This window comes from Colias philodice, chromosome 11 (assembly GCF_061535455.1).
Source record: "Colias philodice isolate Cphi_HAF_F1 chromosome 11, ilColPhil1 Martin Lab GWU primary, whole genome shotgun sequence".
In the NCBI taxonomy this organism is placed as follows: domain Eukaryota; kingdom Metazoa; phylum Arthropoda; class Insecta; order Lepidoptera; family Pieridae; genus Colias; species Colias philodice.
In genome coordinates, this window is record NC_143096.1 from 9757296 (window position 1) to 10002500 (window position 245205).

Below are 245205 nucleotides of genomic sequence, written 5' to 3' on the forward strand. Positions count from 1 at the left end.
AAAGAAAGAAGCTTTTATAAGATGCCCGTAACTTTTAAAAATGTAGAGTCTGTGAATGAAAAATAGCGCTACCGACGATTCAGCATTCTACAACACATATATATTTTGGACGTTATTCTATCAAAATGATATACATTACAATACAATACAATAGGTATGTACACCGTTATTAAAAATCTCGTACAATCGCAAGATATCCATTGACAGTAAGTTTAATTTACAATCAGCAGGATAACTGTTTGAATTAACGGTTGGGAAAGGTTGCGCGCGTCGACGCTAAGCTATCTCAAAAGGCTCCAGTAAGGTGTTTGGTGCGAACGGAGCGCGACGTGTTCCGCGCTGTCTACGGACTGGCTACGACTGCCTACGACAACCTACGGACCGGCTACGACAGTGTATTGTGAAAGTGTAGTGTAGTGCAGTGCTATATGGTAAGGATATTTCATGTGCTACGAATATTCATGATGTTGTTATTGTATTGGTAATTCGTAGATACCGCTTAAAATGAAACTTTGCCACATATGGTAATGTGTATGAAAATGTGTTTATAATTTACTTGGATGTAATGATAAAGTTCGAATTTATTTTGAAACATAATGAAAAGGGATTTGTCATAGTATCAATAAGATATTCGGCGTAACGAATTTCGTAGCACTCCTCTACGAGTCAATTTGTTTGTAGCGATATTGGATTTAATTAAATATAAATCTTGAATTATTTATAGTCAATGTTTGAGTTTGAGGAAAATTGTTAAATTAAAAGCTCCCTGGTGATTTTAATGAAATCGTATCTAAATGTCAATGTAGTTTTTATATGTATAAGAAGTACAATTTACGTGGGATTTTTAATAAAATTATAAAGTCAAGGCAATACATATTTATATTTCATCCTTTAAGTAGGAGGCATATGGAGTATAAAGTAAAACAACAACACTTAATATGGATTTATAGTTAAACATAATATGTTATGATGCTACGCTTTCAATTAATAATTTGTGGTGTTAGTGTAAAATTATTATTTATATCAATATAATATATCAAACAGACAATTAAATTAAAATGCAAATATCAACATTATCAAATTAAAATAAATATATCGCACCCTCACCGACTAACTGAAAATTTTATACTCGTTTAAATAGAAATTGAAATACACAAATATTTTAGAATGCGATTTACAAGATTTTGTAATTTAACCGTTTATTTTATTTATAAAGTAAATGAAAATAAACTGAATGTTGGTATTAAAAGCCCAAATCATAATAACTAGTTCATTAGTCATTCGAATAATTATGTCAAGTGGAATGTCAATACCAATTGTATTAATGTCAAGTGAGAATGAATTCAATTTATAATTAGAATACAGTTAACACAAAATTTCATGTTAATTTAATAAATAGCCCTGTGAAAGGCAGTTTCAAGTGGAGCTATTTCCATTGACATCAGAATGAAGGGATGCAATTGGTATGTACAAATTCAAATTTAAATTAATTTATTTGCTTAAATAGCTATCAAAATTTTACGATTAAAAACGATGACGTTATGATTTCCGATATTTAATGTCAGTGGTTAAGAAATCAAACATGATTTAAAAAATTTAAATGAGTTACGTAAAGTATGCTCAACTTTTGAGTCTCGACCGGAAAGCGAAACTAGAACTTAGATATTATTGTGTTTGTACGCTTATCACTCACTGCTGATGTCACTGTGAGATGTCACTGACCTCGTTTATATTAACACTAGCTTTCCGCCCGCGGCTTTGCCCGCGTTTTCAAAGAAAATCCCGTTCCCGTAGGATTTCCGGGATAAAACCTATCCTATGTCCTTTCTCGGGTATCAAAATATCTCCATACCAAATTTCATGCAAATTGGTTCAATAGTTTAGGCGTGATTGAGTAACAGACAGACAGACAGACAGAGTTACTTTCGCATTTATAATATTAGTATGGATTTCATCGTACGTGTGATAATGTAGGGAAATTTATTTCTCTGTTACTATAAATATGCTGGCTCTATAACTTATAGTGGAAAATATATTTTCAAGAATACGTCATTAGAAACATATTACATAATGGTTCACGTCTATGCTTACAAAAATAAATGCAGTATTCCTATTTCTGTATCATTTACTAGATGCTACTTGAAATATAGTAACGTGATATTACCGAGACTACTTGTTTACGCTTTTAAGTATAAATACATTATTATGTGGGTGACTTTTATGTAGTGTTGACTGGTTTCTCTTGAGTTAAATTGGTTTAATGTTTTACTTAATATAATAATAGTTAAAGTGTGAGAATAAGATTAAATTGACTTCAAAACTAGTGTTTTAATATCTCAAACTCAAACATTTATTTATGCAATTAGACTTCTTCTAGAAGAACTTTTGAACCGTCATAACATATTTAACGTTTACCACAGATTCGGAAAGCAGTATCTATGGAGAAGAACAGACAAGAAACTCCATAGTTGCTCTTTTAAAATAGTCATGAGATTTAGATAAAAATGTTCATGCTATGATTTTATGACATGTGAATTGAATCATAATATTAGTATCCTGTAAATGAAATTTATTGAAACTAATTCCAATTCCTATTATGTGCCTAATTATTCCACGAATTTTGATTAAGTTCACAAATCTCTCTATTGACGTATTATTTACACCGTTATGATTTAATTAATTAGTCAGTAATTAGTTTTATGTGTTTGGAACTTTAATTAAGCATTTATAAAAGTTTATTAAAAAGTCTAGGCGTCACATTGGCTTTTCATTATTTTTTACGCAATTTATGAATTGTACAGCGACTAAAATCTATGTTAAAATTTACATTGTTAAAATTTGCAAATACCTAAATCACATCGTTAAGATTTTACAGTACATATTGTAATAAATTAAACAAATCGCAAATTAGATTTATTTAATATATTTTTAAAGGATTACTTCTGATCCTAATCTTAAAATCCGTTACCTAGCGAAAATGCCTTTATTTAGTCTCTAATTGCTAAGATTAAAAGGTTATTTTATATTTGTACAAGTTTGATATAAAAACCTAGTTAATTAAAAAAGAAATAAATAATAAAAAATTAATAGCATAAGCCATGTTACAACAACAGGGACACTGTAAATTGAAGGTTTGTAACACACACATACATAAAATTTCACACATATACATGTAAATATTGTAACGAGATCTATTACTCGTACTCAACCCACGTTGGTTTATATAAAACAAAGTATAAAAATCTTAGACCCTAAGGAATAATGAAGCTTTAAATGGAAATTTTTAAAATCAATTTTGTGCTTGACTTTTTTTAGTCAAAACAAATAACAAAATCTTTTCTATTTATAAATTTGATATTTATTATGGCTTACTAAGTTAGCCCAGAATTTTCATGTTATTAAAATGTTTTATTTCTATTTTTTTTTGCGAATTTAAGTCGTTTTGTGGTCGTTTATAATACTCCAATAAATAGTTTAAATTTCATATACATATTCAGATTTAAAATACGATTAATATTCGTGTTGATGAACCACATAGAGCATAATATAGTAAAGTGTTTACCTCAAAAATTGTAATTTACTCAAATAATGATTACAAAACACAAATTAAATAACATCCAATGAATTTGTAGAATCGAATTTAATTACATTGAACACTGTATTATTATATTTAAAGACCACAATAGAACAAGAACAAATATGATATTGTATTATTTCATAATAACACCGATGAGAAATAAAAGTTACAGCAAATGTATTTTCCGCAGCGTATACTATAAAATAAAACAAGGATGAAACCAGGTGTGTAAAACCAAGTAATACTATATTATTATATATAACAATAAATTTAATTAAAGTTCCGTAGCACAGCTACGTTGTTGCTACGAAAGCGGTCGCTACGAAATGCGTAGACGATGCTTTGTTTTAAGCAGTTTTCATTAGACTTGTTCTTGCTAAGCTTGCTCCCCTTGTGTCAGCACAAAACATTTTGCTATTTCGAATTTAATATATTTGGAAATTCGCTGCGCGGTTTAATGCAGTTAAAACGGAGGTATCATATATTTATGGAATAACTGCTGGTAATTTTACGAGCGCCTTGCAAACGCGTGGAGATCATTTATAGTAATAGAAGTGAGTGATGTAATTACATTTTTATGAGGGGAATAAACAGTAGGAACAGGACACCTGGCTATATTACTGACCCGTGCAATAACAGGTATAGTATCTTCATTTAGATACTCAAGATACAGATCTTCATAGATTCTTTCAGATCTTCATTGTATCTTCTGTATCTTCAAAGTAATGGAGATAGAATGGATATTTTTTCTAGGGTTGATTTGTTTATTATAATTTAAATGTAAAAAATTGGTATCATATCGATAAGTATCTGATGTAAACATCTTTTGTTTGAGTTTTCCAACTTTTATTCTATATTATTTCAGAAAAACAGATGTGTTGACCTTATAAAATCAATATGCATACTACAAAACAAAATCTAAAACCACTCAAACAATTTCTTTCAATACACAATACACATTAAGTATACACAGGTCAGGCACAAAGAAATACAAAGTGCATTGATAGAAATCGAACCCACACTCTGTCACAATAGGCAACATCACAATAGGTGGGTCCTCTACATTATTCAAAAATCAATATACTATAAGAGAAATGCATCCACGAGACTCATTATCCCCAATAGCCACGTAAAAAGCACGTAAATGCATAATTGTATCCTTTGGCGATATAATTAAATTCTTTATCCGCTGCGACAGTTCGGATTCATAAATAATACGTTAACCGCTCGCTACTTTGAATAATTTTACACAAACGAATATTTCGTAAATAAACAATAGCGATGAATGTATTTAATTGACGTTAAAACGTGAGAAATGGCTACAAAGAGAATTATGGCTGGATATAAATATCTCCCTGCCAAAGGTTTATGTAAATTAAGATGGGCTCCCTAAAGCTCTTGTGAAAATATTTTTAAATCGCTCCTCGTAATGATAACAACTGTTTTGCTCATTTTGGGACTTAATTAAAGGTCTGGAAGATTTCTATCTGTATCTAGTGCTCTTATTTAATTTGATACCTATTTATTCATATGTAGTAGGACATCTTATAGAATTTTATTTATCAGATACAAACAACAGTCTTGATGAATTTTTAGACAAAGTTACTACAAATTTCATGTTACTACTAAAGTTCATGTTACGATCCAACCTTAGCGTGTGGTCAGATTGAATTAATTGAGTTCATAATATGAAATGGGCATGCTATAAAATATAGCCGATTCGATTTGTGGTTAGTAATAAATCCGCAACTAAATTTCATCTCTATGTGTCTCATATTGCATAGAATTGGATAAGTACTTTACTACTTTTTTAAATATCTATCCCGAATCTTTCATAAGAATGAATAATATAAGTGTGAAATACGAATTAAATAATTTTATACGTAGCGCGTTAATTGTGACATTGATATCATGATGAAACTTGCTTGCTGGTGGGATAAAGACATTGAAGTATAAAATAATAGACTTTTGGCATTATATAAAAAAAAGTTTAATTATATATTGACTAGTACATACATAGGAAATCTATTACAATAGTCGTAAAAAAGTCATATTATGTAACATTTAACTGGTGTTTTAAAAATCCATGTACAGCTTTACAATACTGACGCAGATGCTGTCATGAAGCTCGCTTTCAGTCCAGCGTCAATCTACTAATTCAATATTTCTTATCAACTTCTGTCCGTTTTTTAGGGATCTGTGGACAAAAATACAGAATTAATTTTGTTAAATATTTAAAGTTACTTATAAAAGGAATGAATGAATACTGTATTATACGCACCAAAAGAAAACAATACAAAATATACACAAATTACTCAATAGGCGACGTTATGACTACAAAGCCATCTCTTACAGGTAACCAAAACAAGGAAAACAATAACGTAATATGACAATGTAATAAACTCTTATTAAGTACATTTCACATATATTTGATACAAAATGAAAATCAATAAAAATGTTTATAAGAGTGATGTATGATGAAAATATTAAAACTAAGAATACAAAGACCTTCAATTTATTTTTGTATTAAAAATTATATTCGTATATTGAATTTGAAATAAAGGCTAATAGACCGGGAGATACTGACACAAAATTTCGAGTCATTTGTAACAGGATGGCGGTTCTACAGGGGTCTTAGTACGCAATGACAAAAAGAAAAATGATGGTGTGAACGCTGGTACCGGTGGGTTAGTCGCGTAGGCGTTAGTCGAACTCGTCGGAAAAATAGCGAAAGTCAAACGATTTGTAACACAAAAATTTTAGAATTTACCGATAGCCCATAAAAAAGAAGTAGGCGGTAGTGTCATGCCATACTTTTCCGGTATGACTTACAGCCCGCCATACCGACGCGAATGTGTTGATTTAAAAAAAACAATTATTCAACCATTTGTACCAAGCTAACTTTTGCACAGTTAACCATCGTCGTGCAGCCATTTACGAAAATCGCCATGCCATACTTTTCGGACGATTCCAAATGGTCGCCATACCGCCGAAAATCTGCAAATTTTTTTTATTTCGCCTATCTTTTTGTACCAGTATTGCATTTGGCTTTTTGGAGAGTATTTGATAAAATGTGACCATTATTATATTTGCCATACTTCTAGTAGGGGGAAAAAGTGCTGTCATACTTGAAAAATAAATTTATTATTAATTTATATAAGTGAAGATTTCCAACACCTAGATCTTTGAAATTTTGTATTTATATTCGTTGATCCTCAAACTTACAGGAAAAATAAGTGCCATACTGTTACAAATCGTTTGACTTTCGCTATTTTCCGACGAGTTCGACTAACGCCCACGCGACTAAGCCGCCAGTACCAGCGTTCACACCATCATTTTTCTTTTTGTCATTGCGTACTAAGACCCCTGTAGAACCGCCATCCTGTTACAAATGACTCGAAATTTTGTGTCAGTATCTCCCGGTCTATAAGGTTTCACAACTGCCTCTGTTTGCTTTATTGTCTGTCAACTGTTTTATCTCATAGTTTACTTTGAAAATAAATACATAGTTATAATAAATAATTATTTTAAATACATCAAGGTAGCAAAATAATTAGAATATTCTTCATCCCCCTAAATATTGTTGATAACCTGTATTCCATTGACGGAATCCTCATCTGAGCGTTGTCCGACACACTCTTGGCCACTTTTCCATCGTCCGCATGAATGTATCGCATGTCACATATTTTAAACTTTAAGCTTCAGGAAATGCTTCACAATATTTCATTGAACATTTTTTTCACGGAATTTGAATTTTATTTCGTAGAATTTTGAATAATTTATTTAGTTTGTTACAGTTGTGTTATTTTTGTTATATTTGACTTGTTGATGACAGTTTAAATAATTACATGTATGCAATTTGCGGTTTTCGTTACGATATTAATTTGTTTGTAACGAATTGTATATTTTTTATGCAGAAGATAATGTTAAACATCTTACGAAATATATTATTATCTTTAATAGAGAATATTTAATGAGAAATATATTATGTTTATTATTAATTTATATAAGGTAGACGAGGTCGCGCGTATAGGGTTCAGTCTTAATGTCCTAGACCATCCTAGACAGTTGATACCCATAACAAAAAACTGATTATATAAAATAATACAGTCGTATGAATTATTGAGTACCAACTCACAAAACAAGGCCACTTCTGAAAATTCATACCAAAATAGCCCTTTAAGCTCTGTAGGGACATACTAAGAGAGGTCTACTAATTCCCTTAAGACATATGTTTATATAAATTGAAAAATAAATACGACATCGTCGAAAACGAAATTCCGGAAACACTTTAAAAGCTTAGGAGACATATTACAAAATTATATGACCGTGATTGATGGATTTATATTTCGTAAAAGAGACTGTAAACATGCGATTAATCATCCCATGTCACCTCGCCTAAGTAAGCAATAAACCTCTGATGGAAACAAAGGTATGCTCTCCTGATAAGGTCTGACAAATTATATGTTTCACCTGCTTTGTGGTTTGCATGTACATTGTAAAATAGGCGGGTACACACAGCAGCCTCGCGAGGCAATTGCTGCGCGAAGCAGCTGGGTCAGTGTGGACGGGGCTCAACTGAGGAAAATTAAAAGGAAGGTAGCTCACGAGTTTTTAGCGGACTTCAAAAAAAAGGAGGAGGTTATCAATTCGGCCGGTATATTTTATTATGTAAGTATGTACACCGATTACGCCGAGGTTTCTGAACCGATTTACGTGATCCTTATTTTAATTTATGCGGAATAGTTTGAAATTGGTCTCATAATTCAAACCTATTTATTTAGTAAGTAGCACACCTAAAGAATATGTAGTAATTAATAATATCAAATCTTTTTATTTTTTACTTTTCCGTTTTTGGTTTCTAGTAGTAGTAGGTCGTAGTTATTTTTATCCTCTGCCGAGCCACGTAGTAGCGCAACAAATGGTTCGCGAGGCTGCTCGCTCTGTATAGACCAGCCTAATGACTGGGATAACGAATTGTTTAGTTTCATAAAGGCATTGACAAAGAACACATAATACTATCGGGAGTGGTTCTCGTGATGATGGTACTTATAGACAAGGGTAGTTCGGTCTTTGATCTAGTCCTGTTATGTCCCGTTGGAATTATGGAAGGAATGGATATTGCATATACGTGTACTAAAATATTATGCTGTTTCTCTGGCTCTTCGTTGAGGTAAAATGAATTTTGAAACTTCCATGCAAATAATGCTACTAAATCTATACTAATATTATAAAGCTGATGAGTTTGTTTGTTTAAACGCGCTAATCTCAGGAACTACTAATTATTTCGTTGTTAGCCCATTTATCGAGGAAGGCTATTGGCTATATAATATATCATCACGCTAAGACCAACAGGAGCTTTGCAACGCGGGGAAAACCGCGGGGCACAGCTAGTATGGTATATAACTTTATTAATTTAATTCATTGATTCCTATAATCTGAATAGATTAGAAGTTTGTCGTATAATAAATTCCTTTCATAGTGATTTGTCTGAAAACTATTATGGAGAAATATTTTTTTACGACATCAAGGAATCAGTTATCTGCCATTTTTTCTTACTGGTTCAATTAATAAAAGTATATTTACTGCTGACAGTTTGTCAAAAAAAGATTAGTAAGTAATGTGTCATACCCCTGTGTACACCATACCAGGGAACACGTATTTTTGTCATTCAAAAAGTTTTTCAAACTCAGATTCTAACTTGGAGGTTCGAGTGTATAGGTGAAGTAGGAAGTAATTAAAACTTTACTTGTTTTGTTATATTTTTTATCTTTATTCTAACTTTATTTTAACTTGATGTAGGAAAAATATGAAAATTTTATTTGCTTATATTTTTTTTATCAATTGTGTATTTTAAATTTTTAATATAGTGAAGTATTATTGTTTTATTATTTGCATAGTCTCAGGCTTTTTAAAACAAAAATAGATTAAATAAAACGTCGTAATTTGGAAAATAAATACAAGAGTTTTAGCACTCCTAAATCTGGATTTTTTACGTATTATTGGAACGCGATAATTTCAGAAAATTTGTTATTATTGAGCTTGTTTAGAAAATTTGTTATTATACGTGGGTATGTATGTATGTATGTTATAACCATTATGCTCGGACCAAAAAATTTTAAAAGCAGGAAAGTGAAATGGTTAAATCTTTTGGTCGCAGACGAAGTTACGTGAATCAGCTAGTCAATTATACCTCCCGAGGTATGCTACAAGCATGAGTTTTCTTTTATTTATATTTTCTATAATCCTATCAAGTTTGTACATATTATCAAGACACAAATATGGTTTCTATTCCTGAAGCTATAGTGTGACCGTAAAATATTCAACAAAGCGACATAAAAACTTCACTAATAAAATTTATTTATTCACCGATGTTTTCCGGAGACAAACTAATATAATTTCACCGGCAGCGAGACCAATTGCCACGTCAAAACTATTGATGTTATTCTATTATTAAGGTTTTTATTACAAAGGTATTTATTTTTGTCTGCTCAACAAAGATTCATGCTTTAACGTACTAAATATTTTCTATAGCATCAGTTCTTTTCAATTCGAGTATTCTTGGTAATTAAAGCTTTCTCTAAAATAACATTAACAATCATTACTTTATTTTATATAGCATTTAGATATCACGAACATACAATATTATATACAAAGGTAAAACAATATTTAAATTTGTCCAGCAGTTCCTGAGATTATTGAACTAACTCTTCAGCTTTATATTATTTCTATAGATAAGGGTATAATTATAACAACAGTGTATGGGGGAAAGTGGAAATATCAAAATACAAACATTGCAGAAATACGCCTGTCCTTTGACTCAATATTGCTAACACTCAAAACCGTACAACACAAACGTCTACGATAAGCAAACAGTATATTTCTATAACAATGGCCAAGGCACTCGGAATTAATGAAATAACTATATAGCTAGAGATAAATCCTTAAGATACAATCGGCCTTGCCTGGCGTACTCAATAACTAATATTAGATAAGGGTGCGTGTGGTTTATCAGCTATCTCGGCTTCATTGTTCTCAAGATGTTTTGTGGCTTAAATTAGTGAGTCTTAAGAAAGGGAGCGTTGTTTATAAACATTTTGTATTGACTTGGATTACCTTCTTTGACATATTTGTAATATGCTTCATTTTTTTTAGATAGTGATATTATCCGAAAAGCGCAAGATGCTTTTAGTAAATAATAATTAATCTATACAAGAAAATCGTGCATAGATTAAAACAGTTTCATCAAAATTGCTGAAGCATAGCATGAATTTTACGTATAACTCGAAATGGTTTGAAATACAGGTCGCCAAAATTGTAAATATTATAAATTGTTCAGCCGTTTTCTTTTTAAGATATTGCTAAAGCTTAATTAAATTCTTTATCTCAAAATACGAGCCACCAACCTCACAAAGTTATATTATAGAAAGGCAACGTTATTAAAAATAAAATAAAATTGACAAAAAGGAAGTGACATGGGTGTGCATATTTAGATCACTCTGATGAATGGAATATCGTTAATCCGGAAATATTGTGCGACAGCCATTTCATTGAAAATTTATCAATATACAATATGTGAATATTTAATAAATTTCCAAGCACATGATATAATACGGAATTTTGTTATTTTATGGATTCAATATTGAATTTTACAACGGATAAGTCTTCATTGTTTCAAAACCTTATCGTTACCCTCTTTAGACTTTCCAGGAAAGTGAGCAAGTTATAATTGAAAATAATTATAATATAATTGTATTATGTAAGGGTGGAGGGAGAAAAAAGAAGATTGATTGGGCTTGGATTTTACAAGCGAGTTTTTAATTATGCTTCTTGATTTTTTAGGTATCGCAATTTGTTTTATTGTTTTTATTATATGTCATGGGTTATATCATGTGGGTATATTTAAGTGTATTGAAGGCATTGTTAACTGTGGGTAAGATTAAACTTTTTAAAACATTAACAGATATTTTTTAAAGTACCACCGAACGCATGTTTCCAAGGCTGCATTCAAACTGATCCCCTCATTCAAAACTATCATCCGTCGCGTGTTTTCAAAACTATTCACATACAAAATAAATCCGCCAATTACATGAAAAGTGCATGTAGCTGACATATAAAGTCACAATTACACTTGACTTACTTTGGGAACGAGTAACGACCTTTCTTTGTGGCGCTTGCTTCGTCTCGTCTGTGAGACCGTAATCTTTCTTTTTTGAGAGATTTTTACGTTATATTTTTGGAAAAGTAAGGAGCTAAATGTGTTTAAGAATATGGAGAAGTGTATTGAAAAATAACCTGAGTATATAAAGGCGTACCTAGTCGTATATTACGCTCTCGTGGAGGTAGTATTATTTAGGTATTTCTAAGACACTAAGTTTTAAGAGAACACGCACGATATTTTTAAATCTATACATGCAATTTTTTTAGAAGTTCAATATAGATTGATGAAGGAGGCGCTCGTTTATAGATAATCCTTACAACAACAGTTATTTCATAGTAGATCATCTGAGGAGAGACATATTATTATTTATAATGATAACATAATTCATATAGAAAATTCGATCGCAATCTTACAAAAAGTTATGAGACTTCACACTACACTTGGTTACATCCTAGTCTACTTTTACTAGGATGTGAAAGTGCCTGCGGATGGATGGATATTTGTAACACTTTCACACGTAACAGCTGATGCAGCATAGAATTTGTATGAAACTTGATACAGAGATAGATTATTATAATCCGTTATCCGTATAAACAAATAGTTTATTGTATACCCAGAAGATATCAACCAAGTGAAGCTTCGTGCTGCATTTATTAAAATAATTCTACAAAACAAATGTTTGGAATAAGTTGGACAAAGAACGAGCATACACTTTAAACTTGAAGGTACAATTTGAATATAATCTATCCTTTTCAAGTTTTTAAATATTCATTTAAAAGTCCACTTCCAGGATTACGCTTGAGCTACTTCCCGAATGAATAAGGCTAGATTTCTTTTTAAACCGTATGTAAGTTGGTATTAACATAAATCGGTCAAGTCAGATAAAGTTGGCTGTGGAGTAACGACTCATTTTAAATAAATTTAAATTTAACTTATCAGTTTTGTATCCATTTGCAATTGTAAATGTTAAACTCTGAAAAGAAACGGGTGAAATAAATTGCATTTTTGGAGAATTTTGGTTTCTAGGAAAGTTTTTATTAGAATGAAGGGTTTCTACGAATTTTATGTTACATTTCCAGTGACTGTTTTTAATTTTTAAACTTCTATAGCATGAGAAGATATTAATAGAAGACATTGATATTGCATAGCACCAGAAGTGAAAACGACCACCATGAAAACACTACTAATTTGAATAAAATAATAGAATTTTATGTAATATTCATTTCCATAGTGATACATAATATTATGATGTGTAAAATGCATATTACCACAATACTATCCAAAGATATAAGTCCCATATACCTAACATAATATGAGTAAGGACCTCCACGAAGCTATTAAATTTATTTAATAGCTTCGTGGAGGTCCTTAAGACTCCTAAAAGACGTGTGGCACTCGGGGACTGCCGCGGTAAAGCTATTGCATGCTATGCCTTCAAGCCACACCTACGTACCCGTCGGAGTGGGGAGCGTGAGGTTTTTTCGTTACGGAATTTCTGGATTCGGTCCCCGCGCTCAAGGCTCGCGATAGAAGCTATGCAATTAATAAATACATTGTTGATAATTCCAGCCTAAAGAGGCACTTTTCTGTGTATCATCGCTAAGCGTTGTATGTATAGTGCAATATGAATAGGGTTGGTACAGTTTAAGGGTCGTTCACCTGGGTTCACATAAAAATATACGCAACGATGTCCAAACAAGGGTATAACAGTTATACATTTTTGCTAAATTGGTAAAGTAATAATTATAGATCATTTGTCATTTGTGTTATGTATACGTTTTGTACAGAAATATTTCGTAACGCTATCTTGAAAATAACATGATAAATATTAGGTTGTGAGAACTAATAGCTATGTAAAAAAAAACAAATCATCAAAATCCGTTTACCTATTCATTAGTAGTTTTTGTACGAAAGCCGGACAACAGACATACATACAGTATTTTTGCTTTTGTTGTGTATAGGCGGTATTTTCTTCAGTTTTTATTCAATGTACAAATTAAAACTCTACTACATTGTATCATATGTATAAAATATATAATATCATCTTTGCGTGTAGTTCCTTAAATAGTGTAGTAATAAACAATTTTCTTTGATACATGATATTCAACATTTGAGACAGTCATTTTGTCGTTCTATTTACAAAGGAGCCTTTGTACCATCACGTTGTAACGGGTAATGGCGGAATTCTCTTGGAAATTTCTCGAACACCGTGAGCCCAATCATTTGATAAATCAGATCATGGAATAAATATTTAAGATTAAATTCGTCCTTAATATTATATTAAAGAAATAATGCTGAATAAGATTTGGATATTTGCGTAGTTAATGATTAATTTTAAATAATTATAGATAGAGAATAGTCAAAGTTTAAGTATGTTTATAATCTGAATTAAATATAGCTTATGCAATTTAATGTCAGTAATTGCTCTCTTTCTTTTTATTTATAACTATCTTTCCACCCGCAGCTTCGCCCGCGCAGTTAAAGAAAAACCCGCATAGTTCCCATTCCCGTGTGATTTCCGGGATAAAACCTATCCTTTTTCCCGGGGTAAAAAGTAGCCTATGTCCTTTCTCGGGTATCAAAATATCTCTATACCATATTTCATGCAAATTGGATCAGTAGTTAAGGCGGAATTGAGTAACAGGCAGACAGACAGAGTTACTTTCGCATTTATAATATTAGTATAGTATGGATACTTTAAATATGTAAATTTTAATTAATCAAATGCACTCGTAGTGGCCATGTTGATTCTTTTGTAATTGTGTAAAATATTATTACAGGAGTTATAGGCTTCGTAATATATATTTGAGCTTAATTTAGGTCTTACAAGTATTCCCATGGAGCGGTGTGAAATTTGTACGTCGTATTTTGGAATATGAAATATTAATGATTACGTTATGATAAAGATATTTTCTCTAAGCTGTTCCAATACATACTTGTAATAATGTTTTAATATTTTGCTTTATAAGGGCTATAAATATTAAATACTGTACTATAGGTAAGTAAGTAGTAAGTTATTTTGCATTATAAGCGATAGTATAATAAAGTTTAAAGAAAATGCAGACTCTTCAAAAAAATCTCTCATATTTTTATTTGTTTGATTGTACACTATTAAATTTAGACTTTTATAGAATTTATAAATTATCTATTGGAACTCTAAAGTATTCAAAACGTAACTAATTAAAATATCCGGCGTATATTCAAAAATATAAATATAAAAAAAAACGAACGACAATAATTATTCAATAGATTTTATGGTCTGGCGATTCCAGAATAATCTAATTTACTGCGTTTAAGAATCAAGCAACTCACGCGGATCCTCCAAAGAAATCAGATTAAACAGTTCCAGTATTTATAATTGAATCATAGAACCAGTTCGTACAGTCAAGAATCTGTTAAATTAAATTGCAAATCCCAATCTATTATCTTCCTATCAATTCGATTCTAGTTCCATCCTTTATCAAGGTATACTTGCAACTATATCTACTGATTGTTGTTTTAAAATATAGGTTTAATTTACTAGGGCTGTTTGAAAGGACATTTTAATACATCTAATCTAATATATATATTACTAGGTTTCCGCCCGCGGCTTTGCCCGCGTAGTCAAAGAAAAACCCGCATAGTTCCCGTTCCCGTGGGATTTCCAGGATTGCGTTATTTTCCCGGGATAAAAAGTAGCCTATGTCCTGTCTCGGGTATCAAAATATCTCCATACCAAATTTCATGAAAATTGGTTCAGTAGTTTAGGTGTGATTGAGTAACAGACAGACAGACAGAGTTACTTTCGCATTTATAATATTAGTATGGATAAAGGCGAAAGTTTGTATGGATGTTTGTTACTCTTTCACGTAAAAACTACTGAACCGATTACAATGAAATTTAGCACACATATAGAGGGTAACTTGGATTAACACATAGGATAGTTTAATAGTTTCTATCCCGGAAATCCCACGGGAACGGGATCTATGCGGGTTTTCCTTTGCAAACGAGGGCGAAGCCGCGGGCGGGAATCTAGTAAGATGCTATTTGTATTGTATTGTAATTGCAATATAAAGAGTTCATATAACTCGTACCTTATCCTTTCTTCGTATTCTATATTCGAAAGTAACACTGTATGTCTGTCTCTTCTTCAGACCTGAACCACTAAATTTATTTGAAAGAAATCGGGTACAGAGATAATCCTGGAAATTCCAATTAGCAAGACGACACGTTTTTTAAAAAGCTAGTGCCTAGATATTCATTTCTGTCCACAGAAGAGATATATATTTTTTTAATGATATGTAGAATAATACGTAGCAAGAAGACTCTTTTAAACGAGCTTATTACGCTTTTAATATATTTCCTGTTTGTAAAGAAGCGTCCACATCACTTTGTATGTAAAAACGTTTTTAATTATAAATGAACTACGATCCATACTAATTACAAATGCGAAGGGTCCGTCTGTCTCCCTGTTTGCCTTTATGTCGATCCTGAGGCATGTTTGTTCAGCTTTTTCGCCTTAAGTAGTTTTTAGAAGGGGTTGATGTATGACAGATTTTAGTTTAAGTTTGTACCAAAGAGACAATGTAAAAAAAATATAAAGTAGTTAAGCTATTGCATAGCTTCTATGGCGGGCCTTGAGCGCGGGGACCGAATCCAGAAATTCCGTAACGAAAAAACCTCACGCTCCCCACTCCGACGGGCGCGGAGGTGTGGCTTGGCTTGTTAAAATGGCCAGAAAAAAGTGACATCGAATAATAAATAACTAATTGCAAACTAGTTCACAACCACTATTTAGCATTAAATTAGAATTTCCAAATAAATAAACACCACAGAACTAGAAATATATTACGAGTTAAATGAAGTATAAAATAGTACCACAAATAGTAACAGACCGCAAAATGTTTACAATCAGACATTATCGTAAGCTTTTCATTGATTATCTCGTTTACTCTTCATTATATTCTAATTATATCATGTTAATCGATGCTTATGCGAGATATTGCTTTGAAAATGTGGCGCTAAAAATAACAGGCGCTGTATCTTAATACTATTATAAAGGCGAAAGTTTGTATGGATGTTTGTTACTCTTTCACGCAAAAACTACTGAACCGATTACAATGAAATTTAGCACACATATAGAGGGTAACTTCGATTAACACATAGGATAGGTTTCATCCCGGAAATCCCACGGGAACGGGAACTATGCGGGTTTTCCTTTGAAAACGCGGGCGAAGCCGCGGGCGGAAATCTAGTTTTACATAAACAAATACCTAGAAATTTATAGATCTAAGAATGTTATCAATAGCTTTGAACTTGATTTTAAAACGTGTATACGTATCATTTTAAAGCGATAGAGTACGATCGATTTATATGTGATAGTAATAGAATATAAGAACGTGAATGACGAATGAATGTTTCAGCAGAAAAATATTAAAAACTTCGCGGAAATAGGGTTACTACTATACTAAAATCTATACACAAATACTCGTTAGCATAGTAAGTGTTAGTGAATTTATCCCAGACGTAAAAAGTAATCGACACTAATTGTGTTATACAACAAAAGTATTCGCTAGACCATAGTGTCTTATACTATCCGACCGATTAAACATTATAATAACTCCTATAGTACAATAGCTTAATCTAGCTACAGTTAACATCGAGTCCGACTGACTCAGCAATTCATAAAGTCACAAAGGGCATTTGTTTTGTTCAACGTACTCCTTTTGTGTCCTGGGAGATCCATTGTCTGTTGTTTAAGCAGAATAAGTTAGTGTCGTGGGTGCATCTCGCAGTGATAACAAGGGTTAATGCAACTTACTGGAGATTCTATTTTTCTGTCATAAATCTATTGTAAAGATGCGATCTGGATTAAACGCGTAGTTGCGACTGTATTGTTCGGTTTTTTATTGTGTTTGCTAACACGTCGTATTGTAATAAGATTTTATTGTAATACAATAAAATCTTGCTACTTTATTCAAGATATGCAAATAATTATAAAGAATATGTATACAAGTACTTGTGATAGAGATTTTTTCTATATTCATAGGTTTTATCCACACTAAAGGAATCTTTTGGTCGTCCTTGTTCTGAGAGACGGATTAATCATAATTAATTGTTTTATATCAACATCTTAGTTTTATTAGTATTTTTTGATAACACTTGCTTATTTATATGTAACTTGCATATCACAATGAACATTTAAAACAGCTGAGATTGTCGCCTCTTATAATTATACCCACAAAGGCGTCCCGCAATTTCCTTCAACAATATGCACGCCACTATATATCTTATAGCTTTGTTAATAACGCTCATTTCTCCTGGGGAGACTTAATGAAATGTTAATGCAAAACTAGTGGCCGCTAATTAGGCCCTCGGAGATCCCAACATTAATTTAATTGTATAAAAGCTCGCTTGAGGTAATACTGTTCCTTATTTTTTCCGTTACGCTAAATGTAAAGATCCCTGGAGAAGTCGTTTTCTGCTTTTATTCGATTTTAATATTGTTTCTTTGCTGAGTGCAAATGGGATTATTCTATTATTCTTTACGACTTAAATTTTTTTTTAATCCGATTGCGTGGATGCTCTTTCCAGTTTTTATATTATCATGTTGGAGCGAAAATATTTGTTTTCTTAAAATATGAATCAGAATAACAGTGTATTTATTAGACATATTGAACTTTCTGATATTTGGGATATAGTTTTACAGAAATATATACTTAAGCTTAAAAATGCAAGTTTTGATTTAATAATTAGTGTGGGTTTGCATAACTTTATAGCTACGAAGTAAGATTGATGTTTAATCAGTGAATGAAATGTGTTACATTCAAAGGATAAGTTTTAGAAAAAATCTTGCTTAGGGAAAAATCAATGTACAAAATTTGTTTAAACACTGTTTCCGCTGAATAATCTATTTATTGTTGAGTTGAAAGACCTTGTGCTTAATACATTTGAAAACATCAAAACAAGCGCATGTATCTCAAGGCGAGTGTAAACAAACGTACCAATGTAAAATTTATTGCTTTTAACTTACTTTCGTTAAAAACAGATTTACCCTCGTCTTGCTAATGCCCTTCCGTCTGATTTACCGCTTTATTTGTTCGAAACGCGAATATTTCTTAATTAAGAGCTCTTGACCAATTACTATGCGACTAATGTAATTTGTAAAGAACAATAATGATTGTAGGAGATTCGGCCTTGATAGAATTGTCTTTTATCTAATAATTTTTATTACTTAAATCTTAAAGACTGTTAAAATTACCAAAACAAAATAATATTATTAGACTCAAACTTTCAAAGCTTATTATAGCAAAAATAGAGATTGATTTTTATTGTTTTCATAATATATTTTTCTTGGAGATTGTTATGTAGTTATCCTTATCGTTCTTGTCTAATTTAACTATGCGTGATGTTACAATATTGTATAATTTATTAATAATTTAATTACCTATATGAACTTCAATTATTGAAGTCTAATCTAAATAGGTGCTTAATTATTTGATATTTCGCTTTTCACTCAGTTTTTTCGGTTTTCGTTATTTACTCAGAAATCGTAGACCCGATTCTGTAAATATGTATTTATACTGTAAGAATAACAATCTAATAATAAGCTACAATAATGTAAATCAATTTTCAGTGACCAATAACAGCTGCAACCGTGAAACCAACAGACAAGCGAAATCAGTGAAAAATTATGCAAATTCCCTTTTAATTGGACAAACACGCCATATAAATGGGGATTGACGTTCATTTTCATATCATTTTCGACAATTACATTAAACATTAATGGCGAGCATGTTCTGTGACATGAAAGCCACAGTAAAACGTGTCCATTCAAGAGATATTAAATGAATAATAATGACATTAAATTTTCATTTCCCATCAACTTTCATAGCAGTAATAAAGTTATCGGTACGCTTTACGTCATATTGCAAGGTATATTCTTTGTATGGAGATAAAACATTTTAAGGTTCTCTCCGTGAATGATCACGTTTATGGATAATATCATTCAAATCTCTTCATTTGCATCAAATGGAAATGCTCCTGAATTTCGATATTATAGTATCTCTTATTACGTATTGAAAGTTCAATATTCAAATGAGGTAACGTCTTTAAAACCTTTTTTGTAACCGTTTGTGACATTCTTTTCTTATTCTTTTGATTATGTATGTGGTGAATCCATGGTGAATCTATATTAATCTGTACTATAATCTATACTAATATTATAAAGCTGAAGAGTTTGTTTGTTTGAACGCACTATTCTCAGGAACTACTGGTCCGTTTTGAAAAATTCTTTCGGTGTTAGATAGCTAATTTATCGAGGAAGGCTATAGGCTATATTTCATCACGCTAAGACCAACAGGAGCGGAGCAATGAGGGTAAAAAAGCGGGGCACAGCTTGTTATATATTATGTATAATGAAAATATGCTTAATACTTATTAATACCAGCGTAGTAGTTAATAGGAACAAAATTGTTCGGGTAAAATGAAACAAGATTATTCGAAGGGCATAAATATTATATTATTAAAACTTCCAGAAAACACGTTTCCCTTGATGCAATATAATTAAAACTCAAGTAACTGAACTCAAGTCTTGGTTTTAAATCTAGGCCAAACTAAACTTACATCAGAACTTGAAGCAAACGTGATTTATATCTGTGCTAAATATTGTTTGTAGTTGAGATAACAGATGTTTAATATAATATTAATGTACTTCTCGATTATTAAGTAAAATCCTAGTATATATTTATAATTTTAATTATATTTATAATATATTTTAATATTATAAAAGCGAAAGTAACTCTGTCTGTCTGTTTCTTCTTCACGCCTCAACCACTTAATCGATTTGGATGAAATTCTGAGAAAGGAGATAGGATAAGTTTTATCCCGTAAATCTCAATGGAATGGGAACTATGTGGGTTTTTCAAGCTAGTAGTATTATATTATGCGTGGTAAAACTAACATATTATTAATTTTGTTTCTAATGTTGATTGATATGGATTACTGTTAACTAAATAGCGTGGGTGCGATCTGTACCAGTCTCGGAAAATTGGCCTTTAATTTAAGCTTATTGTATTCTAAATGAATATTGGAAGCTTTTTAAATAAATTTTCTTTTTACCTTTAACATATTTTTTATGTATTTGCAAAATATAAGTTGATATTGTTTACCATGGATAGCTGAAAGAAACCTACCGGTATAAAACATTGTAGGTGCGTATTCTTTCAAATTTAATAAATACTTTATACAATTTATTATTTATTTGTTTTAATGCCAGAAGAATACGTTAGACTCAATGACGAGGAAGTTCAATTCTGACGATTAAGTAATATAAATATAAACACTGAGAAAAAATAAAACCTGACTTAAAACTGAACCGAATTCTTCTTTATATGGCATAATCGAAATCTTTAACCATTTTAAGATGTAATTGAAGAAAATTTGAAGGCAAGAGGTCTTGTAATTTTGTCTGTGAATAAATTACACACATAGGTACACGTTTTGTGAGTGTGGTAGGTCTAAGTAGTGGGGCGATTATAAATTTTACCAATTTTGTAAATTAGGAGTTCAAAATTACTTTTAAATAGAAGAAAATAGTCTAATTAATCGTTAAGTCATTCTATTTTCAACCGAATTCAAAAAAAGAGGAGGTTTCAACTGTATTTTTATTACGATTCTTTCAATTTGAAAACAGTTTAGATTTATGTTAAAAAATATTATTCGTGAATTTAAGCTATCTTATTCTAAGTTACATAAGCTACGTTATATTAACATTACTATTTTTAGGTTCTATGAAGCGGTCTCTAGATTTGCTTTAAAAATACATGTATCACTCTGATAACAATAGATGTTTGGTCTCTTTACAAAAGAATTTCAAATTGTGCGAAAATTCTTAAGAAAGAATAGAATCTATGAAATTATTATTTATTATAGAGAGGATACGATAAATTTAGTCTTACAAAGCAGTACTTACCAGTCACTGTATTACTAGTGAATTGTAAAAATTGATATTATATGCGAAAATAGCCCTTATTATTCAATTCTTTATTCCCTATGACCTCTTGTATGACCTTTTTCTATATATATACATAAGTCTAATAGGAGAAATTCATGAGAAATTTGATACGTCTTTGTAACATTCATTATTTTAGAATGTGAGAACTACCATTATTTATATAACCAAAGTTTAAACCTTATCTTAAAACCGAGTGCTATTACGTAACACATTTTGAATTCAATTACCAATCCCCAAACTTTACTCCATGCAGTATTTGTTCATCTGATTGAATCGATAATCGCCCCGATAGCGATTCCTTCGATACGTAATCCCAATCGAGTCAAATACAAGAGCACTTACTAGTACGTAATATACTCTATCCTTTGACCTAAAACTCTATCCAAACTTATCTTAGATGTAAACGATGTAGGGTCGCACGATATTTTGATCTGTATCGCGTGGTGATTGGGGCTGTTTTCGCTTGGTTGTGTCCACTAATAGTATATTGGTGAAGATGGTAGTGATATGATCGGAGGTTGTTTCGTTTCCTTATTTCGTCAGAGTTATCGCGGGGAGCGACCGTAGGGTCAGTGTTAAGGGCTATGTAAAATCAAATGGGCAGTTTTAGGTCTTCGGGGAACTTTTGAGATTTATGGCACACATACAAATTTTATACTATAATATATACGCCGTTATATCATGTAGATATTCGTTACAGTAATAATATAATAGCAGCCATAATTTGTTTACTGAATATTGTAAAAGTCGGTAATGAGATTTAAATCATGCCAACACGCTTCACCAATTATAATAATTCATTGTAAAGTAAATATCAATAAATCACTCATTGAACCTTATATTTATTCTTCCGCTATAAATGCTGATTTTGTTTAAATATTTCATTCGGCTGTAATTGAAAATTCGTATAATTACAACAGGTTTGTGTTAAGAAACAAATTAGCGAAGTTTATAATTTATGTATTATGACTTCTTGACGAACTGCAATTTAACTTGGAAGGTGTAAAACACTTTTGTTTGGCTTATTTAATTTGCTGTAATAATATTTGTTGTATATTGTTATACAATTTTAAGTTTCTTGAGTATAACGACGAAGTGATCTATATGTTTTTTATATTAAACTAGTGGTCCGCCCCGGCTTCGCTCGTGGTACCTACATGTTTAAACTATCCTATCTCTCAAGTTGGATCGAACTGCACATGGTGTGCGAATTTTATTATAATCGGTTATTGGTTCAGGAGGCCATAGAGGACAAACATTGTGACACGAGATTTAAATATATTAAGATATACAAATTTTGTCCGTTTGTTTTATTGTATTCCAAATGATTTTGACATATTCAGTTCGTTTGATATAAAACTAAATTTTTCTTTCTTTCTAAAGTATGTCAAGTTTGTTACACAACGTTTCATTACATTTTTGTGGATTTAATAATCCATATTATGTGTATGGTTGTAATATTTTTGCGATTAAACTTGTCCATCATGAACGAAGCTAAATTTATAGCTTGTTAAATTTTCCATCAAATAAAAGAACATTTTATTGAACATACTTATTTATAGAACCATTATAACATTTTAAAAACGTAGAAAGCTTTTAACAAATCAGTTTACAGCTAACCTTAAATATTACCGAACCATTTGCGCTTGAATAATGTATAAGCAAAATTTAACACTGAATAAATAAAAAACGACGTAACTCCATTACAAAATCGAATACACTGCATTCCAATTAAATATTTACTGGTATTCGGAATCGTATGACGCTTGGATAATCAGCTTAGCTGTACTCGGAAAAAGTTTCATTTGACCACTTTTTGGTTATAATATGCTTAATAGTTATACCTATTTACTTGATGCTTTTGCTATCGGTTTATACAGATTAATAAATTAACTAAGTGTTTTTATTTTAATGTATGCGTTTCTGCGAATGTAGTGACGTATATTTGTAATATTCTTTATGAAATTTTATTTATATTGATGTAAAGGCAAAACCGTTTTGTTAATTTACCTGTCTTTAGAATTTAATTCAACAATTTTGTTCATGTTGAATAACATGGATTACTGGATAGGATTTAATATTTAGCTTTATAGTATCTTAATACTATTATAAAGGCGAAAGTTTGTTGGATGTATGGATGTTTGTTACTCTTTCACGTAAAAACTACTGAACCGATAACAATGAAATTTAGCACACATATAGAGGGTAACTTGGATTAACACATAGGATAGGTTTTATCCCGGAAATCCCACGGGAACGGGAACTATGCGGGTTTTCCTTTGAAAACGCGGGCGAAGCCGCGGGCGGAAATCTAGTTCTGTATAAATTTATACTGTTCTAATCCCGTCTCGTGGTCGAATTTTTTATACTTTAACATTTTATCAACATGAATAGAATACAAAACACATCATATTAGATCGAAACAGCAATACTTACATATTACCTATATTCCAATAAATCTTGCCATTTATAAATGTAGGAAAAAGCTAAATAAAATAATTATTTAACGTAATCTATATTATACACCTTTTACAGTGTTAAACGCGCAAGCTCAGGTACTATCCAATTCTTAAACACGACGAAGTTACAGAATTCTCGAGAAACGCTTTTTGATTCGTAGGATCTTGTTCCTTTGACGGAATTTTATACAGCTTCTGCAAAGGTTTATTTTGCAAGAATTTTAATTAAGATTAAACGAACGGCATGTAAGGCTTTAAATATTATTGTCTATTAATGCAATTAAGTTTTTGTAAAATAATAACGTATTAGAACCGTATTGCCCAAATAATACGTTATTTCGTTTATTAAAAAAATATATCACTGTATATAACAATTATTTATTATTTTTTGATTAGAAGTAGAGAATATAATGTAACTTACTTCAATAGAGAAAAATATGAATGCTTGAAAAAAAGCTCTGTTTTTTAGTTGCCCATATTAAATTAAAACTTAATTAACATACAATACAAACAACCGAAATAATGTCGTTGCTTAACCCAATATAAAAGTAATAAAACATAGTATAAAATGTAGCAGTGAGAATTGCATTAAGGAACTACAATAGGTGTATGAAGGTATGTTATCTGAGGCTTACCTGAGGTTTAAGCTGGCTGCCTTCCAAGGCTCTTAAAAGTAGCCTATTGCATATCTTATCTAACCGAGATTTATTACTAATTTTATACGTGTATGAGCATAAGGTATAGACTTCAATTGGGATTTGAGAATGCATTTTGAAAACAACTTGATTTAGTGTTTTTTTGATTCTTTATAAGTGTAGTTAGTATGTATACATAGTATGTATATCTTGGAGTACCTACGTAGAGTTGATGATGTCAATTATTTTTGCATTTCTTTAGCGTATTGCATTACCAATTATAATATAAAATAACAATAAATTATTTTTATGTAGTACGTACTCATATCGAATCGAGAGGTGTAAATATAATAATGCGAACATTTTTAAAAGTTCATTGAACAGATAAGTACCAATTGAATAAACTAACAAACAACAAAAATCCTTTTAAAACGTTAATTAATTTGCACCATTATTAAAACTACGCAAGTTAAATTTAAGTTATGTTTGAGAAAATTTTAAAGCCAAGAGCTCTTATTAAAACACCAAAGAACTTATTTCAAGTTTGTTCTTATAAACGGAGCTGAGTATATAAATATTTATGAACGAGTATGAAAAAAAAATCTATTTTATCCAAGCTTGTACAATTAATTAAAACTTTGACTCTATTTTGCTCAGTAGTAAGTAGTAGGAAAAAGGAGGAGAGAAAGAGCCGGGTCACCAAAATGGCTACCTAATTTGGAATGATTGCTTCCGTGCAACTTACAAACAACGTTGTTAGCTAATTTATTCGGCTAGCTGTGGAATCGTCCACAATAAATACCCTTATTAAAAAGGAATTGCTTCAGTGTTTTTGAAATATATACAAGACATGTTTCCAACGTGTATTTAAAGGTAAAAATTAAAGATTTTAATGGATTTTAGACGCGATTTATTCATTATAGGTATTATACTTTCCCGACGATTCGCAACTTTGCAGCGAGAGTCTCCCAGACTCTTAATGAAATTTTTAATTTCTAAAAATGTATAACATAATGAAAGACCAAAAAATATTAAAAGGTATTTTGGTCTTTTGATTTTATAAATTTATTATGTATAAATATCAGAATATGATCTTTTTTATATAAAAAGTGTCGAGTAATTATTTGTTAAATAATAACACAGTCCCATTATGTTAATGTATTGTTAAAATTGTCATCTTTCGATTGCATTTATCGCAAATGGATCATCATATTGAAAAGCATATTGTGACGACAATGTTGAACATTCATTAAATATATTTTTAAACATATTTTGCTCTTTATATTTGCTGAAGTACTTTAACTTGTAACAAACGTCCTCGAATGCGAGAGTACAATATAAATCACAACATTAGGTCACTCAGGAATATAGGAAAGTCAGTTTCTGCTGAAAACATCGTTAAGACTAAGGCTGCGCTGAAATATGAAAAATGAATCCGTTTTCAAGAATTATTTGTCAGTGTCCATGAGTATCATTTGTCTACCTGCGTCTCGGAACCCGTCGAGTGGGTAATTATATTTTTAAACTCCAATTTACTTTGAATATTCAAATATCTTAATTGAAAATGTGTCAAGATTGTTTCGAGCCGAAAATAATTTCGCCTTCGTGACTTTTGCCCAGTTTATTTCGTGTTTCAATTACAATAACCATTAACGTAAATTGAACATGCGTAAATATGTTTTTTGTGTTAAAAGTATTCGTGTAACAAAGCTTGACAAGCTTTTAAAAACTGTTTAATGTTAACATAGACAAAAATATATTTAATAATTAAATACTAAGATATTACTACGTAGGTATTACATCCTTATTCCCATGTCAGCAGTGTAAGCTTCCAAACGACTGTGGCTTTCCTTAAGATACCTACGTAATACGTCTGAGACATCAGGGAAACATTATTTTATTTTAAACATAACATTACAGTACATAATTGAATAAGGTTAGAAGTTATAAATTCATCTGCAAGATGTATAATAACTACTCTACATCACTACTATTTCAATGACTGAATTGATTTCATTATTATCATCATACTGAATTAATTAAGGAACTGCAGAACATGCAATTGCCAAGTGAGACTATTTCACACTTGGCCACTATACACACCTCAACAAAAACTAGCTGATGATGATAAAGATCACTAATAAACGCGTTATTAAGAAACAACTAATAAAGGCCACGTAACACTCGCACGCAAGGGGCGTTAAATAAAGCGAGCAGGCCAGATATTACCAATTCAATGATACTCCAACCATGCTCATTATACCAGTCTGTTGTGTTAAAAACCTCGTGATATATCAAGTGAAACTCAACGCCATTGCTCATGTGTCTACGTTTATCTCCAGAGTCTCGGCGCCAGCTAAAGTGGACTTTTGACTTTTGCTTTAAGTGCTCCAGTTTGTATTATTAAGTTTAATTCAGGATTTGTGGATTGCTTAAGCTTGGCTCAGCTATTTTTAATTAAAAGTTAATGTTGTTTTGTATAATGCTTTATGAATTTTGTGTTGTGTGTAGAGATTTATGTCGTAGAGCGTGTTATGCGTTATACTAGGTAATATTCGTATAATTATGTACCTATATTTAACAACTACTTAATAAGAGATCATATTATAGACAATTAATAAAAACAGTCAAAACACTATTATGAAATATTATTTAGTTTCTCTTAACAATTAATATTCAGTTCAAAAAAATAAACCCAATGTCAGTTAACAAGCAACAACATAAAAAAATATGAAAATCGCAACCCGCAATCTAAAATTGCATCACGTCTCAATTTTCGCCGCAAATAACGAAACAAACACGTCAGATTAAAATGGAACTTTCTATTTCCCGGCAACGGTTTTGGCACATGTAACGCGAACTATCCACAGCGGCAGGACTAAACTCGCGAATTTACTACAACGAAACAAATCAAAACTAACAAACGACGTGCCATAAATCTTTCCGGCAATTTCAGATGCGATCTAGCGCGTACCTGCTATCGTATGAACTTGACATGTTGTTACAAATTTCCTACTAAATTGACAGGCCGGTACATTCGCCAAATAGAATTTTATGTGAGACTTGAGTGCACGGCTGATGCACTATTCTTAGACTGGCTAAAGCGTATTCACCTAGTTTATATGGGTTATAAACGTGAACGTTATTTCGCAACTTTGTTTTTCCTCGGGGATGCTACTCATTTTAATGACTGAAGTTATAGAATCAGTTTAAGCTTCGAGTTTATTGCTGTCCTATAGTGTGGTATTAATGTTCGGCATGAAATAAATATCGTTATGATCACAGTGCATGTCTAGTTATCACATTAATATTATACTCTTCTTTATATTTGAATTCAAACCTCATGCTACAAAAGTAACACTTGCAGCTTCATTACATGACATTCTCGCGTGTTTTTTTTAATATACCTCAAAGGATATTAAAACAAGATATCCAAATTAACGAGGAGTCAAGCCCACGTTTACATGTCATTTCATTTGTCCTGATTATGTTTCAGTATCTGTATACCGTCAGATACAATCATCCCCTCAGGTTACGTGTGAAATACACTCGAAATACTCACGCATTAAAAGGCTGTTGTATTCATTTGGTAAATATGAAACAATGTTTTCAAAGAACCGGTATCGAATCTGAATATTATGTACAAAAATATTTTGCGACAATATTGATATTTCACGTGCATTGTCTCTGATTGTAAGTGCTCTTGTCAGTTATAATTGCTTGCGTGTTTCTTTTTTTTTATTCAAAGCTTGATTCAAAGTATAAATAATTTTTGGGTAAAGTATTTATGTAATACTATAAGTATTATTAAAATATAGAGGAAGACTATATAGATGCATAATAACCAGAAGGTTATTTGATTTACTATTTTTACAAGCAATAGTAATAAGAAATGGTTAATCCGACGTTATTCTTAGGGTCCAATTGGTGAAGGAAGATATCCTAATGAATCCTCTATAATATTATGTACATTGTACCTAAGGATAAAATTTTTGAAAATGAAATAATAATGGTGGATTATGGTCTAAAATTTAAAGAAGGAATGGATACATATACATATTATAGGAGAATGAGTTTATACCTCTAGATGAAACATATTTATAGATTCATTTTGAGTTCCATACATTCTTACATAATATATGCACATTTCACATATTTTTCGAGAAATATCTACCTATAACATGTGACTTTTTACACGTTCACGTTCTCTTGGGGCATTAAAAATAGAACAGACTTTTGATTTTACATTATCTACACTATATAATTATAAAGAATCTGGCTGAATCATCCGAAATTTTATTCCTGAAGCAATAATTCAATAACATTAAGACGGACGCCGAATTAAAATCTATTCGATACTAAGCAATCTATTACACGCAGCCTGGGGCAGAATGATATGACTCAGTCGATTGCCTTTGAAATATTGCTTCGATAATGTTTTTTATCGAGCATCATCTTGAACTTTTATTGGACAGATTAAGAGACTCTTGTTTGAAAGAGAATAAGAAACTTTACAGATAAGGTCTCGCTGTAAGATTGTAAACGTTCGACTTCGGACGGAACATAAAAATTGATTTAAATGCAACATTTTAGTTCTTTATCTAAAGTGAAGTGTTTTTGTTGGAACGAGTCGCCTTCCCGTTTCGGGAAGACACGGTTTGAATATATTAAGGGATTCGTTTTGCTTGCAATTTAAATTTTTGTGAAGCATTGCACTTTGTATAGCTCAGGGAAAATATTATTATTACAGTGTTGTTATGATAAATTATTTGTTAATTCGGCCATTTTAAATATAAAAAACAAAACATATTCCCTTATATGATTTTGTAAATCAGAACACCAGCAGTCTCAGATTATACAAATGTCATGGTCACGTTTTGTAAAATATTTTGGTAAAATAATTCATTTCAAACATTTTTCGGACGATGTAAATATTTTTATTTTTATATATTTCAAATAAGAGAACATGGAAATAAGATAAGAATATTAAATTATTGTAATATCTGAATTTACACGGCCTTACCAACACAATGTCATGTTCACTATTTTATTTTAAGATCTTGATATCATATCTTATTGATATTCCGTCGATTTGGTCTTGTAATGTTCGGAACATCATAAATAAATGAATTTCTTAATCCTAGACTCTATATGTACATACTACATACGTTTTTTTCAATATTATAAGATCATTACTTAGATAATTTTAACTAAAACCAGCCATATTCCATTGTAATTTGTTGTTATTTGTGATTGAAATTTTACACAGATATTTGATAGAGTTTGCCACATATTCTAATTTACTTCTTTTATTGTTTAACTTTATTACCACGTTAATTTCACCTTAAACCAGATCACATTATTCACGATTTATTCTACAGCAATTTAGTTCCAATATTCACAAAAAAAAAACTGTCAACAGTCATTAAGTCATTCGATATAAAGCGTGTAAGCTAAAAGGGGTTCATCAGTCTCCGAACAAAGAGTTATCAACGCCTGGGGTCACTCGTAACTGAAGAGTAGCTTCTTTAGTCGGCGCATTACCATTGTCTCTTTTGTGATGAGGTAAGCGTTTTTATTTGATGGGCTAATAACGTTTTGAACCTTAATAATAGAGCAATAGAGTCGCTTGTGCTGGACAACTAACGGCTTAATGAGGGGTGTTTGGATACCCTCCGAGTAATTGCTAAGCAATTTCTTTGTAAAATTGATTTTATGGCAATAACGTTATTGGACCGAATTTGATTTGTTGTTATTTTACACGTAGTAATTATAATAATATATAGGTTAGATTTTGTGAAAATTACGAGTATTAATATACTAAACTAGCTGTGCCCCGCGGTTTTGCCCGCAGTGCTCTGCTCCTGGATAAATGGGCTATCTTACGCTGAAATAATTTTTGAAATCGAACTAGAAGTTTCTGAGATTAGCGCGTTCAAACAAACAAACTTTTCAGCTTTATAATATTATTAAGTAAGTATAGATGAACTTTACACAAAAACTCGATCTCATTTATAAATGGTTATCTCTATAAAATAGATTTCTACTAGACTTAATTTCTCTTAAGCCCACGAGAGTAAATCATCTATCTAGATTCAAGATCAATTTATTAGATAGGAGCCTACTTATACTAAATTACATTAAAATGTTTGAAGTTATTTTGGGAACAAAAAAACAAAAATTATAAAAACGAACATTAATATTTTGGAAGTCACGTTATTTTTATATAAAACTTGACCAGTGAATATGTCAGAATTATATGTTCGAAATATACTTCGAATTTTAATTAATTGTGGAATATTAAAATATCTATATATTTTTACGTTATCATTTAATACAGGGCATTTTAAATCATTTTTCATTATTAATTTACATTTATTAGAAAATAAACTTAAGTAATTGAATTCCGGTGATGAAAAAATTACTAAGAACTATGACCTAGATCTCATCTTTCTCAATGATTTTCTAGTAAAATCCTCATTACTTACACAAAACTTTAGCATTCAAAGAAGTTGGTACGCAATATTCTGTAATTTAAAAAAAATTTAAAATATTATATTATTGAAGGGTTGGTTGTTACTTTAGGAGCGTTGAGAATAAAATTTCAAGGTCGTGTCATTGCAATAGCGTCACGACGTACAGTAAGGCGACGATTTTGGTATCTTTGAATCTTGCCAAAGAAGTTTCACTTCTGACGCGTGTGCTCGGCATACACACTCTTTTTTAATTCTTAATTTTGTACGGTTTTTAACATACAAACGTTGTAAAATTAGCGGAAGGTATAGCACATCACTATATCCCACGTTACTAATAGGACTACACCCTCATAAAATATTTCATGCGGTTAATGATACGGCGGACTTATTCTTTCCTAAACGTTACATCTATTTCTTATTATTTGTGCTTTCTCCCCTTCGAATTTGCTGTATACGATGAATTAAATATTTGTGGAATACATAATAAGGCTATGGCATAAATTGCAATTATTTTATACAATACAGAAAAAGTAAAATAATCATAATAAATTATTGTCACTATAAACGCTCAATTAAATTTTATTACAGCTGAAATTATTCTTAATATGTATATATGATAGCTATCATTCATACCTATTGCATTGTGAGTATGACGTCGTTGGTTTGTATTAAACTACTTTAATCAAACTATTATTGTTATTTATACTAAACTAGTGGTCCGCCCCGGCTTCGCCCGTGGTACATATTTCGTAATAAAAAGTAGCCTATGTCCTTTCCCGGGTATCAAAATATCTCCATACCAAATTTCAAGCAAATTGGTTCAGTAGTTTAGGCGTGATTGAGTAACAGACAGACAGACAGAGTTACTTTCGCATTAATAATATTAGTATGGATTAGAAAACTATAACCAATAATCCTTCATCACGACAATAGACAAATAGTTATTGAATAACCATGCTGTACCTAATCACCTAACATATCCATAAATAAGGTATAATTCGTTAAAATGAGCCAAGCAAATGGATTCGTAATAAAAATTGTACGATATAATCCAATAAACAAATCGTGGGAAGCAATAAGTTCCGAGGTCTCCAAAGAGTTATGGTTCACGATTCATAGACGCAAGCTGGGAATTGCTTCGTGATGCATTGATGCTGCTTATAATCTGATGAGCGTACTGCATCGGAATTTTATAAGGAAGAGTTTTTATTATGATATTTATAGTGAGGTGTCTTTGAACTTTGAAGGATACGTGTGTGATATGAAACTAAAAATAGTTCTTGATTATTCGCTACGTCGTGATGAAGCTTACAATAGTATCATTGTATTTTTTGTTATGAGTAGGAAATATATATTTACTTACATATGAGTGTCAACACGTACCATATAGATTGATAAATATTTCCATGTCTTGCCATTATCTTTAGGGTTGCGAAAGCATAATATTCTGTTAGGTAATAACTTTGCATTAATTAAGTTCTCTATTCGAAAATTGAATGAAAACTCAGTCCTTTTAAATAAAGTTTTATGTGCGTGCGTCAACCAACGTAGCGTGGAATTTATTTAATTGCCCACCGCTGTTAACGGTTGACATTTGACAGTTTTTATTACTCCCGCATAATCTCCTTGTCCGTCAATCTAACCCGTGCCAATTGAAAAACGTCGCAGCGGTTAACGGGTCGATTTAATTAACTTTTCCGGGACATTATGACCGGCTTACATCCGATTTTATGTCCGGGTCGCATTGTGTAGACACAATATCGGGAGCTTTATTGTTGACGATGGATGGAATCGATTCTTTGTCGAATGTTCTGGGCTGGTTTAGTCGATCGGGTCTCCGTAATAACGTCATTATTTCGACTTGGTTAGTATAAGCGGGCTTTGTGAAGTGCGAGTTTATTTAGCCGTTAATGATAGTAGTTTCCTTATGGGAACTATATTTGGTATAGGTGTAGTTGTAAGACTTGTTCTTATTTTGCTTATTATTGAATTCACTATGTATCTAGATTTAGGTATAACCATGTAGTACATATACAAAACGACTCTACGTTATAATATATTCCTATTTCTTCTTGGCGTTCAAATCAAAAAAACAACTGAATGATTAACCTGTTAATCATTCAGTTGTTTTTTTGATAAACTAGCGGTCCGCCCCGGCTTCGCTCGTGGTACATATTTACGTTTTCTCTACATAAGAACCATCCTCGTACTTCAAGGAATATAATAAAAAAAGAATTATCGAAATCGGTTCAGCCGTTCTCGAGTTATGCGCTTACCAACACATTTTGCGATTCATTTTTATATATAAGACTAGCGGTCCGCCCCGGCTTCGCCCGTGGTACATATGAAAAATAGATGTTGGCCAATTCTCAGACTTACCCGATATGCACAGAAAATTTCATGAGAATCGGTCCACCCGTTTCGGAGGAGTATGCAGACTAACATTGTGACACGAGAATTTTATATATAAGATAAGATTATACAATCTCATTCAAATAAGCTTTCGGATTGATAACATAAGCGTTTACGAAACCGATTATTAATTTGATATTAAGTATTTTATGGCATTCAAATGCTTTATAAATATAAATTATTAGGAAGAAAAGTACTCGGTATGATAAATATTCGAGTATGTATTTTTATATGTCTACTGAAACAATGATTTTGAATTTTTTGCTAAGTTTATAATAAAATTGTTAAACATGTTAACCCTTATTAACTGTTGAGACGAATTGCATATCAACCGTATACATGAATAGTTTTGTGGAATTAGCAATGAATATAACTATATACAGTCCTTCATTCAATAAATAATTCATAAATAATCTGCCTCCTTTGTGATGTATTCTAACAAAATAAGCATAACATTTAATGCACCTTGCGTTATTGTTATATGTTATATTGATTCATGAATATGGGCGTAATAACAATAATAAGCAATTTATTCAATACTTAATGGGGATGAGAAATTCATAAGAACTATTGAACGTAATATTGCACGGGGTAAACGACCTATTTATATACCTACTATGTGAAAATAACTGTAGTAAAGCTCTATGCTCTCCTTTGTTATTCTTTTGTAGCGTTTTAGATGCGATAACATATATTATGGTACTTACCTATAATATAACCTAGTAAACCTATATAATATATATTTGTCATATTGTGATATGACTTTGGGAGGTTAAAATAAGGTTATTAACATAAGTACATTTTTTTTAAATAGTCTACTAACGATGAATATGTTAAGGCAATGATGATGATAAAATATATAAGTCTCTTCGTGACGAATCTTGCTGTTAAGTTTTTGAAACATCGGGTAACATAAATTACACATAATAGTGGACAGTATTTCAATCGTCGTGTAATGAAGATACTTCTAAATATAATATAATAGGTATGTTTTTTCTGGGTTGCGTGATGTACCTAACTATTGAACCATGTCACAATCAATCTGTTATCAATGTAAGGTCACAAACCCCCTTTATCACAAGTCTACCAATGTAAGGTCACATATTATCTCCTTTTAGTTCATAACCATATCTACTTAATTGGATACTAGAGGTCCACCCCGGCTTCGCCCGTGGTACATATTTCGCAATAAAAGGTAGCCTATGTCCTTTCTCGGGGATCAAAATATCTCCATACCAAATTTCATGCAAATTGGTTCAGTAGTTTAGGCGTGATTGAGTAACAGACAGGCAGACAGAGTTACTTTCGCATTTATAATATTAGTATGGATGTGCGTGTTGGATGACGATGACATGCGAACGTTCTATGATTAATTAAAGTTACAAATAAAGCTCAATTTGCATCATAGAGCTAAAGAACTACTTTGTGAGATTGTCTTTAATATTATAGTCAATAAACAAGCCTTGATTTAATAAACAAATATTTATGCAAATATTAAAAGTTTGGAGGTCCACGTGCGGATTCGTGTTTTTTACTTACATGATCATTTAAAACGGATCTCGTATGTTATACAAACTCGTTTGCAATAGGCCTTTCGCTGTAATGAAGTATAATCCGATAAAAGCATCGGGCTTGCGTGCGACGGTGTAACTGTAGTATTAATGATAGGTTTACTTCGGATTCAGGTTGTTATAACGACATGCAAATGGTTACGCGTTCGATTTCAGTGAGTGTTTGAGTTTTAATTGGCAGAATGGTTGAGAATTAGTTACCCTTATTAACGAAAATTTGGTTGACTTAGAATCGCTCGGGTGAGTAGCTATGAAAACGGTGCTCGCATATTTCAAGCATGTTTATTTATTTTCAAATGTAATTAACTAAGAATATAAATATTTTACGCCTACAAGTGCATTAAATAAGTAGTTTTATCTTAAAAAAATACCCTGTTTAATATAATACATAGATACAAATCCATATAAAATTTCGTAGAGTTGTTTCATTATTTCAAAATAGTCATTTAAAAAAATCACGGAACATTGATTGAAAATTAAAAAAAAAGCTTGCAAGAATTTGATACGGAAATAATTGCTACTCAAATATAATTCGACTTCGTTAAACAAATCCCTTTGAGTTATGGCGCAGAGTTGGTGCGTGGGTGAAAATTGATGATGCAGGAATTTAATAAATTGTAGCACGTTTCATCACTTCTATACCTATAATAAATGCCAATACCTTCGTTATAGGAAAAAAAATGTTTTAAGTTTTTTTAATTAGGTTTGAATGCTTTATTGACAACATGTTGGTGAACATTAAAACGAAATACTTTGGTTCAGGAATTCGATTCATATTAGCTTTCGCAATGCTCTTATTGCATTATGTAGAGCATGGTTCGATAATTTAATAAAGAATACGATCTATTCTATAAATAATAATATGATGTAATGTGTATAACATATTCTTAGCTATCAAAATATGCCATTCCGATATAACCCCATTCATAACACCCTGATCGATCCTCGAATAGATAAAAAACAACTAAATAAAATAAGGCGAAAAATGTCACGCGATTTTTCATTCAGCTCGCAATTTCCTCATAATATCACTTGCTCACAATGTCTTCTATCTATCATTCACAGCGCAACGCGTCACCGCGCTGCGTGACATCAATTATGTGGGGTGAACTTGGCTTGTGTTAACTTTAATAAGTATTCCGTTGGAAAGGGTGAAATGCAATGTTATTAACGTTCTAATGATGACTATAGTCTAGTATCTAGTCCGTGCTGCTGAGATAGACTCCAGTTTGATCTTAGCCAAAATGCTGAGTAAATAGACGAAGTCAGAATGTGTTTTTCGCGCCTCATTTTCTGTAACATGGCAATTGTTTGCCAATAATGACAATACTGCTATAATAATAGTAGCGATATTATGAATGTATTTTTCTTTTATAGAATGTCCATACTGTCTTTTTCCCAAATTAAGTTTAACTATTATTACAACTATCAAGTGACTTTTTGCCTTAATGAGAACAATGTTACAACTATTTTTAACGTTACAATTATAAAATGACTATCTGTTTTTCAATCACCGATTGAGTCTAATCTAGAACTTGTTATATATCTTGACTGGAATGTCACCAGATAAAATAATGAATATTTACTACCTAGGTACATTGAAAATACATTAAATTTAAATTTACATTCACTTGATATTTAATATACTATATTTTATAAGCTACTTCTCTCTGTGCATTATATTTTATGCTAGAAATAAGATATGTATTTCATATATTTTCTGAGTTTGTACATCTTTTCTCGACGAATGCAATATCATTTTCTAAGTATATTTTATTATTTAAAACGAACAGTATAAAATGAATAGTATAAAACACGTGTATTTTTTCAACATGAAAAGATGTTAATTAATATAAACATTAAAGATTATTATCAGATGACATACAGTTTTTCATTAATAGTAGGTATATTTTGTATGGATGTAAATTTAATATTTAGTTTTATAGAATTCTAATTCTAATTGTTTATATGAACGAAAACCTTTTTCTATCCTTTAAAAAATATTTTCAAATAATGTACATTTTACATCTTGTAAATAAAATATTTTAACAACCATTAATATAATTGTTTTAACATAATTTACAATTCCCGTCAAATCGCTAAACACAGTTTTTCTTGTTACAGGTGATCAAGACAAAATGTCGTGTCGGGCGTTGTAATGGAAACGGATTGTGACTTCATTTTAGTGTAAGAGTGATTAGTGAACATGGGCACGCTGGGCTTCCTACTCATACTGAGCGGCTGTTTGCTGGTCGGATGGATTGATGGTGAGCTTCTTTGTAGTTTTCTTGGAAAACCGCTTAGAGTATTATGTGGTATTATACAATTCTCTATCGTAGACTAGCTTTCCGCCCGCGGCTTCGCCCACTTTGTCTAAAACAAAATAAATTATACACTAAAACCTTCCTCTTGAATCATTCTATCTATTAAAAAAACCGCATCAAAATCCGTTGCGTAATTTTAAAGATTGAAGCTTATATAGGGACATAGGGACAGAGAAAGCGACTTTGTTTTATATTATGTAGTGATATGCTTTCAAAGGTTAGAGATAACTAACACGTAGGCATATAAAACGCGTATATAATGGTTTTACAACGAGTTTATTTTCGTTTGTAGATATACCTTTTCATTTGTTTCGAACGAGGGCAATAAAAATAACGTTAACAAATATGTAATGAGGAAGCGATGTTTTTGCAAAACGGCTAAATATTATACGTACGTAATACGTAAATATTAGAAAAGACATCAAAAAAATGTGAAGCAAATTTTACTTATGGTTAAATTTTATATAGGTGCAGTAACATTACGTGTATTGATGCATTTGAAGAATCAGTGCTGAGATATTCGTAATATATGGAGCATATTATTATTCATCGATGTATATTATCGGAACATTATTTTCTTGGAATAAGCAGTACTCAACATGATAATAATGTTTTCTTAGCTCCTTATAAATAATTGGAATAATATAGGAATTCATATAGATACTTTGAAAAATAATATTGTAGAGTAATATGGTAGAGTTGTGTACTTATTTTGAGACTTTTTTAGATACTAAATTTCTTTTAAAATATATAAACAGGTTTTGCGAAATTTGATGCGACACTTTTGTAAATTTAGAAGACACTGCATGATTTTCCGATTACACAAATACTACAACTTTCATTAATCAGATAAGTTCGGAGAGACTGCGTTTGTAATAATATATTTATTTATTATTTATTTATTTATTTATTTCTAATTTCTTTATTGATGAACATAAAAACATGTAAGTATTGCATGTTAATATATACTTGTATAGTATTGGAAAACGAAGAACGCAGAGCATGTACCTACCATAAATACACCTATACCTAAATATCAATTTATTTCATATACCTAATAAGATCAAGCACATCTTGAGAAAATAAATTTTGGATTGTTCCTAATTACTGTTCTTATTTAGGAGTTGGGGAAAGCAATATTACAACCTCGTTACAGATAATAAATTATTTTCCTCAATAATGTAGGCGTTTTGAGATAAATTGTTTTTATTTAATTGTTTCAGTCAGCCGCTGCCATAGAATATACATTTCGGTAAAGATTAATTTTTTTATCAAACATAATATACCGTACATTTGGTTTTTATTATTAAATCATTCAATTGATGGCTTTATGATATTGTGTAGTTATTTATTTTTCTGTTTTGTTATAATGTTATAAATAGGTGTGTTTATGATAAAATAAATAACTATTATCCATCATTACAAAACTATGCATGCAATTTTTTTTTGGAAATTGTTATTTATATCTCTACATTAAAACTTTTTAACATTAAGGTAAACGTGTTTATCACAGAATTATTTCACTGATATACATACGCTAAATTTCATTATTGTCATAAATCTGTATTATAATAAAACTGTATCTAGATATCTCGAGAACAGCTGAACCGATTTCGTTAATTTTTTTATTCTTTGAAGTACGAGAATGCTTCTTATGGAGACAAAACGTAAATATGTACCACGAGTGAAGCCGGGGCGGACTGAAAGATTTTAATAAACCTTTTAAAGACAGACCACGAACGATTTATTTGCACATGTTTTCACAAACTTCTCGCTCGTGTGCTTTGATACTTAAATAACTGCCACAATGTTATATAATAGTTTAAGCCCTTAGTGACTTGTCTTAACGACTACCTTAATGAGCGGGATGACCTTTTTGCCCTTCGAAGCGCGGAAACGGGAAATAACCATAAATAGTCACTCATTTGACCAAAATATTTTTTTTACTTATAGGTTTGCTTAAAAAAAGTAGTTTTTATTATTTTATGTGACTTTTGTAGAGTTCGACGATATTTAAAGTATACTGTAATATTATAGACATTGTTAAGGAAACGTTTTCTTCCTGGCGGACCTTGTTCTTTTTAGGATTTCAGGCGCGATTTTGATAAGCACTATTCGAAGGTAATTCTATTCGTAATCTTATTATTATAGATGCACTTTATTCAACGATAAAAATATACTATTTGGCATTTGCAGGTGCTAAGTTGCGGAAATTAGCATTCGCTTTGATTCAACAGTCATTTAAATTATAATTAGATTATTACAAAAGTACCCCAATTTTGATATATTTTCGCTTGAAACAACGGTACAAATGTTAACAAGAATATTGTTATTTTCCCAAATTTATTCGTCTCTTATCACGATGGATTTACCATAGTAATCCCACTTGATAGAAATATCGGTTCGATACAAATATAAAAATGCGTACCGAAGGAAAGCTTATTTACCTTGCCCTAAGCGTACTTATAGATGGTATAAAAACATAGATTTACATATAATATCTGTTCGTGCTTACATAATATTTTATGGGGTCGTATTTATAGGATTTGCTATAATATATTGCTAGCAAACTTTACAAAAATACCTTCCTTCCTTCAACAATGGACCAAATACATTTGCTTTAATTGGCATTATTTGGCACAAACCCTGAAATGAATAAATCTTTTCATAATGTACATTATATAACCAAATAATTGTACTTTTCATTTCTTTCGGCACTTCAACCGTGCTTTTATATTTTTCCGAAGATAACTTTACTAATTAGTAAACAAAAAAATCTCCGTTGCTCTCTTTTAAATTAGCTTGTTTCTTAAGGAAAAACGCTCTTAGCGGATTAATTTCTCAATATTAACTGGAGCAACTCCAAAGTATAAATCAAAACGCGGAAAAATGTTGTAATTGTGCCTTTTAATGCGGTATCATGTCAAGGTTATATTTATAGCTGTGTTGCAAGGGAAGATAGTGAAATAGAACATATATTTATTCAGCAAAACAGAAGTATTAGGACGGTTAAAAGTTATACGGTGTCAAGTTATCTACTATACAGGGTGTCCCACTATTGGTATACTAAGCGCGAAGGAACTTGTAGTTTTGCATACACTGATCACGTAAAAAATACTTTAAAAAAAAATTACGTCCAAAATTTTTTGCTAAATTTTTCCTGAAAATCCATGTTTTCTTCTCTACCTTCGCGCAGCCGGCATATACCGCTTCTCTTATATGAGCATTTTATCTATGAAAACATAATCTTAAACGATAGCTCACGTGCTGGTGGCAAAGTTGGGCGGCTCGCTTGTTATGGGTGTACACATAGAGTTTTAAGAATTCATCTATTTGAAAAAAAAAATGAATCTGGAATTTTTTTATTATTTTTTACGTACTCAGCGTATGCAAAATTATAATCTCCTTTGAGCTTAGCATACCAACAGTGGGACACCCTGTATAGGTACGAGTTATCCGTGGAGGTATAGTTATCCTTTAATGTATCTCATATTGTATTAAAATACCTACTGTTACAAAAATTTTATAAATATATTGTAGGTATATAAATTAATAATAATATTTCCTAAAAGCGTAGGTAATTTTAAAACAAGAGATATTAATAGCCTTAATTTTCATGAATAAAAATTGGCCGAACGATTCCTCCATTATAACGCGCTTCATACAAACCACAGAATTGCAGAGAAATCTTATAACGTATTCAAATCAACAGCAGGCAAACACGAAGTGCACATGCAATAAATAAATCGACTCAGCTCCGGTATAAACCAGTTTGCGCCGGTTGAGACCGGCTCTATCCGGTTTCGAATATCTACTTCCTACAGGTGCAATATCTCAATATGTCCCCTCAGATACATCTTTATTCCGCACTAGATCGTGTTAGAACAAGCTATGTACTATTTGAGGTACATATTCAAAAATTCACATATTTCGTTTGTATGTAAATTTCACACATCTTGCAAACCCGTTGGAACGAATATGAATGTCTATTGTCAGGATATTTGTTATTGAATACAGTTGGAAAGTTGGAGTTTTATTTACAATCTTGTTACTTATCGGTTAAAAGATGAATGGGACGAAGTATGCAAACATTTTCGTCTTATTCTAACTACCTTGTCTTATTCGCTTGTATTTTTAGCGTGGTAATTCGCTCGCTTGCTTTTAATTCAAGACTTAATTTAATGTTAACTTGTATAAATAAATGAAGTATTTTTGTGGAAATAAGCAACACAGCTCAAATATAGTTTTGAATTAATAAAGATACTCTGTTTTTAATAGTGTACTAGAATGTAAGTGTATTTCTTTGTAAAATATAGAACAAGGTTTCATAGCTTTATAGAATTCTATATTAAATTTTAAAAAATTATGTTATGAGACATCTTTTTATCTATACCTAGTAGGTAAATAGATACCTACGACATTGATAATATATTTAATATTTATACTAAATGCTTCGGATAAGGGTGTAAAAAGTTACATAGGGAAGTCTGTTTATAGGAGAGAGTGTTCATTGGCTATTCTTGAGTTATAAATATGCATTATATAATTTATTATTGGATATACTTTACATTATTTCATCTATGGAATTTACGGCAGATAATATTATGTAGATCATTAAAATTGTTGCATATTTCAATATAAATAAAAAAAAATTGTATAATATAGTTTATTTTCTGCCAAATCTTGCGCTACCATAATATGACGTCATTTAGCTTATGAAGATATTCATCGTTCATATTATTATCAAACAATAGTATCACAAACACATCATAATCAAAAAGTGAGTAAGAACTACAAAAACTCCGTAACTTAAGGAAAAAGATATCTCCAAATGTCCGATGAGATTACATCGAGTCTGCAAATCCAATAATTCGTTATATTGAAGAAACTTTTCATACAAAGTTGCCGCCTCGAAATGATTTTCTTTGACCCGCCGTTATTATTAGTATTATTCAGGGATGCCAATATTCTTAGCCCAGGATTTGTTCCTCGTTTGTTACGTTCCCTCTCCCAAATTTCTTTACTAGGGCTGATCGATAGACGAATTGATGGATCTTGCACTTTTTAGACACTAGAACCTCCATCCAATATTATAATTGCGAAAGTTTGTAAATGTAATATTGTAAATGGATGTTGTAAAAACTACTGAACCAATTACAATAAAATTTGGTATGTAGGTAACTGAAGACCCAGAATAAGAAAAAGGCTTTTCATCCCGGAAACCCCACAGGAACGGGAACTATGCGGGTTTTCTTTGAAAACGCGGGCGAAGCCGCGGGCGGATAACTAGTGTAGAATAATATATTATATATTACAAAAATTATTTTATAGCAGTAGTTTCCATGGTATTAAAAGTTCGCTATACAATCGATAATGGTTCCTGTATAAACCGTCCCTAATTTCAACTTTATCAAATTTTTATAACATTACCACAAAAGTCTATTCTACGTATCTATATCATAATATAGCCAAATTTGTTCTGCGTTTCAGGTGTGAAAACAACAAACACTATGCAAATAGAGCTATTTTTGCATTTATAATATCTAGCTTAAAGTTTTTGTTTTCGATTTTATTCAACAGTACAGATTTGAAAAAAACAATATTTTTATGATATCGTTTAAAACGTTGCATTAGGTTAAGTATATAAATCAAGTATTAACTCAACCTCTAAAAACACCATTTAAAAGGTTCTTTTAAATTAAATTGGTATGGTAATGTTTATAAAATTGCTTTCGAGTAAAAATAATATTGATACAAAATTGTTACCTAATAAAGTTTTCCATTTATTCCTATCTTGAACACAAGTGGAGCATGGATTCGAAGAAGTCCGCTAGAAATGTATTCATAATATTAAACATGAAATATTGTATTTTATACTGTAAAAGCATTGAACCGTTATGTTTAAGCATCTCAATAATATTAAAATGCTTATGTTAACATCAAACGATACGTGGAATATATCATATTATTAGAAAAATAAGTAGTTAATTTATTTTAAAATAAAATACACTATAATATTCCTTATTAATATAATAACCTTTTGCCCAGGTTGCCTGAAAGAGATCACTTCAAAGTGATAAGGCCGCCTAATAAACTATACTGTTTTTTGTTTTGTATACTTATATTAGCAATAAGTTTTCTATGTATAGTTTTAATGAATTTATTTACTATAAATAATTCTCTTAGTAACATAGAGAAAGAAACCTTGAAACCGTTTCTTTCTTTTAACGACGTCTATTAAACTGTTTACAAAAAGCGTCACCTGTTTTATTCAATTTTACATTGTATTTTGTTCCAGAAAGGTCTTAAAAGATTCTGAGACCTATTTTTACTCAACCAAATAATTTCCCCAACTTGAAATGGGATATAATGTATTCTTTGAGTATTTAAATTTATGGACTTCTAGAATTCCTTTGTCTTTGCTCACTTCAATGTATTTAAATGTACTAACCATAATATATAATAATATACAAACAATTTTTTTTTATAAGGCAGATACAGGCAGATTTATATACAAAGGCTCTAGTCATGAATATAATATCATAGTAAATATCCAAACATAAAAAATATTTTTAAGCAATATGCGTTATCTGTGTACGTCCGAATTTTCAGTATATAAAGAAGTAGAATAATTAGACCTTTAACTAGTAGGAACGTACTTTTACGTGAGATTTTTTGGAATTCCCGGGACATAAATAACAACGTCCACGGCAAATCCATACAAACCCAGAAGGAATGGTCCGTAATCGTTCACAGTAATTGTTCTAGAAAGATCAAGGTCCGAAGTCCGAACCGCAGATTTATCGACTGCCTTAGTTACCGTTTCACCTGTGAAGTACTTATTTGCAAGAGCGTCAAATAAATATGTCTTCCGCTGGGCTTTGGGTAACATACGTGGCGAGGTTAGGTCATTTAAAACCGGTATTTAATACGATTTTTCCATATCTGCTTGTGTCCACATATTACTACAAAAAGAAACATGGAAAAAAAGCGCGAAAAATACGCCCATTACGGAAGACTATACGTATACATTTATAGAGACGTAGCTTAGAAATAATATTTTTCATAAAATTGTAAGCTTAATATGTGTTATGTTACACGTATGTTATCGTTTGTTTTTATTCAATTACACAGATAATTGAAGTAACGTATTTAAATAAACACAGTTTGGTAAATTGATAGAATTCACAGCAATTTAAAATACCTAAAATATAAATCACTCACATTATTTAGTAGTTTAGTCAACAGATGCTAAATAACGATGTAAAATCTAACATTTAGCAGTACCATGTAGGAGACAGAGGTTCATTTTCTTATACATGCTTAGGAAAAGGTCACCCTTTTAGCAACGCTTTTTTTCAAATGATATGAAACAGAGATTCAAAGGTTAAAGGGTATTTGACAGCTTATTCGACAATTTTATCTTACACTAGCGGTCCGCCCCGGCTTCGCCCGTGGTACATAATATTTACGTTTTCTCTACATAAGAACCATCCTCGTACTTCAAGGAATATAATAAAAAAAGAATTATCGAAATCGGTTCAGCCGTTCTCGAGTTATGCGCTTACCAACACATTTTGCGATTCATTTTTATATATAAGAATTATTATAATATACGTTTTCCTTTATGCAATAACAGGCTCTCGAAAGAGTAGAGATAAAATATCATAGCAGGTAAATGGAATATTATTTGTTTGTATTTCATATGACTAATATTATGTACTTGGAACTTGATTAAATCCGAAGTATTAAAATGCTATAACTCTTAGTTTTTGTGTTACAATAAAGTAGTATAATCAGCGTAAATGTGAAGCAATTACATCGATTATTAAAAATAAGGGTTGCAGATATAATTATTATGAATATTTTATGTATATTTGCATATTACTGACACACTTTTTTCATATTGTGGTTGTTCAGTTTTAATGGAATGAATATAATTCTAGCTGTATTAACAGTTTAGACACGGATGCATTAACAACATTACTCTACAATTTTATTACGTTTGTTTATTATTGTGTTATTCTTTGACATTAATAACCCTTACACAATAGTAAAAAGCATTAAACTCTCAGCTTTATATAATAAATAAGAAGTGTCCATTCATTTGGTAAAAACAGCTGTACGTGCCCTGCGAGGAAAGCGCTCGTATCAATGGGCAGCCATAGCTGGACCAAAGGAAACAATTGGCTATGTAATTTATGTTGCCGCAAGCTTTTGTAGCGTGATTCGAGAACTATTTGCATGCGCCATTTTGAATTTTGGCTGCCTTTTGGCGGGGAATTGATTTACCTAGAAAACGGTGTTTGCGTGTTTTATGGTAATATTTTTATTCATTTAATGTGATACATTTGGATAGTAGAAGAAGAGAAGAGGTTCATGAAGCAAAAATATTGTGACAAAGATTTTTTGAAATCAAATTACGTTTTATGTTTTTCTAAGACTTCTCTTGGATGAAAGTACTCAAATTAAATTTTCATTTCATTCTTGCAATTACTGTTTAATTAATAAATAATAATGTGGTCCCAACCTGTTACACGAAACCCTTAACCTTATATCAAGAACGTGACATTAACTTTACCGAAAGTTACTCTCAAATATTGTCTTCCGAACAATCTCCTTTGAATGATTTATTATTTCTATCAAATTGGAACTTGGTAACTTACGTCACGTTAATATACCAATCTGCTTTTAAGAGGCAATTTGGAAACTTTTCCATATATATTGTTATCATTGTTCGCAATATGAATTGTGGAACTTTTGTACTGAATCATGTAGATATATTGCGGGATTTCACGTTTTTACTATCGTTCAATTATTTACTAGATACAGCACACAGGCTTGCTTGCATGGCTTTATTTGGTGAATATTTATTTTAGTACTAGCGGTCCGCCCCGGCTTCGCCCGTGGTACATGTTTACGTTTTCTCTACATAAGAACGATCCTCGTACTTCAAGAAATATAATAAAAAAAGAATTATCGAAATCGGTTCAGCCGTTCTCGAGTTATGCGCTTACCAACACATTTTGCGATTCATTTTTAGCCAAATTGGTTCTTTTGTATTTTATGGGAAAGAGTAATAAATATCTGTACATACACCTTCATTCGATTTTCATTTGCACTTCTAGAATAAGTGAATAAAAAAATTACCTTTGACACGTCTGAAATAGTTATTTGAGCATTAAAATATTTTATAATGTGGGACATTATTTATTTCCAATTCCAAATATTTCAAAATTTTAAACCGCTATAACTTTTTTATTGTAACGTAAATATATTGAATTTATCCATAGAAATACAGTTTCAAACCGCATACCTAAATAAAATGCAAATAATAGCCTCGGTGTAAGTAGTTTTCTGCCAAAATGTTGTAATAAGTCAAGTTGTAATGTATTCGGAAGTAATTCTTGAGGAATAAATGGGATATAAGATTCCCATCAGATTGTTACGCGAGTCATATAATGCTGCGTATGTAGTTGGTACTATTTCAATATTATAGTAAACTGGATTTCCGCCCGCGGCTTCGCCCGCGTTTTCAAAGAAAAACTCGCATAGTTCCCGTTCTCGTGGGATTTCCGGAATAAAACCTATCCTATGTGTTAATCCAAGTTACCCTCTATAATAAAATGTATGCTAAATTTTATTGTAATCGGTTCAGTAGTATTTGCGTGAAAGAGTAACAAACACATACACACATCTTTACAAACATTCGCATTTATAATATTAGTAGGATTCGGTATTGGTGTTAAAATAAGCATTATTGATAATATAAATAAATGTAATAATCAGAGTTTTATTAAGAATGATGATCCTTTGATTTACCATGAAAAATAATTCAAAACATATACATAGCTAAGATATAATTTAGTGAACTAAATTAATTGTAAATTCATCAATGGATCGCTTTTTGTAGACTTTCATTGAAAGATATAATAAAAAAAGTATCGTTTAAAATTTCAGTAGTACATGATACATATACTAGTATTAAAATAGCATATAATATAAATAAAAATTAATAAATTTGTCAATGATCATAAAGACTGTGATAGTTAATTTAATACATAAATGAAACCCAACTGACATAGACAAGAAGATTTACTCCAGCGAAACGCTTTGAAAACAAACATTTCAGTGCTCATAGCTATTAGACTACAGGCCCATGTTGAAAAAATTATGGGTCATTTGACCCACCACCTGACCTATCTAGAATGATATAAGAGCATAAAATAATAAGATTCAGCACTATGACGTCACTCGTAAGCTGTCCACCTGAGTGCAGATGAGAATTCGAAAGTTCAGGTAGAGATTTTCTCCCCTTGTCTCCATGATTTTTGTACGGCGTTGCGGAATAATGGCTTAAAAGCAGTATAGAAATAGTATGACACAGATGCCGTACAAAAATGGTGGTCCACAAAGTCGGAATTTATTTTTATTTTTCGACAGTTGCCGGGGTAAATTTGGTCATTTGATTTTGTACGGCATCTGTGTCATACTATTTCTATACTACTTTTAATCAATTATTCCGCAACGCCGTACAAAAATCATGGAGACAAGGGGAGAAAATCTCTACCTGAACCTTCAAATTCTCATCTGCACTCTGGTGGACAGCTTACAAGTGACGTCATAGTGCTGAATCTTATTATTTTATGCTCTTATATCGTTCTAGATAGGTCACCTGGTGGGTCAAATGACCCATAATTTTTTCAACACGGGCCTGTAGTCTATATCATATTATGTTGTTATTTAGTTCACCTTATTTCCAACTATGCAAGTTTACAAGATGAAATAACGTTGCATTCAATTCAAATTCAAATTTGTCTGCATATTACACATAACAAAACATATTCATTTTTTTAAAACGATTGTATAGATATAACCTAACTAATATTATAAATGCGAAAGTTACTCTCTCTGTCTCTTCTTCATGATGACAGGGATAGCTTGAGACTAGAGAAAGGACTTAGGATAGATATTTGTCCCAGAAATACCACGGGAACGGGAGCTATGCGCGTTTTTATTTGAATACGCGGGCGAAACCTTGGACGGAAAGCTAGTATTAAATAAAATTTCAATCATTATAATAGTTCTGTTATCATATTCAAATGAATAGGCCAATAAAACGGTAAAACAAACTACGCTTACATAATAGCACGATTAAAAGTGCCTAATGGATTTTTTGTATTACCAAAGTAAACTTAGATTATCTGTGCCGGAGCGAAATGGGCGGGAATCGCATTCACGTAGTCAATCTGATAAAAGCGATTGGCGCCAAACGTTCTGAGTTCCGGAACGTGCATAGAGGTATGTCTATGAGATCACTTGTAAAAATGAATCCAATATAATTTACATCGCTCCCTTTAAAATGGACAAGTTTTATTGATATTTTATTTGTTTTTTAATAGTATATATAAGATGTATTTGAAATTGATATACCTACTTAGTAGAATGTCCCTACCTCATTATAGCGTAAATGTTTGAAAAAATTGGTTGTCTGTAAAGTTGGTTTACTGACGATAGTTGAACGTGACAACGGCCGATTGTGCTTCTTTGTCGCTCGTTCCGCGCTCTCGCTTGCACTTCAAGCCTTACGGAACGCCTCAGAGCGCGAGGTAACGCCGCATCAGTCATGTTTTTTCGTGCGTGCAGCTATCGAATTATAAGACGTTGTCACGTCAAAAACTGCTACAATGTGTAGATCAAGGTAGATCATGAGTTTTCTCTACTAGACATAATTAAATAAAAAGTTAATTTATTATGCCGTGATTCAAAAAACTTTTCTACTATAATAATAGGCAATATATCCGCTTTATTGTAAGTTTAAAAATAGCTTTTTCATTACCCTTTGTAATAACTTTACTCGATATTAAATATGTAAATCGATTCAATGGATTAGCTATGGATGTGAGAGCGTACTTTATTAACTCAATTATTAATACTGTGCCTCCAGTGAATAAGGGAATAACTCAAAAACAGCACTTTTCAGGAGAGACAAAAAACTATATAATAATACTAAATCTTTATTAATTCAAAATTTTAAGCTTGTATGTGTAAGATATGATGTTAGACTATATTTTTACATATGAACACATATTGTAACAACCCCATAAATATACTTTTTTCGTGTTTTTTTGTAGTTGTGGCCTTATGAACGAGTACTTCATGGAATAACTCAATATATTCACATAATTTTTTTTTTACTCTTTGTAATATAACGACTTATGCCCTTATGCACTATGTTCATAATCGCACAACACGACTTATATTATTGCCAGTTTTGGTTTTATAGAAATTATGTGACTTATTATGCTTGAAATTTGTGTACATTATGACTCAATTGAGGCATTTTAGTGGAAAAACTATGCACGTAGCTTGAAAAACGAATGAAATCAACGAGTTTTTTTATCGTTATTAGATAATAAAAACAAAACAACATTTAGGTATTTATGCATTTAACCCTAGAAGTCCAATCTACGTAAATTTGACGTATGAACTCTTCTATATTTACCATCGAATCGCTGCAAAATCCAGAACCAACTTATTAGCCGTCGAGACCTAGCAGTACATAGTTGGCTCATCCCGGTAAATTCCGCCATTTGGTTGTAAAGAGGATGTTGTGCGTCATTTTGACGTACCTATAATTGGGCTTTTCGTAACTTTTAAGATTGTTTCAAATTTTTATTTTGTGATTTATTTGAATATTTTTTTTTCCAAGTCACGTTTCACATGATATCTATAGTATTATACTATAGATTGAGTATAAAATGGGATCCAGACAACTTTTATACTAGGACGAAGAACCTTCAATTTTAGTAAATGACGATTATTGTCCTCCGCTGGATTTGGACTCCAAGCAAGGGGATTGGGTGGCTGAAGATGGGTTTTGTTACCCATGTATAATGAAAGTCGTAGATTGTAAAATAAACCTTTAATCGATCTTTCAATAATACAGTACTATGTTGTTAATGCTATACAATGTTTCACCAGTCACCACAATGAGTCTAGTCTGTACAGGTTAGCAGGAGACAATAATTGAGTATTGGTATTAAATACGTATCAACTGCGTATTGCGTTTTGCGTATTAGCTATTGTCCTAGTGAAAATTAATCGTCGAATCATTTTAAAATTCGATCAAGTGCGTTCCGTTTCGGAACGCCAGAGATAATAAAATATAGATAACTAGCAATGCCCTGCGGTTTCACCCGCATAGATAGCGATATCGTGACAGTGAAAAGTCTACTATAGGTCGGACTATAGGTTTAATTTTTAATCACATAAAAATCACCTTTACCCCGTCCCGCACTACGGCCTGCTCCAACAGTATACCTACTATTTTCTGTAGATTGACACTTTTAAAAATTCGTTATATCTTTTGAATGGAATATCCAATTCTTTTCATTTAAAAAGTATTTAGCTGGTATTGAAACAGTCTATAATAAAACATCATTTAATGGGATAAGGATTAATATATGTGTATGGATAACATGGTTTGATTACTGTCGGCACTTCTATTTACTTTGAAAACGTAAAAAAGTTGTTGTAGTAACATAACTACTGAAGATGGACATATGGTATCGCGGACTTTCTTGTAGATATTGATCCATTCTATAATACCGTAGAACATTTTTTTGTTCTATCTTCCATAGATTCCGCAGCGCACGCGATGACAGAACTTTTATTGAGGAATTTTTTACACCTTGGGTTACATTATTGCATTTTTGGTAAAGATCTCTATTTTTTTTCAAAATGCAATATAGCCTATGTTGCTCAGTGAAGATGCAGCTTTCTAATGGTGAAAGAATTTTTGAAATCGGTCCAGTTGTTTATGCGTGAAAACCATACATACATACATACATACATACATACTTACAAACTTTTCCTCTTTATAATATTAGTATAGATAAAAGTGGCAACGCCACAATGTCATGGTGGTATACATTGAGGATACAAGCACTTAGAGATAAGAGAAGCCCGAAAACCATATTCCTGTATGTTCAGTTAATACAGAAAAAGTTATAGGTGGTCAGTGTTGATATTTTACGGCATGATATAGAATTTTAACAATTTCTATATCATATAATATCAAAATAATGTAGATAAATAAAGAAAAAACAATGAGCCGCAAAGATTTTATGAGCAAATTAAGCACAGATTTGAAGGTGCCTTGGATGCAAATACGACTTGTGGCACGCACTTTGAAGAGACTCTACGTGAAAATAGCCCAATTTTTTCAAAATATGAGGTACCAGAGTATCCATAAAATGTTTACGAAAATGCAGGACCAAAGAAGTATCGATATTGCGGATTTTTTTCCTATAAAAAAGGCAAATTACCAAAGCACAGTGGCTAAAACGCTATATGCGGAGAAAACAATATTCATAATTGTCAAGACTGGTTATAAATACTTTTTTTTATGCGACTATTATAGACTATAGTATTATTGTCTTGATTATTGTAGTTAGATAATTTTTTTTTTAAATTTAAAAACGAGTTTAACATTTTTGTTGGCTTTTTTTAGATGATTCAATTATCGTTCTGTATTTATATAAACAAAGAGTATAATATTATTAAATGCACTTAATGTGTTAACTGTATTTTTAATATCTATTGCAAAAAATAGTTAATTTCCATAGAAATATATTAGTATCCCAAGTTAACTGATAAATACCTTTTTTAAAAAATATAAAGATTTGTTGTTGCAGATTTATTGAAAAAACGATTTAAAAATAATAAGGAATAGTATGTGTTGTTTCCGTGCAGTATTCAAATAGACCAATAGCAACACGGCATTAATGCCAAACTGTCTCATGTCGTCACTTGAACCAATGACACTAAAAGAGTTGTTCCTTTATGCTCATGTTAGAAAAATGACACAAATGCGTTTATACTAAAATAGTGTTAGGACTGATGGAACAAAATGAATTAAGTCTTTATTCAAAAAGTATAACTACACATACGTCTTTGTGTCCGTGGGTACTTTTGACTCGAGACGAATAGTTCCTTTGCGAATGCCTAAAATGATGGATAAGGTAACTTATACCGTTAATCACACCCTACTTATACCGTTTGGGTCATTCGAAAAAATGGGTTAGGACGCAGCTAGAGATATGACCTTTTGATATGTTGTGTATTTTGACGAGCTGAATCCAATGGTGCAATAAAAACCAAAGGGAATAACTCGTCTTACTCCCTTATTCACTGGAGGCACAGAATATTCAGACGTCTATGAAATAAAACGTGGCAAGCTCCAGCTATATTACAATTTTGCCTTTAATGAAACAAAGTTTAGGTTATAAGTCTTTATAATAAGTGTCTGTAGTCACAATATACAAACTGTATTGTTCAGTGAAGCAAAATTTGGAACTTTTGAGTACGATTTGTTCAAACATTTTGTACAATGTAATACCGAATATTATGGATCACATGTTATGTGGTTGTTTATTCTTGCCTGAAGCTCTATCATTTACTTTTAATTGATATTGTGGCCTGAAGCAAGACCTCTTTCAAACGTCGGGGAAAATTTTAATGCCGTTTGTATTTTAGGTAGAGAAGAGTACCTGTAACAAAAATGTTTCTGTATTTTTTAAACATTTTAAATAATGATTTTTACGTATTATTATTGGTTTTTTGTGAATCTGTATATTTTTATAAGTGGAGTATGAAGAATACCGAAATAGGGAGCAAAAGATTGACGTATTTACCAGCTATATTGGTATTTTGCTTGTATTTTGCTACACATTTGTCTGACAGCTGAATGTGTACCTACTGATGTCGCGTTGTCAATGTATTACATTGATATAGAATGATCTAGAATAACCGTTTACATTTATTATTTCCTTATATGAATATGCTATTATATATATTAATAAAAAGGGATACAGATTACACAGTTTATAATGTAAAAAAATAAAGTGAACTAGGTTTGATATCTATCTTGTTTTCTTTATTTACTATGTAGGTATGTATGAGATTGAATGAAATTGGTCTAAAAAACAACCTCACACCAAATATTTTTAACTAATTAAACAATTGCTTCTCGCCCACGTACCTACTAAGAAAATAGTATAATCTCAAGCTAAATAATAACATCAATATAAGCACTACATACTACGGACGTTTAACAACGGACGCTTTAAGCACAAAGACTCACTAATCCTATCAAGAGCATCGGTTAAATTAGTGAGGAACAAATTAACATAATTGATTTAGTACAAGTTGAACGTTATTCAAATGAACCACGCACAACTATATTACATCTTAAGCGTCTTAGTTTAGTCGGTAATTAAAATTGTAAGGAGTTGCGAGTTCAACGTTAGCTAGTAGTAAAGTTGTTTATTTCACTACCTTTTACAAATTATTAGCTGTATGCTCTATTGGACGAAGTAATACGGAATATTAAATAGATTACGTAATTACATTTGCTTTCATTCTCTATCGATAGATCATTGTTAGTTTAGGATGAAAGATACGCAGTTTTCTAATAGGTAATGAGTTATCGAATCGTAAAATAAAACATTTTTATAATTATTTTGTTGAATAAGGTTTGAAAATATGGACAAGAAATAATTATATATTTAGTAAAACAAGTACATATATGAGAGGAGACTTCCAGTAAAATAGTCGCCGTAATGCATCGAGGAAAGAATTGTTTAATTAAATATTTTAATGCTGACATAATTATTTTCTGGTTAACAATTCCTTTCATTAAAAATAAGAGTTGTATAAAATGTAGGTATCATAAAGCACAACGCTAAAAGACAATCCTGTTTGTACAACACTATTGTGGTTGCATTTAAAATTAGCCGAGTGCGACGGCATGCGGTGACATTTAGAAGTAGGAGACCAGATGCAAATGCTGGGTTTTCAGACGAATATTCGCTAAAAAGCTGAAATAGAACAGTGATAAATATTATATGTACCTAAAAATCATCTTCTTATATATAAAAATGAATCGCAAAATGTGTTGGTAAGCGCATAACTCGAGAACGACTGAACCGATTTCGATAATCTTTTTTTAATCAATTCTTTTTTTATTATATTCCTTGAAGTACGAGGATGGTTCTTATGTAGAGAAAACGTAAACATGTACCACGGGCGAAGCCGGGGCGGACCGCTAGTTATTTATAAATATATTATAACTTAGGTAAAATGAAAATGAATAGAAAATATCCTGTAAAACGTATTTTATTGCAAAAAATATCAACTTTGCTTACATATTTGAAATTTTGTATTATAATTGGCTTCTATGATGTCCGAACTTTATCATATTTGTTAGCTTGAATGTCACAACCATCGCTGTGAAATTAAACATTTACAATTATATCTCGACTGCTATAAGCAAATCACTTTAAAGATACGCTTTTTAATTATGTGCCTGTAGCTTTTCCATGTTTTTTTTATGCATAATGTTATTCAATTTGATAGGACTTACATAATATCTAACTCATAGTAAAACTATAACGCTACGCTACAGAATGAACATAAGAAAGAAAATGTTAAGGTATTGCACACTATTTTTTCTATCGTATAACAATATATTCCTTCTAGAAAGTTATATCTGTATCATTACGTGCTTATTATCCTGTTGACATGTTTTGACCGACAATATGATGTATTTGAATGGCTCGGAGCGATGTTTTGTATTCCCTGTAACACTCCCTACAATTTTCTACATTTTCACCAAAGGTATGTATTTATGTACTTTATAATGAATTGCGTGTTTCGTTATTAAGAAGTAAAACTTTAGTGTTAATTATTTTTAAAAGCTAAAGGCCCATTTTTAAAAAAGCCGCTTAATGCCGATTCAAAACATTTCCTATTTTTCTGAAGATGTAAAAATGACCATCTAAAATAGTATAATGATTTTTGATAAATTCATTAAATGTAACTTCGAAGTTCCTATTTTGCTGTAGTATATTTTGTATGCGCTTTAAACTCGTAGCAACTGAAGTATAACTTCTACTTCGAGATCGTGCATGCTTCCTGAAATATTGCGGCAATATCCTTAAAATATGCAATAGTACATCTATGCTATCCTCATCACCCCCAAACCTATAAATGAATAATTTTGTTTGTTCAATAGCAATAACGTTAAAATGAATTACGTAGTAAAACAAAGTTTTACACACAAATGGAAAAAGCTTACAAATCCGTGTTAAAATTCAATTGAAATTCAAATGTTACACATCAGTTGCGAGCTGTGTTCCTTTATTCATTGCCATGTAAAATTATTGGTTGCTATTAGAACAGTTGTCACGTATGAGAAAGTTTAAGAACAGTATGTAGTTGCGAATTGTTTTCTAAACTACAGCTACCGTTTCTGAATACTAAATATATTGTGACTCTAAGCTGCTATAACTTCTGAATAGTGTTCGAAATGAATGTATTTGTTTCTTTTGTTGTACACAATTTAGCTGTTTATGTTATGAATGATCTCTAATTAGGGTTTGGTATTCTACTAAATTTCTTTTTCGTTCATGCGTTTTCGCTTGCGTCATAATATAAGGTCCTTGTGAATATGGTAAGGTTTATATCCTATTTAGAAACATTATTAAGTTCTTTAGCCCGTAGTCAAATACTAGAGCCATTATGCAAATAAAACCGTAACAATATAACGAAATGACTTTAAAATATCCTAAAGTGTCATCCACATTAATAATTAAAATTCCATAAAAAGACAAGTAGTTGAGCCCTTAATGCAACGATTACAATGATGGGTTACCAGGAGAACATAACAGTCCAAGATGTGCGATACAAAAGGGTAATCTTGTGTAGGAATATCGAAAAGTAATGTTTGCGACGAAATGATTTGTCTAGCGCATAACCCGCTGGGGTCGACTCCACTTTAGTTACAAAGAGAATAATGGGTTTTCAAGCACTTTCTTTGAAGAGCGGCTTTACAAAACATTAAGTATTTGTATGTACGACGTTTTACTGTGCATCGACTATTTCTGATATTATTTTTCTCATGGAATATTAAAAAGGAAAGATTTTTCAGTCTACAAATATGAAACAAAAAAATTTAGAATGTCTTTTATGTATTATAATTTAATATAATATAATGTACCGAAACGGCTCCTAATACCCTCTAAAATTAATATTAACGTACCAACTAAATTTCATCTAACTCCTTTCTGTTTATTATTACGAACTGAGACAGGCAAACATTTAATTAAAACACGGATTTGTAATTAAAATTCCTTAGGTATTACTTCCAGATTTATATCTACAATTTCTTACGTGTAAGAGGAAAAATGGCTGTAATCTGCCATGTCCCAGAAACAAAATAATTTATACATTGACCATCACTAATTATTAGGTCAGTCTGTTAGATCAATCACTTTCCTCTCAAGGGGATTTCATTTAGTAAGTAAGTAAGTACCTATATAAGTACTAAAAATGAAGGGCGGAATTTTAGTTCCAAGGTTATGTTGAGTTTCCGGGAAATATTTTTTATCTTTAATGTTATAAGCTATATTGATATAATGATTGTTATCGCAGATATTAATATGTAGGTGAGTGGGTTTGTGTTGTTTTTTTTCTTTGTACATGTAGCAACATTTTTTTTGTTTAGGTAGAGTTCCTATTTACAGAATAATCGTAAGTATTTTTTTACTACTGCTTACTTAAATGTTTGAAAAGCGATAGGATTTTCATTAAGTTTAGATTTAATATTTACTCAAAGACAAATTTCACGAAGATACAAATTACTAACAAATATTTATATTATTACCTACCTTTATTATCCAGTTCTCTCAATACAAAATATATACCTTCTTCTAGGATCTTCGCTCAAAACAGAATATAGATCAAGATATTGAATACCAAATATAATATTGTTGCTTCGATCGAAGTTAGTCTAAAGGTATTCTGGGTGCAATGTTCAACTCAAAGCTTTTTGGAAACGATATTCTGTAGCGCAGCAGACTAATTGGAATCGAATTTAATAGTAGGTATAAAATCTTTTTCAAAATGTCTTTTTTTGTGGTGGAGTGGAGGCTTTAGGAATACTTTTAGAAGGTAAATTGGATTCGAAATCAATTTTAGTTGTCATTTTATTATAAACTAGCGGTCCGCCCCGGCTTCGCCCGTGGTACATATTTCGCAATAAAAAGTAGCCTATGTCCTTTCTCGGGTATCAAAATATCTCCATACCAAATTTTATGCAAATTGGTTCAGTAGTTTAGGCGTGATTGATTAACAGACAGACAGACAGAGTTACTTTCGCATTTATAATATTAGTATGGATGTAGATACGTAAAAGAAGGGTGAACTATATAGATTTTTAGGTGATTCATTCAATATAGGTACCAAATACAAACTTTGAAATTGTAGCATCTTATCATCTCATTTCTTCGTTCTCTTCTTAGTATATTCTATTTCTATATAATTAATATTATAGGTTTTCTAAAGTACGGCCAATGCTTAATGCTTATTTATCAAACTGGTACAGATAAACAAGGTTATATTGTTCATTAGTTTATTAAAATATAAACATTATAATAAAAAAACGTATTTATTATCCCAGCATAATAATTAGCATAATATGTTTGAGTTTATTTTTCCATATTGTTTGTCGGAGTTCGCAACTCATGTGCACGCACAGTTTAAAAACTTTTTAATTGTTCATCGTAATTATTTACTCTATGGCATTCATGTCTTTTGTTTTTAATGATTGCAGTAATTAAGATATTCGTAATATTTCATTTAAAGCGGCTTTATTGAGCAGTAAAGCCTATGATTAATTGCATGTTTATATTCGTTATAGTATTAACTTTTTACTCATATATTATGCAGCCGTTTATAAAATACAGGTTATTGGTTCAATACGGTTTAAATTATTAAATCAGGATATGAATGTATAACAGATAAATCACGGAAAAGGAATATGTTTGATATGGCTTTCAGTTGTCAAATTTGACAGTTCCCGCATATGCCCCTGTAAAATGTTATCACGAAGCGATTGTTCAATTCAATTGATACATAATAGCATTAGAATTAGGATATTAATGCATTCAAACATAAAATCGATTTAAATATTTTACAAATTGTACCGTATTTCGAAAACAAGTGTGAATAAATTAAGCTGAAAATCCTACAGTTGAAACCATAGAAATCTAAATAACAAGACACGTTGAAACCTATACGGTATCGGGCAGAGTAAAATTACTTATTCGTATCTTTCGAGAATATTAAAAATTATTATGTACAGCTCTATATAAAAAAAAAAATGTTAAAAGCACACGGTCGTATAAAGGTTAAATTCCTCTACGTACAAAGCTAACAAATCTAATGCCGCTAATATATTTATAGCATTGTAGATTTTTATTAGTTTCGCGGTAACGAGGCGCCATACATTTTTATTCTCTTAGTTTCCACTGGACTACGACTTTTGGCCTAATTCTTTTAGGTACTAAATAATGTACGACATTTCTGAGTATATTTTAGAATTTAGATTATCAAATGTTCGTCTTTCAGGATTTCTTTCAATTATAATGATAAGTTAAATAAATTTATATGTGATGTATGTATGCCTTAATAGACTTTTTATATACTTAAATGTAATATTTACCTGTCTGTTTTAAAATCTCTTAAAAAGTTTTTATTGCTAAATCTAATGCTATACTGCTCACGTATCATCAAACCTAAGAAAATACTCGAGTTTTTTAAATTTACCTATTCTTAACATTTTACGAATGTAGTTCTGATTTCTTTTAAATACTCTTGACGGTATAGTTTAAAAAATGTATTAATATGAGATATTTTACTTCCGAAAACTATACTTACATACTATGTTCACGTTGTGCGTAGAAGAAAATAAAAGAACCGTCTCTTTTTATAGTTTTGCGTGATTTAGGATAATCTAGCGAATATTGTATGGGAAAGCGCACTCGTCGGCAACAAAACGTATTCCCCGTATTAGAATTCAGCTCAGAACCGGTTCAGAATTCATCTCTTTCAGAGTTTTGGTCCATTGATCGGGTCTCTAGTGATAAATCACCGGTATATAACGCCCTTGTGTCGTGAGATCGAATCTGTTAATGTTAGTGTGACTTGGAATGTGGGTGTTTAGGTAATTCGCATATTGCAACTTGCAAGTAGCTTATTACTAGTATTACCTGTGCTACTACTTTTTGTACACTAATATGATTTATATGTATGGTAAGTAGCATGTAAAAATTATGGTCGTATTTGGAGAGCAAATGCTGAGGTGGTTTATTGGTAAAGGTTTATTTAGGAAATATTATTGAGTTAAAAATAAAATAAGTTAATATGATTTTTTGATCTTATGTAGAGCTGGGGTGAGTGACTAGTTAAATAGTAGGTAATTAGGTATATATAAAAATAACAAGAATCTATGAACATAAATATGTTTATTATTCCATAATGCTAGTTAGAAATATCATCTATGTTAAATTTGCAATTTGAGTATGGTATTTTTAGTTATCACCACCAAATATATTATACTCCTATAACCTTTGATATTTGAAAATGTCAGAATATCAAATCTCTGTGTAGCCCGTTGCGAAACGATAAAGGGGACCTAGGATTAGAAATGCTTGCTTAGGTCCTATTTATATTTGCTATAGCTCAACCAGATTATAATAACTGGCTAAGATTGAATCCATTCAATTTATCATTCCTCTAATATATATGACTAGCTGTGCCCCGCGGTTTTCCCCGCGGCTAGGCTCCTGTTGATCTCAGCGTGATGATATAATATAGCCTACCTTCCTCGATAATCGATATCTAACAACGAAATTCTTTTTCAAAACGACTAGTAGTTCCTGCGATTAACGATTAATTTAGATATTATTATGAGAATTCTAGCAGATTCTTATTACAATTAAGTATATATACAAAGGACTAATTATTCATTAAATATTATAAAGAGGAAAAGTTTGTAATTATGTAGTTATGTATGTATTGTTTTCACGCATAAACCTCTTAGCCGATTTTGATGAAATTTGGCACGGACAATCTTTAGACCCTGAGAAAGAACATAGGGTTTTATTGCGAAATATGTACCACGTGCGAAGCCAGGGTGGATCGCTAGTTATTCATACAATTAATTTATTATTCCACCAGGAATAAAGTGGAACTCATATCATAGTGGAACGCATACATCTGTTTCACTAATCGATATTCTTGAGAGACAAGTAAGTGATCAGCTGTCTTTCCCTGCCAGACCGAGAAAATTTTTTTCTTAATTTCCACCGGGAATCGAACCCAGGACCCCTCGGTTCTACGCGTCAACCACTGCACCAAGTAACGTTAGCCTAATGATAGAAATTAAATGGCTTCAGAAACCATCCATATTTATTACTTACATTGGCACTGACCCAAAAGGAACTATTGAATAACAGTAATCAATATAGGACGTTTCTTAAGACAGCGTTATATAAATAAATGTTATTTTAGGAGTATGATTTATCGATAAAGGTCCCGTTGTTTTTGTATCATTCAATGGGGTTTGAGTCATTTCTTATAAGTATTTGTAATAATTTATGAAAAAGTAACAAATGTTCCAGTGGTCAATTCATCTTAATACAAATGAGATATCGTTTTACCCCAAAATAATTGAGCTAAAGAATGATAGATACATATTAAAAATTACCTGAATAATAAATGATTATGTTTATGCTATAAACAGACTTAAGGACACGCTAATATTTTTTCAAGAGAGCTTATAAAATCTTTGTGTAAAACTCTATAGTACCCAAACCGAAAGAAAGTTAGACGAATAAGGTTATTTATATGCTTATATTTCTTATAAAAACTTCATTGATTGATTATTCATGAAATGAACATGTGCTTTGTAGACGAAATAATTGGCGTAGCGGTTAGTTATTCTATTGAGTCAGACTTTGCTATATTTTTCTTGTGTGTACTAAGATTTGAATTACAGATCTGTATACATTTGTTCAATATATTAACATATATTCATTTTATTCATATTAATAAACACTATTCATGCTAATTTTGTATAGTAATTCACATTATAGAAAACTTAACACGGTTAATTCTGGAGGCGTAGAGATTTATAGGGTTGTAGGCACTCAATAAATAACGCACGCCTCAAAAAATTCAGTCAGGCTTCATTGTTTATTTTCATAATTCTCATTTGTAACTATAAAGGGAAGTAAAAAGTCTAAGAAATAGTCTTGTCTTTTGTCTTTTAACAATGCATCTTTATATGATTAAAGATTCGACCTATTTATTTCCAATCCAATCTACGAAATCATATCGAACCAAAACATACTAAATAAGATTATTGTTCTTCAAATTCCCAAACGTATGACACTGTAAATATTTAAAACAATTCCGGCCTCTGCTTCCAGTGCTGCTTATAATGCGGTAAGCATCCAAGAATCAGGGTACATATCTGTCCAAATAATTTCGAGGTTTGGGAAAACATTTTCGCTTTGGATTCAGGCTAAAAGTGCCATCGCCGATAATAGTCTATCGGACGATCACAGCGCTCTTGGAATATTAATAACGCAGTCCTCAATCCCTTAAGAAATCCCTTGGAAAAGAAAACAACCGAAATAAGGTTTGGTGCTGGATAATTTTATGTCCCGAGTTGGAATTTTGTTGTCGCTTCTGCAATTTCGTTTATACACAATTTTATTAATCGCATTATGTTCTTTAAAGTGCTAGAAAGTATTTTTCTTTGCCTTTGTTATGTTAAAAATTTTATGAAATTGATATATCCGCCAACCCGCACTTGGCCAGCGTGGTGGATTATGGCCTGTACCCTCATAGGAGGCCCGTGTCCCAGCAGTGGGAACATAGATGGGCTGATGATGATGATGATGATGATGATATTGGCGTCTAGTAGCTGCTGTATGGTACACTAGCTTTTCCCCGCGGTTTCCCCCGCATTGCTCCGCTCCTGTTGGTCTTAGCGTGATGATATGGCCTACCTCGATAAATGGGCTATCTAACACCAAAAGAATTTTTCAAATCGGACCAATAGTTACCGAGATTAGCGCGAACAAACAAACAAACAAAATCTTCAGCTTTATAATATTAGTACAGATTTGATTGAATGCACTTTAATGACCAATGTAAAAGCATTAAGACGATTTTGAACTCAATTACTAACTTCTTTTGTTTCATTATCCAGAATAATTAGTAAAATTCCCTCTTACTTACTATAATATTTATGCAGATCAGCGCTAATTAAGCTGCAACTGAGTTGTTAAATTATTCCACTTTACGAAGTAGGGAAGTCCTTACAGTGGGAGGTACTAAATTGGGTAGATTTTAGAAGGTTTTTGTGTCATTATCTGTTTGTAATTTGCAAAATCACAGTTCATTATTAGGGTAACTTTTAGCGGCTACACACTTGGTAATCTCAATTTAGCAGGTTTTAGAAGGCTGATATTGTACTTATGAAGATTGTAGAATTACTGACTGAAATGGTTATTGTGTATGCACCGATTTAAGGATATTTAAGATAAATGTATATGTGTGTATATGTATATGTGTGTATATGTGTTTTCTCATCTTTAAATTATGAAGGATATACGATTTATAAGTGTTCGCTTTAAAAATAACATTTATTTTCAGTGCTTTACGTGTGTATTATCAATAAAGAATCTAAAGTATATATTTTCTATCGACATATAATTCTTTAATAGATAATAACGCGCTTTATTTTCAAAACAAACCTTTTAGAGATCCCATTATTTCAACTAATTTTCTACCTTTTCAGAGATTGTCAACGCAACCTTTTTATATTTTTTTATCCCAAGACACTGGTTATAAATAGCGTTATTTTTCTTTGTCTTACAAAAATTGTCCGCCATTTATTTGAAAACGCAGTAGAATAATCAAATAATAGAAGGAAAGTCAAATTTCCCGAGAGAGTATTTAATTTAATTCTTTTATAGCCGTCGTTGGAGTGTCGATATGCGGATTTATATTTAAGTACCTAGCGCTGGAATAATATATTGCGTATGCTTTAGATTTGAATTTTGATAAGGGCATATCTCTCACCTCTTACTGCAATAGCGAATAATACCGTGGTATACATTATCTTTATTAGCGAATATCTGCCACAGTCATTCTTATGCAGAAAGTACATTTAAAAAAATTCTAGTGTCAATAATAATATGGTAATTGTAACTGTAAAATAGTATGAAGTGCTTTTAGTACTTACAAAATATATTGCTAAACATTTGGGTATTTGTTTATTTTTTCAGGTATAATATAATCCTTACAGAACCAAATACGAGTATAAACTTCCGCATATCAAACACAGGAAGCAATAGCCGGTAATGTTTCGCCCGGTAATAAAACTGGGCTTAACTAAACATAATCCGATTGCCACGTAATCTACACGAGCGATTTGTAATCACGGCAACATTAACATCAAGCTTACTAATGTTATAGATCAACGCAAATGGACTATGGGTTTCCCACTATCAATACAGTAATGGCTATCATTGACAGAGCTAATATCCACTATCAATTAATTGCCTAGATAAATGTTTGAATACAGTGTCATCAATTTGAATTGCATTATTGGTTATGCTAAAGCGTCTTAGCGGATGAATGGGGAATCGAGTAGAATGTAGGTTGGTTTGGATAAAGGAAGTTAAGGACGTGTTTGAGGCTTTATGTCGCACTACATTCGAGCTGTCTTAACGTTTAGATTGTACAAGCCAGTTGCAGGCGAGAAGTGTGGACGGTGTTACAACAGCTTAACTTGATTCTTGCACTGTCTTCTTGTTATGCCTGGACATTGAACAAATAAACTGAAAATGAAGAGTATGAAGTATGGACAGTAACAGCGGCAGGTTTATAGTTCGAACCCAATTTTTAATTATTATTATTAATTATCCTATTATTTTCTTACGTCTTTACATTAATTTTTGTGTATTTAAATGTTATATGAAAAATCCATTAAATCGTAAGTCTTTTTCAATTATTACGCTTAAACCTGAACGCAGGAACTCTATATTTCGTAGCGGTAATTTCACATCTGATATAAACCACAAAAATAAAATACACCAATAGTTTTATTAAACTTTACTCACTCAGTTCAAGTCTAGATTTTCTTTCTCCAGAATAATTGCATCCCCTAAGAGCAACAATTTCAACGCAGACTTTTTAATATGGTATACAGAATCCGCTGTTATCAGAAGATCTTCTAGTGATGAATGAGGTTGGAAATTGGTTCCGTCTCCAGGATTGGATGAGTCTACTTCATTAAGCTATATTTTCCTTTAGACTTCACGTTGTATTTGCAGCTTCATGATTCCAAGCTTCTTGCTAAATTTTATTACTGTACTTTGATGTGATTCTGCTTATTCAATTATGGAGCAATTTGCGTGTGATTGTTCAGAGTGTGACATGGTTAATTAAAGTTATTAAGGTTATCTACTGGTAGATTGGGTATTATTTAATGTAAGGTAATTATCATTCAATGTAACACAAACCACTTAAATTATCTTTTTCACATTTTTTCATTCGTATATTTTTAAACACCTTGTACATTATCTTATATATAAAAATGAATCGCAAAATGTGTTGGTAAGCGCATAACTCGAGAACGGCTGAACCGATTTCGATAATTCTTTTTTTATTATATTCCTTGAAGTACGAGGATGGTTCTTATGTAGAGAAAACGTAAACATGTACCACGGGCGAAGCCGGGGCGGACCGCTAGTATTATATAAAATAATGTTATCATATTATTTGATCTTAGAACTTGAATTATTACTTACAATAAATTAGAAATACGATCTTACTTTATTTCATAACAACGTTAGTATATGATATAAAGTTTTCGTATTAGATAAGTACACATCATATCAGTACTTACAATCATTACCTACACAAAAATACCAAACACAAAACAATGATCTTAAGGGTGCGTATAAAGCAAAATTACCAATCTTCTATTAGATGATACGTGTAATATTCAAGACCAAATCTAAAAAATAAAATATATATCAAACTAGATGATATGTTCAACGATTCTGTTCAATCAAAAACATAAAATATCAAAATTGACTCGATAAAAAAAAATCACCAAGTTAGCTCTAATTTTCACACTTTTACGTTTTCTACTTGACATGGTAATACTTATTATGATTTTTTTTTCATAAACAATTATATTAAAACATTTGCAAGATATTTGTCAGAGCATTTTGTGTAATTACTTTTAGTTTTGGTTTTATCTGCGATAAACCAGTTTTGGCGCTCTTTTTTTCTCGAGATAAACGTTTGGTTTTGTCACGATAAAAGTGGTTTATCGCAGATAAAACCAAAACTAAAAGTAATTACACAAAATGCTCTGACAAATATCTTGCAAATGTTTTAATATAATTGTTTATGAAAAAAAAATCATAATAAGTATTACCATGTCAAGTAGAAAACGTAAAAGTGTGAAAATTAGAGCTAACTTGGTGATTTTTTTTTATCGAGTCAATTTTAATATTTTATGTTTTTGATTGAACAGAATCGTTGAACATATCATCTAGTTTGATATATATTTTATTTTTTAGATTTGGTCTTGAATATTACACGTATCATCTAATAGAAGATTGGTAATTTTGCTTTATACGCACCCTTAATCAATTAAAACGAAACTGTATTTCGTTCCAATAGAGTCCAATTCAAAGTAACGATAGTATCGCAATCGTGGAGAACAGAATTGCGGGAAATTTGCTCTCGTTTGTTGCTATTACTGCAATATGTGACAATTGCAGAACGCTTTCGATTATATTAGACAACTCTAGCTAGAAACCATATATTTTGTGTTCCGGCTTTAGTTACGATAAAGAGCTAATTCGCTTCAATTAAAATGCGTAAAAAATAATTATACGTCTGCATGCTATACTTATATTACGCCATATACATATATATGCTATACTTACGCCTGAATATTATATAACTATTTGTATCTGTTATATATCTCTCAAATAAAAAAATAAACATATTATAATACAAGCTGTTAACTACATTATCTTCGTTTCAAAAGCGTTACAAAACTCTATTCTTATCTGTTACAAAATCTGAATTTTGATTTTGCCAAATGTTCCATCAATCTTCAAATCAAAGTTGTTGTAAACGTAACAAACACAACAGATAAAGAACCAAAGTTACATTCGCATCGTACTAAAGCACAATATACAGTATAAATTGCGTGTATCCTTCAAATAAAGTAAATGTATCTAACACATCCCGATAGTTCAGGGTCGCTAGTTTGTAATATGTAAATCTCAGCGCTGACGGAAGCAAGTGCCAATCGCCAATCCCAGGACAGGATCCTTCGCCAGTCCGTCAGGAAGGCATAGTAATCTTATCTAACTGGATACATTTAAAGTCGTTTTCCATATAAATTGCTCGTGGCTTGTAATACGGATCGCGAAAAGAGACTATGGCTCGCGTGGGAATGCCCTACTGAAGGTTTATTAGGCCAGTGCTGTAAAGATTATGGGAACAAGTTTTATTTTGCTGAGGGATTTACGAGGGTTTCACGAGTCGAAGGGTAAGGTTACTGCTTTAAATTTTTATGTTATACTTAATGAATATTAAACGGAGTTTAGCCTGATTGGTTTGGTTTTGTAGATGTGTGGTAATTGTGGATATTTTTAGCTATTAATGATGAATATTACTTGTACCACCTATGAGTTTGAAATAGGGTATTGCCGTATTGATAAAATGTAATTATTAATACCATTGAAATCGTACAGGTACCAATTTTTTTTTTTCATTTTTAAAAGACAATTTCTGGTGTTATTTATATATCCTAAAGCTTCAATTACCTTAATCTTTTGTTCTTACGTCAAATTTTCAACTTTGGATAAACAATATACATTCCAAATACTTAACTACAAAACTTATATTTTACTTTCACAAAGACCTTATATATTCCCCGCCTATAGAGATCAACGTATGATTTCAAGCTCTAATTAAAAGAGACTGTAGAAGTAAAGGTACAATGTATTTTAACATTAAATTTTTGAAAAATTAGACATAAACCTAGAGCTCCGTCAAATGCCACTTTATTTCAGTCACGCGCGGGCTTGTTAATGAAAATAATAGAACAGCAACATCTACCAGGAAACTAAATTCCCGGAACGTGCAACGGTTTCAAATCGTCTACTGATTGAAAGGTTACACTTCTTAATAAATCCGTTTATAATGATAACTGGACTTACCTGACCTCACCTGAAGCTTCAGCAACTAAGTGCCTGTAGGGACTCTACCTATGAGAGCGTATCATTTATTTCTATGATCGTAATAGGAACATGTCAGGATCGGAAAACAACATGATAGGTATGTACTATGACTACTATCGTATCAAAGTATGTGTATGGACGATTGTTGACGGTCCGTGTAAGTCACGTGATAGTGATCGGTGAAGAAACAATACATTTTTTTGCCTCAAACCTTCCTGTTACGGTCGTAGTATAAAATGTTGTAATAGGTAGAGTAGTAGAGATTGAAAAGGCACTTAATTGCCGAAGCTTCAGGTGAGGTCAGTGTACGCTACAGTAGGTAGAAACCCTAAAGCGTAAAATTGTACCCAATTACGGTAGAAGAAATGTTCATTGAAGGATCTAATATGTATTGCAGAAAGTATCTTCGTAAACATGTGCTATAGACAATTATTCCTTACTCGACGATGAACATTGGCTCGCATGGTTTTAATACAAATTTTCGGTCTTGTTATTTCTCGTTAAATGTGTGGTCTGTGCTATTTGTTAAAGAAAGCATACTCAAACTCAAACATTTATTTATTCAATTAGACTTCTTTTAGAAGCACTTTCCAATCGTCAATACACATTTTAACAATTACCAAGCAAAAGCATTTACTCATATGGAGTATATACTAGTGGAATGATTAAAAATTTAATAAGTATTTATTATTTTATTAAAAATTTAATAAGTGTCGTAATTTATCGCGTTTAAACTACCGATATTAATTTACAGTCCTACCATCCCGTGACAGTAGTCGGTAATAATGAAAAATTTTATGAATTGGCGAGAATAAATGTTAATGTTATATTGATGAATGATTTCATACTTTTATAGTTATTTATTTTTGGGGTGGAATAAAAATCAAAGATGAAATTGATCCAGTTGAAATAGCTTTACTTCATTTAATAAGCACCATATTTGCTTAGTAAAGTACACGGTTAGAAAATTATTTTCACAACACAGGCTATGACGTAATCGAGACTTCAGTATTGGGAATGATAACAAAACTACACAAATTCAAAATACATTTCCGTGGGCTTTCCCGTGTCCCACAGAGATCGATATCAAGCTTATCAAATGCTAATGATTTGTGGAAGTTTTGGGTTTCCGATAGAGAAGGCATTAGTGGAACATCATTTGAAACTTTGGGATTTTACTTTTTATTTAATATTTTACTATAATTTATATCTATCACATGTGGTTTGTTTGAAGATTAATAGTTCTATACCACATAATATGATATATTTGTTTGATTATTATTAATTACGTTTTTTCCTGGACTGAAATTAGAGAACACACTCATTACACTCATTACAAAAATATCAAAACGCTGCTTGTCATGCCTATCAGTATTCACGTTTCTAAGAATCACCTCTCTTCATATCAAATTGCACTAGAAAATGTTATCCAAATAATTAATTACGATCAACAGCCCATTAAAGTCCCTAAAAATTTAGAGAAAAATTTAATAAGCTTTCAAGAAATTTATTTTCCTCAAACCTTCCAGAAATTGCCATTCACTTATTGGCATTGCCGCTCCCTGAAACGTCAATAAAAACAATAATATTCCGACGTCATATCCAGTTATAAATAGATTCTAGATGTTGGTCAACTCTGTATTCAGGCTTGCGGACAAAGGGGGCCCCGGAGAGACACTGCTGTCACTAAATATCAACTTTCTTTTTTGTCCGCATTCGCACTGCCCTTTCCAACTTTCAACCGTCGCAACCGTCATATATCTACGTAATTGGTTTGCGAAATATTGTTTTCATATTGAGATTGAGTTCGGATTCCGTAGAATTTATGTTGTTTTAATTCTGACCTTTCTACGTATCGTTTAGGAAAGAATATATGTTCGATATTATGTATTTAGGGTTGTTTTTGTCTTATTATGTTTTTTCTTTTATTACAAGTATGTTATTTTGAAAATATTATAGTGAACGTTCAATACAGAAATGGAAAAATATTAAAAGAAATCAGTTGAGTTATTCTGTTAAAGATTTTTGCTACGCATTTTATGAGCTACATCTGAGAATGTTGGTATTTATAAATTGTGTTAAACAGAATTTATACGCACATTTTCTTGTAAAAGAAGATTAAGAAATAATTTGTAATAATCTTTTTGATTTGTAGTATAAGACAGGTGTTAATAAATGTTTGAATATTTTACTTAATGTACATTTAAATTTTTATTTAATTTCTCATTTTCTATGAAATTCTTGTTAAAATAAACTCCAATTCATTTATTCATTAAATATGATATTATAACCATTAATATTATTACAATACAAACAGCAATTAATAACTTCTCAAAGACATTGGATTCTGATTTCAATCTATTGCTACCAAATAATTTGTTCTAAAATAGACGAAACGAAATTCATAAAAGTCGATTAATTCCCGTCCCTTTATATAATTATCTTTCGAGCTTCGCAATAAACAATTTATATTTTTAACACCGAGGTTTATTTTATTAAAATCTCGACACCCGGGTTTGGTTAGGATCACCGTAGAACAAATAAAGGAGGTTCAAAGCCTGTGGTATCGTCGCTTCATGTTTGTACAGAAAACAATTCAGGGATAAAATCGCTGGAATAATATTATGTACATGGTTTTACAAGATACTACTGGTACGATTAGAGTCAAGTGTTGGTTCCTGTCAAATTGCGTTACTTAATGGGCAATTGTTGAAAGCTATCGATTTGTATGATGATAGAGGGGGGGGGGGGCAAGCATCTCGCCTCGCGGCGCGGCGGTGCTATGAAAAAATTCGGCTGAGTGGCAGTGTTCATTGTAGGAATTCGGATAATTTGTCATGATTTGGTAACTCTTTCTAGTACTAATGGGGGATTATATTATTATGGTTTTAATAATAAACGAGATTCATAAAACTACCACTCATATGAAAAAGTCTAATTAATTATTATTGTTGTGCTGTTCTACAGCAATATGCTAATGTTATTTGTAACTGTCTTGCTCTTCTCAAAACAAGTAATTTTAATTCTATTGAAAAACTATATAAATAAACCAAAAAAATTCATGAAAAACCCTAATCATCAAACCTCGTTCGTGTCACGTCTGCAAATGAGAGCCCTTTCAAACTACAACTAGACCAGTGTGGAACACGCGACGAAAATATCGCATGCAATTTTAGCATTTATGCCGAAGCGTTACACTCTAGATTTGCATATACATATTTTGCGGTGCTTGTGTGGATCCGCGTACCCTTTTAGAGGGACGCTCGTTACTGCGTACATCATTGAAACATGCTAAGGGTCTGTGGCTGGGAGACTTCGAACAAAAAGGAGTTTTGAAAACCGACATGTCGAAACATCAGCTTCTTTGTAACTAAGCGTGGTGATGGTGCTTTGTTTGGAAGCCGTCGCAGTAACGATTCAGGTAACCGACCCTGAGTAGATATTTAAAACGTGTTTACTGAGTGTAATTTCAAAGGAGGTTTTTGTTGAGCGTATTTGTTTAAAGGACACGGATTTAAAAAGCTCGGGTTGACTAGAGCACTCCAGACTCAGCTTTTCCACTTAGCAAACGATGGTTGGTAAGAGAAATGTAAGCATTTTAAATATATTTTATGACACGAAAACACTCATGTGCCTTAAATTTTACCTCATTAAATTAATAGCTATTTTTGATAAGCCAGATGCCAGAGCCTGTTCTCCTACAAAGTGCTTCAAAAGTATAATTTGTTTTAAAATTGACCTAGTTAGTATTTCCCGATCCTACTCTAAAACTTTTTGAAATTAAATAAACAACATTTTTACGGCACTCAAAATGTCGCAATCATCAACCCTACCCTCGAACATCTAACGGAGTACATTTAAATGAATAAAACTATAATTAAAACAGGCCTTGACCGAAGTAAAACCAATTACGTTTTACTCGCTCCATGTTACCCCAATAGAACAGTTTTGAAAGTATGATACAAATAAAAAACAACTTAAAAACGAACTGCACAAGGATGAAGATTATTTGATTGTGTTCTTTCATTTTTAGGGTTCCGTAGCCAAAATGGCAAAAACGGAACCCTTATAGTTTCGTCATGTCCGTCTGTCCGTCTGTCCGTCTGTCCGTCTGTCACAGCCGATTTACTCGGAAACTATAAGTACTACAGTGATGAAATTTGATGGGAATATGTGTTGTATGAACCGCTACAAAAATATGACACTAAATAGTAAAAAAAAGAATTGGGGGTGGGGCCCCCCATACATGTAACTGAGGGATGAAATTTTTTTTTTCGATGTACATACCCGTGTGGGGTATCAATGGAAAGGTCTTTTAAAATGATATAAAGTTTTCTAAAAAACATTTTTCTTAAAGTGAACGGTTTTTGAGATATCAGCTCTCAAAGTCGTAAAAAGTATGTCCCCCCCCCTCTATTTTTATAACTACGGGGTATAAAATTCTAAAAAAAATAGAGGTGATGCATGCTAATTAACTCTTTCAACGATTTTTGGTTTGATCAAAGTATCTCTTATAGTTTTTGAGATAGGTTGATTTAACTGTAATTTATTATATTTGCTGCTACGGAACCCTTTGTGCGCGAGCCCGACTCGCACTTGGCCGGTTTTATTCATCACAGGTACAGTCGCTTTGACTGTGAAATCTGATCGAGTGATAGGTCGAATTTTTGCGCGACTGTATTTAGACTTTAGATGGTGGAGGTGAAACGGCGGCGATATAAATTGAATTAGAATTTATCTTTATTGGTTTTATCCTAAGTGTTTGTTGGCTTCATTTGATCAATGGAAATTTTTTCACAAATTGTTCTTTCACAATTTTATGTATCATGTATGGAAAATTAAGGAGAAAATATTTCCATTGGTAGACTAGAGTAGATAATTTTTGAAACAAAAAAAAATCGCAGTCGGATGAAACCCATTAGAAAAGGAGGGGAATATGATAAAAATGTAAGGAAAAATAAATTACGGTCAATCCGAGTTCGGGAAGCGGGAGGGGGGAGCTTTTAAGAGAAAAAAATGGTTTCTCTCGATTTCCGACAAAACTACAAGTCCTATAGAAAAAAGTTCAATGGCAAAGTTGTAGGTAATTAAAAGTTCTACAACTTTTGTATTCACAATTTTTTGTGCCTGATTTAGTAAAAGCTCATTTTCACACTGTTTGTATGCATTTCCTGAGAACATTTACTATGGTGGTGTTTATGTTTTTTTACACCATATGAAAGTAGAGATTTCAATGAATAAAAGGCACCCCAAGTTTTTGAAAAAAGCTGATATTTTGACGGGTGACTTTTCGATTGAAAATTAGGTTGTTTTTTTGGTATTCATTCAAAATAAGGCGAAAAAATAAATATTTTCAATCAAATAAATTACAGTGTATTTGGGACATAATAAAGTAAGTTTCCACCAAATTTCGTAGAAAAAAAAAAAATTTTGAAGTAGATAGAAATAAAAGACCAAAAACTTGGTTTTTTGAATTTTTCACCTAAATTTTTAGGTTATGTGAAAAAATTGTGAATACAAAAGTTGTAGAACTTTTAATTACCTACAACTTTGCCATTGAACTTTTTTCTATAGGACTTGTAGTTTTGTCGGAAATCGAGAGAAACCATTTTTTTCTCTTAAAAGCTCCCCCCTCCCGCTTCCCGAACTCGGATTGACCGTAATTTATTTTTCCTTACATTTTTATCATATTCCCCTCCTTTTCTAATGGGTTTCATCCGACTGCGATTTTTTTTATCTTTTCATTATTTTCAAAGGGTTCTACCCCAGTATATGGGTAGAGTTTTAATTTATAATTTGATATTAAATTAATTTTGAGCTGTACTGATAATTTAATCGCAACTTGATTATTAGGCATCGTTAGAAACTCTCATAATTGTTTTAATTTGTTCTGAATTTTGGTGCTACTTTTATTGAAAAGATCTACTTATTCAGTTCGTTAAAGTTACATGGATTCAGCTTGCTATGACAATGCCATAATATATATTCTATATATTATATCCTACTGAGAGACTAAGGAAATATTTTAATTCTGTTTTAATCATTTGATATATTTCTTGGAATTAACGTTACGTCTGAGCTCTACAAAACAATATTGTTTAAAAATCTCTTAATAGGTCCACTTTGGGGTAAAAGGTAACTATGGAGTAATCTGCGAATAGAAAATATTTAAAAGATAATGTTTCAAAGTAAATTAACTATAATAGGACCACAAGATACATGTTGAAATGATAATTATGCTCGTTATTGTTACATGAGGTATTAAATTGGTTAAATATATTTTATACCTTGTTAGTGTTTATTATGAGTGATATTATGTCGGTTCTTACTTTTGTGCGTAGAATATTTTTATTTGTAGTTTTGTCAGAACATGTAGTTTGGGTATTAGGTGTTATTTCTATTTAATTTTCTAAGTTTTCTTCTATTATTAAAAATGATATGAACGTTACAGAATTAGCCCTCTGGTGTAAAATATTGTATCATGATGATATTGTTGTTGGTTTTGATTTTTCAAGTCGAAGAAAATGTCGATATTACACTCACATTATTATTATACCTATTAACGACTGTTCTATAAATCGATATAATTCAAATGTAATATATAAAAATAATGGACAATTTTAAAACCGTAGGCAGTCTTTATTTAGGTACCCAAAATCATAACACGTAAAATCAATCACAATAAAACGCTCTGTACCCATTTTATGATCTTATAAAATAAAACATAAAACAAAAGCGGGAATAATTTATAACGATAATTATCCTTTGAGTTATTGCCATTATAAAATATATTAATCTTTATATAAATCGATATTATTGTTGATACGCTAACTGCGCAGTATTACGACAATTGCCTTATTATCTGACGATGGTACAGTTGACTTGGCGAAATGCCAAAACCTTTGTAATACATATTCCTTCGATTTATATCCCAACAATTCGCTTGTGAATTTTTGATCGTATCAAAGAATGATATATTTGCAAGTTTGAACAAATTGAAACGTGTAAATGGCTGTGCCGATATTCATAGAAGAATCTGTACTAACATTATAAATGCGAAAGTGTTTGTTTGTCCTTCTTTCACGTCGAAACCGCGCGATTTTATGGAATGAATTTTGTATCTGGAGATAGTCAGGAGGTTGGAGAGTGATATAGGCTACATTTTACCGCGGTGTAATATCTCATTCCCATGGGAATTTCCTTAAATCACGTGTGCGAACACGCGGGTGGAAAGCTAACGTATATTATCCATACTTATATCATAAATGCGAAAGTTACTCTGTCTGTCTGTCTGTTACTCAATCACGCCTAAACTACTGAACGAATTTGCATGAAATTTGGTATGAAGATATTTTGATACCCGAGAAAGGACATAGGATAGGTTTTATCCCGGAAATCCTACGGGAACGGGTTTTTCTCTGAAAACGCGGGCGAAGCCGCGGGCGGAAAGCTAGTAAGAAATATGTCTATTTACTCAATTTATAAATCCTATTAACATTGAAATAGTGTTTATATAGACAGAAGCCCTCAAATTGTTTTCATTTATACAGGGATTTAATGGAAACCTTACTAAAAGCATAAACACTTATTTACATTCAAACGCTTCAAAAATAATACATTTCACATTGAACTAAAAATTTATCCGAAAAATCAACTTCACTCTTAAGGAAAAATAATTCTACGATTATAGTGCACTGTGCAAGATTACAAGTTTCATCGAGGTCATTTTAGGTGTTTTTGGTGATAATAACCAAACAATAAAATATAACAAGAAGACTTGTGTTATTAAAATTAAAGAGTATTATTTATATTCAAATTAATTTCATACATTGTATATGATGTTGTGTATTTATATTATCTTTGTAAAAACGTATGATTTCTTTATACTAAAAAGCTTCTAAATATCAAAAAACATTGCATTTGACCCAAACAACCTTTTCCTCTGTAATCGTTTTCCTCAATATTCCATCGAAATAGGTACCTACTTGTTATTGGTGCCTTTGGTATTATTATTATTATATATTTTCCTCCATTATATAGCTTGTTTTCGTTCTTATTCAGAAGATATATGTTTAGTCGGTAAGCTTCAAGTTTTACGTACTGTCAAATAGTCTATTCTAGAAAAGTTTTATACAAAATTATCTTTAGATATCTATTTCATCTTCACATCGTGGCGAAGAACTAAAACATAATTAAACTCTAGAAATCATTGTAGTGTCATCGACTTTTTATAAGAGTACAAAAATTGAATTAAATCTGTTTCTGTGGGTCAAAATCGAGTATAAAGGAGTCGTATGTAACCGACTCAACACTCAGATGAAGCAAATAAAAGTGTGTTAAAAATATGGTAGAGGCGGTAAAGTAGAATATAGCAACGTAAAAAGACCATGAAATAGAGTAGACCTCTTTGTGAATATCTCTGAAATTCTTCGTACAGTTATGAACAAAACGCAATGAAAATAATCGTGATGTACGTGTTAGCAAACAGATTAACGGCTTATTATTATAGAACTTTACACATTTCTAGGAAAAGATAAAGTTAAACACATTGTTGTTTGTAATATCTGTTACCTAGAAATGTCTGCGCTATATTTGTACACCTTTCAAATTACACATAAATTAAATATCAACTTCATATTTGTACAACATGATGTTCCACGTTCCCTTTAGATTTGGGAACAAAATGATTCAAATTCCAGCAAGACTGTGATAAAATAGTTACAATATAAACCCAGTAAATCGGGCCCAAGTCAATATTATAGCCATACTTCAAAGTATTAGCTCGCTTAACAAAAAGCTACATGTTGCTATCTCGACTCCGCAGCTGGTTAACGGCGACCCGGATCAATGTGGATAAAAAATACCGCTTCCTTTGTAAATCTATGGATTTTTATATAATACCGCATACAATATGCGGTGTGTAGGAAATATTTGGTGCCCTGTTAAGTTTTGATCGATCTTATAAAACTACTAGCTGTGCTCCGCGGTTTTACCCGCAGTGCTCCGCTCCTATTGGTCTGCGAGCGAGATGATATAATATTATGATATTATGATTAGTGAAATGTAGTCTTATGAATGGAATTAATACGGGCTTGCTAAGCAGGTATACCTACGGGCCTGAAGTATTGTAAAACATTTATTTGAGCTTTTGTATAAGCGTACCAACCGAGAAATGATATAAATTGCCTGCGACATATCTATACTGTCAATATAAAGCTGAAGAAATCGTTCGTTTGAACGGACTAATCTTTTGAGCTGTATTTTGAATTTCTTTCACTGTTGGATATGTACATGATCCCTGAAGGCTGTAGGCTATTTATGTACCTATCACGGGTGAAACACATAGATAAGTCATATCAGATGCGGCCTATAATTGATATTGTATAAATGTATTACAAAAGTCTAATGAGTAATTAAAACTAATAAATAAACGCACATTTATACTCCTTACAATGTAGTTCCAACAATATAAGATGTACAAAGAAAGGACGATTGTTACAACCATGTTTTAACTAATTTAAATTCGCACGTTTCTCATATAAACGTGGTAATATACCGCCAAATGTACACCAGTAAAACATGATCTATAGAATCCTCTTTCATTTCACGAAGCTTTTAATTTTCTTTGAATTTTTAACGCTCTGGGAAGTGAGAGGTTGTTTTAACGTTCTGTTAGGTACAGTCAGCATACAATTACTTATTCACTTTATTATCTTTTATTTTATGAGAATTTATTTGAATGGAGATTGTTATGTGGAATTAATTTTTAATATCTACACTTTCGAGAATTAAATTCTTTTGTAGAGAAATATAATGGATTATTATTTACTCAATTCGAGCAATTTATTTTTATTCAATTGACTCAAAATTATTTTTCTATGAATGAATGAATTACTGAATGAGAATTATTGTACAATAGAAATTTGTTCTTTTCATTTTGCTATATTTGGTAAAATACTATTACAAAACACATTCGTGTATTCAGTTAATTACCATAATATTGAAATGCTTTTGTTCTTATGTTGATTTTATAACAAGTATTACTTAGATCACATAACGAAACTGCAAAAAGTAAAATATCTAATAAAATAATTGCAACACAGTCAGAAATACCTCACTGTAAAGCGCTAGTAATACCGGTTTTATTTGCTGACGTTACGGTTTGAGCGCTGCCAGTGTTGTGGTTTTAGGCGCCAACGTTTGACAGGGCATTTTGATTCCAGTGGCAGATATCCAGTACGTTCGTGCTTTTGATTGCCCCTCTCTATGGGAATGCCAATTTGGTCTAGTTAAAGATTAACAATGCTTGAATATTAATTGTTTCAGACATTGTTTCAGTTGGATTTAGGGGATGTGGGGAAGCGATGAGCGATGTATTTAGGTGCTAAATATGGTTCCGTAGGTTTTAAATTAATTGTGATAATATGTTGTATTGCTCTACAGTCTACATGTTATTGTTATGTAATGTTATATTGTATCTATACCGACAATTAATGAATTTGAGAAGTTAATAATAACTTACACTAAACACTAATTTAATTGAAAATAACTAGCAACCACTACAAGATTCAATCGCTTGACTACGTGAAAACATTAAACATGCTAGACCATTTCCAGCGACGACACATATAATATTATGTTGCTAAAACAGAATAACGGAAGTACTTTTAAATACAACGTTAACTTTTAAATACATCTAAAATAATAAAAACAAAATAGTATTTCTAATAATCATTTTAAAGCCGCATTGGCAGCAAGCCACAAGAATCAAACGCTACAAACCCCAGGACAAAAGCTGGCATTGTGTATTCAGCTTGCGTCCTACATGAGGACAGAGGAAATTTATAGAAGACATAATTGGTTTCGTATTGGAGCGCGGGTCCATTTCGGTAATGGACGCCGCAGCGCTTGATTTGATACCTACGAATTCTGTTACATTGCTGATTTATTTGGCAGCGGACTAATGGTCCACTCGTTCCATTAACTTTTCATTCGCAAATCGGATCAGCTCCAATATGATCAAATGAGGCGGGTTTTCTTTTTTCGGGTGGACCTGTAGGTTGCACTTTAGTCGTAATTTGTAATTGGCTGCTAATGAATTGACTACCTTTTAGCTATAATTGCGAAAATGGAATTATATACCTATAGAGGAAAAATTACATGATTATAATGATTGGGTATTAATAAATACTTTCATGTTTTCGGTAACATCTAAAATAATAAGAAAGATTTTCTTATTAAATCTAATGCCTATATGGATTATGGAAGTGAATGTAAGATTTGTTTGTTTGTATTCTTGATCTGTAATGCTTGAAGGAAATTACTTCGCTTACTTTTTCCGTCGTCTTAAACACATCAAATTGCAATCTTTTTACACACGACAGTGTTTTGTTAGAAGTTAACACTTTATAGAATACATATCTTGTTCACTAAATACCACATCCAAAGCATAGTGCTTATGCGTTTTACCAAAATAAAAAAACAAACCATCCGACAAATTTAATAACGGGACATCAGCGTGACAGCCGCAGTATTTAAAAGTATCATATTAAATAAAGCGCTTACTATTTTTTATGAAAAATCAAGGCTATTAAATGTCGTCAAGTTACGTTTTTTAATATTAATATCCGCTGGCGGTCTCGGCCACGAAATATTACGCTTCGGATCGGATGCACGCTGTCAATTGGCTTGATCGATGTTGCCAGCGGCTAAAATGCACGGTCATGGATACAGATTTTTTATTCTGTGCCACAGATAAAATATATCGTTGTGTTACAGTCTCCTTTTGAACTGATTTATGTTTTTTTTTTGTTTTGTGCCAGTCTTCTTTTGAATTGAATTATAGTTTTTTTTTTTGTTTTATGCCATGCGGTTTGTGTAAGTGTCAAAATTGTATGGAATAAAGGTAGAGCCACTTATAAAGCTCATACTCATAAATCAGAGCCGTGCTAAAGAGAGCTTATGAGTTAATCAATTTAAAGGGCCCTGAAACATACTCTCTGTACGTGGAAAGGATAATAATTAATGTAAAAAATATTAAAGTAACAATCGAAAAAAACTCTACCAGGCCAAGCCGGGGAAAACAGCTTAAATAATTTCGATTAAAATAAATGTTATAAAGTAATGTAACATCTTTAATAACCCTATATTGAATAAAAATAAAACTTAACTATCATTTCTTATTTTTTGACTGAAATTGAAACGCAAAACTTTATACACAATCGCTGTTGGTAAACGGTAAACTTTTTGTACGAGTGTTGCCTGTCGCTTTCGGGCTTTTGAGAGATTTTTCATATAAGTCTACAGAATTATTTGTTGGTAATACAGATTGGATATTACGAATTTATTTTAAAAGAATAACAGTATTTGTAGTGTTTTACGACTTCTGGTTATGTTTCGTATAGTTTACAGGTCAGCTAAGATAAAAATAATGTACGATGTCAAAAGTGTTCGGTGCATTTACATCAATCAAACATAGAGCTAGAGCAAGAGCAAGAGCATTCTTTTGTGATCTATTAGTGTAAAACTCGTATTCGTGTTATATTAAATAACACGAATACGAGTACGATAAGAACTTTGCATAGAATCTTTGCGAATGCAATAAGAATAACGAAAGAATGCTCTACGCCTGTTCGCCTGTTTACACTAAAACTAAATACAACTAATAAGTCAATCAAAAAGTAAAATTAATACATACATCGATACGTAGCGACGCCTTTTATGAAGTCGTTTAAAATACCATTAGAAATTTTATCGCCAATTTAATTCACAAATGATAGTTTGTTCAAGCTCACTGAACAGATCGTTTAATTTATAACAGTCGAACACTTAGCCAATTATACACGATTTAATGTTAATTATTATATTGGACAATACAATATTTATGCTTTAAATGCCATACAATCAACCAATTGTTGTTTAAATTTTCGATTAGTGTTGTTCTGTAGTAATTTATTTGTTTGTACAGTTTATGTGACGATTTTTAGTGAGAATATTGATAAATATTCCTTTGGTGTTCCAGGTTTTTTTTGTTATATTGACTATAGATCCACCAACAATAAGAAATAAATAATACCATAAGTAGAATAAGATATTTTTTAGCGCTGAAAATCCATGGTGTTGCGTAATAGAGCTATATTGCAAACAGACACACCTGCAAACGTATTGGAGAGCTTTTATTTCTAGTATTTTATTATGGGGCATAAGATTAATAATAATTAATTTCTTCAAATATTCTACGTCATCTGCTAATTGATATCAATTTTGATAGTCACTTGTCACCCGTAAATTGAATTGCATACAAAATTACTATGCAATATAATAAGCTAGTATAATTACATATAAGTTGTTGGATTGTAATCACATTACACTGGCCGACGCTTGGTGTAACTTAATTGTTTGCTTCGTGTAGTCGTGAGCAAAGAGTTACGTCTGAATAGTATCTAGCGGATCTTAAATATAATGTAGTGATTAAATTAATAAATTTAATAAAATAATTATAACAGGAATGATGTATCAAAAATTCTAAGGAAAATATGCGTTTTCGTTTTTGTATATTTTTTTATGATAGATAACTATAATAGCCTACTCTACTAAAATTTTATTAAAGGCTGATTTTTCAATCCTTGGTTAAAACTTATTCGTCGAATAATGTATAAAACTACCATTTTAAAAACGTATTCTAATTGCCCGTATTTGAAAATTTACGTGACATTTTAATATTATCGTGTAATACTTTATTGGACGGATAAGTTTTAACCAAGCATTGAAAAATCGGCCCTAAGTCTAATACTATCGTAGATTATAAAAATTTATTAGTTAAGAATTGTGCCGGCATATTATATAAGACGATTCAAAACATTGATATCGAAATACTCACGTATTAATCTTATTTCCCATTAAAGTAGCTAACAATCGAATTATGCGAATTATTCATTCCAGTCAAAATTAAATAATCACGAAATTAAGCGGACAATGCGAAAAAAGGAATGATTAATTTAGAATGAATAAAATATTACACCGCTGTCAGTTGGGCGCGGTTTCGTGTTAATATACGTCGGCTGATGGCGGTAAAAGAAAAATACGGTTTTCGGACAAATGCCGCTGTAATGTGGGCAACACTGGGAAATTGATTGCTGGCTTGCAGAGTTTTGTTGCCGTTCGCTAAATAAGGGAGAATTACGTGAATTCAGTGTCGCTTATTTTGTGCTTTCTTTTTCTTTATTAGATTATGTTGTTTGCGCTACTTAGGGTCTTATGGTTATTTAAAGAGGGTTTGTTTGTTGTAGAGCTTTTGATGGTGGGGTTTTATCTTTACATGCGCTTAGTTTATCAGCCACTTTGATGTTAATCAGAAACTCTTAAACATATTTATATTAACGATTAATATTCACGAAAATTTATAATTGCCAAAATTAGGTCTATATATTACTATAACTCTATCATTCAATTTCTAATAATTATGTAAAATAACAGACCACTTAAAACTACTTAAATTTCACCCAAAACACCACGACATTATCATCTAAACTAACTGAGCATGTTTTTGTTACAGATACCATAGCATTACGGGATGTGCAAATGATCGCACCGTCAGCTGTCAAGCTTGGTGACACCGTCCTGCTCGGCTGCAAATGGGCTCTAGAAGGGAACGAGACCCTTTACAGTGTGAAATGGTACCGAGGCAGGCAGGAGTTCTTCAGCTATTTGCCCAAGGAGTACCCTTTTACCAGGATATTCGCGCAGCCTGGGATTGATGTGGATGTAAGTTTTATATTGTCTATCATGTATGTTATTCTATTTTGTCCTGGCTTCGACCGACTGGATAAAAATAATATTCAAAAAGCTTCATCTTTACTTAGCTTAAAGATGAAGCTTTGGTAATGCCGAAGGAATCTTTCAAAGTTAGTCGTTAGCAGTTAGGTTGGTTTTGAATTAAATCGTAGCAAGAAAATCGAATCTAATCTACCAGTATAATTTTTGATTTATATAGAGATGTTGTTGTTACCAAGAAAAACAGTTATGAAATAGATCACTTTTATGAAAATAATTGGAGCGGACCGGAGCACGCGACTAGTTATTTACATGTATATTGTTTTATGCTTAATAAGTTCAAGCTTAATCTCTTTTCTAAGTATTTCATGAGCTTATATACCTAGTAATTTTTTTGGCTCCAAGATTTAATTTGAAAATAACTCCAACAATATTATTAGATTAAAAATGAGAGCTTTACCTAGATGAAAAATGTTTTTATTTTCATTTTATCTGATTATTTTATACGTTCAGTGTTTGCAGGTTATTGAGAGGTTAAAATAACAATGATTATAATGTTTTTATCATACTTTAAACAAAAGTAAAATCCTATAAATTATGTTACAAATTAATAGCGTGAAATCGTAATATTAACACGTAGCTAATTTTTCTTATTCACGTCACATTATTTTCATATAAATTGCTTATACTTTTTAGATATTGTTTAAAAATAAACTTATTTCCATGTGATTAAAACTATTAGACAATAAACAAACCTCCAACTTACTAAGGAAGTTAGAGAACTTCCATGAATTCCTTTGAATATCAACACCGGATTATATAGTTTATCACACAGATTTATCTCGGATAATGAACGCTTGAAGCTATGCCCTGTTTCAATACTGACATGGCTGGAGATATGCTAGTAATTTGCAAGTATTAAACCGAGATTCTATGATATGTGGAAAGGCAACTTCCTCGCTTAATGTATGTAACGTACTAATTATGTAATTGATATATGTGTTAGATTTCTGATGATAATTTAAATATGAAAAGGTGTTTAATGAATGTATCGTTATTTCAATTGTAGTGATTCAGTTTGATAGTCCGGGATACATCGCCCATTTTTACAAGTGATTACTATCAAGCTAATTTTTCGTGAGTAGCTTTATTTTGATGAGATGCCCAATAATTTCATGAACGAAACTCTCGATTGTGGTAGCTTACAGAGGTAACAAGGATAAAATTTTTTGATTTGACGGTTCTCAAATATTTATTACGCAATTTTTATTGGACAATATGTCTGTTGAATTATATAAGTATTAAATAAGTGAAAATAAAAAAATCAGCTGGTTACTAATCATTTATGATGACTTCGTTATCGATACACATCGGAAAGGGGGACTCTTTGATCAAACCATAGATTTTGTAGGACAAATATTTTTTCGAATAATTTAGATAATTATCTTGAGATTGAACAAAAAAAAAACATTCAGTTAGTAATTAATATTTGAGAACCATCAAATCAAAATATTTTATCCTTGTTTCCTCTGGTAGCTACCACAATCGAGAGTTTCATACATGAAATTATTGGGCATCTCATCAAAATAAAGCTACTCACGAAAAATTAGCTTGATAGTAATCACTTGCAAAAATGGGCGATGTATCCCGGACTATGAAGGGAGAATGTGCATATTATTTTTTAACATGACAATGAAAACTGAGAAGCGGTTAATTAAATAATAGTATCTTTCTCATTATCTAGGCTTTTATAAAGGCACAGGTATATTATATTTTTAACTAAATAGATTTCGATGTTAGTAGTTATAGACATAAATAAATAAAAATAAATATAAATATCTTTATTTCACAACCACAATAACAAAATATACAAAAACGATGGTCCCGTACTAGACTATAGTCTGTATTACGGGTACCGATGTCCTTCCATGTTACAGTTGAGAAATATAGTGACGTAATTTAAACAGAGAATAAGGTAAAAAAATATATAATGTAAAAGTTGTGTCTGTGGGTGTGTTTGTGAGTGTATGAGTGTGTGAGTGTCATGTCTTTATGTGTGTGCATGATTGGAGGAGTGTGGGTTCATGTATTGGTAGTAGAATGTGTTTACGTTTGTATTTGTATAACTTAAATAAATGTTAATATAGAGTTATGAGTTTTCATAAATTATCTGAAAATATAGATTTGCATCTACTCGTAGGTACATATTCTTATACTTCGTAATTAAAATCAAGATTTGTATAATAGCTTTTCACAGACATTATGCTAGGTAAGAAGAGAACAGTTTGAAATGAGACACTGCGATGTTAATTGTTATTTTATTCATTTCAAATTTTATTTTCGAATGAACCGTGGCCTACAAACCCAGATAAAATGTTTTTCATTAATCCTTTCATTGGTTCCAGCGTGCGAACTTTAATAACATTAGCAGGATATTCCCAGGTTTTTATTAACTGAAATACTTTAAATATAAGTACAAAAAGTGTAACTCTATTCAACTGGCAGTTATCAATGGTCAATTAAAGTTGATATTTCAATGAAAGTTTTTAAAAGCATTTCTCCAATTAGCTCAAAACTCCGAGCTGGTACATTTTTAATACAGCGTCATTTGGAGCAACAAGTATATAAAAGTTGTTCTGGAATAATTGGAGTGTTTTCTCCAATCTTCAGTTAATTATTTTGATTTATAAGCACTTTAGTTATGAATAAGTTTCTAGTGTTTATTGTGGAAAATAGAATTATAATTATGTGTGTACACTGTACGGCCAATTTAGGTTAAAGAATAGAAGCATGATTATTGAAAATATGAACTTTTATCGAAAGGTATATACCTACACAAAAGCCCAATGGTTTTTGATAACAATCAAGACTTTCTATTCGAAGAAAGCATTTTGAATTTGTTGATGAGTCATCATCATCAGCCCATATACGTTCCCACTGCTGGGACACGGGCCTCCTATGAGGGTACAGGCCATAATCCACCACGCTGGCCAAGTGCGTGTTGGCGGATGACACATGTCATCGAACTTTTTAATTCTTCGACATGTCGGTTTCCTCACGATGTTTTCCTTCACCGTTCGAGCAGTGGTGATGTTACAAGTTACAACATGCGCAGATAAATTGAAAAATCAATTTATTTCCTGCGCGCTCGCCTGGTCTCGAACCCCGGACTTATCGATTCGAAGTCCGAGGTCTCACCACTGAGCCACCACTGCTTGTTGATGAGTCGCTAGTGTTCAATAAACCCAAATTATTAGTATAAATATTTCTATAAAGTGGAAATTAATTTAATATTATGTATTATTTGGCTTTATTTAATATTTAACTTTGTTCTTGCTAAAAAGAAATCTAAAGTATGCACACACAATATTAAGCTCCTTACATTTCGTAAATGAATTAGACTACCGTATATTGAAGTATTTATCTTCCCAAAGTAAATAATATACTGGAAATATATTCCTTTATGCCTACTCGTTTGCCTTTTAAGTATTTCAAAGAGAATGTAAAAATATTTGATCATTTCTGAGTAAGGGATGGGTCATGGCATCCGGTGTACCAAGGTTCTTACGAACCTTTCTGTATATGTTTAAATTTGAAGGGAACCCGTTTTGAAATGATCACGGGTTTTAAACGAAACAGAGTGCTTTAATAAAAAGCGCAGAAATAATTTAGGAAGGACTATTAGGAGGAAAACATCTAAAAATAAAATAGCTACGATATGATTTAAGGAATCAAAGAAGCAAATGTTATGTATGTACAAAAATAAATATAAAAAATATTGTACTAAGCATAAAAATTACGGTGTTATATTAGCATAAAAAGAAGTTATAGGTACCAATATGTAGGTACTTAGGTAATGAACCCGTATTTTATAGGTCCATGTAGAACAACCAAAAAACTAGGAAATATACGAATTGAATTTGCACGTATGAATAATATTGATATTATTGTTATTGTAAATCGTTTTTCAACTGCTCGCAAAAATATCGGAAAAAATATCTTGCTTTCAATCTGAACGATATTTGTATCCATATTTTTCTAGTCGATTTTTAACTTTACTAAAAAACGTGCGCAGTCATGAGGCCTGCTAACATAATATTTTGTGAAATGCTTTCGATGAATCTATAATATTTTCTTCGACCAAATATTGCTCAATACGATTAAAGAAGTTTTCGTTTTAAAAAAATGAGTCGAGTAATTTTTTAAATTTATTAAAACTTAATACACAGGAATATCTACCTAAATAATATTCTTTATTAAAGAAGTAATTACAATTCATTATTGAAATATAGCTGTGAAAATTAGCCAAACACCTCCCGGCTTCTGACAGCCGACGCGTCTAACTAAAATTTCCCACAAATAGTAATTGTCTCAAAATGTTCAAGAAATTGCCGATAAACCACAACTTTTGAATTTCTAGAAGGAAAATGTGACAAAGGGTTTATCCATACTAATATTATAAATGTGAAAGTAACTCTGTCTGTCTCAATCACGCCTTAACTACTGAACCAATTTGCATGAAATTTGGTGTAGAGATATTTTGATACCCGAGAAAGGACATAGGCTACTTTTTACCAGGGAAATAGGATAGGTATCCCGGAAATCCCACGGGAACGGGAACTATGCGGGTTTTTCTTTGACTGCGCGGGCGAAGCTGCGGGTGGAAAGCTAGTACTAACATAAATGTACTTGAATAATGAAAAAATAATGAAAAACAAAGTTAATAAAAAATGCGGTTAAATCTGCACCCTATTAATGTTGCATTCAATTTACGATATTTACATTTGAACGATGAAAATTACCTCATGTTTAAAAAAAAATCAGTAAACTCTACATCGAAATTTATCAGAAACTGTTCCTTAGTATATTATAGTTACCCTAGTATTTAAAGGTAATTAAACCGAGTTGTAAAAGTATAAATAAATAAATAATAAATAAATATTATAGGACATTATTACACAAATCGACCTAGTCCCACAGTAAGCTCAATTAAGGCTTGTGTTGTGGGTACTAGGCGACGATAAATATAATATTTAATAAATACATTATTACATATATAGATAATAACACCCAGACCCAAGAACAAATAATTGAGTTCATCACACAAATATTTGCCCTGACCGGGGATCGAACCCGGGACCGTCGGCTCAGTAGGCAGTTACTTTACCACTGCGCCAACCGCGTAGTATGAATTGAAAATAACGTTGTTTTGAAAGTAATTTTCTACCTTCATTAGAATGAATAATATTTCGATAAGAATATAAATACAGAAATAAGAGAAGAATAAGATTTTTTCATTATTTTAAAATTCTTACTTCCCACGGGAAGCAATACTCACCTTGAGATAAAAGCATCCTAGTACGTTTCACATGAATATTGATATCTTATCTCTGGGTTTTTTTTAACATTTATTATTATTAAATAGGGGAAGTATTTTTTTATTATTTTGAGAGAAAACAATTTAAAAACAGACATCATCACAGGCCAAATCCCTTGCTTCTATAAAATAATTGGTCCTTTTAATGACAATCAAATAAACGCTCTTTCTTCTTTAATGGACGTAAAAAAGAACTTCACGATAGTAAAAACAAAATTATCAGGTCGTTTTCGCACTTTTTACCTTTTATTGTGGACTGTTAAGGAAAATTCGTTTTACGACAAGCTAAATTTTTTGAATAAACATGAGGCACATTTTATTTGAAGATATAGATCTTTTAATTATATATATTATATTCATAAATCCACTTAACTAACATTTAATGCGATTTTATGAGAGAATTAGTAAGAAATCTTTGTATGGAACTCCTTGATTTACTTTATTTAAAATGGGCATTTCATTCAAGTTTGTGAATAAACAGCAAATAAATAAGTTTCTCCAAATTCTATACAATATTAAGTATCTATTAAAACAGTTAAACGCGATAAAATAGCCTAAAAAAACGCGATTTAATAATCTGATTTTAATTTTTAATAATCACACTTCCTTGGACTAAAGCTTTGTATTGTCGATCGTTTTATTGATTTCATTCAATAAAATTTATTGAAGTCGAAAACTACAGAAAAGTTTATTTACTGATTCCAAATTTAGGTTAGACAAACTCTTCAAGTATTTATCCTAATTAAGGAATATGAAAATTATTTAGTTAATTAAAAAAATTAATATAAAGGTCTATTAAAATATTTTCCATCAACCAAAATAGATAATAAAAACTAAAGATTTTATCGCTTCTAATGAATAGATTTTCCAATCTATTATTAGATCAACTTTGAAATTCTAAAAACCTATAAAAAATAAGCGGCAATTAAACCGATTATCGTGAAAACAGAGCAAAAACATTTATAGACAAACAGGGCAAGAAAACAAGATCATTAAAACAGAATTATATGCTTTTATTTCTGAGTCTCATAATTATAACTTCAAGGGGATCAGAAAAACTTTCGTCTTTCAAAGTAACATTTTCCTGACGCAAATGAATAAGAGAATGTTGATATAATATTATATTTATTCCCTCTAGAGATAGTAGTTTTTATTATAGTTAAGCTGTAGTTTTAAACTTAGCTAAGCTGTATTTCATACTTTGATATCATAATGAAGAAATATCATTCGATTATTTCAAATGTTTTTACCGAATACAATCTTATAATTGGTCTGATTAAAAAAGCTTTAAATGAAATTGCCTATGTTTTAGCTGTTTAGTTGATAAGATCGATCAATCCAAGTCGAGCCCGGACAAAAAAATTCCTTAGAACCTTCTATGTGTAGGTATTAGTTAACATTGAAAACTCTACCATATTATATTTTCTTTACTCTTTACACCACAACGATATGTGCAAAATCCGATTGTGTGACATAATTCATTTATTTAATATTTGTTCAAATTGTGAAAATTTCCTAATCACGAGATAAATTGATTTTAAAATAACAAAGAATTGTATTTCTTGTTTCCGCTAATATTAGTTTATTTTCATCCGAAAATTTCGGTGGAATGTAAAGTTTAAATTCTTGAATAATAAACATCAAACAAACAATAAAACAATGAAGAGAATTTAGGAAATACGAAACTAAATATTTTCCATCATAATCCTTAAAGCCGCGGGCGATTGCTAGTTAATTAATTGACTTTTAACTTAAAACAAATTTGCTTTTAATGTGTTTATTCATTTCACATTCAATGCTTTTCATAATTGTTAAAAAGCTAGCATCAAAGGGGTTTAAAAAACATAAAGAGCTGTTTCAGTCAGACGATAATAAGAGGAGTGTTGTGAAAAATTAAAATGACCCAAGCTTGGTCAGAGTAAACAAGTTCGTTAGTTGACTGTGCCGTCGATATCGAAGCGATAAACTCATACCTATGAACCAAACATCTTTTCTTTTATCAACTTTTTATCAGTTGCGTTCTTACTTATTTTTAAAATGCAAGATGTTTTATTTTTTTTCTTGATTTCACGTGGATTTACAAGGGCGGTTTTTTATGGTAATGATTGATAGAGCAATTGAGGCCACTGTTTTTTGCAACGAAATATCCATTCCATCGGAATTTCCTTTGATTAGGAGGGAACTGTCCAGGACAATAACTAGTAGGAGTAATATAAGATGTCTGCGGTAAGACGGTTGACTTTAAATGACAGTTGTAGAACAATCTAGACGATCGCTTGGGCTAATTTTCATATTAATAGATGTAATATTTATACGTATATTACGTTTGCACAAGGCCATTTTCGCCTGAACGAAGAAGAACTTAATTTATGTGTAAAATGTAAATAAAATTATACATATTTTTAGTGGTAATTCTAGAGGTTTTTAATCACTTTATAGTTTACCAGCCTTTATATTTATAATGAGAGTTAAATATTAATACTATTATAAAGGCGAAAGTTTGTATGGATGTATGGATGTTTGTTACTCTTTCACGTAAAAACTACTGAACCGATTACAATGAAATTTAGCACACATATATAGGGTAACTTGGATTAACACATAGGATAGGTTTTATCCCGGAAATCCCACGGGAACGGGAACTATGCGGGTTTTCCTTTGAAAACGCGGGCGAAGCTGCGGGCGGAAATCTAGTAACTAGATAATTTTATTATTATCAAATGAAGGCCCTTAGATTATTCATGATTTCTATATTTTACTATCCATGAATTTACCTTCAAACTATTGTTTCTAACTATGTATTATAGATATTTAATCACAACCTAAAAACGGAAACGAATGATAATTTCAAAGAATTTCCTCTTTAATAAAATAAAATATATAGTCGATATTATAAATGCACAGTGCGTAATCACGGAGTAGGTAGGGGTGAGCACTGAGCAATCTTATTTTCCAATGTTGGATCAATACAGAGAAGTGGGACAAAGGATATTACTGGACATAGAATGAAGAAAAAAGTTGCTTTAATTACAGTACGCTTGCTTCGAAACTAAACTGTTTTGCTGCACACTCGTTTAAGCGAACTCTTTGAGTAATTATGGGACACATTATGAAAGTTAATAGTTTTATTTTTCATGAAAAATGTCATATAAGATTGTTAAAAAATGTTTATGTATTGAACTAGGTGATGTTCGACATAACCTGCAAGTTTGGAAAACTTTTGTGGACAACCCTGATTCATTTTCAAGAATAAAAAGGACTGTCGTGGACTGTCGTCTTCAACTAAAATTAGAATGGAAGAGACAGTAAAGGTAGAGCCTACTGGATTCCGTTGTAAATCTAAGTCAGACTGGAATTTTTTCAAGTGATAATAACATCGAATTTTGTATGGCCATACATTATAGATACTGGCAAACAAAAGTTCAAGAGAAATGAAAAAATATAAAAAATGAAGTGTATTTAACCCTGAAATTGAATCGTAAAAATAATATTCATTCTGTCAGCTGTTTTGGGAATCAAGTGAAACTTTATAAACCATAATTAATTAAGTGCTTGTTTCATTTTTATTTATCGTAAATGTTACCAAAAATTTAATTTGAGAGAAGAACAGAATACTATAAAGCTTATAATAAATTTCTTCATTTAAAATATTAATTTATTGTGGGCATTGTAAACAGAATTTTGCGAAGTTAAAACATAATTTTATTTATTCAAATGTTCGTTATTAATTAATAAACGGAATAGAAAGACTAATATTATTTGTGTATCTTTTGTTACCCTTCCTGTTGTGCTAAATGTTTTGCTGACTTTAAAGATAATTTTCTCTGTGTTGTGAAGAGTTAGGATTATTGGAACTTCACAGATGACGTATTCGCCAACACGATACCAAAAATATATATATTTTTTTATAAAATATAGTTTAATATGAAACAAATGAAACTGCCATGCCGCATAATATACTCTATCCCAACCGCGCAATCTATGAATATTCAACTATTAGTATCAAGTAAAACCCCCCCTGTTATACGAAAATATAACAGGTTACCAAGGAAAATAGAAAAAGGTCGGAACTATTATGCATTCCCATACCGTACCTTCGGCCCTCAGCCAAGCGTATCGTTTGACATACGAAAACGTAATGATATCATATCATAGCATGACAAAACCTAGCTTCCGGTGTGATGGGGTCACGACAGGCTTATGTATGTGTCATTGTTTGAGAATAAGTGTAACTAAAATCTGAGTTCAAGCTTTTGAAATAACGCCGTCTAGAATTTTTGAATTTTTTTTTTGAACAACATATTTTGTTCTACGACTACATTACGTATAACGCAATAAATTATTTTTAAATGATTTTTTATGCTTTTATTGTACTCTCCTAACATTTGTAAGTCTATGTTCTATTCATTATCGAAAGGACGACGCGACGCCCTCTTCCCCTCTCGTTCGCTTCTTGTTTACGTAATTTTTGGGATGCGCCTAGAGTTATTATTCAAACGTTAACGTAAACGAGTTATAATTCAAACAGAAAATTAAATGAATATTTATTTTAGTATGAAAATAAAATCTAACAAATTATCAAAAGTCGTAGAACAATTAATGTTGTTACTTATGATGTTAGCTATCTTGCCCTGCGAGGTTGCTGGTGTTTTACAAGTAACCCTGTATATTACTATACTGTTATACTATGTAAATTATGAAATAGTTTGTAGTCAGTGGATTCTTACCTGTCAAATAATGATAAATTGTTTAAAACAGCGTTAAAAAGTTTTGTGGAAAATAAAAAAGGTAATACTAGGTATCCATTAAGTTATTTTTAAAGTGTTAGAGCATTATCTGAATCTTTCGAAATTATAGTGACTAAATTATAGTGAATTATAGTGATCTTTCGAAATTTTGACTCTAGCTTTTAACACATTTAATAGCTTCACTTGTATGTTTGTGTATAATCGACTCCTTTAGATTTTATTTTGAACTTTTAACGAACAGATTTAATTCGAACTTTGAGCACTTCAAGAATCTGCAAATAATTTCAGGAAAGCTTGTTTCTTTAGCCTATATTTACATGACTACCTCAATTACCACAGGTATCAAGATCGACCTCCCAACAAGTGGTGCTACGGGAGGCTAGCCGCGCACTCGCGGGGAGATACCGCTGCGAGGTGTCCGCTGACGCGCCCTCCTTCCACACACAAGTGCGGTCAGCGTATATACATGTTGTTGGTAAGTGGCAGCTTATAAGTGGTATAAGTGGTATAAGCGGTATAAGTGGTATAAGCTGTATACGTGATATAAGCGGTATAAGAGGTATAAGTGGTATACGCGGAATAAGCGGTATACGTGGTATAAGCTGTATAAGTGGTATACGCGGTATAAGTGGTATGACTGTTATTAGTGGCATAAGCGGTATTAATGATATGAATGATGGACTGATATTATGTTTATTGAATATAATATAAATTGAATGTTGTTTTGTATAATGTTTCTGCTCTAGGAAATATTTATAAGTATCCTTCTGGCTGGTCTGTTGTTTGATACACTTAATGATCTAAGTTTGATACCTTAGATCATTAAGTTTGATACTAACAACGTGATTTTATGCATTTTGTTTGATAAATGCTATTGATAATGAAATGAAGTTAAGTGTATTAATTATGCTACATTTTATGATTTGATTATGAAAGCACGAATTACTCTATTGTACGTTCAATAGATTAACTTAAGTTGTTGAATGCTATTAACAATTTTAAAGCATTTATTTGCGTATATTATGTATTAGCTAACAACACTATTTAAATCCTTCATTAATACAATAAAACGGCAGTTATATTAAAAATAAAGATATTCCCTTTAAAACTTTACATCTCATAACAACATATAAAACATAAAACTAAACCGCATAAAGCTTTGAATTTTAAAGTAAATTCGTAAATAATGGATCTAGAATGGAGCAATACACTACTGGAATAAGCTTAAAATAAACAAAAACGCTATCCTCGAGAAATGGCTACAATTGAGACGGTCTTATTTACTAGTGGTTGGTTGCTTTGAGATAAGCAAGGGCCACTGTTGAATTTTATATTTAGTTTTATATAGCATTGTAATTCTTTATAAATATTTATTTTTTTAAGAATAGAAAGAAATCGATCAAGAGACTGGATTCGAACCCGCGTCTTCGGCTATTCTGGGTTGACGTCTCCTATACTTCAAAATAAAAATGGCCACTGTATTGAAAGCAGTATTTACAGTCAGAGTACTATCCGGGCATTACGCGGGAAAAAATCAAACTTATAAGTCAACGCAATCAAAAGAGACATTAAAAGTAAGTTTATTCGGAGCCCTTGGTGTGAGAGTCCGACTCGTTCTTGGCCAGTTCTATTTAATCATGACACACCGCTATAACAAACCCCACTGCGTCTGGCTCGTACCGTCTTTTCATACTTAGTTTGACTTCACTTTGCATTTCTTTAAAATTGTCGCTATCCGATTTGTACTTTATAACAGCCAACAATATCCTTGTTGTGATCTCGTATTTTTCTATTTATGCGCTCAGAAAAAGAAAAATAGACGGGGAGTAATTTTTTTACAACACGGCGAGCGAAGCGGAGAAAAATAAGTTTAGCTTCTTTAATCCCATGTTTATTACAAATTGTAAAGAACACTTAAATCCAAATTTTCATTAACATTCAGAGTAAAATAAACGGGGTCAATGTACGAATGTCCTTATTCCCCGCCCCAATTTTACTCCGCTTAGTTTGAGATGGGATAATATTATCCTATGTGTTTCAGTAAATATTAATCAGAAAGATCCTCTAAGTCACAAAAAATGGAAACAGCCATTCGAGTTGTTTTGAACTATTACGTATTCATTGGTAACCACAGAAATGTGTGTTTTGAGTGACCTATTAAATAGTTGTAAAAAAAAAATAGAATAATGTATTGGATCGTAATCAAACATGTTTTATTTTTCACACTATAATAAAGTTAATACTTACTGTTATTACTACTATACAATATTATTAAATAATCATATATTTATATGATATGGAATTCATAACGACACAGTTTTAAAATATATCTACACTATACTAAATTGCTAGTGAAGTAAATACCCAATCAATACCGCCGTCGAAGTTTGCGAGACGGCATCTTGTACGCGTGAAGTTGTGCCGGACTATAACTCGATTATATAACGGTTTCAAACATTTTAATATATATTAAATAAATAGTCAAATAATTCAAATACGTAAGAAAAATAAGTAATACCAATGATTATATAGCCCAGGTATGCTTTATGAAAATATTCTAGATAACCTAACCTAAATACCTCATTTCAAAATATTTCTATGTTTCGGTATTTACTACTTTAACTTCTTGATTCTTTAAATAGTGTGAACGTCTCTTTTCTTCAAGTAACTTTTAGCTGTATTTTAGCTGTATATGTTATTAAATTTTAAGGTAATTTTAAATTAAAATTTCACATCAAGTAATTATTATTGTAGGTACCTTTGTTTTTGTAATTTGTTGTGACATTTGACAATGACAATTCGTGTCATTCTTATATTCTTTTAGTTGTCACGGATACTAGCGCTTTGGACATTTGAATTGTAATTTACACAAGTAGTGTGTTAATTTCGGTATATAATAACTGGTGGTAAAGGTCATGTTAGATTATTGGATTTTAAACTTAGACTTATTATTATATTTAATATATATTTTTTTTATTACTATATATTATATATACATATATTTTAAGAATATTATTTTTGATATTAATTATTTATTATTTTCGTCATGGCTTTAAATGATAGCACGGAAAGCGAAGCGTTTTTTTCACTCTCTTCAAATGGTTCAGAAAGCGACAGTTTTAATAGTTTGACTTCCTCTTCTCCTTGCATTTCCTCTCTATTCTCCAATCAACCTAATAACTTTAATGTAATTCATATAAATGCTCAGAGTATTCCGGCACACTACCCTGACCTCCTTGCTACCTTTGACTCCCATCCTGTACATGCCATATTAATTTCAGAGTCCTGGCTCAAACCCTGTCTTCCTTCCTCTTCTTATAGTCTTCCAGGATTTCAGTTAATAAGGAACGATCGCATGGGTCGGACCGGAGGAGGGGTTGCAATTTACTTACGTTCTCACATTCCTTACACAATTGTCAGCTCCTCCCCTCAGCCGCCACCTAGCGATGCAGCTGAACATCTCCTTGTCGAAATAACTTCTTCCAACACTAAAATCCTTTTAGGCGTCTTCTACTCCCCTAACCTCTCTGTTAACTATTTCCATTCCTTCGACCAGATCCTTGAATCCTTTTCTCCTCTTTATAATCATATTATATTTATGGGAGATTTTAACACCTGCTTACTCAAGGGTGATCATCGTAGTAATAAGCTTATAAATTTAGTTGATTCCTATAATCTTAAAATCCTCCCTTTACAGGCTACCCATTCCTCTCCCAACTGTACCCCATCCCTCCTTGATCTCATCATTGTTTCCTCCCCAACGCATGTCGCTGAGCACGGACAGCGTTCAGCTGACATGTTTTCCTTTCATGACCTTATTTTCCTTTCTTACAAATTAAAACTTCCTAAATCGAAACCTAAGATTATTTTGCAACGTAATTTCGGTAAAATTAATGCTGAGCGCTTGTGCGAAGACGCAATAAACATGGACTGGTCGGTTGTTTCGTCTGCTGAAACCATCAATGATAAAGTGTCACTTTTTAATTCATTAATTCTTCAACTTTATGATTCGCATGCTCCTATGCGTCCAGTTAAGTTGAAGCACCTGCCTGCCCCTTGGATGACCGACAACCTTAAATCACTTTTACGGAAGAAGGCGCGTGCAAAGACTAAATTAAAGTTGTCTAATTCGGATATAAATCGTGAAAAATTTAATCGAATTCGAAACCGCTGCAATACTTTGTGTAGGGATGCTCAACGACTTTATATATCTAAGTCGGTTGACAATGGTGATCCTTCTAAAACTTGGAAATTCCTTAGATCCCTTGGAATTGGCAGATCCCAACAAAATCCTTGTCTTAATTCAACCCAGGCCAATGTTCTCAATTCCCATTTTTCCAATCCTCCCTCAGATTTCCATCCTACCCTTAAATCTCATACACTATCCTACCTAAATAACCTACCCCATTCCAGCTTTCCTCCTTTTGTATTCAATCGTTTTACCGAGTGTAGTGTTAAGAAAAGCATATTGTCAATCACTTCAAAGGCCGTCGGTAGTGACTGCATTGGTCGGAACATGATCATTCCAATCCTCCCTATAATCAATCCTACTATCACACATATCCTAAATTTTTCCATTACATCTGGCACATTTCCTGATGATTGGAAAAGTGCTCACATTATACCTCTCCCAAAAATTCCTAACCCTTCCACTACATCTGATTACCGACCCATTGCCATCCTTCCATTTCTCTCTAAGGTTCTCGAACGACTGGTTCAAGAGCAATTGAGTATTTTCCTTAACTCCAATAATCTCCTTAATCCTTTCCAATCTGGTTTCCGTCCCGGTCACAGTACGACCACTGCACTTATCAAAATCACTGACGACATCCGGCGAGGTTTTGACAATAAGCAGCTCACAATTCTAACGTTGCTGGACTTTAGTAACGCTTTCAATACGGTCGATCACGACATATTGCTGGCTTTACTGCGGTCCCTTAATTTATCTGCATCGGCTATCGATTGGGTACATAGCTACTTAAGGGGTCGTCGGCAACGTATACAGATTGAGGAGATTTCCTCATCTTGGTGCAATGTTACTGCTGGCGTTCCTCAAGGCGGCGTTCTCTCTCCCCTCCTTTTCTCCATTTTTATTAACACCATTTCCAAAAATATTGAGTCACCCTACCATATGTATGCAGACGATTTCCAATTATATAAACACGCATCACTACTCGAACTACCTGAAGTGATTTTTCAAGTAAACGCTGATCTTGCGACAATCGTCTCATGGAGTAAACATTACGGTTTAACAGTTAACCCAATTAAAACCAAAGCTATTATTTTCGGAAGCAGGCAGCTCGTATCAAAAATCGACTGGGCCGATTTACCAAGTATCGTTGTTGATGGTGTGTCTATCCCTTATAGCACACAAGTAAAAAATCTTGGTTTGACACTTGACCAAACTTTTTCGTGGGATGAGCAAATAAAACAAGTCCGTAAAAGGGTTTTCTCATCGGCGTTCTCGCTACGGCGCTTACGAAACTTTTTACCGATCGCTACGAAAATTACGTTAGCTCATTCTTTACTCCTTCCTCTCCTTGATTTTGCCGATTCATCCTATCCAGATCTCCACGAATACCAACTAGACACCCTTGAGAAGCTTCAAAATTTTTGTATACGATTTATTTATGGATTACGTAAATTTGATCATATTTCTGAGTTTAGAACAAAATTAAACTGGCTCCCCATTCGCTTCCGCCGGAATACTCACATTCTTCATCTCCTGTATTGTATTTTATTTCACCCTAAAACACCGTCCTACTTAAAAAACAACTTTAACTATCTTAGCTCTACTCACACTCTCACTCTTCGTTCTTCCAACCTTTTATTATTATGTACTCCTGTCCATCGGTCAAACTTTTATGACAATTCGTTTACTGTTCGTGCCATTCAGCTCTGGAACGCCTTGCCGGAAAGTATCCGACGTGCACAAACGCTCAGTTCTTTTAAGTCCCTATTGAAAGCTCATTATCTAGCCATGCAATAGTTGCATTAATTTATGTATAATTATAATTTTTGTATATATTGTTATATATATATATTATTGTAGTTTGTGTAGTGTATAATACAAGTATATTTATATAACTATGTGGTATCTATGTACAGTATATGTAGTTTATGTAGTATGTAGGCATTTTTTTAATATATCCTTTCTTTTATTTCTTTTTGCGCTATCCTTATTCTTCTTACATTTCCTTTCCTACCAGGTTGCCTGGCAGAGATTGCTGTGTAGCAATAAGGCCGCCTATTGTGCAAAATTTCTGTACCTCATTAATTTGTATCTACCACATTTCCTATATTGTTTTGTACAATGAAGTGTTATAAATAAAATAAATAAATAAATAAGGTTCCGAATCATGGCTTAACTCGCATATTTAAATGAGTCGCCCTAAGTAAAAAGTAGCCTGTGTCACTCTCTAGACTCTTTTCTATCTCCAGATGTGAAAATCATATCGTAAAATCGCTCCATTGTAACATGAAATGCATGATTTTATGTTTTTTTTTTCTTGTGTTTGGTTGCCTGGAAGAGATGGCTACTAAAGCCATAAGGCCGCCATTTGTGCATGTCTCTCTTCTAGATATGTATGTCTTTTTCCTGTTTGTAATGGTGTACAATAAAGCGTTTTCATTCATGAAATTCATTCATTTCATGAAATACAAACATACACATTTTCGCATTTATAATATTAGTAAGGATAGTAAGTAAGAAAGAAGTCTTTGTAATTGTTTAGTTATCGTCTTTTTTAAACCTTCATGATTGATTGCGTTATAAAATCGAGAACTTGTAAACCAGCATCGATTTAAATTGGTCAAACCGCAAGATATAAACATTTATGGCTTGTGGTTTGTTATGACCGCAGGTTTAAAAGGAGTTAGTTGGAGAGTGTTTAAGTGAAATTATGTTTAAGTGGCTCACAGTTTGCACAACCATCAAGACCTGGGGTCCCTTGTGGGACACACTATTACCTCCTGTATGTCAGGGCTATCATAAATTTATAACTATGAAATCATTCTCTCTATAGGCTCATAGATTGAAATATTCGTCGGATAATTAGTATCTACTATGCAATAAAAGTACAATAAAACAGCACAGAAAAAATTGGTGCTTAAGTACATTATAGAAATGGATATATTATGAAATATCATTCGTTTATGGTTAATAAAATAGATTATGCTCCTGCAGTCTTAAAAAAATCGTGAATAAATCTATTCAGGTATTTGATGCAATACAAAATATCCCTAGATTTTGTTGCTGTGTGTATTCGATGACAGTAAAGTAAAATATAATTTCCATTACAAGTAAAATATTTAACAGCCCTCCATTGTGTACAAAAAAGAGGAATGGTTGTAGATTTATTTTTAGATTTATATCATCCAGCGCAAGCGATCAAATCGTTTCAAATTCACGATGGACAATCAAAATCGACTATTCATTAGTCTCTAAAGCGTGACCGGGTATTGGGTAATCGATTCAACGTTTCGAATGATAAATTCCATTCGAATCCGAGTTTATTCCGCGATTTTATCGATATCAGCTGCCATAAAAGCGGCAACGCAATGAAATTTTTAAGAAAACTTTTCGCAATTTTATGCTTTCACTTTGCTTTGCACCTATGCATACTTGTTGAAATAGAATTTTTAGTTCAGTTGCAGCCAGTAATCAACTATTTCGAAGTTTATAAATATACGATGTTATAACGAAAATCTTTTATTGGCAAGGAGTGTGTACAAAATATTCAGATTTCAGTGTAGGATGGGTTTTATTATCGAAAATGTTATTGTACATCTTAATAAAAGTATATTACTCTATCGTGGGATTATGTAGGCGCTGTTTTATTTACATTTAATATTATTGCGTGTTTTGTTCCTTTATTAGGAGCAAAAATGTTAAGTAAGTATATCACAATAATTAAAAATTCAGCATCTAGGAATGATAGGAATGATAGTCTCTCCAAAAATCACTTATAAAGTATTTGTAACCCGAGAGGTTATAATGTTTTAGATTTAGATTTAAATAATACTTTTTATAGAATGAATAAACGTTCGAGAAGAAGAGTCGTAGAGAATAAAATTTCAGAATTAGTCTGTAAGTAAACATGTAGGTACATTAGTTTTAACATACATAAGTACACATAGTAGTGCTACTATTAAGTATTCTGTGGTTTAAACACAAATACCTTAACACTCCCCACCTGAAAAGTGCAAAACATTCACTCACATAATTACTCAATTCCTCGCAAATTTTAAAGCAATTTACAACGTGCAAAGTAATTAAAAGCGTAAACACATTCCAAGTATAAAATGTCTAGCGTTCAACAAATCTTCGTACAATAAAGTGGCAAATTACCTCAAGTTTGAGGCAGGTGGCGCCCGCAGCACTTCCGGCGGTGACGTAACGTCATAGTATAAAGAGAAAAGTAAGTTATCTTCGAACAAAGGTACATCGCGCCGTTTGTATTTACGCGGAGCGCTTGGCCACCAGTTCATGTAGGTACGTACACAAGCTTGACGCACGCACACTACTCATGAACCGCTCGGTTACTACTCATGGACCGTTCTCGTGAGGGCCGCGCCCGCACCATTGTTATGAGCAGTTGGTGTTTGTTTATATAATTATTTAAAATACCTATCAATGTGACAAATGACAACCGTGCGCCTCGCGAGTTTAGGTACCGTGCCACAGAACAGTAAAAATTTACTTTTCTGTGTACCGTGCGCTCCTAAACGCCGGGATTCGGCCTACTTCTCTCTTTATACTATGGTAACGTGACGTAACGGCCCACTTCCGGCGGCCCTCTCACTCCGCTGAATTAGATAACCTGTGCCCTAGGCTTTGTGACGTGTTGTGTGAAATTGAAATAATTGTGACGCCCATTAGAGGGCGCAATTGAGCGAGCAATAGTTATATTTTATTGGATCGGGTTCATGCTAATTAGGTTCGGCGTGTTGCTAATTGAATTATATTTTTAAAGGAGGATTGAAGGACTTTTATAATTTTATAAAGGTCCTTCAGTTTCATAAATATAATATTATGAACTGTACACATCATTTTCATCATCATAGCTTGTTATAATAAAATAAATAAATTATTTATTGTGTAGAAGTATGTATCGTATCTACGTTTCTGATGGTTTTCACAGATTGTTCTGGGCACGTGTAGTCGCTATAAATTGTGAAAAAAAACTAACCACCTTAGATATTTTCAATTTATTATGATAGGTCGATGATTGCGTCTTCAAGAAAAGAGCTTCACTGTTCAATGATCATTATTAAAGGTTGAAATACTTTTCTTAAAGGTCGGCAGTACATTCGCAGTTTTCCTTATGTACCTAGGTAGCGAATTCTTATGGGCGGTAGCGATTACTGAGTCGCCTGCTCTATCCTTGGTTTTGTTATGAAGCAAAACCAAGTCTGGGGTTTACTTTCCGCTCGTGGAAGGTGACGATGAAGATGTGATTTTGTTTACCCATGAATTAATAAAACCTGTTGTACTTATGAATAAAAAAATAACCATAATCAATAGATTAATTAGATCAATTATTATTAAGTAATTCCGAAATTAGGCCTCAAATTTAATTCAAACGATATTCGTGTGACCAATTAACAAATTAATTTGTAATTCCACGATAAAAGTCTAGAAACCTAATTAAATTAATACAAAATCGGATTCAGCTCGGTTTAAATTCAGGTGTAAATCTTGAAATCTTCTAATTTATCTCGCCATAGCAACTGTTACAGAGTAATTGCTTTCTATCTCATGATTAAGATGAATGGACAGAATTTAATTGTAACTTTAAATTATTTATCCGTAGTGTGTAAAATGGAGACCAGCGGGTTGGGTGGAATAAGCTTTTGTTTTGTTGTTTATATCCTAGTTTTTATTTTATTTACAGATAATTAAAAAAAATGTTGTGTGGTTTTATGAAACCACGGTAAAAGTGAAACTTAGGCACAAAATTATCGTATTTGTACGATAATGACTCCGAACACTGCTTTATACCTACTCGGCAGCCGACCGTCACGCGACATGCGCTACACAGACCAAAAAGTTTGAGACGATGTAATAAAAGTTTAACTTTAAAATATTTATCTCCATTTTATATTTTCAATTTCATTGCATATGAAATAATTGAAAGATATTATTGACACTTTATTTCGATTCTAAATTTTAATGTATTATTATATAATTGAAAATATAATGAGTTGAAATACAAACTTATTATCTATCTTATTTGTATTACTAGAACGTTGTAAAAATATTTAATATGAATTGGTTTTATAGAATATGACAATACTGAGAATCAAACCAACTTACAAACCAAATATATGTATAGAGATACCAATATAAGATCGATAGCATAATATTAATTTCATCGCTTTACCTATAAATCTAAACCCAAATGATAAACATTATTAGGGATATCTAATCTTAGACAACCTTATTTGTTAGTTTCAAAGGAATTATGTTATTTGTAATAAGGCCACGTTTCAGTAGTTAATTACCTATGAAAAGTAACTCTGTCTGTCTGTCTGTTACTCAATCACGCCTTAACTACTGAACCAATTTGCATGAAATTTGGTATAGAGATATTTTGATACCCGAGAAAGGACATAGGATAGGTTTTATCCCGGAAATCCTACGGGAACGGGTTCTTCTTTGAAAGCGCGGGCGAAGCCGCGGGCGGAAAGCTAGTGGTTAATATATTTAAATATAATTAGAATAATGTGGGTTGTAAAAGGAAAAGATAAATGACCCTATTCAATACATAAAAGTGAAGTCCCGTGTCCCCAAGTTGGGTAAGGGGCAGATACGTTATACATCTGTTTCACTGATCGATCTTCTTTAGGGACCAATAGGTGATCAGCCTTCAGTGTCCTGCCAGACCGAGACATTTTTTTTTCTTCGTCTCCACTGGGAATCGAACCCAGGACTCCTCGGTTCCACGCTCACGCGTCAACCACTGTACCAAGGAGGCGGTCATATTCAATACATACGATGTCAAAATTACATTGATGAACAAGTCAATAACTGCGTTAAAAACAACCGACTTCAAACTTGCACTTGCAACATTTACAAATACAGACAAAAATGCTCATAAAATAAAAACTACTGGGCCTATCCGAATAAAATTTTTATGGGACCAATTCGACACCATCCCGCATCGAACAAAAAAAGAATCACGTAAATCGGTTCAGAAACCACGGAGTAATCGGTGTACATACATAAAAAAAAAAAAAAAAAAAAAAAAAAACATACCGGCCGAATTGATAACCTCCTCCTTTTTTTTGAAGTCGGTTAAAAATAAATACTCTTTATATTTTATTTTATTATATTACATGTATACTTTAGCTTGTAAAATATATTGAAATAAGAATTAAATAGAATGGAAATATGAATGTTACTTAATATAAAACACGAATGTAGTAACCTAGTAATTATTAAGTGGCTCACGTAGACTCTGCTATATTTTTTTGCAAGACATCAAATTCTCAACAATGTAATTAAGATAAAAGAAATAATAGTTTACATTAATTTCCTATTGAGTCATGTTAAAATTATCATATTTGTTTTATTTGTACTAATCATTTATGTATTCCCTTTTTTCTCTCTTCATCTTATTTATAGAAGATTACTGGCCTGCCTGGAGGCTGATTGATCAGTCAGAAGTAATGTTGACGTCGTATGGCCTAGCTTGGGGCTAGGGGATGTTAATCTCACATAATCAGAGGGATAGGGAATAGAGAATATGTGATATATTTGTGCAGTAATGATAAATGTATTTGTAATCAGTGTCAAATTATTCTATTATACAGGTAGAGCCTTATTGTCTTAACTATGTTAAATTTAGGTATAGAACTATTAATATAAATGCTATAGAAATTACTGCCACGTAAAGGTAGGAAAATAATAATCTTTTAATTATAATTATAATTATAATTAATCGCTATGAATTTCCATAAAATACCAGAAGGTGTTTCCCAAAATATTTTACATAATATCAACAATTTCAAATATGTATACAACGTTAATAATTAAATTTGTGTTGAAGTACAGCATTTTGAGCTATTGCATAGTTTCTATCGCGCGCCTTGAGCGCGGCGAGCGAATGTAAAAATTCCGTAACGAAAAAACCTAACATCCGCCACTCCAACCGGCACAGCGATGCGATGCTATGCAATAGCTTTACCGCGGCAGTCCTCGAGTACCACACGTATTTTTTTTTACTATTTATATTAAAATTGGAACAACTAAACATCAATTGTACGTAAATATAGTACGTAAATCATACTTATACGTACAGTAATACAAATTACATGTTCTATTTCGTCTTAACCAAACCATTTTCCATAAGGTCTAAAATTGTCTGAATCTGGTCGAAGTCGACGCAGTCCGCTCGCAATGATAAATTGTACTAGAATGTGTTAATTATTTAGCGAATTGTTTTATCAAAATTTATTGTTGCTAATTTATCTTGAAAGGATTGAAATGTTTCAAGTATTTCAGATTATAGCATATATTTGGGTTTTAAAATCAATAGTATCACAGTATGACACAGAGATGACACACATTTTGTAGTTAATAAATAAATATCGACATAAATGGATTTTGTTAACATTTATCAAATAATATTAGACAGTTGCCTAAAAAATGGTTAATAACATATTTATTTGAATATAATAAAAGCGCTGCTAATGTATCATAATAGGAACATAATTAAAACATCGTCTTCGATAAATTAAGGTTTATTTACTCTGCCATATTTCGATGAAAAATATAGAGCTAAAATCAATTAACTCTCAAATCCACGTTGATATATTTCACTAGAATTTTTCACATTAATGAAAATCTAGGAAATATATTTTTAGCACACGTTCGAGCTAACGTCAATATTTCTCTAAAATATTCATCCTAAACGCTCCAGTTAATATTTTTTCGACGTCAAGCGATTAAGAGATATCGCGTGTACGAATCGAAATATAATCCCCGAGCTGCATTAAATCGTGCAATAAGTGCATGTTTCCTCAAAATATTTTGCCATATATTTTTGTGAAAAGTAATTTACAATCGGAATATGTTATGAAACTTGTTAATTACACCGAGAACGGTCCGACCACGAACGGTTTCAAACTAAAATCGACTTTAAAGCTAAATTGGCCAGCGCTGTGCGCAAGCAATCCGTAGAGTAAAAATTTAATATCTGAAACATAAACTCGCTTTTTCGCGTAAAGAACTTTTCATTTTCGAAATTGGTACACATTTTGATTTGTGCGGTGTCTTTTTTTTAATAAAAATATAGAGATATTTATGTTAAATATAAAATATACCGAGAATTTTCATCATTTTAATTTTTTGTTTATATTCCAAGAATTTAATCTTATTAATAACAAAATATTAATTAAAAATATTCCGTAAAGATATTAAACAACATAATGTATTATTTATAGAAATGTAATAATATTATGAGAGTCCTACAATATTTTGATAAAGATTAGTTATGTTTCTTCGCAAATCAAAGGGAGATATTATCACCATCATAAGATTCAATCTTTCTTATATAATCCTTATTTATATTCCATTTATAAAAGGTTAAAACCTCTCTTATAAACAATAAGGAATACCATTTTCTTAGTTACTCGTTATTAAGTTCTGATTAAGTTTTATACAGTCAGATGCTATTAACATTTCTCGGCTAAAGTTCGCCTTAAGATTCTGGTGAAACTACCGTTACAGTAAATTTAATTATGAAATTATTTAGCGAACATTGTTGCAGGAAATATTATGTAAACGACATTATATTATAATTTTGTTATTGCATTGTAAGTTGGGATAAAGTTAAACATGTCTACTTGACGCTTAAAGAAGTGATAATTCTCTCATAAAAATTCGATGTGGATACTTAATTAATAAAGAAAATAAATGGATCTGGATTATTTTCTTTGCTAATACTGAGAAGAGAAATGAGAAAGACAAGATATTGAACACATGTTAGGTAAATGTAGCGGCAAAAACTTCATACCAGCAGCGGTGGACAAAAAGTAACTAAATTGGTCTTATTTTTCTGCTATTCATTATTATCTTATGAAATATAACATCTATTAAACCTAGCATTATATATTACTTATTTCAAATACTTAAAAAAACAAAGAAAGAGCTTTTTAATCCAGTATATTTTTTTATGAAAAGGTAAATAATACAAAAAAATATTTATCTATTACTATACTGATTTATAATAATGTATGTATGAAAAAAGAATGTGCTAATACCCCAGATAATGCTATATTAATACTTCCTATAGTTTACCAACGATAGATCAATTCATTCAGTCGTGTGTTAAACAAAGGAGCCCTTACAACCTATTGAGTCTGTATCCCCTTATCTCTCACATACATCTTGTGTTTTTATGCACTCAATTTAGATTTTCTAAGTGGAAAGTTCCGTCTATTCTGGAATAAACAAATGATAGCCATGTTTGCTAGAACTAAAAGTTCCGAGCGTCCGTAGCTTGAAATTACACTATCAATTTTACTTTTTCTAGCAAGTAAATTTAATTAAATTGATGTTTGCGGGGATCTTCGAGGATTTTTCTTTATTAGGTACCATGTTTACATTGGCCGAACTATGCAATATCGCTGACAATTTTTAAAGTTATTTTTAATGTTAGCCATTTTGGTTATTTTTTCATGGCTAAGCAAAATAAGGGTGATGTATGAGAATATGGGATATTACGAATATGAAGTTAATTACATTTCACATAGTGTAAATATTTATTTAGACTCAATATCTATAATAATTCTTACAATAATTGTAAATTCAAACAGTACCAAAGTACCCGAAATGCTGTTATAGAGATGAAATCTATTTCTACGCATATTATCATTATGCCAAACGGTAATAATGATGTTATTATTTGCTGAATTTACTTCTAAAGAGTATTTACAACATAACTTATGAAATGAGGGAGTAAATAATAATATATAAACGGCTTAACATATGACATAGTGTTAGTACAATAATATGTCAAGTTTGTTTGGAGATTAGTGCTGGACCTAGGACCCTTGCCATTCATCAGTTTTACTTAGGTCCAAGTATTATATATACAACAATATATTATATCAAATGAATGATTGTTGTGGTTTTGTTATTTAATAGCTCAGCCCCCGGAATCACAGACACAATAGAAAATTTATTGTGTCGTGGCCCAATCCGGCCATTCGGGGCTCAATGGGTTAATAGTGTTTTATTCTGTTCTTAATGTTTGTAAAATAAACTCAAGGCAATCCAGTCATATTATATTTAAAAATAAGACATGTAACACAAGCCCTTATTTGGCACCAAAATAATTGGCAAAATAATAAGCAAATAAATACAGTGATGAGTACCAAGAAATATAACTATATACTATAGTCTGTGTAACCTAACCTAGGTATACCTAGGTCTCATGATTCAGATTGAGAATCGTTGTTATATGAAAAAAAAAGCGATTATAATTATCACGAGAAACATCGATTATAATTACGATGCTACCTACTGAAGCAATCTTTGCCGAATAATTTAAATTTTTTTTCCTCACAATATCTTATTAATTATCGACATTACAGCCGAACAAAGCGGCGAAACAATCCGACCAAACGGCAGTAAAAGTAGACATTCTTTCCCGGACATGCAATTTCGATTCGGAAACTGGGATACGCTCGCAACAAATTAAATTGGCGACTTAGATTAACAGGGTAAATGGTCCAATTAGTGTTCGGTGGGCATTGGACAAACGAGATTGTGTCCACCTGCTACGTACTGCAATCTGCCTCTGAACTGGGTAAACAATAATAGTTTGGGATACTTTTTGGTGGGGAAAGATAGGAAGGGAATAGGAAGGAGTTAGTCTTATCAATTTTATTAAGAAAAAAATTACTCATAATTATTTATTATAATATGAGCTGGTTTGTATTACGGTTTGTTATAAGTTCGGCATATTCTTCTCGTGTTCTTTCATCACTAGATTGAAATTGCGTTAGTCTGCTTATCGCAAAAAAAAAAAACATTGGCCAATTGAGTGTCATAAGTGTAAGGCCAATTCTTATAGGTGCATAATAACATTAAAAAGTTACCATTATAGATACGGGATAAGGCTAGGAAGAAAGGACAATATTTTCTCTGTCATTTTTGATTAAAAAAAAATATTTTCGTTTTTGACAGTCAGGTATGCCAACATAACGGCAGGGGACCTACTATTATTTTTTTAAAGAATGTTCATTTTACAATCTAAAATGTGTTAATTCCCTGTTTTATTCCAAGAGGTTTCATAAAACACCTCTTATAGTACTTGATTTTATAATGCGACTTAGTCAATGGAATAATGTTCCACATATTATTATTAATTGGTACTTGGCAGCACGATATACCAAAACCTCTTAACCGCTTTATAATGGCTAGACAAAGAGCTGCTTATAAAGACCTATGTTTTTATTTAAAAGAATGGATTGAGCCTTCAGTATTTTTTCTTAAACTGCTTTAGAATACATTTTTTTAAATATTTTAAGGTAAGCTTTAAAATTGAGTATCACTTTTCGTTATTTTCGACTGTAGGTGATTATATCGGTTACCTTTCTATTACAGTGAAGGTACACTTTATATGTTTTGATGAAAAATATTTATTATTATTTGCATTTGGGATTGATTAATAATATATTAATAAATCAACAAAACTGTATTAAAGGTGCATAATTAGTTAATTCATATTCATATTATATTTAACTAGTATTATTAGACGGTAGAGTTTGACAATAAGCTAATTCATAAAAATCTTAAACATATTTTAATCGTAACACAGGATTATAATGATGAATTGACTCAAAAGTATACCTTAGATGTAGAAATATACATAAATAATAATTTATCGATTTCCAAAAAAATAACGTGTGTCTCTAACTCTTGCACTAGAACCGTTTTGTAGTGTGATAGAAGCAATCAGTTGCACTGCTGAAAAGCCTAATTATGTTTGAAATGCGAGCGCTTACAATTTTAGCCCCAAATATTGTTTTAGTGATAATGAACAGGTTGAGCGACGTAATGTGATATCTATTATATCGATTATTGTACAGCATTCGATTGTGGTTACCAATATTTGATCGAGTCGCTTTAATGATATCGATTTTGAGTACTCGAGTGGGTATGGATGGTAAACTGTTTGGTCTGGTTTTTTTCTCTGTGTTTTTACTTTAGTTTGATGTGTTTGAATATGCATGTGTATTGTGTAGTGTGTGTGTGTGTCACAAGGTAGCTCGAAGTTCGTTTTATAAAAATACTGATATTCAGTTCTTATTAGTTCCAGGATCTAATCCAATATTGTAATATGAATTTATTTATTATTTATTTATTATGAATACCATTAGTATTGTTTTTCTTACAATATGTCTTTCGGTTGACTATGATTTCATCATTGTAGTGATCTATTCACATGTACAATAATTCTTAGAATTAAAATTGCACTGTTATACCTACCTACATATCAAGTACTCGTAATTATAAAATAAAATAATGTTAACATCTTAATAACTTAAATTTTTAGAACGCTTATTATTCACTATTTTATTTCGGTGTTATTTATATTTTAATAATAAAAAAATCCGAAGCAAAAATATCCATCAAATATGAACCCAGCCAAACCTATTATTGATATACTTTACAGCCCGATACATTAATGTCCGTTGAATTTTATCACAGCATTAAAATTTCCTCCAAAAAACAGAAATTGCGAAGCCATGACTCCCATTCATTCACCGAAAGTATCAATAAAAGTTTTTTATGTCCTCATTATGAGCTTTTACGTGACCTTAAGGCGGATGCAATAAGCGTAACTGAGTACTGAGCAGTGAGCAGAGAGCATCTACTTGCATCGGTTGGCAGACTGCCACTTGAAGTAACCTGCCCATTTCGCTCCATCCAGGTCACGAAATAGGGCTTCCTGTCCTCGAGACATGTCCGGCTTCTTGGCACGCCAGCATGAGACGAATAAGAACTAGCCGAATGGAATTTTGATTTTTCCGCTGAAAACATTTCAACTGTGGTTGGAGTAATTTGATAGCTGACATTTAGTTAGTGGAATAAAACATTTTGAATTTATCGTTTGCTGAAGCAGTTTTGTTGATTGGCCGGTGGTGCACGTAACTGTGTTATTGGCTCGGTGGAAATATCTTTTGATAGCGTTTTGTGAATTGATAAAATGCTTTTTCAACGCACTGATTCTTTGAATGAAAATATATCATAATCGTTCTTTATTGAAGTGAAAATACTTAGTATACATTTTATATTTTAACCTTCTTACTTTATGTGAATCACAAAGAAATGAAAGCTCAAATAATTATGTTATATTTTGGAAACAAGTGACTCTATTGTCCTTTTTATTACGGTGCATTTATATCTAACGAACTTAGAGCTAGAGGAACAGTATTCTTTCATGATATTTTAGTGTAAACGAAAACTTGTATTCAGTGTTGAACATTGTATAGAATATTTTCGGACGCACTAAGAACATCCAAATAATGCTGCCTACGCCTGTTTACACTAAAATAATTTGACATAGTGGGGTTAGAATGAGCATTCGCTCGTTTGATGTAGATGCACCATTACAAACCCTGTTAGTTTATCTTGATGCAACGTTGTTTCCATTTTATAAATGCACGCTGTTTTCTTGCGTCAGAATATGTTACACAACGTGCTTCGTGCCTTGTAATGTTCTGTCTTGATGGAGCTACATCTTAAGTCGTAGTCTCTAATTCCACTATATTAATTTTAAAGGATAGGACGATATGACGTAGTGAAGCTGGTGCATTTAATATGACACTATTTTGCCCAGAAAAGAGACCGTTTGGTTTTCTAATCGAGAGCATTTATTAAGGAAAAAAAACCTTTTTTTATCGGCTTTAAAGCCAAGGCCAATATAGGTATGTTATAAGTTCGTCTAAAGTCTATATCTATCATTGTGCCAAAACCATTATGCTTAAAAGCTTCTCAACATACGAGCAGTATTAATCCGTCGAATAGCAATCCTAATTTGACAGAAAATCGAACGGCGTCAAATCACTTATGACGACAATTTTCACCAATCAATGAGTTGGATTCGCTTTGCTACTACGAGAATCCCCTAATGTGATTTTAGTAGATCTGTATGCGAAAATTATCGGCTTGTGTGGTCAATTACAGATGCTTTTCAATGCTGTTTCAATGATACATTTTCTTTACGAATAGCACTTTGTACTTTTCATAGCTGTTTCTGATGAAATCAATATAATCTTTTTTATATGTGATTAACTATGTTGCAGTCATTTAACTTGTCCAGCTAAGTATAGGCTCTGTATGAAACGTTGCTATTTTGACATCCGTGAAGTTGATCAAAGACCCACAAGATTATATACAGATCATAAGATTATAATGAATACTGAAGATACTATCTACTATCCAATTACCCAATACTATTAAAAACCTAACGTTTAGGTATCATAACAATTCATTTTTAGCACCACTTCCAATAGAATTCGTGTAGAAAATGATTGCACCGCACACACGATAGGACAGACGCGACAAGCGGAAACCATCGGACATCGGCTATGCAATTTTGGCAAACGCGACCGTCCTACAGTGGGGGCTAATGTCACGAACCCTGACCACATTAGTGGGGCCCAGCTCGGACAATTATCGAGTCTAAATCCGACATTAATAACGGTAAACGGGGTTTTGTGCTTGACTTGTGGTCGCATGCATAATTCTAATCGGCTAATCGCTCCGATTCCGGGATTTGCCAATTCAATTGTGCAAAATTGTTTTTTTATTCATGAAATTCTATTATTTTTGTTAATTTTCTTAATTCCGCTATTATTAAATGGTAGATATTTTAATTCCGGTAAATGAGTATTAAGTGAGGCATGTTTGAACTGTCTTCGAAGACATCTGGCGGTGCAAACTCGACTTGCATTGCATCGTACCAAATTTATAGAACATTCGAAAAGTACGATCCCCTAAATCCTTCAAATATACTCACCAAACGTAAACAAATCCAACCCCTCCAATAAAGAATTGGCTCTTGAAGCACTCGAACTACAACAACGCAACCCGGGTTCATTTTAATTAGTAATTAATAAAAGTACTCAAATTACGAACGACAAGACCTCTCTAAGTCGATGATACGGTGTTATTAAAAAGCTCGTAAAACATCGCGACACTTACTAACGCGTTAATTGGGCACACTAATTACCTACATACTGTTAGTGAATGAATTTTAGTATGAAAAATAATTCTCTTTTATAAAATGTGTATTCCGTGTATAGATTGTTGGAAATTGTAGTTAGAAACCGTGATGGTAGATTGCAACATTGTTTTTTCTCTAAACGTGGAGTGTTCATACTGTGTAATGATAATGTAGAGTATTATATGTATTCTATTTTAAATAGATAATGATTTCAATATATTTTAACTAAGAGAATGTTATTGTAGTTCCATTGAAGGATTGCTATTGTTATATCTTGGTGGTTCATCTTTGTTTTGGAGATATAACAATATATAATACTAGCGGTCCGCCCCGGCTTCGCCCGTGGTACATATTTCGCAATAAAAGGTAGCCTATGTTCTTTCTCAGGGTCTAAAGATTACCTGTGCCAAATTTCATCAAAATCGGTCCGGCAGTTTATGCGTGAAAACCATACATACATACATACATACAAACTTTTCCTCTTTATAATATCTATTAGTATAGATGGGATTTCTATAAGCAATCGATTTATAAATAAAAATGTTAAAAGTAGATAATACTCAAAAAAAACTTAAACGTAAACTTTTGTTATTAAAAAGCACGCGGGATATCAACATTCATCTCTTTATTCAAAATTTATTTTATATTTATTAGATCACAGACGTATTTTTTTTTATTTTCATTTTCCTAGCTAATAATATGTGCATACCATAATCATAATTTTAAAGAATAAATACAAATAACAATGATTCGAACGATACCCTTTTAAATGGCCGTATCATTAAATCGAGATTTACATCAATGCATCAAATATAACAACGCTGCTTCCTTCGTTATAAATTAAGCTTACGCTCTCCCTTATGTCTATATTAACGAGCATTTTTAAACAAAAATGAACATTGAATCGAACATTATGTTTTGATAGACATTTAAATGCCTCCATCATTACAGCGAGATTTCAATCAATGCGTCAAATATTCGTCTAATGTTAAGCGAATTTAATCTTTCCCAATTTAACACTTAAGTACTTTTTCGTTCTTCCAATACAAAGCGTGACGTTCCGATTTACGCATCAGGAAACATCGGGGATGAAAAAGCAAAATAGCAAAGTCACGACGCAATTACTTCCGAGATGTTGGCCGGGATGGTCTTGACATCGCATCGGGGGCGTATTATAAAAACAATCTAGCGCTGTTAACGAAAACAATTACTTAAAACGTTTAATACAAAACAATTACAAGCAAGAAATTCTATTCTGCTATATGAAGGAACAAGAGTTGTAGAAAGGGGAAGAGGTAAACTCGAACTACAATGAAATAAATATAATAAAAATGTACCATATAATTATATACACTTAACGAAAAAAAAGCTCCAATAATTCTTCCACCCTTACAGAAAATCATAGCCATTATGCTAAAATTATTCGACTAGAATTAAAGTGCACAGATAAAATTCTTGTACAGTTTCTAACTTCACCAAGGTGGAAGATGGAAGGTGGTTTTCCTCTAAATAAAGAATCTCAGAATCTATTTATAGGTTCTATCAAAACAGATTTAACTCATTCATTGTCTACATAATAAGATTTGTCAAGTGTAAAGTTGTTGGCTCCCTGCACAATTAATCCACTATGTGCTAGTGACATTGTATTGACAGAAATTAATTGTACGATAGTATCGCACAAGACTATCTGAGCATATAATAGCTAGGTGTCAGGCCAAATTGTATCTGCTGTATCGCATAAGGAAATTATCGATTTACTTAATAAATGGAGAATTACTGCATTAAATCTTTTTGTTAATAAAAGCGTATAAATATGCACGATATCTTCAAAATGAGCTAACATCCCGTCTAAATCGATTACGAACGTTTATCTAAAATTGATTCTACCAAAATTGAAATGTAAAATCGCAAAAAGTGAATATATTCACAGCTAGCTAAATGCGTTGAAGTATGATTGGCGCCTGAGGGCTTGCATATCTGATTCCATCATAAACTCAATTTACAGCTAATCTCATCTGAGATTGTCGAAGAAATAAAATTTCACGCGTCGCCGAGCAAATCCAGAATGTAAAGGGAGAGAGGTGTTCGGATGACGCTAATAAATATTACTGTGTTAACGGATCATTGAGCAGACGTTGCACTGGGAAGGCAATATACGATCCTGAATATTAAATCACTGGATAAATTAAAAGCACTCAAATGCAGGCGGAATAGAGTTCAATCTTGTAATCACGGAATCAATTGAGATGAATGTGATTTAAGTGCGATGCTAAGGAAATTAGACATGCTACAACTATTACGATCGCGATCGGTACGTGAAAACTTTGTAAAAGCAAACATTAAGAAAACTTATCGGCTTATTACATAATGACCTACAATTAGGTAATTACATGTATTGTATTGTATTGTAATTAAATATACTGTGGGCTGCTCTTATAAAAACAAAGTTCGGAATTCGGACGAATCTTCAGACACATTAAACACAATTTCGATCAGAAACGTTCACCATGAAAACATTTCTAATAAAACTAGCTAGCGACTCTAAAATGTTTTTCCAAGACGTGTGACGTTAGAATGAAGCTACTAAATTGGCAACTACGTTCACGGATCATTTGGCTTCAGACGCTGCCTCGGGGAGGCGATGTGCGACAATTTTAATATATCCTGCGACTTGAAACGCTATATTAAACTCACCCGATAATATCAGCGTCTGATCGATTTTACGGGCCTACACCGGCCTCGAGTTTCGTACGGTTGTAACTTTTTAGTGTTCCTTTTATTACGACGAACGATTTTAATCAAGCGAATATTGTTCAAAGTGAACGCTATTAGCGCCCCGCATAGAAGCTTAGTCTCTAGACGAGGTTTCGGTACATTCGTTTGATTGCTAACTTATGGCTTAAATAAATGTTACTAAATTGAAATTTATTTGGGTTTTACGAGCTCGGTGCCGTTCGTTTAAGTCAGGGGTTTTGTTTTATTTTTTGTTTATTGATTGCTGAATTCTTGTGACTGTTTATGTAACGTATAAAAGATGAGACTGTTTGACAGTCACGTATAAAAGCGTATCTTATTAATCAAAAGTAAAGTAAAATAAAATCGAATCAAAACATTGTCGTATTCTCAAAAATCCGTCGTAAACAAGCTTATTCCTACCATTGTTTCATTTTACTATGTAGCATTCAGAAGCACATATCCCAAGAAATGAAACGTACTTCAAAACAAAATTACGGCACCACATCGCGCAAGTTGGGAAAATAAATTCAAGGAAGTCACTCGTGTAACTCTCATTTGAAGTTAACTACCCTCGAAAATAGTTGAGAGAACTGTGTTGGCGGTTCGCCGACGTCCAGAGTGATTCCAAAACTCCGCATAGTTTTATAGTCTTGATAGGTAAAAATTGAGTTTACTAAACAAGAATTTGTCGTCAGGATTCGTTAAAAGTTGAAGATTTGAGCTTTTTAACAAGGACGCGTCTTCAGACGCAATAGTTTGAAGTGTCCTCTTGGTATGGATAACTTTGATGCATCGTTATGTTACCTGAAGATAAATTATAGAATGGATATGAGAATCGCATATCATTATTTTAAAGAAGTCTCTGGAGCGTAGATAGAGTAGTAGCGTAGATTATATTTTGTTTACATCGATTTCTAACTAAGTATCTTTTTCTACTGTTCACTAATGATTGAAAGGGATGAATTATTTGTATGCTATTATATTATTAACCTTATAATGATTTAGAAGATACTGTTAATTAATAAAATGTTATAATCTTTATATATAAAAATGAATCGCAAAATATGTTGGTAAGCGCATAACTCGAGAACGGGTGGACCGATTTCGATAATTCTTTTTTTATTATATTCCTTGAAGTACCAGGATGGTTCTTATGTAGAGAAAACGTAAATATTATGTACCACGGGCGAAGCCGGGGCGGACCGCTAGTATACTATGTAAACGTCTTTATAAATATATTTAACTCTTTCTCCAGATTTCTATACGTCTAGTATTTATGGTTTCCCAATCTAGCTGCAAACAGCTGGAAACTTGTAGTATTTGATCAAAACGAGAGTTCAAGAGGAATCAAATTAGCAGTACCAGGTAAAAGAAGCCTCAGCTCAGTACTTCTTTATCAAACTTATTCTCAGCCAACACGTAAACTTGGGAACTTTAAAAATTCAAAAGCATTGAGAATCCAGGAAAATCGCTGTCGAACTGAAAATTCTTTTCTGCGCACCCTTAAAACTTCACACAAGAAAACTTTTGTGTTCTCCAATATCGAGTGTTCATTGAATAGTTCTGCATGCATAGTCTTTGTTAGATATTGTTGCTTTTTGTTAAAATGCGACGTTATAATCCCCGCTTTGTCGTAGTTTTGTGTGAAACGTGTTTCGACAATGCCTCTTATTATTTTACTCGTTTATAAGTGCATGTGCTTCTAACATACAGACTTCGGTGTGTTACGAAACTCTTAAAGAATATACTTTGACCTTTAAAAACACAATTTGTAGAGTAGGTATTGAAAATTGATACGTTAAGGTCGGAGGTAGAAGATCTTGAATCGGACAATTAATTATATTCTGATTCACTGATAATTTGATTAATTAGGCCTTGACTTCGTTGGAGTAGCAGATAAAAAGGCGCATCTTATATGTGCCATTTAATACTGTTCCCTCAATTATATTAATTTAGACCATAGATGACAAAAATTATATTATATTTCGCATCATTCGTTTGCGCGATGCGTGTATGCAGTATGCACACATACAAATAAATAAAGCCTAGTACACATGCAGTTCAATACAAAACAGAATTGTACATTATAATATATGAAATACGAGTTTCTTTTGTAGACCATACCAAGCAAAGCGTCTTATAATAACGTCAAATTCAAAACAGAATTTGATTGGAACTGAAGTGATCAAGGAAACTAATTAATTCACTGATGTATATTACTTGCTTAGAAGTAGTCGAACTTTATTGTGTATTTTTATAGAAGCAATTGCTTTGTAATTATATTTTGTGGTTTCTTCGAAACGAGTTCAATTTTTCAATAAATCATCTTTCTCGCCGTTGGCTTGTCGCTTTTGAATATATTTTTATGTCTATTTATAACCAAAACAGATCAAAAGAATATGAGTATTACTTATTTCATAAATAAAAAAACATAACGTAATAAACAGTACCTATACTTGTGTAATTTTCGTTTTACGTACCATAAATACAATACTAAACAATTTACAGACCAGACAAATGCTAAGCTGTTCCTCTCCACATTAAAAACAGCATTGACCAGTAACACCAAGATACATAACGCCAACGTTAATAACAACTTCCATTCCATTAAGGTTATAGCAGTGCTATTTCACAAGCAATTTCACTGGTACGAAAACGTAGAAGACAAAGCGTTTACATAAACGTACTGCAACTGTGTAATGGAGCCTCAGCGTGAATTCAACGCCTTAGAGCGCACGACGTTCACCGGCGTGTTTATTATTACAGCCCTAAGGCCGCCATTCACGGTGCGACGCAGCGAGATTTGAATGACTTATGTATGCGTGGGGTGGATAAATGTAAACTGGTTTTATTTTGTTTTTTTGTTTGTCTCTTTTAGTTAGGGAGACTAAAGCGGTATAATATTATACGCAACTGTGCATTATTTCTGTAATATTATCGTCTTAAATGGATTTTATAATTCGATCCCCTAAATATATTATTGTTACGATATTCATATCCCAACATTCTTAAATTCAAAATCACAGATACAAAATATGATACATAGAAAACTTGATATAAAACCTAAGGTTCCTAGTAGAGGTCCGCGCCACGCCGGCGTGCCGCCGCCGAGAGACCCCGGCGCGCCGCCGCCGCCGCCGGGTCACAGAAAAATTGGCGCCGAGTTCAAATTTTGCGCGCGAACCATGTGTCACGCACGCGTTGTTGTCTACAACACGGCGGTTTTACTCCAAAAGCTAGCCAAAAAACACTCCAATAGATTTATTGATGAGGATGACGACGTCGCTCAAGAGTGTTGGAGATATTTGGCTACGGCTAACCCTTCAGATTTAGGAGATGTAGAGGACAACATTCTTAAGTTCTGGGAACAAAAAAATTGCTTCTATCTATCTCAGCTACAAGCACGCCAAATGAAAGGGTTTTTTCTGTAGCTGGGCTAGTCTTAACTGCGAAGAGATCGCGTCTAAATCCTGCAAAAGTTAACAAAATTATTTTTATCCATGATTATTATAAACATGATTTGTTACAAATCAGTAACATTCATTGATATGCAGACCTATGCAAACACCTCAAAGGAAAGCCTCAATGAGAGTCGAAACAAACTTGTGTCTGAAGTCGAGTCTTCTCTCCAAGAAGTCTCGGATTGGGGCGAACTTAATCTTGTCGAGTTCAATCCCCTAAAGACACAGGTTTGCGCGTTCACCGCTAAAAAGACCCCATTTGTCGTAGAAAATCGGTTTAAGAGTACTCCCCTTAGTATATCGCTGAAAATCGGAATCCTCGGAGTTGAAATCTCGAGTGACGTTCAATTCCGCAGTCATTTGGAAGCGAAGGCTAAATTAGCCTCGAAAAAACTTGGTGTGTTCAGTAGATCGAGACAGTACTTCAAGCCGGCCCACCGACTTCAGCTGTACAAGGCCCAGGTGCGACCGCATATGGAGTACTGTTCTCATCTCTGGGCCGGAGCCCCACAGTATCAACTCCTTCCTCTTGACCGCATCCAACGTCGAGCAGCTCGAATTGTCGATGACCGTAGGCTTTCCGATAGGCTCGATCCACTGTCAGTGCGAAGAGACGTTGCGTCTCTCTGTATACTGTACAGAATCTACTATGGGGAGTGCTCTGAGGAATTTTTCCACCTTTTACCAGCCACACAGTTCCACCACCGGACCACACGCCGTTAAAACCAGTTCCATCCGCACCATCTGGATGGTTGGCGCTCCACCACTGTCCGCTTCACCCGCAACTTCTTTCCGCGTACGGTGAAACTATGGAACGATTTGCCACCTGCGGTGTTCCCGAACAACTACGACATTGGGGCCTTCAAGAAAAGATTCTTATTTGTCCATAAAAGGCCGGCAAAGCACCTGTAACACTTCTAATGTTACAAGTGTTTATGGGCGGTGGTGACCACTTAACATCAGGTGGCCCACCTGCACCTTTGCTTGCTCTGACATAACATTGCCAATAAAATTATTGGCAATGTTTATAATTATCATCTTCATCACTAAATAGTTAAGCTAAGTACTTGATTTTAATAAAAATATTTTTTTTATTAAACTTAAAGAGTGATTTTTCTACTGCCCGCCCACCCCCTAATAACTTTAAAAATAACTAGCCCACGCCGGCGACGCCGCGCCGCGCCGGGTGCCGCACCCGGCGCGCCGCCGCTGGGCTTTTGGACTGCGGCGCGGACCTCTAGTTCCTAGTGACCCATGTTGACAGAAACATACCTACACGTTTCTAGAAATCGTCATGAAATAACTCTATTAGCTCATCCTCTATCACAATTGCTTCATTTTCCTTATTTCCTCAAATTATTATTATAGATATCATCCATTTTCTTTAATGGTAGTCTATAGTATATTTTTATGGTATAGTTAGTATTGACAACCCGTATATTACATGTAAATTATAAACAGTATACCTATACTGTTTTTAACCCATTGACCACCGAGCGCCCCGATCGGGGCGCGACACAATAGATTATCTATTGAGTTAAAGAAAAACGTAAACATATGCACCGTTTCATAATGTAGCAAAAATGTATTAGGCTATTGTTTTTATTACACGACTCATAAAGGAATGCATTGTTTTGAGGAACCATTTTTTGTATGTGTTATTTTTATAAATGTGATGTTTACGTTTTCCCACTATATCTTCTTTCTTCTTTTAATAACACATTAGAATAAACTTGAATAAATTGCCTAAATATGTTAATGAGCAAATTCTGGTTGGAATTTGCATGTGGTATCAAGTTGCCTTAATTTTTAGATTGTAACTAAAATAAGGACCTTATTCGCTACCGAATATATTTCTGTTGATGTATCTTTGATCACGAATCTTTGAAATAAAGATGCAAGTGAGCGGTTTAATTGTAGCCGTGTCTTCAAAGCGAATGTTTTTATAAGCAAAGTAGAAAGCGTTAAATAGAACCATCCTGAAAGCTTTGTCATTAAACCATTATATTATTTCAGTATATATTTGTTTTGTCTAGGTAACGTTAGTATTCCCTATGTTTTACTAGACGACAGTTCTGTTTCCGCCCGACTTGACCTGCAAAAAAATAGAACCTATTTTAATGAGGAATTATTTGAGCGACAATTATTTTCTAAACTCGAATATTTTTAAATTCAAACCAATTTGAATTGCTACTTAAATTTGAATTAGAATGTTGGAATTATATGCAAAAATAATTAATTATGAGTATAGTCACTCATTTGATTTTAAGCAGGTAGGTATAAAATAACCGCCACCCGTGAATATCTGTTCAGTCCTATTTTGCTTTGTGAACAGTGCACAAGTATTAGAGAGAACATAAACAGTATTATAGAGGATGAAGTATATTATTTAATGCCCTAACCTCCTACATAGAATGTAGGTAGAGCAGATGCTATTTCCATCCATATAACTGATCAATTTAACGAGCAAGCTGCATTTTGATCTCCAATATACTAGAACTTTCTTAATTAGCATTTACCAGGAAACAAGAATTATTCTGTAATCTTCTCTTACCAACCTCCCTTCCTGGAAATCAATCGAATAGCACATATTAACTCTCAGAACACATTAAACTAAAATTCATGAGGTGAAATCTTTTTAAACAACTTTATATAATTAAACATATACCTAAAAGAAACGTATAGGTATTAAGGACATTTCACACTGGCTTTCAACAAACTTGACAGAAATATATTATTCGGTAGAGTTATTACGTCAAGTAAAGGGCGGTGTGAACATGCCCTAATCGGATTATATTGGTTGACGGTAGATGGTAATTGAACTCTGCGTCAGCTCAAATGTATGTTATTAGTTCAAGACGTAGGTATCAGGTAAGGCGTAGAATTACATATGAACATAGCATAGGAAGTATGCTTTGTGCATTGTATGCCAAGTATTGGATGATTTACTCGGCATGCGCGACGTCAAAGAATATCCGCTTTGCATTTTTAATATCATGAGCATAAACAAGAGTTAGTAATATGCGTTTGTTTTATTTTTCACAAGTCTTAGAGCGTATACGCACTATGCGGGTAGCCGCATTGCGGGTAGCCGTCCGGCTGACCGCAAGCACAATTATGTACGTAATATTCATTTCTATGCGCACTGCGATGCGGCTACCGCAGACCGCACAGTGCGCATAGAAATGAATATTCCGTACATAATTGTGCTTGCGGTCAGCCGGACGGCTACCCGCAATGCGGCTACCCGCATAGTGCGTATACGCTCTTATAAATAAAAGTATTTTTGATAGTTTTATTTTTTCGTTTTAGGGCAATGAATGCTGTAAACTAGACTATTAGCGTATTAAATTTGATAAAAAAATTGTATATTCCCAAATAGCAAAGTGTATGTAACATTTAAACCTGACTGTAATGCTAGTTATCAATTCACGTTTAAACGAACACTGAAAAAAAATCATAATCAAGTTTAAAATTACTGGCTGCTAATTATACAACAAACTTAATAAAATCATAGAAAATCATTCAACGATATGATCTAAGCAACCTTCTAGGAAAAAATCACATTGGAACGAAACTCCTAGTACTAACCTGTTATAGCTTACAGAATTAATTATCTTCAATCTATCGATTTAATTGCTGTAAAATATATTAAAACAAAATGCCATCAAACTGAATTAATTTGGTTATAGCTGTAAAGTTATTTATGTAATAGGTTTACAGCGAGTGTTGTCCCGAAGGGATACGAGCCTGGGATAATTGCTTTATTTGATAAGGGCATTAGGATTATCCTTACGTAACAAATATGAACTGATTGAAATAACTTTGCACATAAAACTGGAAGTGTATGCGTGTTTTATGTTTTCGGGTCTATGCTGCGCTTATAAGAGTATAAATATTCTATTTAGTGTACTGTATACAATGATTTTAGCTTGTTTGAGGCTTAATAATTGACGCAGCTAGGTACCTATGTGTTGTAATAATATCATAGTGCAAACACATTATTTCATTAATAAAATGAATAAATTAAAATACTTATACCTATTTTACTTTTGAGAATATCTCAGACAAAACATTTCATATATTACTAGCGGTCCGCCCCGGCTTCGCCCGTGGTACATATGAAAAATAGATGTTGGCCGATTCTCAGACTTACCCGATATGCACAGAAAATTTCATGAGAATCGGTTCACCCGTTTCGGAGGAGTATGCAGACTAACATTGTGACACGAGAATTTTATATATAAGAAGAAGATTATCCATTTAATTTGTAATTGGTTAGCAACATATATTTTCAATTTCACCTTATATTATTTTGTAATAAGAATGTACTCGAAGTCCAATTGAATATGATTGCCTAATTTATCAAGTTTTATTGATATAAAACAGTAAAATTTTGTATGTTATTTATTATATTGAGATACGTACCTACTTACCTTTACATATTTCATATACATGCTTTTAGTAATTATTAATTCAATATATTTTTCTTGTAGATACACATAGCAAATATGATAATGATAAAAGATTTAATGTTTATAAAATGACTAACAAAAACAAATAAATAAAGCCCATTAACGATCTACGAGTAAACTAAGAAAAAAATACAAAAAATACATTTGATCTCTTTCCAGTGTATTATTATTAAATGGCTGCCTATATTATTAAAAAGAGAAACAGTTCCTTAATTGAAAGCTTTAAATTGAAAGAAACCTCATTGAATACATTGCTAGCAAGTATAGGTACGTCTGAAACATTTGGCCAATCACAATCAAGTCTTGTCGTTAGGCAAAATTGTTGCCGGTGTAAGTTGTAATTTTTTACAGAGTTAACGAGATCCCATTTGGTAAATTTAAGCTTATTTCGAAGTTAAATTGGAAATAATAAAGACTAGAACGATTTTATTTCTACTTTAGAAATTGTCTCCGCCGTGTTTCGTGTTTTAATAAGCGGTTGTATTAATTAATAAAATTTGAACAAATTACAGAACATTTTCAAAGACTACATAGTTAGATGGGACTTTTTCATTAATCTGATATTTTGTGAATATTGGATATATTAAAGTTTTAATTGTGTTTTGATTTGTTTGGTGTGATCTGTATTTTATTTAAGTCAGAAAACTTTGTCTTCACTATATGATTTCTAAACGCACCAGTATCTACTTTTTACGTTTCATAATTTTTGCTCTTTCACAAACTTCTTCTGCTTTAAAAGAATAAATGCATCGTTTGACGTTATAGAGGTAACCTTTATAACAACGGGATAACCTTGTCCATAATTCTACTTTCTTATCTATGTAGGGATAAATCTCAACAAATTTAATGCTCTAAACCGTTTAAAATGTTCATTAAATTCAATAATCCATTCGACCATTTGGCTTTTAAAGGCCGATATGTCATTCGTTCAGTGTGCCTTATCCCTAGCCTATATCGTCTTTGGCACAGTGCCAAACGTCACAGCCACACTTTATTACCAATACGCGCTTACTGTATGCGAATGGCCTAGCTTGGAGTCAAAATAGTCTTGGTCTACACGGTTAGTGTGTACTCGCCTTTATGTTATTGTTCAGTGTGGTTTATTGATTTGCTGTTTTGATGATGCTTTCTCTCGAATATTTAGCTAGACTTTCCCTTGATCGTCTGATGTAAGACTTTTGTCACATGAAGACATCCTATTGTTTTATATTAGGTCTTCGCGCGTGGCTCACCCGCGTTGTAGAAATCTTAACAAATTATATAGGTACTGAAACCTTCCCCTTGGATCACTCTATCTAAGCATACAGTCACACAGACGTTGGAAATCGAATTTATTTTATACTATGTAGTAATATAAAACATTCAATTTCTATTATAATACGAATATTATGTTCTATTACTCTAAAAATATAGTTGAAACTGATAGTAATGTTTTATAGCATAGTAGTGGTCCGCCCCGGCTTCGCCTGTGGTACCTACATAATTTAAACTATCCTATCTCTCAAGTTGGATCGAACTGCACATGGTGTGCGAATTTTATTATGATCGGTTAGGTGGTTTAGGAGTCCATTGAGGACAAACACTGTGACACGAGATTTATATTATGTATTAAGATTGTCAATTAATAATAATGCTTATATAAACAGTACTATTCTCAGATATTTGAATGTTATACAACCTTTGTTCTGTCGTCTCTTAACAACAAAACCCCATCTAACAACTGCCAATACAAACTAAAAAATAGTGACAAACTAAAGCCATATAAGTTATTATCTGGTTATAAATCATGAGATCTCGTCGTTCAGTCGCAGGTCGTCCAAGAAATATGGTACGTGCTCCAGGATTTATTTATGAGCCGGCAATCGTGGGGAAAATTGACTTTTCGACAAAAATACACTGAACTCAACTATACTGTAGATGATTATCTGTGTCGTGTGCTTTATTAGGTATTGTTAAGTTTAGAAGCTTTGTTATTACTCGCCTATATATTTATAGTCTAAAGTATATAAATATATAGGTAAATATTCATAATGACTTAAATTAAATGTATTCAAAACCGCTAAAACAGTAATATTGCGACACGAAAGTGAGTTTGTCCGAATTCCCAAAATAAAATTAGAATCATATTGTTTAGGAAGATCTACTTCATCAAGTATTAAATAAACTAATAACTAGATGCACAGAAGTTGATATGTTAGCAAGATAAAATGAATGTAGAGTTTCAGGTAACTTTCTGTTAAGTAATTTTGTATGACTGAGGAATAAATATTTCAATAACATAAGCTCACGTTTATAGGTTTTCCGGCTCATTATTTAGAGTCAGGGAATGTTAGAGAAAATAATTAAAACATTTTGCTAAATATAAATAAATGACAGTTATATTTACGGCAGTTAATTTTCTTCATTTAAAATTATTATGATTCTTCATAATAATTTAGAGGTTAGAAAAACTTAATTAAAAACTCCCTAGGTAGTTACCATTCTTAATGTGTATAATGTATAAAAAAACAAGTTAAGATGCAAATAAATCACACGTAAAGCAAACACAATACGACATTTATTCATAAAATTTTACATCATAATCGAAGCTCGTCTTAAAAAGAATAAGTAGCCCTAACTAATTCTGTAGGACAAAGTTTGTCGTGTCATAAATTTTTGTACATAATGTTCTCGACGATTCTATCTGTATTTTTTATCGGTGAAACTTCGGAAGTTCATAATAAATTCTCTGAGGCGTAGGCTTTTTGCTGATGTCCATGTCTTGGTAGATACTTTATATACCTGGTATATTTTGATACGCATGTTTCATGAAAAACCTAGAATGCATTAATTTTATATCGTTCCTTAAAGAGGACGCGTGGTTTTTCCTAGAACTACTTGTTAAAATAACAAAGATACATAGACAAAGCTTAAAAAAACGAAACTCATAATATTATTAATTTTATGCACATGGTCCAGTTAAACGTAATTTTGATGACGTTATAGGTCACACAGAGAGCCTGGAATCTACGTTGTAATATATAGCTCAAACTAAGATCACCAATTTGTACCAAAATATAGATTAATAAATCGCGATTTCATCTTTCTGCCATTAACTTATCTGGGACGGATATTACGCGAACCATTAAGTTTATCCACAAATAGCTTTATACCTGTAAAACTAAAATTAGTGGACAATATTTTTTATTCGTTCCTTTATTGTCTTGTTATAAGTCCTGTGATTGCGGTGCGGTACTTTGAGGGACTATATTTCTGATATTATCTGGTAATAAAGTGAGCTTTATGAGGAAATCTCAGTTATTTCCAATTTAACTTTGGCAATGTGGATTCCGTGACAAGGTACGATTCAAATGTTAGTTTTAATTTGAGAAGTCTATTTTGTGAAGCACGCAAATCGTAGTTTATGGTAATCTAGCTATCTATCGCTGCTTTACCCGTTCTACCAGCATAACATCTGTTCCTGATAATTTACATTTACTAATTTATATTCTTTCGGTTTTAATTTTATGATAGGAATAAACCAATATCCTCCTATAACATTATCAAAAACCTTACCGTAAATCAATAAACATCCAGATAATTATTATCTTTTTGACTTTTATAGTCTTAATATCGGCACGGCCGTCAAAATAATAGCAATCTTTCTTCAAGGTTATACAAACATTTTGAAGCTCTATGTACCTATTTAGGTATAGCTATAGGTACTTATATACTCGATCCCAATCCATCACATTTGGCTTAACTTAGCAAATAGTTCCAAACTCAAGGGATACTTTTAAAGTTTCGGGCCAACTTGCGGTTATCTTATTAAGTTAAGAACATTCCTTTGTTATATTTTCAAACAAAATCCTTATTATTTTCTTCAAGGGCTCTAGACTGGATTTTTGGATATAATTGCAATACCCACTTTTATACTTTTAGCGTAATAAGATTACGATTATGTTCGCACTTCTAAATGGTAAACCTTTTTTGTATAATTTTATAGAAACAAAATTGAATATTAATGTACATCACAAACTTAATTCATAAGGATTTGAAAGCTCGGAAATTTGCGTGCGTTTAAAAATACAAACATACAATCCAAAACCATAGTTCAAATATTTTTGTTTAACTATTACTAAATACAATTTAGGTACAATTTAATTTAAATACAATTTAGGTATAGTTAAGGTAATTTTTATTTTTCCTTTTACAAATTCCTATTCAAAATTCTAGTAATTCACACCAACTACTAAACTTTGAAATCCATAAAACATCCAACCAACACTTAATCCGCACCCTTTTTACAGGCAATTGTTTTCAAAGCATAACTTAAACCAGTCTTTTATGTTTTGGCAACATCACAGCGATAAAAGCATTCAAGCAAGTTGTAAAACTCCGCGGAATTGTCCTCAAATAACACTAAAACGTAGTAACACGTACACTGTTACGTCTTCATGTACGGTGATATGATAGGTCTTTAGGTGGGTGTGCCAGTGTGTAGCGATAACTCGCTTTCATATATTTATTTATTGAAAAGCTACTGGAAGTTTTATTGTACTAGGACTGAATTTCTTCATGTATTTGGTTATAATCCCTACTAATATTATAAATGCGAAAGTAACTCTGTCTGTCTGTCTGTTACTCAATCACGCCTTAACTACTGAACCAATTTGCGTGAAATTTGGTATGGAGATATTTTGATACCCAAGAAAGGACATAGGCTACCTTTTATTGCGAAATATGTACCACGGGCGAAGCCGGGGCGGACCGCTAGTAATTAATATGTGAAAGTATGATATGAACATTTTCCGCTTTAGGCCTTGGAATCTAAAAGCTGCTACGACAAAGAGCAAGCTTCCTTTTTAAATAAATGGTATGTTATAAATATGATTAATGTACTTGATATCTTATAGAGATAGGTCTCACAGTAATTTGTATTTTAATTAAAATTTTATGTGACCTATTTCTTCCAGGTGTGTTTTTATTATTATTATTATAAATCTTAGCTCTCAGTATACGCAAATCTTTACACGAATTGTTCAATGTCACAGTGTTGCGTTAAATGCTAAACACGGTCCTTTAGAGGCGAAATTTAATTTTATCCTAATTACTGTGTAACTATAATTAGGTACTTGGGCATAACTTTACATGTTAATGTGGGGGATAGATTTGTGAATTTTGATACCTAGATGTTACTCGTAGTTACGAATTAAGTTGTAAAATTTGTAATTTAATTTCGCAAATTAAAGATTTAAACAATCTGTTTTTATATATAATATTTATTTGATCTTTGTTTCAAATTTATATTTTCAAAAATATATCAGATTTTACTTAAAAGTAAGACTTTGCCATGTCGGCTATTTATTCTATGTCAAATCCATATGAAGTGAAAGTGATGGTACAAAACAACCATAATTGGCCGGTTGTGTATCATCACAAAACAATTATACTACGTCTAGTTTATTTTCTCTCCTTTGTCTCTCCTTTACTCGTAACTTATGCGTGTTTTGCATCTCTATCTAACAGAGCAAATCTAACAAATAATGACGTTGAGTTACAGGAATACCCAAAATTAGTTAGTTGCCGTAGATTCAAACCCAGATAAAACATAGATTACAGTCATTTCGTTTATAATAACAGTTATTCTTGCCCCTAAAATATATAATCAACTAGCTTCACGTCCGCTGCTTCGACCGTGGAGTCAAATGACATTCCCATGAGAAAGAGATGTTTTACCGAGGTAAAAGTATATATAACTCTTGCCTCCTGACTATCTCCAGACACAAAAATCATACCGTCAAGCATAGAGCCGAACCGTTGAGTCTCAACGGTTGAGACGTGAATAAGGATAAATAAACACGCTTCCGTATTTATAATATTAACGAAGTAAGGATAAAAAAGGCAAAGTATTATTCCTATAAAATGTTTCGACACTCTTTCAACTTTAAACAATTTTATACCATGTGGTTTTATCTCAGTGTATAAAACAATTTCATTAAAATATTTTCACTATGTGCTCTGTTAAACATCGCTTATTGAGTTTAAAACTATATGCGTTTAAGATATTTGCTGTTACAAAGTTCATGTGGCCGGTACGTCCTATGGATGAATGAACATAGTAAACAACAATATAAGTTCATGAAAATATTGACTTTATTAATTCTATGTGAAAGGTAAGCAACATTATTAGAGTTATGTATTTTGTGTGTTGAATATAAACATTATTCAGAAGTTTAGATGTGTTGTTATTAGTAATTGATGTTATTAATAATATTAATTAATGAAAATATGGTTATTTGAATATCAAGCTACGAATTTAAAATACATTATTGTTTGAATATAATAGACGCATGATTTCAAATTATTTGATTTGTAAAGCATTCCTTTCTACCCATTGAGGTATTATTATAGAGAAGACACCACGAACAAAATCTGTGCAACAAGCTCGGCAACGAGGGGAGGGAGTGAGTCATACACTTTGTAGATATTCTGTCTCTTATTACTTCTAAATTAAAACCAATCAACAACTCAACTCGAACAAAATATTGGTTTGAGACGATTGACTCTAACTCGTGTTACAAATAGTGTAATAGCGAGGTCCTCTCTAGTACGTAGTACATTGTACCTAATGAATTGATGATAAAATATACTCTTACATAAGGCATACGTTATTTTTATATTGAAACTAAAGAGCGGTGAATTCGTGCACAGATTCTGGGTACAGCATTCGCTTTTTTAATTTCCTGTCAACGAAATAACATGACGTCATACATATTTTTATACCGAGTTTTCATCACGCATTAAAATTTTCAATTTTTCTTTATGATCAGACATGCATAAGTTTGGATTTTCAATCATAGAGGTGCGCGGTAAAACTGCCAAATTATATACAGTACGAAGCAATTAAATGAACATTGGTTCCGAATATTTTTTTCCATGCAATATTTTTTTAACAATGGATATGAGTAAGTAAAAATAAAAACTGATTTAATAATACACAGACCAAACAACAAGGATTAGAAATTTTGCACTCTGCTTCCTTATATACCTAGTGTAGATGTTCATTATGAAAGAATTTTTGGACATTATGGAACAAAAAAGAAGGATCAGTTTGTATAAAGCTTCGTCCATTTTGAAGATAAAGCGTTAAAATACCCTTTGCCGCCTAGCCAAGTGAATACGGTTAGTAGTCAGAACATAACAAAGAGCGTGTGTACCGAGTAGTACACGTGTCAGAAGTGAAACTTCTTTTGCAAGATTCAAAGCTACCAAAATCGTGGCCTTACTCCATGACGTGACGATAATGCCATGACACGACCTTGAAATTTTACTTTCAACGCACCTATAGAAGTTTCAAAAAGGTAATATATGAATAAGAGGAGATTTTATCTACTTGACGCGTTTAAAACGATAACACAGCGTATAATATGTATTTTCCAATTGGGTATAATTTGAAAAGTTAGGCCGACTGGCCAGACGCCAGATTTAGGTAAATATTTAATTTTGTTTCCAGTTTTGGAATGCTCATTATAAAGCTAAGATAAACGGATGCTTGAGGTTAATGAACTTTTTAATTAGTAATTATTTATACGTCACATTATTATGTATGTAAAATATAAAGACATGTGGCACTCGGGGACTGCCGCGGTAAAGCTATTGCATGCTATGCCTTCAAGCCACACCTCCGCGCCCGTCGGAGTGGGGAGCGTGAGGTTTTTTCGTTACGGAATTTCTGGATTCGGTCCCCGCGCTCAAGGCCCGCGATAGAAGCTATGCAATAGCTTAATTATTATTAAATTAATTATGCATGATGTATATGTTTTAAATAAATGTTGTGGACTGGATATAGCTATTAAGGAATCTGTAAGAAGCTCGGAGTATATAATACGGATTTTGAAAGAGGAAAATCCAGAATCTTCTAAATTAAACAATGGACTTACTCCCAGTAAATAGCAGAATGATTTAATGAGATTATGCATACAAAAAGACTGGAGATATATTAAAATGCCGTTTTTTTAATATTTCCTCGTAATAATTGTATATGAAATCATATAAGGTACATTTGCAGTGTGTTTAATCATCTTTTTGTAATAGTGTTGTTGCATTTCTTTTTCCTTACTGAAAATCGTCTTCTATCCACCTTCTATGAAGTGTTTTCGCAAACTATTTAAACCGAATAATTATGTATTTACGTTCATTATTTTACGTCTTATAATCAGTATATTATGTAATCTTAAATATGCCTCTTTATTATTCTAGTCACTTTATTAGAAGCTATGATGGAGCTTGCTATGTCTAACTAACATATCCTTTTAACTCGCGCTAATTTAATACTTGCAACATAATTACGAACTCACTAATGAGCTGATTATAGAGAAATAACTATATAGAAGACGATCTATTCATATATAATTATATATTGTACTAGCGGTCCGCCCCGGCTTCGCCCGTGGTACATATTTACGTTTTCTCTACATAAAAACCATCCTCGTACTTCAAGGAATATAATAAAAAAAGAATTATCGAAATCGGTTCAGCCGTTCTCGAGTTATGCGCTTACCAACACATTTTGCGATTCATTTTCTATACATATAATAAAATCGTAGGAAAGTCAAAACTGTACATTGAATATTTTTTTAAAAGAATACATAATCCATGATCTATAATCGATATAGAAGCCAAAAACATAGTTTTTAGAATTTTTGTCTGTTTGTCTGTTTGTCTGTTTGTCTGTTTGTCTGTTTGTCTGTTTGTCTGTATGTTTGTCCAGGCTAATCTCGAAAAGTACTGCATAGATTGACTTCAAATTTTGCATGAATATTACTAACAGGTCGAGTGAGGCTTTTTTAAACATATTATCATGCTATCACCTCCGGGGGAGGAGCTGTGAACCTTTTTTTTTCTTACGTATTCCGTGTATTACGACAGCGTACAATCTAAAGACTCATGTTTAAATGTTGGTTTCGGGTAAGCCATGCTATTATCTAGCTTTACACAATAAAAACTATGTCATTTACGTAATTTGGGCAGAGAATCAGTTTAATGAATTTATTAGTATACAAATTTGAAACAGCGCCATCTATGAGATTTCGTAAAAATCAAATCAATTTACATGTTAACACTACTGGACACAATGTTAAAAATTAATAATTTAAATATAATTATGTTATTTATTTTATTTAACTCTTTAACCCATATCTTCCCTTCCCTATAAGGTGCGCTTATAATTCGTGTGAACTGTGAATATACTACATTTTTAAAAGTGAGGGTAGATGTTTATTATTTTAAGTCAAACTAGACACCATTACAGTTAATCTAATATTGATTGTGATCATTGGTTACATTTTTAAAAATCTTCGTATTTTAAAAATTCGATAACGAGGCGGGACTCGAACCAGCATTCTTTAGTGGTCGAATTTTTTCTATTCTTTATAAATTTATTGTTTATGAATTTATATTTATAAACAATAATACAAAAAGGTTAGTTTGTTGATAATTATTATTCCTTCATCATTTACATGTTGTAAGTAAAAATATACTTTGACTGTTAATACTTTTGTTCAGTATTTACCTGTATGATTATTGCTTGGTAATTAATATATTTTCATGTCGTATACCTAATTAAAAACATAAGTTTGATGTGAAACTAGCTGGATTTATTTTTACACACTCACAGTCTTATATTTTGTGTTAATGTTAAAATAGTATTAATAGTGTACAAATCATAATATTTTTTCACAATTAAAAATATTTCCTTTTTTTTGATGGTGTTGGCATCGAATTAAACCGCGCTGTCGTTTCGTTCACGTAAAATGAAGTTATGAGGATGTAGCCGCCTCAACTTACGGAAACGAGAGTAACCTGAGTTGTCTGTTAGTTATTGTATAGTCGAATTTAACGTTACATGGAAATTGGAATCTAATTATATGTATACTTATATACTTATATTAAATCTGTAGAGGTCAATTCTGTACATGAAATATATTTCCTAAATAACTATCACGAGATGATTAGGGATCGACACTGACGCCAAAAATTTTTCCGTCTGTCTGTCTGTATAACCGTTATAGAACCAAAAACTACTCGACGGATTTAAACGAAACTTGGTACAATTATTTTTCATATTCGTGAGCAGAGCAGTAACTCCATTTTTAAGCTTTCGTCGCGTGTGCAACCTACGGGTTAAAGCTACACAGAAATCAAGTATGAAAGAAATGTTCTCCATATTATATAAAAAATATCTCCCGACATCATAAATGTCTATCTTTTATGGTTGAGCTTAGGAGTTCAGAGCTTTCTGATTATATTTGTCTACTAGCTGTGCCCGCGACTTCGTCCGCGTGGAATAGTGACTATGGGACCTATGACCATGGGCTCAGGGTGGGGCAAGAATAATTGTTTTTATTTTCATGCTTCCACTCCCACGCCCACTCCCAGGCCCACGCCAACGCCCACGCCCACTCTTCCTACACTTCACAATTGGTACCTACCAGATCAAAGCCAGGGTAAGCGCCCCACTCAGCCCCACCGTGGCTACGCCCATGCTGAATTACTACTTAACATACAATTATTGAGTAAATACGTACTACCATAAATAATTAAAAGAATTGTTATTAAAGTTTCTTACTAAACTGAGCTAAAAAACTTACGTACCAACTTATTAAAGAAAATCAAGAAATGAAATGCCTAACCTATACCAAATAGTTACTACATAATATTGTAATTAAAAATTATGATTAGTATATAATATCGAAAATCAAAAAAGAAATGCCTAACTAATTCTACGTAAAATTTATTTTAAATTATGTCATATTATTTTTTAGGAACCAGGGGGGGAGAGGAGCAAATTCTATTTCCTTCCTTTCTTAAATGGATGTTTTTAATAATGTATGGTGTAGCCACTGATCAGCTTAATCGATACTCAATTTTTATCAAATCCAGCAACAAATCCAAATTAGATGTTTCCTGTCTCACGCACGTAACTAAAGGCTGAAGAGAGAGAGAGGGAGCACGTAACTTAACCGTTTAATAGAAGAAAAGTGTATAGAAAAAGGAATAAATAATTTCATAAACTTCCCGACGATCTTTAAAAATAAATTATTATATCATTTTTTTCATTCCCACTTTTACCCCTATGTAGGTATAATAAGTGGATGAACCGATTTTGATACAATTTATCTAAGAACCAGCGTCGGAAAATATGCTGCCTAACAAAAAAAAAGCCGCATCTAATTCGGTTTACCTGTTAGCCAGCTACGGTGCCATAGACAGACACACACACACGCACACACAGAAATACATAGCAGTCAAACACATAACACCCGTCTTTTTGCGTCGGGGGTTAAAAATATAATACGACATAATTTAAAGGACATTTTATGTGGAAAATTTACCTATTAGAAGTAACCATAATGTTAATTTGACCCCGCCCCCCCCTACTACCTCAGCTTACCCCCAAACCCTTGGGGAATTTTGATATGATCATCTGGACATGTAAAGGAATAACTGTAGCGTATAACAGATAAATTACGTTTTATCGTACACTGTACAGTGTACAATAGAATGCCTTAGCAAATGTTCGCCGTGATTACTTATAAATTGTCATAACTTTTTTATTTATGAACCGATTGACATGAATTAAACACTAAATGTTAAATGAAGATTACCACAATACATTAGTGAAAACCGCATCTAAATCGGATAAGCCGTTTCTGAGATTAGCGTGCACAAACATACATACAAACAGACAAAAAAAATTTTAACTACAGTTTTGGGTTCAAGATCGATTTAATAATAACACCTGCTAATTTTTTTCTACATATTTTCATTGTACAGACATCGCTTTTCCACAATTTTATTATATGTATTGATGATGATGATGATTGATGATTATAACACTCTCAGTCCGTTTCAACTTAATTTTTATTCACTCGCATCAGTGCCACCTAAAAAATCTTTATATCGAAATTCGAGCAAAGATAAGAAAATTAGAAATAAGAGTTCTCAAGGATCGTTAGAGGTAAGAGGCTTACTATTGACCGAAAACAACATGTGTTATGCCGAGAACCTGAAACCGCTTCACAACGAGAATTGCGGCTCACAACTGACCGCGAACGGCATGTACTATCCTGTGAGACCGAAACCTTCACTGAGAGGGTATAACGTCTCACAGCTGACCGCAAATGACATATTTTATCTCGATAATCTGAAATTTTTACTCAATATGAAGACCGTTTGACAAATGATAGGGTGCACCATAATATTATTCGATCTCTTGAAGATGAACATGAGCATAAGCAATGACTAGAGTAGGGACGCGAATATTACCATTATTTGAGACAAGTACGATTAATAAGTTTGTTTAATGAAAGATTAAGAATTGAAACTATTTGGTCTCTTGAAACGGACGAATAGCGAGAGGCCCGTCTTACTGTAGACAGATTTCGAGTCTTAATGACTTAGAGGTAAACATAGAAGATCAATCTACGAATTCGGTGGTGTGGTCCGACAAATATAAAAGTGGGTTTGCTTATAACCTCACAATTGATTACAGATCATCTTCTGTATAGGCGATATTAACGTAGTATGTTCTTTTTGTAATGCTTTAAAGAGGAGTAAGGAGTCGGCTTTCGTTTGAAGATACACCAGAACCTTTGAAATCACTACTTTTAGAGGAACATGTGCAATCTAAACAGTTCTTAGACAATATTCGCTCTTATAGTAGTGCGTTTTAAATGATCCTTTGGTGCTCAACAATTATCAGAGGATCCTTTCATGCTTACTTTTAAGATACAAGGTCAAGTTTATCATTTGATAGGATCCCTTTTGCCTGAAGGCCAACCTAAGTTTCTTCAAATATATTTTGTATTCGACTACAACGAATAGTCGAATACAAGAAATCAATATTTCTCGAATTTAAAATATTACAATTTTTCCTACGGTAGGGCGACGAATGTATTTTCGCATAGTAACGGAGGGGAACTCACGGGGGGTCGAGTGACGCGGGCCACGTACCACAAACATGCTTAGTTTGTTGTACCGAGCGCGAAAGAAAGTCATCGTGTTTTTAGTAAAATTACTATGTAAACTAACGTAATTTAATACTTAGGTACATATTATATAATGATGCGCTCAAACTGTTAATCTACATTTAATTTAGATTATTATTTGAATTACTAAGTAATGTAGAATTTAAATCAAATTCACTCATGTTTTCCTCAGATTTTCGATGTCCTCCGATTTTAAGATTTTCTTATCAGAGTATTCAATTTTAATGTAGTTAATTTTTATAAGAGACAATTAAGAACATTCAAAAATAAAGTGTCACGTATTTTTTTTAAACGACGAATGACGAAAAACGACGTAATCGCGGACGAAGTCGCGGGCAACAGCTAGTTATATATAAAGATTTATAGATCTCAATATGCTTGCATCAGTTTTCTTTGAGATACATGGATGTGTTTAGGTTGCTTGGTAGAAATATCTCCACGATTTGCGCACTAATTTTAAACTGCCTCTTAACTAATATTATTGTACCTATTTGTTCCTGTACATATTATGTGCCGGAAAAAGATAATAGGGAAAAGTGAGCAAATGGTAAAGCTTAGCGAGTAGTTTACAAAATTTTAAGACGCAAGAGCTACTAGACCAGGATTAGAAAATACTTTTATACAATAACTGACCTGCCCCCCTAGACAAGTGGCTTTCTATTAGCGTAAAGTTTAATAGAATAGATTATGAATGTATGAGATTGACGTAATCAATCGTCGTCGTCGTCGTAATCAAACGTCAATCTCATACATTCATAATCCATTCTATTGAACTTTACGCTAATAGAAAGCCACTTGTCTAGGGGGGCTGTTGCATAAAATTATAGTAGATATATAAAAAGGAAGAATCCGAAATAGAAATAAAGAGTTATTTTTATATTATAATTATACATATTTATATTACAACAAACAAGGAACAGTCAAATGTCCGAGTTAGCAACTAACTATTATTCCACTAATAAATTACAATATGAAGCTCCCGCGGCCACTAAATCACTTAGCAAAAGGTGAAAACTTTTGAAATATATTCAACGCAATCGTCCTTCAGACTCAGTGGTATAATGGAAAAAATCCCTAGACATTAATATTCATAAGCATTTCTGTTACTGAGGCCATTTCGTGGAGATAGGCATTGTGATTATCTTAATAGTTGTGGAGTTGGTTTAGCCATATTTTTGTTATGCTGTGGATAATACGTATATAATGTTAACATAATAATTATAATAAATGCTCGTTCCGGGTTAAGATTGGATAACTTACTTAATTTATAATTTACTTACTTAATATTTTTATAATGATTTTTTTCAGAAGGTGCTCATTAGTACCTATATTATACTAGCGGTCCGCATACATATTTACGTTTTATCTACATAAAAACCATCCTCGTTCTTCAAGGAATATAATAAAAAAAGAATTATCGAAATCGGTTCAGCCGTTCTCGAGTTATGCGCTTACCAACACATTTTGCGATTCATTTTTATATATACGATTATATGTTTATTGTTAATTGTTATTTTATGTACCTGGTTTATTGCTAAATAAATAAATATATTAGTTACTATCTCCCACCCGCGGCTTCACCCGCTTTATCTAAAACCTAATTAATTATATAGTGAAACCTTGAAATTGAATCACTCTATCTATTAAAAAAACCGCATCAAAATTCGTCGCGTAGTTTGAAAGATATATGCATACATATTATATGCATAGATATATCTCAAATATTATAATATATAGTAATAAAATATATATATATGCAAAGTAAATACCACGTAATAAATGCATGTTAACTAAAGATTGTATTTCTGTCTATTATAATGCCAACATGTTTGCGAAGGCAAAAGCTAGCATTGATTCAGCACTGTGTTTGATAGAGGATTATCATCAATAAGTGGGAATATTCCATTAAACGTTTTGACGGAATCTGCTTTGATATTACAGATAGCGATTACATTTCGGCCAGCTTGTGATACAAGCCTCGAAGACTCCTTGAAGCTTGGTAACTGAAATACTAATTAATCTAAATATATTAAACTCTAAGGTGATCAACGCACAGCCTAAACCACTGGACGGATCGGGCTGAATTTTGTCATGCAGGTAGATGTTAGGACGTAGGCATCTGCTAAGAAAGGATTTTGATCAATTCTACCGTCAAGGGGATAAAATAGGGGATGAAAGTTTGTACCACCAGTGTATTAACATTTAACTTTACCACGCAGGCGAAGCTGCGGGTAAAAGTGTTCTAATAAAGTTATAATTATATGATTTCTGGAAGTTTTCTTGGTAATCAAAAAATGTCTTTATTGTAAGCTATCTATAAAAATAAATAACTTGCTTTATCCTATATAATTTGTTCAACACGAACAAAAATCAAAATAAATTCAGCATGTTCTCTTTCCGATTATCTAATGACGTATTTCCTTTCATCTTAAAAATTACGTACGCTCCGTAAATTTGACAAAGTCGTTCCATACTGTGCGAAGCAAAGAACATTGCATTTTAATCAAATTCTTCGCCACCATCAAAGACCAAGTCATCAACATTATAACAGGATCCAAAAAGCCTCACTAATCAACTTTTAAAGAATTCTTTTCATTTCCTCCATTCCGAATCTTTTCTTTTGATGTTTCATTAAATGGTTTGTCGACGTTGACTTTCGATTGCGGTTGATTAGTGATTTATTAACGGTTTGATTAATGGCGCTGCCTAATCGAAGTCGGCGAAACAAAACGCGCCTTTGTTTTTCTGTTGCTTTCAATAGAAACAGGAGCAATTTTACCTAATAGATTTTAGGTAAAGTTGCTCCTAGGTAACGTAGATATGTTACCTACTAGATGCTATTAATTAAAAGTATATTATCGATACCTATTTAAATCGATTTGAAAGGTATACTAGTCGTAACCTATCAAATTCAATATCTTTTCTAGTACACAGTACACTGCAAATAATAAAAGTATCTAATTTATAATATTTTTCTATAAATACATATTTTTTTCTATTCATTCTAACAGATGTAGACCAAAGAAAAAATATGTCAAATGGTCTGAAAATAATGGTACCTATAAAATAATTCAAAACGTTTAGGATTTACTGATGCGACAATTCCTTACCGGAGTGCATTCGACTGTATGCAATCAAGCGCTGTACGCGTGATTTCATTGCAAGTTACTTTCCAATTTTATATTTAAATTTATTCACGCTATGTTTGATTATATTGTAATAATTCGTTCAGATATGTTATTAATAGCTGTGCCCCGCGGTTTTACCCGCAATGCTCCACTCCTATTCGTTATAGCGTGATGATAATTATAGCCTATTAGCTTCGATAATAAATTGAAGTATCTAATAGGTACTGATTTTTTTTTCGAATCGGACCCATGGTTCCTGAGTTTAGTGCGTTCAAGCATGCAAACAAATAAACAAACTCTACAGCTTTATAATATTAGTATAGATTGATAAAGCAACACATCACGTTTGAAAGAGTGTAAGCCAAGGTATTATGTACTTTTTCTTTCTTTCTTAAAGCTGAATTATCGTTACGTTAAGTCTATAGCGGTCGCCAATTTTTCCTTTGAAATACGACAATTTCAAGACTATTGTTGCCTTAGTTATTACAAACTTAGTTCACAATACCTACATATAACTACATAGGATGTTAGAATAAAACATCTTTTTATACATCAATAAACATAACATTGTTTGCAATTACGATTTGTGCATTAACCGTTTTCAGTATTGCATAATGGTCCATTACAGTTTAAAGAGTAAGTGGGGACGTAAAATCTATTAGAGAAAATAGCTGGAATCCATTAGTGCTGAGTCGATAAACGTCCTCTACCGGAGCCTGTAAGTACGAGTGAACGACACTGTTTATATTGCTGGACAAGACTGGGAAAAACATTTTTGTTAACAAAGAAATAGTATAGAAAGTTAAGCCTTTTTACCCTGTGAAAGTAGGGTTATGTTTTTCGACTGTATGTATTTAGATACGTATATTTCTTCGTGATCTAGAGCCCAAACTGCTGAATGGATTTTGACTTATGAGGTGTCGGTTGTAATCGTCAGAAGTACATAGTACATAGTGTACATAAATAAGCAGGCGGGATTTTGCATAGCAATAATTCTTGATTCCTTATTTTCCAATGATCAAATTCTGTACATATTATTGTGGTAATACTTTGAGGAATTGAATGTACCTTTTGGATATCAGTTTATTCGATAATTGCAATTTAATAGTTAACTTGTGATCTGATATTATGGTATGATCGTATTGAAACATTGAATATTTTAATTAATGTTATTTATTCAATACCACCGCACTACATTATCTGTAAATTATTTGTTGCATTTTCCGCTAAGAATTTTTTTATATATTTTTCCTTAACGTATACTTTAAAATATTGATATAATCTTATATATAAAATTCTCGTGTCACAATGTTAGTCTGCATACTCCTCCGAAACGGGTGGACCGATTCTCATGAAATTTTCTGTGCATATCGGGTAAGTCTGAGAATCGGCTAACATCTATTTTTCATATGTACCACGGGCGAAGCCGGGGCGGACCGCTAGTGACATATAGTTTTCAGATTTACAGTGCCAAAAACGTATCAAAAATCCTGGTTATTATAAATTTCTCAACAAACATTGCTGAAAATCTAAAGTCTTCAAAATTTGTGTAGCCTTATACAAAATACATTATGGATATAAATTAACATTCAAACAACGGGTTGAGAGTGCTATTGAGCACCAAAATGGTAAAGTACTTACCTTGAAGGATGCAGTTGTTCAACCGTGTTATAAGTAGAATTGTTTTGTTTACCGTGGGTCTACAATTTTAATATAAAGCAAAGCTTTTGAGGAAAAGGATATAATCCATTTGATTTGCAAAGTTCAACTTTAACATAAATACATATTAATTGTTGGAGTCAAAATTTAATAATATTAATAAATATAAGGATAATATCGAGTTTTATCATCGTTGTTTCAATTTTCACCATCTGCTATCAGACATACGTGGTGCTACGTCGTAGCAAGTATGATGAAACTCGTAGCAACACTCGCTCGAACTTTTATTTTGTACAATCTTCTTTTACATGATTATTTACACTTTAAGTTTTACAAAACTGATTATTTAATTATTTATCTTCAAGGATAAAATAAAAATATATATATCGCATATTTTATGTATGAAATACCTTATACAATTAAGATAAATATTAAGTAAAATTTGATGTATTAATGAAAGTCAAAACTGTATTAGTATTAAATTATATATTTTGTTAGTAACAATTTAGTGTATCAACAAGTCAATAACTGCGTTAAAAACAACCGACTTCAAACTTGCACTTGCAACATTTACAAATACAGACAAAAATGCTCATAAAATAAAACTACGGGGCCTATCCGAATAAAATTTTTATGGGACCAATTCGACACCATCCCGCATCGAACAAAAAAAGAATCACGTAAATCGGTTCAGAAACCTCTGAGTAATCGGTGTACATACATAAAAAAAAAAAAAAACATACCGGCCGAATTGATAACCTCCTCCTTTTTTTTGAAGTCGGTTAACAAATTAATATGCTTGAAAATACGGAAATATATACCTATAGATTACTATACACGAAAAAGAGGATTTGAATAACTGCAAATGCAACTCTATCAATATAGACTTAGAATTCAAAATCCATTACTAAGCCAATTTGCAGGTTGGATTCTATTTCCCCTATAAATATCTGAACTAACTCATACAGGGGCCAAATGACAGATTGAAGCGTCTCATTAAACTCCAGCGGTTGCCTTTGTTTCCTTGAAGAAATACTGCGGAATTCTCAGTAGCTAATCTTCATATTTCAACGGAACGAACACTCGAGGGAGTTATTAGTTCAATGTGTTAGTTCGTTACCCTGTACCTATATAAACGACGTATATAATACATCATTATTGTTTTCGACGTATAAGTATGAAAGTCAAAACTGCTTTAAATACTTCTCGAAGGAAAATGACCAATGCTGTTTTTCGATTTATTTTTTGAGTGTATCAAATAGTATAATAAAGACTTACAACAACAAATTTATTTTAAATTTTAAAATATCTCAACATAATATCAACAACTCTGCACGTGATTACGCGCTGTAGAGTTCTCAGCGTCTGAAATAATAATATAACGCTTACGTTGCTCTTTGAATTCGCTGTAAAGTTTTTATTTTTTGTTTATTTATAGTATAACATTACATATCTTACATTCGAGTATTCACAACGAGATATTATGATAATATAAACGTACTATTTACCTTTTAAGATAAAATAGAGAAATGTATATCGCTTTCTTTGAGCATAGACATTTTAAAATAGACTATTGTCGAAATTCGTGACTCAATCTTAAAGCGCAAAGCCGAGATTTTTACCCGTACACGTTTAAAAAAGTTAAATCATTGGCAATTCAAATGGGTTAGCGAAAGGACCAGTGTCGGGATTTTCGAGGGAATATAAAATTTTGCGGCAAAAAATCGTCCGTCATTCTCACAGTGATATTATAATTCTTTTACGCATAACTTTTTTATGACATGCAGACAGAAAGCAAAAAAGTAGCGAATCGAAATAACAAAATACGTGCGTGTTTTCACTAAATTTTCATAGGAAATGTCACAAAATGGAAGGTATTTTTTAAATTTATAAAAGTATTTGGTGCTATAACAATTAAAGGATTATATTTTTAATAATTTAAGCAATTTGTGGTCACAATTTAATGGGATATAAAAGTTTTAGCCACTATGCATAAATTAGGTTTGTTACGTGTTTTATTCTAAATCGAAACAACTAAAAAAAATACATGTATAATAATATACATACATAAAGTTGTTATTATCGATTGAAAGGATAATTTCAATGAATTTATCAAGATAATTAATTATGTTTCTAAATTTTTCATATGTCCATACGTTTGTATATTCCAACTTAACATAAATATAGATTTTATATTTTAAACATACAGCGCCGAATCGTATAACAGCGAGTATTTTTGGTTTTACATGAAAGGTCGACAAGAAAACTAAAAAAATATATGATTGGAATGTAAGCTTTGATCGGCTTACTATATTCGATACTGGTTCACTCACTATATTTATTTTCGCGCCTATAAAAGCTTTTGCATTGTTTTAATGTTTTAAATTATTATCTAAATTATTTAAAATCGACTCGAACATATTATGATATATTTTACCAACTTTCTACCGGGTAGTTTTATGAAAACTTGCGTTACCGAGAAATTTCTATAAAACCTATCCTCTCTCAGATTACAAACTATTTTTACACCAAATTTTATTCAAATCGGTTCAGCGGTTAAGCCGGAAAGACAGACAGAGTTACTTACGCATTTATAATACTAGCAGAGTTTTTACTCCGATAAATTCATTCCATTTCACATAACATTTTTAAACTTTTTTTTTAAATCACTTGCAACTCTAACAAAAGATTTGTCAAAATAATCTTTTATTCGTTCTCGATGAATAATGGTATACAGGGAACGTGGGAAGGGAGGAATATTTTCGGCAATATATAGAGATTTCGCGATCTCTGTCGTTACCTTCCCGCCGCGTACATTGGCGTTATTTCTCACTTGTAACCTCGTATAGTTGGGACGCATCTATCATGCACCCCTACTATTTGCTAGTATATCAGATTATATTATAGATAAATATTAAAGTCGTTAAACATAGGTGAAGAGAATGCTTTTCCCATGTATTAACAGCTATTAATTGATGCACTTGTGAGGATAACAAAGTGTTATAATATAATATAATGTCCTTAGTAATTTTATAAATGCGTAAGTGTGTTAGAAAGTGTACTTCTTTCAGTGGTCTGAAGTCTGGTGATAGCTGTTATTAGGTGAAACATCGCATTCCAGTGGAAATTACTTTTAAGCACGGCCGAAGCCGCGGTCGGTGTTATGCTACTAATTTCCTTTCTTAATTTACACAAAATTCACGACAATAACAAAAATATGTCTATTGTGCCGGTCCTAAAAGATTGAGGAAACGTGGATGAATGATTAAAAAAAAACTCTTTTTTGGAAAAGTGGAGTATTAAATTGTTTCAATCTTGTTTGTTTAAATTCATCAATTCCATGTATTGGAAAATGATATTTAACAACTCGTGAAGTAAATGTGGATTAATATCAAATAATTTTTATAACAATAAATTCTTCTTTTTTATGAAAAAATTTTTTTGTAATAATTATCCCGATTGTAATAAAACATGACATTATTGCTGTAACGTGAATATTCAGTGTTCTGTAATTAATTGTCGCACGCATGTGCCTGGTCTGAAGCTGAGCCAATTTTCAACCACAGAACTGACTTCTCTAATATTTATAAGTTTGTAATAAGTCACCATTACAAAGAACAACGAAATATTACTCAAAATTTGATTTTCGTAATAAAACGACTCCAGTTAAGCGTAGATAATTAATCAAATATCGTTTAAACATTTGATTGTAATTACAATTATTTGAAACTTTGAAAGGCTTTTACAGTTATTAAATTTTCAATAGAAACTAATAGTTTGATTGTTTTCATTTTACTATAACATAAATGTTTATTGTTTTTTTTTGTATTTTTATTCAAATAGTGTTCAAATACAAAATAAAGAACAATCTTTATGAAATTTAGTCCATTACTTGTAGATATTCTATTAAATAAATTGTTTGCTCACAAAAGATAACAGTAACCGGCGCAATATTTTGCTTCTTTTAAACTGTCAAATAACTTCTAACTCGAGAGAAGTTCACTCGAACTCATCGAAAACACGCAGTAATATTTTTCACTCTCCGTATATGCTTCGATGAATTACAGCCCACTTACGAGCGAATTCACGAAAGAGCAAAGTTCCCTAACTTGCTCTATGGTAATGCTATGAAGATTTATAATAATTTCACCCTGACGCTATGGCGGACGCTTTTTATGAGACCGACAATTTTGTTGGCTAATGCGTGCGGAATAAGTATTCTTACTCCACTTACTGATTTATTGTTTCTCTCAAATTGTGTACTGCTGGTTCTTAAGAATGTTATGTTTATGTATTATTGAAGGATAATTTAACGTTGACTCAGAAAAGCCGAAGAGAAATTTTATGGAACTATTCGAGTATGTTCCCACTGAATTATTTTTTATATATTTTAATTTCATCAAGATATCTCGTAATTTTCTTGAAATCTAATTATAATTTACAGTATTTACCGCTAAGATTGGTAAAATTAAGGGTTGATTTCATGTAATGACGCCTGATTGTAGTTTTATCATGTATTCATTTACAGAAATTTCATTTCTTTTACATACAATGTTCTTATCGTTAGTGCCATTTAATATTGTGAAGAAAATACTGACTTGCCTTACATTCTTAAGTAAGTGAGACACGTTTAAAATCTTAAACATGATTGATTTGATGTTTCGGATACTTACGCTAATAACTAAAAGTAAAATAAAAATCAAACCTAGTTTTATGTTTTGTTTACATCATACAGTTTACATCATAGCACTTTTTTATTATAGCCATAAAATCACGTAAGTGAATCATGCAACAATAAAGCCAGATAAATGCATATATTTGTGAAAGCACATCTACCTGACTCGTATATCCTTTGAAAAATTCCTAAAACGAATTTCACAGAAATAATTTTTGCTAAATCTGACACGGCAAAACCCGAGAATCCCAAGTCAACCAATTAGTAATGCAAATTTGGGGACACTGATATGTGTGCGGTTGGCAAAGAAATTCACTTTTAAGTAAGATATAAGGGATTTAAATTGCAAATTTTGAAAGTAGACAGCGAGAATTTAAAAACGTATATCAAACGAGTGCAGGTTTATAAACTATGCGCGTTGAATTATTTTTTTACTAATGTCCAGTTATTTTGTTGGGAGCTTCGTAATTTATGGATGGAATTGTTTTGAATTATTTTAAAAATAATTTTACAAATGGTGGTGAAGCTAGCGAAGTTAATATAACGTTATAAGTATTATATTTGTATTGATTTATGTTGTCTTTCAATCGACTGGTGCCCTTTAAAATCATAATAATATATCGACGATTATTAACATGATTATTATATACAAATTAAGCAATTTCCACGTTAAATAAAATACATAAACAATAAAATTATACATTATAATCAAAATTGCGAGTATTCTTAATGCTAAAATTATACATAAGGGGCACAGAGTTAGCACAATCCTTTACACAAAGATGAAAGCAACGATGCGAAAAATACCTCCGGAGAATGAAGATTAGGTTTCTGTACAGAGTCGATAATATTATGTAGACAAATGTCTAGATATGCCGAGGGTTAAATGTTCGCTGAAGTCGAATCTTCCCGATCCATTCAGCTGAACTAAAGCTGAGCATATATCCGATAACTGAATTGTATTTCGGCGCAACGCCTGCGGTCAGGTTACTTATAATTCCTGCCCGGCCTGCGTGGTTCTCGTTTTAAGAAAGTCCGCATTGTGCTCTTTGAAATGTTTCTCTTTGTTGCTTTAAAAATGAAAAGGTGAATGCTTACTTTGACTATACATTGAAATTAATACATTGTATGTATTGGAGTGTCTGTAAATACTTAATACATCTTCCTTTGTACTATATGTTTGTGAATTTGTCTATGTTAATATGATAATAGGTAATTTAAAAGCAATACCACATACGTTTCTATAATATTCTTTCACAAACTTTTGAGCTATGGATATTATTGTTAGTTCGAGAGTTTTCGAGGTTCGATATTTTATTTCTTTAGCTGGGAGTTGGGACATAAAAATCAGTCACTATTAGGTCCCCATTTCAAGGGTACGTGCGATAAAAGGCTGTAGCAAAGGTCTTATCCCTAAATAATATAATATTAAGGTTGATTTCAAGCTCTTTGCGTTTTTATGAGTCAACTTTTATAAGAGAATTATTGGAATATGATTGTGTGGTTAATGAACTAAATGTAATAACGTCGATCATTTGTAAATACGTGCTTTTGTTGCTCTTCCGTTCTAAGTTCAAATGTTAGCCAAAGCCCTGGGTAAATGGTAAAACTATGTTATGACGGTTCAAAGGTGCTTCTAAAAGAAGTATAATCAAATAAATAAATGTTTGAGTTTGAACATATCATGAAAAAATATATACACATCTACCAAGCCACGTGTATACTCGCCCTAATACATTATTCAAGCACTCGGAATCGTTCTAAAACACCACACTTATCACGGCAATCAGCATCAATCACGCGGAATCCGCTGCCATCACAGATTCCTCTTATCGCGCCTCGATCGGCAAAGAATTGTCGGGGTGACACACTGACAGACAGACGGATCACCTTGCACAAGGATATTCTCTTTTGATTTTGACTGAAAACTTTGTATTGTAGAGGTAAATAGAGTTGTTTCAGGATGATGGTTTTCTTGTAGTCACTTCATGGTGAAATAGACAAATAGATACTAAAAAGTTGTTATTTCTACAATAGTCTTCATAAACTTGCCTCTGTCCTTAAAAATAAATACGATTTTTCAATACCACTTCATCAGTTTTGTGTTTAAAGCATAACATAGATACACACCTCTTATTTATATTTTAAGAAGTATTTTATCTAAGTAATTAATCTATCTAATAGAATGATTTCGGAAAGTGTCCGGGTAATGTTTTTGTGGAAAAATCGCACAAAATATAATAACTAATATTTTAAGACACATCCACTTTTTCAATTACATTTCCAAGTGTCCATACAAACATACTAACCAAGGTACTCGGATGTAACTGAACTAAGAACGCGAAGTTTAATCGATTTTAAATTCCAGATAACTAGAAAAAGATAACTGAAATCGATTATCGCGACCGTTTAAGCGAAGCGCTGTCTCTCGATAAATCACTGGGAATCGAATATGCGCTAGTGCATACTAGGTCATAGTTTTGAACTATTTAGCTGATGAATAACTTTTTATATAATAAAATTTAGTTGGTGGTAATTAGTTTGTATTTTGCAATAAAATATCTATTAAGATGGTATTTTAACTAGAAATGCAAAGATCGTTTTAACCTGTATATGAAGGAAAATAATTATTTGTTTTAACAAAATTAAAAGTTCTAAGAAATCTTTTTAATATTTTACCAATTAAGTAACGTAATAAAATATTTGTTAATACATAATTTGATAGTAGGAATATCACGAGAAAGTACCTAATTATTTACGAAAATTCACTGTAGTCTACAAAATAGAATAATACCTACCTTATTTATAATCTGGTGTTCTTCCATAACAAGATTAATTTTTATTTATATTTAATATAAATGCTATCAAGTGATATATTTTGGTCTGTATTAGTTTGATTGTAGACATGAAAGTAATTAAGTCTCTCTGTAGCTTTGAAAATCATTCAACCATTTTCAGTTATTATCCAAAATATCAACTTTACATTTATTATTGGCTTGAATAAGTTATAGAATAGACTATAAACACATAGATAACAATATACTGTCTTATATGAAATAATAAACATAATACACATAATATTATGAGTACATTAAAATTGAAATCCGCAATTTTTCTTTAGAAATTCTAAATTTACCCTTCTTTCCAAGCGACATTTTGACATTGTAAGGGTCAACCAGTAACAATTAGACGGTACAAAATAAAACAGACCCTGCCACTTACGAGTAACATCTGTTAACAAACTCGGCACGTACATTAACATTTTATTTATTTACACCGTGTAACTCGCATCGGCTAAATTCAATTAGCATGAGCCGAAATCCAATAAGCTACTAACTCGACCCATAAACTGTTCGATAGTACTATCCCACATTACTGGGAATAGGAAACTTTCCGCCGCAAATGTGTTTTTCTTGTTACCTCCAAGTTTGATATTTCACCTACTTTACATTCAGCGAAGGCCGCTGTAAAATGTTCGAACCGGGCCGATATTACAGACCCAAAGTAATAACTTTTATATTTTTCAATGAAAACTTATTGATTTCATCCTTTATGAAATACGAGTGGTCTTACCGCCATGTTTAAGTGATAAATCACTTTTTCATTTATCATTCGAGAGTCCTGACATTTTTTATAATATTTCGTAATTTCATTTTCATCAACATAATATGTAAATTACCGATGCGGTTTGTTTTTATATTGTGTATTTATAAACTACAAATCCAACAAAATTGTATATTAATTTCAATTTATCCTATCTATTATTCACAAACATAACAGAACATTAAACGGTTATAACTTATTAATTAACGGATTACTAATTAACCTAATTTAAATAATAATGCTATCTCTCAAACGCATAAAACAATCCCCGCACCTGAATATTTAACGCAATAAGGGAAATAATGAAATACACCAGCGAAATAATATTTCAATGGAGCGATAATCCACGCGAGTAACGAAAAATCATGCACACGCGTTCCTTTTATTAAACCTGGGAAAACTTATAAAATCACAACGAGTCGAAATGAAACTTCCTTGCGTTAAAATTCCGCGTTTTTATCGGGTCGGAATATTAAGACGCTATATTTTCCACAATCTAATATTCCGAATTTAAATTTCTGCGCCGTGGAATACCTTTGCAGGGACGTATTTGAATTACAAAGTCGCTTTCAACCTGTTATAATATCACCATTCGCAACTAATGTATAGCGGGGGGTGGGCTGATGTATTGCTCAGACTCCGACCCTGCTTTAATAATGCAAGTTCTAGGTGGAATTGATTTAAACTACGCAAATTAATATTGTTTGTTGTTGGTTGGTTAGGGTGTGACGATTTAAGGGTAAGTAGATATTAACAATTTTGAATATTTGTAATATTACCTATTTTATCGAAAAATGTAATATGAAATATTATTTTGAATTTTACTGTTTTTTCTTCCACGACAACATCTTTTTAGTACCTATTTTTATTTAGTTTCATATAGCACATCATCTATACGAGACATGCTTCATCACCATAGATATGGACTGATTTAATGACTTTTAAATACATTTTAAGAATCAAAGGGACTTAATTTTGTTATACTTACATATTATTTATCTTTGTATTTTACTTAACAAATTATTGTATTATTTTAACAAAAGTTTAATGAACACTCGAGCTTATTAGAAAGCGAGTTGTGTTTAAAATTGACAAAATTTAAGATCTCCGACACGTGTTTCCGCTTACGTAAAGTTCAAACCAAACAAATAAACGTGCCTTGCAAAAAGGAAGCAGAATTAACCTCCGAGTGCCCGCATATGGGAGGCACAGATTAATCCTCCCCAGAGAACAAGGAGTGTGGAACACGTTACAAGTTACACACGCCCGGAAACAGTTAGGGTTCTGACCTTAACCTGCTCTGTGGTTTGTTTAACATCCTTTACGGTGTTCAATCGTAGGATTTGATGCGTGTCCTGGTTTTCAGGTTGCGATGAAGTGAAGAAATTTAAACTTTATCGAGAAGTTATTAAGGCTCAAATAAATAAAAATCTTCTTTAATGTTGTGCTTGATCCAAAGGCTTTTAAAATATCCTAGTAGCTTTACAGTCAACGAAATTTTAATAATAGTTCTTATACGCCTCTTTGAGCGATTGTCAGACAGGCACTTACATAAATCCTACTTAATACTGGAATTCTATTGTATTTTTAGGAGTTTGAATCGTATTAAGAATTGGTTTTCTTTCCAGAGGATAAGAAAACGAGAAATATTAGTATTTTTTAATAAACTAAATATTATTAACATAATTTTTGTTCTTAATTCGAGTTTTTGCACGCGGCTTCGCAGTGTTGCAGTGATCAAATTGTCACACACACAAATTTTTTTTAAATCGCTGCAGCTGTAGGAGGAGCTTAGTGCCAACACACAGAAGAAATATACATAAAAGATAAGATAAACGTCAAAATTAAAATTCAAGAACACATTCAACTATTAGGGTTTTGTACTCATCAGAGCTCCAGACACGTGCGTGAAACAACTACTCTGAGTTGAATACAAAGCGAATTGGATAGAGTTGGCATCATAGATGAAACCAATGTGTCGCTTTATGCTTTTTCGTTCTCATTCAGAAAGGAACTCATTGTGTCTATGTCTATGCAACCTAGGTATCTGTATATTAATTATACTGTGCACGATTTACTTCTTTATTTATTTGCATACTAAAATATTATAAAATAAATTTATCTAAGTTGAGCAATTAAGCCGTAAAAGTATTACAAACAGATCAACTTCATATTAATTATTATTAATACTATTAGTACAGGCATTTAGTTGACTGGACTTGTGCACAAAAATAATGATGATATTCACCAACGCGCCATCCGTTCACTCATCACCATAATATTTATTCTTCATAGGATGATTACGAAATTAACTGTTATTATGTATTTAAATAATGCGCATTCACCAAAAAATTATCCCAGCACTTTTTCTTTTTATTCACTTGATTCTTCTCTTCAGACTGATTTCCTTTCGCAGGCATTTCTAATATTAATACAATGATGACGTTATATCCATTCTTAGAACCAATGATAGACATTTCTAGAAGCAGTAATAAGGTCATATTACCTATCCTACTTCCTTCCTACTAGTCCTTCTTACTTCCTACTACTTAATATTAATAATGCGAAAGTTTATGAGGATGTGTGTGTGTTTGTTACTCTTTCACGCAAATACTACTGAACCGATTACAATGAAATTTAGCACACACATAATTGTAACTTGGATTAACACATAGGATCGGTTTTATCCCATAAAATTTCACGGGAACGGGAACAATGCGGATTTTACTTTGAAAAAGCGGGTGAAACCGCGGCGGAAAGCTAGTATAGATTGTTCGTAATTATATAGATAGCAGATCTTATACCTCTATAAGGAGAATCTTATTTGTGCTGACTTATCTAATATCCCGCTTGGGATTGGTTCGTTCAGGTGTAATTATAATTAACTATCGAATAAACATTTGATCACTGCAACACTGCAGTGTCAATTATGCTGTGATACTATGATAATAATATAACTCTAATTTTCGGAATTTTCCTAACGTTTGTAATAGTGTTGTTGTGACACGATTTTTATATTTTTCTCATGCAGGATCTAAATTACTAAACGTTAATATAAAAACAAATAGCGATGTAAGTGCCATATTCACGTAGCATCAGGTACGCGTCTGCTCTTTTGACTTTTCCTTAAATGATGCTTACCTACCATGCTAATGCTCTACGTATAACTGAAAAAAAGTAAAAAAAAGTGACATTGTATTTTTATAAATTGCCTACTATGTTATTTTTATTCTCTTGTCCCAATTTCAATTTATGTTCACATCCGAAATAATATTTGCGATGAGACGAACCATGAGTCGCTCGTTAAGCTGCGATTTGTCAAGTATTGACTTTGCCAGTTCGTTGCTTCAAGTACGGTTTATATTTTTTTCTCGAAAGATTTTCGCCCATTTGCCAACCGTTTTGCCATTTGCTTTAGTAAAAGTTTGATCTGAATAAGCTCAAGCATGGTTCTGATCGTAATTAATCTTTCTTTGATATGATTGTTGACTTTATTTGCGGGAGCAAAAATAGCAATTCCGATTAATTGTTCTCCGGTTTTATTGGGCTATTGACGCTGCTGAATATAATAAATAATTTTAGTTCTCGTTAAGCAGTCATGTGTGATTCCCCAAAACACCAATTTGGTGGCGCGATGAAAATAAATCGCGACCGTATAATACGTATACGAATATAGTACTTACCAGTATATTCGAGAAATGGTGAAAACCGGCAGTTGCACGGTTTTTGCTGGAAAACAGGATTCGAAAGGGATCCTCGCAATATATTGGTGTAAAACAAAGATTTGCAAATCAAACCTGGCACGAACCCACCTTAACCCTGCCAAAGCTCGCGCCGAATTTGTCCCATGTAACAGCGTTTTCGAATTGTTTATTTGAATTTACGGACCACGCACTGTTTCTTTTTGTTTTCTTAAACTAAAATACATGTGAAATTAACTGTTGTTATACTAAGGTATTACCGTACCTGGTGTGGTACCTAAATTTTTTGTTTTCGTTGTATGTATGTATGTATGTTACTTACTACTGGACTGCTACAATTTTTCGTCTCATTTAGGGGCGAAATGAAGTGCAGTCAGCAAATAAATCATATATTTTTGAACTCTATTCTTTCTAAAATTATATACAAAATACATAATTTGGTATCGTATTTTTCATTATCAAATTCTTGCTTGTTCAACACAAGCTTCAAAACTTTTCATATACTATTTTAAGCCTTTATATCATATTACATTTACACAAATAAAGTAACGAGTTCAAAATCTGTTTTGGTTAGCCGCAATATAACTAAATCGGAATTTTGATCGAACATTTCATTACGCTAATAGCTGATTGACTAAATGCTATACGCATTCCACATTACTGCAAAATTGACCTTTATACATTTTACCTGGTAACTTTTACCACAACGCGGTAATTTCACAAGAGAACAGCGAAAGAATCAATAGCATACATTCCATTATTGGCCAAATAAAAAATTTAGTATTCGACATAATATTATTATGTCTAATATTGGTAATAATCACATAAGTTTTGTTTTCTTTAACGACAAAGCTTTTATATATTTGTAAGTATCTCTATAATGTTATGTTCATGTTTTTCTTGGAAACAATAAATCGAACTGTTATGAAATGATAAGTAGGTTGTACTTATGGATGAAGTGTGTATGTACGACTGAATAAGTAGGCTTCTTATTTATTTATCATTATATTATATTATTTTCATGATGATACGTAATAATATAAAAATACAAAATACAGATAGAGCGAGAGAACAGGAGTGCTTAAATAATGCAATTTTACATAAAATCCATCTTGTCTAAGATTTCGCGCGCCATTTTCCACCATCGATCAAAATGCCACGCAATTTTAAACTTTAAAATCGTGTTGTATAATGAAGTTTTGATGAAAGTGCTGTTGAAATGCTATACAATGCTCGATCTTATTTCTGAGACCATTATTAAGCTTTTAATGCTATTTACAATATTTTTATCAAATGCGTAAGTAATGAAAGAGTATCCTGTTATATTATACTAGCAGCGCTCCGCGGTTTCACCCGCGTGGCTCCACTCCTGTTGATTTTAGCATGATGATTTATAGCCTACAGCCACTGCTATAATAGCCTTCCTCGATGAATGGGCTATCTAACACTGAAAGAAATGTTCAAATCGGACCAGTAGTTCCTGAGATTAGCGCGTTAAAACAAACAAACAAACTCTTCAGCTTTATAATATTAGTATAGATTTAATATTGTGAGAAAAAAAGCTCGTTAATATGTTAGAAGCATACATACATGTTATATTGCTCGAACAGTTAACATACTATTTTATAATCTGAGGTTCTGTAATTTTGCGTGCGATCGAATCGAACGAATGTTTGACATGTTTTCTATGAAGTAGTCATTAATATTGATGTACGCTAAAATTTCTAAAACTATTAATAAAAGGATTTTTTTTTGATAGAGTGATTCTAGAGGAAAGTTTTAGTATGTAATTTCTTAGGTTTTAGACAAAGCGGGTGAAGCCGCGGGTGGAAGCTGGTATATCACTTTGAGTAACCAAAATTAACACACACGACATTTCAGATCAAGAAAAAAAGGAACGGAAGAGCTTGTTCATGACAAATAGTTGTTTACTTGAACCAGTATTCTAATGCCATTTAAAATTATTCAGTAAAAAGTCTTGTTGTTTCCAAAAGACTGAACATAATTGTAATCTAACCAGACTCGTTGGAGAAATTATGACAATATTAATTAATCTATCAAACCAACTCACTGAGGTTTGTTCTAACGTAACGAAGCAATATTTTAACTCTCATATTTCTTGTGAAATGAAATAAGTAACAGTAGATAATATTTATTGAGAAAAACAATACTTTATTAATAATATTTTTGATAGCTATATTGTGGCGATGTGCAGATTGTTTTTATTTCTTTGATTCCATTGTTTCTATGATAGTTTTTTAAAGAATAAATTGTAAAAATCGACTGTTGGCTCGCTCATTTAACTTTCATTAGTTCTGTATAATTTTGATATGTAAATAAATACACACTTGAAGCATAATTATGTAACATTATTGTTATATGCTATTTGAAATCATTTGTGTATCTAATTCAATAATTTAAAAATGATACTAAGGGTTCCGTACAAATAACAAAGAGCAACAGAAATTCCCTATCAGTTGACATTGTAAAATATACTAAATATTAAGAGTAAGAAATTATCCATTTTTCGCGAATTTTTAAAGTGAAATTTCTTTAAGTTGAGAGTAAAATTTCAAGGTCGCGTCATGGCAGTACCGTCATGTCATGGAGTGAGGCGACGATTTTGGTATATTTGAATCTCTTCTGACACGTGTGCTGCACACGAGCTTTTTTTCAAACAATCTTTCTTTATTTCCAGAGCTGCCCCCAGAGAAGCCAACGATAAAAGCGGAGAAGGGATGGTACGCCTCAGGGGACTCGCTTAGGGCCCAGTGTATATCTCCACCAGCTGACCCGCCGGCTAACCTCACTTGGTTACTAAATGGACGTGATGTGAGTTATAATTTTTAGTAGTAGCAATTATACTTAATTCTTTGTAGGGAAAACTTCTTAGATGCGTTGAGCTTTAGGTAGGGAAAAATTTTAAGGGCTTACTTCACCGATGATATTAAAAACTTATAGTATAACTTATAGTATATATATTTTATGACTTGCAAGAACCCTTGCAGACGATTATCAGATGTGTAATGATAATCGATGCCACTCATAGAAATATTGATCCTTATTTAAATAAATATGCAAGAGCATATTATTATAATACTTATGCTTTGCCATATAAAAAACCCACATTAGTTTGGTAAAATGTATATTTTTAAAACCTTTATTTTGAATTTTTTTTCTTCTTCACTTCTCGTTGAAGCCTTGTTTAAGTATTCTTATATTGAAAATAACATTTTGCTAACTACTACTACTACTTTGCTATTTCAACAAAATTTTCATAACCTTCAAATGAAGCACTACGTCATCAAAAGCATTACAAATCGTTATTATAAGAAGGAAGTGGAATCAGCTCAGAGGAAAATAAATTATCTTCAATTCTCACCCTCTGATTGAAAGGTGAGTCCCCTTATAGGGATAAACCGCTTTCATCAACCCTTAACCGAAACTTATACCCAATAATATTTTACCTATTCCTCAAAGAGTGTTTAGAAAATAAAATTTTTGTAAGAATGTTCAATAAACAATGTTTTCGACAGAATAGGTACCTATTAGTAAATAAACGGACAGTTGTATGATTGATTTTAGATTACATATACCTACATGAAGAAAATAATATCTGAACCTGGCTCTGTACATGGGTACAGAGCCATATAGGTACCTGTAGGTAGCTTATAGAGATTACCTATACAGGGCCAAGTTTAGATATCCAGTGAAGTCAAGCTTTATTTAGGTAAAGAAGGCAACAACACACATGCCTTTTAATTCAAATTATTAGCTACACTATCTTCCGGATAAAACCTGATTAAACCAGTTCAAATAAAATTAACCACCAATAACACAAAATCCACAACATCATGTACCTAATCATGTGCTACTTAGCCATTCATTAAGCTAGTGCTTATAATTATCAATTAGAAATACTCGTCAACTGACGCATGACGTGACGTCATGACAGCCGTGATGGATGAGATCCAACAAAGAAAGCGTTAATAAATTCACTGTATAATTAGACATTCGATAACCCGCTTTAATGCAGAATTTAATTATCGAAGTAATTTGAGAAATAATCTGGATGAAGTGCTGATGAAATTTGTTTTATTCAAATACTTCAATAATTGCGAATTTATACAACCTTGGCTATGCGACTTGCTAATTTTGTTGAAAAATAACAAGGTTATTAATAAACGATTTATTGTTGAAAGAAGCTTTCCAGAGGTATGTTATGACTTAATTACCCGTAATAATCAGGGTGTAAGTAAGAGAAGCTGTTGAAATTGTAAAAATATACTTAATATTAAAATAACTCAAAGAGATAATATGTTTTTTATGAGTAAGTTTTGTTTACATTCAGATAATGTTGGCCCTCCGGTTTGGTCAAACACTATAAAACAGTAATTAATAATATTTAGACTATATAAGACGCAGTGTAACAAGTTACTCTACCAAATAAAATATACATAATATTCAATACTCACATTCTTTACAGCCTACCTACCGCAGCTTACCGTCAGTTAACGCCCCTGTATTTATTTTCCCAGAGAAAGTTCTGGATAAACTGCATGCAATACTTTTATACACTCATACTTGATTCGCTTAATCCGATATAATATTTATTACCAATGCGGTGTTCAGAGCAAGCGGAAGCTCTACAGAATGAACGATAATTGTTTTTCCATTTAAATTAAAGTCGTTTGTCAAACTTTTTTATTTAAAATCAGTTTCGAGTGCGTAAAATACACAATATACAATTTATGTACTTATTTTTTTAATATTCCAGGAAATAAAAATGTGGCAAAAGAATGCATGATTTAATTTAATTTATTTAATTTCAAATTCGCTAGCTATTTCCCCAAAATCGACTTAAAACTGACGCAATTTAATTTTCTCTTTCAAAATTTATCATCGTAACGTCAAAGAAAAGTAAATGATGCACTTTACTACAAATATTTAACTACTGAAACTAGCGCGAATGCTTACGCACGATATTAAGTTTCATTTCTTTTAAATGCAATAATATCAATTACTACTATTAAAATATTAAAAACAACAAAAACATATCATCATTTAGATCAATAATGAATATCATTAAAGTTTAAGACGACTTAAAAACAGCTGGTTAAACTTTTTGATGAACTTGTTTTTTGTCCTGATAATCCGAAACTCTAAAGTAACATTCCTTTTATTGTGATCTAAATGTAAATTATTATGGATGTGGCCACATATCGTTAAAAGCGTCATCAATTGTACATTGACGTTAATTTAAATCGAGAATCTGAATATTGAGATTACTTTTTGAGTACCTTCTGGGCATTTATTGACCCTTAATTAATATAAGGGCCTGCAATGTGTCCTTTTGTTTATTGTGCCTCAACCTTGTGTTTGACCTAAAGGTATTTTTCGGAAGTTAAAACTTTATAGAAAGAGCAAATATTAGCAGCATAAAAATATTAGAAAAATGCAGGTAGGTATACTTAATTGTGTAACGACTGGTTGAACAGAAATACGTAGAGCTACGTATTGTAATCTGTTCAAATCTAAACAAAAGTCCTCATTTTATTTACGACCTACTACATGATTAGCGATCTATATAATGATATAAATAGATTGAATCTATGACCAACAACCACGCTCTTGACACCACTCTATCGCTTGCATATTTGACGAATCGTCAGGTAAACTAAGCGCATAGTGCAACCGCAAAATTTTACTTCAGCGCCTCATTGACAAATTAATACTAAATGTTACATAACAATTTTATACATGAACCACGTTGCATTAATTATCTTTTGCAACTAGAATTTTGTACTCGTATCCCACCATGAATGTACAATGGAGAAAATTCAATTCCGTGCACAATTTTAGCGGGTGAATGTTGAATTCATGAAATAATGGGTTTAAATAGTTCATTCGAATTATAAAGTTACTCTCTTGTGACGTACACATTGAATAAGGTAAATAAGACAGGGTTTTGTTCCGTTTTATTCACTCAAAAGTGTACACATAAGTTCTTATTTGGTAGAATTTGACCTATTTTATGTATATTTTAAAGTGAATTCGCTTTGCAATAATATGATTTAACCCTGACGACTGACCTGACGATTTAAGATGTACATAATAATATTATATTCAGTAACGTAACATCATCATTAATATTTAAGAAAACAGTTCAAGTATCATCATATTTTAATCTAATTTCAACTAACCAACAGATTAAAAAGGTACAAAAAATGTGTGCGTGTACACACGTAATAAGTGAAACTTCTTTAAGACCTTATTTTTCAAAAAATAATTTACTATATGCAACTTTATAGAAATACGTCAATCACGCGTGGTAGGGATAAAAACAAGATGGCGCGTAACGGAAAAATGTCACGCGTTCCGAAAAAATGTTACACTAAATTTTTTTCCAACCCCGATAAAGAAGTTTCACTTCACAAAGAAAAGATGCCGATTGTTCTAATATTTAGTTCTCTGAGAAAGAATCATCATCCCTGTGGAAAAACAAATTACGAACGTATGCTTTTCATTTCATAGACAAGCACAATTCTATTACTTTCTTCTCTTGTCTCCTTTCACGAACGTTCAGTCCAAGTTTCCTTTGAAAGTCTCACTCATAATCCGCTGCGTCATCGTTGTTTCGAACATAATATTTTTAAGCGATACGATACATTCCGTGTCATACAGTTTGACAATAAAACTACCGCTTTCCGTCCGTAGCACAAACTTCAATAACATGTGAAACATGTTTTCACATCGAAAGACTTCTTTCGACTTCACTGAATCGAATAACAAAACGTTTGCAAATGCTCTATTTTCAATTCACATATATTTATCGGTCTGGAAATAATCGTTCGTCGTGTGTACAAATCGGCAAAGAACAGGCTGCTTATGTGGAGGCATTTAGTTACGGATATTCGCTACAAATTCGTTGGTATTATTCGAGATTCAGACAGAATAAGTTTTACGTATTTTTAGTTCCAAAGGTACAAATCTCTCTCTGATATTGTCTTTAATCCCTCCTTAAACTTTTTTACCTTATTAATCAAATAAGTCGAAACTGTTATGATTACAATTATTGTACTACAACTATCTGAATATACAACCTATATGATTATTATATATCTATTTCTTATCTTATGTCTTATCATTATTACATGGTTTTACTAGAAAAACTATATTATGGCACTTTTGTGTTACTTCTAACATATTACCCCACAAAATATTACATAAGTACGAGTATCGTATTCCACATAACAACTTATAAATAATTTAATATTCATGTAAAATTAATTGAATGCAATCAAATTTAATTTCCATTACCCGGTTAATCTAGGCTTATCGTTTTGTATATGTTTAATTATATTAAATCTCTTGTGCCCGCACCTGAAAATACATGGTAAAGTTTTAATTACATACAGCAGCAGTATAAATTACGTCTTAAATAAATTCAACATGATTTTCCTGCAAAAGAAGTCATTAACAATACCCATGACGATGCCGTACGAATCATTATTTGAACAGCGTTCAACGTTCGACATTCATTGGGTTAAAATAAACTGAAATCATTTATGGAGTTTCCTTCATGATATTAAAGATTATTATACACTAGCGGTCAGCCCCGGCTTCGCCCGTGGTACCTACATGTTTAAACTATCCTATCTCTCAAGTTGGATCGAACTGCACATGGTGTGCGAATTTTGTTATAATCGGTTAAGTGGTTTAGGAGTCCATTGAGGACAAACATTGTGAAACGAGATTTATATATATTAAGATAGTACTTACGACATTACATTACGAAGATAATATATAATCTTTATAGAAAAAATTTATAGAAAAACTTTTGACGATAAAGTTTTAAGAAATAACTTTAACTTTTTCTAAAAGAACATACCATTTCTTTTTTCTACGAACGAGATATCAAAAACACAAGTTTAAAACTTATTATGAAATCGTTCCTATGGTATCTATATGAAACTGCAAAAATTCTTAACCCACCGGATTATTTATTAAGTACACCTATTAATAAAGGCAGGACGATTCAATTCTTTCGCGACCCATATCACAAAATGACAAGACAGATTATTCGTAACCTTCCAACTGCGAAGATATTGTCAAATAAACTGCCACATGCACAAAGGAGGAGTTCCAACAGGGGACGGAGCTAGCGGTCAGTCCATGTATTCAATATTATAACGTTGATAAATAGCTTTCGTTTTTGGATTTTGTACGCAAAATGTCTAACATGTCACTGGGTTATTAACCTTAATAATTTTAAGTGAAAATAGGCACGTTTTGCGCCTAATTTAGTTCATTGCGATTTGCGAATAAATAAGTTAATCTTTTCATAGCAAGAGCGAGCCTTTAAGATTACAAAGACAGTAGTGTAAATTACTAAGCTACCTATACATATAAGTATACATTACACATATTTATATGTATAGATACCTACATAGGTGGAGTATACCTCTACCAAATTAAATACAGGAGTTTTCATTCGTCACAATATTATCACATCTTAAAAATTGTAACCAATATTATTTCCCTTCCATCTTCCATTCAATCTCATTCTACCACAAATGAAACATAAAACATTCTCAGTTCAAAACAACTCAAATACTAGTAAATATTCACTTCTAAAATATTAATACATCTAGTAACAAAACACGCTGTCTTCACATAGTAAACACTATTGTATTGCATGTAATAAAGAATTTTATCTCACTACAGTTTGTTCAACAGCACTTCGAGCTGAAAGTTTTTAAAAGTACGCTGAAAGGGTGTTGTTAAATGATAAGGAACTTTGCACCTCAGTAAATGAGCTAAGTTAATCTTTGTTCTAAGTGTCCAACTATCTTAATACAATGAAGAAGTTACAACTATGGATATTCTGTGTATTCTTTTAAACTTGTGGCTTACGTAAAAGCCTCTGTGAAACGTGTTATCGTGTAAGAGCACATTTATACTATCCTACTAATATTATAAATGCGAAAGATTGTGAGGATGTATGTGTGTGTGTGTGTGTTTGTTACTCTTTCACGCAAATATTACTGAACCGATTACAATGAAATTTAACACATATATAGAGGGTAGCTTGGATTAACACATAGGATAGGTTTTATCCCGGAAATCCCACGGGAACGAGATCTTTGCAGGTTTTACTTTGAAAACGCGGGCGAAGCCGCGGGCGGAAACCTAGTTTAATATAAATGACTGATATAAAATATTATTATGAAGATGTCTTTGAAATATTGAAATTAATAATGAATATACTTGTCTTCTTTAACAATACATAATGTGGTAAGGTTATTGAAATTTTTTTTGTAATAAGAAATTATAAATAATGGCATGGATATATAGATAAGATTGTATTCATGTTTAGGTTAGGATTGTGTAGCTTTAAATGAAATCAGAACTTTCTATTAGTCTCTTGTAACCTGATTTTTATTTAAATCATACTGAATTATTCTCAGTAAATCGTCTCAAAAGTTGTGTTCCTATCTTTCTTCCCGAAATTTTCTCTTCACCAAGAGATAGATTTGAGGAAACTTTTGGAAAGTATGCCCGATATATAATGCTAATTTTATATTGCTTTTTTTCTGGGTAATTCCTTAAGAATATCACTGAACACTTTTCTATGAAATATTAACACGAAAACGTTAAAGTCATTACTTTTTCACAACTTCCCGTATAATAATTTCGTAAAATTAAAGTCACGGAAAATTAACAACACAAAATGAACCGTCACATTTCCTTCCTTTTGTAATTAACGAATTTCATTGCTCGATTGATTTATTACGGAAAAATTAACTTAATAAAGAAAATACGAATGAATATGTTCGTGAGTAATTTAAAATTTTAACAGCATAATTGTGTTAAGATACAAAACTATATCGTTAAAAGAGAATTCATGGATAGATAAAGTATTTTGAGCTTCTTGTATCTTTATGTTTTTCCAACAACAAATATTTCATGCAAAACGCATTAAAGTTGTAGCATACTGCAACTTGCGAGTGGGAACGTCAGCTGGTGAAAACTTTACTTACATTATACTCATACATCCTTATAATAAGCTCTATTTCGGTATAATTATTTATAATATTCGTTACTGACCTTATATACTTCGATAATCCACTAATATTAAACTGTGTTAGTAATATGAATGTTGCTCACAAGACTTGAATTATAGTTCAAAAATTATATCAAATTAAAAAAAAATACCTAATACGAATAGAGCAACATCTGTAAAGAATGGTCGTTTAATTTACAAAGCTAGATACAACGATTCATAATATCTTTTAGCATTTTCAAAACCGATTTGTACTCTTCAATGTTCCACCTTTGATAACCATTATTACCATAATACCTACCTGGTGGTCACATGAAGACGTTAGCTACCACGCCCAATGTCCGTTTAATAGAAAAGCTTAGTAATATCGACTTTACAAACGACATGACATCTTCAAGAGCAGGTCGTAATTATTATTCTTCGACGTCTTTTTGTGACTATCTACAACATACGAACAAAGAAACAATCAAAAGAATGATGGGCATCGTTCTTCTGCTATGTTGTTGTGAAACCCATGAGGTAACCCGCCTACATCTTTTCTACAAAACTAACTGGATACAGTATTAATATCTACATACGCCATGTCTATCTCCTTTATTAAGATTGATGTAAAACCTCATACAAGTCACTCATGTGTAGTAAATGCGGTTTGCATACATTGCCGTTCGCGCTGTAACCGTCATCGCTATCATAGTTTTAATTTACTTCAGTAAGGATTAACTTCAGAGCTAAAGTATAAGCCTATGTTTAACCGGAGTTGTGTACAAATTTTTCCAATCTCATTTGCTGGAATTTTTCTAACTTTATCATCGTGGACGGAATTTTTAAGCATGTTGTGAAGAACAGTTTAGGGTATATTCTTTTTTAGATATTGCTTTGCAAAGGATGATTCATGATTAGTAATTAGTATAGGTTCCCTTATACCTTATGCCAGTAGTTTATAGTAGCTTATGCCAGTTTTTTAGAAATCTCAAAGTTTAGTTTAGGTGATAGATATCACATATCTTTCAAAAATTTCAGGTAAAAACAAGCGACTACTACCTATTACATCCATCTTACGTAGGTTATATTTATAAAAGTGAAATTCGACCAATCCCACCACCAAAATAAAGAAAATAATCCAAGAAATTTTGATGCTCTTTCCCCTCGAATTATACGCAAAATACTGGCTGTGAATAAACTTGTGAAGGAATAAATAACATCATCTTTCATCGCATACATCCAATCGGTAATTCTATAAAGGAAGAAGAAAATAGGGCTCAAGTAAATAATGCCAGGAATAAAATGCGTCACTCGCATACAAATGAGCCTACTGGGATGGGGTAGAGATACGTTAGATAAAACATATACGGAATAATGGCTATATGATTATGTTTGGGGCGCAAATGGTGGCACATAAGTGACATGACCGTGATTTTAATGCCGTTTATTCGAACCCTGGGTCGTAAGGGTTTTTTGAAAACATTCGATGGTATGTACTTGTGTTTACTTGCGTACGTACGGACATTAAAAAAATGTATTGGACTTTCTTTTACATCTGTAGCATAAGTTTTATGAGTTGGCAGAATTATATATAAGCAAATAAATATAAGCTCAAGAAAATTGTTTTTAATTATATTTAAATGTGTAATTTTCATAGCAATTCTTTTATAAAATTAAATGCTCCTTACTGTTCTTAAATAATTTTACTTGAATACTTAATTAGCTCAATTATATTCTGAATATTATCATACACAATATTTTGATGTGAGTAGTGCGGGTATAATAAAACTTAATTTAAACGAAAAATAAAATTTTCATAGTAATGCAATCACGTCGTACACAATAAAACAACAACACATTTATTCTATAAAATGTAAGTGTAAACGAAAGCCCAAGTTAAAAAGTTAAACTTTAAAAGAGCAAGTCAACAAAATGCTAACCGCGCCGCAAAAAGTGGCAGGAATTTATTCATGTCTCGTCCCTCCGTCCTCTTTGTGTTGCTAATTCTGTCCCGTTCTTTCCTTCCCTGTCATTACCCCTGGCCTGTAACACATTCCGGATCAGTGCACATGCACATTTAATGGCCGTGTGTGCTTTTGAAAGAATAACTTTGGAAGAATAGTGATTGGTGATCTCGATTGTGGTCGGTTTGGTCAAAGTCGAACATCTGTTCATTCTTTGTTGAAAGGCTTTTCGTTAGATAACATAAGGAATGAGGTAGCGTTGTGTTGCATTAGAAAACTCTAGTTTGACGATTGCAACTCTATGTCTCTATTTCCTTATCTTATCTATATTCAGACGATAGTAGGTTGTAATTATTTCATAACTATGCTAACTATGTATATTTTAAACTAGGCATATTATTTTTATTTATAAAAAATATTTATATCTTATATCTATAAAACAGCGCCCTATTAAAAAATAATATTGAATTCTACATTTTCAATTCTATATCGTTATATAGTTACATGGTTCAATAGTCTCAGAACATTTTTTATTTAAACATAAAACTCGATGATAAATAATCTATTTCCACACTCACACATCGAAAGCAGTAAATGATGGGGACACTCCATCATACGGCGATGTCCGGTGCTTTCTATAAGGAATATTATGTTCTAGACGCTTCTATAGTGATTCATGCTTGTCATTATTTTTGTAATAATGTTGTTCACCTGTGTTATAAACATTGTCTAGCGAGCCATCTTTTTTAACCCTAGAAGCCTAATCTACGCCTGCGAGGCGTACAAAAATTCGAATACCGGATGTCTCTTTCTAACGGTTGAAGCTAGCGCGTCGTACTTTTTAGTTATCTCAGTGGCCGACGGGAGCTAGAGGACGGTGCCTGTATCGTTATGGTAAGTCCCGCCATTTTTGATTTATCGAAGTGTTGCATGCCTGCGAGACGTATGTTTAGGCTTTGTGTAACTTTTAACTAAGATTAAGTGATTTTACTTTTGATTGTTTTTCGTGTATTTTATACTTTTTTTCGGAATTCTTTCAGTTATAAATATATTATGGTCCAATCTATTAAATAAAGACGACATAATCGCAATTTTGAATGGAGAAGGCAGTCCTCACGAGGATTCAGGTTCCGAAGTTGAGGATGACCATATTATCGACGACGTTCAAAGCAAGGGCTAAAATAATGAGGTGTCTGAGTTCGTTGCGTCATTACAATAATCTGGGCCTTCGGCAGAAACTAATCCAACCATGAATTTCAAAATTTGTGTGTACTAAATGTAAAAAAATCAGTGTGTGGCGAGCACAGGGTTGATTTATGTGTAGTGTGGTCCTAAAGTTAAACTAATCCTCTATAGACCGGTTAGTTGTAATGTTTGATCTAAAAATATATAATTAGCGTAAAAAAAATTGATACTTTATAAAAATAATATATGTTTTAAGTTGATTTTGAGGAAGTAAATTTTTTTGTTCCAATTTATGCATATTGTTTTTTATGTTGTAATAAACAACTTTGATTATAGTTATAATTGATAATAGTGTAGTTTTATTTATAGTTTATTTCCCAAATTCAAATTTCCGCTTTATTAAAACAATAATAATCAAATAATATACCTAAAATAATGGCTTTTATATGTGTACGCCTCTGAGACGTATATTAAGGCTTTGTGTACGTTCCATATAGATTAGGCTTCTAGGGTTAAATAGGATATATTCATATACTTATAGTTTGAGGATATAAGAAATATATGTATATAAAATTAAGAACTATCATTATTAATTGGCACAATGAGCCACAAGTTTGCTGATTATTATTCCAAAGAAATGTAAATCATTATTTAGAGCTTATTTAAGACACATTTTACAAAATTAACTTGTTACTAAATCACGATTTAATAAAATAAAATTATAAAGAATTTATCGAGCGTTACGTATTGAGCAACAACTAGCTTTTCACCCGCAGCTTCGCCCGCGTAGTCAAAGGAAAACGGAAAACCCGCATAGTTCCCTTGGGATTTTCGTATACAAATATGTCCAAGTTACGATTAATAATGTGTGCCAAATTTTATGAAAATCGGTTCAGCATTTTTTGCGTGAAGGAGTAACAAACAAACAAACATACAAACTTTCGCATTTATAATATTGGTAGGACTAGTAGGATAAGACTTGATAAAAAGCTCAATATTACGAGAATAACTATTTTCCATGTGACCTGTTTGTTGCATCTTGTTATCAGCTAATGCTTGTTGGCAGTAATTTGGAATTAATACAGTGTTAATTATGTTACATCGTAATTAGATATATGAAGTATCAGCTAATATGCGAGTTAAATTTGATGGCTTATAACTCAAATGTAACAAGCTAAGCTTAACTTGCTCATTTGGCTATTATTTTGATGATTACAATATCAAATAATTCAAATTTCGGTCATTTCGTGATGTGTTTTGTAATATATTGACAACGACTCCACCTATGTTGACCTGAAAAAAAATACAACAGGATTATTGGAGCTTTAAAAGTTTCTTAATATTATTTTTTATATAAAAACATAAGTAATACAAATACAACAACAAGTATTGAACAAGTACCTTTATAAAATGAGTATAGATAAATTAAGAAGTAAGAAAACCAAATCTCACTTTCTGAAAAAGATAAAATAGGTATTATAATACTTTATTCAAAAAATTTCAAAAATCAAGCATTCAATCTCGTTGAACTTATATACTTATATAAGGCTGTTTACATTATAATACTTAATCTACAATATAAAGTATTTTATAATAGAATTTATTCTATATGGTAAAAATATCTCCAAAAATGTAATCAGAAAATAATTTCAAAGCAACTTAATAATTGTAAAAGGATTGCTGTGAGCTCGAGTCTGTACACCTGTGTTTAACAAAAAAATATAAAGATAAATTCTTACGCTGTGTAACATGGGTTACGTCTAGCAATGTTTTGATATCAATCGAGTTACATAGAAATCTTTGCTGTAAGGACTAGTTTAATTTTATATATGACTGGTAATTATTGTATTATTTTAAAAATAGCCAGTATAATGCCAAAATTAAAACAGGCCCTCGAATGTATGCAATGCACTAAGTAGTATCTTGTTCCATAATTGACATTTCACATACCGTCCTTTTAAATATTATGTGATCATTAATCAACAGAATAAACGATTTAAAAGACCGAACCGAACCGATCACTAAAAGAAAATGATACAGATCTAGCTTCTATTGCGTAGTTCCATTTGAATCTACAATTTCCTTCAATTTTGAAGACACATCCGTCGCTACATGATGCGGTTGCATGCGGTGGCGATCTCATACAGATTTGCTTATCTTGTTGCATATTACTATTGTATAATTATAAATAATAGATAAAAGATGAATAATTAATCTTTTATCTATTATTTATAAATCTTATATTTATAATTATTATAAAAAAGAAACAAAGACATAAATAGGGCGTGAAGTAGCGAGCTATCTTGAGCTGTCGACGAAAGACAATTATAAACAAAGAACTGAAAGCTTAATATACAATTCGTTCCACATTTATTCATGTTTATTTGGCTTCGGCAAGAGTAAATGTCGGTGTCACCGAGTTTGTTTGTCAAAGTCGCGCTTTTGTTGATCCAGATTAAAAATACTGAAAGATCCTCAAGGATATACTTGATCCGAAAGTTCCGCGGAATCATGTCAGTACAATAAAACGTAATCCTGAATAGAGGAAGGTTTTTACGACACATTCGATCCACTAAAGTGTCACTATTCTCACTAGCTCAAGTTTCATAAAGGTGCAGATAATCCAATCCCCTCGAGTGTTATACGTTTTATGTTCAGCTTTATATAGATATGTGGAGTTCATGATTTCTCTGGAAATTCTGTTTATTGATTTGTTATGATAGCAAGTTAACAATAAGCGGTACTTTGTTTGAGTAATATATAACAGTTTGTTGGATATGGGATACTAATATATGAAGATTTTAATGTAGGTAAAGTAGAGTTATCTTGAAATTGATTCTTTAAATCTAAAGTTCAAACGTTAACATGATTTAATAAAGTATATTTTAATAATTATCTCATAATTAAGTAACAAAAAAAGTAATTATGCATAACAAGGGTTAGTTTAATAGAGTTTATACTCATAAAATGTAAAATTTGTTTGCGTTAAGCTATTTGATAGAATTTTAGAACAGCGTTTAAGCTACTTTAGTTTAGTTTTTACAGAATTTCTAAATATTTTAAAGCATGTTTTGATAGTGAAATATTCTTTTGTTTGAGAGAATCAACTGGAATTTTAACTCCCTAGAGGACTTGGTCTGAAAACTATAGACTTTTTTATTGAGAAAAAGTGATATATATTTTCTGTGATATATTCTTAAAGTTTTATACACCTATGTAGGTAAACGAACAGGTACCTACACTGTATAGTATATAATATGGTACCTATATAATTATGCTTTGATATTAAAGTGCCAGGAATTCACAATCACACAGCATTAGTATATTTATATTCTATTCAACAATACCAAGTGTTAATGTAATATTACCAGTTAAAATAACTGCCGTATAAGCAATAAGCATCTATATTCTATCCCAAATTCAAAGTTTCCTTTATAAAAAGGTAAAATTTACTAATAAGAAAAACAATCGTATAGGGAACATCGCCATCATATATTTTAAGGTATTTATTAACACACTATTTACTTACGTAAATATATTAATTTATTTTCTGATTGTTACAGATTCAAGGCAAACCAATATTTCAGCAAAGAATACTGCCTAGTCCAGCGGTATCACTGCCCATACATGTTGGTCCCACTGCCCCGCCTGGGGACGAAAATACGAACATTATATTCAGCCCCTGGAAAGCGTTTGGGCCATTTGTGGATACTATCCAGGTATTTATATAAATTTTATTTATTAACTTAACAAAACGTAAAAAGCATTCAAGATATCGTAGATAAAAGCCGGCTTTGAAAAATGTTATAAAAGTTGTATTAGATGTTAAAATTATAAATTAGCTCAAACCTACTACACTGATTTCATCCTATTTTTCTACCTGCATTCGATAGATGAAAAATAGAATAATATTATAGATTATCAATAATTATATGAATTTCTCTGTGAAACATTTGAGCCATAAGCAAGGATAGCCTTTTTTACGTACAATCAATAATATACAAGATAACATAGACCGAAACATAATCAAAATTATCCTTGTACCATAAATATCCTATAACGAATTTACGTCAAACAATATACCGCGAGTTGAGATTTCCTCAACAATTTCTCTAATTGGTTTTAGACATTGATAAATGGTACCGCTAGTCTATCGTTCAAAATCATTATGCTGTAATATAGACATTATTCAGTATCTTATGTCTGAGTACCTGTACCTAACCCACAAATTGATCAATAAATGATTTTTTTTTGAGTTTATGGACAGGCTTTGTTTAAATATGAGATATTTTAAGTAGATAGTGATTTGTATAATATTATCTGTTGTAGTGAGAGACATACTAATAAGATATGAATAATATATAATACTATTCCCCGTTGTCCCCAGGATGGTGAATTGCTCCAAAGCCAAGATGCAGTAATGTTCCCGACCTCTAGACATCCAGACTTCGACGAGGACGTGACCGATGTGATACCCACCAGCACGAGAGGATCCTCGAATAAGGTATTATTGAGGAAATAGGGAAGTAATAACTCAGGCCCCGGAATCACAGACACAATAGAAAATCGATTGTGTCGTGGACCGATCAGGCCGTTCGGGGCTCAATGGGTAGGTACTCACTGCAGTATTATTTATACTGATAATGATCTGATTATTATTATTGACGTATATTCTAAGAAGATTTCGCTTCAGTTAAGCTTCTACAATATACCAGTAGATACCTATATAGTGATGTCTTTTTGAAAATGTGATTTTTTATAAAATAAATAGTTGTTATTCTCTATTTATTTTTAGGCAACCGTTAAGAAGGATAATCTGTAATTTTATTGAAATAAACGTGTAATTTTTTAAGACCCTCCAGGCTAAATTTAAAACAGGCAATTCGAGAAAGCGTATTGGCAAAAAGTTGAAGATAACATTTACAAGTAAAACGATAAATTACTACGACGTATAAATTGAACTAACACTTAAAACAATCAATAAAATGTTCAAATCACATTGGGAATATCGATTAGACCCCAATGTCGCTTTTTGTTGAACGTTGCAAGGCCGCTTAGTCCCGTAGGAAACATACTGTCATTAGCCTAAACGATCAGTATGCCTCTTTTTACGATAAAATCATTGCTTGATTTTCACTTCTTCTGTAGTAGCAAGATTTTTTTTACTGAATACTAACTAAACTTAAGGTCCAGGTAATGATATAATATTTCACTGCAGTATTTTTCGATTGATGATTATATTAAAGACAGACGGCAGTAAGATGACACCATTTACTCTCCTCTCATTACCTCTTTATGAAGTTGTAAAATTTATGCAAATGAAGAGCAATTTACACGATTGACATTTTCGATTGACCCTGGGGCATTCCTGTCCCTTAATCGAAAATAATTTCCATTATGAGCTTTAAAATGCACAATTTTAATCAGCCAATAAGTACGATACCCTTAAATTGCCTCTCAACAAAGCTATATCTGTTGGAGACACGATTTTCAACTGTCCTAGATTCTTTTTTTACTTTCATACATACGTACTCGTATATTCGTCTCCAGGGTACACTACACGTGTAAATATTATGCTAAGTAGTGAAAGTCTAACATATACCGTCACTGGAATTCCGTACTCTTTCATAGGACTTGCCAAAGATATTATAAGTAAAAAGGTGTATACTATTATAAGTAGAAAGAATGATAAAAAGTGCTCTGGATTGGACACCTTAAAATTTGAATAATTAGCCAGAATTGACTTCAGTTGTCTCTATTCGCTCACGAATGATTACCATCTTACTTTGATGAGTCATGTGTGCATTATTGTGCCGTTTTTGATGATCGAATTATGGGTTCTACATCTTTTTACTTACAATATCATTGAGACTAATAATCGTGGATAATTAGTCCATTAAAATGTGACTAATTATCCAGAATTGACTTCAATTGTCTCTTTTTTGTTCACAATAATATAAGTTTGCGTTAGTGCCGTTTTTGAAGATCGAATATTGAATTGGTTCTGAATAAACCCAGACTTATATTTATTAAGTCTTTAGCTACCACCAGACAGTTTTATTATCTAACACCTTTTTACTTATATTGAGACAAGCTACATAAGTTAGTAGTGTATGAGGAGGTATACAATATAAAATGCTATGCTCTTATCTTGAAATTCATTACAAATGAGTGACGTGATTGATTGCACTCAACGTAATCTAACGTTGAGATATCTTTTACTGCTCCCCTAAAGATTGTATTTTTAAACTTCTGTAATTTTATTCGAGAACGCAAATATTCTTCATGAAATTTCAAAATACTAATTTTAAATCTATTTTTTATTTATCTTTTCGAAGTATACCAAAATGCTCAAAAGCAATCTATTTCTTATTCATGTTTTAAAAGTATTTGGATGGACCTCTATAAAAATCTGATAATGATAAGTGTAAAGAATACTTAGGAAGGGTTGATGACATTATTATATGGATCGCGACCCTGCATAATGAAGGATGCTGTATCCGTAATGTCTTCGATAGAAAATTATTCAGAGCAAACGATCAAATAACTATTTGAAATTCTTTTAGAGACACCCCTCGTTGTCTGAGTAGTTATAGTACAATGGTTTTCATTCTGTAGAGTACAATCTTATGATAATGGGTATTTGGAAAGTTCTGTGAATGCAATTTCATAAAAACTAACATTTTGTACAGTAAATAGTGATTTGTAGCATCGGAAATATATTGTTTAAAAGGTGAAGAAAAAACTCTCAGAAATACTAACATACATTATGTAGTAACATTTTTATTTTGAAGTTAAAGAAAACATAAGCATTTTTGAAGGTTTTTTTTCTGTTAATTCTAAATGCCAGAATGAACGGAATATAATATTTATAGTTTTAGGTGCTATTAGAATTCTTACGTCTATTTATATAAGTTAGGATAGTGGATAATATAAGCTTGAAGGGAAAAGGAGAGCTAAATTAAGAAATACGAGTCATATAAAAGTAACTGGTTCTAAATAACCCAGACATGTATTTTAAGTCTTTAGCTACCACGAGACAGTCTTATTGAAGTTAATATTAAGGACTTCTAAGATATATTGAGGCGTCACGCAAATATGACTCCTCCGAGAAACTAATAATGATGAATTGTCAATACCCAAACTAGAAACTTATGCAAATTGAATACTAAAGTTATTGAAACTACGCAGCGCTAACTTCAAAATAACAACAATGATGGTTGTATTAAACAATCCTATTTTCGTTACTTGCAGATTTCGCATGAAAGAATATTAATCTATACATATAATTTTTAAATAAATCACATTCATTTCAAACAATAAATCACATTATCAAAAACACGATACTTAAATAATAAACATTAAGAAAAAATGTTGTGTGGTTTTATGAAACCACGGTAAAAGTGAAACTGTTCGAACGGTTCCGAACACTGCTTTGTGTAGCGCATGTCGCGTGACGGTCGGCTGACGGTCGGCCGAGTAGGTATACCTACTCGGCAGCCGCGATACACGAGACATGCGCTACACTGACCAAAAAGTTTGAGACGATGTAATAAAAGTTTCACTTTAAAACTAAAAAACGTTTTTAATGGATAAACTCATATAATTATGGTATTGTCACCGATCCTTGTGTTTGAATTAAATCTGTTCGTTTAAAGTAGATCAAAATCGAGTCTAAAGGTTACAAACATACAAGTGAAGATTAATAGCGTGTTAAATTTCCACGTTTCCATCCTTCTATCGACATTTTTAGGTTATTTTTTGTTTTTATTGCCATACAATAATTTATCTACACGCTTTGGTCCTTCGAGTACAACTTTTCCTTATTTCAGGTGGCATCAATCAGCCAGCTATCGTTCCTCGTCAGGCCGGAGAGCTTCGAGCGTGGCCAGCTGCGTCTGACTTGCATCTCGAGTGTGCATACTGTGTACAACGAGAGAGCCGAGCTGGTAATCAATGAGGAGCGGCCGCAGATCGCCTCGGTACTTGGCACGAGGGACCGGTCTTCAGGTATGTGTGCGCCATTTTGATTATAATGGAGATCAAACTTCGATGTGACTTGTAATAGGTTGAACTGAAACAAATAGAAAAAAAAGACGTGTGGCACTCGAGGACTGCCGCGGTAAAGTTATTGCATGCTATGCCTTCAAGCCACAACTCCGTGCCCGTCGCTGTGGGGAGCGTGAGGTTTTTCGTTACGCAATTTCTGGATTCGGTCCCCGCGCTCAAGGCCCGCGATAGAAGCTATGCAATAGCTTAAAAAGTTATACTATTAGGTATGTACACAATTATCATTATGATGACAATGATCAGGCTACTATAATAATTATTATAATTACCTATGCTATATCTTCTCTCTTCTCTTTTATATATAAAAATGAATCGCAAAATGTGTTGGTAAGCGCATAACTCGAGAACGGCTGAACCAATTTCGATAATTCTTTTTTTATTATATTCCTTGAAGTAAGAGGATGGTTCTTATGTAGAGAAAACGTAAACATGTACCACGGGCGAAGCCGGGTCGGCCCGCTAGTAAGTTATAAAAACAAAGTGATATTCGTCGACGTATCAACTAGCCGTATCAACTAGCCATACTTATGTAGGTTCTCGTATTTCTCATCATCTAACATTTTACCATATTTATAACCAGTGATATCACGTGATAGCAAATTGTTATACAATGATCATGATTTAAATAAATAAGACTTTAGAATATGCCATTGCAACATGTACAAAATACCAAAAAATAACCTTTTATTCGTGACCTTCTTATTTGGTTATTTTAAATTACAGATATTGTGGTCATTTCGTATTTTCGAAATTCAATGCAAAACATTAATGGTTGATAACTCAAACAACTTAATTACTAATTGCAATTATATTAAATAGGTATTCACTAAAACCCAGTATATTTGTAACTACATTAAGCAAATATTAAAGATATTTGTTTTGGTTGAAACGATTTAGAATCTGCATATTTCGGGAATAAATATTCGCAATCGCAATTCGTATTCAAACATTACAAATTCGTCGAAATGTATTCTGGTGAAAATAGTAAATGCAAGTACCTAAAGTGCATTGCATTTATATTTATACGGTTTATTCAAAAACATTAACTGTGTATTATATTCATTTATAAAAATAATTTAAATAAAGATTAATTGTAGCGTGTATTTTAAGCAATGTTAGATACATAAATCAACTTCTTTTTTGTCATCAAAAATACTCCATTACAATTACTTTAATTATTTCCTAACGACACTTATTTCAAAACAAAGACAATTAAATATGTTCGTGTGGTTATTTTAAAAGTCTCTATATCTTACTATAATACATGGCTCTATTAATAATTATGTAAACTTTCTACAAATAATCTAATATTCGATTTCATCAAATACAATACAAAGTATATCTAACGTATGAATAAAAACATATACTGGACCCAATTTGTCGCGCCAAATAAAGTTTTTAATTTTAACTTCGCTTTAAAATTCGCGATATACTCGCTATGTAACATGCATCAAAAATATTGCGTTATTTTCGTACCTGTACACTAGAATATTTTAACCTATGCATTTTTAAGGCCTGGCCCAATTCCAATACTTTCCCTTTGATTTTATAACGTCCTTTTGCCTTTGCCACAAACATATGTGACCGAATTGAAAATGCGGTCTGACTACTAATTATCTTCTTCAGCTGTTTTAAGGGTATGGTTTAGACTTTAGAGATTAGTTTAAGGGCTGATTTTTCAATCCTTGGTTAAAACTGATTCGTCGAATAATGTATAAAACTATCATTTTAAAAACGTATTCTAATTGCCCGTATTTGACAGTTTACGTGACATTTTAATATTATCGTGTAATACTTTATTGGACGGATAAGTTTTATCCAAGCATTGAAAAATCTGCCCTAATAATGATACGATATATGATAGCAAAAATAAACGTAAGTACGACCCAGGCTTTTAACTATGATGTAAAATTAATTAGAGACAATCAGCCAACAAAGTTATATATAGATGGAATAAGAAATATTCATCTTAAAAATACGTACTTGTAATATAAGGAAGGCCACTTAAAATCAATATTACCAAGTTTTTTATATTGCTATAAAAACACAAAACAAAAATATGAACTTTCTTACAATCTAGATAAAATCGTTCAATTTCTGTACTTTTCACCACCAGTAGAGCCTACAAAACAGTAATTACGAACTTACCTTTCGAATGAAAGCGGCGCATTGAGAGCAAGGGAATTGCCTCGTAAGAAATTTTTATATTTCGATGTAAACATCAGTTCTGGAGCACAGAAAGCAAACCAATCCCACTCTACAATTTCAATATTTGCGCCGACTGACTTGCAGCGCAATTTACCTTGAGAACTTTTGGGTGAAATGCAACTACTTGGCAACTGAATAAATATATTTAAGAAAAATCTCACGGTAACCGCTCAGCCGTGGATTTGTAGGAAATGAAGGGAATTAAATGCTTTGCTCTATTTAATCGTTTCAAAGCGGTATAAAAATTTGTACAACATTGAAAGCGTCTAGTAATTATGGATTATTTGTGCTCAGCTATCGCTTTTCTTTCAGGTTTTGGTCTGTTTGACGATTTTCAAAATGACTACTATAATAACGACTAGTTTGCGATTTAATAAGTCGTTTATTTTATTTTCGTGTAATATTTAAGGAAATGTTTCCGTTTCAATGATAATTATTATGATGCAAGTAGAAATATAATATTTTGAGGATGATTAAGTTTTGTATGAGTAATTAAATTCTGCATGAATTATTAACATTATAGCATACTAAAATAACTATTATTTTATTGGTGTAATAGCTATTATTGAGACGCTGAGAGGATCTTTTTTTTCCATTTTTTATCCATCATACTTTTTCATTATTTTTCAAAACATTTTTAATATTAAAATCAGATTAAGAAAATGTTCCAAATACTCACAATATAATACGCAAAACATTTAATTAGAAGTCAGAACGGGAGCGCGGTCTAACAAGCCTCTACAATACATTTTGTTCGCGCGAGCGTGCATTGCCCATATCATTACTTGCAACGACAACTGCTTTCAGCACTACAATAAAAATTCTACTGGGAAATTTTGAATTTATACCCGCTTTGGATATTTGGAACATTTTATAATCTTTGTGGAATTTCAGGTGGATAATTTCGTTAATGCTGTGACTTGTGAATGTGATTCTAGTTAGCTTTAGGGCATTGGATATATAATTTGACCGTCGAGTTTACTTTGAGGGCTTCATTTGGATATTAAAACTTCACAATTGAATCCAGAACATCGTTTTTAGGTCACCTTTTAAGTATTGTACGAAGGAATTGTAAAATTGTAATACATTCGCAATTATTACTAAATTGAATAGAAAATTGTGTCTGCGTAATATATCAAATGAAATAAATCTTATTTGTAATGCTTTATTTATTATTATTGAAATAAATTTAAGGCGAAAAACGCTAGATAGGTATTTACCAAATGTGTTCTCATTTCTCTAAATGGAGACATACGGCTGTCTAGTGCTTTCTTTTTAGGATAAATAATCATTAAATTATAAGCGTGGGTAGACTAATGTCCTAGAAAACTCACGTGAAAAATATAGTGTAAGTATAGAAACGAATTTATTTTTTCTTATGTAATAGTTTTATTAAAAATAAATGTCCTGCTCGATGAATGAATGAATGAATGAAATGATAAGATTTAATCATCTATTTATTTTTCTGCTAATAATAATCTTATATATAAAATTCTCGTGTCACAATGTTAGTCTGCATACTCCTCCGAAACGGGTGGACCAATTCTCATGAAATTTTCTGTGCATATCGGGTAAGTCTGAGAATCGGCCAACATCTATTTTTCATATGTACCACGGGCGAAGCCGGGGCGGACCGCTAGTAATTTATACAAATATAAAAGATGAAGAACGGAAGGAAACATAATAGTAGCGACCTTTCAAAAGTTTTCATTTAGTGCAGCGTATCAAAATTCGTTTTGATCGTTAACTTTGGTAAATTTTACATATAATATAATGAATCCACCAGCTTTGTTCCAGCCATTCTCGTATAACCAATAACTTAGTAAGTCGCAAAGTCAAGCGAATGCTCATATACGGGACATGCATGTATTTGCCGGCTCACAGTAAACAAACACGTATTGAAACGTGTCTGTTGGTTCTAAATATTCCGGTCGAGTGGGCAAAGGTAATGTTCAGTGTAGACGTTTGTTTGAGCAGCATTGCTTCGTGTAAATACGTGGGGAATGTCTGAATCTGTCCGCTTTGACGCCTCATGTCGGACACTCGTGTAAACTCATTGACAGCGGCTTTGAAACACAAAGCTTCTTAGGGCATGCATTGTTTAAACGCAAACAGTTATAGTGATGGGTTCGCTTCAGTCAGAATGATTTTTGTATGATACTCGAGCTGTGTTTTGTGTCCTGATAGCTGTCTTCCTTCAAAAGGATAATTCCAATCAAAGTGAATGCTGTTTCTAACGCAGTTAACTTTCTTGGTTTTCTAAAAGTTGTAAAAGGAAACTTTCATTCATTTTATTGTCACATAATAACCCAATAATTTATTATACATCTTAACATAGCATACAGTATTTATATCTATTAAAATAATTAATGTCGAAACGCAAGAACTTGTAAACAGTATCGAGTTAAATCAGAGTTAGTAAATTAGCAACTAAAGGGACACATAAAATATAACTATATATAGGTTGTATCGCGTCAGTCCAACTATCGCGACTGTTATAAACAATTTAATTAGTACTCAACTCCGACACCCAGCCAACTTGGAATGAAGCTTTGTTTAATGCGCTTTAGAAATATTATATCTCATGCGGGCGTCGCATTGTTTGTTGCACGTAACATTCTCGAAGTTGGGAGTTTGTCTTCTAGGGGATTTACCTGCATTCAGGTATTATTCTTCACTAGCGAACCGGCCTTGCTTCGCTTTTGTAACGTGTATACGCGGAGGCAAATAAAGTGAAATAATAAAAGATGACATTAAGTCGATATAATATTTAATCTAAATAGAACATTTTGTCAAAAAATATAAGAATAGTAAGACGTAAACATACTAAAATCACACGAAGAGAGTTATTTTGTAAACCTTGGCCAAAAATAATGACGTCTATTAATGATGCATTCGTTTAACAATTCAGGACGTTCATTATCTATACAAGTACATGTACAATTGGTCCCTAGGAAAAACAGGACACAATTTAAAAGCTGAATAACATGTTTGCGTTGTACAAAGATTAATAAGATATAATTAGGTACTCGCGTCGCTGAAGCGTAGTACTAAAGGTGAGCGCACACTTATCCGAGCCGAACGTATCAACGACTCAAAATCAAAGACAGCTCGCACCGCGGATGTGTTGCTTCAAATGAATTTACCAAGCCGATAAAATCATCTTTTACACGGAGAAATCACATTGATTTGTCGTATATTACTGATAAAATGTAAGGGTTGAGTCAAAAACATCAACCAGGCCATGTCTGATGTCGTTGTTTAAATTTATCTGTTCTTGCAGGTTCGGACGCCTCGACGCGTGCAAGTGTGCGAGGTTTCACAAGACATCATGTAAATAATTCTAATTCGTTTCGTTAGTTTCGTTCGGCGCGTTCGAATAAGTGTGCACCTTTATACGGGAGGGGCGAAGGCGGGAAAGCGGAAAGTGTGTCAATTGCCTACAGCGTGTACTGTGCGTTAAGCGTCATAGAAATTAATATAAAAATCCCGTTTCAACCCTTGCTAATTACGAAGGTATGAATTGTTTAGGGTACTAATGAATTGGTGAATTTTTAACTCGTTTTGTATGTCGTTTGAGTGATGATTTTGTACAGCATTTTTGTATTTTGGTAATAAGCAGATGTTTGACCAGAAGCTTTGTATGTATCTATGTATATAATACAATCAATGTTTTATCTAACAGATGAATAAACATATTCATTAATAGATAATACCTCTCATTAATGCAATATACTAGCATTCATTAAAAAAAATTGTCTTAATTTAGCACGTACTAAGCATGATTATAAAGCAAGGTCACTGAAGTGCTTAAGGTAGCTTTGAGGTCCCCACAGTTCCTCTTCCGCCCAAGATAAATCTTTTTAATAAAGTATTATGAGGCCATGGCGCCCTTTATAAAAAAAATCTTACAAAACATCATTTTCCACTCATCCAGATTAACGATTACACCAAAAAGTGTATAATAATGAATTAATTGAGGAAGTTTACTGCGAATTTAAAAAAAACAAAACAGCTAAACATTCATTACTTGGAATTATCGTGTTTTTGCGAAAAGAACTGTTAAGCCGAAATATTTTGGGGAGATTAGTGCTGGCGTTTATTTTCGATAAACTTTTTATTTACCTATTTTATTTTTCAATTTAATTATTAGACATGACGTGTGGAAAATAATATATTATGCAGATTATGAGGATAAATTTTAAATTAGAAAAAAAAAAGCAATGACGAAGATAGAAATAGATAATATCTCTTTTTGCAATAAATTCGCTTCGTTCAGTCCTTATTAGATACTTATATCCACTTCTTAGTGTATCCTTTATTTCATTCTGACTTGGACCTTACCACTGAACTCAAAAAGGTTCATACACTTAGTCCTAAATTGATATTTAACTAATTAAATATTAAAATTGTAACTCACATCAGTACGTTACCCGTTCACTTTCTGAAAGTGACTCTTTGAAAATCAATACTTTAGAACGCTCAAGGACTTACCAAACTTAGTATCTAATAAATCGAAATATAATTGTTCAGAAAAAGTAATAAATAACTCCTTGACAATTTCGTAAGTTCAAATAAATTTATTGGTTTAATTCATCTTATCTTACTGTTGAATAAAAAGTATCGATATCAAAGAAACTTGGACTCTCTACTCCATTAATGCTATTAACGTAATGATCACCGGCCACGCCCACTAAATTACAAAACAAAGCATTTTTGTTAAAGATGTTTTCTTTCCCCTTTTTATGGCTTATTCCCTTTTAGCGCGTCTTTTTGTTAACTTGACATTGAATGCGTGTTGTGAGACTGTATACTTATCCATACTTATATTATAAATGCGAAAGTAACTCTGTCTGTCTGTCTGTTACTCAATCACGCCTAAACTACTAAACCAATTTTCATGAAATTTGGTATGGAAATATTTTGATACCCGAGAAAGGACATAGGCTACTTTTTAGCCCGGGAAAATAACGCAATCCCGGAGCGGGAACTATGCGGGTTTTTCTTTGACTGCGCGGGCGAAGCCGCGGGCGGAAAACTAGTTTCTAATAAGACATGTATGTTGGATATGTTTTAAACAATAGGTAGGTATTAATAATGTAAAGTAATCATATTTTTTTTTCATTCACATTAAGTTAATGTACTGGACATTATGAACAGTACATTTAACAATATGTTACTGAACTGAACGTATAATTAAATCGATTAATTATGATCGTAGCAAGTAATATAATTGCGTTTATTCAGATTGTATTATCTTCAAAAGAGGATATTAATTCGATATAACAAAATGTTTTTATTGATTGGGTTACAACATTTGCAATAAATAAATAAATATTTCACGACAATTTTCACACACGGCACGATCTGATCCCATACTGCTTTCGCTTGTGCTATGGAAACCAGATGGCTGATAAACATACATATATAATTTTAAATAAATACTTATATAGATAATTTACACCCAGACACAGAGCAAACAATTATGTTCATCACACAAATATTGTAACGAAATAAGACGAACTAAAATCTAGCATATTTTACAACAACAACATTCTAAATTCTTACCTTGGAATGATATAGCCTGATTTTGAAAAAGATTTGATATAGATTAAAAAAATATATAAAGAAAATACGATAAAACTTGAGATGTTACTCTACTACACACTACATCAGTATACTTTCAAAACTTTAAAATAAATAATAATAGTTTAAAAAAACTAAAAAACACGCTTTTTATTGAAAACCGAACTAAAAAATAGAAAATTTTTATCAAATTAGTGTATTGTCATCGGTACTCAATAAATCTACAAAGTTTGAACGAAATCTGGCCGTTTAAAGTGGGTCAAAATCGCGCCCAAAGAAGTCGGTTACAAACATACAAACATACAGGTGAAGCTAATATAAAGCGTGTAAAAATGCTCTACTTAAAATTATAATTAACACCAAATGACTTCACAAAAGTTACTATTGGAACTTTTGTCAATAATCATAAACCCTTGCAAATCAGTTTCAAACGAGGTTCACGCGAAATGTATACAATATTATTTCTTTTTCTACCATTATCACGGGGCGAAGGCGTCCAGGCGTTAAGATATTGTTTGCGTTCCTGTATTGTGTTTTATTCATTTTAATTTTGAACAAGCTCGTATAAATAATCGGAAGAAGATGTTTCAAATGCCATAAGTTGGTAGGTTCAGCTTTTGATAATGTGAATAATTTAATAAAATGACTCAGAATTTCAAATAGGCGGCTTAATTTGGCAGGCTTTCTTTTAAGAATTCGCAATTGAATTGTTGTTATATTGAATCGCGATGAAAAAATGCTTTATATGAGTGCAGTTGGTACATTTTTCTTTTTTGTTACACATTAGGTACCTTTTTCATGAATGTATTCTAATTTCGAGTTATGTTTCCAATCGAAATTAAAAAGGGGATTTTCTTAGGTTTAGAACTATTAGATTATTATGCTATAAATAATTTTCTGAAAATCTTTAAAGAATGACAACTTAGTAAAATTAAATTTGTGGAAAATAGTACTTACCCACTTACAATTCCATTTCTATACCCGGCGCGGCGAATGATGATCCCTATGACAGTTCGTCTAGTGATTGCTAGTATGATGGGTCGTGTCGATACCTTACTATTTCATAGGCAAAGGCGTGGTTTGCATTCAGCCAAGTCGGTAAACATGTTTTTACAAATATTATAAAATGAATTTTTAACGTCTATTATGTTATTGTTGTATTAATTTAAGTTTTTTAGCGTAGATTAAGTAGGTAAGTAAAACGAAAGTTTTCCAAAACATAAAAATGTGCCTTATCATTTTCACGTAATTTTTAACCCGTTTAACACAGTGTATATTATTTTATCATGAAAATGGAATCCCCATAGAAATCTTAATAACAAGACACATAGAAGTGCTAAAATGTCATAATTCGTATGAAAACCGCTGTCGCCAAAATCAACACATTCAAACCGAAAGCTAAACAGTACACACAAGTAAACTATGCCTTTTATTGGACAGCTTGATTTTAGTGAAAACTAACTTATCTATTAAATTAAGCTTTTGAATATGTATCCTAACGCACGAATTTACGGTTTATTTTAGAATAACATCCCTAAGTATATGAGACTTTTTGCTCCAATACGAACAAACGTGATAATAAGAATGGTCGACTGTGTCATTCATTGTTATTTCGATTACTATGGTGACGCTCGTAATACTTGTAAATATTCTATAATTTTAAGGAAAAACGGCATTATTTCTAAAAAAAAATATTTTCCGATGAAATATTATTCCTTTATAAGTATAATTACAACTTGTGGAAGAATTTCCGCAATGGGAATTGCTGAAACACACCATGTATACACTCATACGTCTCCAGAGCAACTGAACAGTGACGAATGCACAGGCCCCCTATGCAAGTGGCTTTCTGTTAGCGTAGCGTTCAATAGAATAGACTACGAATGTATGAGATTGACGTAAGCTGTAGATACGTCTTACGTCAATCTCATACATTCGTAGTCTATTCTATTGAACGCTACGCTAACAGAAAGCCACTTGCATAGGGGGGCTGGTGTTGTGCAAATCACCTGAGTGGCGACAAGGTCACGCACGCTTACGACTTCTAGTGTCTTGTTATTTAGATTTCTATGGGAATCCCCCATTTAATTTGTCTAAAAAACTTATATTATCATAGGTAAGTAAATTGACGCGAACGGTAATTAATTAATTAATTATGCTGCGATCTGTTCCATTCAGTAGTGAATGAACTAAAGCTTAAGCATGGAAAAATGTTAACTCGTTTCCATTATCGAAATTTGTTTATCGATACTTTCCGCACTAGTCGATAAATGCCAACGATGTAAGTTTTGAAGGTCGTAAACGTAAAGTCAGATTGATATAATTTCTCGTAAATGTTAAGAATTGTTATAATTCCACCGGAATATCATTGTTATGGCATTAAGCTACGTAAAAATTAATAAATTAGATTTTTAGACGCCTCCAATACGTTTCTAATTTAATGGTGACGCCATTACAAGTTTGTCTCTTGAGAATAACTGTCAGTGTCATAGGAATCATCATTCGCCGCGCCGGGTATACAATTTATATTCAAATCGAAATATAATTTAATCATCCAGATGGAAATTAAAAGCAGAATGATAAATTATGCAATAATGATATTAATCTGAAGACAATGCAATTGCTGTGAGAAGAAAAATGTAATTCAAACAGCAGGAAATAGGTTAGAGTCCAGCAGGCTAGAATAATTAGGTTAAGTTTCATATTATAACGTGGGTATAGAAGTTCTTCAAACAGAATAACTTAAACATTTACCGCTGAGTCCCGTGGACTAACTTATTTCATGCATTTTTCCCGCATCGCTAAAAGCACTTAAAATAATTAGCTAACTCGACTCTAATTTCACGGACCAACAGCCGCGCATCATGGATGTTTGTTTGAACTATTTAAATGTTATGCAAACCATTAAGAACTTCGAGTTTTGGGAATATAAATCTTCAGTAAATTGATATATCACTATAAATAAAAATAATTTGGAAAATCCAAAAGTGCACGCCTCATAATTTTTTTTTAATAAATATTTATTAATTATTATTTTTGTTTATTTAATAACAATTAAACCACATCGAATCAGACCCTGAAAAATGAAAGGGTTCTATTCCTGAGCATACTCAAGCGTAAGAGAAAAAAAAAAGACTCGATTAGTAAAGTATTTCGGTCGCTATCGTGTTAACAAGAAAAAGGATCCGCACATACAGACACACGGACGTCCAAGACAGAACTTTTTTAAACTGTTTTTTAACTAGTTTAAATAACAAAAATGACATCAAAAATATCATGAACGTTAAAAATAGTGTTTTTTCTTAATATGTGTGTGTATGTATTATCTTACAAGTGCAATGTATGATACATAAAGACATTTTAAGTTTGAAAAATCAGATGTTTTGCGCGAAGTGACAGTAGTACCCACCTCAACGCTTCGCTTATGAGGCGTGCAAAATTAAAGAGCAATTTGTATATAAGGTACATATCGAACGACTGATAGATGTTACGAAATTAAAATTAATTTAAGGATTTAATAAAAATTTAAACATAATATAGGTAGTGGGAAAATGCATAGGTACATTCTCTACTTCGGATAAGACAACCAATACACTCTTATCGAAATCCACCACATTGAAGGCAGATTATTTGTTTCATTTCAACCCTCACACAGCAATGCTACTTCCCATTATCTTCCTCCAAAACAAAACATATCGTGAACCCAATTCGTGGACACTGTAATTACTGGAGACAATACACCATCGAGGGTCACGGTCAATAGAATTTGACGAACGCACACGTCTTTGTCTTTGATCCATCCCATCTTCCAACGTAATTAAACCATAGCTTTATCGACTATCGCATAGACACCGTTACAGCCATTCCAATGGCCTATCGATATTCAAATTCGCATAATTATCGACGCAATTAATGTTTAATGTAACGATATTGACAATGGTCCATAAAGGTCCCACCTGACGTAATGGAATGGTGTGAAAGGGTGAATGAACTCTGCACTTGCAATGCGAAACGAGATAGCGTTTGGAAACTCTCACTTGCCTGTGACTGCGTGGGAAAGGCGTCAGATCCTTATTGAAATATCACCTACAATACCAAGAGCCTTAGGATCTACTTCTTACTAGACTAGACTTAATTTAAAAGACACACTACATTTGATATATATCCTATATCTCTTATAACTACGTATATATTCTCCAATGTTTTATACGCATCTAAGAGCTTCTGGATTCAATTCTACGAACAGGATAATAATAAGTGCTTTCTGTTTAACATTGCATAGGCGGCTGATCGCCTCTACACCTGTCAATCTATCTGTGAATCAGACTTGGAATCGATTTGAGTTGAGATGACAGCCCATTTACAGAAGGATACTCATGTCTTCAATCCAACCTTATTCGATCCAAAATAATCTCAGTTCAATTATACATAGCGGTAGGTGGCAGTACACAGACGGCCTCAGAGGTAGACCATAGCACACCGTCTTATGTTCAAACATTTGCGCAGAGTTAAGTCGGTGTTTAATCCCCTCGTCGATACAACCAATATATTGAGAAACTATGTCTACACTAGTAATCTATTAACTTATGTCTGTGCAGGCAAGTATTAACTAGCCTTAAAACTTATATAAATTCAAAAAATAGAATGGAAACTAATAGATAGGTAGCTCGTATTTGTAAAGGTGAGGTAAATTTATCAGATGCCTTGTCTAGAAATAAATAAAACCTAAATAATTTAATATATTGGTTGTGGATTTGTCTCTAAAGAAGAGACCCTCCTCTACATAATATTCTGAGCCTTCTTTTTTATAACATTTGTTTTGTCAAATATGTAAGATAGTTATTAAATTTAAAGCAAGAATAATATGACTGTACGAAATCACAAACACCTACACTTGTAACATCAAAGTAATTTCTACCATAACCTTACTCACGTTGTGAACATACTAATTTAACTACGAGGTGCAGTCGCGGTTTTACTATTTTGACAGTTTCAGGATGGACGCAGTCTACATGCACTGTTAGGATATCCCATGGGAATTAATTTCCGATATGGACGATAATGATCCTGGTTTCAGATCATGTACGTTGAAATTTCGATACCATTTAGTAAAATGGAAATTTGTTCGCCCTAGGTCATTTCGGTTTGATGGGCAACAATAGAAGCCAATTTTGAACCAAACGCTGCTTTTATATTTTGTTCTGTAAGTTCACTATTACATACAGAACGGTGGGTAATGTTTGATTTGGTATGGATAACATCATTGATCTCTTAATTACATTTTGCTCCCTATAGACGACTGTGAAACTGGGAAACGCGCATATTATCAGGTAATGTGGCTGGTTTTAAATTAAAAAAAGACGCCTAACGATATTATTTACCTTTAGGAAATCGGAATATTGAATGTGGTTTCAAATATTGATAGATAAAAATAATGAATAGTTAAACCAAGGCGATTTATTTATTTGTTCTCAAAATAAATAAATAATAATAAATAAACTAATTTTTCGATCGTAGAGCACTCTAGTCTAATGCTACGCATTATGAGTCGATCGTTATCTTGTAAAATATCTCCAATAAATGGATGGATATTAAAAAACAAAGGAAACCGTTTTATCGTAGAACTATTATGCGAGCGTGAGTCCCTGCTGTTTGAACAAATGTGCTCTAATAGGACCCGTAGCAAATATTAACATAAAATTTTATGAAAAAGTATCAATAACATTTACTAAAAAACGGAGTTAAATTAGTTATAAAAAGTATAATTAAAACGCCGTCGTAGGATCGCTACGTGGAATTGTATAAGTTTTTACGATAAAAGTTGTTTTTATTCTTAAAGTTTTTGATTTGTCTACAATATAATTAAGTTTTCAGTTACATGAATATAGATTGTGTTACGAATTATTCGAAAAAATAAATTATGTATACAGTTATAATTTGTCAGAGATATTCGTTTTCCATGAGATTGAAAGAATTTTGATATTTCTATGAAATAATTGTCATTTCCAACACGTATAATAACAACGAATTGCTTAACTTAATCTTATTCAGTTTTAATGTAAATACGTATTATTATGATTATGTAATTTTCACTTTACTTCGCTTCTCTTAATGTTTAATAATATTTTTAAACGATTAAGGACCAATGTTTTTTTTGGATTATAATTTTTTTCGTTTTTAAATTTTAGCATCTTTATGTTAACTCATTTTAAAGCTGTAAATTCTTTAAATTTCTTTACACCAACATTAACATAAGTAACTTTCAAATGTTTTCAATGTTTTATGGTTAACCAATAAACGTTTTATCTTGCCAATTTATACGTTAAAGCCTAAATGTTTCTAAACACGTATTGATATAATAAACATTTCCACGAAGATAAAAGGGGATATACATCAATCGGAATTCCACTACGGGACGCCACACTTAGTTGACGTGGAAATAATGTTAAGCGTATTTCTTTTAGCGAATAGTTCCCATAAAATATACATTTTCCGATTTAAATAACTGCCTGAGTGACAGACGCGACGCTTCTATCCATTTTTGCGAGCGAACGTGAAAAGTGAGTGACACTGCTGCCAATTCAGTATTTTTACTTTCGATCCGTCTAAAGTGATGTTGAGCTTGAATTTTTTATCGCTCTGATATTTTGGTACGTTTTTATATAGTAGTTTTACTTTTATTGTTGTTTCTCCAGCATTGGATCTCGGTGTCGTGGTGAAATTATACAACTCATAGTTTTGATAAAAAAATACAATAAAAACTGTTTTGAGAATCATCTTACGTTTGGGTATTGTGTTGAGTTTACCTTGAATTAGTGTGAAGTTTAGAATTGTACTTAAACAGTACTGTAATGATACTGAGAACAAATGCTGACTTCATAAAATGTACCTACAACCTTCGAGAAACCTATATGATGGTATTTTGTTACTATAGTGCTTTTAGAATGCCTACGCATTGTATTGACTACTATAGAATGAAATAAAACTATTATACATTTCAAAATTTTAAATATATACAAAAATACAACATGGGACAGGCAAAAATAGTCTTTGTTAAAAAAGTGTCGACTTTAACCCCCGATACCAGTTAAGGGTTAAACATATAACTTTATGGAAATTTTAGAAACGTTCAATATAGTCAATAGTCATGCCCAACCAAAGCTTGCAAAGAACCTTAATCATAGCAATTAAAAGTTAAAACAGTATTTTTAAACAACTGTAACAGAGCACCTACATTTTCATATGAATTGTAGCTTGATTGCCTGGCTATTCGAGTGTGCCACGCTCTTGTTGGAAAAAAAATATCCGAGAATTTATTATACCGTATCCTATTATGTACCTCAGTTCGTAATTCGTGTGATCAATCAGAACGACACATTCAGCTCTCATTTTGTTAAGTGCTTCGATGTATGGATGCGGCAATATGCAAACTCACATGAATGTTAAAATGGATACGCGTTTTAGAAACTTAAGCGATGTATGGCGGGGTGTAATCGATTAATTTTGAATTATTCTATGTGTGCGTTTCTATGCTCTTTCAGGTATTTTGAAGCCCCAGTTTGCCAATTGGCTTTTAATGCACATGTTTCAGAAGTATTTTGATAAATAAAGGATGTACAAAGGATTGAATTTTATTTAAATAAATAAAAGATTGACGTTCCGGCGTATAATGTTGAATCTAGTTTAAGTTATTATGATTGTTTAAAGTAACATATATCTTTAAATATTTAATTGAATATCATATAAAAAATAGAAAGAAAGATAAATCAAATTATGTAAGTAAATACTTTTAACTTAACTTGTTTTTCAAAAAATTCTCTTTTAGTATTACTTTATTTTCCAACATAATATCGTTAGATAAGGTCTCAAGTGAGTGATTCTTAACAGAAATAAAGGATCGTTTCAACTGAAATTTGTTAAATTTTTCGATAATTATAGTTACGAAATAAAAAATACAATACGTATATACATCGAATTATTTAAAGTTCGCTGACACTTTTGTTAAAACTTTTTATTAAGTACTTATGTGAATTCCAGGAAATTCTATTTTCAGTATAAAAGGTGAAAAAGCCTTACTAAAGTGCATTTGTCATACTGATGAAAACTTATATGAAATTCCTGGTATGGTACGTTTTTCGTGTGTTCTTATAAAAACACCAAATCAACAAAATCACAAATTGCCAATATAGGTAGATTATTACGCTCAAGTTGATATTTGACATTCGACCTTTTGTCGTAAAAACCTATGTTCTAATGAAAAGTGTATGGAATTGATATGAATTTGAAAAAAAATATGATTAAAGTATATATTTTTAAGATATATATGAGTATATATATAGAGATGATAGTCTGAACAGTTGTTTTACTTACTTATTATTTGTTTATTACTTCATATTTATATTTTAGTCCTTAAAAGTACAATCTAACACATAAAAATAATATTTGTTACATGCGAAGTCGAGTATGATTATTTTTACATGTATAAACAAAATATATTAAATAAATAAAAAAAGACGTGTGGCACTCGGGGACTTCCGCGGTAAAGCTATTGCATGCTATGTCTTCAAGCCACACCTCCGCGCCCGTCGGAGTGGAGAGCGTGAGGTTTTTCGTTACTAAATTTCTGGATTCGGTCCCCGCGTTCAAGGCCCGCGATAGAAGCTATGCAATAGCTTAATAAATAAAAAATATGTCTTTAAAGGGCTCAAATCATCTGCACACATAATTATATTATTTAAAATTATTTAATTAAAAACCTCAACTGCAATTTCAATAAATAATTAAACGTTGATAAACAATCGCTTGCTCCCGTCACTTAAGTAAAGAATTAACTGAAAACCTCGACTCTATTTACTCACCACAAAACTTAGAATGAATTTTCGCAAATTTCCACTACGAAGCAAGCGATTACCGCTTAAAATTTAAACACTTTCATTAAAGCAAAAACCTAACGTCTATTTTACATTGAGATTCATCCCAAATTTTCGTAATTACATACTAGAGTAAATGCATTATGCGAAGGTTTGTTATAATATCTTCATTGTTATAGCTACTACTAGCTGTGCCCCGCGGTTTTACCCGCATTGCGTTTCTCCTATTTGTCTTAGCGTGATGATATAATATAGCCTATAGCCTTCCTCAATAAATGGATTATTTAACCCTGAACGAATTTCTCAAATCAGACCCGAAGTTCCTGAGATTAGCATGTTCAAGCAAATAAACAATTTCTTCGGCTTTATAATATTAGTATGGGTTTTATTATCTCGGTAGATATTATCTGGAAATGTCTTATTTTGCTTCTATTCTATTATTTCCTTTTCTGATTTATTCATTTATAAGTGGGTTCGAAACCCGTTTAGGATGAAAGAATTGAAGGCACGTGTAGGTAATCAGTTTCCCGAAAAGAAAAACGATCAGTTAAAGAGATATGAAATGCATCTGTCCTGACTCTACAAGTGATAAGATCAATTTGGGTATTAAAGCTTTTTACGTAATTTTGTTAAAATTCTCCCCATTTTTACTATTTTTAAATCCTAAATTTTTATGCATGAATTTATTTATTATATTACATAACTCCTGTAATAAACAGTTTTGAATAGTCAATGTAGAGTTAAAAAAAATAATAAAAATAACGTAGCTATGTTATAATCACACATCCTGCTCGAAGAACCACGATGTACGGGGTTGTAGGGCCCGTACAGAGTAAATAAAAGAATTAAGTACAATAATTGCCTTTATTGTCTTAACTCTATAATATGGTTTTGTTAATGAGTACGCGCGACTTCTATGGTTATCGAATGCGAACTGATGAAATGTATTAAAAATGCCGCGTGTCCGCGTAAAATGCTTACAGCGCGCAACGTAATGTACGAAGACCGTACACATGATAATAAAAGATGATTTTATGTTTAATAGTCGGATTAAGAATTAAAAACCGAAATACAGACACAAAAATCTCAACGCGTCCAACGACCTCCAAAATCGTAAAATAAATTAGCAATATTCGAAAGAAACGTACTCCGAATAAAAATCACTACATTTGTCACAGCATAAGAATTGGAATTAGACAAATTCGCCCGTTAAATTGGAGCAATTCGGGCCAGGGGCACGATTCGATTCCGGCTAAATCTCCCAGGTTCGGGGAAATGGGTGAGATTTTCCTTTAGAACCCTCCGAGTATGCACGTGATGGCGCGGCTGTATTTATTTTTAATTTGATTTTAAATTGGGTACTAATGGATGTTGACTTGGGCTCTCGTCTGACCCAAATCTGAGACAAAGAAATCAATCAATTGTTTTATTTACTGAAATAACTATAGAGATTTTATTATAGTGGTTTTATGTTTTAATAGCTTGCCTCTAGCTGAATGGAATAAATAATAACAGTTACAATATAAAAATATCGTTCTATTTGAAAAATCCAATAACACTTATCGATATAGTAAACCAATAATTCACAATCTGGAATAATAAAATACAAACCTACGCTCTGTACACAACAAAAATAAAGTTCAATTGTATATTTTTATTGATAAACAGAGATTGCTTTTGCGGTTTATAAACGCTTTTAGTACAATTTATCTTCATCAAGATAAAATTCGTAAGTGGGTGTCGTTCGGGGGAATTGTAATTTTCCAAGTCATTATTTTTGGATACTTCAATATCTTTTTTTTTTTTTCGTCCTGTAAAGTATCTATGTTATGTAATAAAAACTTTATTATATGTCTCCTTAAATATGTAATGTACCAAACATATTATTACAGTCATACAACATAAGAAATATCTGCCTTACATGATTCTTAAGGTTTTGGAAGCGATCCAGACTTCCATTTTTAAAGGCTTATTGAGGAATATAACTATCCGACGTTAAATTGATTTTATGATTCTGGTTTACCAAATTGAATTATTTTAAGGATATATTTAAGAAGACAGGTAACCAAGCAAACATCGAAATTAGTATGAAAATCCTCTTAAGTAATTTAACTTAATAAAAGTAACTAGTTACTTTGATAAGAGGCCGACGAAAAATTATCCAAAAATATTGCTACTTAAAAGTAGATGATGTGCCGATGTTTGATAGTCTACTACTGATTTGCTTTGTGTAAAAATTCATATGCATAATATGTCATATGTGTTTAATAGGTTTCTGTATTTAACCAAGTACACCGCTATAATAATTTTAGCAACTCATTCAAGTCTTCATTCTTATATATGGTATCTCCGTGCTATATTGTGACACAAAAGAAGAATAACAAAGAATATTCTTCCAATAACATTCCAACGATCCTATTACATTGTTTTTAAAACACGCTATAAGACGTATCACTGTATCGCAAGAGAAATGGGGAACGTAATATGTTTTTTAAGCCATATAAAAGCTTGAAATGAAACGGTTCCTATCTGGCTGGCCCGTCAATCTCATTGTCGTACAATTTGAATTTCCGCTTAGACTGGTTTTTGTTAGGACTTAAGTTGGCGCCATGAAACAGACGTTTCTAGAATAAAAAGTGGAATAGACCAAGAGATAGTTATATTTTTTGTAGTTTGTGAAGAACAAATTGTGTGAGATTTAATTGAAACCAAGAAAATGAATTGATATTTTCGACATAATAAGAAAGAATAGGATAAGATTATTGAATAAGTGTCTTTTAAATCTGATTCTTTTACGAATTATTTGTTTTATAATTACCTATACTGTTGAGCAATACCATATTATGAATGAATGAATGCTACAAGATAAATAATAGCGCAGGCTGACTACCGACATTATTTAGATACGGCACATATCACACAATTATTATTCATCAATGAAAAATCGCATTTCTTATGGCCCCACGCTATGTTTCGCTCGTATCTGAGGACGAAAAAACCTAACATTTGTCACTGCATTGGAATCTGTTGAATTAGACGCTTCGAGGGTTCGAGGAGATAGGAATTTGAGTTCATTTTTTATTTCGTTGTCAAATTACTGGCAGCTTATGTACGCTTCGCTTGTTTTATAGCCGCATATAAGTATTCACCTATATGTGTGTAATGTAAAGAATTCGTATATTTCTTTACATTTATGATGGACTCTTTTGATGTGAGGATTTTTTTTTTTGGCCAAGGTAGCTAGTGTATTTCCGAGTATTTCTGTTTAGACCTTTGACCTTTTATATATTTTACCTTTATGATAAAAACAAATAACCTATATGCTCAAACGATACTGCTTTCAAATAACTTCCCTCGAACTAACTGAATTACGCATGAAGACTCCGCAACTCTTTCTTAACTATTTTTTAAATTATGTACACCTTCAGTGTCACTTCACCTTCAATTATGTTCACACAGTCTGTAAAAAATTAGCACTTATTACATATTATTTCTGAAGTGAATCGATCCATCTATATTATTTAATAATTTCGTAATCTCTAGCAGTCAATTCTCTATAATTTTGGGTTTAATTCTTTCCATGCCACTGTTTTGTACCTCGTCTATATTCACAATTCCTATAATTTATAGGTTTAATATTTCAAATTACTCACCAAACGTCATACCAAAACTAAATATGAAAAGTCAAATTCTTGCGAACTGTTAATATATTAACGTTTAAATTGGAAATTCCCAACGCTAATGGAAAACAAACATAAATGGAGGGTGTCGTGACTTTCTCTCAGTTAGACGTATTACCTCTTCATTGTCTAATATGCATAAAGTAATAACGTTCTAGTGTTAACGTGTTTGTGCGAACGTTGAATGGATTAAATGTACTTTTAATAATTACAGCCTTGTTCGCTTACCTTGTTGCGTCTATAGTTATTTGTAGCTAAGATTGAGATTGACTGAATGCTTTAGAGAGTGCAGATATTATAGTCCAGTTGTCTGATGCTTCATGTCGAATAAGTAGTAGTACTATTAACTATATCGACATGAACCGTCCTATTCAAAGTGGATAAGAATTGAAGATTTGAAACAATATCATCATAATCAAGTTTCTTTCAAATTTTTTCGATATTTTCATATTATTTTAATAAATAAATATGCATGTTCATCACAGACATTACTGTAGGTTAGGTACATTGTTCAACATACCTTCAAAAAAACTAAAATGTTTTCATATTTTTAATTATACAATACACCTATAAATTCCACACTTTTTTGATACATCAAATTCAACGATTTCCCTTCAAATATTTTCGTTGGTTACATAATCGAATTGTTATATCAAATTTTTCACCACCGAATCAATACGCAGTATTTTAACTCCCTTGTTTGCAAATTGCTAAACTTGGCCGCCAATAACTCCGACAATCTATTAGTTTGTGAAAAACAAAGTGAGAATTCGCAAAAAAACAAACATAACAATGTAGCGTGCAGCTTTGTCGATATTTCAAATGTCAGTGGAGTTAAAAGAAATGAAATTGGTTAAAAAGGGTAGGAATAATCAATGTATCACCAAATGTGATACCTATTATTGTTTTAGATAATTTAAACGATCAACATCGATTACCAGTGTATCGTAAATTAATTCGAGTGCTTCCAGTAAACGTGTCGTGGCCAGATAATGTTTCATGTTGGTTTTAGTTTTCCTAGTAGTATGACTGTAGTATAAGAAAAGTTTGTAAAATCCAAAAGTGCACGCCTCATAATTTTTTTTAATAATTATTTATTAATTATTATTTTTGTTTATTTAATAACAATTAAACCACATCGAATCAGACCCTGAAAAATGAAAGGGTTCTATTCCTGAGCATACTCAAGCGTAAGAGAAAAAAAAAAAAGACTCGATTAGTAAAGTATTTCGGTCGCTATCGTGTTAACAAGAAAATCCTCCGCACATACAGACACACGGACGTCCAAGACAGAACTTTTTTAAACTGTTTTTTAACTAGTTTAAATAACAAAAATGACATCAAAAATATCATGAATGTTAAAAATAGTGTTTTTTCTTAATATGTGTGTGTATGTATTATCTTACAAGTGCAATGTATGATACATAAAGACATTTTAAGTTTGAAAAATCAGATGTTTTGCGCGAAGTGACAGTAGTACCCACCTCAACGCTTCGCTTATGAGGCGTGCAATATAAGTCGCCTTGGTATATCTGGTATAAAATCTCAATATGCCGAAAAAATATAGCCTATGTCACTCAGGAATAATAAGGTTTAAAGACATTTAATAAATGTAGTAAATAAATGTAGTGAATAATAAAAAAAAAAAAAAAAAATAAAAATCATTTATTGAACCAAAATACATTACACAAAAAAGAGGACCCCAGACTCCTAATATAGCTTTCGCTGTGTTTCAGGAGCCTGTGCCTTCCCGATACACTATTATATATACAACGTTCAATAGCAATACAAAAAAAAAAAAAATCTATTTAAAACAATGTAATTCTATTAACCAATTTGCAAAAATTATATAATAAATTTCTAAAATAATTATTAGATTAGTTAATTAGTATTATTTCATAAAAAAATGTTAAATCTGTATGTAGGTAGTATATTATGTGTGTGTGTGTGTGGGTGGGTGTGTGTGTGTGTGTGAGGTGTGTGGGTGGTTTGTGGATATAATGTTAGAGTGCAATAAATAAATAATAAGATTAATGTAATAAATAAAATAATGTCATAAATAAATTCCAATGTCGTTAATCATCGTAAATAAATGGATTTGTTTAGGTTAGAATATAATGACATTTCAATTTAGTGGGTCAGATTATTTTATTTTTATGTAAAGAAAAAAGAACATAATTTCATATAATTTTAGAGTATAATTTACTTTGTATGAGTAGAAATTAATAAGTGCTCTACGTCTGAATATTCAAGTGATAGCAGCCATTCTTTTAGTTTGTATTTTATTTTATGATTGGTGAGAGCAAATGCGTTATTGTAGTATAAACTAAAGCGATTATAAAGGATAGGTGCTAAGTAATGAAACTGCCTTTGGGCAAAACGAGTTTTAGTGTAAGGTGCTGGTAAACGATATTTTCTTTTTGTGATCAAAGATTTATTATTCGGGATTTCGAATCGGTGAAAACGTTTAATTATTTGTAGGACAAAAATCTTACGAACACTAAGAACTGTTGGAATATGTGTACATTTATATTGGCAACACTGTATCGTAGTCGACTAGGTAAGATGGCTGATGCCGGTTAGCATTGTTAATTATTGTAAAAGTGTAAACTGTTCTTTTTCTCTAATAAAGCTAAGTGAAGCTAAAACATGGTGTTTGAATTAATTATTTAACATGGCAGCAGTCCGTGGTTAAAAAGTTTCGAAAAGTACTATAACGAGAACTACAAAAAGTTAGAAGAATTAAAACGAACGAGAACAAAGGAAAAAATGGCGACCAAAAGTAATGATATTAATATTCCAATTTTCGACGGTACGGAATACAGTAATTGGAAAATAAGAATATTGAAATTTCTACAGTTCAAAAAGTGCAAAGATGTTGTAATGCGAGCGAAAAAAGCAACCGACAATGATGAGTGGGACGACAAAGATGTCCAAGCAACAAACTACATTTATAGTGCAATAACCAACAAGCAATTGGAATATATTAGTGAAATCGATTCAGCCTACGAAATTATAAAGAAATTCGACGAGATGTATCTAAAGCAATCAACAGCGTTACAAATAGTTTGTCGACATAACCTCGAAAATATTAAGTTGAAAAATTATTCTGAAGTGTCACTTTTTTTCGACGATTTTGAAAAGTCTGTAAATGAGTTGAAACAGGCAGGTGCAACGGTATCAGAAATAGAAAAACTTAATTATATGCTAAAAGCATTACCAGCAAGTTACAGCTATATAGGTGATTTAATTGATGTCTTGCCAGAGCGTGAAAGAACAGTTGATTATTTAAAGAGTAAAATAAAAGTGAAAAATACGGAAAATGTGAGCGAAACTTCTAATGATACATCAAATGCTTTTAAAGCTGACGCCAAACCATCATATAATTGTTATAGCTGTGGGAAACCCGGCCACCTAAGAAAAGACTGTAAATCTGGATATGTAAACCGTGGTCGAGGACGTGGTTTTTCTAATTTTCGTGCAAATGGTTCATATAATAACAGAGGACATGGTTCATACAATAACAGAGGACGTGGTTCATATAATAACAGAGGACGAGGCCCAGGACATTATCACCGTAATGCTCAAGACAGTCAAGGTAACAATTTTTATACTACTATTGTTAATAATACAACAACGGAGAATGATAAGCCACAGAAAGGTCAAATAAATTGGTTACTAGACAGTGGATGCACCGACCATATTATTAACACTGATGAGTACTTCAATTCCTGTGAGATATTAAATAAGCCTGTTAAAGTTAAAATTGGTGACGGAACAATATTAGAAGCTACAAAAATTGGTAATATTAAAACTTATTTCCTAGTCTATGGACAAAAAATTGAAGTGACTATTAAAAATGTTTTTTATGTAAAAGAAATGAAGGCAAATTTATTAAGTTATTCTAAAATTACTGATAAAAACTCAATTAGTTCAAAGGGGAGATTGTCAAAAATTTACAACAATTATGGAAAGGTCATAGCAATTGCATTTAAGGAAGAAAGACTGTATAAGATGAAAAGTTACATGTATGAAGAAATATCAGAAGCAAATATGAGTAAAAAGGATATGACTGTAAAAGAAAAACTACATCGTACTATGGGCCATATTAATTTTAAAAGTTTGGAATTAATGTGTAAAAATGAATTGTTAGATGGATTACCTAAAGAGATTGAAAATGAATATTTAAAATGTGCAATATGTATTGAAAATAAAATGCATAACTTACCATTTCATAATAATAGACGAAAAGCAGAGGAGATATTAGATATTGTTCATACTGATTTAAATGGGCCACATCAGACTACAGGATATAACGGAGAAAAATATTTTTTGAGCTTTATAGATGATTACAGCAAATTAGTTAAAGTTTATTGTATCAGATCAAAGTATGAGGTTTTTGACTACTTGGTGCAATATGTTAATGAGGTACAGAACTTGACAGGAAAAATGATAAAGGAACTGCGATGTGACAATGGGAAGGAATACATGAATGCAAGAGTTTTTCAGTTCGCAAAAGAGAAAGGAATTATAATAAAACCCTGTCCACCATATGTTCATCAATTAAATGGAACGGCAGAGAGATACAATCGTACATTAATGGATATGGGTAGATGTCTTTTATCCGAAGCAAAGGTAGAAAGAAGATGGTGGCCAGAAATAATTAAAACAGCTGCTTATCTTAAGAACAGAACTTTGACTAATACTATTGAAAGGAAAACACCATATGAAATATTTTTCAACAAGAAGCCATCTGTCAAAAATTTGAAAATGTATGGAAGTAAAGTGTTTGTTAGAATACCCGAAGAACGGAGAAGGTCTAAATGGGATAAGAAAGCAGAAGTTGGAATTTTACTTGGTTATACTGATACTGGATACAGAGTGCTAATTAACAACAGAGTTACTATTGCTAGAAATTGTGATATAATTGAGGAAGAAGTTAAATTGTGTGGTTTTGAAGGAAATGATGAAAATAATACTGAATATGAAATAAAAGAAATGGAAATGGAAGACAAAAGGACACAAGAGGAAAGAGATACAATTAAACACTCGGAAAATGAAGAAAAGTATAAAAGATCAAGAAGAGAAGTCAAACCCCCACTTCGTTTTGATGAAGAATTTGGTTATTATTGCATATACAGTAATTACTGCGATGCTTTGACTCCGGTTGATTTTCAGGAGGCGACTACATGTGATGAGGCAATGAAATGGAAAGAAGCAATGGATAAAGAGATGGACAGTTTAATGAAAAATAACACATGGACTCTAGTTGACAAACCTCCTAAGGACAAAAAGGTAATTGATGTGAAATGGGTGTACAAAAAGAAAAGTGAAAATGAATACAAAGCTAGGTTAGTAGTAAAAGGTTTTCAACAAACAAATTGTATTGATGATACTTATTCTCCTGTTGCTAAAATGCCAACACTTAAATTATTATTATCTTATTGTTGTCAAAATTCTTTAGTCATTCATCAAATGGATGTTGAAACAGCATTCCTAAATGGTAGAGTATTATCTGAAGTTTATGTAAAGCAACCAATTGGTTATGAAAATAGAAGTGATAAAGTTTATAAACTAAATAAATCATTGTATGGTTTAAAAGAAAGTCCCCGTGCTTGGTATGAATGTTTTAATGATTTCTTAACTAATCTAAATTTTTACAGAAGTAAATATGACTATTGTTTGTATGTAAGAAGGGAGAACAACTTAACTGTTTATATTCTTTTATTTGTTGATGATTTATTAATATGTTGTGAAAATGAAAAGGTCATTGCTGATATAAAAATTAAATTGTCTGAAAAATTTAAAATGAAAGATATTGGAATAGTTAAAAACTACATTGGTATTGAGATTGAATATATGTATAATCAAAGTAATATCCTAACGTTAAGTCAGAAATGTTATATTGAATCTTTAGCTAAACGTTATAATATTGAGAATGCAAAATTGTTTAAAACTCCTATAGAAATAAATTTAAAATTGGAACAATCTGATATTAATGAGGATGTAAAATATAGAAATTTGATTGGTGCTCTTTTGTATATTAGTTCAGGTACTCGACCTGATATATCTTACAGTGTAAATTACTTAAGCAGATTTCAAAATTGTTATAATGAAACACATTTTAAGTATGCTTTGAGAGTTTTAAAGTATTTGTATTTGACAAGAGATCTTAAATTAACTTATTGTAATAATAATAATGCTGATATTCTAGATTGCTTTGTTGATGCCGATTGGGCTGGAGATATTGTGGATAGGAAATCTACTACAGGATTTGTCATAAGATTGTTTGGAAATGTTATTTATTGGAAATCTAAAAAACAAAGTAGTGTAACAAAGTCTTCAACATTTGCTGAATATGTAGCTTTATCAGAAGCAGTAACAGAATTAAATTTTCTTATTTGTTTAATGAATGATGTATTTACTAAAGTTTGTAAACCAGTTAAAATCTATGAAGATAATTCAGGAGCTGTAATAATTTCTAAATATGGAAACTTTACTAAGAATTCTAAGCACATTGAAGTTCACTATCATTTTGTAAATGAAAATGTTAAGCAAGGAAGTATTGAAGTAGTAAAAATAGAATCAGAAAATAATATTGCAGATATATTTACAAAAGCTTTGGGAAATGTTAAGTTCACTAAATTTAGAGAAATGTTAAATTTAAAGGAGTAAAGGTTACTAATTAATTACTGTAGTTCTTAAGTTTTGTCTTATTGTTATTATTTTGTGTATCTTATTGTTTTACAATATAAATGTAAGGAGGCGTGTTGGAATATGTGTACATTTATATTGGCAACACTGTATCGTAGTCGACTAGGTAAGATGGCTGATGCCGGTTAGCATTGTTAATTATTGTAAAAGTGTAAACTGTTCTTTTTCTCTAATAAAGCTAAGTGAAGCTAAAACATGGTGTTTGAATTAATTATTTAACAAGAACATTAGCCCTATTAAATAGCAGCGACGTTGGGAATTGAAAAGGTAGTTTAAGCGAGACTTTAAGCAGCGCTCTGAGGGCACGTTCTACTTGTAACATATAAGTTTTAGCTGCTCCTCCCCAATTGACAATACAGTACGAAATAAGACATTCGCCCAATGCTTTATAGGTCTTAATAATTAAGTCCTGGTTAGCGATATCTCTCAAGGTTTTGAAAATTACTATCAGTCGTCTAAGTCTGGTCACCGTACTAGTAATTTGTTCTTTCCAGTTGAGATTTTCATCAATCCAGATACCCAGGTATTTTATTTTGGATGTCCTGTTCAGAGTTGGGCAAGAGCATAAACTTGTTATGTTGTTGCGGTTACAGGGAAAGATGTGTAATTTAATATTTATGTTCTCTTTTGGCTGCATAGATGAAGTTTTACTGAAGCAAATGTATTTGGTTTTTTCGGTATTTAACGTCAATAGACTGTTTTCCAACCATGTGCTAATTTTACGAAGTCCCTTTTCAGCTTTATTAATGGCTTTCACCCAAGTCTTTGCGCTAAATAGAACCACAGTATCATCAGCAAACATAGTAGCTTGTCCACATCCAATATCAAGGTTACATAAGTCGTTGACATAAATCAAGAACAGAGTAGGTCCTAAGGTACTGCCCTGCGGTACTCCGTATGTACACTTAAACTCTGAACTAAGATTGCTGTCAACTCTTACTCGTTGGGTTCTATCGCTAAGATAGCTTTGGAACCAGTCTTTGGCAATACCTCTAACGCCTGCATTTTCCAGCCTACTTAACAAGATAGGTATGGAAACAGTGTCAAAGGCTTTTTGTAAATCAAGAAAGACCCCAATGCATTTCATGTTGGAGTCAAGATACGATGTGACCAGAGATGTTAAACGCAAGGTTGCGTCCTCGGTGGACAGGGCACTTCTGAAACCAAATTGATTAGAATGAAGTAATTTAAATGATTCCAGGTACTTCATGAGTCTTTTATTGACACATTTTTCTAAAATCTTCGATAGAGTACTAAGCAGTGATATGGGTCTATAGTTTGAAGGAGACGTTTTATCGCCAGTTTTGTATATTGGACACACTATAGCTTTTTTGAATAAATCAGGAAATATGCCGCTAGAAAGACTCAAATTACACAAATGGGCTATTGGTTCTGAGAGGATATCTTTGCAACTCTGGATTATGGGAGTGGGTATATTGTCATGTCCAGAAGAGTTGGTGTTTTTGAGACCAGTGATAATAGCGTTTATCTCATATTTATCAGTAGGTGTAAATGCAAATGAGTTAGCTGGACAATTCTTGTCACTTGCTAGGGTTGCTAGTTGGAGTTCTGATTGGTTTAACTTATTTAGAGTTTCATTGGCTAAGGCTGATCCGATTGAGACAAAGTACTTATTTACATAATTAAGAGATTTATTAGGGCATGAGTCTATTCTTAGTAAATCTGTACATTTGTTAGTAGTTTTTGTAATATGACATGCTTCTTTAATAATGTTCCAAGTTTCTTTTACATTGCCATTCTGCTGTTCTAGTTTTTGTTTATAGTAAATTTTCTTTGCTGTCCTTATTAGCTTGTTACATAAATTTCTATAACTTCTATATTTATTTAACATCTCTTCATCGCAAGGTGATTTTTTAGTTTTAGTGTGAAGTTTGTTTCTAAATCTTATGCTTTTGATTAAACCTGATGTGATCCATGGTTTCAATGGTCGTTTACGATTAGGTAATCTTTTAATACATTTTCCTTTTTCGATCGCTCTATTTAATGTTAGTGTAAGATAGTTGGCTGCACTATTAGGGTCAGTAATATTATAAAAATTTTGCCAGTCAGTTTCACTAATAACGCTAGAAATAATTTGTTTGTCGAATATTGTTTTATATTTGTCTAGTTTATGTCTGTTCAATTTAAATTTGTTAAAGGCTAGTAAGATAGGGGAGTGGTCAGTTAATGCATCAAATATATATGTTTGGCAAGAATTTTTTGATCTGACCATAAAATGGTCTATACATGTTCGTAGTCTAGTAGGTTTATCAACAGCTTGTCGGAAACCGTGATAACACATTACGTTAAGGTACTCATTAGCATGGTTTGATAAGTTTGATGGCAAAATATCTAGGTTTATATCACCAGTAAATATAACATTATCAGAATTAATTGAGGATAAGAGATTACTGATTGAATTAATGTATTTGGTAGGGTTCGAAAAAGATGGAGGTCTATATGAGCACACAATGGTGGTGTTATTCGATATTTTTAAGAGCAGGCAGTTGCCATCGTCTATTAATGGTTCTTCGTTTTTAAATTCTAAATCTTTTTTAATATAAACAATGACACCATCATTTTGATTGTAAGTTTTCAGTGTATGAATTGAGTGGTATTTGTCTATGGAGGGTATTAAGCTATCCTTATTAGTCCAACATTCAGTGAGGACGACTATATCTATATCAACCCCCAAACTCTCCATAAATACAACCAGCGAATCGAAATTTCGATGTACGCTTCTAATATTAACAGTGAGAATTAGGAATTGATCTTCTTTTATTTGTGTTTTCTTATGACCCTCAAATTCTAATAAATTACAAGAAATACATTTTATTGCGCAGGAAGAATCAAGGTCTTCAATTAAATTGGAGTTGAGGTTATCGAATGTTGATAATTATTGAGAAAAAAGTCAAATAAAAATATTACACATATTATGTTATGTTGCAAAAACGAACGACATGGTATATTTTTATTGAATATAATATATTTTATATTGCCAATAGAGGTAATAATTGTGCGTAAGTAATTGTAAGTTATATTTCTTAAATGTAGTGGAAAGTGTAGTATATAGGTTGATGTGTTAGGGTTAGTAAATTTTGTTAGATCACTAATTAAAGTACAATCTAGTCACAATGATTGTTTAAGAGAAAGTAGTTGATGCTCATTTTTAATAAGAGCTTGTTTAGCGTTATCTTCCTTTCTTATAAAAACTCTTCCGTTTGATGTCCAACAATATTTGTAATGATATTCTGTAGCAAATGTCCGCGTGAGATAGAAAAGTTTCTTGGTTTTTGCTGTGAGACTTTCAGCTATATAGATGGGAGTAGTCGGACAGGCCATTCCAATATGGCTGGAGTTAAATTTATTTTGAGAAGTTTTATTTTTGTTAAAATTCTTTAATTTTTCTAAGATTTTGTTCTTTAGAATGGTTGAAGGAAAGTCTACTAAAATAGTACTTAAATCTTTATTCTGTTTGCCGGGAATTCTAATTATATTTTTTATATCAGATGGTTTGATGGGTACTTGTAGAGCATCGCAGGATTTGTTTACGATTTCAATATGGTCTGATTGCGATTTAACTAGACTTGTGGGTATGTTGCGAAATTCTAACATAGTAGAGCGTTGGTTTTTGTGCAATTCTTCAATTTGTTCTTCTAGAGATCTAACATAATTCATCGTCTCTCTTTTTTCCTTTTGCAGTGCGGAAACAACATTATTTAGTTCTTCATATTTGTGGGAAATAAAGTTTAGTGATTTTTCTATTTCGATATAGGAATTTTTCATTTCCACGTTTGCTTTTTGTATAGATTCATTTTGTACTTTAACTTCATGTATGTCTTCACTTAACTTCTTCAATATAGATTCTTGGTCTGCTTTCCATGCTTCAATTTTTGCAAAAATCTCATCTCTAAAATGGACATCACATTCCTTACTAGAATCTTCTTCTTGTGATCCTCTTCTTCTTTTTTGTCTCTTCGTTAAATTTTTCCTTTTATCTGGTATTTGTGCCTTTAAAATTTCTGTTTCAGAGTGGCAAGAGGGTTTATTTTGCGGTGGAGTACGTTGCATCTTGAATTGCGGTACAGGCAAGAGGAAAGAGAAAAAAAAAAAAAAAAATATTATAATTCTGAAGACCACTTGGAATCGAACCTCAGTCACTCGGGACGGTCGTAACTGTCGGTATAGTGCAGTTCACTGCCAAGCGTTGTTAGAGAACTCTCGTGAATTTTTACTACGTATTCTACAATTATTAATTATGTGATTCACTTCAAGGTCATTGAACTAACGACTTAGCAACAGCCGCACTAAATGACTGGCAAGTTTCTTTGTCTCACTTAACACTTTTTTAAACTTATTTAGTCACTGTTTTCTTTGTTCTTACGGTTTGATTTCTGCTAAGTCTTAATCGATTTATTACACAACAGTTATTTACATTCACATACACATTTAGATCACTAAGTTGAAGTTTAAATTAAGATATTACTTGGAGCAACTTAGAAGACGTACGTGCGTGACTAGCGCCTCGCGGGAAGTGGAAGTGGGAATATAATGTAGTTTCTTTCTGTAAAATGTTTTTGAAGATATCAATTAATCATACAAAAAATAGTTGAATGAATAATAATATCATAACAGTACTTCACTCACTGTGATCTGTTTGCAGCTTTTAAGTGTTACCCACGAAGATTCGCAAAGATGCAATATATAAAAGTGTGACTGTACTAAATTACCACAAACAGAAACCACATCGCCCAAACAGCAAAGAAAACGGCACAACAAATTTACTACACTTGCAATCGAATTGCAGCTATATATTTCCCGACAAACAAAAAACAAAAAACAAGAAAAAAACAAATTCGAGTGTAAGTTGGCGAGTAAATCAGAGGTAGCAGTTAGGAGCACCTGATCACGACCTCTTGAATTATTACGTTTTGCACTTTTCACGTCGTAACCTGAGAGTTAGAGAGTAATAAGCTAACTTGATTAATACCGTTGCTTTATCGGTATTTGTTCGGTGTTTTTATTAAATTTTAGTGAGCGGTACTGTTTGTTCGGCTTTGTGTCCTGTAACCTGTTACCTATTTGAACTATTTTGAATTTATGCTAACATAATAATATACAATTTTTTGTATCAGGCTTTCATATATTTGGTACCTACGCATTCGTGGTGACTTGATTCACTACACATCGACGTAAGCAAATTAATTACTTTAATAAACTACGATTCTTAAGATTCTTTTCATGCAAGTATAGCATAATATTTAGAAAAAATTGACGAATTACTCTGTATATTCAATACTAGCTGTGCTCCGCGGTTTTACCCGCAGCGCTTCGCTCCTGTTGGTCTTAGCGTGATGATATATAAGCCTGCCTTCCTCGATAAATGGGCTATTTATCACCGAAATATTTTTTTCAAATCGGAGCAGTGATTCCCGAGATTAGCGCGTTCAAACAAACAAACAAAGAAACTCTTCAGCTAAACCGCCATCCTGTTACAAGGATGGCGGTTCTACAGGGGTCTTAATACGCAATGACAAAAAGAAAAATGATGGTCAGAACGCTGATACCGGATACCATAAGATACTGTAATATTTTATATTAGAGAATCTTAACATAAAATATAGTAGGTATCTTCACCGTGTGTGACGCGCTTAATATTTATAAGCATAGATTAATATAAATAAGTGTGATGAATAAGTATAGAAGTAAGTGTGTATAACACTTACTTCTATAGATGCATCTGTGGAAAATTATTAGCTCAATATAAAATAGCATGTGTTTTATCAGCGTCACGAGTGAAGATAGCGGTATCTGTAAGCAAATTACGTTATTACAATATACGTTTCCGTTTCCTTTAGGTACCTATACCTATAAATAGAAAGAAACCATTAATCAATTAATATAATACGTACATCATTTTTTTGACAACAATATTTGATCAGGGTCTTAATTGTAATAAAACACATGCTATGAAATAAAACTTCACGCTTAAATGAAAACTTTTAAAATGTCTGAAAAACATTCAAGCTCCGTATACAATTTTTAAAATATAGAGTCATAGCTTCCATATAATACGAAGACCCAAGCAAACTTTCACTTTCATATCGTTTGCGTTGTATGCAATTCTTAAACATTTCAATTCACGTATAAAGCAGAGCGTCGCACTCTAAAGTCCGATAGCCAATAGCAGACTGCAGAAGTCACCATTTGGCACGGAACGCGCAGTGCGTGTAAAAAACAAGCCATTCGCTTTACCCCGCCTGGCTCCCTTCCATTTCCATTAGCAAATGTTTAACCAAAGTGTTTCCCGAACATGGGCCCATTAGAATCCCCTCTCTGTCTCTGCCCCTAACTAACTTTTTTTCATTTGTCCTTTGTTTCGACGCTAAGTGTTTTCCCGATGCAAGCTTCGCGAGATTTATAACGCAGATATCGTTATATTTTTGTTAATATATCTTCTGGAACGCTGTTTGGCTGCAAACCTGCGGGATAAATTCAGTGGAATGGGGTTATCACACATTTTCACATCTTCCTAGTTTTATGGAATGAAAAAGTTGACGATTTATGTACTGGCTACAAATTTCGCGTGCTCTGTTTAGTTGAGACGTATTGTGAGCAAGAAAGGGGTTCTATTAGGGTTATTGCATAATATTATTTGGATGTAAGTTTCTTATGGCTTTAATATGATTAATGATGTTATTACATTTTTTTGCACACGGTTACATTTAGAGAGTTGATAACATTGTTTTGCTTCTTCATATTATGGGGTGGTAGAATCTTCGTTATTTCTCGCTTTAATGACTGAAGATATATTCCTGTAAACTTTAAAGTTACTATTTTATATAATGTTTTCGAGCATTGGACAATACTATCAGACGACATGACCGTTCTCTTTCAAGCAATCTTTAATTCAGAAAATCGCAACATTTAAAAACTCCATTTTCTTGGCTAGCAACATAAAGAATTGTTAAATTAAATGGATAAAAATTCTACACGAGCAGAATTATTATTATGACTGTTATAAAGCGATACAATAATAATAAATGTTTTAGTTTTCACATTAGAAAATTATACCAGACAAAAAGATTAAAAATGAAATATTTTCCCGCTCATTTATAAAAGCATATGAGTTATTCTATGAGATTGCAGATCACGTTTCATTTGCTTCTCTGGTTTTAATTAGTTAATAACTCAGATACAATCACAGATTTATTCTTAACATATTTTAAAATATAATTTTATTTTCGTGTTTATATAGTCTCTACATTATTTTCTCTTGAAATTGTGAAAATAAGTCTTAAAAAATGTCTAAAATTAAGATCAAGATCAAGACTGTCTCCTTTAAACAACACTCAATGAAAAATCCATAGAACTTCTACAAATATTTTTTTTTCCAAATATCAATGACGTACAGAAGAAAATATAGCGTATTCTATTTCTGTCTTCATCAATTGAACGATTAAAGTATATACTCGTATCTAAACTACACATTAAAACTCAAATAAATTCAAAACAAAGGGTCCAAATAACACGAACAAATATACGCACGGAAATTCGCAATTCGTTGTTGTTTAAACTCTATTTATAAACAATAACTCATTCCATCCATAACACACGCATAGGGAAGGTGCAAAGTTCAAAATAAAACCACACAAATTCAAAACAAAGATATCGAAATATCACGATAATAAGCACACGGTAATTCAAAATTTCTTGAAACTCTATTTATAAACAATAAGTTATTCCATCCATAACACACGTAGCTGTAAGTTCAAAATAAACTCGAAATTTACACCTTTACCTCACAGTATGTGCAAAGTTCAAAATAAATTTCGAAACACCTCCGCCTGTAAACGATCTCTTGATTAATGTACCGAATTGTAAGACGCAAAACGCGGTAATGCCTCAAAGGCTACAGTAAACGTGGATTAAGATTGCCAAACACGTGTCGAGGCGCAATTAGACGACGGTTAATCTTCAGTTTTGTGCCTTGATACCGTGTTTATGATAATGCTGGGTATTTGGGCTTTGTGTATGTAAGAATGTGTGTATTTTGAAGATTTGTCTGTCCTTTATTTGGGCGTTTAAACTACGCAAATTCAACTGACTTTTGAGAAAGGAGGTCCTCATTTCGACTGTGTTTTTTTTGGGTTTGTACCTCAGAACTTTGGACTGAGTGAGCTGATTTTCATGTTTCTTTTTTTTATTTAAATGCATTCTTACCTTAAGCATTTTAATTTTGTCTCTGACAATGGGAAGGCGGTTTAGTTTTTATTAAATAATATTTATTATTGTTTTACTAGGAGAACTTTATCTCTAACGTGCATACACGTTTTTGAATTTGAAAGAAAGGTTATGTAAGGTAATGACATCTATATTGAAAGGTAAATTAAATTTTAGTTATCCCTATTCAGGTGAAAAGAGATTAAAAAAAATAAAAGGTCTTAGTCCCTTTTCCTCCTTCCGGAAACTTTTTATTGTGTAGTTTTTTTTTTGGAGAAATAATATGGTAATGAGGATAGAATTATAGATAATCACAAACATAATTTATGACCAATATTAGCGCTAAGACGCTATTCTATCTTAGCGCTATCTAGTAGCTACGGAATGAAATAGAGAGTTCTAAGAAATTTCATACTAATAAAATATACCTATGTAAATATACATACAGCTTCAGAATAATATAATACAAGTATAGTTTACGGTTTGATTGACTGATATAATTTATATGCATTAACAAACCATAATATAATATCTTCTTATATATAAAATTCTCGTGTCACAATGTTAGTCTGCATATCTACTCCTCCGAAACGGGTGGACCGATTCTCATGAAAGTTTCTGTGCATATCGGGTAAGTCTGAGAATCGGCCAACATCTATTTTTCATATGTACCACGGGCGAAGCCGGGGCGGACCGCTAGTAACCGCTTGTTCTAAATATACTTTACCAATAATTGCTTTAAGATATTAGACACCAAAAGTAACAAATACTTTTCATTTACTTTGGATTCGTAACAGGACACCGAATGGCTGACAAACGCACAGCCAAATCTGTAAAAATAAATCTAGTTAAACGTTTTTTGAATGACGTAAAGGGAATCTTTGATATATCGTAAAGTAATATAACAAAATGGCGTAATAAATACTTTTTTATTGCCTGTGAATTAATTTAACAACATTAATCGTTTTACAAATATTCATGACTGCAAAGTTTAATACGAATCCGAGGCGGGACTAATTATCTATAACTAGCTACGCTCCGTGGTTTCACCCGCGTGGCTCCGCTCCTGTTGGTCTTAGCGTGATGATATATAGCCTATATCCTTCCTCGATGAATGGGATATGTAACACCGATAGAATTTTTCCAATCGGACAAGTATCTCAGGAACTACTGGTCCGATTTGAAAAATTATTTCAGTGTTAGATAGCGCATTTTATCGAGAAATGCCTATCACGCTAAGACCAACAGGATCGGACCTATGCGGGTAAAACCGCGGGGCACAGCTAATCACATATAGTTTTATTTAAATTTTCCTAAGTTAAACTGATGAATAAATTGTAAACTAATATTCAGTAAATTTAAAAATATTTCTAAACGTTATTACCGTTCTTGGCATACCACTCCCACCATGGACCTATAAAATGCATAATATAACTTTGCGATTATGGTCTGAAATTTTATAAACTTTTATATAGCGAGCAAAACCGCCAAATTGCAGGCGAAAGTTAATTTATTTGGTGTAGGAAAACACTTTTAGAGAATGGAACAATTGGAGAGAAACCGTAAAATTTTCTAGTGTTATGGCTGCGGTATAATGGCATTGTGTGCAAATTCATGTGAGAAAGAAAACATGCTGAGGTTTTACTGCATCTTTATAATATTTTTAAGATCTATTGTATTAGTATTGGTAGAATTTATGTATGTATTGAAATGATTGAAGCTGAAATTTTAAAATGTCGCAAATGAAATAGAAAGTATAGCGACTCCCAAATCAAATGTACCTAATTTTTATAGAGATTATTCTGCGTCATAATGATTTTATTGATTAACATTGATAAGACAAGTTTATAAATTAGGGACACTGTAGACCTTGGCGACCTGATTTCTGGTCTATATTCAAACCTGTCTCAAATAAATAAATAAAGTATTAATTTAAATTAAGGTCATTAAAAATCCTTAACCCCTTTCTATCAGAGAAGAACCAAATCGTTAGCAAAAACATTTACAACATAAAAAAATTTGTGCGTGTACTAGTGTATTTTTAAAAAAATAATTTACTATATGCAACTTTACAGAAATACGTCGAATCACGCATGTTAGGGATAAGAAAAAGATGGCGTAACGGAAAAATGTCACGCGTAACGAAAAAATGTTACACAAAATTTTTTTCCAACCCAAAAGAAGTCCCAAAGAATTTTCACATCAATAACATTGTGTTACGTAAAGCACTAATTATAAAGCTTTCCCCACAAAAAAAGAAACCCCCGAACACATTTCTTAAAACAATTCCCATAATTCGCTTCCGCGAAGTTAAATTGAATTAAAACATGACGATAAAAGTGTAATTATCGTAAAAATCGCGTGAAGACATTCCAAGATGGAAGGCGTGGGGAACCCGGCCCATAATAATGAAGGCTGGTCCTTATCCTGCATTATAATTATATTAAGCTCAACTGCGGTAGAGTTTCTTGTGAATCTGTGCTCATTTATTTTATATCTGTGTTAACGTTCAGCGCTTATTTGATGTTTATTTGATGCAATTGTTTTGCTGTATTTATTTAATTAGCACTTCTATTACGTTTGATACTGTGAAAAATTAAGGTAATAGCACAGAATACTTAATAGTAGCTAAAGCTAGTAATAGAATGGTGGTGTGAGAACTATTAAATATTGTTGATGGTTTTTAATTTCGTCGTTTATTTATATTTCATTAGCATCATTCACTGTAAATTAATTTTAAGAAAAGATTAAAACAACGCAATATTTCCTACGTAATTAATTAAGGCATTCACCTATGTTATTTACTAAGCAGACACTACCTAAAGCTTTACCTAGGTAACTATGTAATACTTAGTGCCAACTATGTTTCCGTATTTAACTTCAAACATTTAAAAATATGATAATGCATCTGGTGTACTATAAAGACGTGGGTCTTGCTGAGAGTTTCAGCTTATTTTTTCCATCTTCAATCCTGTATTAGATTAACCAATATATCAAGTGCTACACGCTCTAAGAGAACTTAATTTGCATAGTTTTGCGAAATTGAGGTCAATGGCCCGACAATTGTCACCTCCAAATGCACATAAATAATACAACGCAATAACGTCTAGCGTGCCACTGTTATTGCTTCCCCGACCCCGGGCCCCCGACCCCCGACCCCCGCTCAACACCTCAGGGGTTAACACGACCCCTAATGCGGCATTCTTATGTGACACGGATTTATCCAACGTGTATTGTTCTGGTTAATTTATGGCGCTTAAACCGCGCCTCGAATTTCAGCCGTGTTCAAATAAAAAGTAATAATGTTCAAAGCCGTTTGTAACAAGTGTGAATGCAAATTGGATGTGAGTTATGGCGGTGGTTTTGCACTTTTTCAACGGGTTTAGTGCGGGTTTAAAGGAATTATGAATTTAAATAAAATGAATGTTCTCACGTACGAAGAAATACTAAATTAGATTGAAACTTGATCGGCGATTTAGTTACACAAAATTGCGTGAGGCTTATCCTTTCCTTTCATATTTCTTGCCTTGTCTAAGACTTTTACGGTACAGAGACGGAGGTTCCGGAAAATTCGAGGGATAACTTTTTATTCGAGATTAGATCATTTTTACGCGTAGGGCCGTTTGATCTTTTCATACCTGATTAATTAGAAACGTCGTATAAAAGCACTCGCAATAAATCTTTGACATTTGGCTCTCATTAAGAAAAAGGATGAGGAAATTAATATTTACATTAGATATTAAAAATCTTTTCTTTACACATATTAATTTAAGTGTTAAATTTATACCTTATGTTATCATATTATCGTAATAAAATTTAAAAACTATTTTTAATTGGATTTAAATTGATTTATTATTATAAGTTATCTTCTTTATCTTTGACGTGAAAAAGATATTAACTACACGAGAGTTACAACCTAGGTCCAACACGAAGTAAATACGCATATAAATTAAAAAAAAAACTTTACCTATTTTAATTGTATTGTGTATCTACACTAATATTATAAAGAGGAAAACTTTGTTTGTTTGTTTGTTTGATTGTAATGAATAGGCTCATAAACTACTGGAACGATTTTAAAAATTCTTTCACCATTCGAAAGTTACATTATTTACGAGTAATATAGGTTCTATACATTATCACGCTAAGACCAACAGGAGCGGAGCCACGCGGGTGACACCGCGCGGTACAGCTAGTTATATATAATTAAGAAGTTATTATAATTCCCGTCTCTACTTAATAAACTACTCAATTAAAAAAAAAACAATATTTTCATATTATTAAAAAAACTACTAAATAACTATCATTCCACGCAAAACTATTGAAAGTTAATCCCCTCAACTTATTTACGTTACAAGTAAATTGTTAACCTATTTGTACGTCTTGCTTGTATAACAGATAAGAGAGATACGGCAGTATTTATTGCGTATTCCTTGTGTTTGCGTTTATCATACATTCGCTATTTGAACATGATCTTATTTTATCTGTTTTCGTGACGTAGGGATGGGAATTCTGTTGCAATTTTTTGTTTATTGCACACATTGTAAATACAAATTGATAGCTATTTTAGTAACATTTATAAAAACGGTTGAAGTATATTTTTTTGCGAACAGATTTTTTTTGTTTTTTTTTTTTGACGTGACAACGTCTTATAATTCGATAGAGCCGGCTGCACGCACGAAAAAACATGACTCAAGCGGCGTTACCTCGCTCTGAGGCGTTCCATGTAAGGCTTGAAGTGCAAGCGAGAGCGTGGAACGAGCGACAAAAAAGCACAAGTTGTCACGTTCACCTATCGTCAGTAAACCGACTTTACAGACAACCATTATTTTTTTGCAATTTTATTGCATATTTTTCCTTGTATGTACATACATAGCTACATAGCTAAATCGTACATTATTTATTTAGCTTAAATGTATCTTAAATGCTTACGTTACGTTTACGTTAAACTTGATGCATCGTTTCATGTGTATAGAAATTTTCTAAACGTCGATTGAGATAAGTACAATAAAGAATCGATTAAAGCTTTTGACTAAATTTTGGAGCATAAGTAGTTTTGACCTGTTTTGAGTTTTAACTGTAACCTACAACACGTAATGTACATGTACGTTTATACATTGTAAACGTACTCGTATCGTATTTTCCTAATTTTCAAGTCACAGATATTGCATTTAAAAACCCGCGTGTAAGAATCAATATCGACGCCAAAATCTATTGTTCATTTGACCAAGTTTATTAAACAGGTCTAAGGCAACATCTGGTCCTGAAATCTATTCTATATTAATATTCCACTTTCTTTGTCCCGTTTACCGTTTTATTTCAATAATCGTAAAATATTGGTTTTCTAACGTTTGATGTTTTATGCTCCACGTGTATTTTGTTACGAAAGAATTTTCGGGACGAAAAAACGTACTTGCATGTTTTTTTAGGAATGTTGTTTTGTTTTTATTTACATTGTACATAAAATGCTGTGGTGAGTTGGTTAGAAATAAATAAATAATGGTTAGCAATAAATTAAATAAATGGTAATCAAATAACATATTCGTTATTAATGTTGTATTGTGGTTGTATACTTTATAAGTAACAGATAATTTAATTAAGATGTTTGAAATCAGGTGCATTAGTAAAAATTATATGTATTTTTGAGTCAACATTGTTAAAATAGAAAAATTAAAGAATTTCGGTAAAAACTTTAATAAAAGTTTGTATTATTCCTTCGATTGAAGATTAATTATAAAATTCTTGGATGAAAATTATAACAAAAAAATAATAATATACTGCACAAGCTTTTCCGCGAAATGACTCGCGTCCACAAAATTTTAACGCGTTAAAACCCATCTCCATTAAAAATTCGATCTCTTATTTTAACTCTATTCAAACCTTATTTTTTTAACCTTTAAGATTTAATCTCAATGAATATCCAAAAATAAAACTTTAAGTACCACTAGCATTAGCTAGTATTAAGTATTCTTCGGTACCACTTTGGAGGGTAGGTATAGGTACTTAGATAAAAATATATAGATAACAAAACTTTTTCGTGCCAGTTTACACAATATTATACTTTTTATTACTGTTCAAACTTAAAGATACGTAATAAAAAATGTATATTAATTTCGACTAAAAGTTAATCCATTAAAAACACAATTTTAATCTTATGTACTCAGTCGTTATTTTATTGCACTGCGTTCATATTAATTGTTATTGTTGTTATAAATTCGGTTTCCATGTCAATATTTTATATCTCCATTGAGTTATATTTTTAATCTCATCAAAAATTTACATCAATGTCGAATTGTACGTACGTTTTATTCATAAACTGTGTAAGCAGATAAATTTTAACGAGCAAATTGACAGAAAACTTGTAAAACAAAAATGTTTATAATAGGCCGGGAGATATTGACAGAAAATATTGGGTCATTAATACCAGTATGATGGTTCTTCAGGGGTCTTATTACGCAATTACAAAAAGAATTCTGTCAGTATTTCCCGGCCTATATGTATGACATGATTTAAAAAATGCTATTGATATTTTGGATTTGTAAAAATATATTGTTATCCTCAGGAGTTATTTAAGGAGTAAAATATTATATACTTAGGTAAATTAAACAAATTTAGGTTAGTAAAACTTATCAAAATATCACTGTTGCTATAAATAAAAAAAATATTTATTGTCTGTTTGTTCTCAGGGTTGCTAGCATCGGCCACGCTCATAGTCATATGCTCTACATTCAGCGCAGTTGATACATTAAGGTAAATATAACATTATACAAAGATATAATTATCTATTTAAATAAGTTAGTATAAATTCTTACGGTGCATTTGGATCAAACTAACGAATGCTCATTCTAACCTCACTATGTCAAAAACTTCTAATGTAAGGCGTAAAGCATTCTTTCATTGTTCTTAGTGGGTTCGAAAAGATTCTATACAATGTTCTAATACTGAACAACACTGAATACGAGTTATCGTTGACATTAAAAGATCACGAAAGAATGCTCTTGCTCTAGCTCTTGCTCTATGTTCGTTTTGTCAATGCACAGTTATGGTGTTTTGGAATATGTTCAAGTTCATTATGTATATAAAATGAAATAACTGTCTTTCTATCCAGGAGAAATCTTTATATCTTTATAAAGACAAGTTACAAAAACAGTAATTGTTAATACTCAATCTTTGTATCTTTACGAGCAAAGCTTCTCAAACTTATTCAAAAATAGTAATTGTTAATGAGTTAAAACCTTACAAGAAAAACAGTACATATTTCATGAAATTAATTGTGATTCTTTAAACACAAGTGCAAGGTGAATTTTTCATGATTATAATTGTGTTTTTTTTATTTCAGGATCCTGCGATGATGTATAGTAACTGCGCTTCCTCTGGATCTGTAAATAAGATAGTTTAACATTGTGGTAACATTGTTAGTGATATAGCTATTGAAATGAACACCGTATTTTATGTTTAAATTATCGAAAAAACGCAATTTTGTATTTGGTAGAAACTGCAAGAACTGAAACTAGACGTAATGCGGCTACTCATGTTATAGTATTGTTTTTCATTAAAATGTCCTGTCTAAAACTTATGATGTCATTACATGTGATAATAAACTCAATGATAGAATACAACTACATATGCAAGGATGCTTAAAAGCACAGTAAAAGGGTCAACATGCTTATTATTCATTTGTAGAGTTTAAAACAATTAGACAGAATATCAAGGAAAAATAATATAATTTACAATGAAAAAAAAAAACTATTTTAACTGTATAATTTGTTTAAAAATATAAGGAATGTGATAATCTGATCCGATTTTTGCTGGTCTTGGTACTTAAAACAAAAAAAAAATGCTTTTTTAGCAAATCAATTCATATGATGATGTTCAAAAATGTTTTACAACTTCTATCCATATTTCTATTTATTTGATATATTTTTTACAAAAAATACATGAATTAGGACGTCAAACAAAATAAATAGGTACTTCGTATAATTTGACTGTTATAAAAGGCTTAATATTATGAATTAAATGTTTGATTTTGCGTTTAAATAATACTTAACAAATTGCCAATATAATTAAATGTCATCCCACTATTAATTTTAATTCTCATTTTATAATGTCAAAATAATATGTAATAATAATAATATCAAAAAATTGTAATGGTTGTGTAATTTATTAATTCTAACGTAATATTTTAACGACTTGTAACATTATTTAACTGGGTAATTTAATTTACTATATTTTATATTATATGAATAAATCTATCCTATTTAAAGCAGCCATTTACAACGAATTTCTTCCACGACATAGTTTAATGTTTTTCTTTTTCTTTTTGTATGATTTTTAACTTTTATAATATCGATTGTAAATATTCCTGTAATATATAAGGTAAACTTAATTGAATAGCGAAATAATTATAGTCTAAGGAGCGTAGTGCATTAGAATAATAATAAAAGGAAATTTCTGGGCAAACTGGTCTTTCCTTGTCTTTTAATTTTCGATGAGAATTGACAAAATGGGATGAAAACTCAATATAAATTATGAGCAAATTTTGGTGGTACTATTGACTGACTGGTAATATGTAACTCTCGTACCACAAAACGCTAAACGCTATCGTACTAATAGCGATACTAGGGCGATATGATATTTTGAGATTTCATAATACTTATCAACTCTCATCGAGGGAAATACCCAATGACTTAAAAATTACATTATTAGAAGGCAGAAGAAAAAGGTGAGCCCTTGAAAACTTTGAATAAAACATAAATAATAATCGAAACGAATGTAAATATCTAAAGGATGTTATAAGATGAACGAGATTTGTTTAGGGTATGAAATTGTGTTATATTAATAAAATGTTTAATATATAATAACCTCGAAACATGGTAGTTTGGTGTCACCAAGCTCTGCAAGGCGGATTAAGTTCTGAATATAATTAATAAAAATAATATATTATTGTCGTGCATGGGAAAAGTTTGTTTCAAACAAATGTTATAATATATGTATAATAAAATCTTTGTTGCCAAAATAACATAATATACGTAGAGTTTTATGTTCTTTATAATGTTAATTAAAAATTAAGCATTGTACTTCATTGTACATTTTTTTTTAATATAAGGCGAATATGTATCTAAAATTGTTATTAATAAAAACGTTTATAATATGTGTATTTAATATTTATTTAATGTCAATTTTATTTAGTTAATAACAAAATGTAATCGTGACATTATGTAATACGAAGTAGACAATATATAATAAACTCTTTGAAAGTGTATTAAAATTGTTGATTTGTTATTATTTTATTGTAATATCGTAGTAATGTTTTGTTGGAAAATAGATTAAATTTTGTACATTTCACGCTGTGTTATTTTGCTCAATCATAGTGCGATTTTTAGACGAGAGTCTGTTAAATAAATACATGAAAATATTTTAAATATTGTTTTATTCTTCAACACCACCCAAAGAAGTCTTATGAATGAAATATCTGCGACAAAATATAAAAAAACGTAGAAGTTTTTTAATCATCCAGTTTGACAGATCCTGCAGGGCTTTATATCTGTCAGTTTAAATTACCAATATGTATGAAGAAATCATTGAGGTACACATAAGGAGACGACACCGCCTACACCACTTATGTTCCGCTCAACATACGTCATCTGACGTAACTGCACTCAGTCGCTTGCTCGCTTGCTCGCTCATTGGCGCGAACGTCACGCTCATTTTTTATTTGTTTTAAAGTGAAACGCATCAAATATGCCTACGTGTGTGTTACGATATTTCACAAATTATACAAATAATACGGAAAAGTGCAAAGGAATAACTTTTCAATCAGTAAGTAACTAGATAATAATTTTTAAAACTTAGTTAGAACAAAATTTTTGGCGGGCGACATTTTGCGTCATTTGTCATAGATTAAAAATTTAAGATATGACATTGGGCATGAAATAAGTGTTGTTAGTAATATTTGCTGGCGTATATTTTTATAGTATAAAATAATAATTTTACATATTTAGAAAAGCATAGACCGGTTGTTAATTGAAAAAAGGTGAAATCATGAAATATGAAAATCAATTACTTAATCACCAATTTTTTTTTTTTGTTAATTGATTTTAATCAAGTTTTTAATTGATTTTGTATAAGCTACTGACTTGAACGTATAATTGAATTATTATTTATTTATCTACACTAATATTATAAAGAGGAAAACTTTGATTGTTTGTTTGATTGTAATTAATAGGCTCATAAACTACTAGACCGATTTTGATGAAATTTGGCACAGACAATCTTTAGACCCTGAGAAAGAACATAGGCTACTTTTTATTGCGAAATATGAACCACGGGCGAAGTCACGGGCGTAGCCAGCCAGCTAGTTCAGAGATAAGTAATTAATATTTTTTCTATTCAAGGTTTCCATGTCTGGAGTGAAGAAAGGGAAAAATGGGTAAAATTTGTCCCAAACAACCGCAGTGAAGAAACCTGGTTACCATCCGATAGAACTTGCGTCTGTTCATTGCATTTTTGCGATGAGGATAAATATACCACAAAAGCGGGAAGGCGTTTTCTAAAGAAGTCTGCTGTTCCTTGTATTGATGTTAGTAATAATAATAAAATTTTACGGATTTGTATAGCAAATAAAATATTATTTTAGCCATCACTAACATTATGTTATATTTATTTTAGCCGAAGGTGTGCTACAATAGTACTGAAAAAAACCTATACAAGCAATTTCTGAGCCAGGAACATGTTCTGAGGATAATGAGAATGAACTAAATAAACATTTTGTACAAAATTACACGGCTTTTATTTATTTTCTAAAAAAGACTCAATTTGTAAGGAATGAAACTTCCCATAGCCCTGACTGAACCTAAAACCCGAAAAAAATTAAGTTATTCCATATGACGTCACTATTTACATCATCCTATATTATATGCCAGATATTGTTAGCCCCGCGTAGTAAAGTCAGTTTATACCTAAAATAAATATTAAGTAAGTACAAAGAAAATTTCAAGTCAACGTGCATGTAAGGAGTGGCACCCAATACAATACTTAGACAGAATGAAACAAAGTGTCGCCTCTATAGCGGTGAGTCAGTGACATCGCATAATCTATGACTGTCTAGCCGTCATTCGCGCGCCCCGCGCCGCCGCGCTTGGCGCACAGATTTTGTTCGTGGTGTCCGCTCCATACGAAGTAATATTATCTCAATGGAAGAAATAAATTAAAGTGATAAATCACTCTATCATCATATCTTAAAACAAGCCCTCATAGTTATAATTCATCGCTTACAAAACCTATTTGCACCGCCATTTACAAAGAGTTTCTTGCTACTTATTATCATAAAACACAAAATCTACAAAACCGATTTTATAAGTTCGTCAACCAACATAAAGCTATATTTTAGATTAGGTTTATTTTTATCTCGGTGGAACCAACAATAAATACGTGTTACTTAGTTACTTTATATAATTTTTACCCTCTTGCAAATCATCAGATAAGCTTTGCGTGAGTAAGCTTTCACTGCTTTTATTTCAGTCTATTTATATATTTGTGTACCAAAAAGTGAGTATAAAACCGAAACCGAAAAAAAAACAACATTATTAGCTCAAAACAATGCGACGAAAGAACGATAAAAATATATAGAATGATGCAGCGAACACATTTATTACTCTAGTACGTCACTTTTAAGAAGTACCTACTGCATATTGCATTTAACAAATACCTAATTAGTCAAATGCCTTTACACGTGGTAGCTGGTAGGTACTACTTCCAAGTTATGATTAGATTCTAAACAACATCGAACATCAAGCAATTTTTTTGTTTAAATCATTTAGAAAGTTACCATTTCCAATCTACATAAGTATGAAATATAATAGTTCTATATTTCATTTATCATAGTATTTGTAGGCAAATCTAAATTAAGCACACTGTTCTATCAGAGCTGTATAAAACGGGACTAGTGATTATTCCACCACAGCTGCTCCAATTTGACGTCTATGCAAAATACGATTGCATGACGATTGCAGCCTGTTGACCAAATCCGAAAACTATCAGCAATTTGCTTCACTATTCACAAGGAAATGAACGTAATCGACTGAAAAACAACCGGTTACAAAAGATTTTGCTGCAACTTCTTTCAACGACCTCAAAGTTAAAGTCCTCATCCATAAATAGCTCCATAATTTTCCATACGACATACATAAAATAAACATGAGAAATAAGATAACGAACTGATATACTATATGTTATAAAATCCATACTATTCATTAATTAATATTATAAAACTGTTGAGTTTGTTTGTTTGTTTGAACGCAATAATCTCAGGAACTACTGGTACGACTGGAAAAATTCTTTCGGTGTTAGATATCGAGGAAGGCTTATAGGCTATCATCACGCTAAGACCAGCAAGAGCAATGCGGGTAAAACCGCGGGGCACAGCTAGTATAATATATTACTAAGCATTTTAAAATGTAATGCATGAATTTACACAGCGATAACGTTTCATCATTAATGAATCTCTTACAAATATTTACAATGCGAAAATAGTTTTTACTTGTAATAACCACTATCATCACTCATAACGATACAACAAGCAGAATGTGCGAACATGAAGAAGCGCCCTTAAAAACCCAGCCTGAAAAAGTGAAAAAGAAAACGTTAAAAGAGAAAATCGCGTACATACGTGAGAACATTACACTGGAACCAGTTCTAATCAGCTACGTTATTCCAGGATCACTGTCCAGACTTGCGACCCAAAATCTGAATTTGGACAAAGCGTGCAGAGTTAATCTTCATTATGACTCAAACGTTTGCGACGCACTCATCGCCCAGAAAGGATTATATCTACAAGAGGAAATCGAAGTACAAACACTTGTTGCATCCATGGAGGCATGGAAAAACATCATACTAACAGCGATCCCAAGTTTCCTGATATTATTCTTAGGCGCATGGAGCGATCGAACCGGGAAAAGAAAGATCTGCGTTCTTATGCCAATAGTGGGGGACTTGCTTATGTGTTTAAGTAATCTTCTCAATACGTATTTCTTCTATGAACTGCCAGTTGAAGTAACGATGTTCTTTGAGGCTTTTTTCCCGGCTATAACTGGAGGTTGGATAGCTACTTACATGGGAGCATTTTGTTATATTAGTGAAATATCGAGTGAAGAGTCTAGGACGTTTAGAGTTGGTATAGCGAACCTTTGTCTCACTGTCGGTTCTCCCATAGGCCATGCTTTAAGTGGAATTTTGCTCAATAGAATTGGATATTATGGAATATTTACGTTCAGTTCACTGTTGTATATTTTTAGTTTAGGCCATGGTTTCTTCTGTATGAAAGATCCTGAAAGGCCTAAGGTGGAAAAAAAGAATGTAAGTTTCAGTTACTTTCAATTTACGCATACAAAAAGAACAAGCAATTATAAGATCCAATAATAAATTACAGGAAGACAAAGGAGTGTGCAATTTCTTGAGGTCCTTCTTCAATTTTAAACACGTGATGGAAACTCTGAAGGTAGTTTTCAAAAAGGGTCCCAATCGGCGACGAACAAAATCAATTTTAGTTCTGGTTTCTATAGCTTTTGTTTACGGTCCAATGTATGGTAAGTAAGAAACGATATCATATCTAAGATCACAATAAATATTTACAAAAATTAATCAAAGTAACGAATGCGTGGCGTTTTTTTATCTTAAAATAACGTCATGTTACAACAACATGTTTTTTTATCGTAATTTAAATATATGTCTTAGAGTTCTAATACACGAACGGCAAGTTGTGAACGGCAGAGGCTACTTCAGCCGTCGCCACATGTCGACATGTCGACGGCAGTCAGCGGCACCTCGGTGGCAGCAGTTAATATGTCGACGGCTGCCGTCAACAAGTGGCGACGCTTGCAGTTTTGTGTTGACGGCAAACTGCAAGCGTTTGATGTTTGACGGCATCCGTTTTTGCCTGTCGACGGCAGCCGTCGTCATATTTACTGCTGCCGCCGAATGCCGTCGACATGTGGCGACGGCTGAAGTAGCCTCTGCCGTTCGCAACTTGCCGTTCGTGTGTTAGAACGCTTATGTGAAATATTATGGTTTGTGTGACATAAATATAAATAAAAATGTAAAAAGATAAGTAATTTGGTCCCTAGACGGCAATGCAGATCGTCGCAATGTTCGTTTAGCTCAATGATTGAAATAAATGACATGCTAACTACGTGCTGGTGAACCATTCTTTTTTCTATCCTACAAGTATGACAACATGCTCGCATGATAATTTAGATAGATGTCATGAAAAAATTGAAAGTGACTATTCTATCATGCATACTTGCCGACTGACAGGCATGCATGATCATTTAGATCGGTGCAGTCATTCAAAAGCTAAGTGTTTTTTACACTATAGTACTGATATAAATCGAGACTGGATACAAACTTTATGCATGATTTGATATAATTACCCAAAGAAATAAACTTTTTTATTTTTTAACTAAATTGCATTATAGATTGCATTACAGCTGTGAATACAAACTCATCTGCAACCTTATTAAATGTGTCCATTACACAGTTTATATTCTTTGTTATTTTAAAGATAACTACTATATATTTTGCTTTCAGGTGAATTCACAGTAAGGTACTGGTTTACGAGGTACAGATTTAATTGGGATGCCATGAAATACAGTTTCTATAATACATTCTACATTTGTCTTCATGCACTCGGTAAGAAAATCTAAATAAAAAAACGTCTTCTTCATCTCTATTTTTAATGTCTATGGTTGCAAAATCTACGTTCATAATAACTATTTAGAAGCACTCGTGCACTAAATATATTATTAATTGATTTACCATATTAACCGATTTAGGTCTAAATATTTGAAGACGCTACATATTACATGTGAGTTATAATACTTATGCTAATAGATTGCTCAATTTTCGTAATGGTTAGGGAGCCAGGTGCAAATTTGGTTAACTATTTCCTCTCAAGAGATAATTCGTCAGACGCATGAGAGTATAGTATTATAAAGCCTCGTGAACGTCAGCTGGCGCTCGGTTGGGGGGGTGAGCGGTTGTAGCCTCCCACGCACATAGGAAAAAAAATACATTCATTCATTCATTTCCTCTCAGCTAAAAATTTGTCAAATTGTAGCTAACCCAATATCTCAACGAAAAAAAATAGTCAGCTGGTTACAACATGGTGTATTATACGTCAGCTGGTGTCTCGAACATGAAAGTTAAATTTAAAGAAAAATTTATTTTCCGTTATTTCCTCTCAAACAAAAATTTACCTGATGATAGCTTATATGTAACTGTGGATAAATATATATGTCAGCTGGCTGTATCTTGGTGGAAAAACCGTCAGCTGATACGGGAGGCTACAACCGCTCTTCCCCCCAACCGAGCTCCAGCTGACGTTCACGAGGCTTCATAATACTATACTTTGATGCATTTTACTAATTACCGCTTGAGAGGAACTTGGTCATAAAATCAGCTGCTGGCTCCCGGACCATAAGAAGCCATTCGTAGAAACAAGTACACAATTTAGTATGTTTCTTTCAATAGTTACAAGAAATCACTACATGCCAACTATTACCAAAACAGGCATTATCAGAATACAGTATGTAACATATATCAATATGATCTCAAATTTGGTTAGACATCAACACAATCGTTGTCAGATCGAAGTTGAGATGTATAGACATATTATGTACAAAACAGACGCACTTTAGAGGCAAACGGAGGCATATCTATCTTGATTCTGAGCTCTATGTTTTGTTCTAGGTGCTTTTATATCTGTTAGTATATTTAGTAGGAGATGGAAATGGAGCGACGCGACTCTTGGGATTATTTCAACTGTCAGCAAACTTATGGGAGGCATAGCTGCTAGTCAAGCTAGGACCTCGCTGCAAATGTATTTAGGTATGAGTATGAGTCACTTTATTTTTAGTATTTGTTTCTTTATTTATCTATTTATACTTTATTGCTCTACCTGGATAAATTACAACTTAAGACTTTACCTAGGATACATTGTAACAAAAGGCGGTTTTATCGCTAAATAGCGATTTCTTCCATTGAACATAGGGAGAGAAATTAAGTATCTCTCCGTATATTGAAAAAAATGTATCTCATGAATTGCGATAGTCAGATAGTTGAAGATTACAGAGAATATACAGTTTTCTTGACAAGATATAAACAATTAATTAAAAAAAAGACGTGTGGCACTCGGGGACTGCCGCGGTAAAGCTATTGCATGCTATGCCTTCAAGCCACTCCACCGCGCCCGTCGGAGTGGGGAGCGTGAGGTTTTTCGTTACTAAATTTCTGGATTCGGGCCCCGCGCTCAAGGCCCGCGATAGAAGCTATGCAATAGCTTAAAAGAAAAACAGAAAAAAGTGATAGTGGCAAGCATAGAAATCTAAATAACAAGACACTAGAAGTCGTAAGCGTGCGTGACCTTGTCGCCACTCAGGTGATTTGCACATCACCAGTGCATTCGTCACTGTTCAGTTGCTCTGGAGACGTATGAGTGTATACATGGTGTGTTTCAGCAATTCCCATTGCGGAAATTCTTCCACAAGTTGTAATTATACTTATAAAGGAATAATATTTCATCGGAAAATATATTTTTTTAGAAATAATGCCGTTTTTCCTTAAAATTATAGAATATTTACAAGTATTACGAGTGTCACCATAGTAATCGAAATAACAATGAATGACACAGTCGACCATTCTTATTATCACGTTTGTTCGTATTGGAGCAAAAAGTCTCATATACTTAGGGATGTTATTCTAAAATAAACCGTAAATTCGTGCGTTAGGATACATATTCAAAAGCTTAATTTAATAGATAAGTTAGTTTTCACTAAAATCAAGCTGTCAATAAAAGGCATAGTTTACTTGTGTGTACTGTTTAGCTTTCGGTTTGAATGTGTTGATTTTGGCGACAGCGGTTTTCATACGAATTATGACATTATAGCACTTCTATGTGTCTTGTTATTTAGATTTCTATGGTGGCAAGTGTACGACTACGTACTTATGTTTACGACTTGCACTTGATCGATTATTAATACTTTAATTCTTTAATTTTATGTATTTTATTTTTGGTTTATCTTTTGTCTAGACGACATATATCAATCTTATTTCAAGCTTCCTTATTTTAATAAAGATAACGTATAATCCCGGGTATTAAATAATTGAATTAATCTGATACATTTTTCATGTCCAAAAATAAAAGATGATATATCTAATAATAAATTTATTATACCTTTGAATACTTTTGAATATAGTTGGTGTTTTCAATTTCTGTACACTGACAATTATTGCCATTATATGTGTAGTTATATCTCTATCTTATAGATCTCTATATTATAATAATAATATATTATTGTATCATTTGGTTATTATGAACCTACTTGGTTTAATTTACGTCTTAAATAAAGTTTTGCTAATTAAATAAGAAATGATTTTAATAGTAGATAATATTGCTAAGTCTTTCAGATAAATTAAAATGAATGTATTATATTAGAATAAGAATTCGTCCAGTAGTTATTATAAAAGTAATTAAAATTCTTCCAGCCATTGCCGTCGAGACATTTAATGCAACATCCTTCACAGCACTAAGATCGATATCATCTAAACTAGCCAAAAGTGATGAATTGGGTATGTAAATTGTAAAATGACTTTTATGAATGCATGTATACAGGGTGTCCCACTATTGGTACCTATACAAGATTGACTTTATCAATGACTAGCGGTCCGCCCCGGCTTCGCCTGTGGCAAAAAAAAGTAGCCTATGTCCTTTCTCGGGTATCAAAATATCTCCATACCAAATTTCATACAAATTGGTTCAGTAGTTTAGGCGTGATTGAGTAACAGACAGACAGACAGACAGAGTTACTTTCGCATATAGTAGCTTTCCGCCCGTGGTTTCGCACGCGTAATCAAACGAAAACTCGCTTAGTTGCTGTTCCCTTGGGATTTCCGGGATAAAAATTTTATTTGCCCTTTCTCAAATCTAAAACTACATTTGTACCAAATTTCATGCAAATCAGTTAGGAAGCTAGGTTAAGGCGTGAAAAAGAGATTGACAGGCAGACAGACGGACAGACAGGAGTTCATTTTGCGTAATATTAAGTAGTGATTAAACTTATAATTTTGTTTTCAACAAATACACTTCAAAGGCACTTCTGAACCATAATTTAACCAGAATATTTGTTACATAGAGCAAGTTTTCCAAAGCCTGGCACTAGATGGCATTGTAAGTATCAAAAACATAATCTGAAATTTGTTTTCCAGGGAAAAACATTTCGATATTCAATCTATTAGAAGTGGTGACGTCAATGGTATTCGGGCCAGCGTATTCAATGATTTACATGATGACGCTAAAAGTTGACGTGTCTATTGTGTATTATTGTAGCACGGTGCTAACATTTCCAGCTATATCGATATTCGTGTGAGTATGGAAAAACCGTTTTATATAAGAATGTATTTCAAATAGTTCTGGGAAAATCCAGTAACCTTCCTCTTTAAGAAATATTCTTGAGACTGTAGGTAAACTTATAGGGAATGGCTTTGTTATATCTTTATGTAGTACTCAAAACAGTTAAAGTATATCACTACATATTACAATAAAACAAAGTCATAGCATAGGACTTTGGTCTGTCTGTTCGCAATAAAAACAAAAATGACTGCACCGATTTTCATTTTGTTTTCGCCAATGGAGCGAAGTTCTCGTGTTAAGTTTTAACACGTAGAATATTTAAAAATTTGTTTATTCGTAAAAGGGAGGTACCATTAGAGAAAAATAATTATTTAAAGTATTCCAGAGCGCAGAATGTAATTTACTTATTAAAATAATAGACAAATTTGGTATTTCGTGTGAAAATTTCTCACGTAACAACCGACAGAACAATAATCTCGAAAAAACTAACAATAATTTCGAATAAAGATGTAATTAAGGTCGGATTCTGCAAATGTCAAATTGCACCTACTTTAAACGCGCGGCCACGCGCATCGGTCACCTATTTTTTTTATCTTCGTAAAAAACATACATTTGGGTTCCTTTTATATCTCTAATCTCTTTCCGGGTGTATTATTTATTTTATTATATCCATATCGTAAATCAATTATAGTCTGGACAGACCCACAGCTAGGAAATCATAGGCCACATATTTTAGATATACAAGCACAGCACAGCGACAAAGCACGGGCCAAAGTATCTACTAGTTATAATTCTGTATACTAGTCATTATTCTGTGACCAAAGCAAAATCGACAAATATAATTTTAGCTAAAAAACTATTTATTTATCTTTCTAGGTGGTTTTATATTCAGAACAAGAAAGATATAAGAAGGCAGAAAGCTGAGAATGTTTCAGACAAATCAGAGATGGGTAAAGACGTAGCACCCAATTCTACAGAAAGGAAGGAATCTTTAATTGGAAGCATAGAAATTGCTGATAGTAAAATTATTTAGGAAAACCCACATTTAGTCGAGTTTTAATCTATACTAATATTATTAAGCTGAAGAGTTTATTTGTTTGAACGCGCTAATCTCAGGAAACACTGGTCCGATTTGTAAAAATCTTTCGATGTTAGATAGCCCATTTATCGAAGAAGGCTATCATTACGAAAGACCAACAGGAGCGGAGCACTGTGGGTAAAACCGCGGGGCACAGCTATTAGATAATATATTTAATTGATTTGTGATCAATTAAGTAGTTTGACATAAATATTATGAATAAAACACAAGCGACAATAGAGACCGCTCTTTACCGAGCATTAAAAATATATTAAAAATATATCTTTAAAACGAGTTATTTGGTGACAGTGATTACTATGTTTATTTTCCTTTAGTTTGAAATAATATTCTCTTATAACATGTGATTATTCCTTCTTTTGTCTAAAGGTTAGTATTAAATTTTAAAAATAAAATATAATAAGTAAAAAAAAAATATTTTTGAGCCTGATCTCAACCCTAAAAATAATATACAGTGATAAGTAGTATAGATATTTCATAGGTTTAGACACATTTGGTTTGTTACATAATATTTTAATAATAAAATCTTATATTGATAATTGTAGTTGAGTTTAATTATTTAAGAATTTATTTAGATTAAATGCTGTATATTATTATTAAATGCGTATATTATAAGGCTGTAAGTATATAAAAAAAAATGTGTGAAGATTTTACAAAAAAATATTAATTGTATTTTAGATTATTAAGTCTATGTTATAAATAATTATATATACGAAACAATAAATATTTTATAGCAATGCAAGCTGTAAGTATGTGATTTTATCAATTATACCTTTACATTTGCCTTAAAATAAAAAAGGGGTTCGTAACTCCTTTTCAAAATTAATGAAAATGAATCTAATTAATTAACTAAATTGAAAAAATTACTATGTCTTTATTATATTATAATTATTAAGTAATAATATAACTGAATTGATACGAATGTATTCCACCGTATGAAAGATTACATCCCTACTAATATTATAAATGCGAAAGTAACTCTGTCTGTCTGTCTGTTACTCAATCACGCCTAAACTACTGAACCAATTTGCATGAAATTTGGTATGGAGATATTTTGATACCCGAGAAAGGACATAGGCTACCTTTTATTGCGAAATATGTACCACGGGCGAAGCCGGGGCGGACCGCTAGTTCAAAATATATTTAATTAAAATAAACTGTAACAAATTCTACAAATCCATATTTTGGTCGTCAACCTAAATTCCATTTAGCATCTTGTCAGTCATTGTACTACAAAGTATCTTTTAAAATCCTAACACAAGCAAGCAGTTATTGTGATAAGTATTAAAATTATGAGTATAGAAAAATAAGATAAGAAAAACTACTTTTTTTATTTACTTATGTGAGCTCTACCGCATTGAATAGTTTAATTATTTTTGCGAAATAATGTACTATTTTTAATTGATATTTTTGAGAAAAGCGACAACAAAGAGCATAATATTTAATATTGTTGTTTTCAAAATCTTATACTTTTATCAATTTAATTTTTAAAAGGCCCTTTTTTATATATAAAACCCAGACAAACAATAAAATATTATAATTTATTTGTTATCATTTTGTACTTAACAAGGAGGAGCGCACTATGTTATGTTTATCTAACTTTGACGTAGGAAATGCTGAAGAAAATGTGTCTACAATTTTATAACAATTACTTTCAAAATTAATGATTAGTAATAAAAATAGTGACGCTAAGCATGATTGGATAATATTATATCCTCAAGTGTATTGTGTTAATCTTATCTTACTTCATACTTTATATTATAATTGCAGAAGTTTGTGACGATGTATGTATGTATGTTTGTTGATTTCTACGCAAAAACCACTGAGCGGATTTAGATGATACTTGGCAGTGATGTAGCTTACCAGAATATAGCATGAGCTTTAGAAATACCTGATTTTGCGGATCGCCTGCACGGCACAACTATAATATTACATATTATATTTTTTGTTTACATAGTAACCTAAAAACTTTAGTTCTATTTTTCAACAGACTTAAATAGAAGGAGGATCTAAATATGGAGGGAATATCTGTTCCAAAATCTACAAAGTAAGATAGCAAGACATTTATAAATGCTATGAACTTGTAAACCCATAAAATATCGGAAGCTTCACTGCTACAAGGGAGCTTGAGCCTGACAAAAGCTTTTGTTTGTGTTGTTTTTGTCAAGCTCAAACTTTTTGATTCAAATAATCTTTAACAATTGCATATGAATAGTGTTTGTTTTTCAATTTCGCAATAGGCAACACTGTGAAATGGAAAAAATTTAAAATATAATTCGATTTACAACCCAAAATTGTATATCCATTCATGTATTTTTAAATTATTTACAAATAAACTAATTTTAAAATTGAGTAATAGTTTTTTTTAACACGCACGTAAGTTTATCCCAAAATTATTTATCTATCCATAATCTGATCATAGCGTGTGTTAAATAATAAATTTCCTTCTTGAACCTCATAAAGCCTACAATCGTTATCTCCACATTAATTAGAACATATAAAATTTTACGATTATTATATTATTAGATGTACTAACGTAGTATGTCATTAATTTATACTGACAAGCATTCAATACCATCATCAATGTTTATTGTTCACTACACTGCAAGTCTATTTTATAATGCATAATATTATTTGTGGCTTTATCAGCTCATGGTCGATACAGTGGCTAAACAAACACCCTGTACAAATAGTAATTAGTAGTGTTAAATAATGATAAAAGTTATATACAGCGTGTTCCAACACGCAATACATATTATATTTTATTAATAAATAGGTTAACTCAACATTTCTCGAGTTAAAGCAGGGTGAAAAAATAACCCGCATCCCGTCTAAAGCAGCGCGTTGGTACACGGTGGGGTTTTAGTCGGTAGGAATCCGACATAACCCACGGCTCCTTCCCCGGGAGCCGTGGGTATCTTAGGCAAGATTTCCCCACTTGAAAAAAAAAAAAGGGTGAAAAAATAAACGTGGCCTAGGTAGCTCGGAATGATGCTGTCACCAGTTTTTGAGTTATACCGTAACAAAAGAAAAGTCAAATCCTTTTGAGCAATAAAAAACATCCAGATTATTTAAATATGTTTTTGAAAGGGGTTTCTTTAACAAATTCAGAATTTCGACACGAACTTATTATGCGAAATTTCGTGAAGAAATATCGAAACAACGATATCATTTCAGTTTGTATGTGCTTCCATTAAACTAGGATATGTTGCTTATTTTCCGCACTGCAGAATCTAGATATTCTAGTACTTTCCTCAGAATCTTAGGTTGTATACTCGCAGAGGTAGAAATGAAAATAAAAACTATAATCTATTTTTTATGAACTTTGAAATAATAAGGTGAAGAATAAAATGGTTAAAGTATGTATTTATTTTATTATCTGAATGCAGATACATTGTGAGAAATTCATTTTAGATGGACTTCGTTTTAATAGCACAATATGATCTTTAGAACAATTGTGATGGTATTTTGAATACAAAAAATTCTTGTACTTCTCTCAAGTTCTCTCATAGTAAGAACAAAACTTGCAACACTTTATGTAGGTCCTATATAATATTACTAATCCATACTAATATTATAAATGCGAAAGTAACTCTGTCTGTCTGTCTGTTACTCAATCACGCCTTAACTACTGAACCAATTTGCATGAAATTTTGTATAGAGACATTTTGATACCCGAGAAAGGACATAGGATAGGTTTTATCCCGGAAATCCCATGGGAACGGGAACTATGTGGGTTTTTCTTTGACTGCGCGGGCGATGCCGCGGGTGGAAAGCTAGTATAAACGGGTCAATCGGGCAAACCATTAAATAAACTTGAAATTGATCACAACAAATTTCGTGTACATGTCCAACAATAATTTAAATTGCACGAAAATCCTGCAAAACTCCGCGTTAATGCGTATAAAAAATAAGTATCATGATAAATAGAACATCCTTTTCTAAAAATAATGTTATCATAACATTTCGCCGTTTTGTTGGTATACTTTTATTACTATCGACGCAGATAACAAAGACAAAGAAAACGATAAATCTTCGACTCAGAGCGAAAACGTATCAAACGTTGTTGGCGTTTGTAGCGAAATTAATAAAGTCAAATAAGATATCACTATGACAACCGTAAAGCCACCACCAGAACCTGAAGAACAACTTCTAGGCAAAAATAAACAGGGTATAGAAACTAAGAATGAAGCAGAAAACAAAACTTTCTTTGAAAAAATATTATACCTCAAATCCAACATATCAGTGGAACCTATTTTGGCTGGACTCGTTATTCCTTCAATGTTGTCCAAATTGGCGATACAGAATCTCAATTTAGATAAAGTTTGTCGTGTCAAAAATGATTATGGCGACGAAATATGTGATGCCCTTCTCGAAAAGAGAGGCAATTTAAGCTCCTACGAGGCAGAAGTACAGACAGTCATATCATCTATTGAAGCATGGAAGAGTGTGATACAAACGTCTTTACCGACAATTCTCGTCATATTTATGGGAGCTTGGAGTGACAGAACTGGAAATAGAAAGCTGTGCATTCTTCTGCCGTTGTTTGGGGAGTTTTGTGTTTGTTTAAGCAATATATTTAGCACGTATTTCTTTAAAGAGATATCTGTGGAACTGACCATGTTCTTGGAAGCGTTCTTTCCGTCTATAACCGGTGGATGGGTCATGGTGTATCTTGGTGTGTTTAGTTATATAAGTGACATCACAACCCCTGAGTCGCGGACTTTTCGTGTTGGTTTGGTCAATTTGTGTTTAACCGCTGGAATACCAGTAGGCACAGCTCTGAGTGGGATTTTATTGAAAATTTGGGGCTACTACGGTGTATTCACTATTTCGGGCTTCATTTATTTAATAACTTTATTATACGGATACATTTATTTGGAAAAAAGGACAAAACCCGGCACTGAAAAGGTATAGTTTAGTTATCTTTTTATCTTAAAATATGTGATAATAAATAAACCCCACATAGTTAAGACCTATTTACTTTGCATTTTTAATGAATAACAATTATAATTTTTATCTTTAGTATCTTATTTACTAGTATTAAGAAGATAATTAAATAATTGTGGAACGCAAAATATTTACTGGGAAATTATATTGTTTTAAGGTAAAGCCGTTTAAAATAACCGAAGTTTTTTCACTGGTTAAAGAAACAGCAGTTGTTGCATTTAAGAAAAGAGATGGAAATCTTCGAAAGAAGATAATTCTTACGCTTTCCGTTGTTGCTATTGTATATGGACCAAACCATGGTAAGTTTTAATTTAGCTTTAGTTTTAGAATTGTAGTTACATGGTAATGGCAAAAATCAGGCAATTCAAGAATCTGTCTTGTTCATACATCCAAGAAACTCATTATAAAGTATTACTTGAGAGACTAAAAGCTGCATCAATCAGGCCCTGCTTTTTGCCTGAATTTTATAGTATAACTAGATTTCCGACCGCGGCTTCGCCCGCGTTTTCAGAGAAAAACCCGTTCCCGTAGGATTTCCGGGATAAAACCTATCCTTTGTCCTTTCTCGGGTATCAAAATAATATATCTATACCAAATTTCATGCAAATTGGTTCAGTAGTTCAGGCGTGATTGAGTAACAGACAGACAGAGTTACTTTAGCATTTATAATATTAGTATGGATTAATTATTAAAGTATGTGACCAGTAACAAAATCTTCAATTTAATTTCTTTAACACTAAATTTACGACAACAGATTTACTTAACTCTCACTACAACGAGCGTGATATCTTTACAAAATATTTGTATTTGTTTAACATTTCTCTATTTACAAATATTATTGGCAGTGGAAGTATGAAAATTGCGTGAAACAATAACATTAGACACAACTAGTGCAGAGACACTACGAATTTCATTAAACATTCAATGTTCGCTGGCAAACTGAATTCAATGGATTTTTATTCAGTAATGTAAACTTGAATTTTGGACTCTCCCGCTATGTTATTAAGGTGATTTTCATTTGACAGGCGAGAGAATAATCACCTACATGTTTGTGAGATATCGGCTGAAATGGGATGCTTTGAAATTCAGCCTCTATTCCACTTACAGCCTCATCACACATTCGCTAGGTAAGCACGTTTCATAAATGAACTGATGTTTTTAATCGACTCGTTTACGTCCCTGTGGTATTATTTAAAAAAACATGGTCTATTTGCTCACTAGAAAATTTGATGGAAAATCCTATTTTTTAATCTAGCTACATCCTAGTTATTTATGTGGTAAAATTATGAGTGTCGCCAATTGGTAAACAAATTCATAACCATAAAATAACATTGAAGAGCGCATCAATTTCACCTGATCTTGTACATATTATTTGAGTTGATATTGTATGAAAAGCTTTAACAAATTTTATAAAATCGTGTCATCACAATCATGCTTAGAAAATAGACAGAAAAAGACATCAAAATCTAATCTTATTGCCTTAAATATTATGCAGCAACAAAATGTGCTTTTCAATTACATCAATATACAACTTATAAGCCGTAATTTAATAAAATATCTAACATAACTTTTTCCCTTATTCCAGGGGCACTGTTTTCAATAAGTGTGTTCAGCAAACACTGGGGTTTCCACGACAGCATGTTATGTCTCATATCTATAGTCAGTAAATTAATTGGCTCAGTGTATCTCGCATTCGTTACGACTGATATGGAAATGTTTATGGGTGAGTAGAAGAGAAACGGAATTTCTGTATAATAGAGGTATATAATAATGTCTTAATTTTTCTTTTAAGATACTTATTAATAGCTTATAAGTCCGTATTATGTTAAAAGGACAATTAAAACATATACTTATTTATTATCATAGCTTAGCTTATTACAACCCAAAAAAATATAGCCCCTATTGAGAAGCTCCTCCTTTTACAAAGTCTGTTGAAAACGAATAAAAATACATCGTAATTTTGTATCCATGATAAAAAATATTCTTTAAAATCAACATTGTCTAACAAATAAATAAAGAGACTACAATGTGTGGTGTAAATGCTATTAATTGTGATTGATTACGCTCATTAATGCATACTTATTGACAGTTAATACATTATTCAGTTTGTATACAATTTTACATTGATTTTACAAATGCGTGGCTAAGATTAATGTTCTATAGATATTTTTGTAATATGCCGATATAAATAACTGATTATCTCTACATCTAGTCATATAATTTGGTCAGTTTGTTGTGATTTAAAACAACAGAACAACAATTATTAAAACATGTGTGCTATGATTGTTCAATTGCAATTTCGGAGCCAACTCTGAAATGATTTGGACGGGACTTAAACTTGCATTTAGATTATTATTATGTAGTAATGCTACTTTTCTTGTTATAGTGAATCCATGATAAGCCCCTATTTCTTACAAAGGTCCTTTAAAATTAATAAGTACTTACATTATAAATTATCACGCGTGATAGTTCCAAACCAAAACCAATATATAAGCAGATCATATTCAAAGTACATCTAAATTCAAGGAATTCCTTTGATACGTGACTAAATATTTTCATTTATTTTCAGTGCCAATAGTTGAAATTCTAAACGCAACAACGTTCACCTCTCTGAGGTCGATGGCTTCGAAGCTAGTTCGAGACGAAGAAATGGGTACGTTTTATTTATATTTAATTTTTATTATATACTGTAAGAGATTAGATGCTTAGAAGTAGCGGGTTATTTGATTTGGGATATTAAGATGTCGGAATCCTAATCCATGCATTATTAATACATTTGGAGCTAAGGAAAGGTTGAAATTGCTCCCGTAATAAAATGCATTTAACTTTTTTATTATCTTTTAGTGCTTTGCTGCAAAGAGTTTTTGAGTGCCGAATTATATTAATACACTGGGGGGACTTCAATTTTGAAATCTATAATATAAAAATGAATCGCAAAAAGTGTTTGTATGCGCATAACTCGAGAACGGCTGTACTGATTTTGTTAATTCTTTTTTTATAATATTACTAATTGAAGTACGAGGATGGTTCTTATGGGAAAACACGTACCACGGGCGAAGCCGGGGCGGACTGCTAGTTTACTATAAAAATCATAGAACGATGTGATGTATGACATAAAAATTACCTATAGGTATTTAAAATGACAAAAGTTTAATGCATAGTTTCTTAAACGCTCATATTTTGTATGAGAGTATAAAAGGATATTTCGCGTGTAAAGCTGCTATAAATTACTTACATGCTTCCTTTCTTCCAATACAGTTTTGTATCATATAGTAAAGGATTTGTTATAAAAAGGTACTTTAATATTTGTTAAAATTGGTTGACAGTAGTTTGTTTATCTACTCCTTCGTAAAGTGTCAATCAAAGACGGCTTTATGACTATTTTCCTTAGTTCCGTACCATTTTCAATGTCACAATCTACACTAAACAAAAACTCAAATTCCATATAAACTAAACCAAAATGTATAACATAATACTTCTCACTATTAAGTAATCTATGACTCAATCTATGACTTAATATTATGAATGCGAAAGTAACTCTGTCTGTCTGTCTGTTACTCAATCACGCCTTAACTACTAAACCAATTTGCATGAAATTTGTTATAGAGATATTTTGATACCCGAGAAAGGACATAGGCTACTTTTTACCCCGGGACATAGGATAGGTTTTATTCCGGAAATCCCACGGGAACGGAAACTATGCGGGTTTTTTCTTTGACTGCGCGGGCGAAGCTGCGGGTGGAAAGCTTGTCTATGATAAATATCACGAATCAAATTTCCCACGTAACTTATCTTCACTCATATTCACAAGTCTGTAATACTATTCTACAGAGCATTTTCTTTGAAACAATCGATCATTATCTATAGAGAAATAATTTAAAATTGTTTTTCAGGTAAAATGAATTCGCTATTCAGCCTGGTGGAGACGTTGGCGGCATTGCTCTTTGATCCCACGTACTCGATACTGTACGCTCGTACTATATCGATATTTACCGGGTCCGTGTTCATTTTTAGCGCTGTTATGTCGGTACCGGCTATTGCTATTTTAATGTAAGTTCTCTTGTTTTATGTACATAATTTTTATATTCTAGCTGATACGGGATACATATTTTTACGATACTTGTGAAAGTTTGAAGAAGAGAAGAAAGAGTATAAGAAATTTGATTGCTCAGGCAGAATCGTGGATTTGGAAAAGAGACACGTGTCTCCTGCCTCGGGATCGGATTATTTCTGTCCCTTAAAAATTTCTCAGTTATAAAGCACTAGCAAACCGGGCGAACTCTGTTTCGCCACCAGAAACACCTTTTCTTTGCTATAAACCTCACGGAGCCCGAGAACTTTCCAACAAATGCAAAACCGTGGAAATCAGTTCGTGCGTTCTGGAGTTATAGCGTCAGGAAGGAAAACCCGACTTATTGGTGGCGAAACGGAGTTCGCCCGGTTTGCTAGTTTTTTTTTTTTTAATTTACTTCAGTGCCTTTATAATTATGTAAAGTCAAATATCAATAAAGCCTCCAGTTGTATATTCTGTCTATTATTTTATTTGGTTTTTTTTTTCTTGCAGGTGGCTTTTTATCCAGCATCGAAGGGAAAGGAAAGAAAAAAGGAAAGAAGATACTGAATTGAATTTAAAATTATAATATAAAGTATTACAAAACTGAATGTGTTTTAATTATCCCTAAAGTTGGGTATTAATTATAATAATTTATATTAAGAAGTAATTGTAGTCGGTATAAGCCAGCTTCATATCCTATCCTATCCTATCCTTCTAATGTTATAAATGTATGTGTATGTATGTTTGTTACTCCTTCATGCAAATACTACTGAACCGAGTACAATGAAATTTAGCATCCATAGAAGAAAACTTGGATTAACACATATGATAGGTTTTATCCCGGAAATCCCACGGGAACGGGAACTATGTTTTCTTTGAAAACGCGGGCGAAGCTGCGGGCGGAAAGCTACTTTTAAATAAAGCTGTTTTTTATTTAGTTTCGGAATCCATTAATGCTTGTATATTGTGTAGGAATGGTAAATAAGGTCTACTTACTAATAAAAACATATTTCGTCCCATTAATTAATTACATCATCAACTTGTAAAAACCAAAGTCTTCAAATATGATTGCTCTTCCTAGAAATAAACACGAACTGTATATAAAAAATTACAAAGATCGTTCCATGATAATTCTTAAATACAAAATAAACAGTATAGGTACATGTTATATGGATACAAACCAATAAGTACTGAGAATAATTCTTTCGAATAATAAATTCTCGAAATCTTATACTCCGAAATTGACCAGTCATCGCTATATGTAATAGCATATAACAAAAGAAACCAAGTACTGCTGTCTGTTTATAACATATTATGTCATATACGATTCATAGTTAAAATATAATATACTTTGTATAAATTTTCTGTCATCAATCCCTCTTATTGCAAAATTAGCAAAACCTTCTGTTTTTGATTTTTACATAATCTCTTGTTTTAAATGTTATTTTAACATTAATTAATTTAACTACAGACTGCCTCCTTGGTACAGTGGTTGACGCATGAGCACAGGCATGAGCGTAAAACCAAGGGGTACTGGGTTCGATTCCCGGTGGAGACGAAGAAAAAAAAATGTCTCGGTCTGGCAGGACACAGAAGGCTGATCACCTAGTTACCTGTCCCTAAATAAAATCGATCAGTGAAACAGATGTATAATGCATCTGCCCCTTACCCCACTAGGGGACATGGGACTTCACTTTTTTTTATATACTTTTTTGTGTACTTATACGGTTATTTGGCTTAAGATCAACAACTTTTTACTCACTTGGTAACCCTATACTCTATCGCTCTCTTATTTTAATTTTTAATTTACTTGAAGAAAAAGAGAGCACGACACCACTCATTCGTTGCCCCTTTTCCTTTTATGACAATAAGTGATTTATTTTTTACCTACCTACCTAATACACAAAAAAACACAAAATATTTGATTATCACAAACCTTTGTTGCATTTGTCTAAGTAAATATGTACTATGTTAGTGTTTATTAGTTCCATGGTAAATATTAATACCACAGATTATGATAGAAAGAATTATAAAGCTTTATTAAAAATTATACATCATAAATTAATAATTTGTACACACAGAGTCGCGGGTAATAAATAGTTTAATTCTAAGCAACTGTTCTGTGAAACCCGTTTACCAAGTGAGTAAAAAGTTGTTGATCTTAAGCCAAATAACCGTATAACTACACAAAAAAGTATTAACCAATACAACAATTTGCGAACGACTTTGTTTACTATTTTCTTTACTTTTATTATGTATTTGAATTTATTTAGATAGGTACTAGCTTTCCACTACGGCTTCACCCGCGTAATCGAAGAACAATCCGCAGTTTCCGTCTCGCCTGGTCTGGTCCCGGATAAAACCTATCCTATGTTGTTTCTCAATCTATCTTTGTACCAAATTTCATCCAAATCGGTTCAGTGGTTGAGGCTTGAAGAAGAGACAGACAGAGTACTTTCACATTATTATTAGTAGAAAATATTTTCTGTTTAATTGTGTACAAGATAAGGCATAAAAGAGTGGCAAAGGTTCCAAATTATACATGTAGAATTAAACAAAAAACTCAACAAAGTTGCCTATCTTTATAATTTGCTCAATTTATCAATAGGAGAATATTTTTTATATATTCATGAATTATTAATTTTTTGTCACTTTCGTTTCCTTTTCGTTCGCATGGTAGAGACAGAGGCTTCCTAAGAGATTTTTTTCCTTCAACAATTAGAATAGTCATGGCAATGTTGATATTTCTAAATTATAATGAGTTTTATATCCAAAATAAAAATAAAAATCAACATTCGATTTATATTTTATTTTTAACGAGTAGTATATAAAAAAATATCTTAATAACAAATTATGACGATATAGAAGATAGATTTTAATTGAAATGATGCAATACAATCTTCTTATATATAAAAATGAATCGCAAAATGTGTTGGTAAGCGCATAACTCGAGAACGGCTGAACCGATTTCGATAATTCTTTTTTTATTATATTCCTTGAAGTACGAGGATGGTTTTTATATAGAGAAAACGTAAACATATACCACGGGCGAAGCCGGGGCGGACCGCTAGTACTATATAATAACAAATACCTACCAAATGCACTAGGTGAAATCCCCAAGAACATTTGCGTAAATCTTCATAGATGATCATAAAATTTCACCATAAATTAGTATCATCACCATCAATAATCCATACTAATATTATAAATGCAAAAGTAACTCTGTCTGTCTGTCTGTTACTCAATCACGCCTAAACTACTGAACCAATTTGCATGAAATTTGGTACGGAGATATTTTGATACCCTAGAGAGGACATAGGCTACCTTTTATTGCGAAATATGTACCACGGGCGAAGCCGGGGCGGACCTCTAGTAACAAATATGACACACTCTCTACGATAACTAGGAACATAAAACATATTATTAACAACTTTACTGCACATTGTTTTATTATTATGTTATGTGTATGTAAAAAAATAAATAATGTAACTATTCATAGCAAGATAGATACATTTTGCCACGTAAATCTTCACTACTACTATGTTTAATTCTTTAACTACGCAACGGATTTAGATGCGGTTCTTTTTTAAAGATAGAGGAAGGTTTTAGACTAAAACCTTCCTCTATCTTTAAAAAAGAACTAAAACTTTTAGTATATAATTTATTAGGTTGCAACAAAGCGGGCGCAACCGCGTTTGGAAAGCTAGTCTATAATACAGGGTGTCCCAAAAAGTAGTGATGAACGGAAGCTGGGAGGTAGAGGACCTAGAGGGCTATCCGAATCACCCCCATGTGTGTTATGCGATTTTTCGTATTTTCGGAGTTATGACTGTTTTTTCAATTTTTCACCTATCGCCGAGTACGATGATATTTTCACTCATGGTGACATCAATTATTGCGGAAGATGCTTGATTTTTTTTTGTGTGCTACGCTGAAAGATAGGCCAATTCAGTATGGTAATATTTACTATCGTTAGATCTTTGAATGGAATAAAAAAAAGGATGAAATGCCAAGAAAGGTAAAATTTCCCGGTATGTTCACCACTTCAAGGGCCCGTAAAAAAATAAAATCACATAAAAAATGTTTTCCGTTTGGCTTTTAAAAACTTGCTCTATCTATCAGGTAGCTACCCTGAAAATTTTATTTTATTATTCAGAAGGCTTCAATCGAAAAATTGAAATCTAAATGTGGTAAGTGCAAAAATTTTATTAACATGATGATCATTAAAACCAATAAATAGGTGTTTAATTACCAGAATTTTTTAAAATGACCCCGCTGTTGCTCAGTGCAAGTGCGACATCACCGTAAAAAGTTGTCTTTTAAATGTCTGAATGCCCTTTTATCATTTTTAATGGTTTCTTCTGCTACTATGAATTTCCGGGTTATTTCGTCCAAATTGTAGCAGTCTCTCGTCTTTGTAGTATCCCCACGGAAAAAAATCAATATGGTTTATGTCCGGAGACCGTTCAGGCCAGGCTAAAGGGTAAAGATACCCTGAAAGATGGATTGGTCGTTGCAGCCTGCGCATGCGCCGGTGACGCTTGCCTTAAAACCTGGCCTTCACGGTCCCTCGACCTAAACCCAATTGATTTGTTTCAATGGGGATACTAAATAGACCTCGGCTACTTGAGAGAATGCCACAATTTGGACGAAATAGCCCGGAAATTCATAGTAGCAGAAGAAACCATTTAAAATTATAAAAGGGCATAAAGACATTTAATAGACAACTTTTTACGGTGATGTCGCACTTGCATTGAGCAACAGCGGGGTTATTTTAAAAAAAATTCTGGTAACTAAACACCTATTTATTGGTTTTAATGATCATCATGTTAATAAAATTTTTGCACTTACCACATTTAGATTTCAATTTTTCGATTGAAGCCTTCTGAATAATAAAATGAAATTTTCAGGGTAGCTACCTGATAGATAGAGCAAGTTTTTAAAAGCCAAACGGAAAACTTTTCTTATGTGATTTTATTTTTTTATGGGCCCTTGAAGTTGTGAACATACTGGGTAATTTTATCTTTCTTGGCATTTAATTCTTTTTTTTATTCCATTCGAAGATCTAACGACAGTAAGTGTTACCATACTGAATTGGCCTATCTTTCAGCTTAGCACACAAAAAAATCAAGCATCTAGCGCAACAGTTGACGTCACCATGAGTGAAAATATCATCGTACTCGGCGATAGGTGAAAAATTGAAAAAAGAGTCGTAACTCCGAAACTACGAAAAATCGCATAACACACATGGGGGTGATTCGGATAGCCCTCTAGGTCTTCTACCTCCTGGCTTCAGTTCATCCATACTTCTTGGGACACCCTGTATAATAATGAATCGCAAAATGTGTTGGTAAGCGCATAACTCGATAACGGTTGAACCGATTTCGTCAATTCATTTTTTATAATACGTGAAGAACGAGGATGGTTCTCATGGAAAGAAAACGTAAATATGAACCATGGGCCGTGGGCGAACTGCTAGATTTCAAATAAAAATCAATATAATTTTCGAATCAAATCCAAGATTTTTTAATTGTAGCCTTACTAAACCTGTGTTACTAAATTGAAAACAAACTTTACTAAAAGATGTATTTTTATAGAGGTACCTACTAAAGAAAACACAAGAATCAACATCAATAGGCAGATAAAGTCAATGATTAGCATATTCAAACTTGCATTTATTGTTTTGTTGTCTGTGTGGTAAGTGCATTGCACGTGAACAGATTAAAAATATAGATTATCACCTTGTAAATGTGATACATATCAATATAACCACAGCTATTATCACGCTATAGGAAGTTAAGGTACTTGTTATATGATTATAGTATAGTGAATATACAATCATTTTCTATAGGTTTTGCATCCAAGTTGCATTCGTCGGGATTTAAAATTTATATATTTCGCATAATAAAAAAAATGTAAAGAATGAAAAGTAAGGACTTTGTCAAATACGTCCCCGATCCTATCCAATTCTATATTTGCCAAAATACCACCTCAAAATTCATGTATTAATTATTTTAAAGAAAATGCATACTTATTATTTTAAAATTAAAATAAATACAATACCTACCTTTTTTATTAAACACCTGTTTAATTACGCTAACATATTCTCTACCAACACTCCTATCTTAAACCAGAGTCTCAGACTGCTAAACTTGAATTCATAAATGTCGCAAAATATAGCATCCTTAAACCGGACAAGCAGGCAATTGCTTAAGTAAATAATGATGTTATGAATGTTATATGCACAATAGATGATGGTCAGTTCCATCAGAGACGCTCACAGTACGAACGGCTGTGATAAAAAAGATTTAAAAATATCGTGCTATGTGCTTGTGAACTTATAACAGACCGGTTACTTTTTGTGCACTCGTTTTTGTTGACATTCATCCGGTTTTTTATTTTTAGTCTGTGGTGATAAGTCATAAAGGTTGTATGGATTGATGGAACATTCGCGCGTATTTGCTTTACATTTTTTTTTAGAATATTTACAGATTATTAAGATTACATAAATGACGCGCAAAAAAAAGCAAATAAAACATACATTGAGCTAACGTTAAACTGTCAATTGGCCGTAATTACGTTAATTTCAGCAAATTGCTAGTATATTACGGAAATTTTCGCGTTTAATAGCGTGACAATTTGTTTAAATTACGCTCGAATTTCCTGATCTCGACTTCGATTGCAATTATGTTAGTCGGTAAAATTTATTGTGACACGTATTAAGAGAAAATGAGCGCCA

General features: G+C 32.0%; 3 protein-coding genes and 1 long non-coding RNA gene across 4 annotated transcripts; all 4 read left to right on the plus strand.

Annotated features, from left to right (window-relative positions):
• The first annotated feature begins 324 nt into the window (after positions 1–324).
• Positions 325–217785, plus strand: LOC149484819 (uncharacterized). The gene is made up of 10 exons (XM_089701111.1): positions 325–431; positions 37410–37552; positions 82361–82569; positions 93043–93178; positions 156117–156250; positions 170179–170334; positions 171003–171119; positions 174448–174625; positions 216650–216713; positions 217303–217785. Exons 2-10 carry the CDS (start codon positions 37492–37494, stop codon positions 217313–217315), a joined length of 1068 nt encoding a protein of 355 aa, XP_089557237.1. The 5' UTR covers positions 325–431; positions 37410–37491; the 3' UTR covers positions 217316–217785.
• Positions 217786–219649: 1864 nt separating this feature from the next.
• LOC149484820 (uncharacterized) lies at positions 219650–221143 on the plus strand. The gene is made up of 3 exons (XR_016316242.1): positions 219650–219782; positions 220358–220542; positions 220632–221143. It is a non-coding gene; the product is annotated as an uncharacterized LOC149484820 (long non-coding RNA).
• Positions 221144–222545: 1402 nt separating this feature from the next.
• Positions 222546–229411, plus strand: LOC149484821 (lysosomal proton-coupled steroid conjugate and bile acid symporter SLC46A3-like). The gene is made up of 7 exons (XM_089700406.1): positions 222546–223316; positions 223390–223546; positions 224547–224648; positions 225708–225845; positions 227502–227585; positions 228222–228378; positions 229243–229411. The coding sequence occupies exons 1-7, from the start codon at positions 222546–222548 to the stop codon at positions 229397–229399; spliced, it is 1566 nt and encodes a 521-aa protein (XP_089556532.1). The 3' UTR covers positions 229400–229411.
• A 4125-nt stretch (positions 229412–233536) lies between these two features.
• Positions 233537–239066, plus strand: LOC149484822 (proton-coupled folate transporter-like). Its single transcript, XM_089700407.1, has 7 exons — positions 233537–234373; positions 234570–234711; positions 235438–235539; positions 235998–236135; positions 236982–237065; positions 238306–238462; positions 238977–239066. Exons 1-7 carry the CDS (start codon positions 233573–233575, stop codon positions 239050–239052), a joined length of 1500 nt encoding a protein of 499 aa, XP_089556533.1. The 5' UTR covers positions 233537–233572; the 3' UTR covers positions 239053–239066.
• Positions 239067–245205: the final 6139 nt, after the last annotated feature.

Bases quoted from the DNA above. Each gene is read 5' to 3' on its own strand.
- LOC149484819 (XM_089701111.1), top strand. From the start codon at position 37,492: ATGGGCACGCTGGGCTTCCTACTCATACTGAGCGGCTGTTTGCTGGTC. The intron at 37,553-82,360 runs GTGAGCTTCTTT...TTTTTGTTACAG, and splicing joins GCTGGTCGGATGGATTGATG to ATACCATAGCATTACGGGAT. The intron at 156,251-170,178 runs GTGAGTTATAAT...TGATTGTTACAG, and splicing joins GGTTACTAAATGGACGTGAT to ATTCAAGGCAAACCAATATT.
- LOC149484821 (XM_089700406.1), top strand. From the start codon at position 222,546: ATGTGCGAACATGAAGAAGCGCCCTTAAAAACCCAGCCTGAAAAAGTG. The intron at 225,846-227,501 runs GTATGAGTATGA...AAATTCTTCCAG, and splicing joins CTCGCTGCAAATGTATTTAG to CCATTGCCGTCGAGACATTT. The intron at 227,586-228,221 runs GTATGTAAATTG...TTTGTTTTCCAG, and splicing joins AGCCAAAAGTGATGAATTGG to GGAAAAACATTTCGATATTC.
- LOC149484822 (XM_089700407.1), top strand. From the start codon at position 233,573: ATGACAACCGTAAAGCCACCACCAGAACCTGAAGAACAACTTCTAGGC. The intron at 234,374-234,569 runs GTATAGTTTAGT...TATTGTTTTAAG, and splicing joins CAAAACCCGGCACTGAAAAG to GTAAAGCCGTTTAAAATAAC. The intron at 235,540-235,997 runs GTAAGCACGTTT...CCCTTATTCCAG, and splicing joins CCTCATCACACATTCGCTAG to GGGCACTGTTTTCAATAAGT.